The 281,165-nt window shown below is 36.1% G+C and overlaps 22 protein-coding genes, 1 long non-coding RNA gene and 3 pseudogenes across 31 annotated transcripts; 10 read left to right on the top strand and 16 right to left on the bottom strand.

Moving 5' to 3' along the window:
* Positions 1 to 8,990: 8,990 nt before the first annotated feature.
* On the bottom strand, positions 8,991 to 12,011 carry LOC133869835 (large ribosomal subunit protein uL30y). 2 transcript variants are annotated; one of them, XM_062306922.1, is made up of 7 exons: positions 11,877 to 12,011; positions 10,947 to 11,142; positions 10,748 to 10,845; positions 10,600 to 10,657; positions 9,730 to 9,809; positions 9,518 to 9,620; positions 8,991 to 9,424 (listed from the first exon to the last, which is right to left on the bottom strand). In XM_062306922.1, the coding sequence occupies exons 2-7, from the start codon at positions 11,130 to 11,132 to the stop codon at positions 9,209 to 9,211; spliced, it is 741 nt and encodes a 246-aa protein (XP_062162906.1). In that variant the 5' UTR covers positions 11,133 to 11,142; positions 11,877 to 12,011; the 3' UTR covers positions 8,991 to 9,208. The 2 variants fall into 2 exon arrangements, with proteins under 2 accessions (XP_062162906.1, XP_062162905.1); XM_062306921.1 differs by having other exon boundaries at positions 10,947 to 11,151; positions 11,877 to 12,005.
* A 7,927-nt stretch (positions 12,012 to 19,938) lies between these two features.
* On the bottom strand, positions 19,939 to 26,920 carry LOC133868109 (ADP-ribosylation factor GTPase-activating protein AGD5-like). Its single transcript, XM_062304931.1, has 11 exons — positions 26,684 to 26,920; positions 24,483 to 24,541; positions 24,158 to 24,248; positions 23,938 to 23,992; positions 23,738 to 23,828; positions 23,384 to 23,618; positions 22,056 to 22,275; positions 21,692 to 21,867; positions 21,009 to 21,245; positions 20,871 to 20,929; positions 19,939 to 20,278 (listed from the first exon to the last, which is right to left on the bottom strand). Exons 1-11 carry the CDS (start codon positions 26,732 to 26,734, stop codon positions 20,122 to 20,124), a joined length of 1,431 nt encoding a protein of 476 aa, XP_062160915.1. The 5' UTR covers positions 26,735 to 26,920; the 3' UTR covers positions 19,939 to 20,121.
* A 2,668-nt stretch (positions 26,921 to 29,588) lies between these two features.
* LOC133868104 (G-type lectin S-receptor-like serine/threonine-protein kinase At1g11330) lies at positions 29,589 to 33,152 on the bottom strand. The gene is made up of 7 exons (XM_062304925.1): positions 31,802 to 33,152; positions 31,519 to 31,626; positions 31,233 to 31,390; positions 30,945 to 31,155; positions 30,492 to 30,729; positions 30,246 to 30,396; positions 29,589 to 30,159 (listed from the first exon to the last, which is right to left on the bottom strand). Exons 1-7 carry the CDS (start codon positions 33,150 to 33,152, stop codon positions 29,878 to 29,880), a joined length of 2,499 nt encoding a protein of 832 aa, XP_062160909.1. The 3' UTR covers positions 29,589 to 29,877.
* Positions 33,153 to 33,468: 316 nt separating this feature from the next.
* LOC133868111 (uncharacterized) lies at positions 33,469 to 34,199 on the top strand. The gene is made up of 2 exons (XR_009900292.1): positions 33,469 to 33,609; positions 33,701 to 34,199. It is a non-coding gene; the product is annotated as an uncharacterized LOC133868111 (long non-coding RNA).
* LOC133868110 (ADP-ribosylation factor GTPase-activating protein AGD5-like) lies at positions 33,643 to 62,726 on the bottom strand (annotated as a pseudogene).
* LOC133868106 (G-type lectin S-receptor-like serine/threonine-protein kinase At1g11330) lies at positions 58,641 to 62,128 on the bottom strand. Its single transcript, XM_062304926.1, has 7 exons — positions 60,591 to 62,128; positions 60,309 to 60,416; positions 60,025 to 60,182; positions 59,737 to 59,947; positions 59,284 to 59,521; positions 59,038 to 59,188; positions 58,641 to 58,951 (listed from the first exon to the last, which is right to left on the bottom strand). Exons 1-7 carry the CDS (start codon positions 61,939 to 61,941, stop codon positions 58,670 to 58,672), a joined length of 2,499 nt encoding a protein of 832 aa, XP_062160910.1. The 5' UTR covers positions 61,942 to 62,128; the 3' UTR covers positions 58,641 to 58,669.
* A 4,961-nt stretch (positions 62,727 to 67,687) lies between the features above and the next one.
* On the bottom strand, positions 67,688 to 71,573 carry LOC133868107 (G-type lectin S-receptor-like serine/threonine-protein kinase At1g11330). Its single transcript, XM_062304927.1, has 7 exons — positions 69,999 to 71,573; positions 69,716 to 69,823; positions 69,431 to 69,588; positions 69,143 to 69,353; positions 68,690 to 68,927; positions 68,444 to 68,594; positions 67,688 to 68,357 (listed from the first exon to the last, which is right to left on the bottom strand). Exons 1-7 carry the CDS (start codon positions 71,338 to 71,340, stop codon positions 68,076 to 68,078), a joined length of 2,490 nt encoding a protein of 829 aa, XP_062160911.1. The 5' UTR covers positions 71,341 to 71,573; the 3' UTR covers positions 67,688 to 68,075.
* A 5,748-nt stretch (positions 71,574 to 77,321) lies between these two features.
* Positions 77,322 to 81,594, bottom strand: LOC133868108 (G-type lectin S-receptor-like serine/threonine-protein kinase At1g11330). 2 transcript variants are annotated; one of them, XM_062304930.1, is made up of 8 exons: positions 81,335 to 81,594; positions 79,440 to 80,294; positions 79,157 to 79,264; positions 78,872 to 79,029; positions 78,584 to 78,794; positions 78,131 to 78,368; positions 77,885 to 78,035; positions 77,322 to 77,798 (listed from the first exon to the last, which is right to left on the bottom strand). In XM_062304930.1, the coding sequence occupies exons 2-8, from the start codon at positions 80,239 to 80,241 to the stop codon at positions 77,517 to 77,519; spliced, it is 1,950 nt and encodes a 649-aa protein (XP_062160914.1). In that variant the 5' UTR covers positions 80,242 to 80,294; positions 81,335 to 81,594; the 3' UTR covers positions 77,322 to 77,516. The 2 variants fall into 2 exon arrangements, with proteins under 2 accessions (XP_062160914.1, XP_062160912.1); XM_062304928.1 differs by lacking the exon at positions 81,335 to 81,594 and having other exon boundaries at positions 79,440 to 81,022.
* Positions 81,595 to 86,366: 4,772 nt separating this feature from the next.
* On the bottom strand, positions 86,367 to 89,748 carry LOC133868897 (G-type lectin S-receptor-like serine/threonine-protein kinase At1g11330; annotated as a pseudogene).
* Positions 89,749 to 96,079: 6,331 nt separating this feature from the next.
* On the bottom strand, positions 96,080 to 102,142 carry LOC133868898 (G-type lectin S-receptor-like serine/threonine-protein kinase At1g11300; annotated as a pseudogene).
* A 2,643-nt stretch (positions 102,143 to 104,785) lies between these two features.
* Positions 104,786 to 108,375, bottom strand: LOC133868103 (G-type lectin S-receptor-like serine/threonine-protein kinase At1g11300). The gene is made up of 7 exons (XM_062304924.1): positions 106,969 to 108,375; positions 106,617 to 106,724; positions 106,331 to 106,524; positions 106,045 to 106,255; positions 105,554 to 105,785; positions 105,308 to 105,458; positions 104,786 to 105,198 (listed from the first exon to the last, which is right to left on the bottom strand). Exons 1-7 carry the CDS (start codon positions 108,278 to 108,280, stop codon positions 104,890 to 104,892), a joined length of 2,517 nt encoding a protein of 838 aa, XP_062160908.1. The 5' UTR covers positions 108,281 to 108,375; the 3' UTR covers positions 104,786 to 104,889.
* Positions 108,376 to 112,145: 3,770 nt separating this feature from the next.
* LOC133868040 (uncharacterized) lies at positions 112,146 to 117,991 on the bottom strand. Its single transcript, XM_062304838.1, has 5 exons — positions 117,835 to 117,991; positions 115,718 to 116,024; positions 115,502 to 115,624; positions 114,778 to 115,068; positions 112,146 to 112,739 (listed from the first exon to the last, which is right to left on the bottom strand). The coding sequence occupies exons 2-5, from the start codon at positions 115,988 to 115,990 to the stop codon at positions 112,530 to 112,532; spliced, it is 897 nt and encodes a 298-aa protein (XP_062160822.1). The 5' UTR covers positions 115,991 to 116,024; positions 117,835 to 117,991; the 3' UTR covers positions 112,146 to 112,529.
* A 2,346-nt stretch (positions 117,992 to 120,337) lies between these two features.
* LOC133868038 (uncharacterized) lies at positions 120,338 to 123,728 on the bottom strand. Its single transcript, XM_062304836.1, has 6 exons — positions 123,424 to 123,728; positions 122,448 to 122,627; positions 122,140 to 122,221; positions 121,958 to 122,065; positions 121,674 to 121,832; positions 120,338 to 120,679 (listed from the first exon to the last, which is right to left on the bottom strand). Exons 1-6 carry the CDS (start codon positions 123,673 to 123,675, stop codon positions 120,483 to 120,485), a joined length of 978 nt encoding a protein of 325 aa, XP_062160820.1. The 5' UTR covers positions 123,676 to 123,728; the 3' UTR covers positions 120,338 to 120,482.
* A 1,583-nt stretch (positions 123,729 to 125,311) lies between these two features.
* Positions 125,312 to 128,755, top strand: LOC133869336 (uncharacterized). Its single transcript, XM_062306309.1, has 6 exons — positions 125,312 to 125,776; positions 126,164 to 126,343; positions 126,572 to 126,653; positions 126,728 to 126,835; positions 127,026 to 127,184; positions 127,907 to 128,755. The coding sequence occupies exons 1-6, from the start codon at positions 125,525 to 125,527 to the stop codon at positions 128,101 to 128,103; spliced, it is 978 nt and encodes a 325-aa protein (XP_062162293.1). The 5' UTR covers positions 125,312 to 125,524; the 3' UTR covers positions 128,104 to 128,755.
* A 2,739-nt stretch (positions 128,756 to 131,494) lies between these two features.
* LOC133869335 (uncharacterized) lies at positions 131,495 to 135,161 on the bottom strand. Its single transcript, XM_062306308.1, has 6 exons — positions 134,492 to 135,161; positions 133,763 to 133,942; positions 132,663 to 132,744; positions 132,478 to 132,585; positions 132,171 to 132,329; positions 131,495 to 131,938 (listed from the first exon to the last, which is right to left on the bottom strand). The coding sequence occupies exons 1-6, from the start codon at positions 134,747 to 134,749 to the stop codon at positions 131,742 to 131,744; spliced, it is 984 nt and encodes a 327-aa protein (XP_062162292.1). The 5' UTR covers positions 134,750 to 135,161; the 3' UTR covers positions 131,495 to 131,741.
* Positions 135,162 to 136,351: 1,190 nt separating this feature from the next.
* On the top strand, positions 136,352 to 143,595 carry LOC133869338 (endonuclease 4-like). Its single transcript, XM_062306312.1, has 10 exons — positions 136,352 to 136,642; positions 136,736 to 136,851; positions 137,193 to 137,373; positions 139,494 to 139,604; positions 139,693 to 139,748; positions 140,462 to 140,545; positions 141,331 to 141,423; positions 141,507 to 141,574; positions 142,283 to 142,356; positions 143,115 to 143,595. The coding sequence occupies exons 2-10, from the start codon at positions 136,738 to 136,740 to the stop codon at positions 143,234 to 143,236; spliced, it is 903 nt and encodes a 300-aa protein (XP_062162296.1). The 5' UTR covers positions 136,352 to 136,642; positions 136,736 to 136,737; the 3' UTR covers positions 143,237 to 143,595.
* A 62-nt stretch (positions 143,596 to 143,657) lies between these two features.
* On the top strand, positions 143,658 to 148,214 carry LOC133869337 (endonuclease 1). Of its 2 annotated transcripts, none has more exons than XM_062306310.1 (8): positions 143,658 to 143,794; positions 146,214 to 146,394; positions 146,564 to 146,671; positions 146,772 to 146,911; positions 147,007 to 147,102; positions 147,371 to 147,441; positions 147,647 to 147,720; positions 147,931 to 148,214. In XM_062306310.1, the coding sequence occupies exons 1-8, from the start codon at positions 143,660 to 143,662 to the stop codon at positions 148,053 to 148,055; spliced, it is 930 nt and encodes a 309-aa protein (XP_062162294.1). In that variant the 5' UTR covers positions 143,658 to 143,659; the 3' UTR covers positions 148,056 to 148,214. The 2 variants fall into 2 exon arrangements, with proteins under 2 accessions (XP_062162294.1, XP_062162295.1); XM_062306311.1 differs by having other exon boundaries at positions 147,377 to 147,441.
* Positions 148,215 to 149,236: 1,022 nt separating this feature from the next.
* On the top strand, positions 149,237 to 155,108 carry LOC133868423 (internal alternative NAD(P)H-ubiquinone oxidoreductase A2, mitochondrial-like). Of its 2 annotated transcripts, none has more exons than XM_062305317.1 (10): positions 149,237 to 149,355; positions 149,836 to 149,905; positions 150,713 to 151,386; positions 151,834 to 152,047; positions 152,269 to 152,429; positions 152,531 to 152,596; positions 152,682 to 152,845; positions 152,953 to 153,067; positions 154,389 to 154,568; positions 154,695 to 155,108. In XM_062305317.1, the coding sequence occupies exons 3-10, from the start codon at positions 150,805 to 150,807 to the stop codon at positions 154,848 to 154,850; spliced, it is 1,638 nt and encodes a 545-aa protein (XP_062161301.1). In that variant the 5' UTR covers positions 149,237 to 149,355; positions 149,836 to 149,905; positions 150,713 to 150,804; the 3' UTR covers positions 154,851 to 155,108. The 2 variants fall into 2 exon arrangements, with proteins under 2 accessions (XP_062161301.1, XP_062161300.1); XM_062305316.1 differs by having other exon boundaries at positions 150,718 to 151,386.
* A 55,834-nt stretch (positions 155,109 to 210,942) lies between these two features.
* Positions 210,943 to 216,844, top strand: LOC133869775 (PAP-specific phosphatase HAL2-like). The gene is made up of 3 exons (XM_062306848.1): positions 210,943 to 211,427; positions 215,203 to 215,890; positions 216,254 to 216,844. The coding sequence occupies exons 1-3, from the start codon at positions 211,061 to 211,063 to the stop codon at positions 216,555 to 216,557; spliced, it is 1,359 nt and encodes a 452-aa protein (XP_062162832.1). The 5' UTR covers positions 210,943 to 211,060; the 3' UTR covers positions 216,558 to 216,844.
* Positions 216,845 to 217,748: 904 nt separating this feature from the next.
* Positions 217,749 to 225,946, bottom strand: LOC133868223 (DExH-box ATP-dependent RNA helicase DExH12-like). Its single transcript, XM_062305042.1, has 4 exons — positions 225,790 to 225,946; positions 222,597 to 225,586; positions 221,775 to 222,164; positions 217,749 to 221,125 (listed from the first exon to the last, which is right to left on the bottom strand). The coding sequence occupies exons 2-4, from the start codon at positions 225,549 to 225,551 to the stop codon at positions 217,934 to 217,936; spliced, it is 6,537 nt and encodes a 2,178-aa protein (XP_062161026.1). The 5' UTR covers positions 225,552 to 225,586; positions 225,790 to 225,946; the 3' UTR covers positions 217,749 to 217,933.
* A 7,235-nt stretch (positions 225,947 to 233,181) lies between these two features.
* On the top strand, positions 233,182 to 233,969 carry LOC133868708 (glycine-rich cell wall structural protein 2-like). Its single transcript, XM_062305688.1, has one exon. The coding sequence runs from the start codon at positions 233,345 to 233,347 to the stop codon at positions 233,807 to 233,809; it is 465 nt and encodes a 154-aa protein (XP_062161672.1). The 5' UTR covers positions 233,182 to 233,344; the 3' UTR covers positions 233,810 to 233,969.
* Positions 233,970 to 238,092: 4,123 nt separating this feature from the next.
* On the top strand, positions 238,093 to 238,632 carry LOC133868899 (SKP1-like protein 1A). The gene has a single exon (XM_062305899.1). The coding sequence runs from the start codon at positions 238,093 to 238,095 to the stop codon at positions 238,630 to 238,632; it is 540 nt and encodes a 179-aa protein (XP_062161883.1).
* A 487-nt stretch (positions 238,633 to 239,119) lies between these two features.
* Positions 239,120 to 240,322, top strand: LOC133868900 (uncharacterized). The gene is made up of 2 exons (XM_062305900.1): positions 239,120 to 239,491; positions 239,591 to 240,322. Exons 1-2 carry the CDS (start codon positions 239,120 to 239,122, stop codon positions 240,320 to 240,322), a joined length of 1,104 nt encoding a protein of 367 aa, XP_062161884.1.
* A 5,225-nt stretch (positions 240,323 to 245,547) lies between these two features.
* LOC133868901 (SKP1-like protein 1A) lies at positions 245,548 to 246,087 on the top strand. The gene has a single exon (XM_062305901.1). The coding sequence runs from the start codon at positions 245,548 to 245,550 to the stop codon at positions 246,085 to 246,087; it is 540 nt and encodes a 179-aa protein (XP_062161885.1).
* Positions 246,088 to 247,382: 1,295 nt separating this feature from the next.
* Positions 247,383 to 255,606, bottom strand: LOC133868667 (secretory carrier-associated membrane protein-like). Its single transcript, XM_062305608.1, has 13 exons — positions 255,334 to 255,606; positions 254,172 to 254,237; positions 253,300 to 253,419; positions 253,142 to 253,204; positions 252,445 to 252,478; positions 251,993 to 252,115; positions 249,224 to 249,286; positions 249,042 to 249,135; positions 248,522 to 248,567; positions 248,375 to 248,442; positions 248,027 to 248,075; positions 247,833 to 247,898; positions 247,383 to 247,718 (listed from the first exon to the last, which is right to left on the bottom strand). The coding sequence occupies exons 1-13, from the start codon at positions 255,388 to 255,390 to the stop codon at positions 247,632 to 247,634; spliced, it is 936 nt and encodes a 311-aa protein (XP_062161592.1). The 5' UTR covers positions 255,391 to 255,606; the 3' UTR covers positions 247,383 to 247,631.
* A 3,489-nt stretch (positions 255,607 to 259,095) lies between these two features.
* On the bottom strand, positions 259,096 to 268,992 carry LOC133868666 (uncharacterized). Of its 5 annotated transcripts, none has more exons than XM_062305602.1 (17): positions 268,640 to 268,991; positions 267,681 to 267,769; positions 267,133 to 267,228; positions 266,884 to 266,991; positions 266,393 to 266,428; positions 266,104 to 266,214; positions 265,826 to 265,909; positions 265,632 to 265,750; positions 264,460 to 264,561; positions 263,625 to 263,741; positions 263,468 to 263,533; positions 262,438 to 262,504; positions 262,255 to 262,308; positions 261,161 to 261,256; positions 259,872 to 259,898; positions 259,714 to 259,749; positions 259,096 to 259,481 (listed from the first exon to the last, which is right to left on the bottom strand). In XM_062305602.1, exons 3-17 carry the CDS (start codon positions 267,190 to 267,192, stop codon positions 259,350 to 259,352), a joined length of 1,215 nt encoding a protein of 404 aa, XP_062161586.1. In that variant the 5' UTR covers positions 267,193 to 267,228; positions 267,681 to 267,769; positions 268,640 to 268,991; the 3' UTR covers positions 259,096 to 259,349. The 5 variants fall into 5 exon arrangements, with proteins under 5 accessions (XP_062161586.1, XP_062161589.1, XP_062161587.1 ...); XM_062305605.1 differs by having other exon boundaries at positions 268,503 to 268,991; XM_062305603.1 differs by lacking the exon at positions 267,681 to 267,769 and having other exon boundaries at positions 268,640 to 268,992.
* Between the last annotated feature and the right edge of the window lie 12,173 nt (positions 268,993 to 281,165).

A 281,165-nucleotide genomic window follows, 5' to 3' on the forward strand; every position in this document is an offset into this window, starting at 1 on the left:
TTAATTAAAAATAAGAAGAAAAAAAATAAAGTAAGAGAGAAATAATATATTTTTTTACCTTTAATTAAAAGTAGGAAAGAGAAATAAAGTAGGAGATAGATAATATATTTTGTGAATAAACAATTGAATGGAAAGTGAATAGTGGAAGCACTATTCACTTCCCAGAGAAACGAAAATTTTAAGGAAACTGCTATGGATGAATTTTTGTAACTTTTTTGAAATTTTCCTTAAAATTCAAGAAACAAATCCCATTTAAGAAAGCTGCTATGAATACTCTTAAAGAGTAAAGACTAGTTCAAATGGATCCCATCTTGCCGACTCCCAATCGAAGCACCCGACCCGCACCCATCTCATTTCTTATTTAAATTGGGTGTCAAATTTGGATGGAAAATTTTATGCTTCAGATTCAATCTGACTGTGAATATGTTAAATAATGTAATACTTTTTTTTTTAGTAGAATAACGTAATACTATGTACACCGATGTAATAAAACAAAATTTTAACCGTAAAATGCATCATATTCCTTAATGTCTTACATGATGTAGATGAGGATCCGCCGCGTTAATACTATCAATTTGCGGAGGCCTAGACCATTGTGGCAGCACATATAAGATCTCGGCGGACGGTAATTGAAAATTTCCTCCAAAATTATTTTATAGTTCATATAATATGTAATATTAGAATATTAAAATAATTCATCTCCTATTTCGACTTCGAATTTTGTTTTTAACATTCACCTCCTATTTCAATTAAACATTTTACAATAATTTTTTTATCGATTTAAGATTTTGAGACTGCTAAATTTATGATAGTTGAAGAACTTCTCGGTGATAGACGCGTAGGCTGCTTTGATTGGACTCCTGAAGTCAACAAAGCTGAATGTTGACTTATAATTAGGAGATGCATGTGCCCACCCGTATATGATCTTGTAGGTCGATCACTTGTATAGCATGATACGTAAACCATCTTAATCAGTCTACACTTAATCCATATTAAAAATAATATTTGAATAATTTTTTCTCTCAGTCTACACTTAATCCATATTAAAAATAATATTTGAATAATTTTTTCTCTCTCTTTCTTATAGCATTTAATATTTTAAAGAATATTGAAATGGTATAAATAAATGATAAGTGAAGCTATTGTGGAGTGCATTAAAACAAATAAACTATTGTAGAGTGCATTAAATGGTATAAGCTCTAGCATTTATTTAAATTGAAGAAAAATTTAAGGAAAGCTGTTGCTAGTACTCTTATATGGAATATGAATTTTAGTATGGGGCAAAACTTAAAAAATAGAAGTATATATATATATTTGGGAGCAGGGGAGAAAATAAATTTATGAGGGTCTACATATTAAAAAATATATATTTTTAAGGAATTTTTCTTTAATAAAATTTGAAAAACTAGTTTATGGCTTGGGGGCTTCAGTTCTGCCTCCTGATTCTACATAAAAAGGAAACTTGAGGGCTTATTTTATTTGGTACTTTAAACGACTGTCTAATTTGCTTAAGCAATGAGATGACCCTGTCTATGGAAGTGGCAATGGCCACCTAACTGCCAAATGAGTAGTTGGGCTATACGGTGGTTTGGACACTCCTAATATATGGCTGGATTTGGGGTGGTCGAACCATCCTTATGGTCAAAAGAGTGGTTTGATCGCTCCAACAATTACCACCCTGTGACTTGTACGTGGTGTAAGTCATCCATTTCCTCTCTCTCTTATATGTAGTAACATTTTAACTCGTTTATTTAAAATAAGCAATCCAAATTAGAACTATTACACTTGTGCAATGCCGATGGATATTTCACACGGTCGGATTGAGATCATGTGCAATATTTAAAGTGTTGCATTTAGTGTAATAGTTCTAATATACTCCTCTTACAAAATATATACCCAACGTATTATTTCTCGTGCCGATTCAGTGACGGAACTAGAATCTATTATTGACAGGGGTCAGATGCCAAAATAATTTGTTGGTAAAAGCTAATAGGATAAATTTTTATTTTTGACCTTAAAAAAGTTTATTTTTACCTAATACTTTTTTTAATTTGTTGAAATTGAGGAGGACATAGCCTATACCATGCCCCATAAATCCGTCCATGCGTGCCATAAGTCACCATGTTATCCGAAACAAAGTCAGAATAGACAGTGTAACATACTGATGGTGACACTGACACATGCACCCATGCCAAATTTTCAGCTTTCAGCCTTGTTCTACTCAAGCAGTTATTTCATATATCAATATTAATTCTACGTTCAATATTAATTAGTAGCTAGGCTTCAAATGGATTGAAGAGAACAGCTAGCTAGCTATATATATAATGAAATTGCACCACAATTATGCTAATATGAATGGATTCGATGTATTTTATCACATGTACAAACGGATGAGGATCTAAAATTGTAGATTCTCAAATTACAGAATTTAATTTAGACCCCCCCCCCCTTTTTTTCCCTACTTTGAAACGCTTGAAAAATGACACATATTAAAACCGTGTCATGTTACAGTTGAGAATTGAATATATTTTCATCAAGTTCTTGCTATGTATGTTGAGGAAAACTGTCTCTTAATTTCTAATCGAAGAACAAGCATCTCTACAAAAATAAAAAATAACTCTTTTGTAAGGAAAATTCTTTACAATTTTGATAAGTATCATTTTTCAAGCGTTTCAATATTAAAAAAAAGGCCTAAACTTTATAATTTGAGAATTTTAAGAGATCCTGATCCGTATGAATGTAGTTATATATTATCATCCAATTAGAGAACATTAAGAAAAAGAATGGCAGTTTGGCTCCATGTGCGAGCTTATAAAAGCTCGAACTGTTTGAATGGTCATCCACCACTCTATTCATTTCAGTGGGCGTGGGCACTGAAATCCACCTAAACCTCCCAACAAGAAAATTAAGGAAGTCGACGCCGAGCATTAAATTTTGTTCACTTGGGGGTGTTATTCGATAGACGATAATGAATAGGCATGAAGCCCTACCAAAAATTTAGATATGAATTTTTGGTAATTTTTGTTTGGACAGAAGAGTCTCAAAATAAATGTCTAACATTTATTATACGAATTCTAAGCAATCTAAATAGATAGTTACTTGTCTACGTATAACTACCGGTCCATTGCGATTGGTCTAGCTAGGTGCCGTTTGCCTAGAAAAAGTGTTACCGGATCATTATTCAGAACATCTTTGTTAAATTATAATCACTTATCCTAAAAGCTTAAGATGATAGGAAGATGTAAATTTAATCATTTAATCAATACTTTAACATTCACCTTCACGTGTGGGCTCAAACTCTCTTTTAATATGTAAGACCTAACACGTGAAATATTTAATTAAAATAAGAGGTAAATGAAAGAGATATGGTTCGAACTTAAGACATCTGCTCTGATACCATGTTAAATTATGTATCACTTATCCCAAAAGTTTAAGCTGATAGGAAGAGATAAATTTAATCATTTAATCAATATTTTAACACATTTCTTATTAAGTATATGATTCAACCCATTTGTTTATCAAACCGTATCAAATTAACTCTTCCCTACCTATTGCAAGTTATTTCTTTATCCTAAAAGTTCAAGAGTGACACGCAACGTGTAATATATTTATTTATAGATCAAACAGGGTTATTCGGACTCATAATTCTGCTCTAATACCATACTAATTAAATTATCAAGTATTTTAAAAGCTTAAACCGATAAAGAAATTATGGATGAATGGTTGACACTTGCCCACTTAAATATGGGCTCAAATTAACCCTCGATCAGTTGACCAAGGCATATGTTTATCCAAGCCTTAAATGTGTTGTCGGTGTAGTGACCAAAAAGTCAAGAAAGTCGAGCGTGTTGATTGGGTGACACAAGCAGAATATTCAGTTAATTGAAGCACCTAATTAATTTGTATATATTTTTCCAAAATAGAGTGAGATTTGGTACGTACAACGATGTATACATGATCACATGCATGCATGCTCTAGTCAAGAACGAGTATAGGATAAGGTGACGGTTAAATATTAGTCGGTTATATTACTACCTACTTTTCAAGCCAAAGAAAGATAGTCCAAAGCCGTTTCTCATGGCCCCTCAGAAAATTAATAATACTAATAATAATAATAAATAATAAATAATCCCAGAGCCGTTTCTAGCACCGTCCATTTCTCAGGCTATCTCCATATGTGAATCCTTGTATGGGTGGGTTTTGTTTCTCTGTATTTGGAATATTCCTGCATCTGCATGGATATATATATATATATCTATTTATCCTTGAAAAATAATATTTTCACATTGAAGGATGAAATTAAGATCTCTAATAATATAATTAATTTCCTAGTTACATCTAGCTCACCTTAAACTGTCTTGGTTGTCAAAGGATTAACCAACTCTCAACGGTTATATATGCATATATGTGGGCTGTTCCTTTTGGTCGTCGATCAACACTCAACTGGCATGGCCGGCCGGAATCAACTGATCATCGATCAGCAGACCATATATCTCAAATATATATTCAATTCACACAAAAAGATCCATCAAAATGGTGGGAAAATTAAATTGAAGCCTCTACTGGTTACGTTTATTAATTGCAGCCATGCATGCAAGAAATTAAAGCTTTCGGCCCTACGCGTGTATAAAGAGGAGATAAATAGTCGGTCCATTGAAGAAACAGAAAGGATTAAGACTTTTTGTGTAGAAGATAGAGTTGACCAGCTAGCGAGGCTAATTAAATCTTAGGAAACACGAAAACTTAACGGTTGTTGTCTGTGTAATTGCAACGAAACTGCACGACAGTTGGAAAGCGCGCGCGCGACAATTGACTAAACAACGTTACATGATCATATATAATATGTAACACTCAAACTCCCACGTCAAAAAGGTGATTAGTTCAGATAGAACGAGTGAATAATAAAGAAGTTTATATTTACTAAATTTCACATCAGTTTCTTAGCAGGTAAGACTCTTCGAATTACAATTTAACTAATAATTTTATAATAATAATAGCGGAGTCGCAAAGATATGGCTTAGATCTATAAACTTTATCATAGTCATACTTTGAGTAATGCTAAAAATTATATTTTTATCTCCCGATGCTGGCGTGGCTGATCACCTATCAAATCCTTGTACCACTTCTTGATTTAAAAAATAAAAAATTCTAAAAATTGGTTGGAATTACCAACAATATTGGCAATTTGATGGTTCCATATATATTGTGCTGTGTTTACCTTTATATCAAATATTCTTTGAATACCAAGTATGTGTAAAATATTTAGCTGAAACTAAGGTAAATTGAAGAATCAAGCATCGAACTTAAACATCTACTATGATATAATGTTAAAGCGCTAGCAATTTGGTAATTCAAACCCAATATAGAAAGAGAAATGATGCATACAATTCCAAGTACACACTCTCCAACATGACAATAAAAATCTTCAAAATCAAATAATGATTCATTCAAAATTTAATAATAATTTATATTATCATGTATACACCTTGGAGGGGGCAGTTGGAAGTACACGTATCATTTCTTATATGATTTTTTTTTTTTTCTTTTAACAATAAAAAATAAAACAGACCAATTATAACTATTCTACGATGTCCAGGCTGGCTAGGCACCACCTTATCCACTTTGAGGTGCCAAAAGATATGGATAATGGGTAAACTCATGTTGTATAGCCTTGTCATTGTCAAGTAATTGCAAAGACATTTTAGCCTCCAAATTGTGGACGGTGGTGGGAGCAAAAGATAAGGTATAACGGTTTGGGTACTTTTTCAAATTTGAAGTCAAAGTCCATAGTTCAATTCCGTTTATTAGGGCAGTTCAATTCCGTTTCTTAGCGCCGTCCAATTCAGGTGGCCGCCAGATTTTGAGTTTGCAACCGTCGATCTTATTAGTTGTTTTATCCGAATATTCCCAGCTTTTATCTAGCTAATACGCGTTTTTCTTTTCTTTTTTTTTTTTTTTAAAAAAGAAACTTTCGGAACAAGATATGTGGAAAAAATAAAACAAAAACAAGCTAACAACTCAATAAACCAATTAAGATAGACTATAAGCACCTCAGAGCTTAGAAGAAAACCCAAGAAGACAGCATGTGTAAGCCGCGGTTCACTAAGATGGATAAAATTATTGGGAGCAAGAGAACCCATATAAATTTAAATCTAGTTCGGCTTTCAAAGAAATTGAACAGATTAAAAAAATAAAAACTTAGATCTAGTCCAGCTTCCAAGGAAACTGAACAGACTAAGAAGAGAAAAAGAATAGCGAAAACAAGATCTCCAACACCGGCAAAGAGTTTGAAGTCCAAACATTTCAGATTAAGTTATAAACAACAACACCCAACAGAAAAACACAAAAAATAACGGAAAAAAACCCATAAAACGGCAGCTTTAGTGGAGGGCGAGGCAGATGAAGGTTGACAACGTCAGGAGGTTGTCTGGCGTGTGGATGTCGGAGGGAGAAGCGGTTGATGGCGCCGGGAAGATGGGACGCTAGAGAGAGCGGTGGAATGGCGCGCTCTAGGCTATAACTTGTGGAGAAAGGAAGACCCCAACTTTGAAAAAACCAATTTTCGAAACTTCACATATGACAGCGCGGTGGAGAAGACGAATGGGGGAGGGGAGAGAGAGAGAGATTGAGACAGAGGCTACAGTTTTATAAGGATTGATGATAGATCGTCAAAGACAACATAAAGAGCATCATAAGAGACTAGCAGATTTAGAGAAAACTCTAGAGAGAAAAATGAGTTTGTCTCTCGGAGTCAATTCTCTCAAAGAAGAGAGAAAATCAGTGAAGGAAATAGCAGAAAGCAAGCACGGACAACAGCCTGGAAGGACGAGAGAAATTTTCTTCTGAGAGAGAAGATAGTGTTTTTCATTATCATTCTTTTTATACGCAACGTTTTCTTGGTTACACGTTTCTGAATCATTTCCTTTAAGTTTTTTCATTATATTTTCTTTGCATTATGATTTTTCCATTGTTTCGTTATCAAAGTTTTCCTTTAAAGTGGGTTAAAAAAATTAAATGACATTTTCGTCGTCTCAGTTTATAAGACGAACATGTATTTAAATACATATATGAGACACCAGTTTAAGAGTGATGTTACTCTTCATACTCATTTATCACACACATTTCATATTAGTTGACGTGACATATTTTAAGTAGCTGACATAAAAACACGCTACGTCAAACGCTACGTCAACCGATATAAAATGAGTATGATAAATATGCGTAGAGAGTATCATTACTCGACGAGATAAGATAAACTCTTACAATATAATATGAATTGAAATTCTTGCAAGAATTAGTATTGCAATACCAACCAATCTATCAAGAATGCTTCACATCCTGAAATTCGTCCAACGACCCCAATCAATATCTAAAGTGGGGTGAATTGGTATTTTCCAACGATCCCAACCAATAAAAAATATTGCAACCACACATAACACCTCTAAAATTAAATAAATCAGTACAATGATTAAGCACAACAATTCTTGGTGTTCATGTCGAGAATTTATAGGCCACATTTTACATTTGATGCATTCTTTTTTAATTTTTGTTTCCTTGCAAGGAGTTAGTTGTTTTGGCACTTATTATTGAGTTGTTTAGCCCTTTATTATTGTTCTTGATTGTATTTCATTTTTGATGTACTTATAACAAATAAATAAATAAAAATAAAAAAAAAGCTCGTCAAAAGAGACCTATGTATCACTCATAAAGCAAAAAGGTAAAATTCACTTTATTAGGTCCTATTAATATGTAAAAGCCCTAAGTACACTCGTTGCATCTAGGGCTTACTTCAAGTTGATTATTTTTTTTTAATTGCTATTTTTTGAATAAATATCAAGCTTTATTAAATAAACGTCAATCACCCAGGGGTACAATGCTCCCTAAAACTAATATCACAGATACAATTTGAAATTTCTTCAATCCAAACTCTATCTATGACACACAATAGCTTCTTTGATTATGGTATGAGCGGTTGTATTTACATTTTACTTGACATATTCGATTCTCTAAGATCTCAGCTGACTCAATCAAGCGTTGATTCCATCTACGATATATCCAAAGTTGCTCCAATTATTACCTATTGTTTTAACAGCATTTAAAATTTATAGGATATTTCCCTCCAAAATCATATCAGAAAAGCCCATCTCGCTACCCAGCTCCACAGCATGAAAATCTACCAAAGCTTCAATTCAACTAAAAAATTCCTAGTAGTACTGCGTGCACGCCGTGTTCAAGTTCAATACGCCCATTCTTTCTATTCACAACTACATCCTAATTAATGGACAAAAATTTCCTACAAATTGATTTGTAAGAAATTTCATACAATTCACATATAAAAATGACATGAATATGTGAGAATGACATTTTTTTATTAATGCTATTAAAAAAACATATGAGAAACACATGCTATTAAAACATGTGTTTCTCACATACCAAGAAACACACGTCAATCTTATATATAGGTTTTATGAAACTTCCTACAAACCGATTCGTAAAAAATTTCTATCTCCAGTTAAATAGCATCTCTTTATTTATTGCTATTTAATCAGTTTTTGGTTCAGAAAGTTTTAATCTTTTTTATTATTATTAAATTCGTCTAGAATTTTCAAGAAACTCTATAAGATCCTTTAAATTTCAATTAGTATTTTTAAATTAAATTAGTTCACATTTTATCACTTCTACATTCACCACTAAATAATGAAAAATGCTACATACCCCTCATCTCACTGCTACATTAGCCCAATTCATTGGAATGAGAGTGAATAGAATGGAGTGTAGTATATGGGGAGTGATAGTTGTACACCAAGTGTACAACAAATGCACAACACCCCTTCACAAGGGGTGGGCCCCACAGTGTGTGGGGGCCACCCCTTGTGAAGGGGTGTTGTACATTTGTTGTACACTTGGTGTACAACTATCATTATTCGTAGTATATTGCATTTCTCTTTTGGAGTGCTCTTCAATAAATACATGCCATCTTAGAAATAAAATAAAATAAAATGCATGCCAGAATATATAGAGAAAAACCAAAATGTTAATTTTCGCCAAAAAGAAAATCTGAAACCCATGTCAAACTAGCAAGCTGCAAAAAAGTAAATTCTCTAGCGACGCCGTTTTGTTGACAAAAGAGTGGACTCTAATTGGATCCACAAAAATTGCCGTAAAAAACAAGATTACCAGGTAGAATCACAAAAATTTGAATAGGATTCTAATTCATCCTGCGGATGAGCTCATTGATGAAACCTTCACGATTTCCAGCATCACCTCCTTCAACATAGTGGTTTCTCTTCTTCTTCAAACCACCCAGTGGTGCCTTGAGCTTGAATGGCCATAAGAAATTGTTTGCCTCCTTGAAGTGGGGTCCAACAGTCAAAATCTCATGGATAAGATCTTCCATGCAAATAATTCCATGCTTTCCCAAAGCCTGTGATTGCAAGCCAAAAATGTAAACCCACAAATCGGACGTATCCAAGATAAGTAAAGTCAAAATCAATCATGTAATCTATAGGCCAGGAACCTGTTCAATAATTGAATTGTCGGTCAAACCAATTCTTTGCTTGTTAAGTTTACCATATCCCCTTTTGTAAATCAATTCTCTGACACTCTTCAAATTGGGATACCTGAAATTATCTACTTCATATTAACAAAAATTTGAGCTCAAAAGGACCTCTAGCTAGCGTCCAGATTGCGCATTACAAAGAAAAATAGTAAGAAAGACAAAATGCATACCCATAAGTTACATAAGGCTCAACTCTCTGCAGCATATTCACTGTCGCTTTGTTTACTTTCAGAAAGACACCATTGAATATCTGCAACCACCAAAGGTAAATAATTGGATACAAAGTTACCTTTTATTTGAAACAAATATTAGAGAAGTAGACAATGAAAAGGAGATATATTCTACAAGAAGGCTAACTCCTGAAATATAAATCCTGAATGGTAATAGCAGGCAACTAAAAATTCAGTGAAGAGGAAAGGGATCACCTCCCTAAGAAACCAAATAAAAAAAAAAATAGGGGACAAAGAGAAGTTGAAGGTGGAAGAAAAGCTCCTAGGACATCTATCAAGTCATCTGCCATGACTAAGTGCAGCGATGAATCCACAACTGAACAAGTCTCCCCGAGGACACTCTTCCATTAGTTAAATTTTAATAATATTTGTGAAAAAGGAATCCCCTAATGTTAACCAAGAGAGTTTCAGTACTAAGATCGTATTATTATAATTCTTAAAAATACGTATGGATCTGCCAGCTACATATCAGTATATTTTTTTTTTTTGATAAGTAGCTACATATCAGTATATAAAATAATAAAAAAGCACATTTGAAAAATTTACTGATTCAAATGCCTTTTTCCATAAACACATGCACAAGTATTACTGCAAATACCATGATAGACTAGAGAAATGAGTCTTACAAAATAGTCAACAAAGGGAAACATCAAATTTTTAACCTTCTTCCATAAGGAATGGGTAAACATCTGAAATCACTAAGCGCAAAGACAAAGATTCGACTACAGGACGGCTTCATAATTACCCTATTAAAGGCATCATATATAATGAAATTCCTGATACAAAGAGTTCATTTGGATATGGTGTTACCTGTCTCAAGCGCAGAAGCTGCAAAATCTTCCTGCTCTTAGGGTCCATGGCATTGATACTGGAAGTTCCAAAATTTACAATAATCAGAACCAACACTCTGGCATCAGGAATAAGTACAAGAATCAGAGCAATACAATAAATGGCATACCCGCGGATCCTGATAATGAACAAGAGCTTGGCTTCTGGGTCAACATAAAACCCTCCCTTAAGTTTGGCCTCGCGCTTCAACCGAATCAGCTCCATTTGCTAATAAAAATATTTAGAGAAACCATTTCAGCAAATAGAATACCAAAACAGAGATATCAAAGCACATATCAAGCACTAACTATTTCTATGGTTTCCTATACCTTCTCATCGTACTCCTTTGCATAAAGTTTGGCTCTGTTAAAAATGAGCTTCCCGTTCTCAGTCCTTTTTTTCTTTGCAGCTTCAAGCTCTTGCTTTTTCGCCAAAGCCCATTCCTCATTCCTTTTCTGCTTCTTCAAAACTGATTCTGGAACCACCAGTCCTCCCTTGACTTCCTCTGCACCCATCTCTCTGTATCTAAAGGGGCTCAAAGCACCAAAACTTTAATGAGCTAAACACCCAATAATTTTAACTCAATAACAGAAAACTAATACTAGCACTCAGATATTAATTAGAAGTCCAATGTTTTGCTAGCAAATTCTACGCCATAATTTTCTTACAAAATTTATTTCCCTTCTAAGACTTCCATCTAATTTCCTGAAAAAAAAAATCCCATGAAAGCAAAATGGGTATACGGAGAAATTGCCAAACAAAGACGAAGCAGGCCTCATCTTACAATTAAATCCAGACCCATCTGTTTGGATGGAGAGATAATTTCTTGCAATATCAGTTCCAGGGTTATTATACTTAGTCCAAGCACAATTTTCTTCAGAATTCTTTTCGGCCAAATCAAACTCAAAAGATCACCGTCTCTTACAAATTTCACAAGCTTTCATTCCTACTCCTAGTTTCCAATCCAGAAGCAGACAGAAACATGTACTGGAAATATTTTCCAGAGAACAAAAAAGCACTGCTTTCTACAAAATACCGCAGAAACAATTCCCAGGGGTCGGTCTCAGCTCTGTCATGAAAAACAAACCTAGACCCATGACTTCGTTTCACACAAAAAGCCCAGTTTGGGTAATCAGAAAACTAAACGTATCTGGATCTCATAAGAACAAAACATCTCACAGCAATAGAAGCGAATCGAAAATGCTAACAGAACAATGAAAGAAGAAAAACGCAGAAAATGAAAGAGAAAAGAGAGTTACTTTGAGATCGCTGGGAGATGGTCGTTTCAGCGGCTCGCCAGAGCTCCAGAGAGAGAGAGAGTCTTATAAACGTTGGATTAGGGTTTTGTTGAACTCGACACCAGATTTTTTACTCTTTTTAATACAAAACCATAAAGGTTTGAATTTTTTACTTTCGAGTAACAGTAAAAAAGATTGATACGATATAAAGTAAAAAAAAATTGTACCGAAAAGTTAAAATAATATATGTTGTAGTAATTTTTTTTTATTTGGATAATAATAAATATTATTGATGTGATATAAAAAAAATAAAATTAATATTTTGAACTTAATTGTTTTTAAGAATAGTAAAAATAAATAAGAGAAATGGTATGTTGCTTACCAAACACACCCTATAAATAACATTGCTTTGATTTTATAATGGTAATTTTGATAGATTTAAATAAATAGCTATTGAGACATATTAAATTATGACTGATTGAGACCTTACTTTGTTACCTGAAATTTGTCAAGTGGAGGATTTTTATTCTTTTGTGAAATTTCTAATGTTACGCAGCTTTTAAAATTCATATTAAATCATCCCCCATGAAAAATTTCGAATGGATGGAAAGTGTAACCCTAAGAAAAATTAAATATCATAAAAGATTATGGAAGCGTGACTTAAATGATAATAAAGAATATTATTATTTTTATTACTTATTAAATATAATAAGAATGTAACTCAAAAATTGGAGGTCAGTTCGAGTGGTTTTTTCGACAAAAAAAAATTACCATATGATCTTTCATGTGTTGAAAACACGTGGTAAAAGTTTGGAGTCGATCAAAGTATGTTTCAAGGTTCAACTAAATAAAAAATGAAAACTGTGTCAAAAACTTCATAACAGTAAAGGAGGGTCAAACGAATTCGAAACATTTCATGGCACCCGTCAAAATAATTGTAGTAAAAGGATTAAACACAACAATTTTGATAATGAAGTAGAAACCTTTTGAATAACCCGTCAAAATAAAATCGGAGGTAAGGTTTGAATGGGTTAGTGGCGTGTTAGAATGCGAGCTAAGGTTTCACACTTTTCTCTCCGACGATATTCGAACTCCCATTGACAACGGTTGTGACCAATTGTCTCAAATCTACCTTACTGAACATCGAATTCGACCGTGTAAGATTTTATCTCCATATATGGCCTATATGCCACATAAGGAAGTATTTATTAATAATTTAATAAATAAATAGTATATACGGTATTACGGTTAGGTAATTTAATTAATTAAATTACCGTAATAGAATCGATTAATTGATTTAAAATCAATTAATAATATTGTTTCCTTGATGGGAGGAACAATACGGTACTTACCATATTTGAGGGTCCCTGACCTAGCCTATAAATAAACAGCCTGTGTACACCATCAGTACGGCAATTCGGTAATAGGCATAGGTTAGAAGATCCCTCAAATAACATTTTATTGTTCTTCAGATGGATCGTGAAGACGCTTGAGCAAACATGGCTAGAGGTAAGCCTGAATCCTGTTTATTCGTTTTCCGCTGCGCATGTTAGATTAAATTTCATGTATAAATTATTTCTAACATGTGGTATCAGAGCCAGGTTCTGTGCTATTTTGCTCAGCATATAATTTTACTATGCGTTATTAATATTGAATCAAGTATTTTTTATTGGTTATCAATATTGAATCAAGTATATTCTATTTGGTATTGTTCACTTCTGTTTGTCAATATTGTTTGAGCAATATTTCGTCTTTTGTGACATGATAGAAACACATTAGCGATTATTTTGTGAATATTTGTTGTTCACGTACTGTTTGTGAAAACCCATAAATTTGATATAACTATTTTTTGTTTTATCACTATTCTGTGTATTGTGATATACTGCCTAATTTTGAGTTGTTGTAATCTTGATATGGGTATTTTCATAAAGGGGTGGCGGCTAGGGTTCCATTTTTTGGGTTTTCAACCCATCTGGAACATTACGGGTCGGGTTGGTTGGTGACTGGGTAGGGTTTCGACCCATTAAAGTTTTTGGGTTTGATATATTTTCGGGTAGGGTTTTTTAAAACCCATGCAATTTTGGGCCATTTAAGTGGGCTGACCTAGTTTGGGCCAGCACTATACATAGACCCAGAGGCCTGATCCGATTAAGTGGGTTGACCTAATTGCCAAATACAGTAGCCCATTTGGAGTCTTGTGACCCAAAAGCCCAACCCAATATAGTAGCCCAATACAGATACCCAACCCAAATTAAGTGGGTTAACCCAATTGGGTCAGCCCAATATAGCAACCCTTTTCAGTAACCCATCAAGTTCTTTTTAAAAGGGGAATTTAGGCCTTATGGTGTTTAGAACCTGGGTTCACCAGGTGTAAAGAGCCTTGGCCACTTACTAAACCATTAGGCCATGTGTTTTATTATGTCCTCATATTAAAGTTTTATTCCCTTTATTATTTGTAGTACTGTGTATTAAAATTATTGTTTATTTAATACATTAATTGAGGAATATATATTTTAAATTTATATTGTTTAAATATAAATTGTTTGATGCCTAGACCTAAGAATAATCAACAATACCATAAATACTGGTGTGTTTACAGTAATATCTAAGAATGCAATGTCGGGGAAAGTTCTGGCAAGGAAAGTCTTGGGATTTAAGTGTGTCCGGTGTGACCCCCCTCACTTTCCTGAGAGCTCATCTGCTTGCACCTTGGAAAATGCTGTTTACCCCATTTAAGTATTGGTTTGTTATATTCCTGGGCTATTAAGGGGGCATCTATAAAGTTGTTAGATGTTAATGAAGTAGTAATTATCATGATAATTTTGGGAGAGCCACAGCATCCCGGTTTTTAATGATAATTACATCAGGATTACGCATAAGAACATCATAAAGAATTTTATTAGATGTTCATAAACTGCAGAGTGATTAATATGATTTTGGGAGAGCCACAGCATCTCGATTTTATAATAATTGCATAAAGATCGTACACGTGAACTTCATATAGAAAAATTAACATCGTCTTGTAATTAATTCATAAATTTAATTACTTATCCCCAAAGGGAAGTTTTTATTTTTATGACTTAATTAGAATAAGATAACAAATTTAGTATTAAAAGTAAAATTTCTCTCGGTTGCCCAAAGGTACGAAGAATTTTATTTATTAATATTTAAATTTGCTTTAGTCTTATTAATAAAGAGTAAATTTCATGCGTGATGCAACCTTTGCCCAAAGGTAGGTTGAAATTTACTATTTAAATTGGCATTGGCTAATTTAAAATAAATTTGACATTGTCTTGTAGTTAATTCATAAATTTAATTACTTATCCCCAAAGGGAAGTTTTTAGCTTTATGACTTAATTAGAATAAGATAACAAATTTAGTATTAAAAGTAAAATTTCTCTCGGTTGCCCAAAGGTACGAAGAATTTTATTTATTAATATTTAAATTTGCTTTAGTCTTATTAATAAAGAGTAAATTTCATGCGTGATGCAACCTTTGCCCACAGGTAGGTTGAAATTTACTATTTAAATTGGCATTGGCTAATTTAAAATAAGGTTAATTCATAGCATTAAAGTATTTATTTTCTTGGTTATTGCAGCTGTTCATATTACTCTACTTTGGTACTTTTATATTCCAATACATTATGGTAATATTTTTCTGACTGGAAAAGGATTAATATGCCTTTTCATTTGAGTGTTTCTAATTCCATTATGGGAATGAAGGATATTGTAGTTTAGCTTAAGTTCCTAAAGATTGAGATTTTTTAAGTCATTATTGGTCTATTTCAATTTTGAATTCTCTCTTCTAAGTGTATAATTTTATCTTGTAACACACGTAAGAATAAATGGTTAGTAAATAAACTTCTAACCATGTGTGTTCAAGGATATGAGAGAATTTATAAAATGTTCACATGATTACTCATGTCAAGGGAATGACCAATAAATGCAATCATGTCCAACACTTAAAGCATGAGAATAAAGTGCCAATAAAGTATTATGGCAATCAAGATACTTATTTCTCATGCAATAAGAAAAATTAAGGGCATATAAAGAAAGATTGTATGAAGTATAAGAAATGACTTAAAATAAAGATAATCTCATACATCTAGTATGTCGTGAATCTCTTTTAGTGACTCAATCAAATATATTGTGGATTGATTATGGTTTAACAATCCACATTGTCAACACAAATGCAGAGTCCCTTTTAAAATGGATAACACGTGTTTATAATTTGAGCTTGTTGGGATCTATAGGTTAATTTTAAAATTCAGTTATAATTTTGACCTCAAAAATGATTTATATTCCATAATCTTTTTGAAATCTATTTTCTAGTTTGGCTTATTAAAAAATTTCAATTTTATTTTAAACTTGAAATTTTTCTTATTTTTTGGTGGAATATTGGTTGGGGTTTATTTAAAGTCTATTTAAAATTGACCTACGTCCCAATTTTTGAAACAAAATTATTTGTTTAATTCTGCATAGTGATGTTGACATAAAGTAGAGTCTTTGAGAAATATATCTCCATACAGTAAATAAAAGTCGGTAATTTACTGACTTTGGTTCTTGTGTGGGCTGCATAAGGGAAAGCATACCAACAAGACCACTAGAGGTGCCGAAGATAGCATTTTGAGATTCTTGAGATCATGTACATTGAAAGGTGTTGACCTTTTCATACTCACTGCCTAAATGGTCAGAGATATTTTTTATCTCTTTTAGTGATGACCATATAAAGTTTATGTATCTCTATCTTCTAAATATTAAAGCTGAGGTATTGAATGCTTTCAATACCTATAAGGAAGAAGAAGAGAAACAATATGAAGATCAGAAGATCTAATGTAGGCATAGAGTATTAAGGTAGGTACACACAAAAGGAAATGATTAGTAATACTAATCTGTTATTACCCTTATAGAGTAAAGCTTTGAAGACCGTTGTGTATATGCTAAACAGGATTCCATCTAAGGTTGTCCATAAGACACCTTTTAAAGCATGAAATAGATGGAAGCTTCGTTTAAATTATTCACACATATGGGGTTGCCTTGCTAAAGAGAGGATTTATAATCCTCGCCTTAGGAAATTAGATTCAAGGACAACCAGTGGATCTTTTATAAGCTATTTAGTAAACTTTAAAGGGTTTTAATGTTTTATTGTCCTTCATATAAGCCTAGAGTTGTTGATTGTAAAATTTCTAGAGGATGCAGAACCTAGTGGGAGTGCTCATTCACACAAATTGAAATTGAGGAAGCACTAGAGTTGGCTAAGTCTCCTCCTCATAGAGGATGAATGATTAAATTCAGGAAAAATCAGATTGATTATCCTGAGCCACAATCATTTCTAGAACAACCAACTCATACAAAACAGGTTCAAAAGTCTATTCTCCCATTGCAAAATGCAGAGGAAGTAGAATTAAGAAAATCCTATAGAATAAATAGATCAACAATTCTTAGTGATCATGTTGTATATCTCCCAGAGTCTGATGTTGACATTGGACATAAAGATGATCCAAATTTGTTTTCACATGCTATGAGTGGAGAAAACTCCACATTGAGATTCAGTGCCATAAAGTGAGAGTTAAGTCCATGGCTGAAGGGTCGAGCTAGACTCGTAGCCAATGGTTTTACTCATAAGGAAGGCATTGATTATCGTGAAACATTCTTTCCAATGTATAAGAATGGTTCATCAAGATAATCATAGCATTAGTAGCTCATTTTGATCCAGAGCTACATCAAATGGATGCGAAAACAACTTTTCTAAATGAGGATCTTAAAGATGAGGTTTACATGAAACAATCAAAAGGTTTTATAAATAACAGTCAGAAAGCTTGCAAATTAAAGAATTCTATTTATGGGCTATGATAGATCTCTCATCGGTGATATACTTTTACAAGGTAATTGAAAACCTTGATTAGTATATATACCTTAAGGTCAGTGGGAGTACAATAATCTTTCTAGTCCTATATTTGCAAGTGGTGATTTAGGTTTGCTACATAAAGTTCACAAAACTTTGAAATGAAGGATTTAGGTGAAACCTCTTATGTCTTTTGACATAGAGATTCACAGAGACATAAAGAATATTAACATTGTCTCGGAAGGCCTACATTGAAAAAGTTTTGGGAAAATTTAGAATGAAGGATTATGTACCTTCAGTAGCAATTAAGAGGGACCAATTAAATAAAGATTAATGTCCCAAAGGTATTGGAATAAGGGCAGATGAAAAGTTTTAAAAGTCTGCATTATACATAACCATATGACTGACAATAAGTATATTGAGTCAATAAAGTGCTGCAAATAAAGTCTTGCGGTATATGCAAGGAACCAAGAAGTACAACTTAACCTAAGGATACACTTTCCATTTGAAAGTGGTTAGTTGTTCAGATTTGAGTTTTGCTGATTGTGTAGATAGTAGAAAGTCTACTTTAGGGTATATATCTTTTTATTGAAGGATATATCCTAGAGATGCAGTATGCAGACTATAGTTGTTACGTCTACCAAGAAAGCTAAAAGTCTAGCGTGCTATGAATTTAGTACACAGGCATGATGGTTGAGACATTTGTTGTAAGTCTCAATTTTGTCGATTTTTTTACAGTTAGACCATAAAGATACTCTGCGGTAATTCTACTATAATCTTCTTTTATAAGAATAAATAGTAGAAGCAGAAGTAAATCGACATCAAGTATCTCAGTACGAGATATAACATTAAGAGACATAAAGGGTCTATTGAGCATATAAGTGCTGAATTAATGATTGCGGATCCCATGACTTAAAGTTTACCGGTAAAGAAAGAATAAAGTCATGCGGAATATATGAGACTCATTAATTCATTTTCGCTTGGTTTGTCTCTTTTTGGTCTATAGACATAAAGTTATTGTAATAAAGATTTTTTGTGCACATTTTGTTATTTTATCCATGAGGATAAATAAAGTTGGATCCGAATGACTTATAGGAAGTTCATTCATAAAGCTTGATTATCCATAAGGTACTCATGTAAGGAGTATTTTACATCGTGATACATGGAAGGGACGACTTAATTTTATAATGGTTTTACCGCCATGATTCGTGTGAAACATTTCTTATCTGAGTGGGAGGATTCCATAAGTGATTGGCCAAACTAAGGAACCTAATGCCATAAAGTCATGTGTCATAAAGGCCAAGTGGGAGAATGTAAGATTTTATCTCCATATATGGCCTATATGCCACATAAGGAAGTATTTATTAATAATTTAATAAATAAATAGTATATACGGTATTACGGTTAGGTAATTTAATTAATTAAATTACCGTAATGGAATCGATTAATTGATTTAAAATCAATTAATAATATTGTTTCCTTGATGGGAGGAACAATACGGTACTTACCATATTTGAGGGTCCCTGACCTAGCCTATAAATAAACAGCCTGTGTACACCATCAGTACGGCAATTCGGTAATAGGCATAGGTTAGAAGATCCCTCAAATAACATTTTATTGTTCTTCAGATGGATCGTGGAGACGCTTGAGCAAACATGGCTAGAGGTAAGCCTGAATCCTGTTTATTCGTTTTCCGCTGCGCATGTTAGATTAAATTTCATGTATAAATTATTTCTAACAGACCGGGCTTGTGACCGAACTTCCTTGTGACTGTTGTGAAACACCTCAATTTGATTATTCTACGACTGCCATTGGGACTGAACTTCTCGGGAGATTAGTTTCAATAGCATGAAGGACACCATTCGAACTCTGTACGATTGGAACTACAACTAGAGCTCTTGAATCTCAATTATTGAAATGCCTTGAAGACCACTAAACCTGGACTTTCTACCAACTTACTTCTGACACTGAATTAGCCAACATAAAACCTAACACATGCAATCCCAACTTGGATCTTTTACCATCTTAATTTCTTGTGAGCAGTCTCGAGAAAATGCTACTATTGGCAAATCATAGCTTGCTTCCACATTCTCATGTGGGTAGGCAATGAGATATTCACATGACAAACCCTGATTGGGAACTTTTTGCACATGAATTTCCCTGTGTTGCCTTCGTATGGGGAAAAAAGGAATAAACTCCAGCAAGCTTTCAGCCACCAAACAGATATCAAAAGGCAAAATTATAGTGCTAAGCAATATGATGAGCTCGACTTTATTACACTAGCATATACTTATTGATACACATGAATCATCAACACTGTGCTTACTGTTTCATATATAAAGGAATATACACCTTAAATGCTTTCCTCTAAGTCAAATGTTTCTGCTAAACATATCTTTTTACCCACAACTTGAGCAATTGCTCACCGTTTTGTAAACATCCCTTGCATTGATGAAAAATCATAATCTTTTCCTGATTGAGCTGGTGTGATTGAAGGTACTGGTGATGCTATGGGAGCCCCACTCGCTCTCATGCTTGTCACACCACTGATTGGAGCAACTGGCCCTACTGTATACATGCTGCAAAATAAATCATGAAGCTAATAAGATATGCGTGGTATTATTAAACTGGCATAACAATCATAGTTGATATTCTTTTTGAGTGAAGTTTAACAAGACAAAGCTATCACAAGCAACTCACAGTTGACCCAAGATATTAGAATTTAGATTCTGCATTGATTTTCTAACATAAGAACAGCCAAATTTTTATGTGTGCACACAAACCTCAGAAACCAAATCCTTCTAAATTAGGCAATCAGGTTTCATAAGGTAGATTCAGATGCGCTCCTTCCCCAACACTCATAAGACTTAGGATGGATCTGATGTGGTCTGGCCAACAAAACACTTGCAGGAGTTTCTAGAACTCCTTAAGAAATACAGTTGTCAGAAACTAGTAAGTTATTAGACATGTAGATATCCTCCTATTATATGGAAGTATATACAGCTTTATGATTTTGGGCTAATCAAGCCGACAAAGTCAATTTAAGTTAAGCATGATTATTTGACTCTTAAATAACTACACCCAGTAAGGCCACAGAATTTGTCTAAACCCATATATGTGTGTTTGGCCATGTTTTTGTGTGTATGAACATGCTGAACATATTAGCTGTACCTCGTTGTTGGAAAGGGAACTGAATTCCCTGTCTGATGTATGTGTTGGCAGTTTCCCATCTGGTACAGGAAAAGAACAAGGTAAAAGATGGACTTTTAATCTGAAAAGAATTGGATGTAAGCTTTATATGAACTAAACCTGCATATAATTTTGTGGATCAGCTACAGTCATCATCATTCCGGGGACTTGATGGCCTGTACTCCCCCAATTTTGATTGGGTAAGAGAATACCATTGGACCAAGGCTGATACACAACGGCAGGAAATCTTTGGGATGCAACACTAGACCTTGCTGAAGCAGCCATGAGAAATGACTGTTGTTGGCCTAGCATTGTCGGTTGTTGTTGATGGATAGAGAACGGCGACAGCATAGTAGACTGCATTAAATCCGGATCTGATGTGGTTAGAGGGACATGGACCTCCTTTAGGTATAGAAAAAACAAAAAATATGAAACAAATACTAAACAGAATATCATCAACAAAAGAATTCAGACAACTTCCCCTTTTTTGTTTACATCAAGGATTATCATATAAATTTTAGATACCAAAATTTCACCTTAAAGCGACCCGGAATAGAATGTTCACTTGAAATTTAACCCTTGACCCACTACACTTAGTCAAGACAACTATACAAAAAGAAAACATACATGCTCCAAAATAGAACTTGAAAGCAGTATTTTGATCCTCTGCCCAACCAATTTCATGCTGAATACTTCAAATTACTCACAATCATCAATCTTCAGAAGAAATATTGATCCTGTTAAGCTCTAATTGTCCATCAATATCTACTGTGGTTTCTGAATAATTTTTAAATTTCTACTACCTGCTCGAAGTGGTTCATAATATCATTCTTCACATCTTTCTGGGGTTTTTCTGAAATGGAATTTGTAACGGATAGTGAATCTTTGAATAGATCTTCACTGTTGTATTTGGACTCTGTCTTGCTTTCAGCTATCTTTGATAGCTCATCTTTATCTGCTGTCAAGTTTGCTTTGGCAGCTGGAAGTTGAGGAGGTTTAAGTAAATGGTTACTATGGAGTCAAATTACCATAATTTATCAATTCTTACAAAGAAATTACTTGAGTGGAAACTCTAAGCTGGGAAAACAACATAAAAGTGGCAAAAATACTCCGATGATTAAAAAATTAAAAAATTAAAAAATTTTAAAAAATTCATAAGAAACATACACTGGAAATTAGCCCACATAGTATCATCAGCAGAATTTGTCTCAGAGTCATTTTGTCCAGAGTCCTCCATGAAGAGCAAATTGAAAAGATCGGTTGCATAGTCCACTTTGGGTGGTGGGACAGCAGGGGTAGTAGTAGCTTCCTGTTTTGCCAATTCAGCCTTTGTGACTACTGGTTCTGATTTCAGCAATCTTTCTTGTGGTTTTGGATCAGAAATGACCTGCACATCAGCATCAAAAGCTTACTTGCATTTCACATAGATACTGAAGGATAGAAAATACCTTCTTTGAAGGTTAGCAGCGCAAAAGTTGAATGATAAAACATATATTGTATGGATGACACAATTAATAACAGAAAATGGAAATATAAAAATTTAAACTTCGAAAAAGCCGGTAAAATGATTATCTAATTAAGAAACTCTTTTTTTTCTAAATTTGTTTCATGTGCACTCTCCTCATATATGAAATACTTCTACAACATAGAAACCAGTTGGGGGAACAAAACAGTTCTATTTGTACTAAGATATGACAGTTCATTTTCCATTACCTTTTTATCTTCAAGTAAATAGGTCATCAAGACATTCAGCTATATTACAAATCATATACACTATGGAGAGGATCAATACAAATTCCAAATCCTCGGACTAATTTCTTGAAGCATCCTTCAATGCATAATTTTGCTTTGGTTGTGCCAAAAAAAGGTAAATCATTAGCCAGGGTAGGTCCAACAAAAGTAGGCTCCTGGGAGGGGAGATTAGGATACATTTCTAACCTTAATATTTTATCATCATTTTTCAAAAAAAAAAAATTCCAGTTCACAAATAATGTTTCTGAATTCCCACTAGTTTCTTCTACTCTGATAGGTCTTTAAACAGTCTATCATAAAATTTCCTCCTAGCACATAAACCATTTACTTTAATGATTCCAAGAGTTTTGATGTGCTCTGACATTTTTACACCATTTTTGTTTTTTTTTCCTTTTTTTTTATTTTTTATTTTTTATTTTTTTAAATGATCGAAATATCATTAAAAGCGTAAGGTGGCCCCCCAAATACATAAAAAGTATACAAGAGAAAACACCTAGCTAGAAGGAAAATTGTTTCCTTAATAGATCTCAAATTGTCTACGCTTCCCAGCTAGCCCAAACAATAGGCTTGACCCAAATGAAGTTTAATGCACTCTGATAACATTAATACAATACAACTCTTGAGAATTATTCATATGTAGTATAACTATGAGTTGCAAAGTAAAGCAAAATAAAATAACTTTCCTCTAGGTGTAATATGATTTCCTCTATTAAAATGGAGAAGAGAAAATAAACAATACCTACCTGGTGGGATACTTCAACAGCTACAGGAACACTACTTTTTGATGTAGTTATCCTGTTATTTGTTCTAGGTGGATGAGCGCCGTTCCTCTCCTCAGAAGAATGTTCAATATTTTTTCTATATCCATACCAACTGCTACTTCCAGGTCCTGGTCTATAAACTGAACCCTTCTCTTCATTCACCCTTGATGATGATCTCTCTTTTGCATCCCTAGGAACCCATCTTTTATCTTGATACCTAGCAAATACCAGAGATCTTAAGCCTAAATCCATATTATACAAAAAACAATAACAAAACAATACAACTGCACTAAGCAGAACATTAACACTTGAGAGCAACGGCTTTTCAAGTCATACTTCGCACGAATGAAATTTTCAATTCCAACCCTGTTATAATTAGGGGGCAACTCTGCTTCCCAGTAGCTATTTGATTTCTCATTCCCCATAGCTGTTACCAATAAAAGACCAAAATAACTTTCAGCACCATGTATCTTAACTTAGAAGTAACTGGAATTCAACTAAAAATAATGCCAAGCCAAAAACTAGGAGGTGCTTACATTGGATAAATGCAACCTGCTCTGGAAGCCATGTGTCCAGAGTTGCAGATCTCACCTGCATCAAAAACATACAGAATTTGTATAAACATGTCATGGGGACAAATGCACCTATTACTGCAAAGATTTGGATGTAATATGGTTAAAGACTTATTTTGAAAAGAGAAGTATCATGGTGAATATCTAGAGAAATAGAATCACAGGTAGTAAAATAATATGCCACCTTTGTTATATGTACTCCAAGAGATCTGTGGATCCCTGAACATTGCATGCATATGAAGATTCCAAGATTCACACTAGCCCATCTCGGAGCTCTGCATTAGCAAGCAAGATTTGATAACAAATTAGAACTGCTCAAATCAAGTAACAGATTACTAAATAGAAAACTCTACAGGAATTCCATGTCTCGCTCTCCATGATAAGTTCGAATCCAGGCAGACTATCAAAAGGTTCAACATTATTAACTTTCCTCTAGTTCCACTTTACACTCACTTGTGTTGTTTCAACTCATGAAACAACACTATCCATATTACTTTGGTAATACCTACTTGCTTTTGCAGTCAGCACATTCTCTGTTTTCTGGTAATTTAAGAAGACCCTCCAATATCTGTCAATCAGGACACCAGATATAAGAAAGTTCATTATAGATCACGCAGGTAACCAAGAGCAAAAGAGTGGTCATAGAAAGAACTTGGTTCAAATACAAAATTCAATATGTGGATAAGAAAACAAGATGACATGCAAGGGCATAGTATAAGGAGCTGAATGATGAGAATCAAAGAGGATTGAAAATTTTCACAGGCATGTACCAACCAAAAGAGAAATTGAAGACTAAATGCAACAAGTACATGTTTACAAGCCATGGTCATAGCAGTTCCTCGAAAAGGACTGCCCTCTATTTATGCTCAGTGTAAATCATCACATATTTTGTGTATCTTGCATTAATGTTAGTCAAAAGGGATAAGTTGTAAAACACGTGTTACTACTTCCATTTATATCCGTAATGCAGTAAGCAGGACAGTGGAAAATGGGAGCAGAGGTCAACTGTAATCATCCATCATTGGCCCTCTACCATACTTGATGAGAAATCTATAATTATTATGACAAGCTTTAGATAAAACAATTGAAATCAGCAGACCACATGCTAACTTTAAAACTAAACTCACGGGACTTGATAACCACAGGCTAACCTTAGTAACCACATTCACATGCAGTCTTCCATGGCTGAAGCAGCTGCAAGTGGTTGTGAATCAACACAACAGAACTTTTTCACTTTCATTTTGGTACTTGATATTTGCTTTGCTTTTTACTCCTATGGTAACTTTTATATTTTTCAACCGGAGAGCACATCAGTTGTTCTTTTTGGATTTCATCAAAATTTATTTTCAACAAGAACTTAATGCTGAAAAGAAGAGCAAATAAGCTACTTTCCCAGTCAGATCAGAGTTTTCAGTGCATCCTACGCATGGGAACATGCTGGTGAACTTGAATTATGCATTGTGTTTATTCTTAAAATCCATCAAGTGTTCCTCTTTGACATAACTCCCTCTCACAGACACAAGCATACATTGAGGAACAATTTTCCTCTTAAGACACTTATGTTATACCTAAAAAAGTCAAAACATTTTGATTTAAAATGCACACGAACCTAACTACTTTGATAACAGGATTCTAAACAAATAGACGAGCCCTAACATATCACTCAACCCTCTCTTTCTTCCAAAAGAAACCTTTCAACCCTGTGGGAAAAGTCTCAAATTGCTAATGAGTAAAAATATGATGGTTTAGTAATATGTTAAGAGAATTCCTTTTGACATTACCTTAGGATTATGCTTATTGGGCCTCGTCCACCCCCTCTCCTTTTTCAAATTACTTACCAAAAAATAAAGATAAAAAAAAAGAAAAAAGAAAAAGAAAAAAGAAGAACCCCAACATGTCATAGAACACTTCATATTATCAAACTGTTACAGAAAGCTATGTATTTGTCCTATTACACAATAGCACAACTTGCATAGTGTGCCTTCATTCCATCCTCCCTGGCGTCACCAACACCTCTGGCAATGGCAAGAACCAACTACTGATTTCTTTTATGTTTCTATGGGTATATAAATTAATACACATAAGACAAACAAGTCAACAAGAAGCGTGTTATACAACCATTTCTGTTTTGAATTAAGATGGTCCATCCCATAATGTTATTTTCATCATTTTGGATGTCCATGAATTATTGGAAAATGGATTTGGAGAACCTCCAATTGTAGAAGTAAGAACAAGTTGCAAGAAACCCAAACCCATAATTCCTGTTGCGGAGGCAACTAAGATCCTGACCCAACCCAATCTGCTGACCCGCCCATTAAATCATATATGTTTAAGATACAAATACAATTAAAAGCTGATTGAGATTATGAAGCAGCAAGCCTTGACAGAACTATGCATTACAATCGCCATATTATTCAGTTTGATCCACAACCATCAGCACAAAGAGTTTCGAATCATGCTTAGCTAAAACCCATACATCTTCAACCAACTAAAAAGAAAAAATAAACGAGTTTGAAGGCAAACCCATCAGCAACAAAAGAGACTTAGCTTTGCTTAATATCCATACTTCTTCAAGCAACGAGAAAATCCAAGTGAAAAGTACACCAAGATAAATTCCAAAAAGAAAAACAAACAAAAATTGAAACTTTGCCACTCCATGATCGAACCCAGAAAGCAGTAAGATTACTTTAATCTAGAGAGAGAGAGAGACCTTTCTGTGCTTGGCATTAAGCTCTTTAGAAACGTTAGCCTTCTGGTTCATGGTGAGACTCTTTTTCTCCTCAAAACTCAAAAGGGTCCTTTTTCTTTTTGTGTCGTAAGAATCAGAGAGAGCGTAGAGGGAAAGGTTTAAGAAGAGGAGGGAACTGAGAACTGCCGGTACCTTCCTTGTCCTTCTCACGATGTTCTTTCTGGAGAATAACGTCTTCTGGTCTGAACACGTGTGTGTGTTGACATATATAGGATTCTCTTTTTGGTGGGCTACTGATTATAGCTTTTTTGATTTTTTGAGATATCATTCTCCATTACTCTTACATTATTTTGGCCTTTTATCTTTAAGAATTCAATATAAAGGGTTTCCATATTCTGTTTTATTTCGTTGATAATTTTTTTCCGTGGAAAAATATTTTTAAGAGGATTAATATTTTTAAAAGTAATTTCGTCAAAAATATTTTACAACCAAAAAATACTTTATATTAAAACACTGAGCATAAATATCGATGATTTTATATTGTTGGACATGTTGTTTCAGAGCTTTTAATATAAGTAGCCGCCACTTTCAAGCCTAATCATGTCTTCAACTCGCAAATGAGTTAATGACAGTTGGCAGGAATGGAATCGGATGGTTATTATTCTGAATTGTTAAGGACAGAAGTAATCGACATTGTCACGCATCCTTTGTTGCTGTTTGGTAAGTAGCTATGAAATGAAATATTTATTTAAATAGTAATAAAAAGTGGTTGATGTGATATAAAATTTGTGAATGTTTTATAAAAAAATAAAAAAAAATTATTTTGTAGTGATTATTTTTATTTAAATAATAATAAAAAATTATTGATGTGATGTAAAAAATGTAAAAAAGTTAATTTTTTATTTATTTAATTTTTTAAAATTAAATAAAAGGAATTGAAAAGTTTTCAATTGGTTGCCAAACAGCTCCTAAATATACAAGTAGATGGTTGGTTAGTTAGGAAAATAAGAAAAGATGAATAATGATTAAGCATAAATTGCATCACCTGAAGTCAAATGATGTCAGCATTTTGGTGAAATGTATGTTGACCCTTAGAATTGTAGTCCTTTGATGTGATCATATTATTTAGTATTTGTGTTAGTGTTCAACAACGAATAATTTTTGATAAGGAGTTTAATTCCAATTATTCTTAATTTAAAAAAGTCCATCTTAATCCTAGTCAGTCAGTTAGATAATTTAAGAGTCCTATTTTGATTACTGGTTATCTTTATAATCGATCAAGTATTGTTCCTCTATTTAAATGAGATTATTAATGATGAAGATGCATAATGAATATTGTTTGGTATAATACAGATATTGTGTTTAAGAGATCAGGCTCTCTCAAAGTAGCTGATTTATCTTTTTCTATGTTTTGTTACTGGTGGGTTCGCATCATCTTTTCTCTTTTGACGGCTTTACTTACTTATCAGTATTCAATGACTAAACACTATACTCATACATTATATCAAGTCATTTTAATTCAATCTGATACATACTCTGATACCAATTGTTAAAGACCCTAATGATCTAAAACCCCTAATATTATTGGGTACTGATATAAGAGTACACAAAATGGTCAGGTCCCCTCTTTCCCTCTGCAATTAACACCTTCAATTGCTGTGGAAAATGAATGAAATCATTCCATTTCTATATATAGAGCATCCAAATCATGCTGAAACATTTTGCCAAACCACTTTTTTTTTTCAATTTGTCGTTTGGCACTCAAACCTCATGCGAGTTGTCTAAAGATAATTGATAACGCGGATTTGCAATCATGTTCAATTGTTTGACAATAAGCTGGTTGGATTTTTCCTTAGCTAGGAAATAGGATGTGATCTAACCTGATCTAGCTTTATACCAATAAATATCACAAGCCAGAATAAGCTAAGAGGGCAGGTACAATAATGGTACATGGCAAACCGAACCGAGACTCCTTATCGCCCGTTCAATTATTAGGAAAAAGAACGGCAAGAGAATTTTGGGACGATTCGATATTAGACACTTACATCCCCTCATAAAAATTGCTTTAAAGGTTATATTGCACTCTTATTTTTTTTTTTTTTTTTTTATTATTATTTTTTTATTTTTATGATTTTTACAATACAGATAGCCCCTAATTATAGAGAATTATGTGACTCTAAATATCATATACATCTTATGGGATGTATACCACATGTTGGATGAGCAACAAGTAGTCGTACCACTATGATGACTTATTTTTGTTTGTGTAAAAAAAAAAAAAAAAAAAAAAGAGGTCGCCACAAAGGTATTGACGATGATTCCCAAATAATATCGCAGAACAGAATGTGATACAATTAGATAAAATGCAATAGAAACAAAGGGATCGTCTCCCGGTTAACTAAAGAAGAATAGAGGCAGATTTTGATGGGGTCAAATGGTGGTTCATGTATCTTTATCTTTGGAGGCTCAAACGGAGGCTTGTTTACTTATATTTTCTCATATGAATCTTGTCTCCAGCTATTGGGGATTCTATTGCCTTACCAACCCCAAATATGCTTATTGGGATCTATGTATTAAATATCTGAAACAAATCTTGAAAGAACGGCATGCCGCATAACATATGACTCATAGTATTTTTTTTTTTTTTTTTTTTTGAACTGGGTGCTACACGTCCATTGTAGCTTTCCTCAATCTTTGACCATGTGGCAAGGTGAATGATGGTGGAAGTCCATATAGCCCAACAAAGTGGACGATGGTTGAAGAAGTTTCCAAGTAAATGGAAAATGAAAGAGAAGAGAAAGAAATAAAGAAAATGAAGACACCGTTCACCAATAGAAAAGGGCCAATAGTGATACATGATGCTCTCATTCACTAATCTGATTGTGTACAAACGATTTGATTAATTTCAATTGTATTCTAATCCAAATTTTAGGGTAATCCAATCTTCATTTATCATAAAGGATTTTTATCCTTACCACATATTCTAACAACGATAATCCCTTTTCAAATTGGACCAGGAACAAGAAGCTCACAAAGCAAAGTAATCAAATCAAAGACTAGTACACATAATCCTAGAGAAAGGCTAGTGATGATTTGGTAAGGCTTCCCCTTCCAGAGGCAATGGAAGTCTTTCAACATGAATAATCATTGTAACAGGAGCTGATTGTGTGTGTGTTTTTTTTTTTTTTAAAAAAAAAAAAAAAAACACATACAAGCTAGCGGCCCTGAACCATTGTAACAGTAATATTGTTAAGGGAGCCAGCATGTGGGGCAATTTGCCTTTCGGTGAATGCAGGTTGCTTTGGAAGTGGCAGATCAATAGTCTCACTTTTAAGCATGGAAATAACAACGGATATAGTTGGTCTATCTTTTGCAAAATCTTGCACACACAACAACCCGACATGTATGCATTTCAAAATTTCCATTTCAAAGCATGGTTCTCGTATCATCGGGTCTGTTAATGCCATTATGTTTTCTGCATTCCACATTCTCCATGCCTGGAAACATATAAACAAAATTGAAATTCTTAGAAACAAGCAAACGAAGTTTTAAAAGATGAGGCAGTGAGATAGAGGAGACTTACAAATCCTAGAAGGCTCATGGCCTCCTTTTCATCATAAAAGCTAGTATTTCTTCTTCCACTAACTATCTCTAGTAGCAACACTCCAAAGCTAAAGACATCCGATTTTTCTGAAAATCGCCCTCTCATTGCATATTCAGGGGACATGTAGCCGCTGAATTTTAACAATAAGACACATCCAAATCTTGTTATATCAAATATTAGGGTTATTATTTTAGTGAATTTGGCAAAACAAAGGTATATACTTACTATGTTCCAACGACCCTTTTAGTATTGGCTTGATCTTCATTGCTCCCAAAAATCCTAGCCATGCCAAAATCTGATATTTTTGGATTTAGCTCTTCGTCCAACAAGATGTTACTTGCCTTTAGATCCCTATGAATAATCCTTAACCTGGAATCCCTATGAAGGTACAACAGACCTCGACTGATTCCTTCGATAATGTTGAATCGTCTTCTCCAATCTAATAGTTTTGGTTTGACTGAATCTAATGAAAATTTTCAAACCACACAAGAGAAAGAAAATGCATTCGGATTAAACTTGTAAGATGAGCGAACATCATGTTTGTAACACAAGTAATTTGGTGAAGTCACATCAGAATACCACAACCAAAGAATATAATTCCATTTTTGCCTCTCGACGTAGATTATTTTAGGTTGTAATATTGGAAAATACTAACAAAGGGCATCAGCATGAACTAACCAAAGAGAAAGGCATCCAAACTTTTATTTGGCATGTATTCATAGACCAACATCTTTTCTTCCCCTTCAACACAGCAGCCAAGGAGTCTAACCAGATTCCGGTGTTGGAGTTTAGAGATCACCACCACCTCATTCATAAATTCTTCTAGCCCTTGTCCAGAGGCTCTTGAAAGTCTTTTTACTGCAATTTCTTCTCCATCTGACATTTTTCCCTATAAACAAACAACAACCAACTGACTACATATTCAAATTGTTAGGCAATAACATTCTATAAGAACAACCATATTACCCTGTATACGGGACCAAATCCACCCTGTCCAAGCTTATTTGATAGATGGAAGTTGTTTGTTGCACTTGCCATCTCCTGAAGACTGAATAATGGTTGCTCTTGGAGTAAAACTTGGTTTACGTTTTCTCCATGCTTGTCCTCCCTACGATATTTAGTTGCTGGGTGTTTATACAATAGTAGTTAGTAATCTCTATGTAGAAATGTTGGAGCATTTTTTAGTTCACTGAGCTAATAGGAATTTACATAACATCATTTTTTTTTTGTAAGATCAGAGTGACAATTTTACCCTTTTGTTTTGAACTCCAACGCCACAATAAGTAAGTGCAGATGCCAGTAGATATTACTCCTATGATCACTGCAACTGTAACGATTGTTTTCACATTTCCCATGTTGTCTGTAAATCAGAGAAAACATCAAACTAATTCATCCAAAATAAAACAGAATTATCTTTACAAGGACTTCCTTAGCTTGGGAAGTTGGGTTGGATTGAAATCCAGTTTTACCAATTTTGCAACATTGATAAATTTCAAGAATAAGATAAATTTAGAGAGAAAACAAAAACAACCCACCAAGTTCTGAATAGGCCAAACGAACATAAAGATCAACTCCGCCAGTCGGGAATTTCTGTATGTCAATTAAGCTTCCTGTCCATGTCATACAACCAATGCCTGAATCATATGCGTGAGCTATACAAGAACAATTCTCCAAGCATTGGGTACTACAATTTTCTTCCGAAGTAGTTGACCAACCTGCCAAGTATGGGACTTTCATCATCGTCAGTTTCAAAAATCCGTCTTTTTTTTCCCCTTCACTGCCATTATTGTTCTCCCTCTCACACTGCAAGGGTGTCCTCCTCTCACATCCACTAGTCCAATTTCCTCTGTTCCATTCTTCTGTATTCTTTGGCTTGAACCCCCATAAACAGCTGCAAATTGGTGAATTCTTTGAATTACAGCTTCCAAATGCCCCACACTTGCCATAAACATCGCACTCAGTCTCCAAACTTGCCTGCGTGACCTTCCAATCCTCCCCATTGTCAGAACGTTTATGCTGTAGATTTCCTTGCGCGTTCAAGACAACAAAATCCTTTCGGAGAGGGTCGTTCGAAGAGGAAAAAGTGAAAGATAATGTTCCTTCTTTATCATCTTTAAGTCTATATCCATTAAGATATGAAGAATCCATGTACTGTACTCCAATAAAGATCCGGCTGTTCCATGGACCACTCCGCCAATATGGGCTGCCGTCATTCCAAACAAAAAATTCAGGAAGATTACGAACATCAATACCGGCAGAGAAGTTTCCAATGGATGGATCAGAAGGACTTTTCCATGATGTCAGCTGCACTTTCTTACCCGTTCTAACATCAATACTAATTTCCATCTTTGGCAAGTATGTATCAGAAGGATGTTGGAAACTCTCCCATATGATTGTCCCTTTAGTGTTTCCTTGCAAGATAAGGTTTCCATTATCTAAAAGCTGGGCACTCGAATTGACAACAGAACTTGACAAATTTGATGACCAAAGAACCTTCTTTTGCCCATCTAGTACCACCAGATCGCCATCTTCGGATATGGTTAGAATTCCAGAGGAATTCTTGAGGGGCTTGTTTCTGTTAGCAACCCATATGACAGTGGGCACAGAAATTTGAGCATACCATATCCCAACATAGCGATCGGTTGAATTTGCAGGGCTGAAAAATCCCAATTTGAAATCACCGCCATTAGAGACTACGCTTTCAGGGTCGGTGATGAACTTAGCGGCTGTGATGGTGTCTGTGGCAGAGCAAAACTTTAAATAAAAGCAGATTAGCAAGACAAGAAGAGCTGACAGGTTGGTATTTCGAACGAGTCCCATAGGTTCAACGCTTCTGGTTTTTGAGAATTCAGATTTTGGATGGCCGGATGCAGATTTTGAAAGCATTGTTGATTCATTGCTTCTGGTCCTCTTACCTTTTTCTTCTGCAGATATTTCTACCACTCAAAACTTTCCGTCTGGACTGCATGTTGAATTGTTTTGGCAAAAAGTTTGATTCATTGCTTCTGGTCCTCTTACCTTTTTCTTCTGCAGATATTTCTACCACTCAAAACTTTCCGTCTGGACTGCATGTTGAATTGTTTTGGCAAAAAGTACACGTAACCACAAATACGCGTTTGATTTTTTATTTTCGGTTTGAAGGTCAAATACACGCTTTTGAATAAAATGGTCTCATTTACGTGTATGTTTGAAAATCCATATGGGATTGAGATCCCCGGCAATACCCAAGAAATTGCCCAACCACAATTTCTCCAATCTAAGCCGTCCAATTAACATGCCACTTCATCGATCCGCGTCAAATCTCAGAAGAAACATCTTCTCCCTCCCCAAATGGCAAAATACAGTCTGCGTCTCTCTCTCATTCTTCTCCTGATTCTTTTCTTTTTTTTTTCTTACCCATTCTCCTTTCTCCTGACCCATTCTTCTTTCTCCAGAAAAATTCGCTTGATGCCAGGGAGACAAGGTTTTAGGCAGAAAATTTTGGGATGATACCTGTACCTTTCCCGGAAAAAGTCGCCTGATACCTGTACCTTTTCCCGGCGATTTCCTCAACCTCCTGGGACCGCGATTTTTGCGAGGTTCCGGAGCCCCCAGTTCCAGATCTGGACTCGCCTGGACGTTCTTCTCTCCTCCAACTCGACCTCTCTCCATGGCTGTTTCATCCTCTGCTCAACCAACCACAAACCCGCAGGTCTCTATTTTTTTTGTTGATTTTTATTTGGTTATAGTACATGGGTTGTTTGTCTGATTTGTGGGTTGTTCTGGGTTTGCTTTTCTCCCGAACCCTTTGTTTGGTTACCGAGAAAATGAAAGGAAACCAGAAGATTCAAAATTGTGGTTTCAGATATTCATGTATTCAGATTTTTTTTTCTTTCTTTTTTCATTTCATGTATTCAGATGTTCCTACAGAGTTTAATGTTTTTGTTTTTGAAATATCATTGTTTTAAGTTTTGTGATGATGGTTGCGATGGACGCCATTGAGTATTATGCTTTTGCACAAATGGCATGTGTAGGCATCTCTGATTCTCAATGTCATCTTGTATTTATTTCTTTTTTTTTTTTCCTTTGTAGCAAAAATTGGTACTGTGGGCATGATTAACTGAACCATAGATAGATAACAACCAAATCATTATCTACTTCAAAGATTTGATAAAACATCTCTGTCAAAATGGAATCATGAAACATTGATTGAGCTTGTATTTTTTCTTCTAAACCACAATATTTAAAATTGTGGTTTCTTAGGGTTGTTCTTTAAAGATTTGTGGGTTGTTCTCAAAAAAAAAAAAAAAAAAAAAATTGTTTCCTTAATAGATCTCAAAAAAAAAAAGAGCGTAAGGTGGCCCCCAAGTACATAAAAAGTATACAAGAGAAAACACCTAGCTAGAAGGAAAATTGTTTCCTTAATAGATCTCAAATTGTCTACGCTTCCCAGCTAGCCCAAACAATAGGCTTGACCCAAATGAAGTTTAATGCACTCTGATAACATTAATACAATACTACTCTTGAGAATTATTCATATGCAGTATAACTATGAGTTGCAAAGTAAAGCAAAAGAAAATAACTTTCCTCGAGGTGTAATATGATTTCCTCTATTAAAATGGAGAAGAGAAAATAAACAATAATACCTACCTGGTGGGATACTTCAACAGCTACAGGAACACTACTTTTTGATGTAGTTATCCTGTTATTTGTTCTAGGTGGATGAGCGTCGTTCCTCTCCTCAGAAGAATGTTCAATATTTTTTCTATATCCATACCAACTGCAACTTCCAGGTCCTGGTCTATAAACTGAACCCTTCTCTTCATTCACCCTTGATGATGATCTCTCTTTTGCATCCCTAGGAACCCATCTTTTATCTTGATACCTAGCAAATACCAGAGATCTTAAGCCTAAATCCATATTATACAACAAACAATAAAAAAACAATACAACTGCACTAAGCAGAACATTAACACTTGAGAGCAACGGCTTTTCAAGTCATACTTCGCACGAATGAAATTTTCAATTCCAATAATTAGGGGGCAACTCTGCTTCCCAGTGGCTATTTGATTTCTCATTCCCCATAGCTGTTACCAATAAAAGACCAAAATGACTTTCAGCACCATGTATCTTAACTTAGGAGTGACTGGAATTCAACTAAAAATAATGCCAAGCCAAAAACTAGGAGGTGCTTACATTGGATAAATGCAACCTGCTCTGGAAGCCACGTGTCCAGAGTTGCAGATCTAACCTGCATAAAAAACATACAGAATTTGTATAAACATGTCATGGGGACAAATGCACCTATTACTGCAAAGATTTGAATGTAATATGGTTGAAGACTTATTTTGAAAAGAGAAGTATCATGGTGTAAATCTAGAGAAATAGAATCACAGGTAGTAAAATAATATGCCACCTTTGTTATATGTACTCCAAGAGATCTGTGGATCCCTGAACATTGCATGCATATGAAGATTCCAAGATTCACACTAGCCCATCTCGGAGCTCTGCATTAGCAAGCAAGATTTGATAACAAATTAGAACTACTCAAATCAAGTAACAGATTACTAAATAGAATACTCTACAGGAATTCCATGTCTCGCTCTCCATGATAAGTTCGAATCCAGGCAGACTATCAAAAGGTTCAACATTATTAACTTTCCTCTAGTTCCACTTTACACTCACTTGTGTTGTTTCAACTCATGAAACAACACTATCCATGTTACTTTGGTATACCTACTTGCTTTTGCAGTCAGCACATTCTCTGTTTTCTGGTAATTTAAGAAGACCCTCCAATATCTGTCAATCAGGACACCAGATATAAGAAAGTTCATTATAGATCACGCAGGTAACCAAGAGCAAAAGAGTGGTCATAGAAAGAACTTGGTTCAAATACAAAATTCAATATGTGGATAAGAAAACAAGATGACATGCAAGGGCATAGTATAAGGAGCTGAATGATGAGAATCAAAGAGGATTGAAAATTTTCACAGGCATGTACCAACCAAAAGAGAAATTGAAGACTAAATGCAACAAGTACATGTTTACAAGCCATGGTCATAGCAGTTCCTCGAAAAGGACTGCCCTCTATTTATGCTCAGTGTAAATCATCACATATTTTGTGTATCTTGCATTAATGTTAGTCAAAAGGGATAAGTTGTAAAACACGTGTTACAACTTCCATTTATATCCGTTATGCAGTATGCAGGACAGTGGAAAATTGGAGCAGAGGTCAACTGTAATCATCCATCATTGGCCCTCTACCATACTTGATGAGAAATCTATAATTATTATGACAAGCTTTAGGTAAAACAATTGAAATCAGCAGACCACATGCTAACTTTAAAACTATACTCACGGGACTTGATAACCACAGGCTAACCTTAGTAACCACATCCACATGCAGTCTTCCATGGCTGAAGCAGCTGCAAGTGGGTTGTGAATCAACACAACAGAACTTTTTCACTTTCATTTTGGTACTTGATATTTGCTTTTTACTCCTATGGTAACTTTTATATTTTTCAACCGGAGAGCACATCAGTTGTTCTTTTTGGATTTCATCAAAATTTATTTTCAACAAGAACTTAATGCTGAAAAGAAGAGCAAATAAGCTACTTTCCCAGTCAGATCAGAGTTTTCAGTGCATCCTACGCATGGGAACATGCTGGTAAACTCGAATTATGCATTTTGTTTATTCTTAAAATCCATCAAGTGTTCCTCTTTGACATAACTCCCTCTCACAGACACAAGCATACATTGAGGAACAATTTTCCTCTTAAGACACTTATGTTATACCTAAAAAAGTCAAAACATTTTGATTTAAAATGCACACCAACCTAACTACTTTGATAACAGGATTCTAAACAAATAGACGAGCCCTAACATATCACTCAACCCTCTCTTTCTTCCAAAAGAAACCTTTCAACCCTGTGGGAAAAGTCTCAAATTGCTAATGAGTAAAAATATGATGGTTTAGTAATATGTTAAGAGTATTCCTTTTGACATGACCTTAGGATTATGCTTATTGGGCCTCGTCCACCCCTCTCCTTATTCAAATTACTTACCAAAAAATAAAGATAAAAAATAAAAATAAAAAGAACCCCAACATGTCATAGAACACATCATATTATCAAACTGTTACAGAAAGCTATGTATTTGTCCTATTACACAATAGCACAACTTGCATAGTGGGCCTTCATTCCATCCACCCTGGCGTCACCAACACCTCTGGCAGTGGCAAGAACCAACTACTGATTTCTTTTATGTTTATATGGGTACATAAATTAATACACATAAGACAAACAAGTCAACAAGAAGCGAGTTACAACCATTTCTGTTTTGAATTAAGATGGTCCATCCCATAATGTTATTTTCATCATTTTGGATGCCCATGAATTATTGGAAAATGGAGTTGGAGGACCTCCAATTGTAGAAGTAAGAACAAGTTGCAAGAAACCCAAACCTTTAACCCATAATTCCTGTTGCGGACGCAACTAAGATCCTGATCAAACCCAATCTGCTGACCCGCCCATTAAATCATATTTGTTCAAGATACAAATACAATTAAAAGCTGATTGAGATTATGAAGCAGAAAGCCTTGACAGAACTATGCATAACAATCGCCATATTATTCAGTTTGATCCACAATCATCAGCACAAAGAGTTTCGAATCATGCTTAGCTAAAACCCATACATCTTCAACCAACTAAAAAGAAAAAATAAACGAGTTTGAAGGCAAACCCATCAGCAACAAAAGAGACTTAGCTTAGCTTAATATCCGTACTTCTTCAAGCAACGAGAAAATCAAAGTGAAAAGTACACCAAGATGAATTCCAAAAGAAAAGTAAAAAATAAAAAAATTAAACTTTGCCACAATATGATCGAACCCAGAAAGCAGCAAGCTTAGTTTAATCTCTAGAGAGAGAGAGAGAGAGAGAGAGAGACCTATCTGTGCTTGGCATTAAGCTCTTTAGAAACGTTAGCCTTCTGGTTCATGGTGAGTAGGGATGTAAACGAAGCAAAGCTACCCGTGAGCTCGCTCGGGCTCGGCTCGATAAGGCTCGGCTTGTGTGCGACTCGGTTATTAAATGAGCTACTCGTGGACACGAACCTATATTCGATTATTAAACGATACATACCCGTATAAAACCCGGCTCGCTCGTTTAAAGCTCGCGAACATACTCGTATAAGGGCTCGGCTCGCTTATTAGCCCGACTCGTATATATTTATTAATAAATATATGTATATATTAATTATTACAAATAACTTATATAGTGCAGTATAATATATTATTTATTAAGTAACAATTTAACAATAATCATTGTGATATTATATAGTATATATGTATATGTATATATTGAATATTAATTATTAAGTAACAATAATTAATTGGTATAAACTATAATTAAATAATTATATCTATATGTATCTATATAATATATAATATATAATTTAATGATAAAAGTTAATCATATGGTCATATCTTAAAAGATCTAACTATTAAGTATTTAATGGTAGTTGAATCAGCATATGCAGTAACAATTTATATGATATTAAATTTAGAAGTTAGGTGATATACTAATATGGCATAATGTATCTTCATTATATAATAATGTACATTACATAATAATAATGTGATTCATATCAACAACACTTATTTTGTATAATTATTGACTAAGCATGATCCAACATTTCATTTGGATATGATTAAGTGTGTATATATATATATATATATATATATATATATATATATATATATATATATATATATATATATATGTTTGTGTGTGTGTGTGTGTGTGTGTGTAAGCCTACTAGGCCATAACATAACTATAAATTATAGTCACATAATGTCAGATAATTCTTAAATCCTATATACAATTCATAATAATATAAACTATAAAGATTAGGTTATAAGTTATAACCAATATAAGATTTTATATGATACTAAATCTTAGAAGCTAATTGACATACTGATTATATGGTATAGTGTATCTTCATTATATAATGTAAGTTATACAATAAACATAAGATTTATCATTCATATCAACAAGACAATAACACTTATTTTGTATGACTAGTGACTAAGTATGATCTAATTATGTAAATTATGTAATATGATCTAACAATTTATATGGGTATAATATAAAGATTCATATATGATATGATTATGTGATATGTAATATATATATATATATATATATATATATTAAGCCAATAATGCTATAACTATACGTTATAGTCATATACTATCACATAATTCTTAAATTCTAACTCATAAGTATATAATTCATAGTAATGTAAAGTTGTAAACTATAAAGGTTAGGTTATAAATTATAACTATATACAATAAGTACATAATTTTGATATAATCATATGATCTGGTAATTTATATAATATTAAATTTTAAGTGATATGACAAATTATATATTTATTATACAATGTAATAATTATATCAACAATACTTATTTTGTATCATTGTATGATTAAGTATGATCTAAGATTCTAAGCACATAATTTAGATGGACACTTATAGCTTATTTTAGCTCAAGTATAGAATAACAAATAAGCATGGTTATTATTATTCATATAATAAGATGTGCAAGAAAATTGAGTAATTCTAGATGTCAAACCCATGTCATTTTTGAGTCACTCTAATAATGATGTAACTTTTAAAATCTTCATTGTATGATTGAGAATAATTATAGAAGTCACTTATTTGTCACTCTCGTGTCCCTCCAAGAATAATATAGGGCTTGTTTGACAATCGGTTTTCAACTCTCCCTCTTTTTCTTTTCACTTCTCTCAAAAAAATCAAATAAAAAAATTATAACTTTTTTACACTTTTTATATCACATCAATCATATTTTATTACTATTTAAATAAAAAAATACACTACAAAACAAAAGATTTTCACTTTTTTATAAAATATTTTCAAATTTTATATCACATCAATTACTTTTTAATATACAACACACAAATATTTCACAACACAATTACTTACCAAACAAGCCCATAACTTTTAAAATCACCACTTGATCAAAATTTAATAGTAATTAATCACAAACTCAATGAAAATTTTAAAGTCACATAATTTTTGGAGAGACACAAGAGTGACAAAAGAGTGATTTATAGCATTACTCGTGTGATTGATCATTATTGAATTATGATCAAATTGTAATTTTGAAAGCCACATCATTATTAGAATGACATAAAATAGACATAAGTATGACACATAAAATTACGTAAAAAAAAAATGATACCAAACTCATTCGATTTAAATTTTTTTTCTCAATAATGTAGTATAAAAATAACAAAAGATCTTGATCATATTACAAATAAATAAATAAAAAAATTCTAAAAATATATCTTCACTTGCAAGCAAATGCCATATTTATACGCATATGTTGTTAATTGTAAACAAATAAATCTCAAGAACCCTGTTTAAAAAATTCGTAGATGGATGCAATATATAATATTATAATTCCTTAATTTGAGTGAAAGCAAAGGAGTTTGATAAAAAAAGAAAAAAGAAAGGCCATTTCTCATTTGATTTGCCACCACCTTTCCTATTAGGACAATGGAGCGTTAATTTACTGTTTTAATTACACGTGGGCCACCCTCATCCACGTTTAGTGCCTTTTCATTGTTCTCAATCAGTCCATCACTTTTTTCAAAAAAAAAAAAAAAAGTCCATCACTATGCACAGTACAACCCACGTGATCTGCCAAACCTGATGCCTTGTCTAAGTTGTCTTCTCGAAGACTCAAATTTCTCTTCTCTAGTCACGCTACAGCCTGAAAAACACGCACACCGAGTACCTTTTCTCTTTCTTTCTTCCACTCTCTCTTCTCTCCCATTTCTTTTCTTCTCATTTTCATTCCTCTTGCGCCCGCCGCCTGGATCCGAACGCGAGAGAGATTTAGAGATTGAGAGATCGAGACAACCCAAGAGAGAGACCAGGGGCAGTGAGAGATCAAGAAAGAAGAAGAAGAAGAAAATGGTGAAACAATGTATGAGAATCTGTCAAGAAAATGTAAATCTCAAGCTTTTACTTTCGATTTCGTTATATCCACCATGATTAAACTCGAAAATGATGTTAATTTCATAGGATTTTCTTAGTCTTGATTTATGTTGAGATTATGAGGCTATTGTTCTTGCGGGTTTTGGCTTACCTTGGTTTAGGTTATACTGAAATATGTCCTCACGAGCCGGGCGAGCCGAGTGCTCGATAAGGCACTCGGCTCGTCAAAAAACCGAGCTCAAGCTCGAGCTTGGACAAGAATTTACACTTGGCGAGCCGAGCCAAGCCCAATATTCAATACCCGTCACGAGCTCGAGCCGAGCTCGAGCTAATGAAAATTCCAAACGAGCCGAGCTCGGACAACCACTACTCGCCTGAGCTCGGCTCGTATACATGCCTAATGGTGAGACTCTTTTTCTCCTCAAAAGGGTCCTTTTTCTTTTTGTGTCGTAAGAATCAGAGAGAGCGTAGAGGGAAAGGTTTAAGAAGAGGAGGGAACTGAGAACTGCCGGTACCTTCCTTGTCCTTCTCACGATGTTCTTTCTGGAGAATAACGTCTTCTGGTCTGAACACGTGTGTGTGTTGACATATTTAGGATTCTCTTTTTGGTGGGCTGCTGATTGTAGCTTTTTTGATTTTTGGAGATATCATACTCCATTACTCTTAGACTTTGGCCTTTTATCTTTAGGAATTCAATATTGGGTGCGTAAAGGATTTTAAGAAAAAAAAGAAAAGAAAAAAGGGTGATATAAAATAAAATAAAATTTTTATTTTTTATTTTTTAAAGGAAGGTGAAAAAAATCCTGTTTGAAAATGCATAAAAAGGAAGTTAAAATTTTAAGAAAAAAAAATCTCAAAATCGTTTGCGAAATGTAAAAAGGATCATTGTTTCTTTATCCAAGTAATCAAAGCACGACTATCATATGGTGAGACACTTTTATGTTGGTAGTAATTTATTATTGTGTCGGAATAAAAGTTTTGAGTTTAAATATTAATTTAACACGTCACCCTGATTTCAAATAATGTTTTGTTTGTTTCGACGGAAAATATTTTTTATATTTTTGTCATTTTTTGGTATTTGATGAGAGAAAAAATAATAGTCAACAAAAATCATTTTCAATTTGACCGTAAAATCTTTAATTTTTTTAAAACAATTTACGGTTTTTCTGGATTTAAACTCTTCATTCTTGCACGCATGTTTGTGAAAATTCGCTACTGCTGGGCACTAGAGTTTGTTGGTAACCCGACTTTACTGCCGAAGATCTCTGAATTTTAGTATCGAATTGCCGGAATCCGACAGACCGAATTTCGGCGGCAATATCACCGAATTGCGGCAGATCAAATTCTGGCTAAACTAACTGAAATTTGACTAGTATGGCCAAAATCTGAAAATTTTTGTCAGATTCTAGCCGACAAGATTCCAATCAGTTTGGTTGGAATCTGCCGAAAGCGGCCGAACGTCGTCGAATTCCCACGACAATTTTTAAATTCTGTTTTATGTCATTAATTTTTTTTTTTGGTACAAGTCAAATGTTAAAAAATACTTCTTAAAAATTATATAAAAAAAAATATTTAACGTTGAAACAAATCGAACATAAATATTGATGATTATCTTGAGTTAATTGAGTGTCAATATCAGGCCGCGCATTAGGCAAGACGGGATTAGCCGCCACTTTCATGTTGTTTCAGAGCTTTATACCATATGGCAATACTACCAGGTTGGACACTTGGACATGTTGTTTCAGAGCTTTTATTTAATATAAGTAGCCGCCACTTTCAAGCCTAATCATGTTTTCAACTGGCAAATGAGTCAATGACAGTTGGCAGGAACGGAATCGGATGGTTATTACTAATTGTGAATCGTTAAGGACAGAGGTAATCGAAAATGTCACGTATCCTTTGGATTGGAGCTATTAGACTGAAACGTTGAACCATGAAATCTATATATATATACAATTAGATGGTTGATTAGTTAGGAAAATTAGAAAAGATTGGCAATGATTAAATTAAACATAAATTGCATCACCTGAAGTCAAATGCTGTCAGCATTTTGGTGAAGTCTATGTTGACCCTTGGAATTGTAATATTTTACTAAATTCTAAGTTGCCGTCCGCTTAATCCACACCGTTCGATCTTTGATAATATCTTTTTTTTTTTTTTTTTTTTTTTTTTTTTACAACTTTACTAATTTTTTAATATTTACATTAATCCGATCTATAAGTCACATCTTTTGTGACTCGAGCCGTGACATGTTTTACTACGCTTCTGAATTCAATGTCTATAATAACTTACTTTATCGTTTCTGACCTGATGGGTAGTCTTTTGATGTAATCATATTATTTAGTATTTGTGTTAGTGTCCAATAACGAATAATCTCCGATAAGAAGTTTAATTTCAATTATTTTTAGTTTAATAGAGTCTGTCTTAATCCTAGTCGGTCAGTTAGATAGTTTAAGAGTCTTATTTTGATTACTGGTTATCTTTGTAACCGATCAGCATTGCTCATCTATTTAAATGAGATTATTAATGAAGAAGATGCATAATGAGTATTGTTCTCTTTTGACAGCTCCACTCATCTATCATTATTCAATGACTTAATACTATACTCATACATAATATCAAGTCATTTTAATTCAATCTGCTATTTGCCCTGATACCAATTATTGAAGACCCTATTGATCTAAAAACCCTAATATTATTGGGTACTAATATAAGAGTACACAAAATGGTCAGGTCCCTTCTTTCCCTCTGCAATTAACACCTTCAATTGCTGTGGCAAATGAATGAAATCATTCCATTTCTATAGAGCATCCAAATCATGCTGAAACTTTTTGCCAAACCACTTTCTTTTTTTTTTTTCTTTTTTTTTCTTTTTTTTTTTCACTTTGTCGTTTGGCACTCAAACCTCATGCGAGTTGTCTAAAGATAATTGAAAACGTGGATTTGCAATCATGTTCAATTGTTTGACAATAAGCTGGTTGGATTTTTCCTTAGGTAGGAATAGGATGTGATCTAACCTGACCTAGCTTTATACCAATAAATATCACAAGCCAAAATAAGCTAAGAGGATAGGTACAATAATGGTACATGGCAAGCCCGACAGAGACTCCTTAACGCCTTTCAATTATTAGGAAAAAGAACAGCAAGAGAATTTTAGGACGATTCGATATTAGACACTTACATCTCCTCATAAAAATTGCTTTAAAGATTATATTGCACTCTTTTTTTTTTTTTTTATTATTATTATTATTTTTTTTATGATTTTACAATACAAATAGCTCCTAATTATAGAGAACTATGTGACTCTAAATATCAGATATATATTATGGGATGTATACCACATGCATATTGGCTGAGCAACAAGTAGTCGTACCACTGTGATGACTTATTTTAGTTTGTATAAAAAGAAAAAAAGAAAAAAAGAAAAAAAGATCGCCACAAAGGTATTGACGATGATTCCCAAATAATATTGCAGAACAGAGTGTGATACAATTAGATAAAATGTAATAGAAACAAAGGGATCGTCTCCAGGTTAACTAAAGAAGAATAGAGGCAAATTTTGATGGGATCAAATGGTGGTTCATGTATCTTTATCTTTGGAGGCTCAAACGGAGGCTTGTTTACTTATATTTTCTCATATGAATCTTGTCTCCAGCTATTGGGGATTCTATTGCCTTACCAACCCCAAATATGCTTATTGAGATCTATGTATTAAATATCTCAAACAAATCTCGAAAGAACGGCATGCTGCAGAACATATGACTCATGGTTCTTTAGGTTCTTTAAATTCTGTGGAATGAATTATGTGAGGGAGTGGCAGCTTGTTGTGAAACCATACGGTTAGCTTGGAGAGAAACTTGAGGTGCAATATATATATATATATATAAAGGGGGCAGTATATCAATTTTTTTTTTTTATTTGTTGAACTGGGTGCTACACGTCCGTTGTAACTTTCCTCAATGTTTGACCATGTGGCGAGGTGAATGATGGTGGAAGTCCATATAGCCCAACAAAGTGGACGATGGTTGAAGAAGTTTCCAAGTAAATGGAAAATGAAAGAGAAGAGAAAGAAATAAAGAAAAGTGTTAGGGATAAAATTAACCCTAGAGACACGTGGATTCAGAAACGTCTCGGAGCTATGCCTCAGACATTTATTTCGGCCAACAAAGAAAAGACTGTCTAGGTGCAAATACATCTCGGAGGTATAACGACGTCTCGGTGCAAATACATCTCGGAGGTATAACGACATCTAGGTGCAAATACATCTCGGAGGTATAACGACATCTAGGTGCAAATACATCTCGGAGGTATAACGACGTCTCGGTGCAAATACATCTCGGAGGTATAACGACGTCTCGGTCTTAACACTCCAGGTCACGGTATGTAGTACATCCCGAGATCTCCTAATCTGAATGGAGCGAGCATATCTCGGGTATTTGTGTCTCGGAGTAACATCGCCTCGGAGGTGACATCAAGTTAGTACAATAACATCTCGGCCTATGGTGCGGCGATATCCCGAGATCTCCAAGGCAGAGCGAACATGTCTCGGACATCATCATCTCGGGGTCTGGTTGAAAGTTTGCCGCGGATGTCTCGGAGTACGATAAGGATAGAATTCCATGATTAATGGTGTTGGAGAAATAATCAACTCCAAGGACATGTGGGCCTAAGGTAGTACTGGGTACATGAATAGCATAACTAAACAATTGCTAATGGTTGATCATGTGGGCAGCTTCTCCACCCATGTGCTGCACTCCTCCAAAGCAGCTGGCAGCACCTGCAAAAGGGAGAAACTCTGCTGGACAGCAACATCAAGACAGCATGGGCAACACTTTCCTCCACGCCTGGCAGTACTTCCTCCAAGCTTGGACAACACATGCACTCAATAAAATAATCCCACTCAATCATAAAATAACCGTCCACTCATTCCTTCCACCACCTTGCACTTTTCGACCAACAGCTTAAGGAATTGTGTTCCCCCCAATATAGTGGTTGAGTTGGTAGGAAGACTTTTGGTAGGAAAGTCCTGAAAATCAGGAGTGGTGTTTCCCCCAAATAAGGGATTATATTCCGGAAGAACAGAAAAAGGGAATCTTACTTTCCCTAGTGGGAATACTGCTGTATTTGTAATTCACCCTATTTATATGGGGTTTTAACAGAAGAAAAACAGAGATACAAAGAGAGGGGAAAATCGAGGAATCAAAAAGTAAGAGAAAGCAAGAGAGAAAGAAAGAAATTTATCCTTCTTGGAGTACGGTACAAAGGCAAAGAAAGAGAGGTTTTCTCTTCTTGGTTTGTCGTACAACAAGACATAAGTGAGGGAAATCTGGGTGTATCAGGGCTTTGGGGGCTATGAGTGATTTTTCCCCCTGTAACTACTTAATAGTGAATTTCCTCTACGTCTCCTACAGTGGATGTACCTCGGTTTGAGGGAACCACTTAAATCTTTGTGTCATCTTCTCCCCTATCTTCTCAATTTTTTCACTTCTAACGGGTCCTGGGAAATAAGACTAATTTCCTGACATAGCGAGTCATCAGGCAACACGTCACCATACCGGAAACTGTACCAACAGTTTGGCGCCGTCTGTGGGAATGTTAATCGTTCTTACGAAAAACAAATCCGCAATGGTGACTACAATACGTTCCAAGTCGATCCAAATCGAAGCACCGCCTACCAGCCAAGACGATGCTCGTGGAGAAGCAGAATCTGCTGAACCAGAAGCCCGGATAACCCAACTAAGTCAACAGTTGGCCCAGGCACGTAAGAATGTGGAGGATTTGCTGGCTCAAAATGTTGCGCTCCTAGCCGCACGAACTCCGCCGCCGTTCAATCACGACACAGTCGATGGGACAAACCCTGAAAGAAACCCCGAAGGGTCAGGCGAGAGAGCCGAGGATCATGGAAAGTCCATCAATCCGGTTCCACCCACCGAAGCGGAAAGGAGGTTGCAGAAGATGGTCCAGGATCTGGGCGCAAAATATGACGTGCTGTCAAAGACGATTGATCAGCAGCATGGCGGGAAGGAGTCTCTTGTAGACAACCTCTTTCAACACAAGGAGTCGATATTCACCGAAGAAGTATCCAACTTCGATCTGCCTGCAAGATTCAAGGTGCCTGATATCCCTATTTTTTCAGGCAATGAAGATCCGGTGGAGCACTTGGACAATTTCCAGTCACATGTATCGTTGCACAAGACACCAGATGCTGTGGCATGCCGAGCTTTTCCTCTCACCTTGTCAGGAAAGGCCCGAGACTGGCTCAGAAATCTCACACCAGGGTCGATCGATTGCTTCGATACCCTTGGAAGGAAATTCTTGGCCCAGTTCGTATCCGGGAGAGTTAGAAGAAAACCCCGAGGATACTTACTCTCTGTACAGCAGGGACCGAATGAGTCTCTAAAAGACTATCTGTGGAGGTTCAACCAGGAGAAGCTGGACACAGAGAGTGCACCAGACGACTTCATCTACGGTGCAATTTTTCAAGGTTTGAAAAAAGATGGACCTCTGATGGCGGAGCTGGCATTGAAACCGCCGAAAGATCTTCACGCCTTTATGGTGAAGATGGACAGGTACATCAACCAAGAAGAAACGCTCCGAGCCCTCCTCAACAATTCCCAGCCACAACAACAACCCTCCACCGAGAAGCTTAAGAAAAAGAAGAATCCTGAGCCCGTACAGGATGCTGGCCCCTCAGAGTATAAGAAGGTGAAGAATTTCGGGGATTACAAGTGGACACCATTGAATACCTCCATCACCGAGGTGCTCATGGAACTCAAGAAAGACCCAAATTACCAGAGACCGAGACCCATTCCAGGGAATCCCCCTCCGTACTTAGCCCACAAGTACTGCGCCTTTCACGATTCACGCGGTCATCTGACCGAGCAGTGTGTATCGTTGAGGCAGTTGATCGAAAAATTCATTGAGAATGGGAAGCTAGTCCGATTCCTCGTCAATGAGAGGAACCAACAGGAGCGAGAACATTACCCGAGACCTAGGAGGGAAGAGGATCGGGATAATAGAAGGAACTATCAACCAAGACGAGATGAGAGAAGAGGAAGAAGCCGAGAGCCAGCCCCTCGACCTCAGAGGGACGAAAGAAGGGAGAGAAGCAGAAGCGGGCCTCGGGGGGCTCAGCAAGGCAATCTCCCTATCATTCACACCATCTCGGGAGGATTCGGAGGAGGAGGAGAGTCTAACTCGGCTCGGAAGGCGTATGCCAGGCAGCTAGAGGATTTCGAGGTTTACTCGGTCCAGAGGCCCCCAAAGTCTCGGAAATATAACCCTCTGGTTATAGGATTCTCTGATGATGATTATGCTGGAGTCTCGCTTCCGCATACAGACGCCCTAGTGGTAACCTTGACCATAGCAAACTATCAGACTCGGCGGATCCTCATTGACACGGGGAGCTCGACTGATATTCTTTTTAAATCAGCTTTCGATCACATGGGTGTCTCGTCAGAAAAGCTGATTCCAGTTTCATGCCAGCTACAGGGTTTTGCTGGGGAGAGAGTGTCGCCTCTCGGTTCCATCGATTTACCTGTGACAGCCGGGACTTATCCGAGGCAGAAAGTCATTATGGTAAAGTTCCTGATAGTTGATATGGTCTCGGCTTACAATGCCATTATAGGACGAACGGCTCTCAATGACTTGAAAGCTGTAACTTCAACATCCCATCTCAGCATGAAGTTTCCAACAGAAGAAGGAGTTGGAGAGGTAAAGGGAGACCAGAGAGAAGCTAGAAGATGCTACAATCTGGCCTTGAAAGATACCCCGAGGCAGCACAGTCGGGGAGAGAAAATAAAGGAGGATGGAAAATAGCAATCACTGTTGGGGGAGCCTGTGGAAACCTTGGAAGAGTTCGAGATAGGCGACTCGGGAAAGAAAGTTCATATAGGCTCACAACTCCCTCAACCCATGAAGGAAGATTTGGTGGCGTTCCTGAGGCGCAACAAAGATGTATTTGCCTGGAGTCATGAAGATATGCCAGGGATTGATCCCTCGGTTATTGTCCACAAGCTGAATGTGGATCCAAATTATCGCCCAGTGAAGCAGAGAAGAAGAGCTTTTGCTGCCGAACGAAACATGGCTGTTGCTGAAGAAGTAGAGAAGTTGCTGAAAGCTGGATTCATCCGAGAGGTGGATTATCCCGAGTGGCTGGCCAATGTAGTGCTGGTGAAGAAATCTAACGGGAAGTGAAGGATGTGCGTAGATTTCACCGACCTGAATAAAGCGTGTCCAAAGGATAGCTTTCCCCTACCTCGGATAGATTTATTGGTGGATTCGACAGCTGGACATGAGCTCTTAAGCTTCATGGATGCCTTCTCGGGGTACAATCAGATCTACATGGAGGAAACAGACCAGGAGAAAACTGCCTTCATCACAGACCGATGACTCTACTGCTATAAGATGATGCCCTTCGGGCTGAAGAATGCTGGAGCCACATATCAACGACTTGTGAACTGGATGTTTCAAAGTCAAATTGGTCGAAACGTGGAGGTATACGTAGATGACCTACTGGTTAAAAGTGTTCGGGCAAACGGACACATAGAAGACCTCCGAGAAACTTTTCGGACTCTAAGAAAATACAACATGAAACTCAACCCCGCGAAGTGTGCCTTTGGAGTTTCTTCAGGCAAGTTTCTGGGGTTTATGGTGTCACAGAGAGGCATTGAAGCTAATCCAGAAAAGGTCAGAGCTGTCCTCGAGATGGAAGCTCCGAGAACAACAAAACAACTCCAACAACTGACAGGAAGGATTGCGGCCCTGAACCGTTTCATATCACGGTCGACAGATAAGTGTCTACCCTTCTTTAAAATTTTAAGAAAAGCATTTATATGGAGTGAGGAGTGTGAGGAAGCTTTCAGGAAATTGAAGGAATATCTAGCCAACCCACCACTGTTGAGCAGCCCAACCGAAGGAGAGATTCTTTATCTCTATCTGGCAGTCTCTCCCTCAGCAGTAAGCTCGGTGCTAGTCCGAGAAGATTCGGGAGTTCAGAAACCGGTTTACTTTACGAGTAAAGCACTGCATGGCGCGGAAGGGAGGTATCCTCGGATCGAGAAGTTGGCATTCGCTTTGATCATTTCAGCCAGAAGATTGAGGCCATACTTTCAAGCTCACGCTATCAGAGTTCTAACTGAGTATCCGATGAAGAAGGTGTTGCAAAAACCTGACCTCTCAGGAAGATTAGTCAACTGGGCGGTGGAACTCGGACAATTCGACATCGAGTTTCATCCTCGGACGGCTATCAAAGGGCAGGTTCTAGCAGATTTCCTAGCAGAATTCTGCAACATTCCTGAGGCGGAAGAACTGCCTAAAGAGTCAACCTGGGTGGTGTTTGTAGATGGCTTCTCTACACAGAGCAGAAGCGGAGTAGGAGTCCTCCTCAGGAATCCCGAAGGGCAAGAGTTCGGTTTTGCTGTAAAACTGGACTTCATTACGACGAACAATGAAGCTGAATACGAAGCAGTGATAGCAGGTTTGGCATTATCCCGAGAGATGGGAGCAACTAATGTCGAAATCCGGAGTGACTCTCAGGTGGTCGTAGGCCAAGTCCAAGGGCAATTCGAAGCACAAGAAGATAGAATGGCTAGGTATTTGGAAGAGGTGCGGCGATTCCAATCCTGTTTCGAAAGGCTCGTCATCACAAAAATACCTCGGGAGGAAAACATCCGAGCCGATGAATTCTCAAAGATCGCCTCGGGAACAGAGGAAGAGATCGAAGCATCGAAAAGGCAGATTATTGTTCTGGCCAAGCCTTCGATAGCCCCGAGGACAAAGGTTATGGAAGTAGACTCAGCACCAGAGGAGCCAGAATGGGCAAGAGACGTTATCCAATTTCTCAGACATGGGTTGCTGCCCGAAAATAAGGTTGCGGCTCGGAGGGTGAAGATACAAGCAGCACGGTTCTGCCTTCTCGGGGAGATACTGTACAAAAGAGGATATTCTGAACCCCTGCTCAAATGCCTCTCCAAGGTCGAGTCGAATTATGTTCTGAGGGAAATTCATGAAGGTGTGTGCGGAGACCACTCAGGAGGAAGGATGCTGGCACAAAAAATCATCCGAGCAGGCTACTATTGGCCCACGATCAAGAAAGATTCAGCTCTCCTTGTCAAAACCTGTGACAAGTGCCAGAGATTCGCAAGAATCATGAAAGCGAGTCCCGAGAAACTCACCCCCCTCACTTCTCCGTGGCCATTTGCGAAATGGGGGGTGGATATAGTTGGTCCAATGCCGGTAGGAAAAGGTGGACGGAAGTTCTTAATTGTAGCTGTAGACTACTTCACTAAATGGGCGGAAGCAGAAGCATTAGCAGCTATAACAACGGCGAATGTCATAACTTTCCTCTGGAAATCGGTGGTATGCCGGTTTGGGATTCCTCATGCTTTCATCACAGATAATGGGAAACAGTTTGACTGTGAACCATTTCGGAAATGGTGTTCAGAGCTCCATATCCGAAACCATTATGCTTCGGTACAATACCCAAAGGCGAACGGTCAAGTAGAAGCGACGAACAAAACCCTGGTAAAGCTTCTGAAGAAAAAGCTTGATAAGAAGAAAGGAGCATGGGTTGAATATGTTCCAGAGGTGCTGTGGTCATACCGAACCACCAGAAGAACTCCAACGGGCGAGACACCATTCTCACTTACGTACGGAACCGAGGCGGTGATACCTGTGGAAATAGGATCTTCAAGCTTCCGTGTGGCTCACTACAATCCAGGACTCAACGACGAAAATGTTAAGGTACACCTGGATCTTTTGCAGGAGAAAAGAGACGACGCTCATGTCACATGGGCGGCATATCAGGATCGAACGGCTCGGTACTTTAACAAAAGGGTAGTGCCCAGAAAGTTCCAGCTCGGAGATTGGGTACTCAGAAAGGTGAGCTTGATGACAAAAGATCCGACGGAAGGCAAAATGGGACCTGGATGGGAAGGTCCCTACAAGGTAATAGGATGCCATCAGAAGGGAGCTTATCGCTTGATGACCGAAACTGGAAAGATACTTCCGAGGCCATGGAATGCCGAGCACCTGAAAAAATATTTTATATAACTTATTGCTTTTGTCTGATTTTTCCAAAACAATTTCATATTTAATAAAGAATGTCTATTTCCAATGTTTATCAACGATGGCAAGAATCCAGGAATCAATCTGATTTATGCTTAAAGAAAAGTCTCTCGGTCATTTAGAACCGAGAGCAGGAAAAGTCTCTCGGTCATTAAACACCGAGAGCAGGAAAAGTCTCTCGGTCATTCAACACCGAGAGCAGGAAAAGTCTCTCGGTCATTCAACACCGAGAGCAGGAAAAGTCTCTCGGTCATTCAACACTGAGAGCAGGAAAAGTCTCTCGGTCATTAAAAACCGAGAGCAGGAAAAGTCTCTCGGTCATTCAACATCGAGAGCAGGAAAAGTCTCTCGGTCATTAAAAACCGAGAGCAGGAAAAGTCTCTCGGTCATTCAACACCGAGAGCAGGAAAAGTCTCTCGGTCATTAAAAACCGAGAGCAGGAAAAGTCTCTCGGTCATTCAACACCGAGAGTAGGAAAAGTATCTCGGTCATTAAAAACCGAGAGCAGGAAAAGTCTCTCGGTCATTCAACACCGAGAGCAGGAAAAGTCTCTCGGTCATTTAGTACCGAGAGCAGGAAAAGTCTCTCGGTCTATCCAACACCGAGAGCAAGAAAAACCTAACGATTAGTCCAATAAAGGATACCAAGGTAGGATTGCAGGTTTTTCGGAAGGAGGTCTCCAGACGTTAAAAGATTGGAGCCTTCAGAGATAAAGAAATTAAAAGGTAAAGATTTCAAGTTACGATTTCATTTTAGTAATATATAAGGTCTCTTACAGGTTACAAAGATTTCCGAAGAGAAAGGTAAAGCTCAGCGACCTGACTACCTACCTCGAACGACTTAGCCTGCGGTCGCAGACTAAGGTTATGGGGGGTAGCTCATTAAGGTAAGCAGGAAAGTCTCTCGGTCGGTCAACACCAAGAGCAGAAAAAGTCTCTCGGTTTGTCAAATACCGAGAGCAGGAAAGGTCTCTCGGTTTGCCCAACACCGAGAACAGAAAAAGATAGTCTATTCCTCAGAGGATACGAAAAGACTACGGAAAAGAAAATGCCTAAGTTAAAGGCTTCTTTGAATACCACGATCAGAAAGGAAAGAATTAAAAGGTAGAAATTTCATTCAAAAGATATCATATTCGAAGTTTTGTACAGGTAAAAATGTACAGGTAAAAAGAAAAAAGAAGGTAAAAATTCAAGACAAGACACAGCCTCTAGCTGGCAGGATCGTCAAGAGGATCTTCTCGGGGATCTGGCGCGTCAAGACCCCAATTCGGCACGTCGGGCATGAAGTCCTTACCAAACTCCTCCATCTCCTGGATGGCTTCTTCGGGAAAACCCACCAGCATCAGATTAACTGTCTTGGGATCAAATTTATAGTGGGGATTTGTCACCAAAGTTCGAAAATTTTCGAAACCCCAATGACAACCCCGAGCCCAACTCTGATCCCGAAGATGTGGTGCATAGCTCAACTGCTTCAGATAACGCTTGAGCTTTGCCCGATCTGCGTCATATCTGGTCCTGAGCCGAATCAAGAGACTCTCCGAGTGATCCTGCGCCTTGACAGCTTTATCTCTCTCGGCTGCAAGTCTTTCAACTTCATCTTTAAGCTTGTCCTTTTCGGCTTCGGCATTCAAAGCATTTTTGCATGCCTCGGAGCATTCATTCTGCACTGCCGACAATCGAATGGACAATTGGTCTGCGCGATCCAGCTCGGAAGAAAGACTTGCAACAGAGCGAGTGTACCGATCGTTGGCCTCCAGTACTTCGTTCCTCAAACGAGCGTTGGCAGAACGCATCTCGGATATGATTGAGTCCCGGGAGGCGAGTTCCTCGTCCTTGGACTGAAGAAGAGACTTCAGCGTCGCAACTTCATTCTCTAAACCGGAGATACGGGCCTGCACTTCGGGGGAAGGAGTAGGCGGAGGCGCAGGACGATTCTCGTACTTCTGCCAGAAGGCAGTCATCTTCACAAGAAGCTGTCAAGAGAAAAGTAAACAAAGTCAGAATCAAGATGCAAGCAGAATAAAAAGGCCTAGCTCCAGAGACTTACTTGATAATGGGAGATAAGGATGCCTTGAGCGATCTTCTCGGGAGAAGACGCCCCTGCATTTCCCAGATATCCCTCGGGGATTAAGTTCTTTATGGCCTCCATCGGATGACCCAGAAGACCCCTGCCCAAAACTTCAAAACCGGCCGATACCCTAGGGGAAGAGCTAGGGCCCACATGAGGTCAGCCCCTACACTTGGAGCCGCTTCAGACCTGTCAGATCTTAATCCAGAAGGGTTGGCCTCGGCACGAGTAGAAGTCTCGGGAAGCACACCTGCTTCAGGGATAACGTTCTCGGAGTCGATCCGAGACTCCTCAGCCACTCCGACATGGGGAGTTGTTTCGGGTTGACCAGCACCTTGAACATCAGAAGCAGAGCCCGGTACCTCCTGATCAACCACTTCCCGAAAGGCGCTAGGCTCTTCGACATTTTCAGCCTCAGGTACTCCAGTAAGAGTCTCGGTTTGTACAGGTGCAGAACATGAAACTTGGGGGGGTGGTATGCCCCGTTTCACGATTTTCTTCAGAAAGTGATGGTGTTTCTGGACGTTCCGAAGAAGGAGTTCGGGGAGTACCTTCTACTTCAGACTCTTCAACCAGAGGCTCAGCTCGGGGGGTGCCAACTTCCTCATCCATCTCTTCAAGAGATTCACCACTTGAAGCGATAGGCTCTTGGCACACTTCCTCGGCGTCGGAAGGTCTTATAACCGCTTTACCCCACATCCGCTCGGCGTCCACGAGTCTTTGAGCCATTCGGTCCTGGGCTGAGCTCTTCCGCTTCCTGGCCGGATGCTTCACCCTACGCGCGAATGGGATGTCTCGGGCCTCAGGTACATTTCCTTCTCCTTCTCCAGACCTCTCGGGTTCCGCACATTGTTCACCATGGAACGAAGCCTCGGAGCCAGACTCATCCCGTAGAACAAAGGAAGGAGCAGGGCTAACCTCGGGAATGAAACCCCGAAAGCTGGCAGACCCCTCTTCAACGTTCTCCCTAGGTGACGGAGCCGAAGGAGGAGTCCTCCTTGCACCCGAGGCGGCCAAAGGAATCTTCTGTTTCTTTTGTACAGGAACATCCCCGAGAACTTCCTCAGAATTTTTAAACGACCTCTTCTTAGTAGCAGGCCTCGGGGATGGAGGGGCGTCATTCCTCTTCTTGACAGCTCCCCTCTTGGTGATCAGCTGTTTGTCTCTCGGAATGTCGTATCCGAGAAACTGCCTCAGATTCTCCTCGGTGACGAGATTATCAAAATCAACCTCTTCAAACTTGTCGGCCTTGACCCTGGCAGCGGACCACCCACTTATCTTCTTAACATCCTCCAGTTCGGATACAGTGAGTGAAGGGGGGTCGCTTCGGTCAGATCGCAGCAATTGCCAAGTCCGAGGCATCATACGGTCTTCAGGAAGAAGAGTACCTTCGGGGCATTCCCACTCCCCGGAAACTCTGAAGAATTGCATCTCCCAGAACTTGTTGTTCGTTAGCCCACTCTTGAGCTTGATGAAGACAGGCGGGTGACGAACGCAGAGTTCAATCATCCCCTCTGCAGTCTGCCTCGGCCTGTAGATGTTGAAGAATTGCAGAATATTCATCTCCTTCTTCAACACAAGCCTCCACAGGATGTAAGAGGCAAACAGATACCGCCAAGCATTGGGCATTATCTGACTGGGCGCGATCATCAGAAAAAGAACGAAGTCTCGAGCAATCTCCGGAAACGGTAATCGGAGCCCAGCAAGAAACATCCTCTCATACAGGGTGACGTCGCCACCGTCGATAACCCTGGTTCCAGGCGCCTGATAAAACAGCTTTACTGTTGGAGAAATTTCATAGTTCGAGCGAAGGACACCCTCATGCTTCGCGAAAATGATGGAGTCGACTCTGCTCTCCAAAGGAGAAAGGTCCACAGAGCCGTCGGATCTCTTTGTCCGAGCCCGAGATGCGGCGGGAGCAGTTGGGACAGCTTTTTTGGGAGCCATGGAAGAAAGAAGAAGAGTGGAAACAGAAAATACAGAGAAAAGGAAGTTCAACAATGGGGATCGAGAGAAAGCAGATAAGTGACGAGGAATGAACAGTAAAAATCCTGACTTTAAATATCTCCACCCCTACGTGTCTGAAATATCAAAAGGCGCTGTCGATTCAAAATTTCCGAAGGTGAAAAGGCGCGCCTTCCGTATTCCAGAATTAAATGCACTGCCTCGACAATACCGTGTAATGATGACAAAAGGGCGGCAGTGCAGAGCTGGTGTCGTCATTTGAAAAAGAAGCGGCAAGATTTAAATGTTTGAACTGTTGAAAAGACGCGCCCTTCACAGTAGCAAGTACAGAGTGGCGGACGAAGAATAATTCCCTAAATTCCATTATTTCTGAAATCAGAGAATTAGGGGGGTAACTGTTAGGGATAAAATTAACCCTAGAGACACGTGGATTCAGAAACGTCTCGGAGCTATGCCTCGGACATTTATTTCGGCCAACAAAGAAAAGACTGTCTAGGTGCAAATACATCTCGGAGGTATAACGACGTCTCGGTGCAAATACATCTCGGAGGTATAACGACATCTAGGTGCAAATACATCTCGGAGGTATAACGACATCTAGGTGCAAATACATCTCGGAGGTATAACGACGTCTCGGTGCAAATACATCTCGGAGGTATAACGACGTCTCGGTCTTAACACTCCAGGTCACGGTATGTAGTACATCCCGAGATCTCCTAATCTGAATGGAGCGAGCATATCTCGGGTATTTGTGTCTCGGAGTAACATCGCCTCGGAGGTGACATCAAGTCAGTACAATAACATCTCGGCCTATGGTGCGGCGATATCCTGAGATCTCCAAGGTAGAGCGAACATGTCTCGGACATCATCATCTCGGGGTCTGGTTGAAAGTTTGCCGCGGATGTCTCGGAGTACGATAAGGATAGAATTCCATGATTAATGGTGTTGGAGAAATAATCAGCTCCAAGGACATGTGGGCCTAAGGTAGTACTGGGTACATGAATAGCATAACTAAACAATTGCTAATGGTTGATCATGTGGGCAGCTTCTCCACCCATGTGCTGCACTCCTCCAAAGCAGCTGGTAGCACCTGCAAAAGGGAGAAACTCTGCTGGACAGCAACATCAAGACAGCATGGGCAGCACTTTCCTCCACGCCTGGCAGTACTTCCTCCAAGCTTGGACAGCACATGCACTCAATAAAATAATCCCACTCAATCATAAAATAACCGTCCACTCATTCCTTCCACCACCTTGCACTTTTCGACCAACAGTTTAAGGAATTGTGTTCCCCCCAATATAGTGGTTGAGTTGGTAGGAAGACTTTTGGTAGGAAAGTCCTGAAAATCAGGAGTGGTGTTTCCCCCAAATAAGGGATTATATTCCGGAAGAACAGAAAAAGGGAATCTTACTTTCCCTAGTGAGAATACTGCTGTATTTGTAATTCACCCTATTTATATGGGGTTTTAACAGAAGAAAAACAGAGATACAAAGAGAGGGGAAAATCGAGGAATCAAAAAGTAAGAGAAAGCAAGAGAGAAAGAAAGAAATTTATCCTTCTTGGAGTACGGTACAAAGGCAAAGAAAGAGAGGTTTTCTCTTCTTGGTTTGTCGTACAACAAGACATAAGTGAGGGAAATCTGGGTGTATCAGGGCTTTGGGGGATACGAGTGATTTTTCCCCCTGTAACTACTTAATAGTGAATTTCCTCTACGTCTCCTATAGTGGATGTACCTCGGTATGAGGGAACCACTTAAATCTTTGTGTCATCTTCTCCCCTATCTTCTCAATTTTTTCACTTCTAATGGGTCCTGGGAAATAAGACTAATTTCCTGACATAGCGAGTCATCAGGCGACACGTCACCATACCGGAAACTGTACCAACAAAAAGGAAGACATCGGATTTACTGGGATACTTGCGTTCACCAATAGAAAATGGCCAATAGTGATACATGATGCTCTCATTCACTAATCTGATTGTGTACAAACGATTTGATTAATTTCAATTGTATTCTAATCCAAATTTTAGGGTAATCCAATCTTCATTTATCATAAAGGATTTTTATCCTTACCACATATTCTAACAACGATAATCCCTTTCAAATTGGACCAGGAACAAGAAGCTCACAAAGCAAAGTAATCAAATCAAAGACTAGTACACATAATCCTAGAGAAAGGCTAGTGGTGACTTGGTAAGGCTTCTCCTTGCAGAGGCAATGGAAGTCTTTCAACATGAATAACCATTGTAGCAGGAGTTGATTGTGTCTTTTCTTCAAAAAAAAAAAAAAAAACACACATACAAGCTATCGGCCCTGAACCATTGTAACAGTAATATTGTTAAGGGAGCCAGCATGTGGGGCAATTTGCCTTTCGGTGAATGCAGGTTGCTTTGGAAGTGGCAGATCAATAGTCTCACTTTTAAGCATGAAAATAACATCGGATATAGTTGGCCTATCTTTTGCAAAATCTTGCACACACAACAACCCAACATGTATGCATTTCAAAATTTCCATTTCAAAGCATGGTTCTCGTATCATCGGGTCTGTTAATGCCATTATGTTTTCTGCATTCCACATTCTCCATGCCTGGAAACATATAAACAAAATTGAAATTCTTAGAAACAAGCAAACAAAGTTTTAAAAAATGAGGCAATGAGATAGAGGAGACTTACAAATCCTAGAAGGCTCATGGCCTCATTTTCATCATAAAAGCTAGTGTTTCTTCTTCCACTAACTATCTCTAGTAGCAACACTCCAAAGCTAAAGACATCTGATTTTTCTGAAAATCGCCCTCCCATTGCATATTCAGGGGACATGTAGCCGCTGAATTTTAACAATAAGACACATCCAAATCTTGTTATATCAAATATTAGGGTTATTATTTTAGTGAATTTGGCAAAACAAAGGTATATACTTACTATGTTCCAACGACCCTTTTAGTATTGGCTTGATCTTCATTGCTCCTAAAAATCCTAGCCATGCCAAAATCTGATATTTTTGGATTTAGCTCTTCGTCCAACAAGATGTTACTTGCCTTTAGATCCCTATGAATAATCCTTAACCTAGAATCCCTATGAAGGTACTGCAGACCTCGACCGATTCCTTCGATAATGTTGAATCGTCTTCTCCAATCTAATAGTTTTGGTTTGACTGAATCTAATGAAAATTTTCAAACCACACAAGAGAAAGAAAATGCATTCGGATTAAACTTGTAAGATGAGCGAACATCATGTTTGTAACACAAGTAATTTGGTGAAGTCACATCAGAATACCACAACCAAAGAATATAATTCCATTTCTGCCTCTCGACGTAGATTATTTTAGATTGTAATATTGGAAAATACTAACAAAGGGCATCAGCATGAACTAACCAAAGAGAAATGCGTCCAAACTTTTGTTTGGCATGTATTCATAGACCAACATCTTTTCTTCCCCTTCAACACAGCAGCCAAGGAGTCTAACCAGATTCCGGTGTTGGAGTTTAGAGATCACCACCACCTCATTCATAAATTCTTCTAGCCCTTGTCCAGAGGCTCTTGAAAGTCTTTTTACTGCAATTTCTTCTCCATCTGACATTTTTCCCTATAAACAAACAACAACCAACTGACTACATATTCAAATTGTTAGGCAATAACATTCTACACGAACAACCATATTACCCTGTATACGGGACCAAATCCACCCTGCCCAAGCTTATTTGATAGATGGAAGTTGTTTGTTGCACTTGCCATCTCCTGAAGACTGAATAATGGTAGCTCTTGGAGTAAAACTTGGTTTACGTTTTCTCCATGCTTGTCCTCCCTACGATATTTAGTTGCTGGTGTTTATACAATAGTAGTTAGTAATCTCTATGTAGAAATGTTGTAACATTTCTTAGTTCACTGAGCTAATAGGAATTTACATAACATCATTTTTTTTTGTTAGATCAGAGTGACAATTTTACCCTTTTGTTTTGAACTCCAACGCCACAATAAGTAAGTGCAGATGCCAGTGGATATTACTCCTATGGTCACTGCGACTGTGACGATTGCTTTCACATTTCCCATTTTGTCTGTAAATCAGAGAAAACATCAAATTAATTCATCCAAAATAAAACAGAATTATCTTTACAAGGAATTCCTTAGCTTGGGTAGTTGGGTTGGATTGAATACAGTTTTACCAATTTTGCAACATTGATAAATTTCAAGAATAAGATAAATTTAGAGAGAAAACAAAAACAACCCACCAAGTTCTGAATAGGCCAAACGAACATAAAGATCAACTCCGCCAGTCGGGAATTTCTGTATGTCAATTAAGCTTCCTGTCCATGTCATACAACCAATGCCTGAATCATATGCGTAAGCTATACAAGAACAATTCTCCAAGCATTGGGTACTACAGTTTTCTTCCAAAGTAGTTGACCAACCTGCCAAGTATGGGACTTTCATCATCGTCAGTTTCAAAAATCCATCTTTTTTTTCCCCTTCACTGCCATTATTGTTCACCCTCTCACACTGCAAGGGTGTCCTCCTCACACATCCACTAGTCCAATTTCCTCTGTTCCATTCTTCTGTATTCTTTGGCTCAAACCCCCATAAACAGCTGCAAATTGGTGAATTCTTTGAATTACAACTTCCAAATGCCCCACACCTGCCATAAACATCGCACTCAGTCTCCAAAATTGACCGCCTGACCTTCCAATCCTCCCCATTGTTGGAATGTTTTTGCCATATATTTCCTTGCGCGTTCAAGACAAAAAAATCTTTTCGGAGAGGGTCATTCCAAAAGGAAAATGTGAGAGAGAATGTTCCTTCTTTATCATCTTTAAGACTAAATCCAACAAGATATGAAGAATCCATGCCCGGTACTCCAATAAAGATCCGGCTGTTCCATGGACCACTCCGCCAATATGGGCTGCCGTCATTCCAAACAAAAATTTCGGGAAGATTACGAACATCAATGCCGGCAGAGAAGTTTCCAATGGATGGATCAGAAGGACTTTTCCATGATGTCAGCTGCACTTTCTTACCCGTTCTAACATCAGTACTAATTTCCATCTTTGGCAAGTATGTATCAGAAGGATGTTGGAAACTCTCCCATATGATTGTCCCTTTAGTGTTTCCTTGCAAGATAAGGTTTCCATTATCTAAAAGCTGCGCACTCGAATTGACAACAGAACTTGATAAATTTGATGACCAAAGAACATTCTTTTGCCCACCTAATACCACCAGATCGCCATCTTCGGATATGGTTAGAATTCCAGAGGAATTCTTGAGGGGCTTGTTTCTGTTAGCAACCCATATGACAGTGGGCACTGAAATTTGAGCATACCATATCCCAACATAGCGATCGGTTGAATTTGCAGGGCTGAAAAATCCCAATTTGAAATCACCGCCATTAGAGACTACGCTTTCAGGGTCGGTGATGAACTTAGTGGTTGTGATGGTGTCTGTGGCAGAGCAAAACTTTAAACAAAAGCAGAATAGCAAGACAAGAAGAGCTGACAAGTTGGTATTTCGAACGAGTCCCATAGGTTCAACGCTTCTGGTTTTTGAGAATTCAGATTTTGGATGGCCGGATGCAGATTTTGAAAGCATTGTTGATTCATTGCTTCAGGTCCTCTTTCCTTTTTCTTCAACAGATATTTCTACCACTCAAAACTTTCCGTCTGGACTGCATGATGAATTGTTTTGGCAAAAAGTACACATAACCACAAATACACGTTTGATTTTTTATTTGCGGTTTGAAGGTCAAATACACGCTTTTGAATAAAATTGTCTCATTCAAGTGTATGTTTGAAAAATATGACGATTTAAAAATGTGAAAAAAAAAGTCGAATTTTGGGATGATACCTGTACCTTTCCCGGAAAAAGAGTTTCGAATCATGCTTAGCTAAAACCCATACATCTTCAACCAACTAAAAAGAAAAAATAAACGAGTTTGAAGGCAAACCCATCAGCAACAAAAGAGACTTAGCTTAGCTTAATATCCGTACTTCTTCAAGCAACGAGAAAATCCAAGTGAAAAGTACACCAAGATAAATTCCAAAAAGAAAAACAAACAAAAATTGAAACTTTGCCAATCCATGATCAAACCCAGAAAGCAGTAAGATTACTTTAATCTCGAGAGAGAGACCTTTCTGTGCTTGGCATTAAGCTCTTTAGAAACGTTAGCCTTCTGGTTCATGGTGAGACTCTTTTTCTCCTCAAAAGGGTCCTTTTTCTTTTCGTGTCATAAGAATCAGAGAGAGCGTAGGGGGAAAGGTTTAAGAAGAGGAGGGAACTGAGAACTGCCGGTACCTTCCTTGTCCTTCTCACGATGTTCTTTCTGGAGAATAACGTCTTCTGGTCTGAACACGTGTGTGTGTTGACATATATAGGATTCTCTTTTTGGTGGGCTGCTGATTATAGCTTTTTTGATTTTTGGAGATATCATACTCCATTACTCTTAGACTATTTTGGCCTTTCATCTTTAAGAATTCAATATTGCGTGTGTAAAGAGTCTTAAGAGAAAAAAAAAAAAATGTGATATAAAATAAAATAAATTTTTTATCTTTTAAAGGAAGGTGAAAAAATTCCTGTTTGGAAATGCATAAAAAGGAAATTAAAATTTTAAGAAAAAAAATCTCAAAATCGTTTGCGAAATGTAAAAAGGATCATTGTTTCTTTATCCAAGTAATCAAAGCACGACTATCATATGGTGAGACACTTTTATGTTGGTAGTAATTTATTATTGTGGTAGAATAAAAGTTTTGAGTTTAAATACTAATTTAACACGTCACCTTGATTTCAAATAATGCTTCATTTGTTTCGACGTAAAATATTTTTTAGAATATATTTTCATCATTTTTTGGTATTTGATGAGAGAAAAAATAATGGTCAACAAAAATCATTTTCAATTTGACCGTAAAATCTTTAATTTTTTAAAAACAATTTACGGTTTTTCTGGATTTAAACTCTTCACTCTTGCACGCATGTTTGTGGAAATTCGCTACTGCTGGGCATTAGAGTTTGTTGGTAACTCGACTCTACTGCCGAAGATCTCTGAATTTTAGTATCGAATTGCCGGAATCCGACAGACCGAATTTCGGCGGCAATATCACCGGATTGCGGCATATCAAATTTTGGCTAAACTAGTTGAAATTTGACTAGTATGGCCAAAATCTGAAAATTTTTGCCAGATTCTAGCCGACAAGATTCCAATCAGTTTGGTCGGAATTTGCCGATGGCGGCCGAACGCCGTCAAATTCCCTCGACAATTTTTAAATTCTATTTTATGTCATTAATATTTTTGTTCGTACAAGTCAAATGTTAAAAAATACTTCTTAAAAATTATTTAAAAAAATAATAATAAAAAAATTTAACGTTGAAACAAATCGAACATAAATATTGATGATTATCTTGAGTTAATCAGGCCGCGCATTAGGCAAGACGGGATTAGACATTGTTGGACATGTTGTTTCAGAGCTTTTATTTAATATAATTAGCCGCCACTTTCAAGCCTAATCATGTTTTCAACTGGCAAATGAGTCAATGACAGTTGGCAGGAACGGAATCGGATGGTTATTATTAATTGTGAATCGTTAAGGACAGAGGTAATCGAAAATGTCACGCATCCTTTGGATTGGAGCTATTAGACTGAAACGTTGAACCATGATATCTATATATATATATACATTTAGATGGTTGATTAGTTAGGAAAATTAGAAAAGATTGGTAATGATTAAATTAAACATAAATTGCATCACCTGAAGTCAAATGCTGTCAGCATTTTGGTGAAGTCTATGTTGACCCCTTGGAATTGTAATATTCTACTAAATTCTAAGTTGCCGTCCGCTTAATCCACACCGTTCGATCTTTGATGATTTTTTTTTTTTTTTTTTTTTTTTTTTTTTTTTTACAACTTCACTAATTTTTTAGTATTTACATTAATCCGATCTATAAGTCACATCTTTTGTGACTCGAGCCGTGACATGTTGTACTACGCTTCCGAATCCAATGTCTACAATGACTCACTTTATTGTTTCTGACCTGATGGGTAGTCTTTTGATGTAATCATATTATTTAGAATTTGTGTTAGTGTCCAATAACAAATAATCTCCGATAAAGAGTTTAATTTCAATTATTCTTAGTTTATTAGAGTCTGTCTCAATTCTAGTTGGTCAGTTAAATAGTTTAAGAGTCTTATTTTGATTACTGGTTATCTTTGTAACCGATCAGTATTGCCCATCTATTTAAATGAGATTATTAATGAAGAAGATGCATAATGAATATTGTTTTCTTTTGACAGCTCCACACATCTATCATTATTCAATGACTTAATACTATACTCATACATAATATCAAGTCATTTTAATTCAATCTGCTATTTGCTCTTATACCAATTGCCAAACCACTTTTTCTTTTTCTTTTTTTCTTTTTTTTTTTTTTTTTTTTTTTTTTTTTTTCACTTTGTGGTTTGGCACTCAAACCTCATGCGAGTTGTATAAAGATAATTGAAAACGTGGATTTGCAATCATGTTCAATTGTTTGACAATAAGCTGGTTGGATTTTTCCTTAGGTAGGAATAGGATGTGATCTAACCTGACCTAGCTTTATACCAATAAATATCACAAGCCAAAATAAGCTAAGAGGATAGGTACAATAATGGTACATGGCAAGCCCGACCGAGACTCCTCAACGCCTTTCAATTATTAGGAAAAAGAACAGCAAGAGAATTTTAGGACGATTCGATATTAGACACTTACATCTCCTCATAAAAATTGCTTTATAGATTATATTGCACTCTTTTTTTTTTTTTTTTTTAATTATTATTATTATTATTATTTTATGATTTTACAATACAAATAGCTCCTAATTATAGAGAACTATGTGACTCTAAATATCAGATACATATTATGGGATGTATACCACATATTGGCTGAGCAACAAGTAGTTGTACCACTGTGATGACTTATTTTTGTTTGTGTAAAAAAAAAAAAAAGAGATCACCACAGAGGTATTGACGATGATTCCCAAATAATATCGCAGAATAGAATATGATACAATTAGATAAAATGCAATAGAAACAAAGGGATCGTCTCCAGGTTAACTAAAGAAGAATAGAGGCAGATTTTGATGGGGTCAAATGGTGGTTCGTGTATCTTTATCTTTGGAGGCTCAAACGAAGGCTTGTTTACTTATATTTTCTCATATGAATCTTGTCTCCAGCTATTGGGGATTCTGTTGCCTTACCAACTGATAAGTCTTGAATTATCCGATTCAAGACCCCTTAATTCGTATTTGTTAGACCTAGTTCGTATTGTATATATAACGTTTTGTTGTAGTTTTTGTGTTTATCTTATTTTCAGGTCTTAGTTGAAATCTAATTCAAAATACTTGAATTAGACCTGGAAATACATCAAGGGTATTTTGGTCACTTCCAGAGTTCGATACTGATCCTGAGAAAATGGAAAATCGTCCAAGGCATTTCGATCGATCGATTATTTGTACAGCAATAATTCGATCGATCGACTCTTCGATCGATCGACATATTTTCGATCGAGCGAATTCGTGTCTTCCAGAAAGTTTAGATATTTTCAGATCTTTGTATTCTTTGTGCGATCCAAATTAAAAGTTGGATTTTGTGGACAGAAATGGACGCCGACTAGCTCTGTTTGTGCGGCTAGGATTAACTCTTGATGATCTTTTGTAAATCCAATTCTCTATATATATGAGATTAGGGTTGTAGGTTAGAACATGCATCTTTTGGGATTTCGGATTTGCTCAGATGTATCACTTCAATTCCTTGTGTTTTTAGTTTCCTTTAGTGCACGTTTTCTGGGCTTAGTTCCAGAGAGCTTGTCTCCTTTCCTTAATTTCAAGTTCTAGCTTAGCTTGTTCTTCATTTTCTTCCTTTCTTTGTAATCCGAATTTCTTTAGTTTAATATAGTTGTTTTTAAATCATTTCCTTCTTGTTTCTTTACTGCTTTCCTTTAAATTCATGCTTAACTTAGATTCAATTCATGTCTAGCTAATTTAGTCTTAGGGCTTGATCCAAAATCCAATCCAAAAACCATGAAGTGTTCTTGATGTTCTTAGGATTTTCTTTAGATGTTTGATGATTGTTGAGGGCTAGAGGATATCAAAACCCATGCTAAAAGGTTTTGGTATCAAGATTCCAATCAAATTTATTCATGAAAAAGAGTTTAACTTGTCTATGAGTTTTTCTTGAAGTCTTGAGTAAAACCAACATTCTTGGAAACAAGAATGATGTCTTTTTCAATGGTGCTATTTGACATGATGTATGATTTCTCATTAGAGTCACCTTATAGGGTATGCTAGGGAACACCAATCATTTCACCCCTTTGGTAGTCTAATTGTCTTTCAATTGTAGTTTAACTTTATGTGGAATGATTTGGTGTGAAACTAGATATCTTATCATTATGGCCTAAATAGGGTTTTCATGTATTGTGTACACTTATTAGGATGTGTTATAGAGTAGTAAGCTAGGGCACGTTAGTCACTCCACACCTTCGGTAGAGTAAAATGTTTTCAATTATAGCTTAATCTTTACGTGGAGTTGATTAATGTAAATCTAGGTGCTTTATGATTACGTCTTAACGAAAGTATTTTCATGTCGAGGTCGTCGTAGTGATTGACGCCCATTACGCGCTCATATCAAGCATGTTAGGAATATCCATATAGACTTTAAGCATTGCATAGGTTGAGGATTGGATAGGATCAACACCCTAAGTTTTCTTTTAAGTTAATTTCATTTCCCGTTTTCATTTCCTTCACTTTATCGTTGTAGCTTCAATTCTACAACTTTTGTTTTTACTTTTGTTGATAAATTAAGTTAGATACGCTCTTTAGATATTCCATTACGCAAAAACAACCAAATTTCTCTGTGGTTCGATCACCCTTACTATAGTATAATCGATACGTACTATTGCGAGTGGTAAACTTATAAATATTAAAATCCACGTGTAGCCGGTTAGTCCCGAGCTATACCACCAACCCCAAATATGCTTATTGAGATCTATGTATTAAATATCTCAAACAAATCTCAAAAGAACGGCATGCCGCAGAACATATGACTCATGGTCCTTTAGGTTCTTTAAATTCTGTGGAATGAATTATGTGAGGGAGTGGCAGCTTGTTTTGAAACCATACGATTAGCTTGGAGAGAAACTTGAGGTGCAATATATATATATATATAAAGGGGGCAGTATATCAATTATATATATTTTTTTAATTTAATTTAATTTAATTTAATTTTTTTTGTTGAACTGGGTGCTACTCGTCCATTGTAGCTTTCCTCAATCTTTGACCATGTGGCAAGGTGAATGATGGTGGAATTCCATATAGCCCAAAAAAGTGGACGATGGTTGAAGAAGTTTCCAAGTAAATGGAAAATGGAAGAGAAGAGAAAGAAATAAAGAAAATGAAGACACCGGATTTACAGGGATACTCCAATCTTCATTTATCATAAAGGATTTTTATCCTTACCACATATTCTAACAACGATAATCGCTTTTCAAATTGGACCAGGAACAAGAAGCTCACAAAGCAAAGTAATCAAATCAAAGACTAGTACACATAATCCTAGAGAAAGGCTAGTGGTGATTTGGTAAGGCTTCCCCTTCCGGAGGCAATGGAAGTCTTTCAACAGGAATAACCATTGTAGCAGGAGCTGATTGTGTGTTTTTTCTTTAAAAAAAAAAAAAAAAACACACACACACACATACAAGCTATCGGCCCTGAACCCTTGTAACAGTAATATTGTTAAGGGAGTCAGCATGTGGGGCAATTTGCCTTTCGGTGAATGCAGGTTGCTTTGGAAGTGGCAGATCGATAGTCTCACTTTTAAGCATGGAAATAACAACGGATATAGTTGGCCTATCTTTTGCAAAATCTTGCACACACAACAACCCGACATGTATGCATTTCAAAATTTCCATTTCAAAGCATGGTTCTCGTATCATCGGGTCTGTTAATGCCACTATGTTTTCTGCATTCCACATTCTCCATGCCTAGAAACATATAAACAAAATTGAAACTCTTAGAAACAAGCAAACGAAGTTTTAAAAGATGAGGCAATGAGATAGAGGAGACTTACAAATTCTAGAAGGCTCATGGCCTCCTTTTCATCATAAAAGCTAGTGTTTCTTCTTCCACTAACTATCTCTAGTAGCAACACTCCAAAGCTAAAGACATCCGATTTTTCTGAAAATCGCCCTCTCATTGCATATTCAGGGGACATGTAGCCGCTGAATTTTAACAATAAGACACATCCAAATCTTGTTATATCAAATATTAGGGTTATTATTTTAGTGAATTTGGCAAAACAAAGGTATATACTTACTATGTTCCAACGACCCTTTTAGTATTGGCTTGATCTTCATTGCTCCCAAAAATCCTAGCCATACCAAAATCTGATATTTTTGGATTTAGCTCTTCGTCCAACAAAATGTTACTTGCCTTTAGATCCCTATGAATAATCCTTAACCTGGAATCCCTATGAAGGTACAGCAGACCTCGACTGATTCCTTCGATAATGTTGAATCGTCTTCTCCAATCTAATAGTTTTGGTTTGACTGAATCTAATGAAAATTTTCAAACCAAACAAGAGAAAGAAAATGCATTCGGATTAAACTTGTAAGATGAGCGAACATCATTTTTGTAACACAAGTAATTTGGTGAAGTCACATCAGAATACCACAACCAAAGAATATAATTCCATTTTTGCCTCTCGACGTAAATTATTTTAGATTGTAATATTGGAAAATACTAACAAAGGGCATCAGCATGAACTAACCAAAGAGAAATGCGTCCAAACTTTTGTTTGGCATGTATTCATAGACCAACATCTTTTCTTCCCCTTCAACACAGCAGCCAAGGAGTCTAACCAGATTCCGGTGTTGGAGTTTAGAGATCACCACCACCTCATTCATAAATTCTTCTAGCCCTTGTCCAGAGGCTCTTGAAAGTCTTTTTACTGCAATTTCTTCTCCGTCTGACATTTTTCCCTATAAACAAACAACAACCAACTGACTACATATTCAAATTGTTAGGCAATAACATTCTACAAGAACAACCATATTACCCTGTATACGGGACCAAATCCACCCTGCCCAAGCTTATTTGATAGATGGAAGTTGTTTGTTGCACTTGCCATCTCCTGAAGACTGAATAATGGTAGCTCTTGGAGTAAAACTTGGTTTACGTTTTCTCCATGCTTGTCCTCCCTACGATATTTAGTTGCTGGTGTTTATACAATAGTAGTTAGTAATCTCTATGTAGAAATGTTGTAACATTTCTTAGTTCACTGATCTAATAGGAATTTACATAACATCATTTTTTTTTTGTAAGATCAGAGTGACAATTTTACCCTTTAGTTTTGAACTCCAACGCCACAATAAGTAAGTGCAGATGCCAGTGAATATTACTCCTATGATCACTGTGACTATGACGATTGTTTTCACATTTCCCATTTTGTCTGTAAATCAGAGAAAACATCAAACTAATTCATCCAAAATAAAACAGAATTATCTTTACAAGGACTTCCTTAGCTTGGGAAGTTGGGTTGGATTGAAATACAGTTTTACCAATTTTGCAACATTGATAAATTTCAAGAATAAGATAAATTTAGAGAGAAAACAAAAACAACCCACCAAGTTCTGAATAGGCCAAACGAACATAAAGATCAGCTCCGCCGGTCGAGAATTTTTGTATGTCAATTAAGCTTCCTGTCCATGTCATACAACCAATGCCTGAATCATATGCGTAAGCTATACAAGAACAATTCTCCAAGCATTGGGTACTACAGTTTTCTTCCAAAGTAGTTGACCAACCTGCCAAGTATGGGACTTTCATCATCGTCAGTTTCAAAAATCCATCTTTTTTTTCCCCTTCACTGCCATTATTGTTCACCCTCTCACACTGCAAGGGTGTCCTCCTCACACATCCACTAGTCCAATTTCCTCTGTTCCATTCTTCTGTATTCTTTGGCTCAAACCCCCATAAACAGCTGCAAATTGGTGAATTCTTTGAATTACAGCTTCCAAATGCCCCACACCTGCCATAAACATCGCACTCAGTCTCCAAAGTTGACCGCCTGACCTTCCAATCCTCCCCATTGTCGGAATGTTTTTGCAGTAGATTTCCTTGCGCGTTCAAGACAACAAAATCCTTTCGGAGAGGGTCGTTCGAAAAGGTAAAAGTGAAAGAGAATGTTCCTTCTCTAATACTAAATCCATTAAGATATGAAGAATCCATGTCCGGTACTCCAATAAAGATCCGGCTGTTCCATGGACCACTCCGCCAATATGGGTTGCCGTCATTCCAAACAAAAAATTCGGGAAGATTACGAACATCAATACCGGCAGAGAAGTTTCCAATGGACGGATCAGAAGGACTTTTCCATGATGTCAGCTGCACTTTCTTACCCGTTCTAACATCAGTACCAATTTCCATCTTTGGCAAGTATGTATCAGAAGGATGTTGGAAACTCTCCCATATGATTGTCCCTGTAGTGTTTACATGCAAGATAAGGTTTCCAGAATCTAAAAGCTGGGCACTCGAATTGACAACAGAACTTGATAAATTTGATAACCAAAGAACCTTCTTTTGCCCATCTAATACCACCAGATCGCCATCTTTGGATATGGTTAGAATTCCAGAGGAATTCTTGAGGGGCTTGTTTCTGTTAGCAACCCATATGACAGTGGGCACTGAAATTTGAGCATACCATATCCCAACATAGCGATCGGTTGAATTTGCAGGGCTAAAAAATCCCAATTTGAAATCACCGCCATTAGAGACTACGCTTTCAGGGTCGGTGATGAACTTAGCGGCTGTGATGGTGTTTGTGGCAGAGCAAAACTTTAAACAAAAGCAGAATAGCAAGACAAGAAGAGCTGACAAGTTGGTATTTCGAACGAGTCCCATAGGTTCAACGCTTCTGGTTTTTGAGAATTCAGATTTTGGATGGTCGGATGCAGATTTTGAAAGCATTGTTGATTCATTGCTTCAGGTCCTCTTTCCTTTTTCTTCGACAGATATTTCTACCACTCAAAACTTTCCGTCTGGACTGCATGATGAATTGTTTTGGCAAAAAGTACACGTAACCACAAATACGTGTTTGATTTTTTATTTGCGGTTTGAAGGTCAAATACACGCTTTTGAATAAAATTGTCTCATTCAAGTGTATGTTTGAAAAATATGACTATTTAAAAATGTGAAAAAAAAGTCGAATTTTGGGATGATACCTGTACCTTTCCCGGAAAAAGAGTTTCGAATCATGCTTAGCTAAAACCCATACATCTTCAACCAACTAAAAAGAAAAAATAAACGAGTTTGAAGGCAAACCCATCAGCAACAAAAGAGACTTAGCTTAGCTTAATATCCGTACTTCTTCAAGCAACGAGAAAATCCAAGTGAAAAGTACACCAAGATAAATTCCAAAAGAAAAATAAAAAATAAAAAAAATTAAACTTTGCCACTACATCATCGAACCCAGAAAGCAGCAAGCTTAGTTTAATCTCTAGAGAGAGAGAGAGAGAGAGACCTTTCTGTGCTTGGCATTAAGCTCTTTAGAAACGTTAGCCTTCTGGTTCATGGTGAGACTCTTTTTCTCCTCAAAAGGGTCCTTTTTCTTTTTGTGTCATAAGAATCAGAGAGAGCGTAGGGTAAAAGGTTTAAGAAGAGGAGGGAACTGAGAACTGCCGGTACCTTCCTTGTCCTTCTCACGATGTTCTTTCTGGAGAATAACGTCTTCTGGTCTGAACACGTGTGTGTGTTGACATATATATTTAGGATTCTCTTTTTGGTGGGCTGCTGATTGTAGCTTTTTTGATTTTTGGAGATATCATACTCCATTACTCTTAGACTTTGGCCTTTTATCTTTAGGAATTCAATATTGGGTGCGTAAAGGATTTTAAGAAAAAAAAGAAAAGAAAAAAGGGTGATATAAAATAAAATAAAATTTTTATTTTTTATTTTTTAAAGGAAGGTGAAAAAAATCCTGTTTGAAAATGCATAAAAAGGAAGTTAAAATTTTAAGAAAAAAAAATCTCAAAATTGTTTGCGAAATGTAAAAAGGATCATTGTTTCTTTATCCAAGTAATCAAAGCACGACTATCATATGGTGAGACACTTTTATGTTGGTAGTAATTTATTATTGTGGTAGAATAAAAGTTTTGAGTTTAAATACTAATTTAACACGTCACCTTGATTTCAAATAATGCTTCATTTGTTTCGACGTAAAATAGTTTTTAGAATATATTTTCATCATTTTTTTGGTATTTGATGAGAGAAAAAATAATGGTCAACAAAAATCATTTTCAATTTGACCGTAAAATTTTCTTTAATTTTTTAAAAACAATTTACGATTTTTTTGGATTTAAACTCTTCACTCTTGCACGCATGTTTGTAGGAATTCACTATTGCTAGACACTAAAGTTTGTTGGTAACCCGACTCTACTACCGAAGATCTCTGGATTTTAGTATCGAATTGTCGGAATTCGATAGAAAGAATTTTGACAGCAACATCGCCGGATTGCGGTAGATTAAATTTTGGCTAAACTAGCTGAAATTTGACTAGTATGGGCAAAATCTGAAAATTTTTGCCATATTCTAGCAGACAAGATTCCAATCAATTTGGTCTGAATTTGCCGATAGCGGCCAAACGCCGTCGGATTCTTACGACAATTTTTAAATTCTATTTTATGTCATTGATATATTTTTTTTTCATACGAGTCAAATGTTATAAGTTACTTTTTAAAAATTACAAAAAATAAAATATTTAACACCGAAACAAACCTAACATAAATATTGATGATTATCTTGAGTTAATTGGGTGTCAATATCAGGCCGAGGATTAGGCAAGACAGGATTAGACATTGTTGGACATGTTGTTTCAGAGCTTTTATTTAATATAGAGTAGCCGCCACTTTCAAGCCTAATCATGTTTTCAACTCGCAAATGAGTCAATGACAGTTGGCAGGAACGGAATCGGATGGTTATTATTAATTGTGAATCGTTAAGGACAGAGGTAATCGAAAATGTCACGCATCCTTTGGATTGGAGCTATTAGACTGAAACGTTGAACCATGATATCTATATATATATATACATTTAGATGGTTGATTAGTTTGGAAAATTAGAAAAGATTGGTAATGATTAAATTAAACATAAATTGCATCACCTGAAGTCAAATGCTGTCAGCATTTTGGTGAAGTCTATGTTGACCCCTTGGAATTGTAATATTCTACTAAATTCTAAGTTGCCGTCCGCTTAATCCACACCGTTCGATCTTTGATGATTTTTTTTTTTTTTTTTTTTTTTTTTTTTTTTTTTTTTTACAACTTCACTAATTTTTTAGTATTTACATTAATCCGATCTATAAGTCACATCTTTTGTGACTCGAGCCGTGACATGTTTTACTACGCTTCCGAATCCAATGTCTACAATGACTCACTTTATCGTTTCTGACCTGATGGGTAGTCTTTTGATGTAATCATATTATTTAGAATTTGTATTAGTGTCCAATAACAAATAATCTCCGATAAAGAGTTTAATTTCAATTATTCTTAGTTTATTAGAGTCTGTCTCAATTCTAGTTGGTCAGTTAAATAGTTTAAGAGTCTTATTTTGATTACTGGTTATCTTTGTAACCGATCAGTATTGCCCATCTATTTAAATGAGATTATTAATGAAGAAGATGCATAATGAATATTGTTTTCTTTTGACAGCTCCACACATCTATCATTATTCAATGACTTAATACTATACTCATACATAATATCAAGTCATTTTAATTCAATCTGCTATTTGCTCTTATACCAATTGCCAAACCACTTTTTCTTTTTTTTTTTTTTTTTTTTTTTTTTTTTTTTTTTTTTTTTTCACTTTGTGGTTTGGCACTCAAACCTCATGCGAGTTGTATAAAGATAATTGAAAACGTGGATTTGCAATCATGTTCAATTGTTTGACAATAAGCTGGTTGGATTTTTCCTTAGGTAGGAATAGGATGTGATCTAACCTGACCTAGCTTTATACCAATAAATATCACAAGCCAGAATAAGCTAAGAGGATAGGTACAATAATGGTACATGGCAAGCCCGACCGAGACTCCTCAACGCCTTTCAATTATTAGGAAAAAGAACAGCAAGAGAATTTTAGGACGATTCGATATTAGACACTTACATCTCCTCATAAAAATTGCTTTATAGATTATATTGCACTCTTTTTTTTTTTTTTTTTTAATTATTATTATTATTATTATTTTATGATTTTACAATACAAATAGCTCCTAATTATAGAGAACTATGTGACTCTAAATATCAGATACATATTATGGGATGTATACCACATATTGGCTGAGCAACAAGTAGTTGTACCACTGTGATGACTTATTTTTGTTTGTGTAAAAAAAAAAAAAAGAGATCACCACAGAGGTATTGACGATGATTCCCAAATAATATCGCAGAATAGAATATGATACAATTAGATAAAATGCAATAGAAACAAAGGGATCGTCTCCAGGTTAACTAAAGAAGAATAGAGGCAGATTTTGATGGGGTCAAATGGTGGTTCGTGTATCTTTATCTTTGGAGGCTCAAACGAAGGCTTGTTTACTTATATTTTCTCATATGAATCTTGTCTCCAGCTATTGGGGATTCTGTTGCCTTACCAACTGATAAGTCTTGAATTATCCGATTCAAGACCCCTTAATTCGTATTTGTTAGACCTAGTTCGTATTGTATATATAACGTTTTGTTGTAGTTTTTGTGTTTATCTTATTTTCAGGTCTTAGTTGAAATCTAATTCAAAATACTTGAATTAGACCTGGAAATACATCAAGGGTATTTTGGTCACTTCCAGAGTTCGATACTGATCCTGAGAAAATGGAAAATCGTCCAAGGCATTTCGATCGATCGATTATTTGTACAGCAATAATTCGATCGATCGACTCTTCGATCGATCGACATATTTTCGATCGAGCGAATTCGTGTCTTCCAGAAAGTTTAGATATTTTCAGATCTTTGTATTCTTTGTGCGATCCAAATTAAAAGTTGGATTTTGTGGACAGAAATGGACGCCGACTAGCTCTGTTTGTGCGGCTAGGATTAACTCTTGATGATCTTTTGTAAATCCAATTCTCTATATATATGAGATTAGGGTTGTAGGTTAGAACATGCATCTTTTGGGATTTCGGATTTGCTCAGATGTATCACTTCAATTCCTTGTGTTTTTAGTTTCCTTTAGTGCACGTTTTCTGGGCTTAGTTCCAGAGAGCTTGTCTCCTTTCCTTAATTTCAAGTTCTAGCTTAGCTTGTTCTTCATTTTCTTCCTTTCTTTGTAATCCGAATTTCTTTAGTTTAATATAGTTGTTTTTAAATCATTTCCTTCTTGTTTCTTTACTGCTTTCCTTTAAATTCATGCTTAACTTAGATTCAATTCATGTCTAGCTAATTTAGTCTTAGGGCTTGATCCAAAATCCAATCCAAAAACCATGAAGTGTTCTTGATGTTCTTAGGATTTTCTTTAGATGTTTGATGATTGTTGAGGGCTAGAGGATATCAAAACCCATGCTAAAAGGTTTTGGTATCAAGATTCCAATCAAATTTATTCATGAAAAAGAGTTTAACTTGTCTATGAGTTTTTCTTGAAGTCTTGAGTAAAACCAACATTCTTGGAAACAAGAATGATGTCTTTTTCAATGGTGCTATTTGACATGATGTATGATTTCTCATTAGAGTCACCTTATAGGGTATGCTAGGGAACACCAATCATTTCACCCCTTTGGTAGTCTAATTGTCTTTCAATTGTAGTTTAACTTTATGTGGAATGATTTGGTGTGAAACTAGATATCTTATCATTATGGCCTAAATAGGGTTTTCATGTATTGTGTACACTTATTAGGATGTGTTATAGAGTAGTAAGCTAGGGCACGTTAGTCACTCCACACCTTCGGTAGAGTAAAATGTTTTCAATTATAGCTTAATCTTTACGTGGAGTTGATTAATGTAAATCTAGGTGCTTTATGATTACGTCTTAACGAAAGTATTTTCATGTCGAGGTCGTCGTAGTGATTGACGCCCATTACGCGCTCATATCAAGCATGTTAGGAATATCCATATAGACTTTAAGCATTGCATAGGTTGAGGATTGGATAGGATCAACACCCTAAGTTTTCTTTTAAGTTAATTTCATTTCCCGTTTTCATTTCCTTCACTTTATCGTTGTAGCTTCAATTCTACAACTTTTGTTTTTACTTTTGTTGATAAATTAAGTTAGATACGCTCTTTAGATATTCCATTACGCAAAAACAACCAAATTTCTCTGTGGTTCGATCACCCTTACTATAGTATAATCGATACGTACTATTGCGAGTGGTAAACTTATAAATATTAAAATCCACGTGTAGCCGGTTAGTCCCGAGCTATACCACCAACCCCAAATATGCTTATTGAGATCTATGTATTAAATATCTCAAACAAATCTCAAAAGAACGGCATGCCGCAGAACATATGACTCATGGTCCTTTAGGTTCTTTAAATTCTGTGGAATGAATTATGTGAGGGAGTGGCAGCTTGTTTTGAAACCATACGATTAGCTTGGAGAGAAACTTGAGGTGCAATATATATATATATATAAAGGGGGCAGTATATCAATTATATATATTTTTTTAATTTAATTTAATTTAATTTAATTTTTTTTGTTGAACTGGGTGCTACTCGTCCATTGTAGCTTTCCTCAATCTTTGACCATGTGGCAAGGTGAATGATGGTGGAATTCCATATAGCCCAAAAAAGTGGACGATGGTTGAAGAAGTTTCCAAGTAAATGGAAAATGGAAGAGAAGAGAAAGAAATAAAGAAAATGAAGACACCGGATTTACAGGGATACTCCAATCTTCATTTATCATAAAGGATTTTTATCCTTACCACATATTCTAACAACGATAATCGCTTTTCAAATTGGACCAGGAACAAGAAGCTCACAAAGCAAAGTAATCAAATCAAAGACTAGTACACATAATCCTAGAGAAAGGCTAGTGGTGATTTGGTAAGGCTTCCCCTTCCGGAGGCAATGGAAGTCTTTCAACAGGAATAACCATTGTAGCAGGAGCTGATTGTGTGTTTTTTCTTTAAAAAAAAAAAAAAAAAACACACACACACATACAAGCTATCGGCCCTGAACCCTTGTAACAGTAATATTGTTAAGGGAGTCAGCATGTGGGGCAATTTGCCTTTCGGTGAATGCAGGTTGCTTTGGAAGTGGCAGATCGATAGTCTCACTTTTAAGCATGGAAATAACAACGGATATAGTTGGCCTATCTTTTGCAAAATCTTGCACACACAACAACCCAACATGTATGCATTTCAAAATTTCCATTTCAAAGCATGGTTCTCGTATCATCGGGTCTGTTAATGCCACTATGTTTTCTGCATTCCACATTCTCCATGCCTAGAAACATATAAACAAAATTGAAACTCTTAGAAACAAGCAAACGAAGTTTTAAAAGATGAGGCAATGAGATAGAGGAGACTTACAAATTCTAGAAGGCTCATGGCCTCCTTTTCATCATAAAAGCTAGTGTTTCTTCTTCCACTAACTATCTCTAGTAGCAACACTCCAAAGCTAAAGACATCCGATTTTTCTGAAAATCGCCCTCTCATTGCATATTCAGGGGACATGTAGCCGCTAAATTTTAACAATAAGACACATCCAAATCTTGTTATATCAAATATTAGGGTTATTATTTTAGTGAATTTGGCAAAACAAAGGTATATACTTACTATGTTCCAACGACCCTTTTAGTATTGGCTTGATCTTCATTGCTCCCAAAAATCCTAGCCATACCAAAATCTGATATTTTTGGATTTAGCTCTTCGTCCAACAAAATGTTACTTGCCTTTAGATCCCTATGAATAATCCTTAACCTGGAATCCCTATGAAGGTACAGCAGACCTCGACTGATTCCTTCGATAATGTTGAATCGTCTTCTCCAATCTAATAGTTTTGGTTTGACTGAATCTAATGAAAATTTTCAAACCAAACAAGAGAAAGAAAATGCATTCGGATTAAACTTGTAAGATGAGCGAACATCATTTTTGTAACACAAGTAATTTGGTGAAGTCACATCAGAATACCACAACCAAAGAATATAATTCCATTTTTGCCTCTCGACGTAAATTATTTTAGATTGTAATATTGGAAAATACTAACAAAGGGCATCAGCATGAACTAACCAAAGAGAAATGCGTCCAAACTTTTGTTTGGCATGTATTCATAGACCAACATCTTTTCTTCCCCTTCAACACAGCAGCCAAGGAGTCTAACCAGATTCCGGTGTTGGAGTTTAGAGATCACCACCACCTCATTCATAAATTCTTCTAGCCCTTGTCCAGAGGCTCTTGAAAGTCTTTTTACTGCAATTTCTTCTCCGTTTGACATTTTTCCCTATAAACAAACAACAACCAACTGACTACATATTCAAATTGTTAGGCAATAACATTCTACAAGAACAACCATATTACCCTGTATACGGGACCAAATCCACCCTGCCCAAGCTTATTTGATAGATGGAAGTTGTTTGTTGCACTTGCCATCTCCTGAAGACTGAATAATGGTAGCTCTTGGAGTAAAACTTGGTTTACGTTTTCTCCATGCTTGTCCTCCCTACGATATTTAGTTGCTGGTGTTTATACAATAGTAGTTAGTAATCTCTATGTAGAAATGTTGTAACATTTCTTAGTTCACTGATCTAATAGGAATTTACATAACATCATTTTTTTTTTGTAAGATCAGAGTGACAATTTTACCCTTTAGTTTTGAACTCCAACGCCACAATAAGTAAGTGCAGATGCCAGTGAATATTACTCCTATGATCACTGTGACTATGACGATTGTTTTCACATTTCCCATTTTGTCTGTAAATCAGAGAAAACATCAAACTAATTCATCCAAAATAAAACAGAATTATCTTTACAAGGACTTCCTTAGCTTGGGAAGTTGGGTTGGATTGAAATACAGTTTTACCAATTTTGCAACATTGATAAATTTCAAGAATAAGATAAATTTAGAGAGAAAACAAAAACAACCCACCAAGTTCTGAATAGGCCAAACGAACATAAAGATCAGCTCCGCCGGTCGAGAATTTTTGTATGTCAATTAAGCTTCCTGTCCATGTCATACAACCAATGCCTGAATCATATGCGTAAGCTATACAAGAACAATTCTCCAAGCATTGGGTACTACAGTTTTCTTCCAAAGTAGTTGACCAACCTGCCAAGTATGGGACTTTCATCATCGTCAGTTTCAAAAATCCATCTTTTTTTTCCCCTTCACTGCCATTATTGTTCACCCTCTCACACTGCAAGGGTGTCCTCCTCACACATCCACTAGTCCAATTTCCTCTGTTCCATTCTTCTGTATTCTTTGGCTCAAACCCCCATAAACAGCTGCAAATTGGTGAATTCTTTGAATTACAGCTTCCAAATGCCCCACACCTGCCATAAACATCGCACTCAGTCTCCAAAGTTGACCGCCTGACCTTCCAATCCTCCCCATTGTCGGAATGTTTTTGCAGTAGATTTCCTTGCGCGTTCAAGACAACAAAATCCTTTCGGAGAGGGTCGTTCGAAAAGGTAAAAGTGAAAGAGAATGTTCCTTCTCTAATACTAAATCCATTAAGATATGAAGAATCCATGTCCGGTACTCCAATAAAGATCCGGCTGTTCCATGGACCACTCCGCCAATATGGGTTGCCGTCATTCCAAACAAAAAATTCGGGAAGATTACGAACATCAATACCGGCAGAGAAGTTTCCAATGGACGGATCAGAAGGACTTTTCCATGATGTCAGCTGCACTTTCTTACCCGTTCTAACATCAGTACCAATTTCCATCTTTGGCAAGTATGTATCAGAAGGATGTTGGAAACTCTCCCATATGATTGTCCCTGTAGTGTTTACTTGCAAGATAAGGTTTCCAGAATCTAAAAGCTGGGCACTCGAATTGACAACAGAACTTGATAAATTTGATAACCAAAGAACCTTCTTTTGCCCATCTAATACCACCAGATCGCCATCTTTGGATATGGTTAGAATTCCAGAGGAATTCTTGAGGGGCTTGTTTCTGTTAGCAACCCATATGACAGTGGGCACTGAAATTTGAGCATACCATATCCCAACATAGCGATCGGTTGAATTTGCAGGGCTAAAAAATCCCAATTTGAAATCACCGCCATTAGAGACTACGCTTTCAGGGTCGGTGATGAACTTAGCGGCTGTGATGGTGTTTGTGGCAGAGCAAAACTTTAAACAAAAGCAGAATAGCAAGACAAGAAGAGCTGACAAGTTGGTATTTCGAACGAGTCCCATAGGTTCAACGCTTCTGGTTTTTGAGAATTCAGATTTTGGATGGTCGGATGCAGATTTTGAAAGCATTGTTGATTCATTGCTTCAGGTCCTCTTTCCTTTTTCTTCGACAGATATTTCTACCACTCAAAACTTTCCGTCTGGACTGCATGATGAATTGTTTTGGCAAAAAGTACACGTAACCACAAATACGTGTTTGATTTTTTATTTGCGGTTTGAAGGTCAAATACACGCTTTTGAATAAAATTGTCTCATTCAAGTGTATGTTTGAAAAATATGACTATTTAAAAATGTGAAAAAAAAGTCGAATTTTGGGATGATACCTGTACCTTTCCCGGAAAAAGAGTTTCGAATCATGCTTAGCTAAAACCCATACATCTTCAACCAACTAAAAAGAAAAAATAAACGAGTTTGAAGGCAAACCCATCAGCAACAAAAGAGACTTAGCTTAGCTTAATATCCGTACTTCTTCAAGCAACGAGAAAATCCAAGTGAAAAGTACACCAAGATAAATTCCAAAAGAAAAATAAAAAATAAAAAAAATTAAACTTTGCCACTACATCATCGAACCCAGAAAGCAGCAAGCTTAGTTTAATCTCTAGAGAGAGAGAGAGAGAGAGACCTTTCTGTGCTTGGCATTAAGCTCTTTAGAAACGTTAGCCTTCTGGTTCATGGTGAGACTCTTTTTCTCCTCAAAAGGGTCCTTTTTCTTTTTGTGTCATAAGAATCAGAGAGAGCGTAGGGTAAAAGGTTTAAGAAGAGGAGGGAACTGAGAACTGCCGGTACCTTCCTTGTCCTTCTCACGATGTTCTTTCTGGAGAATAACGTCTTCTGGTCTGAACACGTGTGTGTGTTGACATATATATTTAGGATTCTCTTTTTGGTGGGCTGCTGATTGTAGCTTTTTTGATTTTTGGAGATATCATACTCCATTACTCTTAGACTTTGGCCTTTTATCTTTAGGAATTCAATATTGGGTGCGTAAAGGATTTTAAGAAAAAAAAGAAAAGAAAAAAGGGTGATATAAAATAAAATAAAATTTTTATTTTTTATTTTTTAAAGGAAGGTGAAAAAAATCCTGTTTGAAAATGCATAAAAAGGAAGTTAAAATTTTAAGAAAAAAAAATCTCAAAATTGTTTGCGAAATGTAAAAAGGATCATTGTTTCTTTATCCAAGTAATCAAAGCACGACTATCATATGGTGAGACACTTTTATGTTGGTAGTAATTTATTATTGTGGTAGAATAAAAGTTTTGAGTTTAAATACTAATTTAACACGTCACCTTGATTTCAAATAATGCTTCATTTGTTTCGACGTAAAATAGTTTTTAGAATATATTTTCATCATTTTTTTGGTATTTGATGAGAGAAAAAATAATGGTCAACAAAAATCATTTTCAATTTGACCGTAAAATTTTCTTTAATTTTTTAAAAACAATTTACGATTTTTTTGGATTTAAACTCTTCACTCTTGCACGCATGTTTGTAGGAATTCACTATTGCTAGACACTAAAGTTTGTTGGTAACCCGACTCTACTACCGAAGATCTCTGGATTTTAGTATCGAATTGTCGGAATTCGATAGAAAGAATTTTGACAGCAACATCGCCGGATTGCGGTAGATTAAATTTTGGCTAAACTAGCTGAAATTTGACTAGTATGGGCAAAATCTGAAAATTTTTGCCATATTCTAGCAGACAAGATTCCAATCAATTTGGTCTGAATTTGCCGATAGCGGCCAAACGCCGTCGGATTCTTACGACAATTTTTAAATTCTATTTTATGTCATTGATATATTTTTTTTTCATACGAGTCAAATGTTATAAGTTACTTTTTAAAAATTACAAAAAATAAAATATTTAACACCGAAACAAACCTAACATAAATATTGATGATTATCTTGAGTTAATTGGGTGTCAATATCAGGCCGAGGATTAGGCAAGACAGGATTAGACATTGTTGGACATGTTGTTTCAGAGCTTTTATTTAATATAGAGTAGCCGCCACTTTCAAGCCTAATCATGTTTTCAACTCGCAAATGAGTCAATGACAGTTGGCAGGAACGGAATCGGATGGTTATTATTAATTGTGAATCGTTAAGGACAGAGGTAATCGAAAATGTCACGCATCCTTTGGATTGGAGCTATTAGACTGAAACGTTGAACCATGATATCTATATATATATATACATTTAGATGGTTGATTAGTTTGGAAAATTAGAAAAGATTGGTAATGATTAAATTAAACATAAATTGCATCACCTGAAGTCAAATGCTGTCAGCATTTTGGTGAAGTCTATGTTGACCCCTTGGAATTGTAATATTCTACTAAATTCTAAGTTGCCGTCCGCTTAATCCACACCGTTCGATCTTTGATGATTTTTTTTTTTTTTTTTTTTTTTTTTTTTTTTTTTTTTTACAACTTCACTAATTTTTTAGTATTTACATTAATCCGATCTATAAGTCACATCTTTTGTGACTCGAGCCGTGACATGTTTTACTACGCTTCCGAATCCAATGTCTACAATGACTCACTTTATCGTTTCTGACCTGATGGGTAGTCTTTTGATGTAATCATATTATTTAGAATTTGTATTAGTGTCCAATAACAAATAATCTCCGATAAAGAGTTTAATTTCAATTATTCTTAGTTTATTAGAGTCTGTCTCAATTCTAGTTGGTCAGTTAAATAGTTTAAGAGTCTTATTTTGATTACTGGTTATCTTTGTAACCGATCAGTATTGCCCATCTATTTAAATGAGATTATTAATGAAGAAGATGCATAATGAATATTGTTCTCTTTTGACAGCTCCACACATCTATCATTATTCAATGACTTAATACTATACTCATACATAATATCAAGTCATTTTAATTCAATCTGCTATTTGCTCCGATACCAATTATTGAAGACCCTATTGATCTAAAAACCCTAATATTATTGGGTACTAATATAAGAGTACACAAAATGGTCAGGTCCCTTCTTTCCCTCTGCAATTAACACCTTCAATTGCTGTGGAAAATGAATGAAATCATTCCATTTCTATAGAGCATCCAAATCATGCTGAAACTTTTTGCCAAACCACAATTTTTTTTTTTTTTTTTTTTTTTTTTTTCACTTTGTCGTTTGGCACTCAAACCTCATGCGAGTTGTCTAAAGATAATTGAAAACGTGGATTTGCAATCATGTTCAATTGTTTGACAATAAGCTGGTTGGATTTTTCCTTAGGTAGGAATAGGATGTGATCTAACCTGACCTAGCTTTATACCAATAAATATCACAAGCCAGAATAAGCTAAGAGGATAGGTACAATAATGGTACATGGCAAGCCCGACCGAGACTCCTTAACGCCTTTCAATTATTAGGAAAAAGAACAGCAAGAGAATTTTAGGATGATTCGATATTAGACACTTACATCCCCTCATAAAAATTGCTTTAAAGGTTATATTGCACTCTTATTTTTTTTTTTAATTATTATTTTTATTAATTTTTTTTTTTTTTTTTTTTTTTTTTTTTTTTTTATGATTTTACAATACAAATAGCCCCTAATTATAGAGAACTATGTGACTCTAAATATCAGATACATATTATGGGATGTATACCACATATTGGCTGAGCAACAAATAGTCGTACCACTGTGATGACTTATTTTTGTTTGTGTAAAAAAAAAAAAAAAAAAAAAAGAGATCGCCACAGAGGTATTGACGATGATTCCCAAATAATATCGCAGAACAGAATGTGGTACAATTAGATAAAATGCAATAGAAACAAAGGGATCGTCTCCAGGTTAACTAAAGAAGAGTAGAGGCAGATTTTGATGGGGTCAAATGGTGGTTCATGTATCTTTATCTTTGGAGGCTCAAACGGAGGCTTGTTTACTTATATTTTCTCATATGAATCTTGTCTCCAGCTATTGGGGATTCTATTGCCTTACCAACCCCAAATATGCTTATTGGGATCTATGTATTAAATATTTCAAACAAATCTCGAAAGAACGGCATGCCGCAGAACATATGACTCATGGTCCTTTAGGTTCTTTAAATTATGTGGAATGAATTATGTGAGGGAGTGGCAGCTTGTTTTGAAACCATACGGTTAGCTTGGAGAGAAACTTGAGGTGCAATATATATATAAAGGGGGCAGTATATCAATTTTTTTTAATTTTTTAATTTTTAATTTTTGTTGAACTGAGTGCTACATAGAATTAATATATATATGGGATTGGTCTTTCTATAATCAAAATATTCAAAGTATGTTGAATTAATTTTATTTCTAACACGGGTAGAATTCGAGCTTAATTATTTCCATGTTAAATAATTTGCTCAAGCTTATCTTATTTATTTTTTGAGCAAACTCGAGTTCAATTGCTTAGTTAACTTATTTATTCATTATATAAAGTAAATATAATGATTTTATGTTTTTTGTAAATTCACACTAATTATTAATTAGTTAATTAATTATTATTAAGATTTTAACACACACACACACACACACACACACACACATATATATAGAGAAATGATCCATACACTCATTTCTCACAACAGTCCCACAACAATCTGACGTGGCTGATAATATTTTATTATTTTTTTACAAAAAGAAATGAAAACAAAACAAAAAAAATAATAAAATATGAGAAATGATCCCTACACTCATTTCTCACAACAGCCCCACAACAAGCTGACGTGGCTAGTAATATTTTATTACATTTTTTGTTTTGTTTTGTTTTCTTTTTATAAAAAAAATAATAAAATACTACCAGCCACGTCAGCTTGTTGTGGGGCTGTTGTGAGAAATGAGTGTAAGGATCATTTCTCATAAAATATTACCAGCCACGTCAGCTTGTTGTGGAGTTGTTGTGAGAAATGAATGTAGGGATCATTTTTCATATATATATATATATATATATATATATATATATATATATATATATATATATATATATATATTAAGATGTTCTAGTTACGAAATTAAAATAATATTGTAAAAAATAATAAAAATGAAGTTATACAAGCTGAGTCGAGTTTATACAAATATAGCTTATTTAATAATATAATTAAGTATAATTTTGTGTTCACGATCGACTCATTTATTAAACAAACCAAATTCTAGTCAAGTTTATATGAATGGATATCGAGCAAGCTAAGTCGTCGTACATACTTATTGATCATTTAAGGCCCTACTTAGTGGAACGTGTTAGTATGCAGTAAACTCAATATTTTACAAAACAAATGAGAATAACGTACACATCATTCTGCAACATGATTTCTAACAAGTAAATAAGTCAAAAAAAAATCATGCTGACACGTTGCATAAACATATAATTAAGAAAAATGTTAGATTTACAACACCAAAACAACAACTGTACAACAACCCCTCACATGAGGGTAGGTCCCATACACTGGAGTCTACTCTCATGTGAGGGGTTGTTGTGTGCAGTTGTTGTGATGGTGTAGTACAAGAATCAAATCCCAACATATAATATCATGCACATAGAATTCCCCTTCCCCCTCAATTGATGTGATTTATGTATGCTAATTAATCCTAGAGAAAGGCTAGCGGTGATTTGGTAAGGCTTCCCCTTCCAGAGGCAATGGAAGTCTTTCAACATGAATAACCATTGTAGCAGGAGCTGATTGTGTGTTTCTTCTTTAAAAAAAAAAAAAAAAAAACACACATACAAGCTATCGGCCCTGAACCCTTGTAACAGTAATATTGTTAAGGGAGTCAGCATGTGGGGCAATTTGCCTTTCGGTGAATGCAGGTTGCTTTGGAAGTGGCAGATCAATAGTCTCACTTTTAAGCATGGAAATAACAACGGATATAGTTGGCCTATCTTTTGCAAAATCTTGCACACACAACAACCCGACATGTATGCATTTCAAAATTTCCATTTCAAAGCATGGTTCTCGTATCATCGGGTCTGTTAATGCCACTATGTTTTCTGCATTCCACATTCTCCATGCCTGGAAACATATAAACAAAATTGAAATTCTTAGAAACAAGCAAACGAAGTTTTAAAAGTTAAGGCAATTAGATAGAGGAGACTTACAAATTCTAGAAGGCTCATGGCCTCCTTTTCATCATAAAAGCTAGTGTTTCTTCTTCCACTATCTATCTCTAGTAGCAACACTCCAAAGCTAAAGACATCCGATTTTTCTGAAAATTGCCCTCTCATTGCATATTCAGGGGACATGTAGCCGCTGAATTTTAACAATAAGACACATCCAAATCTTGTTATATCAAATGTTAGGGTTATTATTTTAGTGAATTTGGCAAAACAAAGGTATATACTTACTATGTTCCAACGACCCTTTTAGTATTGGCTTGATCTTCATTGCTCCCAAAAATCCTAGCCATGCCAAAATCTGATATTTTTGGATTTAGCTCTTCGTCCAACAAGATGTTACTTGCCTTAGATCCCTATGAATAATCCTTAACCTGGAATCCCTATGAAGGTACAGCAGACCTCGACTGATTCCTTCGATAATGTTGAATCGTCTTCTCCAATCTAATAGTTTTGGTTTGACTGAATCTAATGAAAATTTTCAAACCAAACAAGAGAAAGAAAATGCGTTCGGATTAAACTTGTAAGATGAGCGAACATCATGTTTGTAACACAAGTAATTTGGTGAAGTCACATCAGAATACCACAACCAAAGAATATAATTCCATTTTTGACTCTCAACGTAGATTATTTTAGATTGTAATATTGGAAAATACTAACAAAGGGCATCAGCATGAACTAACCAAAGAGAAATGCGTCCAAACTTTTGTTTGGCATGTATTCATAGACCAACATCTTTTCTTCCCCTTCAACACAGCAGCCAAGGAGTCTAACCAGATTCCGGTGTTGGAGTTTAGAGATCACCACCACCTCATTCATAAATTCTTCTAGCCCTTGTCCAGAGGCTCTTGAAAGTCTTTTTACTGCAATTTCTTCTCCATCTGACATTTTTCCCTATAAACAAACAACAACCAACTGACTACATATTCAAATTGTTAGGCAATAACATTCTACAAGAACAACCATATTACCCTGTATACGGGACCAAATCCACCCTGCCCAAGCTTATTTGATAGATGGAAGTTGTTTGTTGCACTTGCCATCTCTTGAAGACTAAATAATGGTAGCTCTTGGAGTAAAACTTGGTTTACGTTTTCTCCATGCTTGTCCTCCCTACGATATTTTGTTGCTGGTGTTTATACAATAGTAGTTAGTAATCTCTATGTAGAAATGTTACATTTCTTAGTTCACTGAGCTAAAAGGAATTTACATAACATCATTTTTTTTTTGTAAGATCAGAGTGACAATTTTACCCTTTAGTTTTGAACTCCAACGCCACAATAAGTAAGTGCAGATGCCAGTGAATATTACTCCTATGATCACTGTGACTATGACGATTGCTTTCACATTTCCCATTTTGTCTGTAAATCAGAGAAAACATCAAACTAATTCATCCAAAATAAAACAGAATTATCTTTACAAGGACTTCCTTAGCTTGGGAAGTTGGGTTGGATTGAAATACAGTTTTACCAATTTTGCAACATTGATAAATTTCAAGAATAAGATAAATTTAGAGAGAAAACAAAAACAACCCACCGAGTTCTGAATAGGCCAAACGAACATAAAGATCAACTCCGCCGGTCGAGAATTTCTGTATGTCAATTAAGCTTCCTGTCCATGTCATACAACCAATGCCTGAATCATATGCGTAAGCTATACAAGAACAATTCTCCAAGCATTGGGTACTACAGTTTTCTTCCAAAGTAGTTGACCAACCTGCCAAGTATGGGAATTTCATCATCGTCAGTTTCAAAAATCCATCTTTTTTTTCCCCTTCATTGCCATTATTGTTCACCCTCTCACACTGCAAGGGTGTCCTCCTCACACATCCACTAGTCCAATTTCCTCTGTTCCATTCTTCTGTATTCTTTGGCTCAAACCCCCATAAACAGCTGCAAATTGGTGAATTCTTTGAATTACAGCTTCCAAATGCCCCACACCTGCCATAAACATCGCACTCAGTCTCCAAACTTGACCGCCTGACCTTCCAATCCTCCCCATTGTCAGAATGTTTTTGCCGTATATTTCCTTGCACGTTCAAGACAAAAAATTCTTTTCGGAGAGGGTCGTTCGAAAAGGAAAAAGTGAAAGAGAATGTTCCTTCTTTATCATCTTTAAGACTAAATCCATTAAGATATGAAGAATCCATGTCCGGTACTCCAATAAAGATCCGGCTGTTCCATGGACCACTCCGCCAATATGGGCTGCTGTCATTCCAAACAAAAAATTTGGGAAGATTACGAACATCAATACCGGCAGAGAAGTTTCCAATGGACGGATTAGAAGGACTTTTCCATGATGTCAGCTGCACTTTCTTACCCGTTCTAACATCAGTACTAATTTCCATCTTTGGCATGTATGTATCAGAAGGATGTTGGAAACTCTCCCATATGATTGTCCCTTTAGTGTTTCCTTGCAAGATAAGGTTTCCATTATCTAAAAGCTGCGCACTCGAATTGACAACAGAACTTGATAAATTTGATGACCAAAGAACATTCTTTTGCCCATCTAATACCACCAGATCGCCATCTTCGGATATGGTTAGAATTCCAGAGGAATTCTTGAGGGGCTTGTTTCTGTTAGCAACCCATATGACAGTGGGCACTGAAATTTGAGCATACCATATCCCAACATAGCGATCGGTTGAATTTGCAGGGCTGAAAAATCCCAATTTGAAATCACCGCCATTAGAGACTACGCTTTCAGGGTCGGTGATGAACTTAGCGGCTGTGATGGTGTCTGTGGCAGAGCAAAACTTTAAACAAAAGCAGAATAGCAAGACAAGAAGAGCTGACAAGTTGGTATTTCGAACGAGTCCCATAGGTTCAACGCTTCTGGTTTTTGAGAATTCAGATTTTGGATGGCCGGATGCAGATTTTGAAAGCATTGTTGATTCATTGCTTCAGGTCCTCTTACCTTTTTCTTCGACAGATATTTCTACCACTCAAAACTTTCCGTCTGGACTGCATGATGAATTGTTTTGGCAAAAAGTACACGTAACCACAAATACGCGTTTGATTTTTTATTTGCGGTTTGAAGGTCAAATACACGCTTTTGAATAAAATTGTCTCATTCAAGTGTATGTTTGAAAAATATGACGATTTAAAAATGTGAAAAAAAGGTCGAATTTTGGGATGATACCTGTGCTTTTCCCGGAAAAAGTCGCCTGATACCTGTACCTTTGCCCGGCGATTTGCTCAACCTCCTGGGACCGCGATTTTTGCGAGGTTCCGGAGCCCCCAGTTCCAGATCTCGACTCGCCTGGACGTTCGTCTCTCCTCCAGCTCGACCTCTCTCCATGGCTGTTTCATCCTCTGCTCAACCAACCACAAACCCGCAGGTCTCTATTTTTTTTTGTTGATTTTTATTTTGGTTATAGTACATGGGTTGTTTGTCTGATTTGTGGGTTGTTCTGGGTTTGCTTTTCTCCCGAACCCTTTGTTTGGTTACCGAGAAAATGAAAGGAAACCAGAAGATTCAAAATTGTGGTTTCAAATGTTCATGTATTCAGATTTTTTTTCTTTTTTTTTCTTTCTTTTTTCATTTCATGTATTCAGATGTTCCTACAGAGTTTAATGTTTTTTTTTTTTTTTTTTTGAAATATCATTGTTTTAGTTTTGTGATGATGGTTGCGATGGACGCCATTGAGTATTATGCTTTTGCACAAATGGCATGTGTAGGCATCTCTGATTCTCAATGTCATCTTGTATTTATTCTTTCTTTTTTTCCCTTTGTAGCAAAAATTGGTACTGCGGGCATGATTAACTGAACCATAGATAGATAACAACCAAATCATTATCTGCTTCAAAGATTTGATAAAACATCTCTGTCAAAATGGAATCATGAAACATTGGTTGAGCTTGTATTTTTTCTTCTAAACCACAAGATTTAAAATTGTGGTTTCTCAGGGTTGTTCTTTAAAGATTTGTGGGTTGTTCTCAAAAAAAAAAAAAAAAAAAGATTTGTGGATTGTTCTGGGTTTGCTTGTCTCTCTGTTGGTTTGGCTATTCTTTGTAATCCTCTTGGTTTCTCTGTTTGGTTGATTTTGCTGTTGGTGTTCATGTCGTTGATTTTACTGTTTGGGTGCTCATGGAATTCTCATGGAATGTATGACAAGGTCGAATTTTGTAGTGTTTATATTTATTTTTTCCCTTTTCTATATACTGTATACTTACTTCAAGTCATCTCTTTGTAGTAGAGACAAGAGGCTTTGCGCCTGCAAATTGAAATTCAAAAGCAGCTCCATGAACAACTCAAGGTGTGCCCAAGAAAATCAAGGAAGAATGCGTTTCTGTAAAGTGGAAATTGCAAGAAGTTGTTGGTTCAGTGCTGTTGCTGTCCTTTCAGATAATTGACTGTTTGGTTGGTTTAGTTTTGTTGGTTTCTCCATTGTGAGTTGCATTCTGTTTAGCTAGAGGTAGCAAATTGTATAGATAGCCAAAAGTAGAGAATTGTATTCTTTTTTATGTTATTTTGGCTTGTTTGCCGATTTGTAGCCTTTTGGCATAAAATTCTCTTATTTGGTTAATAAAATTCATTCATCCAAAAAATGGATTCCATACATGAATATAACAAAATCAATTGTGATTGGTCTTTAATCTCTTTCCGTTCTCAATCACGAAATCTGTGGAAATAATACTATATGCATTCTCTGGATTGGGTGCTTTGATAGATTCAGTTAGTTCATGTTGATGAAGGAATTAAGAATTAAGTTGTATTGCTCAATTGGTAAACTGTATACCTATTGAATGAATGTGTACAAATAACATAATGCTCCATAACAAAATGAAAATTTAGGAAGCAAAGTTGCGTTGCAAAATAAGTTGTATTAACAAAAACATGCACGGGTGGTTAAAGTTTAAAGCCCTTTTATAATTGCTGTATACTCAGGAATATATTTCCCTAGCTACAATTGGAATAATAATCTTAGGTTTATATTCTTGGGATCGGATTAATTTATTATCCGATACAGCTAATAATTGCGAGTGTCACCATTCATGTGGCATAAGGCATTGCCCTTGCCTGTCTTTGGAGGGTACCTGATTAAAAAATTTCAATCCATCAAATTCATAGTTAACATAAAATTGGTAGAATTATGAATTGCTATTTCTCATTAATCCAAGTATTGATAATATATGTACACAAATATTTACAGAGCATCGGAACAACGTCGCTGAAGTAAGTGGACATGTCAGAAAGTCTACCAACTACATAGTGCTGGACTACATTCACACCAAAATCTTCCTACAGAATCCTTTTTTTCTCCCCCTTTTCTTCAGATACGATTTGAGCTGCGAAAACCAGGGCCTTGTTCGAGTGGGTTGCATCCAAACAAGCCTTGAGTTGTCCCACCATGGCCCATCAATTTTCCTTTGTACAACTCTTGGCTGCTACTTGTTCCAAGATGAGGACTCTCGTCTAAATGCTGCCACATAGTAGTATTCCATGCATCCTGTGGAGAAAATTAACCAGAGGTAAAAAGACAATTAATTACAATTTACGGCAGATTACAATCAAAGCTTGAAGAAATGGACTCCCAATTCAAAGTCTTACCCATTCAATCCAAAGCGACAACATCAAACTCAAGAAAAAGTGCAAAACCCAAACAGCACTACAAAAACTTTAACAAACAACAAATCAAAGTGAATTCAGCTGCAAACCATATGCTCCCAAGTCCCAATCAAAGTCTCAGCTCTGCTCTCAATCATCCATAGATTGCAGTGAATAAAGAAATAATGGGGGGTTAAAAGTCATATAGAAATACACACAAACAAACTAGCACTAGAATAACCGTAAAATGATAAATGAGACATCACTAAAAGGGTCATTCGTCAAATTTACAAAATAATGCATCATGAAGACCATTATTCTGATTCAATAAATGTTAACTAACACATACTACTAATATGTGATAAAGCTGTTGCAACCAATAAAAAAAATAATATATGAGATAACCAAGTATCAACTATGAAAGAGACACAAAAAAAACCAGCTCTTTATACAAGATCAAAGGAAAACTTGGACATTAAAAATGAAAAACTGAAGACTCTTCAGTAAGGACTACTTCGAAAAATAGGCTTCAGCTATGTGATAATGAAAAAAACCGAAGACAGATGAGATGGGGCTGATTTCCAGGACACTTACTACTAAGCAATGACAAAGAGAAACAAGGAAATCTTGGTCCAGTGACTCCACTTTAGCACACTCCAATTTCAAATGCAAGGACACTTACTTCTATGGAGGGCCAGGACATACAAATTGAACAAATTCGATTAAATACCAAAGTGGCAATGCCCTTGGTCAACGAAAAAAAATTGTCTTGCTTCCAAACTCGGCCTTGTACATATCTGACCTTTGGCTTGGGTTGTATTTTCGAACTCTACCTTTCGTGGCTTGAAAAGTCTCACCCAAAAAAGAATGAAACAAACAGAGACGAAAAAAAAAAAAAAAAAACCCCCCAATCTGCAACACTTATACTTCATTGTCTTTAACAACAACAAGCATTTCAGAAGCAGAATATGCAACAAATTTTGGATCTGTACAGTGGGAAGAGATGCAGATAGGGATGGATCAAGCAACTCAAAAAAGCCAAAAACAACTCAAAAAACCAGATCTGTATGAAGAAGAGAAAATCCAAAGGAAAATCGAAACAAAACAGAGAAGATCTTACGGTGGATGGGTCGTCGGAGTCGTCTGCGGTGGTGGTGGTGGTGATTTGGCTTGGCTTGTCACCGGCAGTGGTGGCCCGGCTGGGATCGTCGTGGCGGAACGGTCGATGGGTCGTTGGAGTCGTCAAAGCTGAACGGGGGATGGAGGCCGGAGATGGAAGAACCGGTGGCGTTGGTAGCTGGTGGTCGACGGCGCTCAGTTGGTGGGTGGCTGTAGGTGGGGTGGGGGGAGGGAGGAGATGGAGGAAGGAGGGAAAGGCGGAAAGCTTTTGGGGGCAAATTTTTTTTTTTTTTGGGAGAAATTGAAATGACGCTGGGCAGTGGCGGAGTCAAGGATTTTGAGGTAGGGGGTCAATTTTTTTTTTAATGAATAAAAAAAACTAAAGTTAAACAAAAATTAATTAAAATTTTTAACTAACGCAATAACTAAATAATTAATCAAAATTAATTGAATCATTGATCTCCATAATCTCACACAACTACAATTATATATTTTATACAATTAATATATGAAACCAAATCTATAAGTTTATATATATATATATATATATATATATATATATTCCTAAACAATTAATTATAAAAACAATTATAAAAAAAAAAAAGCAATCTAAATATAAAAGAACAATAAATTCAAAAGATATAAAAAGCTTAAATTTTAATCAAAATAAAAGTTAAATACATATTTACATGCATGATAGAGTGATAGGTAGGTTGAAGTTTGAAGTTTGAAGGTTTATTTGAATAGATGAACCTTTAACAGTTAAGACTTGAGTAACTTACAAGCCGGATCCTTCTCCTCCTCCTCCTCCTCCTTCTCTCTTTGATATCAGACTATTAGTCGATAACTTGCTTGAATTTTGTTCTTGTGTTAAGTTTAACCAAACATCCGTCTAAAAGCCTCAAATTTTCAAAATTTTTAAATGAGATTTGACACTCACACGGTAGTTTATGCAACACTCAATTGCCTCAAGCTATCAAGTAAGTCTCACTGTTAGACTGAGTCTACTGAGACACGCACGTCGTCCCAATTCGCAATTCGCAATTCCCACAGGGCTACAGCCGCTACACTAATAATGACTAATTGATATATTTTTTTTTTTTTCAAGCAAAAAGAATTCAATTCATTTGTTTTTTCTACATTAATTTATTTGTTTTTTACGCATGATGATTCATTTACATTAAATATATTTGGTTTTCATTAAATTTTTGCATGATTGATTTGTTTTTTTTTTTGGCCTTTTGCATTAAATGTTGGACAACTTTAGTCTTTTACAGTTTCCCTTCACTTGTTTATTTGCCTTGCATTTAATGTGAAGACAGAAGACTCTTAAGTCTTCACACGATCACACCAGGCGCCAGGCTCCAAGCCACCAACTCCTCACTCGATCAGTCAGTCTACTTGATAGCTGCTGCCACTGCCAGCATGAATCATGATTGCATCCACTTCCACGAACGGTGCATTTTGAACTTTGGGATAAAGAAAAAATAAAATAAATAAAAGTGTCGTCTTCTACCTTCATCCTTCTGAACAACTAAACTACCTGTTTTTTCAGTCTTCTTACAGAGTAACTAAACTACAAACAGGAATGAAAAGGTGGAAAAAAAAAAAAAAAAAAATCTCACAACAAAGGGTAGGCCACGGACAAGCTTGCCCCCCTTGCGGTGGCCTGTGAGGGGGCATTTCAGGGGTATAGAAAAAAAAAAAAATACCCCCTGCAATAAAAATTTATAAGAAGTGAGGGGGGGCATTTGCCCCCCCTCGATCCCCCTTCCCTCCGCCCCTGACGCTGGGATTGTGGGATGAACCGAAAATTTTGAGCGAAGGAGTAGAATGAGAGAGAGAGAGAGCAAACCAGGAGATTGAGGAGAAGAAGTGTGCGTCTGGAAAAAAAGGGATTCACACGGATTGTGACGAGGTGTCATCTTAATAGCCGTTCTTTTAAATAGACGGTACAGATTAAAGAAATTGTGGCTCGGCAATTTTTTTGGTATTGCCGGGGATCTCAATCCAAAAATATGACGATTTAAAAATGTGAAAAGAAATTTACTTTTTGCGTGGCAAGTGAAGGTGTGGCCCGATTCTAAAGGTAGTTTAAGGTATTATTATTATTTTTTAAAAAAAAAATTGTAATTATTTCAAACGTTTGATTCTCTTTGTAAAAATCGCTTTTTTTATTAAAAAAAATGCTACACATATTCTCAAATATTCATTTTCAAGTATTCACCTGCTAACGTGAGAGTAAATTATCATTGGATGTAATTTCATTTGTTATTTATTTCAAATATAATTTTTCCTTACACATCAGAAAATAAGTACTTAAAAGTAAACACTTGAAAGTATGTGTAATGCTCATCTTTTTATTAATTGCGTTTTAAAATTGTTATTATTTCAATCATTTTAAAATCGATAAATCTTGATAAATTCATTAGCTTAATTTTGTAGTAAAAAAAAAAAAAAAAAACTGTGTAAATGCTTTAGTAATGCTTAACATGTAAAATTGTAAATATTAACAATGTAAAACATATCTCCACATAGATGCAAAAAAATGAGTAAGGAGTAACAAAAATCTAGGAGAAAATGATCACAGGGAAAGGCTTCTCCTTTCGTAGGCAATATAACCTTGAAAGTCTTTCGACATGTATTAGCACAAAGTGGTTTTTTCAAAGAACACATGCAAGCTATCGGCTCTCAACCATTGTAACAGTAATATTGTTAATGGAGCCTTTACTTGGGTTGTGTTGAGAGGAGCCAGCATCTGGGGCAATTTGTCTTTTGGTGAATGCAGGTTGCTTTGGAAGAGGCAGATCAATAGTCTCACTTTTAAGCATAGAAATAACAATGGATACAGTTGGCCTATCTTTAGCAAATTCTTGCACACAAAGCAACCCAACATGTATGCATCTCAAAATTTCCATTTCAAAGTGTGTTTCACACATCATCGGATCTGTTAATGCCATTACGTCATTTGCATTCCACATTTTCCATGCCTAGAAACATGATAACAGGACTGAAATTCTTAGCATCAATACTAAAACTCATAAGAAACGAGAAATCCAAGTTCTAAAAAAACGAGGCAACGAGATAAGGGAGACTTACAAATCCTAGAATGCTCATGGCCTGCTCATCATCATAAAAGCTAGAGTTTCTTTTTCCACTAACTATTTCCAGTAACAACACTCCAAAGCTGAAGACATCCGATTTCTCTGAAAATCGCCCTTCCATTGCATATTCAGGGGACATGTAGCCGCTGAATTTTCACAATAAGACACATCCAAATTTTGTTATGTCAAATATTAGAGTTATTATCTTATTGAATTTGGCCAAAAAAAGGTATATACTTACTATGTTCCAACAACCCTTTTAGTATTGGCTTGATCTTCATTGCTCCCAAAAATCCTAGCCATGCCAAAATTTGATATTTTTGGATTTAGCTCTTTATCCAACAAGATGTTACTTGCCTTCAAATCTCTATGAATAATCCTTAACCTAGAATCCCTATGAAGGTACAGTAGACCTCGACTGATTCCCTCAATAATGTTGAATCGACTTCTCCAATCTAGTAGTTTTGGTTTGACTGAATCTAATGAAATTATATATTCAAACCAAATAAGAGAAAGAAAATGCATTCGGATTAAACTTGTAAGGTGAACGAACATCATGTGTGTAACATAAGTAAATTTGGTGAAGTCAGATCAGAATAGTACGTATTTAGAGACTAAAATACAACAACCAAGAATATCATTTGATCCCTTTTGTCTATTGACGTATATAATTTTAGATTGTAATATTGGAAGATACTAATAAAGGGTATCAGCATGAAGTCATGAACTAACCAAAAAGAAATGCGTCCAAGCTTTTGTTTGGCATGTATTCATAGACCAACATCTTTTCCTCCCCTTCAACACAGCAGCCAAGGAGTCTAACCAGATTCCGATGTTGGAGTTTAGAGATCACCACCACCTCATTCATAAATTCTTCTTGCCCTTGTCCAGAGGCTCTTGAAAGTCTTTTATTGCAATTTCTTGTCCATCTGACTTTTTCTCCTATAAACAAACAACAATCAACTGACTACATATTCAAATTGTTAGGCAATAACCCTCTACAAGAACAACCATTACCCTATATACGGGACCAAATCCACCCTGCCCAAGCTTATTTGATTGATGGAAGTTATTTGTTGCACTTGCCAACTCCTGAAGATTGAATAATGGTAGCTCTTGGAGTTTAACTTGGTTCACGTTGTCTCCAAGATTGTCTTCACCAGAAAACTTTTGATGCAGGAACAAAAACATCTTCGTTTTCCTTTTTCTTGTTGGGTGTTTATACAATAGTAGTTAGTAATCTCTATGTAGAAATGTGGTAACTGTTCTTAGTCCACTGAGCTAATAGGGAAGTGAAAATTACATTTTTGTTTAGCCATCCGACGCCACAATATGAAAGTATAGATGCCAGTGAATATTATTCCTGTGATCATTGTGACTGTGACGATTATTTTCTCCTTTCCCACTTTATCTGTAAATCGGAGAAAACATCCAACTAATTCATCCAAAATAGGCTAGAGAGTTTGCACCCTCCTTTTGGTAAAACATAATTATATTTTACAGGGACTTCCTTAACTTGGGAAGTTGAGGAGTGATTGTGGTTGGGTTGAAATAAGATTTTATCTATTTTGCAACATAAAGTAGCCAAACAACTGCACCATCAGTGGATGATTTAAAGCATAAGATGAATTTTGAAAGAAAACAAAAACCACCTACCAAGTTCTGAATCGGCCAAACGAATATAAACATCAACTCCGCCACTCGAGAATTTCTGTAAGTCAATTAAGCTTCTTGTCCATGTCATACAATCAATGCATGAACCATATGCGTAAGCTATACAAGAACAATTCTCCAAGCATTGGGTTCTACATTTTTCTTTCGAAGAAGATGACCCATCTGCCAAGTCTGGGATTTTCATCATCTTCAGTTTCAAAAATCCTTCTTTTTTTTCCCCCTTCACTGCTATTGTTCACCCTCTCACACTGCAAGGGTGTCCTCCTCACACATCCACTAGTCCAATTTTCTCTGTTCCATTCTTCTATATTCTTTGGCTCAAACCCCCATAACAGCTGCAAATTGGTGAATTCTGTGGATTACAGCTTCCAAATGCCCCACACTTGCCATAAACATCGCACTCGCTCTTCCTAGCTGACCACTGGACCTCCCATTCCTCCCCATTGTCGAAATATGTTAGCAGTAGATTCCTTGCGCATTCAAGACAAATTTTGTCGGGAAAGGTATGCTCGAATAGAAAAGGTTAAAGAGAATGTTCCTTCTTTATTATCTTTAAGACTAAATCCATTAAGATATGAAGAATACATGTCCGGTATTCCAATAAAGATCCGGCTGTTCCATGGACCACTTCGCCAATATGGGCTACTGTCTTTCCAAACCAAAAATTCAGGAAGATTAAGAACATCAATAGTGGCAGAGAAGTTTCCTATTGATGGATCAGAAGGACTTTTCCATGATGTCAGCTGCACTTTCTTACCCGTTCTAACATCAGTACTAATTTCCATCTTTGAAGGGACTGTATCACAGGGATGTTGGAAACTCTCCCATATGTTTGTCCCTATAGCATTTCCTTGCAAGACAAGGATTCCATTATCTAAAAGCTGGGCACTCGAAGTGACAACAGAATTTGTTAAACTCGATGACCAAAGAACCTTCTTTCGCCCATCTATTACTACCAGATTGTCGTCTTCGGATATGGAAAGAATTCCAGAGAGGAATTCTTGCGGGGCTTGTTTCTGTTAGCAACCCATACGAAAGTGGGCATAGAGATTTCAGCATACCATATCCCAACATGGCGGTCGGTAGAATTTGGAGGGCTGAAAAATCCTAGTATGAAGTTACCGCCATTAGAGATTATGGTTTCACAGTCGTTGATGAATTAATTAGCTGCTGTGATGGTGTCTGTGGCAGTCTGGCAGAGCCAAACTGTAAACAAAAGCATGATAGCAACTAGCAAGACAAGAAAAGCTGACAAGTGGGCGTTCAGAACAAGCTCAATAGGTTCAGTTCAACGCTTCTTGTTTGTGAGAATACAGATCAGGCCTGGCCCCCAAGGGAAGAAGGCCCAATAATAAAATTTATATTAGTATAAATAAATAAAAAAAGAACAAAGTAGTTAAGAAAATAAAAATAAATAAAAAGGCACATTTTTTTTTTTTTTTGCAATAAGGACAGTGAGAGAGAAAAAGAAAAGAAAGGAAGGCTCAATTACAATACATAGACGACTTTGTCAAAAAAATAAAAATTAAAGTGATTTATTTCTCCACCGAAAAACCAACAGATAAGGCTCATAACTCCAACATAGAAAAATCAACCATTACATGTTTAGGAACACAAGGATTTTGTAAAAATAAATAAATAAATAAAACATTGCTTATTGGGAGACTCTAGAACTCCCACATAGAAAAAAAATCAACGGTTAGAATCCAAGAACACAAATAATTTATTTATTTATTTTTTTTAAAAAAAAAAAAAAAGAAAATTACCAAAAGATATATGATTTATTGCCAACTTTTCACACAATTAAAAATACAAATATCATATGTGGCAAGAAATCATAGGCTCTTTGAAAAAAAAAAAATACAACTATTTTATGATTCTCTGTCACATAAGATAGTTGTGTGAAAAGTTGGCAATGAATTATATCTCTTATCAAAATAACTCTCTAAAATGTACTGCAATTTTTCCCAACAGTCAAAAAGTAGGAGACACATAACCACCGCTACGAGCTCAACCGCTTGACCATAGCTAGCTCTCGCGTCGGACTCTCCACCTCCTCTTTCGAAATTCTCTCACACCATAAGCCTTCAATTTTATTTATTTATTTATTTTTTCTTTTAAGAGAATGAGACAATGACCGTTCTCGTTCTTCATTTCAAACAATATGCACCGTTCTATCAGGATAAAAATGAAAAAAGTGAGACTGTTTTTCTTTTCAGTCCTTTGCAGCGTGCATTTTCAATCATTTCAAAACGGTATTATTTTTATTAAATTGTATTTTTCTTGCTTTTCAATGTCATGCGTGGCTGTGTTAATAGCCACACTTTATTTTTTTATTTTTTTATTTTTTTTCTAAAATAGTATGATATTATTTTTATCAATAAAAACTTAAATTAACAAATTAATATTAAAAACATAATTACGTGGAAGGGGTCATTGAAGTGGTACTCGTAAACAGTACATTTTACATTTTTATTTTTTTATAAAACAGTATTATGTTTTATTTTTGTCAAACAAAAACTTAAATTCCTAAATTAATATTAGGCCGATAAAATGATTTTAATCAATTATTAATTAGCAAATTACTAATTATTACTTATCTTTATTTGTCCAGGTCAAAAGTGTTATATTTTCTCGTTATGAAATGAAGCTCCTTTTGATAAATCAGGTTCAATTATTTTCTTATGTAAAATTTTTATTTATAAATATTTTTAATTATAAATGTTAGCTAAAAATATGCAATGGACATGAAAAATGTTAAAAATAAAATAATAATAAAATTAATTGAACCTAGAAAAGAATTTCTAACAAATTTATTACTATCAATATGATAAAGTTGTATCTGAAAAGCGAAAAAAAAAAATTAAATTTTATATTTAAATATAATATAAAAATTAAAAAAAAATTATTGAATAAAAAAATACCTCATGTAAAATTATCGCCTTAATCCGCCTTACAATAAACCGATGACACAGATTTATTTTTTTTTTTATTTTTTTTATTTTTGTCAATGCTTAGACTTTCTATTATTCAAACCTGCCCTTCTGGACTACAGCTTGAAATATTTGGACCTTTCAGATATACATCAGCAATGTTAGAGATAAAGCTGTGGTTCAAGTTCAAACAGATCATCCACAAGACCAGCAACACATTTCAAGTTCAAACATATGATAATGTTTAAAGGAAAATACAATTTAGTTCTCAAACTACTACTTTTTTTCTTTTTGGATGGCTTCACAAACTACTAAGATTTGCATTCTGATCTTTTAAATTATCAAAATATTTGAAAAATGTCACTCTTGACTAAATATCTCCATAATACCCCTACCACATGTCATTTTTCAATTAAAAAAAATAATAAAATAATTAAAAAGATAAACACAATTTTAAAAAAAATTAAAAAAATAAATAAACTAAAATTTTATTCCTTATTTTTTATTTTTTATTTTTTTATTTTGAAAAAAATGAATGTTTGGGGTGGCGTTATTTCCCAACCGTGACCCAATCTTCCTGACACCCCTCCGATCACCGTTTGTTTGCAACGCTGTGATAACCGATTTTATAGCCTGGCTCGGCAAGTTCCGATTCGCAATCATCAGCTTGTTGATCTCGGCAGAGCTCAAGCTCGCCCCGCTCTGGAAAATATCCTCCACTTGAGAGAAAATGTTGTGATCCTTGAACCCCAGGTAGCTATTGGCCAACGTTTTGAATGCCAAAAAATCACAGAGAGAAAAATGGATATGAACATCAACAAACAAGCTCACGGCTGTTGATTTCTCCGTTAGAAATTGATTGAGGTCTTCCACAACGATGATGGACTTGCTCGTCGTTTGTAACAAAATAAAATTCAGATTAGAATCATTTATAACCTTCGAAAGATCAATATCATATACATCGAAGGATAAGAAATTAGTCATGTCCACGTTCGGATAGGCGGGGACGAATTCGCTGAGTTGCAGGCATGCATCATGCCCAACAACAATGTTGGAAAGAAGCAGTACGTCCTCCGGTCGATCGTAATAGTTTTCTTCAAAACAAATAAAAAATAAAATTTTAGATTTTTTTTTAGTTTTTTTTTTAATTTTTACAATTTTTTTTTCGATTTTTTTAATTCTTTTTAATTGAAAAATGACACGTGGCAAGGGTTTTATTGGGATATTTCGCTAAAATGACCATTTTTCAAATGTTTTGATAGTTTGAAGGGCTATCTGAATAAATGGTAGTAGTTTGGAAAGCTAAATTGTATTTTTCCCTAATGTTTATCTTGTATTCATCGTTTTAACGATGAAGATTATATTAGGAATAAGTGAGAGTGCAGTGCATTTGGGATTGCGATTTCATAGACAAAAAAATGCGATTTTAAACCAAATTGCAAAAAATGAATCGTTTGGAATTGCGTTTTTAAAAAATTGAGATTTGAAAACGTAGAAAACTGATTTTTCAAATGAAGCCAAGGGGATGTTTTTTTAAAACACAGAATTTTAAAGACTAATATTCGATTTTAAAGGTCAAACTGCGATTTTGCCAAACGCTTAATTGAGTTTTTAAAAATAACTTTTTTAAAATCACACTTTTTGGAAATTGTACATTTTATCAAATTTCTTTTAAAGACCCATGGAGCAAAAAAGAAATGAAGCAAAAAAGACCTATGGAGCAAAAAAGAAATTAAGAAGATGAAGTGCGGCGGCTAAGAAAATAGAAATGAAGAAGGGGTAGCCGGTTAGGGCTTTTAGGATTTTAGGTCTTTAGAAGGGTCCGCGGGGTGAGGCGGGTCCCCGGGGTTTTTTAAAACCCCAACCCGTAACTCGTCCCGCCCCACACAAGTTGGATAAAACCCAACCCGTAACCGCATAAAAACTCTTAGAAACCGAAAAAACCGGGGCATGGCGGGGCGGGTGCTGCGGGTAGAGGCAGGTTTGCGGGTTTTTGCTCAACCTTAATTATGGGTCATTTAGCCATCAATCTCAAATTGTTTTATTTATTTGTTCCTCTAGCTAAAAAATGGTTTGTTTTAGGATTTTGTGATCTGGGTCATTGAGTTATGAATCTAAATTGACTGAGCTCAGAACTGATTGACTCTCGCCTTTGAGTGAATTTCAATTTTGAAATATTGGCCTTCCGGAATTTCTGTTTGATGATTATGTTGGAACTATTGCATTTTCTATGATATTATATTTCAGAATGTGGCAGCCCTGCATTCTTATGTTTTCTAATTTTCAGATTTTGCTGTTCTTATTATTCTTCGTCCTTTCTTTCTTTTTCTTTTTCTTTTTTTCTTCGATTAATTTTTTTAATTGTATTTGGGATTTTATAGTTTTTGTATATGATTATATTTAAGGACAGTTTAACATATGAAGTCTGGAATGAGCCCAAAAAATAAGCCCAAAATGCGCAACTTTAAAAGCTTATAAATTTAAATAACTACTAACTGCATTAGATGATGGAGAGGCGGTTAGCAAATTAGACTAATCGCCTAAGGCTGTTACGGTTATAATTAGATGTGATAACCACTAACCGTAACTATAATTTCAGTCTTATGTGACAGTGAAAATCACAATTGGATAAAATAACAAATAAAAGTAATATAGCATGTTATAGTGATTTTCACTGTCACGTTAAGAAAGTGAGCACTTAAAAGTAAGTGTAACATTTCTCTAATTTCAATAGCCTATTTTATATATTTATAGATAAAAACATGACACAAATAATAGAACATTAAAACATTAAAAAAATGAAACAAATATAATCCAAGTAGGCCCCAAAAAAGCACACAAAGGGCTCAAAAAAAGGCATCCAAGGAGGATCTTGCCAATGTCTAGTGCTGGATGTGCAGAGGAAACATATAAAATGGAAAGCTGGCAGTTGAACCTGTTATTGTCGCATAATATGCAATGTTGTGAATGACTTCTTAGGTGAAGGGTGCCTTTGATTTTTGATTTTGAGATTTTGAAGGTCAAATACATGCTTTTAAATAAAATGGTAAAAAATTGTCTCATTTAAGTGTATGTTTGAAAAATATGACAATTTGAAAATGTGAAGAAAATTTACTTTTTGCTTAGCAAGTGAAGGTGTGGTACGATTCTAAAGATAGTTTAAGGTATTATTTTTTAAAATTATAATTTTACTAAACGTTTGACTCATTTTTTAAAAATTACGTTTTTTATTAGAGAAATGTAACACATACTCTTAAATACTCACTCTCAAGTGTTCACTCCCTAACGTGACAATAAAATTACCATCGGATGTATATACAATATGGCAGTAAAATTTTCACTGACATCAAATAATAAGTACTTAAAAGTGAACTTGAGAGTATGTGCAACACTCCTCTTTTTATTAATTACGTTTTGAAATTATTATTTTTTCAGATATTTTAAAATCGCTAAATCTTGATAAATTCATTAGCTTAATTTAGTTGTGAACATGACATGGCCTATGAAAAAAAAAAAAATCTTTGGGTAAAAGCTTTAGCAAATGCTTAACATGTAAATATTAACAATGTAAAATATATCTCCACATATATGTAACAACATGAGTAAGGAGTAACAAAAATCTAGGAGTAAATGATCCTAGGGAAAGGCTTCTCCTTCCAAAGGCAATATAACCCATAAAGTCTTTCAACATGTATAAGCACAAAGTGGTTTTTTCAAAGAATACATGCAAGCTATCGGCCCTCAACCATTGTAACAGTAACATTGTTAAGGGAGCCTTTACTTGGGTTGTGTTGAGAGGAGCCAGCATGTGGGGCAATTTGTCTTTCGATGAATGCAGGTTGCTTTGGAAGAGGCAGATCAATAGTCTCACTTTTAAGCATGGAAATAACAATAGATACAGTTGGCCTATCTTTAGCAAATTCTTGCACACACAGCAGCCCAACATGTATGCATCTCAAAATTTCCATTTCAAAGTGTACTTCACGTATCATCGAGTCTGTTAACGCCATTACGTCATCTGCATTCCACATTTTCCATGCCTAGAAACATGAAAACATGATTAAAATTCTTAGCATCAATACTAAAACTCATAAGAAACGAGCAATCCAAGTTCTAAAATAATGAGGCAATGAGATAAGGGAGACTTACAAATCCTAGAAGGCTCATGGCGTGCTCATCATCATAAAAGCTAGAGTTTTTTCTTCCACTAACTATCTCCAGTAATAACACTCCAAAGCTGAAGACATCAGATTTCTCTGAAAATCGTCCTTCCATTGCATATTCAGGGGACATGTAGCCGCTGAATTTTCAAAATAAGACACATCCAAATTTTGTTATATCTAATATTAGAGTTATTATCTTAGTGAATTTGGCCAAACAAAGGTATATACTTACTATGTTCCAACGACCCTTTTAGTATTGGCTTGATCTTCATTGTTTCCAAAAATCCTAGCCATGCCAAAATCTGATATTTTTGGATTTAGCTCTTCATCCAACAAGATATTACTTGCCTTTAAATCTCTATGAATAATCCTTAATCTGGAATCTCTATGAAGGTACAGAAGACCTCGACTGATTCCCATGATAATGTTGAATCGTCTTCTCCAATCTAGTAGTTTTGGTTTGACTGAATGTATTGAAATTATATATTCAAAACAAATAAGAGAAAGAAAATGCATTCGGATTAAACTTGTAAGGTGAACAAACATCATGTTTGTAACATAAGTAAATTTGGTGAAGTCACATCAGAATAGTATGTATTTAGAGACTAAAACACCACAACCAAGAATATCATTTGATCACTTTTGCCCATTGATGTATATAATTTTAGATTGTAATATTGGAAGATACTAACAAAGGGTATTAGCATGAAGTCATGAACTAACCAAAAAGAACTGCATCCAAGCTTTTGTTTGGCATGTATTCATAAACCAACATCTTTTCTTCCCCTTCAACACAGCAGCCAAGGAGTTTAACCAAATTCCGGTGTTGGAGTTTAGAGATCACCACTACCTCATTCATAAACTCTTCTTGCCCTTGTTCAGAGGCTCTTGAAAGTCTTTTTACTGCAATTTCTTGTCCATCGGACATTTTCCCCTAGAAACAAACAACAACCAACTGACTACATATTCAAATTGTTAGGCAATAACCCTCTACAAGAACAATCATTACCCTGTATACAGGACCAAATCCACCCTGCCCAAGCCTATTTGATTGATGGAAGTTGTTTGTTGCACTTGCCAGCTCCTGAAGATTGAATAATGGTAGCTCTTGGAGTTTAACTTGGTTCACGTTGTCTCCAAGATTGTCTTCACCAGAAAACTTTTGATGTGGGAACAAAACCATCTTCGTTTTCCTTTTCTTTGCTGGGTGTTTATACAATGGTAGTTAGTAATCTCTCTATAGAAATGTGGTAACTGTTCTTAGTACATTGAGCTAATAGAAATGTGAAAAATACCTTTTTGTTTAGCCATCCAACGCCATAATATGAAAGTACAGATGCCAATGAATATTACTCCTGTGATCACTGTGACTGTGACGATTACTTTCACTTTTCCTTCTTTGTCTGTAAATCAGAGAAAACAACAACTAAGTCATCCAAAATAGGCTAGAGAATTTGTACCCTTCTTTTGGTAAAACAGAATTATATTTTACAGGGACTTCCTTAACTTGGGAAGTTGAGGAGTGATGGTGGTTGGGTTGAAATAAGATTTGATCTATTTTGCAACATTAAGCAGCCAAACAACTGCACCATCAGTGGCTGATTTAAAGCATAAGATGAATTTTGAAAGAAAACAAAAACCACCTACCAAGTTCTGAATCGGCCAAACGAACATAAACATCAACTCCGCCACTCGAGAATTTCTGTAAGTCAATTAAGCTTCTTGTCCATGTCACACAGTCAATGCCTGAATCATATGCGTAAGCTATGCAAGAACAATTCTCCAAGCATTGGGTTCTACATTCCTCTTCCGAAATAGATGACCAATTTGCCAAGTCTGGGATTTTCATCATCGTCAGTTTCAAAAATCCATCTTTTTTTTCCCCTTCACTGCCATTGTTCACCCTCTCACACTGCAAGGGTGTCCTCCTCACACATCCACTAGTCCAATTTTCTCTGTTCCATTCTTCTGTATTCTTTGGCTCAAACCCCCATAAACAGCTGCAAATTGGTGAATTCTGTGGATTACAGCTTCCAAATGCCCCACACTTGCCATAAACATCACACTCGCTCTTCCAAGCTGACCACGGGACCTCCCAATCCTCCCCATTGTTGAAATATGTTAGCAGTAGATTTCCTTGCGCATTCAAGACAAATTTTGTCGGGAAAGGTATGTTCGAATAGGAAAAAGTTAAAGAGAAAAATGTTCCTTCTTTATCATCTTCAAGACTAAATCCATTAAGATATGAAGAATACATGTCCGGTATTCCAATAAAGATCCGGCTGTTCCATGGACCACTCCGCCAATATGGGCTACTGTCTTTCCAAACCAAAAGTTCAGGAAGATTACGAACATCAATACCGGCAGAGAAGTTTCCAATGGATGGATCAGAAGAACTTTTCCATGACGTCAGCTGCACTTTCTTGCCTGTTGTAACATTAGTACTAATTTCCATATTTGGAGGGACTGTATCACAAGGATGTTCGAAACTCTCCCATCTGGTTGTCTCTGTAGCATTTCCTTGCAAGACAAGGTTTCCATTATCTAAAAGCTGGGCACTCGAATTGACAACAGAACTTGTTAAATTTGATGACCAAAGAACGTTGTTTTGCCCATCTAATACTACCAGATTGCCATCTTCGGATATGGCGAAAATTCCAGAGGAATTATTGAGGGGCTGGTCTCTGTTAGCAACCCATATGACAGGGGACACAGAAATGTTAGAATACCATATCCCAACATAGCGATAGGTAGAATTTGGAGGGCTGAAAAATCCCAGTTGGAAGGAACCCCCATTGGAGATTATGGTTTCAGGGTCGCTGATGAATTTAGCGGCTGTGATGGTGTCTGTCGAAGAGCCAAACTCTAAACAAAAGCAAAACAGCAAGATAAGAAGAGCTGACAAGTTGGCGTTTCGAACAAGCTCCATAGTTTCAAGGCTTCTTGTTTGTGAGAACATTGATTCATTGCTTCACGTCCTCATACTTTTCCTTCCACATATATTTCTATCAATCGCTTTTTCAAGTTTTATTAGAAGCCTCTGGTTTTGGGTTAGAAGTCCAAAAAGGCAGCTTTGAATGATAGAAAGTCTTCATTGACAAAAAATAAAAGCTGCTTGATAGAAATATTAAAAGCCATATTGACAACCACGAAGTCTATCTTGTATTCGTCGTTTAAACGGTAAAGATGATATTAGGAATAAGTGAGGACTAGGGCGAAAATTCTAAATGTGGCTTTTTTTATATTTAAATATTTAATAAATAATATTTAATTTAATTTTTATATTATACTTTTATTTAAAAATTATTCTTCTGACTATGAGAGGCACAATATAATTGTTTTACTTAGTTTTTTGAGTTTTTTTTTTTAAAGGTACTTCAGCTTTCATTAACAAAAAGGATAAAGTGATACAAGAAAAAGAAAAAAAACCCAAGGAACTTGTTGCTGGTAACAGCCAGACGTTGGGATTGTTTGATAAGCCACGTAACATTTTTTATTTTATTTTTACACTTTTCAATAACAATCAACATCAAAACATTCTCACTTTTTTTCACTTTTTATATCACATCAATAATTTTTTATTACTATTCAAATAAAAAAATTCACTACAATACAAATTTTTTTTTCACTTTTTTATACAAATTCTTTTTATTTTATATCACATCATCACTTTTTACTAATTTCAAAACTAATAACCCACTACTCTGTTCTGTTCTGTTCTTTGCCAAACAAGCCCGTTGTTCCCAGCCGCAAGTTGTTGATGACAAATAAACAAACAAACAAAAATTGGCATTTCCAAAACTACACGTTTGTCTTATCTATGGCTAGAGGTTGCTAGTAGGCTAGTAGCCAAGTGAATGAGCTCCTAGCTGCAAGAGGAAATTGTAGAGCATTTAAGAAATGGTTTTTTTAATTTGCTAAACTTTAGATAATAAGATATGTGTTCTTGGGCCTCAAAGATTAATTTTTCTGGGGGAGTTCGAGTTTTCCGACCAGTGAGATAATGCACTTCTTTTTTCTTGTTATTGAAGAATATATTTAGGCCTTATTATTATTATTATTTTTTTCTTAGGGGACTTTTTCCATATTTTAGGAACCTGACTTATAGGGCCTTCTTCCACTGGGGCCTTAGGTGACCGCCTAAGTCGCCTAGTGGAAGAGTCGGCCTTGAAGTGAGGGAGCGTTTGGAATTGCGATTTAATATATAAAAAAGTGCGATTTTAAACAAAATCGCAGAAAATAAATCATTTGAAAATTGCATTTTAAAAAAATTGCAATTGAAAACTGCGTTTTCAAATCGCAGCCAAGGGAATACTTTTTTGAAAACGTAGAATTTTAAAGATTAACATACGATTTTAAAGGCTAAACTGTGATTTTGCCAAATACTTAATTGCGTTTTTAAAAATCACTTTTTCAAATCGCACATTTTTGAATTGCTATTTTAAAATCGCAAACCAAAATGGACCCTGAGTTAGAATATAGGTTAAATGATTCATATCATCTTAAATTTTTGGAATAAATGGTGATTTAACATGGTATCAAAGCTCTTCCAAGTTCATGCTTCAAATCAAAAATAATTCGAACCTATGGCTTTGTCCACAGTGTCTGCTTCTTCATTTTCCTTCCCTAATGTTTTGTTATGTTGTGGAGGCTGTCCGAACGGACAAGAAATTATGTTCGGACAAGTACTCCAAGGAATCACTTATTCAAGAGGTGTCCGGATGGGAGTTTACCGCGTCCTGACGAGAGTAACAGAGATTGTTAAATTCTTGGCATGTCTGGACAGGAGTTCTAGAGAGTAACTAATTCTTGGGATATCCAGATGGTGTGGTGGTATGTCTAGACACTTAGGACATTAACCCCAGGAGTGCCAGGACGGCCAGGAGGGCATTCTGACATTGCCACCTATTAGATTCTGGTTTTTTATTTAAAAACCTGTTATGAGACTATGTTTTTATGAGAAAATATTGGGAAAAAAAAATACAAAGGACTTTTCACTACAAAAAAACATGGGAATACTAACCTGTAGAATTTTACACGTGAGTGATTACAATAGCGTGATAATTATTTGACGTGTTACTGAAATCTATAATAATGTGTAAAATTTACTTCGTAACTCATTTGTAACGTAAACATTTTATGGGTTACTAGACAATGATGTAAATATATATATGCGTTACTACACACTAACGTGGTAAATTTACGGGTTACTCCAGAGTAACTTGCAAATTAACTCGTTAGTTAATATATGACCTAATAACGTGATATTATTCACATTACTCAATATATATTAATAGGCATGTATATATCATGTAACAATTATAGTAACATGTAGTTTTATCACGTTACTGTATTTGCCACGTGTTACAATTGAATATTTATATGCATATAAACCTCCTTAATTAACTATATATACCCTATGTTTTGTAATGGATATATTTCTAAGCAAATTGTTTGTTGGCACTTTATTACCTATTGCAAATGCAACAGTCTATCTATTTTAAATAACCACATGTAATGTAGATATCTTGCGTTGACATACCTTCATAAAGATGACAAATTATACAATGATTTCTTCATATAATATGATACTGCAAGAAGGGGTATCAAAAAGCACTTCATGATTGAGCTTGCGGTAGGTAAAAAGAATAAAAAAAAAATGGTAAATAAATCTTTATAAATTGTACATATTTTAATATGGAAAATATAGAAAAATTATCATATTCTAACATGGGTCAATTGACACATTGACATCCCAAAAGTAGGCCTTGGGCATGAAGTATATAAAAGCATATATCATTGATGCTGCTGCTTCAACCAAACCATTGAACCAAAATCACAATAAAAGTCGGCCCTCACATTATTATATGCAATTGGCTTTTAGGTATTAACGCAGGTTGTATTTGAATTTTGTTGGTAGATTTTAGCCCAGGGGCAGGGGGCATCCATCCTTCACTATAAACGAAGGGGCAAGGTTTGAACCTTAAACCCCCTCATTAGCTTTAGGTGGGATGGGGTTCATCTATGGAATAAACCAATAAAATCAAAGTTTACTTAGGTTAGAAAATAAATAGCACAGCAAAATTAACATATTAGTACCTCGCTTGTCCTGTAGTAGGTTGTTCTATGTGATCCTCCTAAAGCGGAATTAATTGTCTTTTTGTTTTTATATTTTTCTTTATTTTTTATTTTTATTTCTTTTATTAAATGAGATGTGTCACCTTCTGATTGGGTATGACATGGCAACTAGAGGCGGACTCCGGTATATCTTTGGAGAGCTTCAATCCCCCCAAAGTTTAAAAACTGTTCTTAATTTTTTTTTTTTTTATAAAGAAAACCCCCAAATTTTAATTATTCCCCTCCCCGCTAAAAAAAAAAAAAAAAAAAAAAAAAAAAAAAAAAAAAAAAAAAAAGTTCATAGTTTTGTCTCCCTAGGCCCCTGCAACAAATTTTCTGGTTCCACCACTAATAGCAGCATAGTTAGAAATTTAACAAAATGATCTGTTTCATAACGGTTCTAATCTTAGAGAGTAAATTGATAAAGTTTAAACTTTAAGAAATGATTTGATACCTCAGCTTCTGAAACATTTTTTCCTTTTCTTTCAAACCAAGCAGGCTTAGGGCAGCAAGCTTTGATGGTTAGATGTTCGTATTTCGATTAGGTAGACCAGACTAATTTAGTACCAATATCTATCCTCTTAATTACTCTTCCTTCTTCATGATTTCTTATTTTTCCTTTTCAAAATCACCTCAAAAAAGGATTACAAAATAACGTTCATCATATTAAAAGTACTCCTTACTCAATCAGTGAAGCAAATAATCCATGGGAAAAGAAAGTAGACTGGATAGATGTCGTTAGTTGGTTTACAAATATCAATCTTCCTAGATGTTGCTTCCAAAATCCAAAGCACGCCCAAATGCCACAGAAAAAAGGAGATGATATATCTAATCTTTAGATAAAAAGACAGGCTTATTTTAGTAGAACAGACAAGGAGGATAACACCAACAAACAAATTAAGCAGCAAAAATTATAAGTAGAGAATGTGTAGAACACATTTCGTCTTTCCAACCACGAACATAATATTTTATCCATGAAAATCACCTCCAGATCCCATGTCATCATGCCTCTAGTGCCAAAAGGGAAGTAGAGCAATCTTCAATACATTTCTTACTTACTGTCTCCCCATTTTCCATCGAGCCTTCCCAAATTATTCAGTCTTCTTATTTAAAAACATCTTAGCTTCAACATCTCCACTGTAAGGTGCAACATGATAGGCATATTGCTGGAGAACACAAAAGCCAACCATCTCGAAACATACCAAGACATTCTGTATAGCTTCCTCAATGTGCTCCACATCTAACCAGAAATGGTGAGATCGAATGATACCCACTGCAGCTAGTACATCAAGCACCATTCCCTGCATTTGATCAAAGATAGCGACTTGTGAAGAAGTAATCACATTCATATATTGTTGCCATATTTATAGAAAGCAATTCAAAAATAACTAGAAAAAAAAAATTAGAGAAAAATAAAGGGAAAGATAAGTCAGAAAAAGAGAGAGCTGTATCAGAACAGAAAAGATTTTGATCATCCCCTATGTGCCGTATAAGTGCCATTTATGGCAATGCAGAGAACCATGAATCAGAGAATAAACTTTTTTTTTTCTTGATAATTAATAGAATAATTATTCAAAGTAAAAACTATAATATAAGAAGATTCTAGATTGATACAATGCCATGGGATTACCCTAAGGCAGAAGTTCTTAAACTCGCGTAAGTTTGCATCTCGACAAAAAAATCCTAACTTATTAAATACCTTCTTCATAAATGATTTTGCATTAAACAGTCTGAAAAGATGTTAAAGATCCACTGAAGTATATGGCTTTAAATCAGCTGCTGGAATCAATACTGTCTTTAAAGAATCTCTGATTCTCTAGGCAGTGCTACTCAATTTATGCCATCCATGTATGGCTTTCGTTCCTAGTCTGCATGCAAAAGGCAGCAAGCTAACAATAACTCTGCCTAAAATACAAAAAAATTTGAAAAAAAAAAGGTGAAGAACTTGAGTTCCCAAATCCGAAAGTTTCACTCTAAAATAAAAATGTGGCCAACTATGAATTAAAGCAATGCAAAATAAGCTTATTGATCCTTTAAAGTTCAAATGGCCTTAAGTTAGTCTTAATTATCATGAGTTTCTCAGTGGAGTTCAGCTGAAGAAGATCCATGGTTTTGCTTTCTGTTTTATATCTAGAAGAGGCTCAACCCCAGGAAGTTTTCTTTTGGAGGACAGAAAAGAGCTAGTGTCTTTATGTCTAACCTTTCAGGCTGTGAGAAGTGCTTTAATTTCTTGAGCATTGAGGCTTTGTTTATTGTTGCTTTTGGGGGTTCTTTCATGTAGCAGTGTACAAGTGAGGTGGTTACTAATCGCGAACAACCACTAACTGCAGATAACCACAACCTGATAACCGCCTAGACCGGTTGCGGTTACAGGTTATAGAGATTGGCAAAAGCGGTTAATAACAGGGTAACCGGTTTTATAATATATTTTTTATATATATATATATATATATAAAATAATAACAACTAAAACCTAACAGCTAAAACCATGCGGCATGCATTTGCATAGGTTTCTTTTCTTCTTTCTTGAGTTAATCATATAAACTTCAATTCATTGGCAACACATATACTGTATATTAGGAGCTGAGAGAGTCTAAAACCAACAACATGAATCAAAGGGCAACTGAGCCAAAGCACAATATGGTATTGCCTTTACCCAGATTAAAACCTAAAACATCTGAGGACTTGAGAAGCCAACCCACTGCATAAACTAGAAAGCCACCAGACAAGCATAAGGTAAAGGTGATCACTTTAGGTTGGGGTTTAGCACAGATCAACGCACTTGGTGGCTTATCCAAGTTTTTTTTTTTTTTTTTTGTTCTTTTTGCTGGTTCTTGGATCTGTTAATCGTTTTAAGGTATAATTCCAGTTCATTTCTACAGTCCCCATTGATTTGCGCATGAATTACTTTGTACCGCATAGAATAATGATAGTTGCTGTAACACCAGTCTTAAACCAAGGCGTGTTTGATTTTATGTGGATTTATGTTTATTTTAAACATGGAGGTTTAATTTAATATGCGGTTATTTTTTTTTTAAAAAAAAAAATAACTGAAATAATGGCAACAATTTATGGCTAAAAAAAAGGTGCCTTGAATTTTTATGAAAAGCGGTTACCGGTTAATACCCAGCCTTCAATAACCGCATAACCGCCGGTTGCGGTTAACCGCTAGCCAATCTAGTGGTTGTAGTTATTTAAATATGAATAACCACCTAAAATGGTTGCGGTTATGAGTAAATAACCGCAAACACTTGTACACCCCTACAATTTCATGTCCTTAGCACCCTTCATAATTTTATTTTTTTCAGCCAAAAAATGAATGGGTCGAGATTATTTTACCTGCCAAAAGCAGAAGAAGACAATCCCCTTGATGCACAGGAACTTTGCAAGTGGCTTGTGTGGCTCCAGTTCCTTTGCAAACACATGGTAAAAAAGCACCAGAGAATACAAGGCCAGTGAAACTGAAATGTTGAGAATGATGGTGAATGTCCAGCTCAACCAACTGGGGTACACCCCGAGCATTTGTAGTGTTATCATCAAGATGGAACAAAGTGGACGGATGATGACAAACTGCCATGTCCAATATTTGAGGAGCTTCAGGGTACGGTGGTCCAGCCGCACAACGTGAGGCTGCAGTTGTGATCCCAGAGCATGTCAATTATCTCAGATAGACTTAACGAAAACGGATCGAAGATATTAGATGAATGATGCTTTTCATTCTCCCCCACCCCCCCAAAAGAAAAAGAAAAAAAAAAAAAAAAGAGCTTAATATAATCCAGGATGCATTCAGATCTAACATGCTCATACATCATTTCACTACATGATACTTTAATAACACCAGCATTTAAACAAATATGTGCTTCAGTCCCTCCCTAACCGAGTTTTAGATAAGTTTGTAGTGAAGGGATATTAACATGTTACTTGAGAACATAATTGTTCACTTCCCACGCCTATGATAAGAATTAAGATCCCATTGATCATTCTGTCAGATTGTATCTTTAAATATTATTCCCATACCAAATAAAAGTCAGAACATTGACTTTAGTACAAACTACTTACACACCTGGAAAAGAGTCATTGGAAATGAATGGTGAATTTCTCTTCCTTTAATACCATCTGGCACAATGTTTTTGCTAATAGATATATTCAGGTAACTATACAACAAAGCCAAGAACTTAGCAATCACCTGGAAGAAAACAACATAAGAAGTTACTGGTGAGATGATATGTCAAAAGAGGCACATTGCAATGCAAAGCACAACTGAGTCAAAGGAACTCACCAGAGCCTCATAACATTCTTTAATAGAGTCCAACAACATGAAGAATGCTTTGCTTCCACGGATATCTAACAAACCCACAAATGAATCAAGTGCATATATGGGAGCCATAAGGATAATAATTATTATGGCCTTCTGCTCCTTTGGTTTCTTCCAGTAAAAGAGATGCTGTGACAATAGCTGTACTGTGAAATGCATTGTAAGCATCGTGCAAAATGCAGATCCTAAGACAGTCAGTTGTCCAGGGTTCATCATTCTTAAATGAGTAATATCCATTATTCAGCAATGAGATTTGAACCAAAATCACAATCTGCAAAAGAAATCAATAAAGGAAAAACAAAATTAGGAGTTAAGTTCATCAAGTGAGGAACTAAACTTTCAGCCAAACATCAAGTGGTGCAGAATCAAAGAGACCTCACCAAGTCTACATTTATAAGGGAAATACAAGGCTCCTCAAATCTCCATGTTGCATTGTGCGAGTATTAAAGCCCACATTTTTTTAAAAATTTTTTGTTGAATTAGTTCCATCTTATTTAAAATGCACCTAATTTACAAAATTATCCCAATTATGATATTGACATTACTTTTGTCAAAGACCTAACCACTGCCTTAAATCCTCCTTCAGAATAAATGTGCTCATGAAAACAATTAATGTTAATTAAACTATGCATTGTTTAGAAAAATCCGCACGTCTGTGTGTGCTAATTTGCACTTCATCAGCATATTTCTATACATACCATAAATATACAAATAAACAGACACAAATATGTTGGCAGCAGATGTAACACCCAATGACAGTGGATGAACAAAGGAGTGCAGCCCTAGTACACTACACATGGAGCATACAAGAGAACCCCTAATAGGAAGGAATAGAAAATAAATTCCAAAAATCTGCATAAGTCAAAATACTCAATCTATGATTTGCCGCTATCCATATATGTGATACAATTCTAACTTTTAGTGTTAAGTCATTATAAGAAGAGCTTTAGCAGCAGATAAAATTCTTGTCTAGAATCATCACTGCCTTCTTTGTATCACACTATTAAGAGAAAGCACGGCTATTCCATTCGATCCTATCAACCCTTTTGCATATTTCAAAATCAGCGGTTCAGTATTCATATGATTCTGCTGCAATTGTCAAATGAGCAACCACATATACCACTCTAAAGGGGATCACCATGTAAGAGGAATGAACACATTCAATCAGCCAAAGAAGCTCAACTGAACTCAACTCAAACAAGCTTTGGTTACAACTCCAGCTTCATTTCCCAAAAGAGTGTGAGTAAAGAATCTGTAACTGGATTTCTCACCCATTATTAACTCGAAGAGCCTTTGAAAGATTATCAATAACAATTTTCCTTCCCCTCCCTCAGTTAACTAATTGGCTACCAAAAAGGGGTGAAATCCCAGATATTTGTCTTGTTCCTTTTAGTGTTTCTTCATTTTACATCAACCAAAACTTTCTTATCCCCAAATTTCATGCATCACATTGGGCAAATTGCACACCCTTTTCCTATCATTTCAATTTCATGTAACAGACGGGGTTTTAACAACTAATTCTTGCACACACCCACTAAATATTTTAGCCCCAAACTACGTCTAGTTCTAACTACACATCAAAACTATACTTGTCAAACTATAGTAACTAAAACTAACTAAGACTACAAGTTCTTGAAGATTTTGAACCATATCTTCAAATTATGCAATATACATAGCTGCAATGATGTGACCCAGATCATAAAGTATATTCACAACAGTATCATATCTGTAAATTTCTACTATTACTGACAATTCATTGCAGACACAACGAATACTATCAGTGATCGCCATAAGACTGTGAGCCACTATCTGAGTATTGCTTTGAAAGCAGTATTTTGGATTCTGGAGCTAAAACGCATAGCAATTTTGATTTCTATAACAATGAAAACACTTTCAGAATCCGTCAGTACTAATCTTATTGTTACAGGAACGAATTTGGAGGCTCTCTACAATTTATAATTTTTTTTTTTTTAAAAAAAAAATATATCAGAGTTGTGGACCAAGATCAGACCTCACTGGATCATCGAATTAATCATAACAAATTTAAAACAAAAAATAAAATACATTTGAGATTTACTCACCGAAAACTTCGAGAATTTTTTTTGAAGAAAATCTTGGGAGTTTGGATGAGGATAGTTGGGTTAGCTCCGGAACGATTCTCTTTCAGGTTGTGGCGTGACTTCGCCAATCAAAGGAAAGCACGTCACGGTACGCTAATGGGCCCTCATGGAGTTTTCGGTCTTTTTAGAGCGTGAGGTTAAGATTTGGGGATTATCGATTATGAGAGTCAAATTGAGCATGCAGTGAAATAGTTATCCTTGTCACCTTGTGAGTAGAATTTGGATACCGTATCTTCTTTAATTATAATTTGTTTAATTATTAATCCAAAAACATTTCAATTTAAAAGAAAACAAGAATTGAAGAAGTGTTATCGATTTATAATGCCATTGAAAGTTCACGACGGCTATTATGAGATTATCGAAAGTTTATGGTTGATACTGCGAGGACGATAAAAGTTCATAATAATTCCTGTCGAGCCGCTAGACATACATATTAACTATTATTTTAAAAGTATTTTGTGAAAAGATTGTTAACACAGTGACCTCACATCAAACATCCGGTAAAAGAGACCTACAAGGAGGACAAAAAAGGCCAAAGATGCCCCCCAATGATAGCGATAAAACCACATTTGATGCCTAAGCCAGTACGTGAATAAGAAGGAAAATTTGCAAAATGTTGGTAAAAAAGCAAAGTCCATGTACCTAGGGGGTTATTACCTTCATTTATGGAATCGACCTTCTCACCTCCAATTGGTAAGTGGGATTTGGTAGGCACCAAAGGTAAGGGATCAATATGGAAGGCGGCAGGCTCCCGATAAATTGCTTTCCTTTGGTCGGTTGCTCCAATAGCACTTTTTCATGGAAAGAAAGGGATGCAGTGCGCTGGGCTTACATGGGACTTGATGGACCGATTCCTTGATTCCGACATGTTCTGGGCTGAAATCGTGGGCTTTCATGGGGTCGAATGGCCCACTGGCAGCCGGGTACCTAAAATGCCACCGTCAATTGAGCCCAAAGGACCATTTGGTAATCTGCTACTCCACGGTTCAATGTCCACAATCAAATTGGTTGTCTCTCATAATATTTCCAGAAGGGAAATTTTTTTTTTTGATACTACAACTTTTACTATACTGCTTGCAAATTCACGTGACACTCTACATTTTATGAAAATGAGTACCACATAGACTAGCACATAGCAATCCACATTTTAGTGAATGACGTCCATGTAAACTGTCATGTCAATTTATAAACGTAGCAAGTATCATGTGAACTGCCATATGACCAATCTACATTTTAGTGATTGACGTAGTAAGTGTCACGTAAATTACCACATCAACTTATAAGGAACTTGAAGTAAAAACTATAATACTTCTAACAACACTCGAAATCAACTATTCTCATCTTGTTCCTTCTCTCCTTTGTCTCTTGGACTGAACGACAAATTTGATTCGCATCATTTTGCCTTACTATGTTCTTCTCTTCCTTTCCCATTTGCTTGGTAAGAAATATAGAAAAGGGTAGAACTGCTAGCAGTATTAGACCATGGCCCTAATTACATGAGCTGTTTAATAAGGAGTTTCTTAAATAACCCAATAGATGAATGGCATGTGAATATACAAAACAGTTACCCAACAGACTCACACTTGTATATGAAGCCTTTTGTTGGGTAGACAAACGTGAGGTAGAATTGAACTTGTGATCCAGCTTTTCTTGATAATGTTTTCGTCACAAAATTTGATCGAGAATCTCATAAATGCTTCAGGATAAGCACCATAGTTACATCTTTAGGTTGCTTCTTCGTGACTTCAATGAGCAAATTATGACCCCAGTTTGGTAGGTGTTGTTTAGACTTTAGATGTTATGTAGACATTATATTGTTGAGTGTCACACTATCAAAATTTGTTAATTTAGTGGACGAAATTTAATTATAAAGAGTAAATTATTTTTTTGGCATACTTAAGGGCTTCTAAGTTTCTGAGTTTATTTTGATACCACGTAGAGTGATTTTGTATTTTTTCCTTACTTTTGAAAGATAAGTCAAGTTACAATTGAAATTCAATAGAACGCTTATAAAGCTCGATCTCAACTAATACGGCACTCATACTTAGCCCACTCAATGTGAAACGATTCATCTTCTATTCTTCTTAACATGGGGCTAAGATGTCATGGTTTGTTCAGTTGTAGGGAATGATTAAAGCAAGAGTTGGGCTAATTGATCACATCATTACTCATTAATAATATCTATTTGAAGAACTGTTATCATGGCCATTGGCCATTACACTAACCGCATCAAAACCTACTTCGTGTAGATTTTACTGTAAATAATGCAGAACCTTCTATCTTAGCTTTCCAAAACAGCTACAGTTTCTAACCTTTGGGCATCACTTCATTTCCGCCCTATAACCATTAAAATTTAACATGCGTGTCATAAATTAAATGGTTATTTGATGTATCTTCATGAGCCTTTTGGCCAATAGGATGAGAATCTTCCAAGACTAATCATGTAAATAGCAAGTAGATAAAGTGTCCAAGATCAATTAGGCGGGCTTTATTCCCAAATTGCAAGCGTTAACACACCATATATGCAAGATAACTTCTTCCAAAATCCTAGTTAAGCACACCTGGGCTAAAATAAATTCATCCACTTGAATCACAGATCATCCGCAGCATCATGGAACAAGCAGTATCTTTCCAATATGGTTGTTGCTTTCCATGAGCCGGTGAGCGTCTGCTGCTTCAGAAAATGGAAAAGACTTGTACACCACTGGCTTCACCTTGCCTGCCACAATTGCAGGCCAAACAACCTTCTCAACTTGATTAACAATCACTGCTTTGTTTTCCGGACTTCTGTATCGCAACCCAGCCGCTACATACACAACCACCATAACCATAAAGCCATAAATACAATAATATTCTGCAGGAGAGAGAGAGGGAGAGAGAGAGAGAGAGAGAGAGAGTAATGATTCTTGGAACAAGTGAGTTCTCTATGGGAAAATTATCTCTTTTACCGTTAAAAGTGGGAACCATCCATGTACCAATAGCAGACATACAAGATGAAATACAAAACAGATGCAGGACATATAATCAAAGGATAAAGAAGGATGTTGAGGGAACAACTTTGCATAATTGTGAATTAAAAAGATTGAGAAATTGTTTTCCATACCCCTTCTTAGAAAATAATTTATGATAAAATATAGTTTCCCCATTGATGGCATAATTTTCTTAGTACCAGAAACATTCATCTTCCGGTGACGGTTATTATATCTTTCTTACCAAGAGGGGCATCCTTTGAGAGATTTAGGGTGCGTTTGTGATTGCGATTTTGTAGTCAAAAAGTGTGATTTTAAACCAAATCGCAAAAAATAAATCATTTGAAAATTGCGTTTTTAAAAAATTGCGATTTGAAAACACATTTTTCAAATCGCAAGCAAGTGGGTACTTTTTTAAAAACGTAGAATTTTAAAGACTAACCTGCGATTTTAAAGGTCAAACTGCAATTTTGCCAAAGCTTAACTGTGTATTCAAAAATCACTTTTTCAAATCGTATATTTTAAAATCGCACCTTTTGAAATTGCAAACTCAAACAGACCCTTAATATAATATTGTTGGTCATAAAGTTTACCCAGCATCTTTTATTATACAACTGGGTTTATTTAGCTTCTGCATCCCAACGCAAAAAGCCATACGTTAGATTCACATATATTAATATATTTATATACTTCTATTATGATCAGGAATGAATGATCCAGCAGGTGCATATTATAAGACAAAAAAAAAAAAAAAACAACAACAACTTGGATGAGAGAATTGAATTCATCCCACTCCAAAGCTATGGAGCTTGAAATCCAGCATAAACTTACATTGCACTGTGAGGCGCCTTGCAAGGAGAACACGGAGATCGATATTTGCTTCTGAACCACCCATAGTGCCAATAATAAAAAGCCTCCCATCAACATTTAAGCTCTCAATGTTTCGCTTTAAGTAGGATGCTCCAATATGATCCAGAATAACATCAACGCCTGTGCCATTGAACATTAGTGAGTTGTTTCTTCTCTCCAAATAATCATTGCACAAAGAATAATACAAGCATATCAATCTCTATAAACATTTGGGAAAAGTAAGGTTTTCATAGTAGAAAAAATACCTTTTCCATCTGTTTCTTCCTTCACCCGTTTAACAAAATCCTCTGTCTTGTAATTGATGCACACATCAGCTCCAAGTTTCTTGCAAAAAGCTAATTTTTCCTCACTCCCTGGCCATCAAGATTTCAAATAAATGAATACATGGGAACTAAACCTATGCATAAGAAGAAAAGTGATACTGGACCTGCTGTGACAAACACTCTTGCTCCTTGGTATTTAGCTATCTGAATTGCAAATGTACCAATACCGCTGGAGCCTCCATGAACCTGAAATTTCGATATTCATCATTTATGCAATGGAAACGCCTTGTCGATAAAAATTCACACAGGAAATTATCATTTTGGTCATGTATGTATATATGGAAAAAGAGCTGCAACAGATGCTCCCGGTAAGTCAAAACACTAACATTTATGCATTGGAACATAAATTACCCTAACAATCATAAACCAGGAAATTGAAAAAAAGAAAAAAGAAAGTTGGCTTAAAAATTACCAAAAATGTTTCCCCAGCAGATAGACGACTCATCATAAAAACAGTAGACCAAACAGTGCTTGCCACTTCAGGGAAGCCAGCAGCATCCTTCAACGAAACACCTTGTGGGACAGGAAAAACTTGTCCAGCGGGAACAGCAACCTTTTCTGCATAACCCCCTCCACTAAGAAGAGCACAAACCTGTATAGCATGAATAATTAAATTCATGCCGTGTACTATTCAACTATGGTAAAATCATATTCTATCTACTAGTAACCCTGAAAAACCAAACTAACAGCAGCTCATATCTCCCATGGTCTTCAGCGGAACAAAGAAGAACTACAAAGTAGGGGAAAAAAAAGGAATTATTTTAAGAGGCTTAGCTCAATGAATGGCTGCCCGACCAAAAAGTTCGGGTTTTGGGATTGAACCCATTAACTAATAATTACATCACGGAATCTCATAAACAGATCTACATCCCCCATTTATTTTCTCTTCTCAATTTCAAGCCAAATGCACATAAAGCCTGAACCCTAGGTCATAATATTCTTCATCACAATTATATCATTGTAAAGAACATGATAAACCCCTTAAAATTCAAGGAAAATATATATGATATATAAGCATTAACCAAACAAAACTAGTTTATGATTTTACTCTTAGATTTTCATATGACCCCCAAATTAATCTTTCTAAAAGAAACACAAATTGAGAAAGAACCCACTAGGGCTACCACCAAAGTGAAACCAATTCAATTACTTAACTCAATTTTCAATCTTTCCAGCCACCCAAAACTCCATTTTCCCCTCTCATTTTCTCAGCAATCAAACAGAGCACCCAATACTTCACCAAACACAAAATGAGGGAAAAAAAAAAAAAAAAAAAAAAAAAAACCCCATTAGGCCACCACCCAAGTGAAACTAGTTCAAATATTTTACTCAAATTTTCCATCTTTCCTGACCCGACAGCAACCAAGCAGAGCACCAAAATACTTCACCTGATCCCCAACCTTCCAGCGCGAAACTCTTTCTCCGACGGCCTTGATGATCCCGGAACATTCGAGACCAAGGTACTCACTCGCACCCTTGGGGGGTGGGTACGTGCCTTTCCTCTGAAACGTGTCGGCCCGGTTCAGCGCCGTGGCCGCGACCTCGATCAGAACCTCATCGTCTCTGAGTTCCGGATCTTCTACCTCTTTAACTTGCAGCACTTCCGGCCCACCGGGACTGGTTACCACTATGGCCTTCATCTTTGACGTTGAAACTGAGACTCTGAGAGTAGACTTTCCTCTCTTTAGACAACTTTTAGCTTATACACTTTATTAATATAACCATGATCCCATACCAGGGGTACATCATTTGATTCATTTTCATTTCTATTTTTATTTTTATTTTTCTAAGTGAAATGATTTATCTAACCCATGAAATATGTTAATTCCACAACAATTTTACACAACAATATTGATGTGTTCAACATTTTCATTTTGCAATTGTTATGTAAGAGTTGTACAAATAACATATTTCTAACGGCATAAACGAACCACGAGTAATCCGGTGCGACATGCCCCTTTTAAAATTTTCCCTTAAAAAGTGTATATATATATATATATATATATATATATATATATATATATATATATAATTGGGCCTAAAAATTAGACTTCACCCATTTCAAAACAGAAAGATATGTTATACAACCTAAACCTCATATAAAAAAAAAAATAAAGTAAACCAGCTGTTTTAAATTTGGACATTTTGATCTTATTTTTTGGTGCTAAACATTCGTTAAGACTTTTTTTAGATGTATTTTAGACATTTTTTTTTTTTTGCTGAATATATAGTAATATTAAATGGTAACTTTATAATAGAAAAAAGAAAGAAAGATGAATTTGATGCCATTATTGAAAAATATTAGGGGTACTAAATTTTTTTTATCAAAATATGAGTACTAAAATGAAGTAGGGCTTATTCATTTGGGATGATCAAAATAATTAATAAAAAAAATTGTTACGAGTATCAATGAATAAGCTCCATATCATCTTGAGTGTCTCTAACATTTCTCGACATTATTTACACCCATTTTTTACAAATATATACATATTTGAACAAGATAATATGTGCTACCATATATTACTAAAAGCACCTGAAGGCGAATACAAGGAAAGAGGTACAAGACCCCCCTAAACCTTAAGTCAGAAGCCAAGACTGACTTAAAGAATGTGCTTAAACATAATACACAAATATTACAAGGACACCAATTAGAGCAAGTCTATACAATTAAGCTTATACTAAATAAGATAAGAAGGCTGGTGTAATCTATCACAGACAACAAATAAGCTATGAAATATTCATGCATTACAAGTAGATACATTGTGAGCAACAGTAGACACAAGGGAATATGCAAAGCAGAAAAATTCACAACCACCAGCTTCGGGAAAGTCAACACCAAAGCCGACGCGTGTTGAGCACGCGCCTACTCTGTGATCCCTCCTTATAGCAGACACTTTCCAGCTACTCAAATCATCATCAACTGAGATTGGAGAAGTGGGTTGTGACCCTCACACGCAAGACCAAGGAAAAAGCTCCCCGGCACGTGCTGGCCATGCGCCAAACAAGGGAGAACCGCACGGTCATGGCTTGTGACTATTGGACTGAAGGAGGCCGGCAACCACCACATGGAGGCACGTGTTGTATGAGTCCGAGCCAAAATGCATAGATCTAGCCCCAATAAAAAAACCACTTATAAAGCACAACCAGAAATGCCTCGTTGGAGACACCACCGCCGTCCAAAAAACCACAAAACCAATAGCTTGAAACTCCTTATGCTAGAAAAGAAAAATAAAGAGAAAACAAGAAAAGAAACACAACAAAGCTCCATAGCTAGCAGTTAGGAGAAAAACAGCCTCCCCCGGATTAGACCGGGAGGAACAAAAGGCTGGGTGCTAAGAACAAAAATTCTCAGTGTTATTATATTTGAACACCAATCATTTCTCAATTCTCAGTATAAAAATGTACTGTATGAGAAAAACAAAGTCCAATAAATACACAATTCCTGAGACCTGAGAGGAAAGTTTCTACTATCAGTGTCCAACGCCAAAGATGAAGGCCGTAGTGATAACCAGTCCCGGTGGGCCGGAAGTGCTGCAAGTGCAAGAGGTAGAAGATCCGGAACTCAGAGACGATGAGGTTCTGATCAAGGTCGCGGCCACGGCGCTGAACCGGGCCGACACGGAGCAGAGGAAAGGCGCGTACCCACCCCCCAAGGGTGCGAGTGAGTACCTTGGTGTCGAATGTTCCGGGATCGTCATAGCCGTCGGAGAAAGAGTTTCGCGCTGGAAGGTTGGAGATCAGGTGAAGTATTTTGGTACTCTGCTTGGTTGCTGAGAAAATGAGAATGAAAAAAGTGTCTGGAAAGATTGAAAATTTGAGTCAAATATTTGAACTAGTCTCACTTCGGGTGGTGGCCTAGTGTGTTCTTTTTGTTTTTCTCATTTTGTGTTTGGTGAAGTAGTGCTCTGTTTGATTGCTGAGAAAATGAGAAGGAAAAATTTGCGTATTGGGTGCGTGGAAAGATTGAAAATCTGAGTTAAGTAATTGTAGTTCTTCTTTGTTCCGTTGAAGACTATGGGAGATATGAGCTGCTGTTAGTTTGGTTTTTCAGGGTTACTAGTAGTTAGAATATGATTTTACTATAGTTGAATAGTACACGACATGAATTTAATTATTTATGGTATACAGGTTTGTGCTCTTCTTAGTGGAGGGGGTTATGCAGAAAAGGTTGCTGTTCCCGCTGGACAAGTTCTTCCTGTCCCACAAGGTGTTTCGTTGAAGGAAGCTGCTAGCTTCCCTGAGGTGGCATCCACTGTTTGGTCTGCTGTTTTTATGATGAGTCGTCTATCTGCTGGGGAAACATTTTTGGTAATTTCTAAGCCAGCTTTCTATTTTTTTTTTCTTTCACTTCCCTGGTTTATGATTGTTGGTGTAAGTTATGTTCCAATGCATAAATCTTAGTGGTTTGATTCACGGGGAGAAGCCGTTGCAGCTCTTTTTCCATATATACATACATGACCAAAATGATAATTGCTTGTGCGAATCTTTATTGACATGGTGTTTCCATTGCATAAATGATGAATATTGAAATTTCAGGTTCATGGAGGCTCAAGCGGTATTGGTACATTTTCTATTCAGATAGCTAAATACCAAGGAGCAAGAGTGTTTGTCACAGCAGGTCCAGTATCACTTTTCTTCTTATGCATAGGTTTAGTTCCCATGTATTCATATATTTGAAATCTTGATTGCCAGGGAGTGAGGAAAAATTAGCTTTTTGCAAGAAACTTGGAGCTGATGTGTGCATCAATTACAAGACACAGGATTTTGTTAAACGGGTGAAGGAAGAAACGGGTGGACAAGGTTTTTTTTTCCACTATTAAAACCTTACTTTTCACAATTTTTATAAAGGGGTGCATCGCGTTTTTAATGAGATTGACTTATTACTTATCCATTTTTTTTTTAATATATATAAAGATTGATATGCTTCTATTATTCTTTTTGAAAATGATTATTTGGAGAGAAGAAACAACTCACTAATGTTCAATGGCAGGTGTTGATGTTATTCTGGATACAATGGGAGCATCCTACTTGATGCGAAACATTGAGAGCTTAAATGTTGATGGGAGGCTTTTTATTATTGGCACTATGGGTGGTTCAGATGCAAAAATTGATCTCCGTGTTCTTCTTGCAAGGCGCCTCACAGTGCAATGTATGACAGTTTATACTGGGTTTTAAGTACCATATATAGCTTTGGTGTTGGATGAATTCAATTTTCTCTCACCCAAGTTGGTTTTTTTTTTGGTCTTATAATATGCACCTGCTGGATCATTCATTCCTTATCATAATAGAAGTATTTGAATATATGTGAATCTGGCGTATAGCTTTTTGCGTTGGGATGCAGAAGCTATATAAACCCAGCTGTATAATCAAAGATGCTGGGTAAACTTTCTGACCAACAATGCTATATTAAATCTCTCAAAGGATGCCCCTCTTCATAAGAAAGATATAATAACCGTCGCCGGAAGATGAATGTTTCTGGGTACTAAGAAAATTATGCCATCAATGGGGAAACTACGTTTTCTCATAAATTATTTTCTAAGAAGGGGTATGGAAAACAATTTCTAAATCTTTTTGAATTCACAATAATGCAAAGTTGTTCCCTCAACATCCTTCTTTATCCTTTGATTGTATGTCCTGCATCTGTTTTGTATTTCATCTTGCATATCTGCTATTGGTACATGGATAGTTCCCACTTTTAATGGTAAAAGTGGTTTTGTATAGATAAATTTCCCATTGAGAACTCACTTGTTCCGAGAATCATTACTTTCTAAGTATATATTTTTCTCTTTTTCTTCCTGCAGATAATTATTGTCCTTTTTCTTTTAGTATGTATAATTTATGGCTTTATGCTTATGGTGGTTGTGTATGTAGCGGCTGGGTTGCGACACAGAAGTGCGGAAAACAAAGCTGTGATTGTTAATCAAGTTGAGAAGATTGTTTGGCCTGCAATTGTGGCGGGCAAGGTGAAGGCAGTGGTGCACAAGTCTTTTCCATTTTCTGAAGCAGCGGAGGCTCACCAGCTCATGGAAAGTAACAATCATATTGGAAAGATACTGCTTCTTCCATGATGCTGTGGATGATCTGCGACTCAAGTGGATGATTTTATTTTAGCCTTGGTGTGTGTTGATACAGTTTCCAGCATGGTGACGTGTTAGATGATGCTTTGCCTGAAGACTCGCTTTGTTCTTTATGATCTGCAAAATAATAAACACTGCGTCGGGGGGTGCCGACGATCCCCCTCCGATGCCAAAGTCAGATGATGGTTTGAATATGAGCAGAGTAATTTTTAGAAGCATAGAATAGCATGTACCTTAATATCTGAAGAGACTCTGGTATTTATAGAGATTGAGGAGCAGCTAGGATTGTTCTTGGTTTGTGCGGGGATCGGTAGTTGAGGAAGACGTGACTTCGGGTGCACGGACATTTTGGGGTCCATGACCGCCTATTTCGGGTGCACAATCCTTTATGGGTGACATGTTTGTCAAGACAGTTTGGGCGCACGATCTAGTTATGTATCGTGCGTCGTGTCCCTTAAATCTCGGGTAATACCGAGATGTTCGCGGATGGGTGTTACGATGTATCCGGGTCTACCACCCGAGTCGGGTGGTCAATTCGGTTGAACCGGTTGGGCCCAAATGATTTTGATGGGCTTTGATAAACTAATATTTTCTCTAATAGTGTGCTTAACTCTGCGAAGCTTGGAGCTTTTATCAAGGTAAATGCGGTACCTTCCCCTACTCTTCCCTCACCCATGTGAGAAGTGACCCAATATTGAAACAAAAACATGGCTATCAAAAAGGCTTTCCACATTGTATTATTCCTCTCACTTAGGCCCTTACATGCTGCCAATGGCCCTTGGCTTAAATGATATTTCCTCCCCCGTTGGAATATGTGGCAGTTGAGGTCATGGATTTAAGGCCTATGCATGTATGTGTAACTTACCAATAAAAAAAAAACTTGGGCCCATACTACATGCTTACCATCATTTTTATCTTCTTCATTAGAGGATTCTTATTGGTTTTGAGATAGTTAATGAAAAATACATTCTACAAGTGTGTACAAGCGGTTGCGGTTAACGGTTATTACCTTTAACCGCTAATAACCGCCAACCATAACCGCCTTAGGCTGTTATTGAGTTTTCATAATTGCAATTGTCTTAGGCAGTTATTGCATTTTCATAACCGCAACCGCTCTGCTTTAGGCGGTTAGCGGTTTTAAAATTACATTTAGCGATTATTGAAACTCATAACTGTACCGTATAACCGTTTTTTTAAAATAGACCTTTTGAGCCTATTTTGGTGTTTTAGACCTTCCTTAAGCCTCTTTTTAAGGCCTATTTCAGATGGTTTTAGAATTTTTTTAAAATAATTAGAGGACTTCAAAATGTAACAAAGATCAAGAATATTATTATTATTATTTTTTTTTATGTATAAAAATCAATTTCATTAAACTCAAAATGAAAACCCTAATTCAAACGCACCAAAACAACACTGTTTTGTATGTTATTATTATTATTATAAGGGTAGGCAGTTAGCGGTTATTAACTGCATCTGCCTACTGCTAATCGTCTCGTCATATGCAGTTAACGGTTTTTTTCAACTACCTACAAAAGTGGTTATGCAGTTAGCAGTTATTAGGCAGTTAATAACCGCTCGCTTGTACACCCCTACATTCTACATCGTTTTTACATATCTACTACACAAATAGCAATTAAGTAAGAACGGTTGTGGTGATTGAAAAATTTCCTAGAATATCAGCTCTTTCCTTTGTGATACTAACCCATTTTTCAAGTTGTGCAGAGAATTATTTAGTCTTTTGTTGAGTAAGCACACACCATTATCTCATATGGTGGTTGTGTCTGTAGCATCTCGCTTCAGATACACGAGTCCCGAAAGCAAAGCATTGATTGTTAGCGAGGTGGAGAAGAATGTTTGGCCTGCCATCGTCGCAGGCAATGTGAAGTCTTTGGTCTACAGATATTTTCCATTATCTGAAGTGGTAGAGGCTCACTGGCTTATGGGAAGGAGCAAACATATTGGGAAGATGCTACTTGTACCATGATGCCATGATCAGTCTCTCTACTCTTTAGGTTCCTTTGATGAATCTTTCTGATGTATATAGATGTGCGCATTTGTGCTGCAATGCATATCTTTTCTTGAAGTCTTGTAATTTATGAATTTGGATCACTTTACGTATATGTTGGGGTTGCAATTCGTATTCGCATGTCGGGTTCAGATTGCATTGAAACATATAAGACTAAGTTTATATAAGTTAACTCTAACCTGTTAATTTCGTGTTGGATTCGTTAATTAAATAAGTCAGACCATTCAATTCTAATAAATTAATTTTATATTGGGTTCGTATCGAATTTGCGGGTTGTATAAAAAATTACTAGCCCTACGGACATGATATGAAACATAATGTTGTCCCATGTCCTATTTAAATGCTACATGCTTGAATGAAAGTTAGTTTAGATAGTTTTGTTCCCATTTATGATACATTGTCTCTCTTCTCTCTCTTTTGATCAATTTACGGGATATAAATTCATAGGGCCTTCAAAGCACCCACAGGAGATTTATGATATCAAATGTTTTGTTGAAGATTACCATAGCCCACTAGTTTGTTAAGAATTCTAGTCTAGTTGGTCTTTGCAATTGAACCCCCTATCACTCAATCTATTTAACACAATGCCCCCCCCCGCAATATTTTTACATATTTTGTAAAGAATTTGATCCCTCAAAAATCTTGGCCCCGTTTGACAATAAAGTTGAGAGGGTAATTCTATACACGACATTTTTATTCTTCAAGTATTATATAATACTAATGTAACAGTCTCAACCAGTCTTTGAATAATTATTATTATTATTTACTTTTTAAACGAAAATTAATCTAATGATTGATTGAACCTGTTACGTCAGCATGGCAGTATCTAGTACTCAAGTTGAAAAAAATAATTGTATAAGAAAATTGGAGTTAATATATAAGCTTATGTTGCACTTATTTTTTGGTCTTTCTCAAACATGTTATTCATTGCAATATGGGAGAATCCTTAACTTTAATGTCAATCGGGGCCAAGATTTTTGAGGGAATATGTAGAAATGCTGTGTGGGGCATTACGTGTTATAAATAGATTGAGAGATAGAGGGGTTCAATTGCAAAGACCTAGTAGGATATGGTAATCTTCAACAAAATAGATTTGATATCATAAATCTCCTTTGGGTGCTTTGGAGACCCTGTGGATTTACATCCTGCAAATTGATCAAAAAAGAAAGAGGAGAGACAAGGTATCATAAATCAATCTTGATGGGAACTAAACTTTCTAGACTGACTTTCATTCAAGCATGTAGCATTTAAACAGGCCAGGAAATGTACAACAATGGCCTCGTATGACAATGATTTTCGGGGATGCTTTTTTGTTTTTTAATAAAAAAAATAAAAGCATTAACAAACAACTACAAATACAAAAGCACTTTTACATTTACGTCAAATCAGAACACTTTCAACCAAAAAAACAAAAAAAAAATCATAAAAATGTTTTATCAAATGAACCCATTATGTTCCATATCATGTCCGTAGACTGATCCAAATTCCTAAATTGCAAGACTTCAAGAAAAGATATGCATTGTATCACAAATGCGCACATATATATACATCCCAAATAAGGTCTTTAACCATAATCACTTAAGTAGAGAGACTGATCATGGCATCATGGAACAAGCAGTATCTTCCCAATATGTTTGCTACTTTCCATAAGTCGGTGAGCCTCTGCCGCTTCAGATAATGGAAAAGATTTGTAGATCACAGGCTTCACCTTGCCTGCGACGATGGCAGGCCAAACATTCTTCTCTACCTCGCTAACAATCAATGCTTTGTTTTCTGGACTTCTGTATCTCAAGCGAGAAGCTACATACACAACCATCATATGAGATAATGGTGCTTATTCAACAAAAGACTATAATTCTCTGCACCACTAGAAAAATGGGTGGTATCACAAAGGAAAGAGTTTATATTCTAGGAAAATTTTCAATCACCACAACTGTTCTTTCCATAAACATAGAATGGGAGAAATGATAGTTCATCCAAACTCCAAAAACTACACACCAAAACCTAGTATCAGTGAAGACAGTTGTAATACCTTGCACCGTGAGCCGCCTAGCAAGCAAACAACTTAGATTTACATCTGCAACTGCCCCACCCATCATGCTGATAAGAAGAAGCCTTCCATCAAAATTTAAGCTCTCAAGGTTTCGCTGAAAATAGGCTGCTCCAATATGATCCAGAATAACATCAACACCTGCCATTGATCACTTTCGAAGTTAGTATTTGTCTCTAACAATCATGGAAAGATGGAAACTAGAAAAATATCTATATCACTCTCTTAAACATTGAGGCATGGTGGGTTATTATTACAAGAGCGCGATTAAATCAAAACTGCAGTATACCTTTCCCTTCTGTTTCTTCCTTCACACGGGCAACAAAGTCCTCCGTCCTGTAATTGATGCACACATCAGCTCCAAGATCCTTGCAAACAGCTAGCTTATCCTCACTCCCTGGTGATCAAGATCTGAACTATATATGAATACATGGATACTGAGTTTATGTCATAAGATGAAAAGTGCTGCTGGACCTGCTGTGACAAACACTCTTGCTCCTTGGTATTTAGCTATCTGAATTGCAAATGTACCAATACCACTGGAGCCCCCATGAACCTGAAATTTTAACAATTTTCAATTCATATTTAAGCTACGAATTGCAACTAGAAGTGGATATTGAAGAAACTGAATTGATTGAGCAATGTCATAGAAAATTGTTCTTAGTATCAATCACCGTTAATCCCTATTGTACCTACTTACTAGTATTTGAGAGATTTCAGGCTTTTTTTCTCAAGTCTGCTGGTCAACATGATGTGGGATGGTTAAGAAGATGATGCAAAAGATAATGCCTTAATGGGACTAGAGCAAAAAGGCATTATAGAATTGTGAGAAAAGCTTGTAGAAACTTGTGGGGTTTCAACTTTCAAGTTCAATTCTTACAATTTTTTTTGATAAGTTTGTTTTTTTGACCCTCATGGAAAGGGAGGAGAAATGAAACATTCAAACTAGTAACCTTCGATTCATAAGGCGTGGTCCCTAGCCGATTGAGCTACCCCTTATGGTCTTCAATTCTTACAATTGACTAGAAAAAAAAAAAAAAAAAAAAAAAAAAAAAGGTTGGACAAGACCTTTAATATGATGAAATGCAATCAAGTAAGCCTCAAATCCTTCCAAAATGGCACCAAAATGATATGAATGAATTGTAAAAGCAATTACCATTTTTTTTTTAATAAGTGTAGCAATTAACATATGTGAAAGGAGAAAAGAATTCTACCATAGAGATAAAAACCCCAGCATATAGAATGATTAATAAAGCAAAAAAGAGAAAAAAAAAAAAAAAGAAGATATCTCGTGAAGAAGCAATACTAAGTAAACATTGGTTCTCAATTTTTTGCTTATCCAAAAAAAAAAAAAGAGGTTTGTTTCTCAATTTTGAACAACCATCCTTTTTTGTTTTGTTTTTCTTTTTCTCTAACCTACAATTGTGGTAACACACTGAAAAACATATTTATAAAAGATCAATAGTAACATATTATTATATATCATGGCAGATTCTAACTAACGTAAGATGCTAACAAATGTAACATACACTGAGTGATCAAGCATGAGAAAATAGGTCAGGCTTAGTGATTACCAAGAATGTTTCTCCCGCAGATAGCCGACTGATCATAAAGACAGTCGACCAAACAGTACACGCCACCTCAGGGAGACTAGCAGCATCCTCCAGAGAAACACCGGGTGGAATAGGAAGAACTTGTGCAGCCGGAACAGCCACTTTCTCAGCATACCCTCCCCCATTGAGAAGAGCACACACCTAATATACATTACCAAGAATCATACAGTTCAATAGTGTTACATGTATATCTGGGATTATAGTGTACCTCAAGAAAAACAACCAGCAACAAAATCAAAACCCATTAAAAAGAAAATGAAGTCCAAGATTATGAGAATGTGATGAACTTGATCTTTCATCTTTTGAGGGGAAAAAGAAGAAGAGAGAGCCCGTTCGCAACCCAAATGGAGGAAGTAAGTAACATTCTAATCTTGATAAGAGATATGTAGGTGCCAAAACCATGAATAGAGTAATGAAGTCCAGTATTTACAAAAAAAAAATTGTACAAAAAATCTAGACTTGGAAATTGGAAAGCAAACGCCTTATCTATGAGAATAAGTTTCCGAGATTAATTGGACCATAACCTCTCATTGCAATGCAATGAAAATTTCTAAAATAACTATATAAACCCAGAATCCAAGTGGGATTTCTATTTTCTACAGCCAAATACACTAGAAAAAAGTCTTTAACTTTAAGAAAGCAAACAAAGACAGAGTACCGAACAACAAAACCAAAAGAACCCAAAGCAACCTGGTCGCCGATTTTCCAGCGGGAAACGCTTTTTCCGACGGCTAGGATGGTCCCGGAGCACTCGATGCCCAGGTAGGGACTCGCACCCTCAGGAGGAGGTGGGTGCGAGCCTTTCCGCCGAAAGGTATCGGCTCGGTTCAGCGCGGCGGCCTCGACCCTGATCAGAACGTCGTCTTCTCGTTGAAGTTCAGGATCCTCCACCTCTTGCAGTTGGAGCACTTCTGGGCCTCCCGGAGCGCTTATCACTATGGCCTTCATTGTCGACTGGTGAGGGAGAGCGAAGAGACTGCTTCGCTGGTTCCACTTGCGGAAACGACAAGTCGTTCGTTTGCCGATACGAAACTCATTTTCGCACTTTAGCTAGCCTGATCTAATAATGTTTTGTGTTAAAAATATGAAATTAAATAAAAGAGAAATTGTGAAAGGGAGAAGAGAGAAGAAATACATAAAGTTTACATCCACTATTACAATGTTTAATGGAATGATATATTTTAGAACAAAAAGAAGAAGAAGAAGGAATGATATGTTTATTATGTTGATTTAATTCAATTTGGATTACAATAGGATGTGATTTTGATGTAATAATATAACATTGAACGATAATTTTTTTTTTTTTTTGGTAAGATGCACCTAAATCATTGTGGTATGATGATGCAATTTTATTTTATTTAATTTCTTTTAATTTACTTTCTTATAGTTTTAATTTATCTAATCAATTATTTAACTCTCGCTCGAGTGGACAGGTGCGATGTTCAAATCAGGAATTCTCTCAATCCCTTGCACGGCTCTCAATCGAGTGAATATGTGTAGTGCTCATAATTGAGAATTGGGTCGAACGAGTTTGAAGTAAAATGTTTCTTTAAGTGCATTGCTTCTAATATTCAACCCAAATTGTAACCTAGTTATATAAGCCTTGCTTTGCTCAATTTTTTAGAAGTAGTTGTTCTTTGACAATAGAGAGAATTTTTTTGGTTTGCGATTTTTTTTTTTTTTTAGTATTCTTTTCAATTTTTTTTTCAAAATTACGGATAGTTAAAAAAAAAATAGAGACATTATGTTTGAAATGATGTTTAGATGATAGTTGTTTTAGAAAAAAAAAAAATAGAGTTAGAAATGATTCCCAAACATCCCCTAAACATGATCATGAATTCCCAAACATTCCCAAACATCCAAAGGGGATAGCCATCCCCAAAAGGGATGATCGTGAATTGCAAAAGTTACCGGCAGTCATCATGTACCAAACTTGGCTTGCAAGAAATCAGCTTATCCTGAAAGTAATCAAGCCAGAGGTCCTACTACACTGAAGCAGATTACTTTTATTGCAAGAACCCATTTTTTCTTTTGGATCCCTGGGATCCAGTTACTGTTATTTGAAGACTAAAATTTTTCATATATATATATATATATATATATAAAATATAATATATAATTTTGCCATTCAAATAAAATTAACTTAAATTGGAGACGATCCTTATCCCTATTTTTTTTGTTTTAAAGATATCTAAACATGCAAACTTTCGAGCACGTTAGATTGCTAAGCGGAACGTTTTCAAGGGATAGCTCAATCGGCTGGGAATTATGCTTCATGAAGCGAAGGTCACTAGTTCGAATTCTTCCTCCCTCTTCTTGTTTGGACATGTTAAAAAAAAAAAAAAATTGTTAAGCGGAACCATTTTTCATCTAGTGTTTGGAGGCATTTACAATTTTACCCCTTTTTCATCTCTGGGTAACTTTTTCTTCTTTTTGTATTGCTCGGGAAAAAAAAATTATTGGAATAAATAAAATATTCATTGATAAAATAAAAACATAGAATGTCAATATAAATGCCTTAAAACGTAGGTGCATTTTCCCCTAAAATATTACAGGCTTGTACGATAATCCATTGGTTCGGGGTCCGTAGAAAACGAAGGAAACGTGAATAGACAGACACCTCTTCACGCACCCCGGGCTGTCTCAGCCCGTTTCCGCTCCTGATGGCTGATACAGTCATGCAAGAAACGTGAATAGACAACACCTTACTTGACCCAACTGGGCTCTCTGAGCCCGTTTTAGCTCCTCCACAATCCACATACACTGATGCAAGTTTTCACCAAATTTGAAGCCTCAGTTTGTGACAAAGACCTTCAATTTGTGGCCCAAAGAAGAGGATCTGTAATTTCCTTCGCTGAATAGTTCAGAGAGTGACGTTTTTGGTCTTAATATCATATGTTTGTAACTTCTTTTTTTTTTGGCTATTGTTGGTAGAAATGGGTAGGAAGAAGCTGTTCTGGATTGGGAGGGCACTGGGTTTTCTACTATTGATACCAGGAATTCTGGGTTGGGGAAAGGAAGGCCATTATGCAGTTTGTAAGATAGCGGAGGTGAGCATATCCGTTATTAACTCTAAAAGACTGTTCATTTTTTTTAAAAAAAAATGTTAGTTGATCCTGGAATGAATCAACATGTTGGATATAGATTATGAGAAAAAACCACATTTGATAGAAAAAGAAGACATTTTGACAAGATGGATTGGAAATTAGGCCGCAAATGATCAAACCCAGAGAATATTTTAGTTACTATTGATTCCGCCATCTTATAGTTATATTTGCAGCAAGAAATAGTTTATTAGGAGTCATCATATGAGAAGAGAGTTGTGATTTGTGGGCGTGCTGTAGTTTTTTGAGAGAATAGGAATTTGATGAATACTTGTGGCTTTTTCCAGGGACTTCTAACTGAGGATGCTCTAGCTGCTGTGAAGGAATTGCTTCCCGAGTCTGCTGGAGGTGATCTTGCGGCTGTTTGCTCTTGGCCTGATGAGATTCGCCATTACTACCACTGGCGATGGAGTGGCCCTTTGCATTATCTTGACACTCCAGATTTTTTGTGTAACTACAAATACTGCAGTAAGTTTGTCTTTAGGCTTACTTTTCACTGTTTGAAGATGCTATTCATTGCTCTTCACTAGCCCGTGTTAGTGTCATGAGTAGCCTGTGCTTCCTTATTTTGTTTGGTGCATAGCATATATACTGTAATAATTACAATTGATGATTCGTTTTGTAGCTTCCGTATTTCATTTGGTGCATAATATTGATACTCTAAATAATTACAAGTGATGATTCGTTTTGTAGGGCGCTTTTTTACAGTTGTGGGATTAGTACTAAGGTTCACCTAGGTCTTCAGGATGTGGCCCTAGATAGAGCTGAGTGATGTAAAAAAATCCATGTAACCCCAATTAGTAAGGAGTAAGGCTTAGTTGAGTTGAGTTCACTTAGGTGATTGAGAACTGGAATCTTTTGACCCATTCTTTAGTCTCTTATATTCCTCGAAGATGCATCCTAGGGAAGTGGACAACTTGTTGTGGACTCCCTCTAGCAACCAGAAATTTACAGTGAAGAGTTATTATACTCTGTTACAGTCAGGTGAGCACAGTTCTTTCCCTTGGAGAAGTGTTTGGAAGGTCAAGGCGCCTCCTCGCGTTGCTTTCTTCTTGTGGACAGCAGCACTTGGTAGAATTCTCACGGTGGATACTCTTAAAAAGAGGGGCTTCACTTTAGCTAATTGGTGTTGTCTGTGTAAAACGAATGAGGAAACGACTAATCACCTTCTCATCCACTGCGAGTATACTTCGGCTCTCTGGCAATTGATCCTTAATCTTTTTGGAATCTCGTGGGTTATGCCTAACAACATCCAAGAATTTCTTCATTGCTGGAAAGTACAAGGGAGGGGACCTCCCAAAGAGGCTATCTGGAAAGTTATTCCTGCCCTCTTAATGTGGAGCATTTGGAGAGAAATGAATCGTCGTATTTTTGAGGATAGTGAGATAAACGTGTTCTTTCTAAAATCTTCCTTTTTGAGATTTCTCTTGGATTGGTGTTATGGGCTTGTGTTTGGGATCGGGTGAGGGGTTTATTGAGAGGTAAAGCTGCAGGATCAATGTCCCTGAGTTTACTTATGGTGGTTGAATAGAATAAGATAGTAGGGTATTCGAGGTACCCTTGCCTCCCAAGCAACTACAAGAATTGTTTTATAAATTCCTGCTTCTTTTATTATGATTCAAGACCTCTATATATAGAGATTACAATGCTGAATAGAAAATACTGAACCATATGGAAATAGTCCTAATTCTAAGGGGAATATAAGAATCCCTTATTCCTAGGAATTCTTTCTATAAAAGAACTTCCTTATTTAGCAAGAGTCCTATTCTAGTGGGAATTAGAATCCCTTATTAATAGGAAATTCTGTCCACAAAGGATGATTTCCTTTCTACAAAAAGTCGTGCTGTAAGAGCACTGACTTTTTCCTTTCATAGCCCCATAAGCCTCAGCCGCCACTTGTAGCTTCTTCATGAACCCTAGCTAGGTCTTCTTTTGCTTCCTTCACACGTTTGCCTCATCTAACTTAGGTACGTAACAGTTGGGTTCTTATTAATGTTCCTAACTTTGTCTCTACAAATTTGGTTGATTTGATTAGCTTTTTACATTGTAGCAACTTATAGGGTTGAGTCATATTGTATACTCTTTGTGTACATGGGTTTAACCCTTTTTTTCTCAATAAGATCTGAATTATTCATCAAAAAGAAAAAGTTCACTTAGGTGGTCAGTAGGCTACTACCTTCATGTTCAATATTGCTGTTGATAATATGATTAACATGGAAAAGATGATCCTTGTCAAATCTACAGATCTTTCTACAATTTGAAGGATGCAAACATTCCAGTATCAGCTTTCTACACTCTTAGGCTTTGTATTTTACTGCCAAAAAGTAAATCATGAGCAGGATTTTGTTGATGCTGTTAAATCAATTGGTTACAATTATGATGGTTATTGAAATATTCCGAGTATTGCATGGGAAGATGAATGAGGTATATGTTGCGATCTGCAAGCCCAAGCATAGAAAATAACGTACTGGAGAAAACAGGCAATATAATTTCTGTTTTATGGTTGTATCCAAATCTACTTTACTGACAAAACATAATCTAAAAATTACTTTTAACATAATTCTCAAGTGGAAATGCTCCTTTTATAGGAGACTGTCATGATTCTGCTGGACATAAAGATATGTGTGTAACTGGAGCAATTTACAACTATACAATGCAACTCGCATCGGCTTATCAAAAGACCAACTTAAGATTACAATGTAAGTGCCTTCAATCAGTAGGTCCGATGGTTGCACATTAAATAATATGATAAATTCTATAACTTGAATTCTATTTTGTCAATCACAGACAACTTAACGGAGGCACTTATGTTCTTATCACATTTCATTGGAGATGTCCATCAGGTTTGTTCTTCCTGCTGGCACTCAAAAACTTCAAGACAATTTGAAGATGCAAAGGATGCAGTGGAAAAATAATTGTAATTTTAATGAACAATAGAATATTATATCTCAAATTTATCTTTTTGTCAAACAAAATTTATTTTTGTCAATGAAGTTCTCTTCTAGAAATATTTCTATGGCAAACTGTGGAAATTTAAATTTTGTGGTCATAAAAAAGTAGAAAATCTTATTAGAAGAATGGTGTAGATATTTTAATAAAAACCACTCTGATAGTGTGTTGCATAGGTTTATGAGATCTTTATATGATTTGGAAGAAGTAATAGTCCTCGTTGAAGAGGATAGACATACTTGCAACTAAATTCACAGTGATTATTTTTGAGCCCTACAAAACTAAATTTGTTGTAAGTTCATTAAAACTGTTCAGTAAATCTTGTTCTCAGTATTTTGCTTGTATTTGTATAATCCATCCAATACAATGTGTATACTTTCAATGTGATAATCTTTCTAGGAATATGCATATGTATAAGAAACATGGCTGCAGAATATGACATCACAACTAATTGCGCTCAACTACAGTAGTGATCAGTTAGCTGCCAGTTTCTTTTTTCCAGTTTTTTCTCCCCTTGGTGTGTACCTAAAGCTAAGTCTATAGATGTTTTGTAGTGAGGAAAATAAAATGTTCTCCTTTGATTCTAACTTCCTGTTTTTGATGGAAGCCTCTACATGTTGGTTTCACTGGAGATGAAGGTGGGAACACGATAGTGGTCCGATGGTACCGTCGGAAGTCAAATCTCCACCACGTAAGTCTTGATAGTCCTCCAAGCGTGTACTGCTCTCTCTGTCTCTACTTCTACTTGATAACGAGGTATTAGAGCAAATGAAATATGCATGAAACCTGACTAATACGCACAAGTTAGAATTTCATGCTTAAATTAAAGAAGCAGTTTACTTATGACAGGTTGCAACTGGATATTGTGAGACGTTCTATTCTAGATTAAATAAGTGTTTCCTTTTTAACCTCACTTTTACTATTATCAAGGATCTATGGGTCTTAATTGTTTTGGCTGATTTGAAGCACCATGTTGATGTAACTGACTATTCATGTCTGCTTCTGGTGTATCGGCCATCTCTTGTAAGAATTTGAGAGAGAACAAGGATAGAGAAGAGGGTAGTGGGGGAGGGGCCCTCCATTGTGTAGCCCACTCCTACGGTTTCATCCCACGTGATAATACCTGTTGCACATGTGGCTTTGTATCTCCACAACTCAGCTGTGATCCTATTTTTTATTTTCTTTACTTATCTTAATTTAAAATAACTTATTTATTGTCTAAGATCATGAAGAAGAAAAAAATTGTCTGCATTGAGAGAGTAAAAGATGTATAAGGATGTGGCTTTAGATGATTAGTTTTGTAATGCACATGACTCTCACATGCCAGTTCTCAGAAAATCTAAAATTTTGCTTTAGTCCATAACCACAATAAGGTTTAGTGTCACCTTTTAAAAGTTAGGGAGGTAATTTGTAATTAGGCTATAGCACGAGAAGGTAAGTGTAATATCCCCTTCAATAAAATTGGTTTTGTTCCAGGTATGGGATGACATGATCATTGATTCTGCGCTGAAGACATTCTATGGTTCAGATCTCGAAATCATGATAAAAGCCATTCAGAGGAACATTACAGTATGCTTTTCTTTGGACATACAGTCAATATATAAAGACTCTTGCTTATTATGCTTTTCATTGATTTTACTTCTTGTCTATAGGATGGTTGGTCAAATGATATAGCATTATGGGAAAACTGCGCAAACAATGACACAGTTTGTCCAAATCCGTAAGAACATGCCCTTACTCCTTTCTTGTTCCTTGGATGCTTTGTATCCATGTCTTTGTGTCTGCGATTATGGCTTTGAGATCTTGAATTGCTGACAGGCTTCATATGCACATTCACAAATAATATACCAAATCAACATAAATAACAATGATTAGAAAATGTTTTTATTTTTTATGCTTCCTTTTGTTATTTCATCATACCCATGCCAAACAATTTATTCATTCACCATTTGGTTGAGTAACTTGTAATAGGGTAAATATGAATAAGACTCCATGGCGAGAGTAGGGGAAGAGAATAAAGCAATGTTTGGTTATGGAAAACTGAAGGATCGAGTAGTACAATTGGTCTTAGTGTTTCCCACTAATAGAAAGAAAAAGAAGGGAGGGGAGGGAGGGAGACCCTAACAGTAAAAGGACAATATGAATAACTCGACAAGGGAAGAATTGGAATTGGATTAAATAAACGATGTTTGGTTATCAAAGTTAAGGGATAGTGTCGTGTACTTGGTTGAAAATATTCCAATCATAATAAGAAACCATTCAAATTAGCATGGAAGATTAATTTGTATAAAATTGAAATGAGAACATTCATGGATCACGTCGACATGCATGTCCAAGTTTTTCGTCTCGGATAGAAGAAAAGAAATTGCCTCCATTTATGTGTTATAAGTAGGGAATTACTTTGATTGGGTTGCTTCTAACTTTTCAGGTATGCTTCTGAAAGCATTAGTCTGGCGTGCAAGTTTGCATATAGGAATGCAACACCAGGAAGCACTCTGGGAGGTATTTACTCTTTTCTATTGAGATATTGGTCTTTTACAGTCCATTTTTTGGGTTTTTTATTAATATAAAGAAATCAAGGCTGGACTTTTTATGGGACGCAAGGTTGCGCTGTATAATATCTTGCCTAGGTATGACTTGAACCCACTCGGAAAAACTCATCGCCAATATTATGGCCCCCAAAAAGTCTGCGAAGCTCCAATTTTTAAAAATCTATGCATGTTTTCTCAACTTTAAAGGTATAATGACATCCAGATCAACTCAATAGAAATACTTGGGTAAAGTAAAAGAATGTGTTATCCCTCTTATACCCTAGAGTATTATGTACAGGTTACCCCTCGTAAAATATTGCACTAAAGGCAACCGCACCCAATGTGACTGTAAAAAGCTATATAACTACATTATGATGTCACTGAACTTTCTTCACATGATACTTTATTTCTTCTGCCCTTCCATCAAATACTTATCTAAAAAGATTGGAACCACCTGATTGGGTGGTCAACCCATTTCTTAGGTTTCTTGCGCCAGAGTTTACTAGTTTCTAAATTCTCCTGCACATGGCCCAACTCAGTCCAGCATATGATGCGACCTACCAAAATGGATGCTTAGACATGCAAATATTGCATGATAATGACTGTGATAAATGTTACAGGATCATGCTACATAACACATCATTGCTTCCCCTACTCAATCACCTATCTTCAGTTCATTGCGTAATGGCTTACATATCCTCTCATAATTCCTTCTTTGTTTTGTTATAGATGATTATTTTCTTTCGCGGCTACCGATCGTGGAGAAGAGGCTAGCCCAAGGTGGGGTCAGACTAGCCGCAACGCTCAACCGTGTTTTCACTTCTCGAAGGGATATTGCTCAAGCAAGATAAGGTCAAATAGAGATGTGTCTTCACTTTGCATAGGACGGGGACCACTCAACTACAGAATATGGCTTGAAGTTCCCTATACGCAAGACCTCATCAAGCTAATAAATTATCTTTCCACCTTCTCTCAACTCTTTTTTAAGACAAGGTTCCCAAAAATTCTACTTTATAGTTGCTTGCTGACTTCGTGCTTAATATTGGGCTGATGCCTTCTATATACCAGAATATCCCCAGTTTGCTAGTTTGCTTGTAGTAAAGGTCAACCATTGGGATAACCACAATAGTTAGAAATAAAAACTTGTACTCAATGAATACCTCCAGAAAGTTTTTATATATATATGCAAGACGTTCAGTTGGGGTTTAAATCATCTGTTGTGTTGTCATATTGGAGGAAAAAAAGAAGTTTAACTGGTGAAATAATTTGAGAGAATGGGGAAGTTTGAGATTTTGGGGAGATGGTCTCCATTTTGGCCTGTTTTCTTGCTGGGTTTTGCTTTGGTAATAGGACGTGGAGCGCAGGGCTGGAGCAAAGAGGGTCATATCATGACATGTCGGATTGCGCAGGTAATCTTGATACCCCAATTTCTCTGGGAAGTGGGGTTTTCATTGTTTTCTGCTGCTTTGCTCCTCATAAACACCATTTAAATCGTATATTTTGAAATCGTAAATTCAAACGGACCTAAATCAATGGTGAACAAGAACGTTTTTACTGTTGGGCTTTGTGGGGTTGAAGGAAGCGTCAACTGGGTGTTTAAGAAAGTGCTTTTTCGGTTTTGGAAAGGGTCAATATTCGGTAGAAAAATTGAACCATGAGCCACCATTTTCCCCATAAATTGTCGTGGGTCTTTGGCACTTTTTCTTCATAGACTTTCCGTGAAGTTTCGTGCTTGGGTTATAGCTACTCAACTTTGAAGCGACAGTTTGCTTGTTTTAGAATTGATTTTTTTTCTTCTTCTTTTGGTCTTTTTGGGTCAGAGTTGAAAATTTGGTTTGATTTTTCCTCTTTGGTGTCTGATAAGAAATTGAATAATCAAACTTTGGACCTTGATTCCGTGAACTCAAGTTACCCTTTGCGTAATAGGACTCCTGGTTACTGTACACCAGGTCGTTCCTCGGTTCAGGGTGTGTCAATTCGTGTTTGTATATTAGGTTCGAGTCGTGTCGAGTCGAAACACTGGTATAAAGACTATGTAGAACAATTTAATTAAACCGGGTTAGAACTTAGATCCATCAATTCTAACCAGTTAATTTTTTCATGATAGGTTCGTGTCAGGTTTGTAAGCCGTATTAAAAATTATCATCCCCCGAATGTTGTGTATTGGGTTCGGGTGGTGTTGAGACATGAGTATAAGACTATATATAGGTTAATTATAACTCAATCCATTTAATTAAATGAGTCATATTTATCAACCTTAACCAGCTAATTTTGTGTTGGGTTCCTATCGAATTGCCGGTAAGATTTAGGCTACGAGTATTTTGATATAAAATTTATTTTAAGATAGAGAAAATTACTAGTTTTTGATTGTTTGGTTGAGAATCTTGAGATTGATCTGAATGTATATCGAAAGTATTTTTTGTTGTTTAGTTGGTATGAAAAATATAGCGTGGTGCAACACGACGGATGAGATGAGTATGGTGGATCTACGGTTGAGAGGGGGCGACAGATGAGAACATGTGATCGTGTCTAATGACAACAAAAACTCCAAACATATGCCATTTGTTTAAGGCTTTAAGCACACAAGACATAAGAAGGAGATCAATTAAATGTGTCTAGTTAATTTCCTAATGCCTAAACAAATGATCAATCTGGATTCAGCGTTATGTAACCTGTTTGTTGTCTGGAAAAAAGGTCAAACACTCCAAGGACTAATTGTACAAAATAAAAGGTAAATATAAATTTATTACCTGAGTAATAGCGTAATTTTAATTTACTCTATAGGTTTTCAAATTTAACTTTTAATTCCTTCAGTTTTTCAATTTAGTTTTTCAAAATCGTCTAAAACTGCTTACGTGGCATTAAGCACATTAAAGTTATGTCAGCATTTTGCCACGCTAGTTTATATATATATATATATATAGGGAAATAATTTTTCTACATCATATTACCTTACATCAATCCTACATCAAGATACATAGAATATGAGACTCATGTATGTGAGTTCCATATACGTAGGTCCCACATCCAATATGTCTTGATATATGATTGATGTAGGATAATGTGACGGAGGAATAACATATTCTATATATATATATATATATATATATATATATATATATATAAACAAAACAGAAAGAAAAACAGATCACGAGGGGCAGCCACCCTAACTGTTGGGGTGGCTGAGTTGTGAGGGAATCTTCTTCTTCTTCTTCTTCTTTTTTTTTTTTTTTTTTTTTAAAAAAAAAAAAATTAATAAAGTAAAAAAGTAATTTTTTAATTGACCGGCAAAAATGACGATGTGGCAATAATTAATAGGATTAATGTTATGCCAACAATTTTAGACGATTTTGGACAAAGTGAGTAAAATTTTTTTTTTAATTGTTGTGGCAAAAATGATGATGTGGCATTAATTAATAGGATTAATGTCACGTTAGCACTTTTAGATGATTTGGAATAGAATGAATGAAATGAAATATTCAAAAAACTAAAGGAATTAAGAGTCGGATTTAGAAACTCAAAGTAAATTAAAATTGCGCGATTACTCAAAAAAAAAAAAAAAAAAATTATATCTACCCCAAAAAAGAAAAAAAGAACGAAACCTTCTTGGTCTACATATTGTGACCATATATAACATAAATAAAACCGGCCAAGATATTCATTTAATAACTTTCACTGTAATGTTATATCAGAATATTTTTTCAAATAAAAAAAAAACTCTCTAAAAAGCATTAACAAACGAAGCTATCTTTTAGCCTAAATCGGCCAAGAATGTTCACTAATCAAACAATTAATCATGATCAGTACTTACTGCTACTTGATTTACAGGATCTTCTAGGGTCTGAGGCATTAGAAGCTGTTCGAAATTTGTTACCCCATAATGTTAATGGCGACTTGTCAGCCTTATGTACATGGCCTGACCAAATCCGGCATTGGTACAAGTACCGGTGGACAAGCCCACTTCACTTCATCGACACACCCGATAACGACTGCACATTCGGTTATGAAAGTAAGCCTAATGCTCATCAAAATAACTTAGATCTCCTCTTCTTTTTCTTTTAATCCCGGACACGTACACGACCGTCCGCAAATCCCGTGTATCAGTTGAGTGAGGACTCGAACAACAAACGAGTCGACCAGTTGAACTAACACTCTTGTGTCGTTTCTTGTTTAATTAGGGGACTGTCATGATCAGCATGGCGTAGCTGACATGTGTGTTGCGGGTGCCATTCAAAACTTCACTTCTCAGCTCGTGCACTACAAAGAGGGAAGTGCCGATCGTCGATGTAAGTAAAGCCAGTTTAATTAACAACTTTGTCCTCAGATTGTTTTGACTGCATGCATGCCATTAATTGGTTTGCTTCAATGCATGTTTTGATTTTGCAGATAATATGACTGAGGCCTTGTTATTCTTGTCACACTTTATGGGAGATATCCATCAGCCAATGCACGTTGGATTTACAAGCGATGAAGGAGGAAACACCATAAATCTCCGCTGGTTTAGGCGCAAATCTAATCTGCATCATGTAAGCCGGCCAGGATTATCTCAGTGTTTAAGTTTTTGAGACTCCATTGACATGATGATTATTGAGCAATCTGTATATATATATTGACGCCACAGGTGTGGGATAGGGACATTGTTCTAACAGCTCTATCAGATTATTATGAGAAGGACATGGACCTCCTCCTAGAAGCCATACAGGCAAACTTCACCGATGTAAGAATAAGAGTCCGTTTGAGTTTGTGGTTTCAAAAATAACGATTTGAAAACGTAATTTTTTAAGACGCAGGTAAGCGTTTGACAAAATCGCAGTTTAGCTAGCCTTTAAATTTTTTTAAGAAAAACACATATTGCCTGCGATTTAAAAACACAGATTTTCTACGTTTTAAGACCAGCTAGTTTAACTTTCTCACTTGCATTTTTTTAAACCAGATTCTTGCAGTTTTGAGATAAATTTAGTTGCTTTTGGTTATTAACTATATAGCTGCAGGGAATCTGGTCTTCTGATGTTACATCATGGGAGCATTGTGAAGATATTCATTCATGTGTTACCAAGTGAGCTCTCTCTCTCTCTCTCTCACACACACATATGCACTTTTCGCATAGAAAAATGTTTGGAGTTACAGACAATTCATATTTTATAAAAATCGAACAATAACGTCAGTTTATAAGGCCTAACAGCACTCGAAGAACACACAGATAGATCCGTTGTCAGATTAATTTTCTGACATGCTTTATTTTTTTGTTGACAAATATGGAGGTGGGCTGGAGAGAGCATAAACATAGCTTGTAAATGGGGTTACAAAGGAGTTGAATCCGGTACAACATTGTCAGGTATGCATGAAGATGTATGGGGTGATCGCACCATAATGGGAATAAATCATTCCATCAATAAATCATTATATTATATTTCTACATGAATGCAAACCCAATCCACCTCACAAACACCAAAGCAATTAAGCATGAAAATGGCATTAAAAGGAGATTATAAATATATAGCCTTATTTAATGTATTAATTGCATATTTTGTGTGCTTAATTACAGATGATTACTTCGACTCAAGGATGCCAATTGTCATGAAACGAATTGCTCAGGGCGGAGTTCGATTAGCTATGATTTTGAACCGCGTTTTTGGTGACTCCGACGAAGGATTTGCAGTACCAACTTGAGCCCGGCCGCCAACGTACCCATGACAGCTTTACTGTTCATCATATTTCTCTTTTAACCAATTTGTCCGTAGTTAATGTTTGTATTTAATGACTAATCCCCTAGGTTAGTCATTGACTAATTGTGCAACATATTTCTCAACAATATCATTAAATAATTAATTGAAATAATAAGTAAAAACACGTGATGGATGTACGAATTACATGTGTTTTTCAATTGACATGTTCATGGCATTCATCGACGAGATCAAACTGTCAACATTTTGGATCTAAATCGTGATTGGTGGTGAACCTTGACCAAGCTGATTCAGCTGAACTGCTGAAGCACATGGTACGTACATGCTCGATCAGAGCCAGCCGGCCTAGACGTCTGCGATGGCGTCAAATCGAAGAGCATCATAGGTCATAGCAAAGGTCACATATGCACTTTAGTGAAGCAACCATAGACCTACGACAAAAAGCGGCCCCCGACATCCTGGGAGACTATAAGACAACCGGTCCAACATTTGACACGTGAGGAAAATTTGCACCGTTGATCAGAGAGCCACAACCCACGAAATCTGAAACCTGAGTAATAACAAAAAATAAAAAATAAAAAATAAAAAGAAAGAAAGATCCTTAGCATTATTCCGAAACCCTTGACGCCGTCTCGTTTATTTTTCTATTCTTTGCGAGAATTCGTGACCTCTATTGGGCCCCACCACGAACATGGGTGGGGGCCACTGACCAAGTTTTTGAAAGGCCCCGGGCCCTTTCTGTCCGTTGATTTTTTCGTGACCCCGTTTTTGATCAAATCTTTAAATGGTGTAGGTGTGGACTTGATCGTCTCTGATCATCAGCGCTGACTAGGGTTTTGACACCTAGTCACGCTGTCAAATATGTTAGACCGAAAGGTCAAAACTGCCCTTGATTAGCCCATCAGAAAATATAAAATAAAGGGAACAGAATTGTCTTTTAGACTACTAAAACGACACCGTCTCTCTGTCTTTTAGAATTGCCAAGTGCCAGCCAAAAAAGCCAGAAGAGTCGATACACTTTCCTTTCCTCGAACTGTCCAACTTTCTTGCCATACAAGTCAGTCTAAGATCTTCTAGATTATTTTATTTGAGATATTTTTACTCTTTAACCCTTTTCTCACCTACAAAAGTTACATGTATGTAACACGTTATTGTGTTGGCCCATAAAGTCACGAACTTCGGCCTTCATATAAACACCCCCAACGTTCTTGGACACCTTGTAGAAAAAACCCCACAAAGCAAAACAGAAAAGAAAAGAGCTGCTGCTGCTGCTGCTGCTTCAAAAAGTAACGCCCTTTCTTCTTGGAGTTTTTGTTTTGGCTTTGAATGATGTTCTTCATGTTCAACGCATTCCTTATTGAATGTATCTATCTGTCTGAATTTTTCATTATGATTGTTAAATGGGGCTGTTTCTTTTTTGTAAATAATTTTTCTTTTCTATTCTTTATTCTTATGTGGAGGCAATGAAGGTGTTGTATTTTGCTTGGCAAAATTCTTGTTGGTGATTCAGCGTGTGATTTATTATTTTCTTCAGAAACAAAATCTCGCTTTTGCACTTCACCTTTGTAGTTATTGGTTTGTAAAATAATACTGCAATATCTTTCTCTCTTGTAATTGATTTTTCATGAACGAAGAATATTCCTCGTAGATGGGCCAAAGTTTTTATTTATTTGTTTATTTTATTTTCCCTTCTTTTCTTATTAAGTTGTTGAAAGCTTGTTTTATTGGGTGCTAATCCTTGTTCTATATCTTTCTGTTTGTGACAGGGGATTTGTGGTGCTGTACAAGGAGATTTTTTGATCTTTTTGTCTAGCTCTCTGTTTCTGACCAGAGCAGGTAATCTATGTGCATTGGTTGGCATAAGAGTCTCTAAAAATGCCAATTCTCTTTCAGCTCTTAAAGTTCTTGTTTTTTTTCTTCTTCTTTTCTTTTCATTTCTTTTGGGTCTATTTCAAAGTTGCATTTTACATGTGAGCAGCTGTGCCCGTGGTGAAGAGTCCTAATGACAAGGATTCATGCATTTTGAATGATTTGTTCAGGCTATATGTGGATCGGAATTGGAAGAAATTGTAATCCGATCCCATGTATGCTGCTTGTGAATATTGGATGGTCCCACTTTTTTGGACTTTGTGGCATCCTGGCCATTTATTACGTTTCTTAAAATGAATTAACAATTGATTGCATAAATTAGTCAGTTGTCAAATGGTTGGCATTATTATGTCAAGTAATGTTTGATGTAGTTCTGACCTGGGGAGTGGTCACCGTGTTTTCCTTTCTCCAAAATCAGTAAGTTGCATGGGATGTGCCTATTATAATTTAAAAGTATTTGGTGATGTGGAAAAGGCTTAATTTTGTGTACATGGTTCAGCTTTAGAATTCTACTAGAGATTTCTCTTTGTATCTGCCACCAGCCCGATGAACAAAGCTAAGCTGGTTTTTGTTCTTTTCAAGGAGTCATGGAAAGAATCGTTGTTATATACTAAAAAATATGCGTTGGTTGAACCAGTCCAAAAACATAGTCTTTACTTGCCTGCTGCATGCTTCGAGTTATCAAATCAGCTACCTATATATATAATTCTGCCTTTTGATGTTCATTCTATTATCGTTGCAATTTGCAAAGCTTATTTCTTTCATCTTCTTCAGTGTAGATTCAATAGATCAAACCTTCTGAATCTGGGTCTTCATATAAGGTCCAAAGGGTATCAGGTCTTGCTGTAAGAACTGGTATTCTCATCATGGCATTGGCAAGGGTTGCTAGAAGTGGCTTGAGAAGGTCAGGAGGCACCTTTGGCAGTTACAGAAATGAGGATGCATTCTGTGAAGGAGTATCCCCATACCAATGTTCCATACCTTCCCTTGAAAATTTCAGAGAAAACAGCAATATGTCACACTTCCACAGCCTCAAGCAGGTAAATCACATGAGCTTTTGGAGCAGGGGGATAAGGGTAACCCCACATTATCAATCGTCTTCTGCTGAGATGATTGCAGAGGCGTCTGATGCAGAGTATGATGAGCCAAGCTATGCAGGACTAGAAGCAACCAAGCCTGGTGAAAAGCCAAGGGTTGTTGTCCTTGGTACCGGGTGGGGTGCTTGTCGATTCCTTAAGGGACTAGACACCAATATTTATGATGTTATTTGCATATCACCAAGGAATCACATGGTCTTCACTCCTTTACTTGCTTCAACTTGCGTTGGAACCCTGGAATTCCGCTCTGTAGCTGAACCTGTTAGTCGGATACAGACTGCATTAGCAAAGAGTCCCAATTCCTACTTCTATCTTGCTTCTTGCGTTGGCATCGACTCTGACAAACATGAAGTGAGTGAATGTTCAAGTTTTATAATCCTTCTTTTAATATATTATTTATGTGTGCCTTTTTTTCTTCTTGTTCTCCTTTGTGGTTTGAGGGATGTGTAATAATAAACAGTCAATCCATATTTGTATAGCATAAAGTAATGCATACTAGTGCAAACAGTTATATAAATGGGAGAGGTTATTGGCAGAGTAGTTCTTCGTTTTCACATGTTAATGTCTACTCAAATGATGTATTTCCGTAGAAGCAACAAATAAACTTTGGTAATGACTGTCCCCTTTCTGCTCCTTAACCTTACCAACCATAGGGTAAAACACAGAAGATGGAGCACCAGCTTCATGGTTGATTATTGCAATGAAAAAGTAAAGGGAAAATACATGACTCCTCCTTGTTATGTCACATTCTGAAGTCATTGTAACAAATAATTTAATCCTGTTCTTTTATATAATCAGGTCTACTGTGAGACTGTTAGCAACGGTGGATTACCTCGTGATCCTTACCAGTTTAAAGTTGCGTATGACAAGCTTGTCATTGCTGCTGGAGCTGAGCCCTTGACTTTTGGAATCAAGGGGGTGTATGAACATGCATATTTCCTTCGTGAAGTGAACCATGCTCAAGAAATAAGGAAGAAGCTTCTCTTGAACTTGATGCTCTCTGAAAATCCAGGTAAGCATCAATCTGGCATTAGGATTTTTCAAACTCTTGAAGGTTTCTTTTTTGTTCTCCAGAAAATGGTTGAATTCTCAATTTGATTTCATTTATCACGCATCTTAAGCTTTCTCCTTTTAATTTACTTGAAGTTATGAAAACCAGAGGGGAGGCATTTTAATCAGTAGTTTACTTTTCACAAATGAAGTTTGATTTGAATGTATAATTTATTATTACAGGCATATCAGAGGAAGAGAAGAAACGATTATTACACTGTGTTGTTATTGGAGGTGGCCCTACAGGGGTGGAGTTCAGTGGTGAATTGAGTGATTTTATTATGAAAGATGTTCTTGAGCGGTATACTCATGTGAAGGATTATATCAAAGTCACCCTCATAGAGGTTCATATATGCAACTTCTTTCCATATTTATGAATCAATCTCATATGAAGAAATGAAGTATGTTGGAATTGACTGTTTTTTCTATTTTCTTCCTTGAACAGGCAAATGAGATTTTGTCATCCTTTGACATTGGGCTACGTCAATATGCAACAGAACACCTAACCAAGGTAAATTGGTTTGTTTTATGATATTCTTGAGGATGTTTCGCAAGTATTCAGGAATTATCTCTAACATTTGCAACTTCTGTGCCAGTGCGGTGTTCGCCTTATGCGAGGTGTTGTGAAAGAGGTGCATTCGAAGAAGATAGTTCTCAATGATGGGACTGATGTTCCATATGGTCTCTTGGTCTGGTCTACTGGCGTTGGTCCCTCCAAATTTGTGAAGTCACTAAATCTTCCCAAGTCCCAGGGTGGAAGGTATATGCATGAGCATTCCTTGACACTATATTTTCAAATTTCTATTGCCTTTACCTTCTTTGCTATTTATTATTGATGTTATAAATTAATGTTATCGAGTGTTACAGGATTGGTGTTGACGAATGGTTGCGGGTTCCCTCTGTGGAAGATGTATTTGCAGTTGGAGATTGTGCTGGTTTTCTGGAACAGACAGGGAAGCCAGTTCTTCCAGCATTAGCTCAGGTTAGATTATTTTTTACCTGCTGCAAATTCTCCATTCTTCGAGTCTGTCCTCTTTGCTCTCTGGAATTGCATATTTCACTTAAAAACTTCCCCCTAAAAAATCCCTTCTGTAAAAGCAGAGGCAAAGGCAAGAACTGGTTATTGCTAATCATGGCATGCTATTAAATGCTTTTGAGGTCAGTATTTTAAGGAATGGAAGCTGGGGAGAAGAGAGGTGTTATATACTAGGTTTGGGTAACTTGCTTTTGCTTGCCATGGTGGAGTCTTCATATAGACTAACCTGTCTTCTCTTGGGGATTAAAGTGTAATATAAGGTCCATGACTAGACTATCTTCTGAAAGTGGCCCTTTTGGGGAGAGAACCAAGGGTATGTTTGTTAATGTGTTTCGCCAGAGTGTTTTTTCTGTGACATAAAGGTAAATATAGTTTTGAGTGTTTTGTGTTTTGAGTTGTTTGCTAATATTTTTGTTTTAAGAACATATAACAAAAGACAAAAAACAAAGGCTCTGTTTTTTTTTTTTTTTGGTCTTTTGTTATATCTTAGGCAACAATCACAAGAGCAGCGGCACTCCAATTGAAACTCTTTCTTAATCAACTTAATCATTTGGAAACGCAACATTAAACTTTCACCAGTTTAATGTTAACTAACATGACCTTACTTTCCTACTCATTGGTTTATTGTGAAATTCCTAATCATTGACAAATTGTTATATCTTAGGCAACAATCACAAGAGCAGCGGCACTCGAATTGAAACTCTTTCTTAATCAACCTAATCGGTTGGAAACGTAACATTAAACTTTCACCAGAGGAAAACAATATCACCATTTGGTCCTATTGCCACAAATATAAAACGAATGACATGCTTTTTGCCTTCAATTTTCCAGATTATAGATTGCCCAGAAGATATAGGAAATAGGTTCATATTGAACAATTATGATGTTCATTGAATGGATACAGATGGTATCTGCTTGTAGGTTACCCCATATTAAGAATAATGATATTGCTTTCAACAGAGTATATTCCATTTCTCTTCTTCCTAATATTAAATTGTTGGATGGCTATTTGATGATTTAGAGAACATATCAAAGAATATAGATGCCTGGTTAACTGTGAAATTTTTTAAAGACCAATACTTGTAGAAGTATTATAAAAGAAAAATATGCTTTAACGTTCCCATTGTGGGATCAGGGTGTGGACAACATTTGGTATCAGAACTGTATTTCTTCTCCCTTTCCTCTTTTTGTGAAGGGGGTGGGTTACAAGTGTCTTGTCTCCAAAAACAGTGTTTGAAGTTAATGTTCTCTTAACTTCTGTGAACAGGTTGCAGAAAGAGAAGGCAAATTTCTGGTGGGGTTGTTTAACAAAATTGGAAAGCAGAATGGGGGCAAGGCATTCTCTGCAAAAGACATCCTTCTTGGAGAGCCTTTTGTGTACAAGCATCTTGGAAGCATGGCAACAGTAGGCGGTTATAAGGCGCTTGTGGACCTACGCCAATCAAAGGTAATCAAAAGGCTTTGGCTTAGCTTGGACTGCATAACATCAGACACTGAGCTAATTCTTATCCTATAGACTTGCGCATTACACTAACACCAATTTGATAAGCCCCTCCAATCTGTATTTTGTCAGGATGCAAAGGGCATATCTTTGGCTGGATTTCTAAGCTGGCTGATTTGGCGGTCGGCCTATCTCACACGCGTTGTCAGTTGGAGGAACAGGTTTTATGTGGCCGTGAACTGGGCAACGACACTGGTCTTTGGCAGAGACAACTCCCGAATAGGCTGATGGCTGTCGGCAAACATTTGTTTCAGGCTTTGAGCTGATGATTACCATTCTCTCTGCATTCCTTCAAATTTTGATCCCACAATTTGTGAAATTTTGCTAAAGCATTCAATTTAAGTTTGACCTTGGTTATCAGTTCTGGTTGGAGGTTGGTAATTGTGCAAGCAGAGCTTATACATGCGCATATTGTAGAAGCTATTTGTTGTTACAACACTACCATATCCATATCAATTCACTCTGAGATGATGGTCAATTTTAGAACCACTGAGCTTGCTGGGTTGCTTTTAGCAGAGTAGATTGGTGACAGGGGCAGAACCCAGTATACAAATCATATGTATGCAATCATCTTTTTGCATTCTGATCAAGATCGAAAGACTCAAAACCTTGTCTCCCTTATATGATTAGGGGTGGCAATTCATAATTCAGATCTTGTTGAATCATGTGAATAAGACTATATAGATCAATGGATTAGATCTGTCCGGGTTTGCGGTCATCTCTTGTACCAATTAAATTAAATTCCAAAGTTAATCCTACATCCAAGAACCGTGGAAATTAAGTGTCAAGGATAATGAAATCCAAAAAATCACAACCCAAATCCTGGATCCAAACGCATCCATAAGTCAACCAAAATTGAACATAATAAGAGATGATAACAAAAGAACAAAAGTTCCATACAAATCTACAAACTACAAGAAACCTTCTTGTACATGAACAAACTCTCTCTCTCTCTCTCTCTCTCTCTCTCTCTCTCTCTCCCTAACTCATCAAAGTTGGCTACAGGCAGCTGAATCAAGAAAAGTGAGCACCCCCGCCACACCTTCCAGCACGGCCAGTAAGAGAGAGGATAGAAGAGAAAGAGTGAACGAAGCCCAACACTACTGCCACCTTCACCTGGCCTCTCTTGGGGATCGGACGGCCAGAAAACCTCCGACACAAGTTTTGCCCGGTGACCACTTCGCTTCTTGCACCTGCCATCTCTCTTCTTCTTTGCTCAAAGTAAAGCCCTTCAAAGAATATCAAATGGGTAGCTCTCTCTACGCTGTATAGAGAAGAACAAAAGGATGGTTGAGTTTGGTTGGTGTAATGGTGTGGGTTTGCTTCTTTATATTGAGGAAAGTAAATGATTGCCCTTCATTTTTGCACATTTTGCAACACTTTCTGTTGGCCATCTCCACCCGCAAGTTGTCTCTTCCCCACTTGCCACTATTTTTGTTCATGTTGAATTTGACCCGAAAATTTCATTTTTATTATTCAATTCATTCAAAGCCTTTGATCTTGACCTTGAAAAGGACTAGGTGACAACTATTGCTCCGTTTGTTTCGGCGTAAAATGATTTTTGAAAAACGATTTCGGCATTTTCCGGTGTTTGGTAGGAGCGAAAATAATGGTCAACGAAAATCATTTTCGGTTTGACCGTAAAAGCTTCTTTAATTTTCGGAAAACGATTTACGATTTTTAAAACCGTAAATCGTTTTTCGAAATGAAACTCTTCGTCCTTACACGCATGTTTGATATCCGATCGTCAGAATTTAACAATTATTGGTCGTCGAAATTCGGTCGGCGTCGGAGTCCGAGAACATCCGGTCGCCGAAATCCTACCGGCGCCGGAATCCGGCCACGGGATGACCAAATTACGGCCGGAATTTGCCGGGATCCGGCCGGATCTGGACGGATCCGGCTATTGATCCAGCCGGATTTGGCCAAAACGGCTAGGATCTGGCCGGATATGACCGGATTCTGGCCATTTATCCGATCGGATCCGGAAGATTCCGGCCGGATCCGGTAAAACTTTTTCGCCGGAATCCGGCGACGACGACCGGACGTTGCCGGATTCCGGCGACATTTGCCAAAATCTGATTTTTGCATTTCGTAATTTTTTCGTGCGAACCAAACACCGAAAAATATTTTCAAGAAAATCATTTTTTCTGAAAATAATTTCGTCGAAATCATTTTACGACGGAAATCATTTTACGTTGAAACAAACGGAGCATATGTGACCACTTTCACTTTGTTTGTGCTTTGTGGCCATCATGTGGGGGCATAAAGAGTAGTTTTTTTTTTTTTTTTTTTTTTTTTTTTTTTTTAAAAGGATGTTAACCGATAAGAGTATATAAATTTTTTACTATAAATAGCAGTTCATGCGACACTTATTACGTTAACACTATAGATTATTACTTGACGGTCCACTTACCGGATAGGGATCTAAGTCTTGATCATGATGTAATATTCTTGCATTTAACAGTATAAATGATGTCACATCATTTAAATATTTTTGAATGGCATCATCTACACTCTTTAGATATAAACAACAGTAATTCCAACCATAAAATGATTCCTTTCCATTTTACTTGAAATTGAGAAGATCATATTATCAGCGTGTCTAAGTTAGTCAGTAAATGGAGACTACCATGTAACCATTTAAAATAAAAAAATGTGAATTGTCATGTAAATTTTAGAGATTATAATAAAAACGGTAATATTTCAAATATTTTTATTTTTTAAGAAAGACTTTTGGGTCTGTTTGATAACGCTCTTTGAGTCTACTTTTTACTTTTTAACAAAAACATTAACAAACAACTTTAAATACAAAATGCTACAAACTATTTTACATTTATTTCACATTAAAACACTTTAAGAAAACCTTTAAAAAAAGTTTGATTAAACTAACCCAAAATTATCACAATTTTTGTTGAGACTCATTTATGCTCATCACAAATGACAGGAAAAAAATAAAAAAAATAAAAAAATAAAAAAATAAAATCATGAAGTAGGTTACAATGCTTAGGGTAGTTGTGTCATTTTAGGAGGGTGCTTGTCGTAACTCAAAAGTGGGACTTTTAAGGTAGTCAAGATAAAGTTATTTATTTCCTCCAAGACTCATCCAAATCACGTGCCCAATTCCATTCACATTGTAATTAAATGGGGGCATGACATGATTTGCAGTGCCCCACGGCGGCTTTTTGTCACTTTTGCCTTTTCTTGACTCCAAGGGCCAACGGCAATCCAACGCTCAGAAACCCATCTTGATCTATCCATCTCTTTCTCGTGTGAAAGTGGATTTAATAGACTTGATGTGGAATTACTCTAAATTATTTATAAATTAACGTACCAGTTTATATTCGTCACGACACTTTTTATCTTTGCAAGCGTGACGTTTATCATATACGTCGTTAGTTACTAAATTGTGAACTGTACTACATACTTTGACAATCACATGACTATCATGTTCTTCTAACGGATGACATACCTAATTCGACTTTAAACTACTAATTATTTAAATCTTTAACGTTATTTTATATTACATTAAGAGGGGCTTAAACTACTTAGGTGGACTATCACTTGATTGTATATGTATGAATTGTTACGTGAATTTGTAAGAGGTTGTAGTAAAAGTTTTGATACTTCATACTATGATATTTGAGCTGCTATTTAATAGTGAGACAACTTCAGGTACTGTTGTTGTACTAGATTCATGTATGTGTCTGGAATTCTAGAATCAAGACAAACATTTATGTTTTAAAGGAAATAAAAGTTTATAAGCAGCCAAACATTGTACTTTGGCAGGAATTTAAAGTTGGTGTATGTGATGGCGATATGTTTGGTTTAGCAATTTTAAAACATGTGCTTTTAAAATGTAGTTAATAAAAATATAATTTTTTAAAATTGAAGTTAAGTATTTGGTAAAATTTGTAATTTGAAAAAAATAGTGTCTTGATCGAACTGGTTTTAAAGCTGTGGGTTTTTTCTAAAACACAATCGGCTTGCCTGCTATGCGAAAACGTGATTAGAATTCAAATGTTTGATTAAAAGTGAAGAAATAAGAAAAGCACTTGGTTGGAGTACTCGGTTGATGGATGTCCAAACGAGCAATTGTTTTATTTGGTTACAAAGACACTCAGTTAGAGAGCTCGTTCCTAGATGGTTCAAACGAGCTACATCAAGAACATCAAATGAAGAACTCATGAGACATTTGTTTTACAAGGTTCATTCGCACCTAGTCTGAATGAGGATGTTTAGTGCTAAAATTAAAGAAATCCTGAGAAGCTCGATCGATATCCATCTGAAGGAAAATGCTTCATTTAAGAAAGACTGAAGCTCAAGTGTACTCTCGAGAAACTCAATCGCAAGGTTCAGTTGAAGAGTGTTCGCACGAGATGAAGATTTTAGGCAGAGAAGCTCAGTTGGAAGCTCTCCGATCATATCTGAACACCGCCAGGAGAAATTCATGAAACCCTAGCAACCTCCGAATGAGCCTAGTTAGTCGTCTGAATGCCAACTTCAAAATTTACTTTTTCAGCGTTTTAATTGCATTGAAACACTTTCTCTTTTCCCAAGGTCTATATGTTTACTAGAGTCTACGATTTTTCATAAACTTTGAAACCATTACTTTGTGAGCTAAGAGAAACATTTCTCATATGTATGCCTTCAATTATCAATCTGTCTTAGATTTTTTTGAAAACCGCATAAATTCTTAAAGCTTTATGTCACTGGAGTTCCAGATTGTAAAGGAAACTTAATAGAAGATTGGCCAGAATTCTGAAACAACTATGTTAGAAGACAAACATGTCATTTTTTGGGTACAAATCAAGTTTTTACTATAAAGGTTTTGTGGGTATAAACAGATTGTAAGTTTAATCTTCTATAGTAAATTGGTTTCCTAAGTTTGATTGCCCTTGAGTGGTTTTATCTTTGAAGAGTTCTTCAAATAATTTTCACTTCGTCACCAAAATTGACACTGTGTTAATTAATTTTGACTATTGTTTGTGTGATTGCAAAATTTAATTTCTTGGGTTTGCTGGATAACACATATTCATCCTCTTTAAGTGTTGTTTGGGGTCATTAGTCAGAATTTCATTTTCAAACTGCTGTATTTTTCAAACTCACCCAATTTACCCAAATGATTTTTTTTTTTTTTTTGGTGACTTTGTTTAAAAACACTCTGCCTGCAAAATCGCATGCCAACACACTCTTGGTCCAAAGAAACCACCTATTATATGAAATGCAGCCTGCAGGTAAGTCCACCAAATAAACAAAAAAGGAAGAAGAAGAAGAACAATGTTCAGAAGACAAAATGAATGACCCCTAATCCCCCAAAACTGGCTCTAATAAGCTAAAGAATGAGAACCACCACTGGAATGAAAACAAGATTTGTTCCAATCTAATGCATTTCCAAGACATGATTACCCTGAAATGTTCCTGATAAATATTAGGGATTGGATTAAACTTTATGCATAATCATAAAAGTGGAGTCTAGTTAGTAGCAATTTCCACTTCCTTGAGGGTGTTCCATTGAATAGGACTCATATGGGAGAAAAGAAAAACAAAGAAATATATCTCATTATATGCAAGCATACGATCTTTTGTACAAAACCACTCAAAATCTCTCTCTCACCCCATCAGAAGAAATAAAGAAAAAAGAACATGATCTCTTTTCTCTCTGTCTCTCTCTCTCTCACTAATCCTCATCAAAAATAGGGTTCTTGGGGTCTACTCGGAGAAATAAGAGACAGCAAATCCGCTACTGAGCGAGAAGATGGAAGCAAAAGAGTGAGCCAACCCCACCACTATGCCCAGCTTCACCTGGCCCCTCTTGGGAATCAGACGGCCAGAAAGCCTCGGAGAGAAGCCTCCTCCGTTGACCATAGCACTCCTAGCACCTGCCATCTATGTTCTTCTTTAATTTCCCTTGATTCTTTTCGAAGATCCTAAGGAGGACACTCAGGACAGCAAAGGTTGTTGGAGTGGTGATGACTGATGAGTGGTGAGTCTTTTACTTGTGGGTGTTTGGTGTTGTGGGTATTTGACGAGTGTTATATAGGGGTCGGTGTAACAACTACAAGCCCTGGCTGCCCTGCCCCTTGCTTTGGAGTTTGGACTACAATTGTTTAAGGTTTTTGTCATTCTTGCATGTGCTAGTTGTGTGAACATCATATATTAATAATATTATTGCAAGTTTCATATTTGTTGTCTAATCAACCACGTTGTCAATCTGTTGAGGCAATCTTAACTCTTAAGATATTGCTTAGATTCCTCTAGTTTATTAAATAAGTCTATATAGGAAGCTCAAATTTAGTTGTTCAATCTAGTAGAACAAGCAACTTTTTTTTTATTTTTTTTTTATTTTTATCTTGATCTATAACCCTTCGCAACAAAGACCGCACTATGCACGGTGTAATGAACAACGTCATGTGAGAAGACATTCGGGTCTCACTTATTCAGATCCAAATAACCCGAACCCTACCTATTTGGACTGTTATTAGGACAGTCTATCAAATGGAACCTGAATACTCGCTCACATGATTATTCATTGCAATTATTACACCCGATTCCCATCAGTTCTACCTAATCCACCACAATTGACTAGTCTATTAAATAAGCCTATATATGAAGCTCAATTTTATTGCTAGTTTTAAGTGTCATGTTTTAGGCCTTCAAACTAGCAATTTGTTACAAGTTAGCCACATCCGTAAGTTTTGACCATTATGTTAGATGAAAAAAATCGAATTTGATCAAAATGTTTCGAAAATACTCTTATTTTGACCATTGAAAAACCAAAATTACCCTTTATCTTTTCTACAAATTAATAAATAAAAACGGTAATTTTGGTTTTTTAATGATCAAAATAAGGATATTTTCGAAATATTATGTTAATATTTGATTTTTCATCCAATATAACGGTTAAGACTGACGAAGGAGGCTAAATAATAACAGATTGGCAATTTGAATAACCAAATCATGACACTTGTCAATTCGTGATGCTTCATAAAATAAAATAAAAAATGACAATTAATTTATAGGGCTAAATAATATTTAACCCTTTTATTTTTGCACATTTTGCATCACTTTCTGTTGGCCATCTCCACCCGCAAGTTGTCTCTTCCCCACTTGTCACTATTTTTGTTCATGTTGAATTTGACTCGAAAATCTCATTTTTATTATTCAATTCATTCAAAGCCTTCGATCTTGACCTTGAAAAGGACTAGGTGACAACTATGTGACCACTTTCACTTTCTTTGTGCTTTGTGGCCACCATGTGGGGGCATAAAGAGTAGGGTTTTTTTTTTTTTTTTTTTTTTTTTAAAGGATGTTATCCGATAAGAGTATATAAATTTTTTACTCTAAATAGAAGTTGATGCGACACTTATTACGTTAACACAATAGACTATTACTTGACAGTCCAATTCTGTTCACATTTTAAATGGGGGCCATGACATGATTTGCAGTGCCCCACGGCGACTTTTGTCACTTATGCCTTTTCTTTACTCCAAGGGCCAATGGCAATCCTATGCTCAGAAATTCATCTTGATCGACCCATCTCTTTCTCGTGTGAAAGTGGAATTAATAGAAGTGCTGTTGGGTTATTCTTAATTATTTATAAATTAACGTCAGTTTATATTCGTCACAACACTTTTTATATTTGCAAGTGTGACGCATATCACATACGTCGTCAGCTACTAAATTGTGAACTGTTTTACTTTAACAATCGCATGACTACCATGTTCCTCTAACGGACGACATACTTAATTCAACTTTGAGCAACTAATTATTTAAATCTTTAAGGTTATATTACATTACATTACATTAATAGGACCTTAAACTGCTTAGTGGACTGTTACTTTATTGTATATGTATAAACTGTTACGTAAATTTGTAAGAAATTGTAGTAAAAGTTTTGATACTCCAATCGTTTTCCTTGTTAATATTTAAATCGCATGACCGCTGTGTTCTTATACCGGCGGATGAGGACATGCCTAATTCGATTTTAAACAACTAATTATTTAAATCTCTAACATTATATTATATTAATAGGGCCCTAAACTAGTTATTAGTAAGAGAATATATGGGATCTTAAGTTGCCAATTGTATTATATTATAATTGAAAAGCCTCAATATATATACACACATATCACATCACAAAAGAAAAAAAGAGCAGTACCATTCACTGAATCTAGCCGTGGAAAGTGGAAACACTTCGATACAATGTACTACGCATGTTCTCTGGACACATTAATTAATTTATTTTTCTGAGTACATTAATTTAATTTTAATTGTGTTAGATTTGTGTTCAAGTGGAATAGATTCGTATCTAAATATTCAGATTATGATATTTGGGCTGCTATTTAATAGTGAGACAACTTCAGGTACTGTTGTTGTATTAGATTCATGCATGTGTCTGGAATTCAAGACAAACATTTATGTTTTATAGGAAATAAAAGTTTAGAAGCAGCCAGACATTGTACTTTAGCAGGAATTTGTAGCTGGTGTACGTGACGGCGATATGTTTGGTTTAGCAATTTTAAAATGTGTGTCATTGTTTTTTAAAATGTAGTAAATAAAAATATGATTTTTTAAAATCGAAATTAAGCTTTTGATAAAATTTGTAATTTACAAAAAATAGTGTCTTGATTGAACTGCTTTTAAAGCAATGAGTTTTTTTCTAAAAAACAATCATCTTGCCTGCTGCACGAAAACGTGATTAGAATTCAAATGTTTGGTTAATGGTGAAGAAATAAGAAAAGCACTTGGTTGGAGTACTTGGTTGATGGATGTCCAAACGAGCTATTGTTTTATCTGGTTACAGAGACACTCAGTTAGAGTGCTCGTTCCCAAATGGTTCAGACGAGCTTCATCAAGAACATCACATGAAGAACTCGCGAGACATTTGTTTTACAAGGTTCATTCGCACCTAGTCCGAATGAGGATGTTTAGTGCTAAAATTAAAGAAATCCTGAGAAGCTTGATCGATATCCATTTGAAGGAAAATGCTTCATTTGAGAAAGATTGAAGCTCAAGTGTACTCTCGAGAAACTCGATCGCAAGGTTCAGTTGAAGAGTGTTCGCACGAGATGAAGATTTTAGGCAGAGGAGTTCGGTTGGAAGCTCTCCTATCAGATCTAAACACCGCCAGGAGAAATTAATGAAACCCTAGCAACCTCCGAATGAGCCTAGTTAGTCATGTGAATGCCGACTTCAAAATTTACTTTTTCAGCGTTTTAATTGCATTGAAACACTTTTTCTTTTCCCAAAGTCTATATAAACACTAGAGTGTACGATTTTTCGTAGACTTTGAAGCCATTACTTTGTGAGCTAAGAGAGACATTTCTCATACATATGCCTTCAATTATCAATCTGTCTTAGAGTTTTTTGAAAACCGCATAAATTCTTAAAGCTTCATGTCACGGGAGTTCTAGGTTGTAAAAGAAATTTAATAGAAAATTGGCCAGAATTCTAAAGCAACTATAGTAGAAGACAAACATGTCATTTTTCCGGTACAAGTCAAGTTTTTACTATAAAGGTTTTGTGGGTATAAACAGCTTGTAAGTTTAATCTTTTATAGTGAATTGATTTTCTGAGTTTGATTGCACTTGAGTGATTTTACCTTTGAAAAGTTCTTCAAATGTTTTCACTTCGTCCCTAAAATTGACAGTGTGTTGACTAATTTTGACTATTGTTTGTGTGATTGCAAAATGTAATTTGTTGGGTTTGTTGGAAAACACCTATTCACCCTATGTAAGTGTTGTTTGGGGTCATTAGTCAGAATTTCATTTTCGAACTGCTGTATTTTTCAAACTCACACCCAAATGAATTTTTTTTTTTTGTGATTTTGTTTAAAAACACTCTGCCTGCAAAATCGCATGCCAACACACTCCTGGTCCAAAGAGACCACCTATTATATGAAATGCTGCCTGCAGGTAAGTCCATCAAATAAACAAGAAAGGAAGAAGAAGAAGAACAATGTTCAGAAGACACAAAATGAATGCCCCCTAAACCCCCAAAACTGGCTCTAATAAGCTAAAGAATTAGAACCACCACTGGAATTAAAACAAGATTTGTTCCAATCTAATGCATTTCCAAGACATGATTACCCTGAAATGTTCCTGATATATATTAGGGATTGGATTAAACTTTATGCATAATCATAAAAGTGGAGTCTAGTTAGTAGCAATTTCCACTTCTTCCTTGAGGGTGTTCCATTGAATAGGACTCATATGAGAGAATAGAAAAACAAAGAAATATATCTCATTATATGCAAGCATACGATCTTTTGTACAAAATCACTCAAAATCTCTCTCTCACCCCATCAGAAATAAAGAAAAAAGAACATGATCTCTTTTCTCTCTGTCTCTCTTTCACTAATCCTCATAAAAAATAGGGTTCTTGGGGTCTACTGGGAGAAACGAGACACAGCAAATCGGCTACTGAGTGAGAAGATGGAAGCAAAAGAGTGAGCCAACCCCACCACTATGCCCAGCTTCACCTGGCCCCTCTTGGGAATCAGACGGCCAGAAAGCCTCGGAGAGAAGCCTCCACCATTGACCATAGCACTCCTAGCACCTGCCATCTATGTTCTTCTTTCCCTTGATTCTTTTCGAAGATCCTAAGGACTAAGGAGGACAGCAAAGGTTGTTGGAGTGGTGATGAGTGATGAGTGATGAGTGATGAGTCTCTTACTTGTGGGTGTTTGGTGTGGTGGGAATTTGGAAAGCGTTATATAGGGGTTGGCGTACTAAAATGCCCTTCTGTGTTGGCGATAACTACAAGTCTACCAGCCCTGCCCCTTGCTTTGGACTACAATTGTTTTAAGGTTTTTGTCATTCTCGCATGTTGTAGTAATGTGAACATCATATATTAATAATATTATTTGTTGTCTAATCAACCACGTTTGTGAATCTGTTGAGGCAATCTTGACTCTTAAGATATTGCTTAGATTCCTCTACTTTATTAAACAAGTCTATATAGAGAGCTCAAATTTAGTTGTTAGATCTAGTAGAACATGTAACTTTTATCATTTTATTATTATTATTATTATTATTATTATTATTATTATTTTTTATCTTGATTCGTAACCCTTTGCAACGAGACCCCTCTTTGCACTGTGTAATGTTTATAGTGACACTCACTTTTTTTAAAATTTTTTATTTTAAAAAAATATAAATTTTCATTTAAATTTTAGAGATTATAATAAAAATGGTAATATTTTAAATTTTTTTTTTTTAAAGAAAAACTTTTGGGTTTGTTTAATAACGCTCTTCGATTCTACTTTTTGCATTTTAGTAAAAACATTAACAAACAACTTTAATTACAAAACACTACAAACTACTTTCACATTTACATCACATTAAAACAATTTTAAAAAAATCCTTAAAAAAAGTTTGATCAAACTATCCCAAAATAATCGCAATTTTTGTTGAGACTCATATACGCTCATCACAAATGACAGAAAATAATAAAAAAATAAAAAAATTCATGAAGTAGGCTACAATACTTAGGGTAGTTGTGTCATTTTAGGAGGGTGCTTGTCATAACTCAAAAGTGGAGACTTTAAGGTAGTCAAGATAAAGTCCTTTATTTCCTCCATGACTTGACCAAATCACGTACCCAATTCCATTCACATTACAAATGGGGGCCGTGACATGATTTGCAGTGCCCCACGGCGGCTTTTGTCACTTGGCCATATCTTTACTCCAAGGGCCAAGGGCAATCCTACGCTCAGAGATTCATCTTGATCTACCCATCTCTTTCTCGTGTGAAAGTGGTTTTAATAGAAGTGATGTTGGGTTACTCTTAATTATTTATAAATTGACGTCAGTTTACATTCGTCACGATACTGTTTATCTTTGCAAGCGTGATGCATATCACTTACGTCGTCAGCTACTAAATTGTGAATTGTATTACTTTGACAATCACATGACTACCATGTTCTTCTAACGGACGACATACTTAATTCGACTTGAAACTATTAATTATTTAAATCTTTAACGTTATATTATATTACATTAATAAGGCCTTAAACTACTTAGTGGACTGTTACTTGATTGTTTATGTATATATGAACTGTTACGTGAGTTTGTAAGAGATTGTAGTAAGAGTTCTAATACTCCAATCATTTTTCTTGTTAATATTTAAATCGCATGACCGCCGTGTTCTTATACCGGTGGATGAGGACATACCTAATTCGATTTTAAACAACTAATTATTTAAATCTTTAACCCTATATTATATTAATAGGGCCTTAAATTTGTTGGAGAAATAATTAACACCAAAGACATGTGGGCCTAAGGTAGTATCGGGGGCCGGGCCCATCAGGTTGGCCCGGCCAGATCAGACCTAAGTACAAGACCAGTCGTTATCTCCAAAAAGACGGATATTCAAAATATATCAGGATAGACTTCTATATCCCATCAAATATGGGATAAGGTACCTAATAGAATGACATTAGCTAAAGAGAGTGTCATATCCAGTTTGGACTCTACTACCCAATTTGAATTCTATGAAGATAAGACTCAAGACTATGTGATCTAGGACTCAGACTCCTAATCAGAAAGATAAAATTAAAGACTATGTGATCTAGGACTCAGACTCCTAATCAGATTATGCTCCAAGTATTTTAGCAGTTTTATAACTGTGAGCCTATAAATAAGACTACTACGCGAGGTATTAAAAGACAGATTCTCTGAACTCTTGAGATTACTGATATTCTCCAGAAAATAAGTTTGAACTGACTTAGGCATCGGAGTGGGGGTCTGGTCGGCACCCTCGACGAGCCGTTTGTTATTTTGCAGATTACGAAGAGAACGAACATCGAGGAAGGCAACGAATCACAAGGCAACACGTCACCATACCGGAAATTGTACCAACAGTTTGGCGCCGTCTGTGGGAACGAAGAATCGTTCTTACGAAAAAAAAAATCTGCAACGGTGACTGTGCGATCAAAATTAAATTTGAAAATCTCTCTTCGTCGATAGACAAAGATCTTCAAGATTAAGGTGCAATCCGTGTCAAGATAAAACAAAAAAAAAAAAAAATCTGGAATGTGGGTTGGCACAGATCTCATGGTTATTTCACGATTTGGGCTTTCTCCGATTCCGATCAATCCACGGCTTTAGAAGAAATTGAGGATTAGAAGAAACCATGGAGACCCAGATTGGCATCCAGCCAGCCACACCGAATTGTTGACTTACCTTCCTCAGGTAGTGGAAAAATCATGATGCAGACAAGTCTCCTTCAGGTCAATAAATCGGTATTACTATTACCCTCATCAACAAGAGAGCACAAAACGGTATGTCGCACCCTCAATCGACTCCATCTTACGGGTCGCACTCATGGAGACCCAGAACCTCTAACAGAGGACGATTTCCACGGATCCTCATCTATGACTGGACGGACTGAACACGGAGTAGGAGCGTGAGAAACCCACACGGTGGCCTGTAGACCCGGATCTGCACCATCTTCTCACTTGGCTCACGTCCATGAAATCGGGCCCTGACTGTGACCCGCCGGACTGCCGGAGATGGAATTAGAACAACTCACCACACGGTTTTCCAGAGCTCATAGTGGAACCAGATTGCAGCCAGGACTTTCCTAGCTACCGAACCATGCTTGTCAAGGATGAACAAATCGTAGCCCAGGCCTTTATCGTAAAAGGTTTGCATGGTGTATCGGCAAGAGGCTCGGCATATAGGAAGGCATGAAGATCTGCCATCAGCTAAGGCAGATCGGCACATGGAGACAAAGACCCAGAGCTGCGACACCTGCACCCGTTGATCGCTCCAGCACCACCAACCGAAGCCTTCCCGTCTGCGAACCCGGTTTGTGGACGAACCTCCTTCAGAAACGGGATCAGGCAAAACCTCAAGAACTCCATGCACGGCTTCAGTGGCCTGAAAGGAGCAGATTAATATCTCAGAATACCGGAAGATGGTGCAGCAGAAATTCTTCAGTCTCTTCTGTCAACGAAGACGGTGGGCCTCCTCGGCCGATACTGAAACAACGGAAATACTCTATGCTATAGCCAAGTTTAAAGTACAGCAACGTGGTGGCCCAGTGCTGCAGATCCCGAAACAACGCCTCCTCGACGAGCCCCGGGTCGGTCATTGCTGAAACTCTCAGAAGCGCCGGGTTCGGTCTCGATTTTTTCGGCAAAAACGTGAAACGTGTCTCGAGACTTGAAAGGAGGTCGGGTCTCCCAGCCGCCCAGAAGGTCGTCCGAAGCTTGATTTTCTGCTTCAGTCCGATTTTCCTCTGATGATCCAACCTGGAGCACTTTAAGGCCATAAACGTCTCAGGCATGCCGGACAGATCCCAGAAGTCGGTGTTCATCCTCACCGATCGATGGTGTGACGTAAAGCACAAGGCCCTGACTGCTCCGATGCTTCCATTGACACGGTAGTTCTAACCAGAAGCTTTTGGCTCTCGTCCCGAGCTCAATTACACTTCGGTTCTTCCCTGGTCGGTGCCATTAACATTCTCGGTACAACCATTAGATCCGAAGTGCTCCACGGTCCTGTTCTTGTCGAGTCTTGAAACAATAAGGGAGCAGTTTCCTATGATGAGTATGCTTCCCTCGACGTTGTTTCTCAGCCCAAGCGGCCCAGCAGTGCCCAAGTCCTATAGAGCTTCCGAGCTCAGAGTTCGACTCTCACTCTTACACCACTATGCTTCAAGACTGTTCCTGAAACGCTGACCCAACCTTAGGGAAGGATGCAAAGACGCTCCAGTTCATTGGGGAAGCGACGAGAAACGTTGGCGCTGTGCAAGGAATGGGTTTGGCCGAAATCTTGAGCCAGAACACTGATAGGGCATAACTTCAACAATTTGCTGTTTAGCCACATGTCGATGCCCGGATTGTTTGCACGGTCTCGGCAGATGGGATGATCTACTCGACCACCGAAGCCATCGTCACCAAAGGCCCCACGCTGTCCTTCTGATCAGAATCACCCCGAGAAGTGCCCCTTTTGCCAGGTCGGGTATGCAAATCACAGATCGGGTCCACGCAAGGTAACTGCTGCTCAATCAGTGGGCTATATTAGATCACAGTTTGGACTCTCTTGGCCGGCTACTGAATCATGGCTTCGAGCTTCCAAGACGATGGCGACACAGATCTGGAACCGCTAGTGTCTAGCTTCCAAATCCACCTTCCCATCAGGAGGCTGCAGCGTTTAGAGAAATTGAAAGAGGCCAACCCATGTTGTGATTCAGCTAACACTTGGAACAGAGAGCGGGACACAGTCAGGACCCTCGTGCTCTGGTCTTCAGGGCTCAAAAACCGTGAACCTCCGAGACTCATCCAGAAGGTTCTGGACCCCCGCAGGCTGCAACCACAAGAACTGGGCGCCCCAAAGTGGCGCTAGAACGAAAGACACGAGACCCCTCCATGCATAATCTGTAATTTGAGTTATGTCCAAAATCATCAGGTTATGGCTTGAGACACCTGGATCAGAAAATAGAAGCCTGCTTGTGCTTGAGACACCTGGATCAGAAAATAGAAGCCTGCTTGTCTAGGTATAATATGGGCTTCAAGATATGGGCTTCAAAATAAAGGCAAATATGTAGAGGTTTTAATTGGGCAGGAAGGCCTTAAAAAGAAGAAAGGAAGAAAGAAAAGTTAGATCCGAGGTGATTTATTGAGGCGGAAAGTTAGATCCGAGGTGATTTATTGAGGTGGAAAGTTAGATCCGAGGTGATTTATTGAGGCGGAAAGTTAGATCCGAGGTGATTTATTGAGGTGAAAAGTCAGATCCGAGGTGTTTTACCGAGGCGAGAAGTTAGTTCCGAGGTGTTTTACCGAGGTGAAAAGTTAGTTCCGAGGTGTTCTACACAAGTGAAAAGTTAGATCCGAGGTGTTTTACCGAGGTGAAAAGTTAGATCCGAGGTGTTTTACCGAGGAGAAAAGTTAGATCCGAGGTGATATACCGAGGTGAAAAGTTAGATCCGAGGTGATATACCGAGGGGAAAGTTAGATCCGAGGTGTTCTACCGAGGAGAAAAGTTAGATCCGAGGTGTTTTACCGAGGTGAAAAGTTAGATCCGAGGTGTTTTACCGAGGTGAAAAGTTAGATCCGAGATGTTCTACCGAGGTGAAAAGTTAGATCCGAGGTGTTTTACCGAGGAGGAAAGTTAGAACCGAGGGTGTTCTACCAAGAAGAAAAGATAGATCCGAGGGTGTTCTAACCAAGTGAAAGATAGATCTGAGGGTGTTCTACCAAGGTGGAAAGTTAAACCCGAGGGTTTCATACCGAGAAGAAAGTATATTCCGAGAAGTTTGATCCGAGGTGTTCTACCAAGGAGAAAAGTTAGATCCGAGGTGATTTACGGAGGGAAAAGTTAGATCCGAGGTGTTCTACCGAGGGGAAAGTTAGATCCGAGGTGATTTACCTAGGGAGAAAGTTAGATCCGAGGTGTTCTACCGAGGGGAAAGTTAGATCCGAGATGATTTACCGAGGGAGAAAGTTAGATCCGAGGTGATCTACACGAGTGAAAAGTTAGATCGGAGGTGTTTTACCGAGGCGAAAAGTTAGATCCGAGATGTTCTACCGAGGTGAAAAGTTAGATCCGAGGTGTTTTACCGAGGAGGAAAGTTAGAACCGAGGGTGTTCTACCAAGAAGAAAAAATAGATCCGAGGGTGTTCTAACCAAGTGAAAGATAGATCCGAGGGTGTTCTACCAAGGTGGAAAGTTAAACCCGAGGGTTTCATACCGAGAAAAAAGTATATTCCGAGAAGTTTGATCCGAGGGCATTCTACCAAAGAAAAAAGCTAGACGCGAGGGTATTCTACCGAGACGAAAAGTATGTACCGAGACGACACATACCGAGAGTATTATTCCGAGGGTACTATCCTGAGGAGCCTATGCCCGAGCTCCTAGTTCCAAATAGCATAGTCCGAGGACCCCTCCAGATTTGCCATCCTCCGAAGTGCACAGTCACATGCCGAGGGACCAATCTGAACCGAGGGTCCAGCTTAAGGAACTCTCCCAAAGAGCACCATATCGAGTGGCGTACAGGATAAGGAGCTCCAAGTAAGACTGTCCATCTTCACCAGATAAGTTCATACTCTTCTTTTACAAACATAATTCATGGATAAATGTTGGTTTTTACCAACCAGGAAAAAATATATATATGCATGCACTTGTACGCATTGCCGAAATGTATATATACTTTGATAAAATAGACTCATATGTTGAGGCTTCACTCCTGTCGTGAGTGAAAGGATCACAAAATCATCCCGACGGATGAAAAGAATATATGGTGCTACTGTGCATTCTGCTATTTTGTTTTAGTATATGCAGTGCTTCGTTAACCTTTTTGGCAGAAAAGATACGGGGAGACAACCCCTACAACAAATTAAACAAGGAAAGTCTCTCGGTCAGTCCAACACCGAGAGCCAAGGAGACAACCTTGCAGAGAAAACAAGGAAAGTCTCTCGGTCAGTCCAACACCGAGAGCCAAGGAGACAACCTTGCAGAGAAAACAAGGAAAGTCTCTCAGTTAGTCCAACACCGAGAGCAAGAAAAAGCCTCTCGGTTAGTCCAACACCGAGAGCAGGAAAAGCCTCTCGGTTAGTCCAACACCGAGAGCAGGAAAAGCCTCTCGGTCAATCCAACACCGAGAGCAGAAAAAGAAAAAGCCTCTCGGTTAGTCCAACACCGAGAGCAGGAAAAGCCTCTCGGTTAGTCCAACACCGAGAGCAGGAAAAGCCTCTCGGTTAATCCAACACTGAGAGCAGGAAAAGCCTCTCGGTTAGTCCAACACCGAGAGCAGAAAAAGAAAAAGCCTCTCGGTTAGTCCAACACCGAGAGCAGGAAAAGCCTCTCGGTTAGTCCAACACCGAGAGCAGAAAAAGCCTCTCGATTAGTCCAACACCGAGAGCAGAAAAAGAAAAAGCCTCTCGGTTAGTCCAACACCGAGAGCAGGAAAAGCCTCTCGGTTAGTCCAACACCCAGAGCAGAAAAAGAAAAAGCCTCTCGGTTAGTTCAACACCGAGAGCAGAAAAAGAAAAAGCCTCTCGGTTAGTCCAACACCGAGAACAGGAAAAGCCTCTCGGTTAGTCCAACACCAAGAGCAGAAAAAGAAAAAAGTCTCTCGGTCTATCCAACACCGAGAGCAAGAAAAACCTAACGGTTAGTCCAACAAAGGATACAACGGCAAGATTGCAGGTTTTCGGAAGGACAAGAACATCCAAGATAGAATCGGCCCGAGTCCGACCCGAAATGGTTATGGAAAGGACACCAAGACAAGAAAACCTCTCGGTTGGAGGTCTCTAGACGTTAAAAGATTGGAGCATTCAGAGATAAAGAAATTAAAAGGTAAAGATTTCAAGTTATGATTTCATTTCAGTAATATATAAAGTCTTTTACAGGGTACAAAGATTTCCGAAAAGAAAGGTAAAGCTCAGCGACCTGACTACCCACCTCGAACGACTTAACCTGCGGTCGCAGACTAAAGTTATGGGGGGTAGCTCATTAAGGTAAACAGGAAGGTAAAACTTCAGAATGATAAAGATTCAGGGAGAAAAAGCTCCAGTATAACAGAGCTTCAGGAAAGATTCAGTATGACAGAGCTTTAGGAAGGATCCAGGGAGATAAAGATTCAGAAAGATAAAGATTCAGAAAGATAAAGCATAAAAATGATAAAGCTTCAGAAAGAGTTTCAGTAAAGATTCAGGAAGACAAAGCTTCAAGGATGACAAAGCTTCAGGATGACAAAGGTTCAGGATGGTAAACGTTTAAGGAGATAAGGCTTCAAGATGATAAAGCTTCAGGAAAACAAACAGGAAGGTAAAGGTTTAGAAAGACAGATCTTCAGGAAGGAAAAGGTTCAGGGATATAAAGTTTCAGAATGACAAAACTTTAGGATGACAAAGCTTCAGAATGATAAAGTTTCAGGAAAACAAACAGGAAGGTAAAGGTTTAGAAAGACAGATCTTCAGGAAGGAAAAGGTTCAGGGAGATAAAGTTTCAGAACGACAAAGCTTTAGGATGACAAAGCTTCAGAATGATAAAGTTTCAGGAATGAAAAGCTTCAGGAAGGTATGAGGATAAAACCTCTTTAAAAAATCATCAAGTAAGACTCAACACTTTGATGCAAATAGTTTTTTTTATTCTCCTCTGTAAAAATTTTCAACAAATCGATTGTTTGTTCAAAATATTTAGGGTAGCTTAAATTTCAAAAAATTAGACCAGTTCTTCCCTCGGAAAAAAAAAACTGACACAAATCGATTGTTTGTTCGAGTTTTGGAGGTAACTCTAGTATAAAGAGTAAGATTTATAAGAAACCGAGATATGTCTTGGAAGAACTTTTTGAGTGAGAAACTTTAAACTTTTTTCCAGGTAAAGATGTTCAATTCAGTTTGAAAAATTATGAGGTTCTACGGCTAATAAGATAAGGAAAGTGAAAGTCAAAAAGTTCAAGACTTCCATTCATTAACATTGAAATTTTGTTCATTACAAAAAAAAATTTACATGAAAAAGAAAAGATACATTTGAAAAGGAAAGTTCAAGTATTTACAGGTGGAAGCCCTGAGACTCACTCCGAACTCCGAGATCTCTTTTACACTATCGTCCAGGATACCAAGAGGACTTGACTATCCGCCTCGAACGACTTAGCCTGCGGTCGCGGACTAAAGCTATGGGGGGTAGCTCAACAAAGTTAAAGCTTCTACAAAGGGAAAATCACCGAAGCTACACCAAACTCTCAAATTAAGATCCCTCAGGAGCAACTCGAACAAAGATACGGGGAGACAACCCCTATAACAAACCATACGGGGATATCACCTCTACAAAAAATAACCAAATATTCACAGGTGAGACCAAGCTAGATGGTATTCAGATTAGAAGATTCGGTACGCCAAGCACAAAACCTCGGGCCACCAGAAGCCCCTAGTCGTTATAAGTCTCGGACAACCAAAGCCTCAGCGCTAGTCTGGGCCTCCGAAGCCCCCAAGAGAGATTTTTGTGGAAGCGGTCTACGAAGCGCTACCGATGAAGAAGCTTCGGAGTGGCATTTCACCACAATCTTGGTGAAATCAACTACATCAGTCCGATCCATCTCCTACCGAGAGTAGAAGATCATCTTCACAACTTTAGCCTGACCGACAATATTATGTAGAGACATTTATGAAGAAGATATCTATGAGAAGTTGCTATTAGTACTATGACAGATCACAAGTTGGATCCACTCAACCCGATCCAAGGAGGAGATAAATATTTAGCAACTACTTCAAGGAAATCAAGTATCAGTTATCCCTGGAAGAATTGGGATAGGACTTATGGTCCAATCAGATAAGAAGAATGATCAGATCAGAAGTCTAAGAAGATATCAGATTAGAAGTCTAATAAAGGATCAGAGTCCAATTAGAACTTTGACAGCAGTTCTAGATCGACAAGGAGCAGGAATTCTAATCCTTCTAGAGATTCGAGGCATTATTCGCCATAATTACTTTGAAAGATGCGGCAATTGTCAGATACAGATTATGGAAGATCCAGATTCAGAAATTGAGGTATTTAATTCTCTTACATTCTAAATTCAAATAAGAGAATTAGGGGGGTAACTGTTGGAGAAATAATTAACACCAAAGACATGTGGGCCTAAGGTAGTATCGGGGGCCGGGCCCATCGAGTTAGCCCGGCCAGATCAGACCTAAGTACAAGACCAGTCGTTATCTCCAAAAAGACGGATATTCAAAATATATCAGGATAGACTTCTATATCCCATCAAATATGGGATAAGGTACCTAATAGAATGACATTAGCTAAAGAGAGTGTCATATCCAGTTTGGACTCTACTACCCAATTTGAATTCTATGAAGATAAGACTCAAGACTATGTGATCTAGGACTCAGACTCCTAATCAGAAAGATAAAATTAAAGAATATGTGATCTAGGACTCAGACTCCTAATCAGATTATGCTCCAAGTATTTTAGCAGTTTTATAACTGTGAGCCTATAAATAAGACTACTACGCAAGGTATTAAAAGACAGATTCTCTGAACTCTTGAGATTACTGATATTCTCCAGAAAATAAGTTTGAACTGACTTAGGCATCGGAGTGGGGGTCCGGTCGGCACCCCCGACGAGCCGTTTGTTATTTTACAGATTACGAAGAGAACGAACATCGAGGAAGGCAACGAATCACAAGGCAACACGTCACCATACCGGAAACTGTACCAACAAAATTAGTTATTAGTGGAGAATATATGGGATCTTAAGTTGCCAATTGAATTATTTTATAATTGAAAAGCAACAACATATATGCACACATATCACATCAGAAAAGAAAAAAGAGCAATACCATTCACTGAATCTTGCGGTGGAAAGTGGAAACTCATTGATACAGTGTACTGCGCATGTTCTCCAGACACATTAATTTATTTATTTTCTGAGTACATTAATTTAATTTTAATCGTGTTCGATTTGTGTTAAAGAGGAATAGATCCGTATCCAATTATTCAGATTATGATATTTGGGCTGCTTTTTTTTTTTTTTTTTTTTTTAACTAATAGCATGAGCTATTATAAATTTTAAAATGATGTGTCACAATCTCACGTAGTCTATCATTTTGAAAAATGTGTCATCATCTTAGACACATCATTTGGAAATAACTTTTGAGAATAAAAATTTGAGATTTGATCTCATTATATGAAATAGGGAGCTGTTACACTCACACCCAAAATTCCATACCCTTTTTTTACACTCTGATATTTCTACGTCAGTTTTTTTCTTTTTATTTTTTATTTCCTTTTCTTCTTTTCAAAGAAAAACACCCCTGACTGGCTGGGTAAAGTCACAAAAAAAAAAAAAAAAAAAAAAAAAAACACAACCTGAAACAGCCCATCCCGGTCCCCGGACCACTCGGCCACCCGTTCCCCGGCCAATAGGCCGGAATCCGGCCGTGGAATGGCCGGGATCCGGTCGTTCTGGCCTGGGAATGACCAGATCCCGGCCGGCTGGTCGGAATCCGGCCTTTCTAGCCGAGAACAACCAGATCCCGGCCGGCCGACCGGGATTCCACCTTTCTGGCCGAGGCGAGGACGGCCAGAAGAAGGCCGTCCAGATCCCGTCGTCCGGCAGTCTCTCCATCTCTCCCAATCGTCCATCTCCCGAGATGCAGTCGCCGGCCGCCCAGATTCCGTCGTCCAGAGCTTCAGTCGCCGGCCGGAGAGAGAAGAAGAAGAACGAGAGAGATGGTTCAGGGAGAGAGAAGAACGTTTTGTTTTGAATGAAAAAAAAAAAAAAAATTCTATCGTGGAAATGCAGGATCAGGGTGTAAAAAAAGGGGGTGGAATACACTTTCCTTATATGAAGCAGGTAAGTCCACCGAATACACAAAAAAAAAGGAAGAAGAAGAAGAAGAAGAATGTTCAGAAGACACAAAAAGAATGCCCCCTAAACCCCCAAAACTGGCTCTAATAAGCTAAAGAATGAGAACCACCACTGGAATTAAAACAAGATTTGTTCCAATCTAATGCATTTCCAAGATATGATTACCCTGAAATGTTCCTGATATATGTTTGGGATTGGATTAAACTTTATGCATAATCTTAAGAGTGGAGTCTAGTTAGTAGCAATTTCCACTTCTTCCTTAAGGGTGTTCCATTGAATCGGACTCACATGAGAGAATACAAAAACAAAGAAATATATCTCATTATATGCAAGCATACGATCTTTTGTACAAAATCACTCAAAATCTCTCTCTCTCACCCCATCAGAAATAAAGAAAAAAGAACATGATCTCTTTTCTCTCTGTCTCTCTTTCACTAATCCTCATAAAAAATAGGGTTCTTGGGGTCTACTGGGAGAAACGAGACACAGCAAATCGGCTACTGAGTGAGAAGATGGAAGCAAAAGAGTGAGCCAACCCCACCACTATGCCCAGCTTCACCTGGCCCCTCTTGGGAATCAGACGGCCAGAAAGCCTCGGAGAGAAGCCTCCACCGTTGACCATAGCACTCCTAGCACCTGCCATCTATGTTCTTCTTTCCCTTGATTCTTTTCGAAGATCCTAAGGACTAAGGAGGACAGCAAAAGTTGTTGGAGTGGTAGTGATGACTGATGAGTGATGAGTCTCTTACTTGTGGGGTGTTTGGTGCGGTGGGAATTTGATTAGTGTTATATAGGGGTCGGCGTAATAAAATGCCCTTAAGTGTTGACGATAACTACAAGTCTACCAGCCCTGCCCCTTGCTTTGGACTACAATTGTCTTAAGGTTTTTCTCATTCTCGCATGTTGTAGTAATGTGAACATCATATATTAATAATATTATTTGTTGTCTTTTTTTTTTTTTTTTTTTTGAACAAAATATTATTATTATTTGTTGTCTAATCAACCACGTTTGTGAATCTGTTGAGGCAATCTTAACTCTTAAGATATTGCTTAGATTCCTCTACTTTATTCAACAAGTCTATATAGAGAGCTCACATTTAGTTGTTAGATCTAGTAGAACATGCAACTTTTATCCTTTTTTTTTTATTATTATTATTATTTATTTTATTTTTTATTTTTATCTTGATCCATAACCCTTCGCAATGAGACCGCTCTTTGCACGGTGTAATGTTTATAGTGACACTCGCTTTTTTTTAAAAAATAAAAAAATTATAGATTGTAATGTAATTTTTAGAGATTATAATAAAAACAATAATATTTCAAATATTTTTATTTTTTAAGAAAGACTTTTGGGCCAGGTTAATAATGTTCTTTAAGTCTACTTTTTAACAAAAGCATTAACAAACAACTTCAAATACAAAACACAACAAAGTACTTTTACATCACATTAAAACACTTAAAAAAAAAAACCCTTAAAAAGTTTGATCAAACTAACCCAAAATTATCACAATTTTTGTTGAGACTCATATATGCTCATCACAAATGACAGAAAAAATAAAAATAAAAAATAAAAAAAATTCATGAAGTAGGTTACAATACTTAGGGTAGTTGTGTCATTTTAGGAGGGTGCTTGTCATAACTCAAAAGTGGAGACTTTAAGGTAGTCAAGATAAAGTCCTTTATTTCCTCCATGACTTATCCAAATCAACGTGCCCAATTCCATTCACATTACAAATGGGGGCCGTGACATGATTTGCAATGCCCCACGGCGGCTTTTGTCACTTGGCCATATCTTTTCTCCAAGGGCCAAGGGCAATCCTACGCTCAGAAATTCATCTTGATCTACCCATCTCCTTCTCGTGTGAAAGTGGTTTTAATAGAAGTGCTGCTGAGTTATTCTTAATTATTTATAAATTGACGTCAGTTTATATTCGTCACGACACTTTTTATCTTTGCAAGCGTGACGCATATTACGTACGTTGTCGGCTACTAAATTGTGAACTGTTTTACTTTGACAATTACATGACTACCATGGACATACTTAACTCGACTTTGAACTACTAATTATTTAAATCTTTAACGTTATATTATATTACATTAATAAAACCTTAAACTACTTGGTGGATTGTTACTTGATTGTATATGTATATATGAACTGCTACATGAGTTTGTAAGAGATTGTAGTAAAAGTTTTGATACTCCAATCATTTTCCTTGTTAATATTTAAATTGCACAACTGCCGTGTTCTTATACCGGCGGATGAGGACATACCTAATTCGATTTTAAACAACTAATTATTTAGATCTCTAACATTATATTATATTAATAGGGCCTAAAACGTAGTAATTAGTTAGAGAATATAGAGAAATAATTCTTACACTCATTTCTCATAACAGCCCCACAACAAGCTGACGTGGCTGGTAATATTTTATTATTTTTTTACAAAAAAAAAAAAGAAAACAAAACAAAAAAAATAATAAAATATTACCAGCCACGTCAGCTTGTTGTGGGGCTGTTGTAAGAAATGAGTGTAGGGAATATATGGGATATTAAGTTGCCAATTGTATTATATTATAATTGAAAAGCCCCAACATATATACATACATATTACATCACAAAAGAAAAAAGAGCAATACCATTCACTGAATCTTGCGGTGGAAAGTGGAAACTCATTGATACAGTGTACTGCGCATGTTCTCTGGACACATTAATTTATTTATTTTCTGAGTACATTAATTTAATTTTAATTGTGCTCGATTTGTGTTAAAGAGGAACAGATCCGTATCTAATTATTCAGATTATGATATTTGGGCTGCTTTTTTTTTTTTTTTTTTTTTTTTTTAACTAATAGCATGTGATACTATAAATTTTAAAAGCCTAAAAGCTTAAATCGTGAAAAATGAAGGACAGACCCCCCACACTTTTAATCTAGAAGGATCTGACTTAAAAAACAGCTACCTATGCAGAATCCCAAATTTTACTAAAATTACAATCAAGCCCCCATTACAAAGAGAATTCCAATAAAACTTAAGTCATACATAAGCAAATTGTACCTAGAAACTAAGGAATACACAAACACAACTAACAGAAAAATCAACCCAAGTCGTTGAAAGGGGCACTATCATCACCGGAGTTCTGCGTGTGTACGGCACGCGCCTCCCCCAGAGCTACCAAACAACAGATTAGCCTCCCTGTGTCCGAGTGCCACCTTTGCACGGCGAAAAGAGGTGGAGCATGACCGTCACACGCAGCTCAAAGAGAAGACTTCCCTGGCGAGCGACAGCTATGCGTCGGTCACTGGTAACCCACACGGCCGAAGCAAACAACAGCGGAACCATAAAACACCTGTAGACCCATCTGAGTGGCGAGTGTCTCTCAAAAGCCGATGGATAAGCGTAGATCTAACATCAAAATTAGCTTAACAAATAAAGTCCGAAAACGCTCCACCGGCGACACGAACGATAACAATAACACCCCACCGGACGCCTCAAGAAGAACCTCCTGTCAGAGAAACAAGAAGAAGAAGAAGAAAAACCAACAAAAACCAACACCAACACCAAAGCCCAGAAAAGACTTGGAGAAGCAAAAACTCCACAACCCTAATGGCTGGGAGAAATCTACCTCTACTGGTACACACCATGGAGGAACAAAAAAACTCCATAGCCCATGAAGGCCAGAAGGCACCACCACTGGGGAAGGGAGGCAAAGAACCTCCCTTCCCGGTGTACAACAAACCAAAAAAGAACTCTCTCTTTCAAGAAAATAAGAGCTTCTCTCTCTAGACGAAGGGGCTCACAAAAATTTTATATTTGGGCTGCTATTTAATAGTGAGACAACTTCAGTTACTGTTGTTATACTAGATTCATGTATGTGTCTGGAATCCAAGACAAACATTTATGTTTTAAAGGAAAGATAAGTTTAGAAGCAGCCAGACGTTGTACTTTAGTAGGAATTTATAGGTGGTGTATGTGACGGGTATACATCTGATTTAAAGATTTTAAAATATATGATTTTAAAATGTAGTTAATAAAAATATAATTTTTTAAAATCAAAATTAAGCATTTGGTAAAATTTTTAATTTGAAAAAAAATAGTGTCTTGAACTGCTTTTAAAAGATGTGAGTTTTTTCTAAAAAACAATCGTCTTGCCTGCTGCGAGAAAACGTGATTAGAATTCAAATGATTGGTTAAAAGTGAAAAAATAAGAAAAGCACTTGTTTGGAATACTTGGTTGATGGATCGATGTTCAAACGAGCTATTGTTTAAGAGTTCAAGTATCTGGTTGCTAAGACACTCAGTGAGAGTGCTCGATTCCAGATGGTTCAGATGAGCTACATCAAGAACATCACATGAAGAACTCGTGAGACACTCGTTTGCAAGGTTCATTCGCACCTAGTCCGAATGAGGATGTTTAGTGCTGAAATTAAAGAAATCCTGAGAAGCTCGATTGATATCCTTCCGAACGAAAATTCTCCATTCAAGAAAAACTGAAGCTTAAGTGTAATCTCGAGAAACTCGATCGCAAGGTTTAGTTGGAGAGTGTTGAAGATCTTAGGCAGAGAAGCTCGATTGGAGTTCTCCGATCAGATCTGAATGCTGCCGGGAGAAATTCATGAAACCTAGCAACCTCCGAATAAGCCTAGTTAGTCGTTTGAATGCCGACTTCAAAATTTATTTTTTCGGTGTTTTAATTGCATTGAAATAGTTTTTTCTTTTCCTAGGATTTAAATAAATAACTAGAGTGTACGATTTTTCGTAGACTTTGAAGCCATTACTTTGTTAGCTAAGAGAGACATTTCTCATACATATGCCCTCAATTATCAATCTGTCTTAGAGTTTTTTGAAAACTGCATAAATTCTTAAAGCTTCATGTCACTGGAGTTCCGGGTTGTAAATGAAACTTAATAGAAGATTAGCAGAATTTTGAAACTACTACGGTAGGAGACACAAACATGTCATTTTTTGGGTACTTTTTTTTTCTTTTTTTTTTTTTTTTTTTTTTCTTTTTTTTTTTTTTTTTTTTTTTTTTTAAGGAATATTATGTACTTTTAGCTATTAATATATCCATTTTAATTATGTAGGAGGTTCCCGATGCTTTGAAATTTCGGAAAAAAAGGTTTAGAGAACCTTCATTTATTAGACATTATGTTCAAAGATACTACGCCCATGGGAGAAAATTCATGGACCCCCTCTTCGGGAGTTTTTCCTAATAATTTTGAGACTTTCGTGGATGTGTCATGTAACTCATCCGGTGAGCCGATTCCTCAAAATGGTTATGATGATATTGAGATACTTAGTCCTACACAACCACCTAATTCTACACAGCTGCCTAATTCTACACAACCACACAAAGAAAATAGAAAGAAGCGAGGAGCTACCTTTATGCAAAGTAAAGGGAAGAAAAGAGGAAGAGTGTCAAAGCTAGTACACGAGCTCAGTCGTATCAGTGATGTTGTAGAGCTAAAGAGGTCACCTAGTTCAAGAAATTTAGGAAGCAGTATTCGTGATGTCATGGAGCGCGTGTGCACCTTGGATGGTATTGAGGAGGGTGATGATCTCCATCGTATGGCAGCTCGTACCTTCCGGAATAGAGAGAAGAGAGATATGTTTGTTGTGATGGAAAAACCACATTTGCAGCTTATGTTTCTAAAAGATGAAGCAGCATTGTTGGGGGGATGCCACTTCTTTATTTGATTAGCAAGTCATAAACTATGTATTTTTTTTTCTGCTAAAGAAAATGTTTGGACTATGTGATTTTATTTTCTCCACTTGTGGTAGCTTATGTTATTTCTTATTTGAACAAAGTGATTTTCGAGATTGTGATTGTTGAACAATTTCTCAAAAACATTTAGATTGTAATGTTATATTTTATTAATTGTTTTTGTTTTTTAGGTTTCATACACATGGACTGTAATGACTATATGGATTATAGTAATGATGATCATTGTCATGATAATGATGAGAATGATGATGAATTTTACCATCTTGTTTCTACTGGATGTCGTGCAGTAGTGGCGTATGCCATTAAACGCATTGCTAAACAACCTTGTAGAAATTCTAAAGAAACTGTGTATAGGTGGTTAATACATGCATTGACTGGTAACGAGACAAAAAAAGTCATGATATGTTTAGAATGAAACCACGTGTTTTCTTTCAATTATGTAATGTTCTACAACATACATACATGTGGACTTCAGCACACAAGGCAAATTAGACTAGAAGAGTTAGTAGGTATATGTTTGATGACACTTACACAAGGATCGTGTACTGGATTGGTTCAAGAAAGATTTCAACATTCTAGTGAGACTATACGTAGACATTTGCATAAAGTTATAAAAGCGCTTAACCTAATGGCAATGGATCTCATCAAATCTTCTGACCCTAGATTCAATGAAGTTCCAAAAAAAATACGGCATCGTCAATTGTATTGGCCACATTTTAAGGTACTTATTTTATTTGTTCATTAGTATTATTCAATTTATGCTTACCCTTTGTTAAAGTAATTTAGTAAGTATATAAATTTAACGAAATTTGTATTTTAGGATTGCGTTGGTGCCATTGATGGAACACGTCCCAACTGTTGTTAGAGAGGATAAGAAAATTCCATACATTGGAAAAAAATGGAACAATAACTCAAAATTAAATGTTATGGCGGCATGCAATTTTGATTTATTTTTCACATTTATTATGGTAGGATGGGAAGGTGCAACACATGATACATGTATTTTTTTTAGATGCTATTCGCAGGCCATCAGTAAATTTTTCAAAACCACCACTAGGTATAGTATTTTTCTTTTCTTTTTAATTATGAATGCATATATTCTAATTTATTATGGATGCTTATCTTATAGATGATTACCATTGATGTACAAATTTTAATACTCGCAAGTGCACGAATCGTTTGCAATATAGTATATGTGCAAGTGCGAGATCGTATCCACAAGAAATTGCATTTTTGCAAACAAAATTTAAATCCAAATTAATTTAATCCTAACCTAGTTCCAAAAATTAAAAGATTGTTTTTGTGAATAAAAATTAAAAGCATAAACAAAATTAACTAGAGTGAATGTAATCAAATAAAAAAGGCACTAAGGTATTGGAATCCGCACTCACAAACTCATAGCAACATATTCTCATGATCAATAATATTTTCCAAAGTTCTCACAATTTTCTTGAAGCTTAGAAGTCTATTTATAGGGAGAAAATAAACCCTAGAAGTCCTAGAATTTCTAGTAAAATCGGAGGTTAGTCTTCTAGTTTGAATAGGAAACTCAAAACTTAATCCAAGAAGGAAAATGATTTCAAATTCATCCAGATTTGCGGTTTTTTATTGCGGGGTAATTTTGGCATAACAGACGTCAGAAATAGGGAAATCGTATTTCGCAGATTTGTAGAACTTTGAGTTAGCTTTCTAACACCACTTGATTCGCCTTAATGAGCCAGAATTTTGAAACTACTACGGTAGAAGACTCTTAAGTCTAATATCTAATGATTATTGAATGCCGCCGGGAGAAATTCATGAAACCTAGCAACCTCCGAATAAGCCTAATTAGTCGTTTGAATGCCGACTTCAAAATTTACTTTTTCGGTGTTTTAATTGCACTGAAACAATTTTTTCTTTTCCCATGATTAAAATAAATAACTAGAGTGTTCGATTTTTCGTAGACTTTGAAGCCATTACTTTGTTAGCTAAGAGAGACATTTCTCATACATATGCCCTCAATTATCAATCTGTCTTAGAGTTTTTTGAAAACTGCATAAATTCTTAAAGCTTCATGTCACTGGAGTTCCGGGTTGTAAATGAAACTTAATAGAAGATTAGCCAGAATTTTGAAACTACTTTTGAGAATAAAAATTTGAGAAGTAGAGCATTCTCTTTTAAAAAACAGATATTCAAGCGATTTTTTTTTTTTTTTTTGAGATTTTGTTTAAAAACACTTTGCCTTCAAAATCGCAGGCCGACACAAAATGAATTCTTTTTCTTGCTAGGGTATTGTGTATTCCTCACTTCAACGCTTTTCAATTTTTTTCTTGCTAGGGGTAAAACATAAAAGTGAAAAATCTATTGTTAAGAATGTGCGTATATATGACTTGTCTTAGAATGAATTCTTTTTTTTTTTTCCTCCCCTTTTTTTTTTTTTACCATTTTTTGCCCTTGTCAAGATGTGTATTTTCTCACTTCAATGTTTTCATTTTTTTTTTCTTCCCAAGGGTAAAATGGAAAAGTGAAAAATCTATTTTTTCTAAGATCTGTATTTTTTTTTTTTTTTTTTCATTTTTTATCCTTAGAAAGACGCATATTTCCTCACTTTAACACTTTTCATTTTTTTTTTGTCAGGGGTAAAACGAGAAAATAAAAAATTCATTGCCAGAAATGTGCGTATACATGACGTGCTCCAGAATGAACTGTTTTTTTTTTTTTTTTTCTCCTTTTTTTACACCCGTCAAGATGCGCATTTCCTCCCTTCATAATTTTTCATTTTTTTCTTGTTAGCAGTGAAATGGAAAAGTAAAAAATCTAATTTTTTTTAAACTGTACTTTTTTACCTGTGTACTGTGCACAAAGACAATACACAATACACAATACGCAATAGGGAAAGAAGTGGGAGGAAAATTTTTCAAACAAGGCCAAAGTTACTTATTTCCTCCATGACACATCCAAATCACGTGCCCATTTGCAAGGCCCCACGGCAGCTTTTGTCACTTTGCCTTTTTTTTTTTTTTTTTTTTTTTTTTTTTTTTTTGGATGAATTAACTTTGCCTTTTCTTTACTCCAAGGGCCAAGGGCAATCCTACGCTCAGAAATCCATCTTGATCTACCTATCTCTTTCTCGTGTGAAAGTGGATTTAATAGAATTCTTAATTATTTATAAATTAACGTCAATTTATATTTGTCACGACACTTTTCATCTTTGCAAACGTGGCGTTATAAACGTCATGACACACTAAATAAAATATGAATTGTATTACTTTAACAATTACAAGATCACCATATTCCTCTAACAGATGACAGACTTATTTCGACTTTAAATTATTAATTATTTAAATTTTTAATGTTATATTATATTATATTACATTAATAGGGCCTTAAACTACTTAGTGAACTGTTACTTGATTGTATTTGTATGAACTGTTATATGAGTTTGTAAGAAATTATAATAAAAATTCTTATATTCCAATCATTTTCCTTGTTAATATTTAAATCGCATGACCGAACAGGCGGATGAGGACATACCTAATTCAACTTTAAACTACTAATTATTTAAATCTTTAACATTATATTATATTAATAGGGCCTTAAACTAGTTATTAGTGGAGAATATATGGGATCTTAAGTTGCCAACTGCATTATATTATAATTGAAAAGCAACAACATATATACATACATATCAAATCAGAAAAGAAAAATGAATCTTGATACAATGTACTGCGCATGTTCTCTGGACACATTAATTTATTTATTTTTGTGAGTACATTAATTTAATTTTAATTGCGTTAGATTTGTGTTAAAGTGGAATAGATTAGTACCTAAATATTCAAATTATGATGATATTTGGGCTGCTATTTAATAGTGAGACAACTTCAGGTACTGTTGTTGTATTAGATTCATGTATGTGTCTGGAATTCAAGACAAACATTTATGTTTTAAAGGAAATAAAAGTTTAGAAGCAGCCAGAAATTGTACTTTAGCAGGAATTTATAGCCGGTGTACGTGACGGCGATATGTCTGTTTTAGCGATTTTAAAATATGTGCTTTCAATATATAATTAACAAAAATGTGATTTTTAAAAATTAAAGTTAAGCGTTTGATAAAATTTGTAATTTGAAAAAAAGTGTCTCGATCAAATTGGTTTTAAAATAGTGGGTTTTTTTAAAAAAGCAATCGTCTTGCCTGCTATGCGAAAACGTGATTACAATTCAAATGTTTGGTTAAAAGTAAAGAAATAAGAAAAGTACTTGGTTGGAATATTCGGTTGATGAATGTCTAAATGAGCTATTGTTATCATCACAAGATGGTTCGGATGAGCTACATCAAGAAAAAATAAAGCTTGAGTGTACTTTTGAAAAACTCGGTTACAAGGTTCAATTGGAGAGTGTTCAAACGAGGTGAAGATCTTAAGCAGAGAAGTTCGGTTGGAAGCTCGATCCGATCAGGTCTGAACGCCGCTAGGAGAAATTTATGAAACCCTAACAACCACCAAATGAGCCTAGTTAGTCGTCTAAATGCCGACTTCAAACTTTACTTTTTCAACGTTTTAATTGCATTGAAACATTTTCTTTTCATCACCAAAATTGACTCGTGTTGATTAATTTTGATGATTGTTTGTATGATTGGAAAATTTAATTTGTTTGGTTTGCTACAAAACACCTATTCACTCTTTTAAGTGTGGTTTGAGGTAAAATGAAGAGAAGTGCTACACATTTCAAATTTTTTTTCTTAAATGATGTGTCACAATCTCACGTAGTCTATCATTTTGAAAAATGTGTCATCATCTCATAAGATGATGACACATCATTTGAAAATTACTTTTGAGAATAAAAATTTGAGATTTGATCTCATTATATGAAATAGGGAGATGTTACACTCGCACCCAAAATTCCATACCCATTTTTTACACTCTGATATTTCTACGTCAGTTTTTTTCTTTTTATTTTTTATTTCCTTTTCTTCTTTTCAAAGAAAAAACACCCCTGACTGGCTGGCTAAAGTCACAAAAAAAAAGAAAAAAAAGAAAAAAAAAACACAACCCGAAACAGCCCATCCCGGTCCCCGGACCACTCGGCCACCCGTTCCCAGGCCAATAGGCCGGAATCCGGCCGTGGAACGGCCGGGATCCGGTCGTTATGGCCTGGGAATGACCAGATCCCGGCCGGCTGGTCGGGATCCGGCCTTTCTAGCCGAGAACAACCAGATCCCGGCCGGCCGACCGGGATTCCATCTTTCTGGCCGAGGCGAGGACGGCCAGAATCCAGATCCCGTCGTCCGGCAGTCTCTCCATCTCTCCCAATCGTCCATCTCCCGAGATGCAGTCGCCGGCCGCCCAGATTCCGTCGTCCAGAGCTTCAGTCGCCGGCCGGAGAGAGAAGAAGAAGAACGAGAGAGATGGTTCAGGGAGAGAGAAGAACGTTTTGTTTTGAATAAAAAAAAAAAAAAAATTCTATCGTGGAAATGCCGGATCAGGGTGTAAAAAAAGGGTGTGGAATTTTGGGTGTGAGTATAGCACTTTCCTTATATGAAGCAGGTAAGTCCACAGAATACACAAAAAAAAGGAAGAAGAAGAAGAAGAAGAATGTTCAGAAGACACAAAAAGAATGCCCCCTAAACCCCCAAAACTGGCTCTAATAAGCTAAAGAATGAGAACCACCACTGGAATTAAAACAAGATTTGTTCCAATCTAATGCATTTCCAAGATATGATTACCCTGAAATGTTCCTGATATATGTTAGGGATTGGATTAAACTTTATGCATAATCTTAAGAGTGGAGTCTAGTTAGTAGCAATTTCCACTTCTTCCTTAAGGGTGTTCCATTGAATCGGACTCACATGAGAGAATACAAAAACAAAGAAATATATCTCATTATATGCAAGCATACGATCTTTTGTACAAAATCACTCAAAATCTCTCTCTCTCACCCCATCAGAAATAAAGAAAAAAGAACATGATCTCTTTTCTCTCTGTCTCTCTTTCACTAATCCTCATAAAAAATAGGGTTCTTGGGGTCTACTGGGAGAAACGAGACACAGCAAATCGGCTACTGAGTGAGAAGATGGAAGCAAAAGAGTGAGCCAACCCCACCACTATGCCCAGCTTCACCTGGCCCCTCTTGGGAATCAGACGGGCAGAAAGCCTCGGAGAGAAGCCTCCACCGTTGACCATAGCACTCCTAGCACCTGCCATCTATGTTCTTCTTTCCCTTGATTCTTTTCGAAGATCCTAAGGACTAAGGAGGACAGCAAAAGTTGTTGGAGTGGTAGTGATGACTGATGAGTGATGAGTCTCTTACTTGTGGGGTGTTTGGTGCGGTGGGAATTTGATTAGTGTTATATAGGGGTCGGCGTAATAAAATGCCCTTAAGTGTTGACGATAACTACAAGTCTACCAGCCCTGCCCCTTGCTTTGGACTACAATTGTCTTAAGGTTTTTCTCATTCTCGCATGTTGTAGTAATGTGAACATCATATATTAATAATATTATTTGTTGTCTTTTTTTTTTTTTTTTTTTTGAACAAAATATTATTATTATTTGTTGTCTAATCAACCACGTTTGTCAATCTGTTGAGGCAATCTTAACTCTTAAGATATTGCTTAGATTCCTCTACTTTATTCAACAAGTCTATATAGAGAGCTCACATTTAGTTGTTAGGTCTAGTAGAACATGCAACTTTTATCCTTTTTATTATTATTATTATTATTATTTATTTTATTTTTTATTTTTATCTTTATCCATAACCCTTTGCAATGAGACCGCTCTTTGCATGGTGTAATGTTAATAGTGACACTCGCTTTTTTTTTTAAAAAAAAAAAAATTATAGATTGTAATGTAATTTTTAGAGATTATAATAAAAACAGTAATATTTCAAATACTTTTATTTTTTAAGAAAGACTTTTGGGCCAGGTTAATAATGTTCTTCAAGTCTACTTTTTAACAAAAGCATTAACAAACAACTTCAAATACAAAACACAACAAAGTACTTTTACATCACATTAAAACACTTGAAAAAAAAACCCTTAAAAAGTTTGATCAAACGAACCCAAAATTATCACAATTTTTGTTGAGACTCATATATGCTCATCACAAATGACGAAAAAAAAAAAAAAAAATCATGAAGTAGGTTACAATACTTAACTTAGGGTTGTTGTGTCATTTTAGGAGGGTGCTTGTCGTAACTCAAAAGTGGAGGCTTTAAGGTAGTCAAGATAAAGTCCTTTATTTCCTCCATGACTTATCCAAATCATGTGCCCAATTCCGTTCACATTGTAAATGGGGGCCAATGACATGATTTGTAGTGCCCCATGGCGGCTTTTGTCACTTGGCCTTTTCTTTACTCCAACGGCCAACGGCAATCCCACGCTTTTCATTACTCCAATGGCCAGCGGCAATCCTACGCTCAGAAATCCATCTTGATCTACCCATCTCTTTCTCGTGTGAAAGTGGATTTAATAGATGTGTGGTTGGGTTCTTCTTAATTATTTATAAATTAACGTCAGGTTATATTTGTCACGACACTTTTTATCTTTGCAAACGTGACGTTTATCACGTCGTCAGCCACTAAAATGTGAACTGTATTACTTTGACAATCACAAGATCATCATGTTCCTCTAACGAATGACATACTTAATTCGACTTTAAACTACTAATTATTTAAATCTTTATCGTTATATTATATTACATTAATAGGGCTTTAAACTACTTAGTGAACTGTTACTTAATTGTATACGTATGAATTGTTACGTGAGTTTGTAGTAAAAGTTTTGAATATTCTAATCATTTTTCTTGTTAATATTTAAATCGCCGGATGAGGACATACCTAATTAGTCTTTAAACTACTAATTTTTTAAATCTTTAACATTATATTATATTAATAGGGCCTTAAATTAGTTATTAGTGGAGAATAATATGTGATCTTAAGTTGCCAATTGTATTATATTATAATTGAAAAGCAACAACATATATACATACATATCACATCAGAAAAGAAAAAAGAGCAATACCATTCACTGAATCTTGTAGTGGAAAGTGGAAACACTTCGATACAATGTGCTGCGCATGTTCTCTGGACACATTAATTTATTTATTTTTGTGAGTACATTAATTTAATTTTAATTGTGTTAGATTTGTGTTAAAGAGGAATAGATTCGTATCTAATTATTCAGATTATGATATTTGGGCTGCTATTTAATAGTGAGACAACTTCCGTTGTACCAGATTCATGTATGTGTCTGGAATTCAAGACAAACATTTATGTTTTAAAGGAAATAAAAGTTTAGAAGCAGCCAGACTTTGAACTTTAATTATCAGGAATTTATAGCTGGTGTATGTGACAGCCATATGTCTGGTTTAGCTATTTTAAAATGCGTGCTTTCAAAATACAGTTAATAAAAATATAATTTTTTTAAATCAAAGTTAAGTGTTTGGTAAAATTTGTAATTTGAAAAAAAATAGTGTCTTGAATTACTTTTAAAGCTGTGAGTTTTTCTAAAAAACAATCGTCTCGCTTGTTGCGTGAAAACGTGATTAGAATTCAAATGTTTGGTTAAAAGTGAAGAAATAAGAAAAGCTCTTGGTTGGAATATTCGGTTGATGGATGTCTAAATGAGCCATTGTTTAAGAGTTCAAGTATCTATTTACTAAGACACTCAGTTAGAGTGCTTGTTCCCAGATGGTTCAGACAAGCTACATCAAGAACATCACATGAAGAACTCGTGAGACACTTGTCTTGCAAGGTTCATTCGTACCTAGTCCGAATGAGGATGTTTAGTGCTAAAAGTAAAGAAATCCTGAGAAGCTTGATCGATATCCGTCCAAACGGAAATGCTTCATTCAAGAAAAACTAAAGCTCAAGTGTACTCTCGAGAAACTCAATCGCAATGTTCGGTTGGAGAGTGTTCGAACGAGATGAAGATCTTAGGCAAAAAAGCTCGGTTGGAAGCTCTCCGATCAGATCTGAACGTCTCCAGGAGAAATTCATGATACCGTAGCAACCTTTGAATGAGCCTAGTTAGTCGTTTGAACGCCGACTTCAAAATTTACACTAGGGTTTATATAAATAACTAGAGTGTACAATTTTTCGTAGACTTTGAGGCCATTACTTTGTGAGCCAAGAGAGACATTTCTCGTACATATGCCTTCAAATATCAATTTGTCTTAGAGTTTTTTGAAAACCGCATAAATTCTTAATATGTCACTGGAGTTGCAGGTTGAAAAGGAAACTTAACAGAAGATTAGCCAGAATTCTGAAACTACTACGGTAGAAGACACAAACATGTCATTTTTTGGGTACAAGCCAAGTTTTTACTATAAAGGTTTTGTGGGTATAAACATATTGTAAGTTTAATCTTCTATAGTGAATTGGTTTTTTTTTTTTTTAATGAATCAGTAAGCATTTTCATTCAAACAACTGCAATTACAAACAAAGGTCTAACTAGACCTATCAAAACAACAAAGCTCAAAAGCCACTCTGCATAAAAACAAAGAAGGCTAAACAACAAGAGAACCAGAAATGAAAATAAGACTGATTCAGCTATATTCCAAACATGACAAAGAGAAACATTTACTCTAGAAATACGAAACTTTCCCTTCCCTGATATGCATGAACAGACCTCCCAATAAATCCTACGAAGAATCTGCTCCTCCGTTAGAATCCGGCCCTGGAATTTAATTGCATTCCTAGCTTGCCAAATATGATAAACGGTAGAGCTAAGAACCAATCTGCATAAGACAGCCAACATGCTCTTGGTACTCCACTTGCTACAAGCTTTTGCCAACATAGTTTGCCAGTCAAGCTGAGGAAGAAGAGAGCAACGTTGAGCACAAGTTTTCCAGAGACGAGAACTGAAGCTACACTGGAAGAAGAGATGATCTTGACTTTCAATGCAATGACTAATCAGTTTCATTTTACCTGAGTTTGATTGCCCTTGAATGTTTTTACCTTCGAAGAGCTCTTCAAATGGTTTTCACTTCATCATCAAAATTGACGGTGTGTTGATTAATTTTGATGATTGTTTGTGTGATTGCAAAATTTAATTTGTTGGGTTTGTTGGAAAACACCTACTCACCCTCTTTTAAGTGTTGTTTGGGGTCATTAGTCAGAATTTCATTTTGAAACTGCTATTTTTTTCAAAGTCACAGCCAAACCAATTTTTTTTTGGGATTTTGTTTAAAAATACTCTGCCTGCAAAATCGCATGCCAACACACTCTTAGTCCAAAGAGACCAACCTATTATATGAAATGCAGCCTGCAGGGTAAGTCCACCAAATAAACAAAAAAAAAGGAAGAAGAAGAAGAAGAAGAAGAACAATGTTCAGAAGACACAAAAAGAATGCCCCCTAAACCCCCAAAACTGGCTCTAATAAGCTAAAGAATGAGAACCACCACTGGAATTAAAACAAGATTTGTTCCAATCTAATGCATTTCCAAGACATGATTACCCTGAAATGTTCCTGATATATATTAGGGATTGGATTAAACTTTATGCATAATCATAAAAGTGGAGTCTAGTTAGTAGCAATTTCCACTTCTTCCTTGAGGGTGTTCCATTGAATAGGACTCACATGAGAGAATAGAAAAGCAAAGAAATATATCTCATTATATGCAGCATATGATCTTTAGTACAAAATCTCTCTCTCACCCCATCAGAAATAAAGAAAAAAGAACATGATCTCTTTTCTCTCTGTCTCTCTTTCACTAATCCTCATCAAAAATAGGTTTCTTAGGGGGTCTACCGGGAGAAATGAGAGACGGCACATCGTCTACTAAGCGAGAAGATGGAAGCAAAAGAGTGAGCCAACCCCACCACTATGCCCAGCTTCACCTGGCCCCTCTTGGGAATCGGACGGCCAGAAAGCCTCGGAGAGAAGCCTCCACCGTTGACCATAGCACTCCTAGCACCTGCCATCTATGTTCTTCTTTCCCTTGATTCTTTTCGAAGATCCTAAGGAGAACACTCAGGACAGCAAAGGTTGTTGGAGTGGTGATGACTGATGAGTGGTGAGTCTTTTACTTGTGGGTGTTTGGTGTGGTGGGTATTTGACAAGTTATATAGGGGTCGGCGCCATAAAATGCTCTTCAATTAATGTTGCCATGTTGGCGATAACTACAATCCCTGCCCCTTGCTTTGGAGTTTGGACTACAATTGTTTAAGGTTTTTGTCATTCTTGCATGTGCTAGTAGCGTGAACATCATATATATATTAATAATATTATTGCAAGTGTCATATTTGTTGCCAAATCAACCACGTTTGTCAATCTGTTGAGGCCATCTTAACTCTTAAGATATTGCTTAGACGCCTCTAGTTTATTAAACAAGTCTATATAGGGAGCTCAAATTTAGTTGTTCAATCTAGTAGAACAAGCAACTTTTATCTTGATCCATAACCCTTTGCAATGAGACCGCTCTTTGCATGGTGTAATGAACAGCGTCATGTGAAAGGACATTTGGGTCTCACTTGTTTAGACCCAAATAACACAAACCCTACCTACATGGATAGGTATTATTCGTTGCAATTATTACACCCGATTCCCATAAGTTCTACCTAATCCACCGCAATTGACTAGTCTATTAAACAAGTCTATATATGAAGCTCAATTTTATTGCGAGTTTTATCTTGTGTTTAATATAATTTAGCCCTTTCAACTAACAGTCATTTTTGTTAAAGCACCACAAACTGATAAGTGTCATGCTTTAACCCTTTTAACCCACCAATTTGTTACAACTAAGTCACATCCGTAAGTTTTGTCCATTATGTTGGATGAAAAAATCAAATTTGATCAAAATGTTTCGAAAATACTCTTATTTTGACCATTGAAAAACCAAAATTACCCTTTGTCTTTTCTACTAATTAATAAATAAAAATGATAATTTTGGTTTTTCAATGATCAAAATAAGGATTTTTTTGAAATATTTTGGTCAAATTTGATTTTTTATCCAATATAACAGTCAAGACTGACGAATGGAGCTAAATAATAACAGATCGGTAGTTTGAATGGCCAAATCATGACACTTGTCAATTCGTGATGCTTTATAAAAAAAATGACAATTAATTTATAGGGCTAAATAATATTTAACCCTTTTATCTTTGTAGGCTTGGTTTGACTAGTCTATAAACGATGCTCAAATTTAGTTGTTCATCCAATTAAACAGATAAGCCAAATAAACCCTTTGTTTTATTAGGCCAGTTATTTGTTCAACTTCACAATTACTTATCAAAAATGAAAAAAGAAAATGCCAAGCTCGTGCTATTTGTTTCCTTGAATTCATTGAACCGATGAAACAAATGGGCATGTCAATCACGTTAGAGATTATACAAATATCAAATGAGGGTCATCTAGTCATATTAAACTACAATAAAATTATATGCCATGATGATAGTGCTTAGGTATATCCATTATCCCATGAGCTCTACTTTAATGAAGTAGATACGGAAAATGCACAAAGGCCTATCCATTGCTTCTGAACGGAAGGTTATTATCTTCGACCTAATTATTCTCGTCGGCTTACGCAAGTAGTTAAAGGAAATGTGGGACTATTGGGATGGAAACTCACACTCCCAACAACCCAGTGGACAGCCAGTCCAAACACAGCCTTGCGTGAAGCATTCATCCAAAAGAGAAATTTAATTTTAAATAACAATCATTTATAGAAAGCAGTGTATGTACCCACACATTCGAAGGCAGTTCATAATCACCCGCGTACACAATCGAAGGCTAAATTAATGGCCGAGTAACGATAATTGCCTTACGAAGGCAAACGACGTAAATGCTCTCATGCCCTCATCTCTGTCTATGTTTTGCATTCTCACCGTAATACTTCACTGATTCAAACATTAGAGGTGGTGCCGTCACCCCTTCCCCTTTGGCGGCTGCGCGTGGCGCACTATCATGACGTATATAGTTTCCAAATGCACATATTATTATATTAAATATTTGGGCACGTTGGGGTTTCGTCAGTATTTGTTGAAAGAGTCAAAGACTGGACAAGAAGTCACATGACCCTGCCTAACCCTTTTATTCTGCTCCATCCTTTCGTCTGCTTCTGATCGAGCCCGGCAGGTTTGGACCAAATTTTGAAATAAGATTCATTATGTTGGGTCTACGTTTGACAATCTTCAAACAATTGATTCATTGTAATATTGTATGCATTTTTTCCACGGTCCACGGAATTTATTATACAATATCTTCTTCCTCTTAAGTCTTAACTAGGAAAGTTTGCCGAATTTTGCAAGGCAAAGATAAACGAGTTAGATGGAATAAATTTAGTCTCCTTAATTTAATTAAGTTGAGAAGAACAAAATTATATATTAAAGAAGAGTGTTGTAATATATATATATATATATATATATATATATATATATATAAGTACTACAAATTTTACTACAAGCCTTCTACAAGCTAACATGACAGTCCATATGACACTTACTATGTTAACCACTAAATGATTCGTCAAATTTTGTTGTTTAATATTTTCATTAATGAGATAATTTATTTATTTATTATTTTTTGTGCTGGCCGAGCCTCTTTATCTTTTTTTGACAGTGTTATCACTCTCTCAACCGACTACTAAAGGTCATGTTTGCAACCCTCAACTAATTCTTAATGGTTGTGTTGTTAACCCAACGGGGGTTCAGAATCTTTGGATAGGGTTGAAGGGTATTTCGAGGGTCATGCTCTTGTCTGTTTCCCTTGCATTGAGGATCTAGATAGGGTTGAAGGGTCTTGAGATAGTCATACCCCTTCCCGCCCTCTATTGGTCCGTAGTTTGTTCCGTTTTTGAAACTTTTCCTACTTTATCTGCGTTCTTTGATAGGCTCTGTTCCTTTGACGAGCCATATCATTTATTTGATAAATTCTTAGTTAACTATTCCAAGGATGATCTGTTGCTTTTATTTATTTTATTTTCTTGTAATTTTTCCCTTTCTCCTCTTCTCCACATTGAATAAAACAAAAATGAGTTTATAAATAAATTATAGTAAAAGTTGAAGTACCTCAAAAGAACCCGCTTATTATATTGAGTTCTTTAAACTGTTTATGATTATAATTCATCAACTTGTTTGAGAGAAGAGAGTAAGTACATCGAATCAAGACTCTTTCTCTCTTTCAAAATACAGTGAGGAATAGAGTAGAATAAAGTTGGGAAGATTACAATAATTGTGCATGATAGTTATCCATTTAGTTAGGAATTCAAAGTCTCACTCTTTAACAACTCAAATCATTGTGTCCACTACCTAGCTAGAGACGATGGTGGAGTTGAAAAGAATCTTTCAGATTTCACTTTCAATCACTAAAACTATGGAAGTTTTCTCTTCTTCTTTTTTCCCCCCAAGTGATAATTGAGAGAGAAGAAGCCCTTATTTCTAACATCAGACAGCAACATCTTCCCACTAACGATTACAGCAACGTGCACTTTGAAATTAAGGATAAGTTTTGCGTGTGGGACTAGCTACCAAAAGAGTGACCCCACTTCTTAAATACGCACGTGAACACGTAATTTTAAAAAAAAAAAATTGCATGTGAAAATTACGTGTTCTATTAAAAATACATGTGCTATAACGAATTCCGTCCGACCTTATTTAGAGAAAAAACTTTGTCGTTTTCCCAAAAGGGTAGCTAAAATGTGAGGAGGCTATAGGAGCTAGGCTGCAGTGAGTCATGAAGACTCGTGTAATTGAGTAATTTATTTGGAAAAAATTACAATTTAACCCTCCAAACTGTTAGCCGTTTTGTAAGTAATCCTACGAACTGTCAACGCTTAGACTCTGGCTTTCTAAACCACCAAAAAGTTTTAAAAATGCCCAATTTGTCGAAATATGCCTATAATACCCATGTCACGTGTCATTTTTCAATTAAAAAATAATAATAATAAAAAATTAAAAGACTAAAATTTTGGGGGTGGCCTTCGAGCCACCTTGGAATTATTTTTTTTAATTAAAAAAAATTAATTTTTTTTAGTTTTTTAGGTTTTTTTATAAAATATATATATATATATATATATTATTATTATTTTTAATTGAAAAATACATGTGGCAGGGGTATTATAAGCATATTTTGATAAAATAGATATTTTTAAAACTTTTTAATAGTTTGGGGGGCAGAGTCCAAACATTGACAATTCGTTAGATTACTTGCAAAATAACTAACCGTTCGAAAACTAAATTGTAATTTTTCCATTTATTTGACTGTAACCATGGCTTGGGGAATTGGCTGCAACAACAATTCAGGTGTATGGATAGTCCAGCCTAAAAGCAAACCAAGGCCTTTTTCCCCCTTCTTAGGCCAGAAATGTGTGTGAGGTTGAAAGAAAGAAAACAAACTGGTCCAGTCTTTTACTTTTGGGTTCATGATGTAGCCCAGGCACAAACCTATAACTACTTTGGTTTGGGCATGAACAGTCAACTCGCTTCTTGCTACAAGACTTTCACATATTGTACTCTTGCTCGCTACCTCTAGCGAGCCAATATAGACACCCCATTTCTTTTGTGGCCAAGTTTTTCTATGTATTTTATTTTCAAATTTATTATTGAATTAGTGAGACCCAATGTCAATGGTAAATTTGAAACTTTGTTGTATGGAAATGTGTAAGCAATGTGTAAAAAATGTATGTATTGTTAGAAACATATTGCTTTGATACCACATGTTAGAAATAATTAAATAACAATTATTTCTTTAACCTAACATGCGCAGCGGAAAAAAACAAATAAGACAGGATTCAGGCTTACCTCTAACCATATTTGCTCAAGCGTCTCCACGATCCATCTGAAGAACAAGAAAGATTATTTGAGGGATCTTCTAACCTATGTCTATTGCTTGATGGCTGTACTAATGGTGTACACAGGCACTCTATTTATAGGCTAGGTTAGGGACCCTCAAATGGTAAACACCGTATTGTTTCCTTCCATCAAGGAAACAATATTGTTAATTGATTTTTAAAATCAATTAACCGATTCCATATTTACGGTAATCTAAATTAATAGAAATAACCATAATACCGATTCTATATTTACGGTAATCTAAATTAATAGAAATAATCATAATACCGTATATGTTTATTAAAAAATAATAAACATAGCAAACACCGTAAATGTGATATAAAGGCCACATAAGGGAATAATATCTTACATTCTCCCACTTGGCCTTTATGACACATGACCTTATGGTATTAGGTTCTTTAGTTTGGCCAATCACTTATGGAATCCTCCCACTCAGATAAGAAATGTTTCACACGAATCATGGCGGTAAAACCATTATAAAATTAGGTCGTCCCTTCCATGTATCACAATGTAAAACACTCCTTACATGAGTACCTTATGGATAATCAAGCTTTATGAATGAACTTCCTATAAGTCATTCGGGTCCAACTTTATTTATCCTCATGGATAAAATAACAAATGTGCACAAAATCTTTATTATCATAACTTTATGTCTATAGACCAAAAAGAGACAAACCAAGCGAAAATGAATTAATGAGTCTCATATATTCCGCATGACTTTATCCTTTCTTTACCGATAAACTTTAAGTCATGGGATCCGCAATCATTAATTCAGTACTTATATGCTCAATAGACCATTTATGTCTCTTAATGTTATCTCTCGTACTGAGATACTTGATGTCGATTTACTTCTGCTTCTACTCTTTATTCTTATAAAAGAATATTATAGTAGAATTACCGCAGAGTATCTTTATGGTCTAACTGTAAAATCGACAAGATTGAGACTTTCAACAAATGTCTCAACCATCATGCCTGTGTACTAAATTCATAGCACGCTAGACTTTTAGCTTTCTTGGTAGACGTAGCAACTATAGTCTGCATACTGCATCTCTAGGATATATCCTTCAATAAAAAGATATATACCCTAAAGTAGACTTTCTACTATCTACACAATTAGCAAAACTCAAATCTGAACAACTAACCACCTTCAAATGGAAAGTATATCCTTAGGTTAAGTTGTACTTCTTGGTTCCTTGCATATACCACAAGACTTTATTTGCAGCACTTTATTGACTCAATATACTTATTGTCAGTCATATGGTTATGTATAATGCAGACACTTAAAACTTTTCATCTGCCCTTATTCCAATACCTTTTGGAACATTAATCTGTATTTAATTAGTCCCTCTTAATTGCTACTGAAGGTGCAAATCCTTCATTCTAAATTTTTCCAAAACTTTTTTAATGTAGGCCTTCCGAGACAATGTTAATATTCTTTATGTCTCTGTGAATCTCTATGTCAAAAGACATAAGAGGTTTCACCAAAATCCTTCATTTCAAAGTTTTATAAACTTTATGTAGCAAACCTAAATCACCACTTGCAAATATAGGACTAGAAAGATTACTGTACTCCCACTGACCTTAAGGTATATATACTAATCAACAAGGTTTTCTATAAATAATAACCTTGTAAAAAAGTATCTTACCATTGAGAGATCTATCACAGCCCATAAATAGAATTCTTTAATTTGCAAGCTTTCTGACTGTTATTTATAAAACCTTTTGATTGTTTCATGTAAACCTCGTCCTTAAGATCCCTATTCAGAAAAGTTGTTTTCGCATCCACTTAATGTAGCTCTGGATCAAAAATAAGCTACTAATGCTATGATCATCTTGATGAACCATCCTTAGACACTGGAGAGAATGTTTCACATAATCAATGCCTTCCTTATGAGTAAAACCATTGGCTACGAGTCTAGCTCGACCCTTCAGCCATGGACTTAACTCTCACTTCATGGCACTGAATCTCAATGAAGAGTTTTCTCCATTCATAGAATGTGAAAACAAATTTGGATCATCTTTATGTCCAATGTCAACATCAGACTCTGGGAGATATACAACATGATTACTAAGAATTGTTGATCTACTTATTCTATAGGATTTTCTTAATTCTACTTCCTCTGCATTTTGCAATGGGAGAATAGATTTTGAACCTGTTCTGTATGAGTTGGTTGTTCTAGAAGTGATTGTGGCTCAGGATAATCAATTTGATTTTCCCTGAATACAATCAATCATCCTCTATGAGGAGGAGATTTGGCCAACTCTAGTGCTTCCTCTAATTCCAATTTATGTGAATGAGCACTCCCACTAGGTTCCGCATCCTCTAGAAATTTTACAATCAACAACTCTAGTCTTACGTGAAGGATAATAAAAACCCCTTAAAGTTTATTAAATAGCTTATAAAAGATCCGCTGGTTGTCCTTGAATCTAATTTCCTTAGGCGAGGATTATAAATCCTATCTTTAGCAAGGCAACCCCATATGTGTAAATAATTTAAACTAAGCTTCCATCTATTTCATACTTTAAAAGGTGTCTTATGGACAACCTTAGATGGAATACTGTTTAACATATACACAATGGTCTTCAAAGCTTTACTCTATAAGGGTAATAGCAGATTAGTATTACTAATTATTTTCCCTTTGTGTATACTTACTTTAATACTCTATGCCTATATTAGATCTTATGATCTTCATATTGTTTCTCTTCTTCTTCCTTATAGATATTGAAAGCATTCAATACCCCAGCTTTAATATTTAGAAGATAGAGATACATAAACTTTATATGGTCATCACTAAAAGAGATAAAAATATCTCTGACCATTTAGGCAATGAATATGGAAAGGTTAACACCTTTCAATGTACATGATCTCAAGAATTTTAAAAGGCTCTCTTTGGCACCTCTAATGGTCTTGTTGGTATGTTTTCCCTTATGCAGTCCACACAAGTACCAAAGTCAGTAAATTACCGACTTTTATTTACTGTATGGAAATATATTTCAATCTCCAAAGCCACAACAAGAGCATTTTTAAAATTCTCAAAAGACTCTACTTTACGTCAACATCAGTACGCAGAGACAAACAAATAATTTTGTTTCAAAAGTTGGGATATAGGTCAATTTTAAATATACCTTAAATAAACCCCAACCAATATTCCACCTAAAAATAAGAAAAATTTCAAGTTTAAAATAAAATTGAAATTTTTAACAAGCCAAACTAGAAAAGTAAATTTCTAAAAGATTATGGAATATAAATCATTTTTTGAGGTCAAATTATAAACACGTGTTAATTTTTGAGGTCAAAATTATTAACCTATAGATCCCAACAAGTTCAAATTATAAACACGTGTTATTCATTTTAAAAGGACTCTGCATTTGTGTTGACAACGTGGATTGTTAAACCATAAACAATCCACAATAAATTTGAATGAGTCACTAAAAGAGATTCACGACATACCAGATATATGAGATTATCTTTATTTTAAGTCATTTCTTATACTTCATGCAATCTTTCTTTATATGCCCTTAATTTTCCTTATTGCATGAGAAATAGGTATCTTGATTGCCATAATACTTTATTGGCAACTTATTCTCATGCTTTAAGTGTTGGACATGATTGCATTTATTGGTCCTTCCCTTGACATGAGTAATCATGTGAACACTTTATAAATTCTCACATATCCTTGAACACACATGGTTAGAAGTTTATTTACTAACCATTTATCCTTACGTGTGTTACAAGATAAAATTCTACACTTAGAAGAGAGAATCCAAAAAATGAAATAGACCAACAATGACTCAAAAATCTTAATCTTTAGGGACTTAGGCTAAGCTATAATATCCTTCATTCCCATAATGAGATTATAAACACTTTAGAAACTGTAAAAGGTTTGTCTTTAAAGCTTTTTCTATTAGGGTGTTGGCCAAGTTTTGCTTGAACTTACTAAATGTTCATAAACAACCTTTATAAAACTTTGGCTCTAAAACATTCAGGAATAAATCCCTGATGACTTTAGTGACATGAGATTTCATGAACATCTAACTTAAGTGATTAAATCACTCCCACCGTTCATGCTTAATAATCTCACGTGGCGTACTTCATTCCGCGGGAGTAGGTGGTTTGTCCACACGGAGCACCAAATTTTTAACACCCCAAATGAAAAAGCATATTAATATTTTTTCAGTCAGAAAAAATATTACCTTAAAGTATTGGAATATAAAACTACTAAAAGTAGAGTAATATGAATAGCTGCAATAACCCAAAAATAAAATAAATACTTTAATGCTATGAATTAACTTTATTTTAAATTAGCCAATGCCAATTTAAATAGTAAATTTCAACTTACCTGTGGGCAAATGTTGCATCACGCATAAAATTTACTCTTTATTAATAAGACTAAAGCAAATTTAAATATTAATAAATAAAATTCTCCGTACCTGTGGGCAACCGAGAGAAATTTTACTTTCAATACTAAATTTGTTATCTTTTTCTAATTAAGTCATAAAAATAAAAACTTCCCTATGGGGATAAGTAATTAAATTTATGAAATAATTACAAGACGATGTTAATTTTTCTATATGAAGTTCACGTGTACGATCTTTATGCAATTATTATAAAATCGAGATGCTGTGGCTCTCCCAAAATCATAATAATCATGCTGTAATTCATGAACATCTAATAAATCTTTATCAGGTTCATGCGTGTAATCCTGATGTAATTATCATTAAAATTTGGGATGCTGTGGCTCCCCAAAATCATAATGATAATTACGTGTGTATAATCTTGATGCAATTGTCATTCAAAATTGGGATGCTGTGGCTCTCCCAAAATTATCATGATAATTGCTACTTCATTAACATCTAACAACTTTATAGATGCCCCCTTAATAGCCCCAGGAATATAACAAACCAATACTTAAATGGGGTAAAAAGCATTTTTCAAGGTGCAAGCAGATGAGCTCCCAGGAAAGTGAGTGGGGTCACACCGGACACACTTAAATCCCAAGACTTTCCTTGCCAGAACTTTCCCCGACATTGCATTCTTAGATATTACTGTAAACACACCAGTATATATGGTATTGTTAATTATTCTTAGGTCCAAGCATCAAGCAATTTATATTTAAACAATATAAATTCAACAATTAAAAATATATTCCTCAATTCATGTATTAAATAAACAATAATTTTAATACACAGTACTGTAAATAATAAAGGGAATAAAACCTTAATGTGAAAACATAAAACCAAGCTTAGCTCAATGGTTTGAAGCTTGTCACTTTATGGACATGAAGGTCCCAAGTTCGAACCCCATATGAGCCAAATCTTTTATTTTATTTAAATGCTACTGTAATTGGCTACTATATTGGGTTGGGCTTCTGGGTCACAAGACTCCAAATGGGCTACTGTATTTGGGCAATTGGGTCAACCCACTTAATCGGGTCAGGCCTCTAGGTCTATGTATAGTGCTGGCCCAAACTAGGTCAGCACACTTAAATGGCCCAAAACTGCATGGGTTTTAAAAAACCCTACCCGAAAAATATATCCAACCCAAAAACTTTAATGGGTCGAAACCCTACCCAGTCACCAACCAACTCGACCCGCAATGTTCCAGATGGGTTGAAAACCCTAAAAATGGAACCCTTTAATGGGTCGAAACCCTACCCAGTCACCAACCAACCCGACCCGTAATGTTCCAGATGGGTTGAAAACCCTAAAAATGGAACCCTAGCCGCCACCCCTTTATGAAAATACCCATATCAAGATTACAACAACTCAAAATTAGGCAATATATCACAATACACAGAATAGTGATAAAACTAAAAATAGTTATATCAAATTTATGGGTTTTCACAAACAGTACGTGAACAACAAATATTCACAAAATAATCGCTAATGCGTTTCTATCATGTCACAAAAGATGAAATATTGCTCAAACAATATTGACAAACAGAAGTGAACAATACCAAATAGAATATACTTGATTCAATATTGATAACAAATAAAAATACTTGATTCAATATTGATAACGCATAGTAAAATTATATGCTAAACAAAATAGCACAGAGGCTGGCTCTGATACCACATGTTAGAAACATATTGCTTTGATACCACATGTTAGAAATAATTAAATAACAATTATTTCTTTAACCTAACATGCGCAGCGGAAAAAAACAAATAAGACAGGATTCAGGCTTACCTCTAGCCATATTTGCTCAAGCGTCTCCACGATCCATCTGAAGAACAAGAAAGATTATTTGAGGGATCTTCTAACCTATGCCTATTGCTTGATGGCTGTACTGATGGTGTACACAGGCACTCTATTTATAAGCTAGGTTAGGGACCCTCAAATGGTAAACACCGTATTGTTTCCTTCCATCAAGGAAACAATATTGTTAATTGATTTTTAAAATCAATTAACCGATTCCATATTTACGGTAATCTAAATTAATAGAAATAATCATAATACCGTATATGTTTATTAAAAAATAATAAACATAGCAAACACCGTAAATGTGATATAAAGGCCACATAAGGGAATAATATCTTACATGTATATCATTTCTCAATAATATATATGTGCGCGTGCGTCTAGTTGGTGGGTGAATTATTCTTTTTACTTGCCAAATTATATATGCATTACTTAGCCAAGCCAATATTTTGTGAATAAGCACTATGTATATTTATTATTTATCTACTTGATTAAGAAGGATAGTCAACCCAATAATTAAGCAAATGGCAAACTGATTTTGGTGAATCGGAGTAGCAATTTTATTGACGTATGGGCTTGCATTTGCATGACATGTTGGAATAAAATGTTGCTTGAATTTGTTTGTGATACGAGCTCATACTTTGGGTTTTCCCAAATATAACTATTTTTGCAGTTTTTCTTTTTCGCCCGAGAGCGATGTTCTTCTTGGTGAAGCTTATGCGGCTTAATTTGCTTACTACGTACCCGATTAGCAGTCCTTTTGGGTTTTGACAATTTTACTCTTGAAGGAGATGCCCTTTTGGTGATTTTAGCTATTAATAGACCTTCTATTTTTTTTCTCCTCGGTGTTTTTGTAATATTGTCTCAGATGCTAGTGTTATTTTATCCTCATTTCAAAGCTGAAATACTTTAAAAGTGTCTCGTAGTACCAACTTTAGAGCACATGTTTTAGCAAAATTGACTGCTACCAATCATGTTTTTGGTAGTATTCCCATGGGCTCCCTTATTCTCTCTTGTTCATAAGGATCCAAAGTGGCAAGGACGAGTAGTTCTACATATACATTAAGTATCCATCAAGTGTCCATAAACAAAAATGATGTGGCTTTTAAAATCACTATTTGATCAAAATTATCATTTGATTAATCACACGCCCAATAATAATTTTAAAAGCCACCTCATTTTTTTACGAACACTTGATGGACACTTAATATGCATGTAGAATTACTCTATGTAACATTTTTGCCCCATCTAATTAGAAAAAAAGAAAAAAAGAAAGAGTATCATACATTCATATGCATCATTTCCAATTAGTTTTGTAGTTACTTTAACTTAAGTGTCTTTTTATGAGTGTATTTAATTTTAATACAGAATTTTTTTTTATTTTTCAAGATGGTTCCCAAACATCATTTTCGCGGCATATGATTCTTCGCGAATATTACCCTCATTGGCTCATTATACAATAAAGAAAGAATAGGGAAAAATATTTAAATGGAATAAATAAAGACAGAGAGTTTGATATGGGGTTATTTTGAAAATTGGCCAGCTAAGCTAGAAAAATAAAAATAAAAAATATATATATATTTTTTTTAATAAAAATTCTAGCCAAATTTTAGTTATAGAATAGTAGGTTCATTGTGAATGTTCTAAGATGCCTACATAGGGGGAAGGAGAATGCATAGTGAAGTAGCAACATGTGTATATCGAGGGATGAACTAAACTGTTCCAAACAAAATATAAAAAAAAATTATTTCAATTCAGTTTATTAAAATTAATATTTGTACTTAGAGCATATGATTCTCACTTACATTTTTAATATAATCTGACTTCTATCCTTAGAGACGATATGTCAATTTAATAAAATGAGTTAATTAAAAGAAATTTTCTCTAATCCCAATTGAAAGAAAAATTTGTCAAAAAAAGAAATCAAAGTGGCCATGAATGTACACTAGTGTAGATAAATCCATAAAAATCCAGGGGATGTGACACCCATAATATACGGGGTAGGTGAAAGTGGGAAAGAAAGCAACCGCTAAACTCTGATTGGCTAATAATTAATTAATTATAAACTATTTTAGACACTAAGCATAAAGTAAAAAGAACCAGAGATGTGATTAACAGAATTAAACCCGCCGGCCGTCGTCATGTTAACGGAAGCTGAGATAAGCCCATCTTAAGCAGGACTTAGAATGAGATTTTAATAGACTTCAATAAATTATATGTGGCTCAAGTCATTCTTGTCATGCATGAGTGTCAAAGTAGGAAGCAAAAAGAGTTCTCATGGGTTATAAGTCCTCCAAACAGGGACGGAGCCACGGGGTCGGGGGTGTGGAAATAGTTAGCTCTAGTAGCAGTTAGGGCTGTGAATGTAGGAGATTGTAAAAAATTGAAAGTTCAGTACATAAATTGAGAGTTTTTGAACTTTAAGCGAAAGAAATCGCAAGAAAGATGAAAGTTAAGGACGGGATTAAGTAAAAATTTTCCAATTTTTTGATTTTTTTCATGTCATGCTACTAATGATTTGTAGATGCTCTGAGTTTCCTAATATGTAACTTTTGCACTTACGAAGTTTTAGGGTTAACAAACTTAGGCTTAATGGGCTAGGGTTGTTACAATGGCCCTTCCTAATTTTCCTTTATATATATCTATATAAAAGTTTTATCCTAAAAATTAGGTTTAATCTCTATCAAAATTAAGCTTAGCCAGGATCCCGGCCGGGCGGCTGCACCCACTCTCCGACTCTGGGGCAAGCCTGGCTAATGGTGAAACTTGGATACCCCATTCAAAAAAATTAAGCTTGGTCCCTTATTCATACTGCCTCGCCTCGTAAGAAATCCTGATGATGTGCCTACCTCCGGCTCCAAGCATCTCTTTGGTAAAAGCCTAATAGTTCCAAACTAATATGGGACGACAGTTCTTAGTGTTGAAGTGAATAGATAATAGAATATTTGCCACTGCCGGCCTATGTATTGCAGCATCTAATGCTTTTCTAGTTGAGCTTGATATTTTGAATTTTCAATATGAATTTTTTATTTTGAAATAATATTCTCTTTTATGTGTGTGTGTGGCCGTGTGGGTGGGTGGGGTTTACTTCCCTCATTGATGCAAATCCCTTATTTGTTTTCTTAATGGTATATACTATTTAACATAAATTGGAAAGAAAAAGAATTCAATTAAAGTCCTTAATAATATCAAGAGTTAGGTTTTCTTTAGTGAGACCATCCAACACAAGACACTTGGCTAGCAGCTTTGTATCTCTTAGCCCAATCTCATCTTGTGGTGTGTATTGTTCCTCCATTAAAGCTTAGTATCGTGCTTGAGTGAACACAATCTTTTGATAGTGTTCCCTGCCTGCTATTTGGCCTATGATGATAGAGTAGATTGCACTTGCACGGATGCTCTTAGGGTAACTAACACCTACAAGACAAATAAGATCACATGCTGAAGGTGAGTGAAGGGCTGTAAATTAACGAGCCGAGTTTGAGCGAGTAGTACATATGCAAGTTTGGTTCATTTATATTTATCACAAGCCCGAGCCGAGCTCAACCTCATTTATCACAAGCCCAGCCGAGCTCGAGCTTATGACCAGTTTTAAAAATTAAGCTCGGCTCGGCCAATTTTATTGTAAGTTTTATAGTTTATTTAACATACAAAAAAGAAGGGTAAGCTCACTTAAAAATCAATATTACAGTATATAACATATAAACAATATGTATTTATATTGTATGTTAAATAAACTATATAAGTCACAAAAAAAAAAATGTAATGATTATTAAATATCTAATGATAATACTTATAATATATAATAAAGTGATTACATGTCATATGCCACAATGTTATATTATTATATGATCATATAGTCCTATAATCCTATTATATTACATAAATAATATGATTAAGTATTTGGATTGTCATTATATCATATGACTAACAATTAAGTATTGATATTATTCATTTTTATTATTTTATATACATATAACCATTTAATATATACCGACCAATAACCATTGTCATTTGTGATTTAATTTACGCTTACATATAGCATATTGTTTATTAATATACTATATTATAAAAATAAGTTATATATTAACAAATTAATATATAAATTATTTATATATATATGAGTCGAGTATTAATAAACAAGTCGATCCTTATACGAGCAGGTTTAGGAGCTCTAATCGAGTCAAGCCGAGTTTATACGAGTTTACATCGTTTAATAATCGAGCCTAATTCTGTATTCACGAACAGCTTATTTAATAATCGATTCAAGTACGAGTCGAATTTAGGGCATTGCCTATTTTGAAGCCAAGAATCGTGGGACGGTCAGGCGGCTATGGAAAGAATTTCCTTTTGTGCTTAAAGAGGGAGGCTTGAGCGGTTGAGCCTCTCTATTCATGTCACGCGTCTCCATGGACTAAGCCTAGGCCCAAGCCCTCAAAGTGGCATGTCGAGGAATATGGGTATATCAGCCTCCAACCCAGTGTTTCATGTTCGCATCAAATACAGTAATTTGATTATAATTTAGTTAAGGAGAAGTTGTTCGAAAGTATATTGAAGTTCATTATGCCCCTAGTTAAAGATCAACTTGCTTCCAAAAAACAAAAACAAAAACAAAAAAAGATCAAACTTGCAATTTGGAATTTGGAATTTTAAACTTGTTTTCCCCTGTTTAGATATAGCTGATTTTCCTGATTGATGTAAAGCCGTTAAATTTATCTCTAATAACGACATTACTCCTTAATAAAATCATGCAAATCGATCGATAGAATCACAAATTTAACGGTAATATAACATCATATACACAGTTAAATACAACAAAACAAAATTTTAAACATGAAATAGATCTTCTCAATTTCATTAATTTTTCTTAGGAAAGAAAGAAATAATGAGTGATTAAAGGTAAATCAAGATAATAGTCATTTTATGAGGCTTATTATAGGTGGTCTTAAGATAAACATGATGTCATGTACCAGAAACATGAATCGTCATATTACCTCTTGCATATGTCACCACCCTCTGAGATGTATAAAAATCATCCCAACAAGGATAAACATCGTTTCCTTAACGTGAACTCTTCTTCACCACTTTCATAAAATCCAGGGACAAGAAGATCCTTTCATGTTGTCCCTGCCAAGGTGTGAACCTCTATTGCGGCTAATGGGTGTTGGGCACTCTCTTTCAGACTTTTCGTATCACCTTTCATACACTGCTCTAATGAGCTCATGATGACTAATTGATTATGAGATATAATTTCGCACTATTTTGAACCGGACGAATAGAAATGACGTGTTTTAAGTGGCTAATATGGAGGATTACTCTTTTGAATATGGTTTTTGATCAATAGTAATGAACCTAGATTCATTTTTTTTTTTTTTTTTCATTTTTCCTCGATCTATAAAACTCTATTATCCTAACCAATCTTGTCACGATCAAAGGAAAGCGTTAGGTCACATATGCACTGTTACCCACCTTAAAGAAGATTAGTCAAGTTATAATTTGAGCTTCATTGAATCATTTGTAAAATTAGTTTCATCGATATCTAGTAAGGAATCAGTACAAAAAGTCACAAATATATCCATGCCTTGCAAGGTAAAATGTGAGGGTTATAAATCTTTCGTTCTTTGTAGAGATATGGCAGTACGAGGCTCTGTTTGTTAGGGTGCGTTTGGGATTGCGATTTCGTAGAGAAAATGTGTGATTTTAAACTAAATCGTAGAAAATGAATCGTTTAGAAACTGCGTTTTTAAAAAATTGCAATTTGAAAACGCAAAAAAGTGCTTATTCGAATCACAGGCAATTGAGTGCTTTTTTTAAACCGCAATATTTTAAAAGGCTAACCTACAATTTTAAAGACTAAACTGCAATTTTGTCAAACGTTTAACTGCATTTTTAAAAATCATTTTTTTTAAATCACACATTTTAAAATCGCTATTTTTAAATTGTATTTTTTAAAATTACAAATACAAACGGACCCTTAGTATGTTTTGTAAGTACGTGAAAACCGTTATTACGTTTTTAGTAGCGTTTTGTATTTTAGTTATTTGTTAATGTATTTCTATTTTGGAAAATGGTAAAAAGATATTTTACAATCGCTTTCACTTCTCATTACAAAAAATGATGTGAATAAACTTCTTTTCACTTTCTTCTATCTTCCTAGTTCCTCCCCTTTCAAAAAAACACACTATAATTCTCGTAAAAAGGGCAGTAAAGGCTTTCAGCTTTCACCCCCTGTTCCCATATCAAGACCCATGAAAGCATTCTGATAAATTATTCACAAAGTGGCCTTAAAGCGCTCCTCTTTCTTTTCATTGGCCTTTTTCTCTTTCCTTTTCCTCATCCAACGTCATAAAACCAAACATAATCCTAGTGTTACCACAGAGAGAGAGAGAGAGAGAGAGAGGGACAGAGACAGAGACAGATTTTTCTTCATCGATATGCCTTTAAATTGTTCAAGCCTGGCTGCCAGAGTTCCACATGTCTCGGGAAACGGGAGAATAATCAACAAGTTCACATCCAACCATGTAGGAAGTTTGTTCTTCTTCCACCCCCAGAACTCATCGAAACCCATTAGTGTCTCCCTATCAAATTTCAACCAGAGCTGTTCTTCGTCAACAATGGAGGACCAGAAAAACCTGCGGGTTGCGGCCTTGGAGCCGGAAAAATATTACAAAGAACTCGATGTTGCTGTCAGAGCTGTACAGATGGCATGTGCTCTCTGCCAGAGAGTGCAAGACAGTTTGATTTCTAAAACCAACGGTCAGGTCCAATCCAAGGATGACAATTCTCCTGTCACTGTTGCAGGTAATTCTGCAATTTCTTACTATTTCTTCAGACTTCTATAAAATTTCTGATTTGGGTTCGTGTTACTGGTTTTGGTTTTCATGTATTTTGGTCACTTTTGGCTGTAGCTTTAGTGGGTATTTTAAATTCTTCTGAAAAATTGTCCCTTTATGGGAGTTGGCTTAGGATGTATAATTGCTGTCTTTTTAAATTATACAGTAAAGACTTGCTATGTGATAGTCAAGTTGTTATCTGACGACATTGTTTCAAGAGAATATTAATAATCATTTGTTTACTTCCTTTTGGTACTAATATAATAATTTTTTAATGGAGTAGGTATTTTTCGAGTATATTAAGAAAATGAGCTAATCAGAAGTGCAATTTCTAAGCCGCCCATACATGTTGAGAATGATAAGGACTTTGGGTAGCAGAATAGTAATAGGAAGAGAAAGTTAATAAATGGGTGTGAAGGCTGGAATGCATGGAGAAAAATATCCCATGTTACAGTCATAACAAAGAACTTTATCTTCTCATACATGGAACTGGAACATCGCTTGTTGATTAATTGCTAGATGAAAAAAGAGGGTGAGGGACTCTCTGATAAGAGAAATATTCTTAAATACAATACACTTTTTCTTTTTTTTCTTTTTCTTTTTTCTTTCTTTCTTTTATATATATATATATATATATATATATATATATATATATATTTTTTTTTTTTTTTTATGGATAGGGCCATTAGAATGCAGTATTGTGGCTGATATACTGCTTATGGATAGATCATGGGAAACTTCATATTTTCTGAAAGCCACAGTAGCCTATGAAGCCAGATTTTGAATTTTTGGCAGATAGTAAATTTCCTTGTCAGTTGTGGCTGCTTTTGGAGATATGTAGAACTATTTAAGAATTTGAAAACGAGGAAAAGAAAACAAAACTCAAAAGAAGGTAGTATAAGTAGGGATGTAATCGAGCCGAGCCGAATCGAGTTTGAAAATTTCAAGACTGGCTCGTTTATGAGTCGAGCCTAAATAGTCGAGCTCGAATTCGAGCCGAGCTATAAATTACATGTTCAAGCTCGGCTCGTTTAAAACTCGGGCGAGCTCGAGCTCAAGCTCGAGTTCGTTGAAAATGACATTCGAGCCGAGCCGGGTTACTAGACAAGCTCGGCTCAACTAGAGCTCGATGTAAACTATTAAATTTTTTAATGAGTGATCAAAGCAGAATTCAAGCCCAAGGTTATGAACAACCTCTATGCATTTATTAATAACATAAATATATAATATGTAAGTATATAAGGCATATTATAAAATATATTACATAACTATAGTTTATAAGTAACAAATTAATAATATGTTATTATATATAACTACAGAGTATAAACAATGGTATATGTATAATGTGAACAAATAGTAAGTCTAATATATTCTATATAACTAAGTAACTATAATATAAGTATAATATATAACTATTGTTAACCATGTGTGATGTGATATATGTGTTTATATATATATGCTAACTATGTAATATTGTTATATTGTTATATACTAACTATTAATAACTTAATATGTTAATTTAACATACTAAATATTGTTATCAAAGTATTATAATTAATATGTAATACTATATATATTATACTATGTTTACTATTTACTAATATATATGTAAGATATGAACGAGCTAACGAGTCGAACTAACGAGTCGGGCGAGCGATCTGGTCGAGCTTTAAACGAGTTGAGCTCGCGAGCCCCTATCGAGTTTTGTCGAGCGAGTCGGGTATGTATCACTTACTAATCAAGCGGGTTTCAACAGTAACGATCGAGTTTCAACAGTATCGAGCTCGAGTTCGGATCGGGCTAAACCGAGCGGGTATCGAGCAGGCTGTCGAACGGACTGGCTTATTTACATCCCTAAGTATAAGCATAATTCAAAGTGGGAAGTATGGTCTTTTTGCTGCTCTTGCAATGCATACTGATACAGTAATGCTAAAATTTGGAGTCTCGAAGTTCTCATGGGGTATGGGAATTAAATGAGTGCTGTAGAGAATGCAAAGGTACTTAAAAATTGGTTTGAAGCAGGCACCTACCTAAGACTTTAGTCATGAATTTTCCTACTATTTGCAACAAAATTAGGGTTTTCTCTTGAGCAAGCAGCATTCTTTATGCATCAAGAATTGGCTTTACAATTTTTAGTCTTCATTATGGAATATATTCCATTATAGTTCATTCATCATCAAAGTGGGATATACATACTGTTTACCGAATTACTTTCGATGGCACCAAGCTAATATGTAGAAAGTGTGAAAGAATAATGAACTGATACATAACAGTCAAATTAAATTCTGCAGCAAAACTAGATATCCCCGTAGAAGTTCTTTTTATTTTTCTTTGTTTTCCAGATATTGTTCTATATTAATGTATATTTTGGAAATACAGGTGCGTTTGGGTATCGAATATTTCGAATATGAATAATATTCTGAATCTGATCACGGATTTCAAGGCAATGAAAATGTGTTTGGATGTTGAATATAATTTTAGATTCTTTTGAATATGTGTTTGGGTGTTGAATTTGAAAGATTGGAAAAAAGTGTTTTATAATAGTATAAAGTAATTGGAAATGATTGGATTGTATGAAAAGTTGTGTATAATGATTGGTATGGTAAAAAATAATAATAAAAAATATATGTTGGGTTTTAAAAAAGTGTTTTATAATAGTATAAAATGATTGGAAATGATTGGATTGTATGAAAAGTTGTGTATAATGATTGGTATGGTAAAGAATAATAATAATAAATATATGATGGGTTTATTCAAACTATTCAAACTTTATTCAAGTGACCCATGGGTTTTATTCAACTTGGATCCGGGTATGGGTTTTTGAATAAAAACCCGGTTCGAATATTGAATAAAAGGCCCTCTTCTCACTTGGGACCAATCTGAGAGGTGATATTGATGCCCTCATCTTTTCATCTGTTCCAGCCTATACAATATTCTTGCTGGGACCAATATTCTTGCTGTTGCCCTATTAGAGAAACAAATTTATATTTTCCAGTAACAACTCCTTAGCAAGAGTTTCTTTATACAATAAATCATCATGCTACATCTATCTATCTCTAGCTTTTACATAGAACTCTTATTCCCTTTCCCTGCATTCTTGCTTTCTTACATCTTTAAGATACTCCATGTGCTGCCTTAGTGAAGTACCAACTTACCCTCCTTTCCAGGGGAATAATACGCCCAAAATTTCCTTTTCATTGTTAGCCATCTCTTTTAGCATTCTAGAAGTACTTCTAATGCTAGATGGAAGCAAATTCTTGCTCTATTTCTATCAAAAATAAGCCAAATGTTCAAATTGCAAAGCTGAAGCTGCCCCTTTCAGTACTAGTCTCGAAGTAATTACTTTTGGTTGGGACCTCCACTGGTTTCCTAATCTTCTCTTGGCCCCTCTTTATGTCACAATTTTATGACGGGCTTTAATTGATCAATGCACTGCAGTTTAAACTTCTAGACTTTCTGGGAAATAACTTACAGTATAGTATTAGGCCATCTTGGTTCTTCATATTGCTTGATCATCATCATCGTTCTGATACAAAGCCTATTTGACCATACAAACATGTTAAATGAGAGCTATGCTCAGATGACTGAAATGTTTTTAGAGGCAGGTTATATAATCCTGTTGGTGTATCACCATTTGATCCTCAACAAGTAAATTTGATTTCTTCTCATTTAACATATTGAATATGATATATGCTTATTGCATTTCAGATTGGCTAATTATGTTAATCATGCCACGTTCACAGATTGGAGTGTCCAAGCAACTGTCAGCTGGTTACTGTCCAAGTCTTTTGGGAGGAAAAACGTGTCCATTGTTGCTGAAGAAGATGTTCAAAAACTCTCCGAGGCTGATGCATCTGGACTATTAGCAGCTGTAGTGAACACTGTGAATGAATGTCTAGTTGAAGCTCCTCGTTTTGGACTTGAAGGTCCGAAAATGGCCCTCGGGACCTCAGAGGTGCTTGAAGCCATCAGTCGTTGCAACTCAACTGGCGGTCCTACTGGAAGATTTTGGACACTTGACCCTGTTGATGGCACGTTAGGGTTTGTCCGTGGGGATCAATATGCTGTAGCTCTAGCACTGATAGAGGATGGAGAAGTTGTGCTTGGAGTTCTTGGGTGTCCAAATTACCCTATGAGAAAGGAATGGCTAAGTTATCATCACCGCTATCATAGAATTATAACTAAGTTGACTCCACCAACGTCTGAGTCTTGGGACAAAGGTTTTGTGACTTATGCGACAAAAGGTAGTGGCAAGGCTTGGATGCAACCACTGCTCCATGCAAATAAGAAGTTGGTGTGGCCAAACTCTGCAAGGCCGGTTCAAGTGTCTTCCATTGATGATCCGGCATCCGCAACCTTTTGTGAACCAGTCGAGAAGGCAAATTCAAGCCACTCCTTCACAGCAGGACTTGCTCACACCATGGGGCTCAGGTGCATATATTTTCATTCCATTTTCTTGGCCAAGTTTATACATTTTATTAAGTTCGGATGGCCTATATTTTCTTCCCTTCACACATGACGCAGTTGGACAATGAATATTTCTTAGCTGAGCTCCTATAAATATAATTAAAGATGAAAAATAGATTCTTGGGGTACATCATACATGCAGAGCTAAAAGTTCATGTTAAAATAGAAAGAGAAGTAGAAAATGATGACAGCGACCGTGCGTTCTTCCCTTTAAAAGAAGAGAGAAATTGAATATTATAATAACAAACAGAAGAAAAGAAGAAGGGGAATAAAATTGTACATTTTGGCTGTGTGGAAGAGCTCATGCATCATATGATTTAACTGCAGGAAGCAACCACTACGAGTATACAGTATGGTAAAGTATGCTGCTATAGCCCGTGGGGATGCTGAGATTTTTATGAAGTTTGCAAGAGCTGGATACAAGGAGAAGATATGGGATCATGCTGCCGGAGTTGTTATCATAGAAGAGGCCGGTGGGGTGGTAACCGATGCGAGAGGGCACCCGCTTGACTTCTCAAAGGGCATTTACCTAGAAGGCCTTGATCGCGGTATAATTGCATCCGCTGGAGCCAAACTACATGACAAGATCATCAGCGCTGTTGATGCTAGCTGGGACTCCTCTAGTCTATAAGGTTCAGCCATTTTACATCAATGGGAGAACACAAGAATTTACATGATTAGACAGAAAGAGGAAATTGTGGATCATCATTTTCTTTTAAATTCTTCTTTCTTTCTTTTTTGGGTTTGGGGGAAGGGGTTGAAGCTTTTGTAATTATAGGTTTGTAGGACATCCCAGAAATCAGCCTGCTTCAGCCATGAACGAGGCTGGTTTTTTTGTCTATTTTAAGTCACCAATAATTGATGTTTGGACTGAGGAAGTGAATCATCTTATTTTTATCTGCATAGCATTTTGAGTGATGTTCAATTTTATTTTTTATTTATCAAAGACTTAGAAAAATGGATGCATACTTTTTAGAACTATCAAATTCACTAAACTAGAATTCCATAAGATATTCGAACACCTAATGAAACAAGTTACTCGGACTTGAGCTTCAGGAGCTCAATGGGCTATTTCTCACAAAAACAAACATCTCTCGCAGAAAAGATGGCACGTGGGACCCGTGTACGGTTGGGGAGGTATGCACGGTGGAAGAGGGATGTGGAGACTGGAATAAGGCGGAAAAGGGCCGCCAGAGGGAGGGCACGTGGACGGAGGAGGCAAACATGAAGAATTAATGTCATTAGCAAACTTCAAAAAAAAAAAAAAAAATACATGGCTGCAATGGGGCTGAACCAAGCAGGTGCGAGCCCATTGAGGTCAGCCAGGCCGATGCAGATCTCAGGCTCAAGCTGCAGAAACAAGATCCTCTGGAGTCCGAATGTACGAAGACTTGAGTCATAAGCTTCTAGCATTCACCGTTGATCCCATGGCAGATGATCTTGTTGCCTCTACTGCTTCTATGATAATTTACGGTGTCGATTTGTGTATATGCTCGCTACGAGTCCGCGGGTGATGAGTCTAGCCGTCTAGGAGGTCCACGACTATGATAATCTGCGAGGGACCTGCCGTAGACTGTAGTAACAACCTAGTCCATTCTCAGATTCTAAACCAAATTTCCAAGCGACTAATCTCCATAGTTTAATAGAAGAAATCATCATTCTTCTTCATTCTAGCAGAGAACACACACACATATATATATATATATATATATATATAATTCCCAATATTCCCAACAAACGCTAAAATTTTCATTTCTAAACAAAATAACCCATCAACAAAACTAATCAATTGCTAATCCAAACATTGGAATTGAGTGCAAGCTAACAGAAAAAACTCTTAACAGATTGCATCGAATTTCTTCAAAATCTGCAAGGTTCTTTTAGAACAAACGTTATAAACAATGTTAAAGAGAAGTACTTTTAGCTCATGCATTATCACATACTGTTAAAGACAGCAGAGAACATAAATTACAATGGAACAAAAGCAAATAAAAAAGAGTAGGCTCTTTACTCTTCCCCACTGTCTTCATCGGGGCCTGCTGCTTTTTTGACATCGATAGTGAAGGTATACTCCTGGTCACAACCCAGATATGAATCGCACATGAAATAGAGTGTATACGTCTTCTTTCCAGCGTCTGCAGGGGTAAATTCAAGCTTAACCTTTGATTTCCTTTGCAAGGAAACCCTCTTGATGGCAAGCAACTGGTTAGTTTTGGTATCGCCAACGACAAGCCACCATCCTTCTTCTTTGGCCTTGGGGTACCTGGGAGCATCAACAGGTCCCACCTCTGTCCTTCCCTCAAGATCCCGCTCAAGAGTGACTTGCAGCATCATATCCCTCCCAGCCCTCGCCTTGTCACTATCCAGCACTTCATAGGTCATATCGATGTTGGGAAAACGGTTGCAAAACCTCGCAATATCCAGCAACTGTTCATCCGACATCTGCAGTAGCTCACGCCTCTCATCATCTTCCATCTCCACCAAATCAAATACGGTCTCTACACTCTTGCCAGGGTTTTCTTGGCATCTCTTGGCCAACTCCTTTGTGAAGTGTGGAAGCTGTAGAAGCATAGAATCACGCTCCCACATGCCCTGTGTCACCATTTGGCAGACTTCCATAGCAAGAAGAGCAAGGTTCAGCCAGCCATTGCTCGAAATAACATCAACCATTGCCTGAAGCAATCTAGTCGCAGAAAGAAGCACTTCTCGCTGGTCTGATGATAGGTTCCCACCCAGAGTTTGCCTTGCAAAGTGGGCCTGAAGAAGCGCATTTGCTTTCACATGCGGGTCCGTGCATTTGGGATTTTCAAATGAAAACCTCTGGTGATTAATCAACCTCCGAACTGCTTCTTCCTCCCCAGGTCGTATTGGAATTTGTGCATACTCTGAAGCTGAAGCCAGGATCTCCAGAAGACCCTTCATCTTCGTTTTGGAAGTCAAAGAAGAACTGAAACGCTCTATGGTAGTGTAACTGATGTAATAATATGATGCTATCAAGCCAAGATTCGAAGGAGAAAGGTCCATATCATCTTCAATACCAACACACTTGCTTGCTTCCAAATCACTCAATGTATTCTCTACAAGCTCTGACAAGTGATCAGAAAGGTGCCTGTGACTAACTCCCTGAAGATTGTAATAGTTGGGATTTTGTGTGAGCCTCCTGTACATAAATGTCCATGTAAGATAATCCACAGCATTTTGCTTGTTCTCAATAATTCCAGCAACAACTTCTGCATTCAAATTATCGTGAAGAAAGTGGTGCAAATGGCTTTCAACTGGGAATGCTTCATATAAGAACTTCTTGTAGTATTCTTTACGAGGAGCATGGCAAAGAATGACACATTTCCCAGAATTATCTAATAAAGGTCGACTTGCATGACCCATCATTTGCAACAGATCAGTAACAGGGTAATCAGTGTGAGAATTTTCCCGACCATCATAATATTGTGTTCCCATCACAACCACCAAGTGGGCTGATAATGACAAACCCCAACACATAGAACTGCTCATGACACAAACCTGAATCCACCCAGCCTCGAACAGCTGTGACACAACTTCTTGATCCAAATTCGTTAAGCCCTCATGCAAGTAGCCCACTCCCTCTCGTAAAGTGGCTTTCAACATTTCATCATTAATTTTGTCAATGAAAGGTTCAATTTCTTCAGGGGTCTTCAATAAAAATGGCTTCTTCCCTCCTCCTTCCACAACAGAGTAAGTCATCAGATCCACAGCAGTGAGTCGGACATGCTTCCTTGTTGGAACAAAAACAAGAGCAGGCTTCCCATTCTTGGTATGTTGAACAATTGCAGTGTATGTTGGTTTCGTCATAGCTTGCATCCTCGCTTCAAAATTAGCTATATCCACTCCCTGAATGTGTATTTCCAATGGCACAGGACGTACACCAGGAGGAAAATTGAAAAGGCCATGGGAGGTAGCACCTATCCATTCCCCAAGATCCTTTGCATTTGCAAGTGAAGTTGACAGAGCCACAATACGAATCTTGTCCTCAACTTGACTTGCAATGTATCTCATCCTGGAAACAATCACCTCCAATATGGGACCACCTCGACCCCCAATTAAATGGAGTTCATCAATGATGAAAAGGCTAACCTGTTGAACATGTTTCCTTTGTTTCCAGCGGCGGGACAAAGCATCCCATTTCTCTGGGGTACTTATTATTATCTGACCCTTCTCAAGGAGTTTCAAATCGGTAGCTGTTTCCCCAGTTAATTCAACCACCCGCATTTTAAGACCACCCTTTCCAAACTTCCTCTCCCAATCACGATATCGTTCCTTGGCCAGAGCTTCAAGGGGTGCAATATAGACAACACGCATGACACTCTCAGGCCCTTTTTGATGATTCCTTAAGATAGCAAACTCTGCACATATGGTCTTCCCACTCCCTGTTGGTGCAGCAACTAAAACATTGTCATCTGTGTTATACAAAACAGTGAATACCTGCGTCTGAACAGGATTAAAATGCTTAAAATCCTTATAAAGAGCTTCGTATGATGGATTCCTTAAGGCAGTCACAGGCAGTGGTTGCAAGTCCAATAGCTCCGTTGGTGGAGGATATTTTTCTGGCAAGATGAGATGCCTGAAAGAAACAGGTAAAACAGTTTGTGACCCAAGCCATCTATCTGACACAACGCGGATGAAGTATTGTGGTGGCAACGGTTCATAAATTGGGACCGTGAAACTCAAAGTGTGATCCTCGTCAATATACTGCTGCTTCAGCATGAAATATTCATGATGAAGAATATATTCACCATCATTATCCTCCACAATCACCCAAAATGGCTCCACATATCCATGAACTTTGTCCTCCCACTGAAAGTCTGGTGTTATTGTCAGCTCAACCCTCAAAACAGTGCGAGTAATTGGCTGAACATGTGCTGCTAGGTTAAGTTTGGGGAATTGGTGGACGAATTTATGGAGCAACCTTCCCATCTTTGGGATGCGAATAAGCTCCCCTATTTCCTGAGACGAAAGGTCATAATACCTTTCCCAGGCCAAATCCTTCTTCTCTAACTTCATCAAAAGATCATTTTGGATTCCATTGAATTGGCGAAGTGGTGTTTGGACACTCCACATCCTCCTGTTAACCATTTTGCACAAGTTCAAAGCTTTCTCAGCCAATTGTGCCCATCCACGTTTCAAAACTATCTCAAAAAGAGCTCGCATAAGACGTCCCGCACTCTGAACACAAAGACAGAAACAAGTGAGCCAACACAGACAAAGAACTTGACCAAAGAACAAACAAAAGCAGACAACAAAATGAAGTCAAAAGGAACAAAGGAAAGTAACCACTAGAGTGAGCTGAAACGTTCTGATGCGGGACAACAAGAAGTTGAGAAGAAAAGTCAGAGAGAGAGAGAAGAAGCAGAGAAGTGAAGTAAGAGAAGAAAAAGAAGTTGCAGAAGTAACGAGAGAAGGAACAAAATTCAGGAGGAAGAAGAAGAAAAACAGTCCATCGTTTTTTTTTTTTAATTCATCAAAAGCTAATTACCACAGTACAAAACTATTCTTAAATAGCATAAAGATTTAACCCTAGCCCTAGCCCTAGTGACACTTAGGCTGACAGCCCACTAAAATAACATAAAAGCCTAACTAAATTAACATAACCCAAAGTCTGAAAAATAAAAAAACATAACAATAAAATGTAACACAATCAAAAGTGCCAAAACAAAAATCTACAGCTTTCAAAGCTGGTCATCCTCCGATATCAGGGTCCAAACACACGTTTAATCATTGGCCTGTATTTAGTGTCCCTATCACATTTACTAATTGAACTATAAAAACGAAAGGGGAAAAAAAGAGAAAACAAGTAAACAAGATATAAAAGAACCTGAGTAATGAACACCATGTCAGATGTTAATGAAAGGCCTTCAAGCTTCAACTGTGAAATATATGCTTGCAGCAAAACATTAATCTTGGCACTAGGCTCTTCCAAGCTTTCCTTTATGGGAATCGGAACACGATCCAAAAGCTTTGCCAGCTCCATCTTCTCATCCTGCCGCACGGTAACATATTTGAATTCTTCACTAAGTGAAAACAACCGACAAAGCTCAATATCTCCCATAGTGGGCTTCAGATGCTCATTGTACGTTGATATCGTCCCATGCGTTATATAATAGTAACTAGCAATGCGACCCAAGTCCGTGACCTGGAAATATCCGCTTTTTCTATCGTACTTAACCAAATTATTTTTGTCCAGTATGGTTGCAGCAGAATGGATCTGTACAAACACACACACACACACAAAAAGAAGAAGAAAAGAAGACCATGAGACAACAAACCATGGATATGCGAACAATAAACAATAATTTCCATAAGGGCTAAAAGAGAGACAGGAGCGCCATCTTAATAAAACAGTCAGATCTAAAAGATATCTGGGCATACAAGAATGACACACATACCCACAGGGCACTGGTAAGATGCAGAACAGAACAAATCAACTTAGAGAACATTTACTTGACCTTGCCCCAGTATTAAGCATTAAAGGCATGTATTTGTATAAAGTAATTTTTAGTCACGCTTGTTATACAAGCATAAAAGAAATAAAAGCATCAGGAGATAGCAGCAGAAACTAGAGAAAATGAGAATGACAAAAATAGATGCAAGTACAAAACAGCAATGAAATATAAAAACAAGAGAATTTGATTCTTACCAAATCAGCCCTCCTCTCCTCCAATGTTATATCTCTCGTGAGAACATCAGGTGCTAAACCATAAAGTGTAGGATTACGCAACATGCGGACATACAAGTAAGTGTACCCAATCCAATTGGAGGCTTCTCTAGCATTCTGAACAGTTCCAAGAACAATTTCTGCATTCAATTGGTCAGCCAATTTGGACACAAACTGACTTTCAATAGGAAGCTGCTGATTCATTAGAGAGAGATAATATTGTAGTTCACTATGACCAGTAATGATTATGCCCTCCCCATATGAATCATACTGGGGCCTTCCTGCACGACCCAGCATCTGCATGACATCCAGAGGACTTAGTTCGGTCCATGCACCCTTTTCTGGATTGTAAATTTGGGTCCCTTTGATGATAACGGTGTGAGCAGGCAAATTCACACCCCAAGCAAGAGTTGCAGTAGAAACCAAAACTTGCACATGCCCATCACCAAATAGCTCCTCAACAAGCTGGCGATCAGCCCTTGCCAACCCAGCATGATGAATAGCGAAACCATATGGCAGAAGGTCTTTAAGTTCATTGCTCTTGACCAGATCTGTATGAGTATGGAGAATCTCACGGCTTGCACTGTCCTCTTTCAAAAATCTACCAAGAGTATCGTTAGCAAGAGCAGTATCTCGTATGGCACGAGCTGTTTTGGCTGTTTCTTTCCTCGAGTGGACAAAAATAAGGATTTGATGTTTTCCTGCTACACCCATTACCTTTTCATAACAGACATCATTCATCAACTGGAACCTCTGCAGTGGCTTCTTTACTGTAATTCCAATATACTGTTGGGAAAGAGGTACAGGTCTGTAACTATTGTCAAAGTGGTATAATCCTTTTTCCAGATCAACCCGTAAGAACAAAGCCACATCTTCATAGTTAGGGAGTGTAGCAGACAACCCAACCAACCGAATATGCTCTTTTGTAGTTTCAATCTGCCTAACAGTTCTAGCGACAATACTTTCAAGCACAGGTCCTCTGTTATCGTGAAGGAGATGAATCTCATCAATGATAAGAAGCTTCACAAGCTGTGTATAAGTTCGATCACCTGACTTCCTGGTAATGATATCCCACTTCTCGGGAGTTGTGACAATAATTTGAGTTTCTTCAATTTGTTGACGAGTAAGTGACTGGTCTCCACTAAGCTCCCTGACCTTGACATCATAATACTGCAATCGATTGGACAAATTGCCGACCACTTCAGCGACAAGAGCTTTCATAGGCGCAACATATACAATCTTATAATTACTGTGGTTGAATGAACCATCCGAATTCCTGTTCAATGCTATTTGCTGAAGTATGGTGAGCACTGCAACATTAGTTTTCCCTGCACCAGTGGGAGCACATAAGAGGATGTTGTCAGCTTTAAAAAGGGCAGTCTCATAGACTCTACTCTGTACCCTGTTCAACTCCTTCATTCCTTTGAAAGCTGGCTGTGCCCAGTCTGGCATGTCAGATATTTTTATAAGTTTCTCACTTGGATCAAATGGTTTTGGCTTCAATGCGGGCACATGAATTTCTTCATATCCCTTGCTAGAATGCCTGTAAGACCCATCAGGAAGCTCAATCTTTTTTGCCGCCACCAAACGACCACCTTGTTCAAAAGCAATACTGTCAAGATCAAGCAACTGCCGCTGGCCCCAACCACTGTCTGCATCCCTATCAACAAGCCCTATCCTACCTCTGTCCCCATCTCCACCGCTCTCATCCTTCAACCGGCGAGCCTCTTCTCGAATACTCTTCTCCAAGTTCTTTTGCCTTTCTTTTGCACTAGCCCTTGTGGCATGCAACTGATCAACAATTGCCTCCAATTCTGGACCCAAACCCAGCATCTCCTCCTCGATCTTCTTCTTCTGTTCATCGTCTTCAGCCCTTGCCAACCGGGTACACCACACAATCTTCAATCGATTCCTCAACAGAAACTTAATAAGGTTAAACTTATCAAATTGGAGAAGCACCAACAGCTTTGACTCAACTTCCCTGTCATCACCTTCAGCAAGTATATTAAGGACCTCTTCTGCAAGCTTCTGGCACTGTTGCGGATCAATCTGCTTTTCAAATGCTTCAGAGATCTTCCCCTGAAGCCAATAAGCACCAATGCTCAGAGCATTAAGGCTCATACTCTCATTTGCTTCTCGCATATCATCGTCATCATCAATCCCACCCCCCATTTGCATACCCCCAGCACCATTGGCTTCAACCACATCATCGTCCTCCTCTTCATCCTCCTGGACCATATCAAGATCACTCTCCTCATCATCCTCCTCATTCTCCTCAAACTCGACTGCCACACCCACATCGTCGTCAAGAGCATCATCACCATTGGCAGCAGCAGGTCCAGCTGCATCACCCCCATCTTGAAAGTCCGTGATAAGCCTCCCGATTGAAACCAACTGATCAAAAACTGGGTTGGGAATCGGATTCAGAAGCTTCTCAATCTCCTTCTTCTTGTCAGGGTTCTTAAATGTCTCATTCTTAAGGACAGCCAAGATCTCATCGGCGGCACCACTAACAATACTGAGAGGCTGACCACCCAACTGCTGTTGAATGACACTCAGCATAGCCTCATACGCAGCTCTCGTCTCCTTCGTCTTCGGCTGGTATACACCTTCCTCGGATGAAGTCAATACGCTCTCTTCTTGAAGGCGGCGCCGCTTGCTCTGGCGGCCAGGTTGGGGTTCGGCAAGCGGGTCACGTTCCTTCTTCTTCCTCTTGGCTTTCTGAAGCTTCTCGTCCAGTTCAGGGGGTTTCCCACGGAAGGCCCTATCGCCGAAGCTCTTGGGATCGATCTTGCCCCAAAGAGACTCGGGCTCCCCGGTGGGTTCGTGGGTGTCTCGTGGTCGAGAGTCGGTGGTCAGGACCAAACTCGAGTTGGCTCGATACTCGTACTGCTTGTGTCTGGCGTGCGCTTCCGCACCACCGCCTAGATGCGCCATTTCGATCGAGATGTCCAAATCTCATAAAAACCCACCTGGTTCAAGTTCAACTTTAGAACAACCCAGTGTGTCGGCCTCTAACTCTAGGGTTCAAACTTTGAAGTAAACAATAACTGAATGAATCTAAATAGTAGAACAGCCAATAAACCCTAGGTTTCTTGAACAACAATAATAAATTGATAGATAAACCCTAAACCCTAATCTTATATAATAAGAAGATAAAGCAGGAAACACTTACCTTGTGTCACGGGTCGAAGATGAAGGATGGGTACCAATACGAAGCAGGAAGGGAAGATCAACGGTTAATCTATATACATTTTCAATTCGCGGGTCGAAGATGAAAAATTGTTCAAGAAGGAACAATTCGTAGGGCTACGTGGCAGAAAATCAACAGTTAATCTATGGCTGGTGATCCAACGCATGTGAATCGTGTGAGAGGAATGTAACGGATCGGGCTTAGGGACAGTCAATTGGGCTGGACAGTTGTTAATACAGGTTGCTTGTATAAAGAGAGGCCTGCAATATTGGGCTTCTCTTTCAGAACCACACATAATGAAAATGTTAGCCTTTTTTTTTTTTTTTTTGAAAAATGTTAGCCTTTGCATGTTCATAATAATGGGTTTATTGCATGTTTCTGACCCACCGTCAAGTCTTTACATAAAATCCCCAAATTCTAATTAATTAACACAAATTTCTTATAATCTGCTTGGCAGGAAACTTATATAATCCAATTTTTAAAAATAACATCTGTTTTTTAAGCTATTAAAAAGCATATAAGAAACACGTGCAATTGAAAAATATGTGTTTCTCACATGCAAGAAATATGTGTCACTATTAGAACAGGGTTTCTTTGCCCAAGCGCCTCTTTGTTCGAATAAGGTTTTTTCGCTTGGATGGAAGAGTTTTTTCACGTGTTCCTGTCAAAATAATAATAATAATAATAAAGATTTCTAATTATCATGTGACAAGGTTTGGCATGCACAAATGTGTACGTACGTTGTGGGTAACACTCGAATTAATTGGGAAGAGGTTGTGAATTGGGGTATATATTGCTGAACTTCAAGGTGAGTCGTTCCAAACCGTTGTTTGCAAGTTAGTCTCGGGGGCTAGCTGTTGTATATCGTATCTGGAAACACATGAATGATATTCGTTATAATAATAAGTTGAATTACGAGGAGTATATTCTTAATAGGATTGATTGGGAGGTAATTAAGGACTCGTATAATGGGTTCTCATCAAGTTGTTAACACGGCTACTAATTAACAAAGACCTCTGTTGTCGTTGGAGAGTGTTGAAGAAGGTGCTCACCGCTGAGTTGGAGAGGAGGGGTTCCTTGATATTAAGGTGTCAAGGCGGTCGAAGAAGGCCACAAGTAGAAGCAACCGATGCTTTGGTCATTCAGTTGTGTTTTTGGTTTGAAGGTTTTGTTGGTACGTATTTGAGTTTTTTCTTTAAGATTGTGAGTTTGAAGTGAAATGTAAGTAATAGGGAGTTTCTTTGCTGTTTTTGAGCCGGAAACCAATTAATTCTTGTGTGTATTTTCTTTTGTTGGTTTTAATGAAAGCTTATTATTAATAATAATAATAATAATAAAGGTTTGGCATGCATGTTTTGACTAAATTAACCACCGCCACCGGCTGTTGAAAAATTAGGCCGGTGCACATTGATTTGGGGATAACTGTGACAGATGGGTTGCAGGCAGAAACAAGTAAATAATGATGGGACTGATATTTCTAACAAGCATTGATAGGGCCATTGATTTGCATAACTTGTGTTTATGAAGGGTGGTTGGCATAAAAACGAGGAAAGTAAGAAGTCAATGTTGCTCTTTATTGTGGTAGGACAACCTTTGCATTTGCATGCATGGTGTCCGATGACAAATTTGACTTCTTATAATGTAATTAAGAAAAGGTTGCTCCATTTCGTACAAAGTATCTAATGTCCATTGTCCTATATATATTATATAATCAATTTCCAAAATAGATTGAAAGATTATCATGGCATATATAGTGATGGGACAAATGTAATGCTTAAATGTTTGATAGGAGGAATAGGATCACTGGTCGGCCCTCCCTTGATCTGCTGTTGTTGACAGCTTAATTGGAAACTCGATCTTTGGAAATCATTTGGTTTTCAAAAAATACAAGAAAAAAAAAAAAAAAAGAAAAGAAAGAAAGAAAGAAAGTATATATGCTTATAGACCTTTTTTTTTTTTTTTTTTTTTTTTTTTTTTTTTTTTTAAAGTTATGTTTATAGACTTTTAGTTATAGATGGAGGTGAAAACGATATATATATATATTTTAAATCAATCACCTTTTATATATATATATATATATTTTAAATCAATCTTTAAATTTAATGGTTGATTTAGAAAAGTGATTTATAAAAGATGTGCATGAAACATGTCTTGGTGAAAATTGTTTTGGGTTATTTTTGCTTTTAAAAATATTTTTGTGTTTTGAGTTATTTGTTAGTGTTTTTAACTTGATATATAATAGATAATAGATAATAACAAAATCCTTAACAAACACTGCCAAATTGATTAGTTAATTTCAAACATTTTCATTGCCAATGGAGAGTAAATGATTCCACTGTTTAGAATAGGACAATTTTTCATATTCTATTTAGGTTTCATTATAATCAACTCATTGGGATTTGATTATCTTTTTCATATTCTCTCATCATTTATATTATAAAAATTATTAAAAAATAAGAATACAATGTAGCACTTAAAGCAATTTTTAGTAGTGAAATTAAATGTCTAACAATACCGAACCACCAAAAAATTCTATTGTCTAATTTTTCCAATTATGTTTTATTTTTAAATCTTCACAACCACTGTTATAGTTATGAGATCTTTTCTATTTTTAAAAAAATTGAAAAAAATTCGGTTGGATAGTTTATATTTTTTGTTTTCTGAAAACTGTAACTTAAAATGGTGTTTTCTAAGGACACCAAAATAATGGCCCATTTGGCAATTCTCACACTTTCTCTTTTCCTTCTTCTCACTTCTCTAAAAAAAAAAACATAAACTTCAAAATATTCTTAATTTTTTCACTTTTTATATCACATCAACAATTTTTTATTACTATTTAAATAAAAAACCTCACTACAATACAATTTTTTTTTTTTTTTTAACTTTTTCATATAATTTTTTTTTTACTTTATATCATATCAATCACTTTTATGACACTAAAAAAAACAAAAAAATTTCCTCTTACTTGAGAGGAGGGAGTAATCAAACGGGGCTAATGTTTCCTACTATTGTTTTTAAATTTTTTAGTTAAAAAAAAAAAAAAAAAAAAAACAAAAACAAAAACAATTGAAAACATCTTATTTATAACTTGTCAACTAAGTGCACATGGGCAGAGCCAGCATTTCGAATTTAGGATGTCAAATTAAAAAAAAAAAAAATTGAGAGGGCAAAAATAAAAAATTTAAAGATAAATTTTTAATTTTTAATTTTTTTTTTTTTAGGGAAAATACGGGGTCGGGGGGCTTCGGCCCGGCCCTATAGGTGCAGGTTGCCACAGCTGGACCACACTCAAATTTCGGCAGCCATTTTTTTTTATTATTTGTCAGTGAAAATAGTTTGATTAGGTATATCAAGAAGAAAAAGGATCTGCTGTTATAATAAATCTTCTCATGTGGCTGAAAAAAGGTTCAAAATTTTGGATAAATTGGGTTTTTTTTTTTTTTTTTTTTTTTTTTTTTTTTTTTTTTGGGAAATCCTTGATGGAACCCATGACACTGTTGCCATCAAAAAAGTGCAGAAAAAAAATATAATGCCTATAGTGGAGTATTGACTAGAATCCTCATGATCGAACACAAATTGAAGAAATTAAGAGAATGCTTTGAGAGTGACGGATCTTTGAAGCTGGACCAATCTTTGGCATCCAACTAGATAGGAATCAAGTTCTGATGGATTAACATTCATGAATGCATTTCGATCCGTTGGATATATAAAAGTTGGTGTGTAGATCCAAAAGTTTGAATTTAGGAAAGGTATATTTAATGGAGAAATGATTGAGGGGACCTTTAACCATCCCCTCACTCCGGTCCTTTTTGTATAAAAATTTTAATAATTTTATTCAAAAAGAAAAAGCAAAACAATAAAAAATATACTTTTTAAATAAAATTAAATTTTTTATACAAAAGAAGGAGGGGAGACGGTTAAAAGTCTTCCCTTAATCATTTCTCCATTTAATGTGATAAAAATGATTAACAAAGTTTAGTTTTTTTTTTTTTTTTTTTTTTTTTTTTTTTTTTTTTTTTTTTTTTTTTTTTAAACGGACATTTATTCCTAAAATATGTGGTTTTTAATAGGATTAATAGGTTACATGCATTTTAAAAGAGTAATATTTCTCTTCACGTATATTTTTTATGCTTTTCACATCAGCCACTTAAAATACATGCACTACGTCAATCAATATTAAATGAGTGGGATAAATGAATATGACCCGGTCATTTTAAAAAGAGTAATGCTTAAACCACATTTTTATCCAACTATCTCACAATACTAATTAACGTGGTTGGAACCCCTTGGATTTTATTTTTTAAATCCACGTCAACATAGTATATAAAAATGTATATAGTTTTTAAGTAATGTTATATACCACATAAAACATCTTACAATATATAATGTTTGTGTCGTATTAAGCATTACTCTTAAATTAGAATAATTGTAAGATATTCACATGTCTTAAGAACAAATTTCTTCGAACTTAGTTTAGAAGGAAAAATAAAAACTTTGGTCGTAACCAAAGGTCATGACAGATTGTAATGGTCATCGCTCCAATAGGACCATAAAAGGTGACATAATGATAAAGGCCATTGGTTATATTCATGGTGTGAGAACACGTAGACGTCTAAGACGTATATGGTATTGCACCAAGCTAGCCTCAAGGATCACCATCAATTTTAATGATGTGCAGAACGGAGGTCGGCCGCACTTGTGCCATGTTGCCAATGACATGTACATGTACATTTATGTATATATATATATATGCAGATATTTCACTAGAGTCCATAAGCAATAAAGATGAGATTTATGTTGGATGGTGCTTTAGAATTCTTTTTATTTTGGAAAAATTTCACTTTTAATTTTTGATTTTTTATTATTTTTATAATTAAGTACTTAAACTTTAAAAATCAACATTCTCTTAGAATTTTTTATTAAATATAGTCTAAATTTTTTTTAAAAAAAAAAATCAAGACATGGGTATTTTTGCATATTCTGTTAAATTCTGACTAACACATAAATCCTTGCAATTTTTTTATCTTTTTTTTTTTTCCTAAAAAAATGAAAGGTATTTTATAAATTTTGATAAGATTTAACAAATGGTTAAAATTGAAAGATAAATACCCTAAATTAATCATTTTTAAAATTTGAGTAATTAAATTTTGCTTTCATTTTCCCTAGAATTATCTCCAACATAGCCGAACATATAATTATCTCTTAATTAGGAGAAATGCTAGGGGTACTTAAACTTTTACAAAGAGAGTTTTACTAACTGACGTGGCATGTTATACAAATACAAAAATACCCTTCATCAGTTCTAAGAAAAATGGGCTAGATCCTCTTCCTATCGCCGGATCCAGTTCTCGTCGGCGACCCCGTTCTCCAGCCAAAACAGCTGGATCATGGCCGTTCCCCGAACAGAACGGCTGGATCCCGCCCGGCTGGACAGGATCTGGCCGGGAACAGCCAGGATGGACGAGATCTGGCTGTTCCCTAAACAGAACGGCCGGATCCCGCCCGGCTGGATGGAATCTAGCCATTCCCGGTCAGAACGGCCGGATCCCGCCTGGCTACCGGGGATAGCCTAGATTTGGCCCTTTCCCGACCAGACTGGCCGAATTTCGACCTATTTGGCCGAGGATTAGGTCGTCGAGGTGAGTGGTCGGGAATTTCTGACGGTATGCTGTGTTTCCGACGTGGTATATTCACTGATAGATGGAAGGGGCATTTTTGTAATAAGTGGCTCCACATCAGTTAGTAGAACTCTTTTGATAAAAATTTAAGTACACCTAACATTTCTCCTTAAGAAGAGAATTAGTGCTTCTTCTTCTTTTTGTTCTTTTGGGGGGGGGAGAGGGGGAGAAATTAATTAGGGATGAATGGGGTATGAGATGGCATTGGATGCGTGGTCTAACCAAAATAGGGCCAACCCTATCTAATATCTATTACCAAAACTGCTGAAGCTACACGTACATACATGATACATGATACATGACACATGATCAAAACCATTAAGTTGCATACACTTGTAACCCACTTCATGTCATCCTTTTAAAAGTCTACCAATGGGACCTCTCCAGTTGCACATGCAGAGTTGTAGACAAGGAATCTGATGCTCTTTATTTCGAGCAATGGTGGAGCTAGGATATATATATATATATATATATAAAATAAAAGTAGGGGTGTATATGCAGTTAAATATTAGCTGTTCATATTCGTTATATGCAATTATTTGATATTCACTATCCGTTTGTGGGGATGCAAATAACAAAAAATGATTATCTGCATATGCGGATAGAAGTTTTAGTATATAACCGCATATGTATGCCCATTATATCTAATAAATTCGTCGAAATGACGTTGTTTTGATGTTTAATACCAAAATGTCATCATTTTGGATTAGGTATAGGTTATCTTTACATTGATTTAGTTGGATGTGTTGTTTTTTTATGTAATACTTGGATAAAGAGATAAAAGTAATGTGAAATTAATATATTTTCAAAAGATTATGGCTTAAAAAAAATTAAAACAAGCCCAAAACATTAAAAATCGGCCTAAATTATTTTCAAAATCGTTTAAAATAGGCTATAATAGAGACTTAAAGAAGGTCCAAAAAATTAAATATGCTCATTACCTAATTTGCAAATAGCGAATAATAACCTTATTTAATAATCGTGCATATACGGATAGTAAAAACATAATGTAAACACGGATACGGATATTGCAAATAACTTCATCTACATGTACACCTCTAGTCCAAAGAACCTTCGTTCTTCTCTCCTCCTGTCCTCCCCTCTCATGAAGCCACCTGTTTATGTCTATCTAGAGTATTCTCTAGATCATTCTGCCTCTCACATGGCCTTATTCATTGCATTTAGCTTTGTTGTTTTCTCATATTCATATCTAAGTTTCTCTCTATCTCAATCTGGTTGGGCTTCAGACTCATTGCCCTTGAAGGAGATTCCGTACACTTCAGTTGTATTTTCTTATTTCAGATGATTTTATCCATTATTTTAGACCGCATCCATCCTTTATTGCATTCTCATAGAGTTACATATGGTTCCCTTATTAACGATGGTTGTATCCATCATATTTAATTGGGACATGTGGGTACGTACCTGTTGCGCTGCACTCTAGCTATTACAGGTACGCATACTTCCCTAGTTGTATTTTCACTCGACTTTTACCTAGCTAATTTTCTTTTGGTGCAGTGAGATACTTAGTTGTTTGTCTGGTTTGGGTGTTCTCTTTTTCAATTTTTTCATGTATTTTTTTTCAGGAAAAAAATAAAAATAAAAAATTGTAACTGATGGTTGAAAAAAAAGAAAAAAAGAAAAAAGAGGAGCATAATAATTGCACTTAACCTACTCCTATTCCCATTCATTGAGCCCCCTCAACTGTCCAATACCGTCCCCATAAATGCTGTTTTCACGCCATCATCACCACCACCACCACCACCCCACTTATATATTGCTCCCCCACAAACACTTTCATCTCTCCTCATCACATTTACCAACTACTCCTTCATCTTGTTTACCAACTGATCTACACAATGAAACCCATAACTACCGTTCTCTTAGCCATTTTGCTCGTCACAGCTTCTGTCTCTCTAGGGGCCCGACCGGGATCCGACGGGTCCTTTTCAGCGGAGCTCAAGCACTCCAAGGGCAAAGCCAAGGACGACAAAGGTGGTGGAAACGATGGTGGCGTGGGCGGGTTCTTTGGGCCCGGAGGCGGGTTCGGCATACCCGGGTTAGGGAAAGGTTGGAGCGGGGGAAACGGTGTGGGAGGCGGGTACGGATTCGGGGCTGGAGGTCCTAATGGAGGCTACGCTAAGGGTGGTGTCACAAGGCCTACTGTGGTGTGCAACGAAAAGGGTCCATGTTACAACAAGAAGCTCACATGTCCGGCCAAGTGCTTCACTTCCTACAGCCACTCCGGGAAGGGATATGGCGGCGGAGGCGGCGGCGGAGGGTGCACCATGGATTGCAAGAAGAAATGCATTGCTTATTGCTAGATGGGTAATTACTAAGCAGCCAGTTTGCCGGTGTTTCTAGTTTCTTTCTAGCTATGACTAAGGGCCTATTATATATGATCAGAAGTTGTATAAGTATGAAACGACGTACTTTTATATATAGCTTATATTATATATATATATATATATCTATGCTTTTGTCTGGGTTTTCTTCTTCCATTTTCTTTCTATTTTCTCTAGAATACCAATATGGCAATATTCCTACCTCTTGGGCTATAGGATTATAACAAATAAAGAGTGACAATATTTAGTATATTAAATTTTGTAATGGTGAAAAGTTGGATATGTTGGGAGCTCCAAATATATTTTTATTTATTTTTGGATGAATAAAAGCTTTTATTGAACAAAAACTCTCCAGTGAAAAACTGGATGCAAACTTCCTAGAAGAGAAGGGAGGAAATCTCACTGCCCTAAGGACAGGACAACACTACTCGATCTCTATGCAAAACAATCAACTAAAAGCTCCAAGGAACCAAACCCAGCTATACAAATCTCACTAGCAGAGAAGGCAACATTCTGCCTTAAAACAGAGCAAAAGCTGTACAGCAGAATCTAATAAACCAAGGTACTCAACCTCCACAGCTTAGCAAGCTTCTCGTTTTGAGCAGACATCTTGAACCTACTCTTCGGCTGAAACTACATTGAAAGAACAAGTGCTCGATCTACACTTTCCTGTTCACCATAGCAGAATTTGCACAAAATGTCTCTTCCATATATAGCCCCATAGGAAACCAAACAACCTTAATTAAATTTTACTCATATTCACTGTCTGTGCTGCTATATAATTAAATTTTATTTAATTATTTTACAATGCCCTGCTACATCTTGATTCTAGGGCCGTAAAATAATGATATAAGATTAAGTTTCCTAACGAACGATTAACAATAAAAAAAATGATATTATTATGCCTATGGGATAGAAGGATTATGACCAATGCCCCACTGGCCCAGCCCATAAAGCCTATGGGCCCAGAAGATCGAGTTCCACCCTGGACCAGGACCCGGACCCGGACCCACCAAATGAACATCCGCACGATAGCAATATAGCGTCTCCCTTAATGGAGAACGCGCACACCGTAAAACCCGAAACAAATCAAAGATTCTCCTCATTTAATGGGATGTCGGGTCCATGTCCCAGGAAAGGCAAGACGCCCGGTCACTTTTCCTTAACGCCAAATCCATCATACTCCTCTCATTCATCCCCACTAACTTAAGCATAGGAAGTGGCCGGCAGCGAGCCGACGCATCACTCTGACTTTTGGCTTCCTTGTAAGTAAGACTTTTATATCGAAAACTAGGTATACATAGTTATTGTATTAACAATCAGTTGTTGTTGTCGCAATCTGGGTGCAATTTGTTTCCAGTCAAGGACAACAAACAAAATTAAAAGCACAAAAACAAAAAAGAAAACTAAGGAGTTTATGTCACTGAAAGAGAAATGTTCCTTAATTCTTTCGGTAGCAGAGGCAGCCCATCTAATAATTAAGATTATGCATAAGCCAGTTAGTACTGCGATGTACTTTTCAAAAAGCTCAAACTGGGATAAGCTTTAAAAGTTTGGCAAGCTTCATTGACTCTAGCCAAGCATAACACCGAATTTCTTGCCTGCTGGCAGGCTGTGGTTTGTTAGTAAGTGTCATGCCGAATTACATACTTACAGGCTAAGAACGTTAACAAGTTTCCCGCCGAGAATAATGGGACATGTAGGATAAAATCGTGGGGCAATTATCTAATTATCTTCAGCACCACATCTCCAGTCATTATCTAAACAACTAACATGTTTGCTATTATGACCCGATAAGGTCTTGAGGTTTGGGCATGACTACCCTAACCCTAACCGTGAGTTCTCGAGTTGCATTGTCAATGTGGGTCAGCCTGGTGGATATCCGATATATCACTCTCAATCCTTTATTCATTATTTTTGTGTTACTAAACAGTACATATTAAATTACCAGCTATTTCTATACTTAAAATTTAAACTTAAATTACTGTGTATTCCTAAAACTTAATTAAGCTTGTATAATAGTGAATTTAATCTTTTATTTTTTTTATACAACATCAAATCGTCATTAGCATAGAGCTTAATTTTTATTAACAAGTCCAAAACTAATCGATTAACAAAAGATCTAGCCGTATTTGGTAAACATTATTGGAGAATTTGTTGTTTGTTTGTTTGAATAGTAATAAAATGTAATTGATGTGGTATAAAGTAGAAATAAGTTTATAATATTTTTATGGAATAGTGAAAACGTTTTGTGTTGTAATTGATTTTTTAATTTGAATAGTAATAAGAAATTATTAATGTGATATAAAAAGTGAAAAAAAAAAAAAAAAAAAAAAAAAAAAAAAGGAAGGAGAGGGGAAAGGGGTTTACCAAATAGAGCCTATGTGCTTTAGGAGCTAGGACGAGCATCTTTCTAGCTTCTTTAAAGATTTACTTCATTATAGAAGATGCTCATTGTTATGGGGTTGTTATGAGCTTAATTTTTCAAGCACATAATAAATAAATTAATGATAGTTCGATAAACCTTAGAGCTGAATAATATTAATGTTTACTTAATTTTATTAATCAACTTTTCTCCTTATATAGATGGAATATACGAATTAGATAGATGAAATTAAAGAATACTGCTACCAAAATAGAGTCTTACTGAGACAACATGTCTCTTATTTACCGGACATACGTCCCTTATTCAAATCCTACAAGAAGTGCAAGACTGTTATTCTACTACTAAAATAACTACCGGACATAAGTCGTTATCTAATAAGAGCACTGCTTTAAGAGCAACACTCTTCTTGTCTGTCAAGTCTTCTTCTTCTTCAACATGAAGTCCTCATTCCATATAATTGTAGACTATGTATTTTTAGTTAATATCATCCAATTTTCATCAAAAAATTCATTCCCCTGTATTTGCTAAAAAAAAATAAAAAATTAAGACAGCTTAGTCCAGCCTCAGCCCAACGGTAGCAGTACCCTTAAAAAATGAAAGTTATCCTCAAATTTAGGCTAATATTAGACTAAGAAAACCCAACTCAAAACCAAAATTAGACACCATGAATGATAAAAATATAGTATATAAAATGAAAAAAAAAAAATATTTATCATTATATTTTATTATTTTAATTATGCCCCTACTAAGACAGACTCTTAGCTTCGCCACTGTCTCTAGCCAATTAGATTCAAAAGAGGTTGAATACATTTTTTTTATTCACTGGCACACTAAGAATAAAATATCGTTTCTTTTGTTGGAGAAAGGACATTCAAATTTTGTGCTCTCTATATTTTACTTTTATATTTATTCTTAAAACATTGAAAAATAATATTTAAAGAAAGTAGAGAGGAATAGAGAATCTTGAAGTTTGTATTGGAAAGTTAGAGCACCCCCAATGGCTTATGTATATCTTAATCTAGAATAACTAACCAAAATCAACTTTATCTAGTATAACTAATGAGTTTTAAAATGCACCATACATCCGATTATGTATTCTTAACTTTATATTTTTTCTTTATTCTTTTTTATTATTTTATTCATTATTGTATTTTTTTTTTTTTAAATAGTCATATTTAGTCATATTTGTCGACGGTTGTTTTGTTAAAACAGTCATTTCTCTAATGCAAATTTTTTACGATCATTTTCACTATTTTTCTAACAATCATTTTGTTAAATCTGTCAATTTTCTAACACAATAATTTTTAAACGATCATACCAATTTAAAGAAAAATATTATCTTTTTATTATTACTAGTGATTAAACAAATGAATAATCTTAAAGCAACTTGAAATATTCTCATTTGTGCAAGTAAAATATCACAACTAATTGAGATATTTATGGGATCACATTGGCACAATTTGGCAGTATGCTTCGTGTAGAACGTGGACTGAAACAAAAAAACAAAAGAACGTAGAGGAAAAAAAAATAGATATGTAAATAGTGCAATCTTATACGTAGTATTGCACTATTTAAAGAATTAAATAAAATTTATTATAGAGTTTGAATAAATAAACTAATAAAATCTCTTTTTAACACTTTAGTTATTTATTCTGGCCAACGTCCAACCACGTGGTGGCACCAATTTAATAATTTTTCCAAATTTGTGAAAAAGAAAACCGAATCCTAGGTGGATCAGGATTCAGTCGTATACGTACACTATAAAAGCACATCCCTCCACGAAAAACCTCAAAACTATCGAACTTTCGCGAACTACGTACGACTGCTTGTCTCTCAGTCAGTCTCAGCGCATCAAACCGACAAAGCGAATTGAACAATGGCGAACAACGGAGAAAACCCAAGCCCCAACGTCTGCGGGAAGACCGTAAAGCTGAAGGCCGACGACGGCGAGATCTTCGAGGTGGAGGAGGCCGTGGCCATGGAGCTGCAGACCGTAAAGTCCTTCTTCGACGACGACGGCGTTTCGTACGACACCGTCGTTCCCCTCCTGAACGTGTCGTCGACCGCGCTCGCCAAGGTTATCCAGTACTGCCGGCGAGCCGTGGAGCTGAGGGCCAAGTCCGGAGACGACGAGGGCGCGAATGAGAAGGCGAGGGAGGAGAGGGAGGGCCTGGAAGCGGAGTTGGTGAGGGAGGAGAGCGACGAGGGGATAAAGGAGTTGATTCTGGCGGCGAATTACCTGAACATCAAGGACATGCTCTCTTTTCTCTGCCGGGCCGTGGGCGATCGGATCAAGAACAAGAGCGTGGAGTACGTGCGCCGGTTCTTCGTGTTAGAGAACGACTTCTCGCCGGAAGAGGAGGAGCGGAACCGCAACGAAGTTGCCTGGGCCTTCGAGGGCGTCGACGCCGATTGATTGTCTCCTTTTTTCTTTTTTTTCTTTTTTTTCTTTTTTCCTGTTTAGTTTTGATTGACGAATAAGATCATCAATTTGAATGATAACTAAACTCATGTTATTTGTTTTATTTCAATGAATTCATTCTCAATAAGCTTTATTAACAAACAATATTCTTGGTGTTTTTTTTTGTTTTTTGGTGTTCTTAATTAAATTTTACTCCTATTCACTGTCTGTGCTGCTATATAATTAAATTTTATTTAATTATTTTACAATGCCCGGCTACATCTTGATTCTAGGGCTGTAAAATAATGATATAAGAATATGTTTCCTTACGAACGATTAACAATAAAAAAAATTATATTATTATGTCTATGGGATAGAAGGATTATGACCAATGCCCAACTGGCCCAGCCCATAAAGCCTATGGGCCCAGAAGATCGAGTTCCACCCTGGACCCGGACCCGGACCCGGAACCACAAAATGAACATCCGCACGATAGCAATACATGGAGAAAGATGTAATACTACTCCATCTACTTTTGCTATTCAATCTCCTAGAAAGGTACTTTCTGAAGATGCAAAGTAAATATGGTCATAAAGATGTGATGATTTGGAGGGGATCTTCCACAGGTGATTTTACAGTGCAGAGTGCTTACCATATTGAGAAAGATCGTCATATGTTTTCTCAAGGTGAAAGTTCTAATATTTCGGTTTTTAATCAATTGTGGAAGCGGCTTTGGAGTTTGCAAGTGCCAAATTCTACAAAAATGTTTATTTGGAGGGCGTGTCACAATATCTTACCTACAAAGGATAATCTTTTAAGGAAAGGTATAGATTTGGACCCTGCTTGTGTTTTTTGTAAAACAGTTCCTGAAACGGTGCATCATGTTTTATGAGAGTGTCCTTCCGCAACTGATGTGTGGAGAGTTTGTGGGCGAAAAATTCAGAAATGTTCTAATGCCTTAAATTCCTTTAAGGAGGTAGTGGAGATGTTTTTTGTTTTATGTTCACCAGAGGAGGTAGATTTTAATGTGGAGATAACACGAAGAATTTGGTTTCGCAGGAATTCTGTTGTTCATGGAGGAGATTTTTTTCATCCAAATGACGTGCTTTCATCTGCTACCACGGCTATTGGTGATTATAAGGGAGCTTTGGAGTCTGACATCTCTTTACGGGAACCGGAAGGTACTTCTCTGTCTTCTAGAATTTTAAATTGGTGTCCTCCTTCCATTGGTTTTTTTAAAGCCAATTGGGATGCATCCATTAATTCTAAGAAGGGAATTTTGGGTTTTGGTTGTGTTGTTCGGGATGTTCATGGATTTGTTGTAGCTGCTCTTTCTTATTCAGTTATTGTTATGGGAAATCTAGAAGTTGCTGAGGCTTTGGCTGCTTTACATACAGTTGAATTCTGTAGGAATCAGGGTTTTAATTCGATTATTTTGGAAGGGGATTCTTTAATTGTGGTCAATGCTATAAATAGAGTGGGGCTGAATTGGAGTTTTCTTGGGAATATTATCTTGGATATTCAGACTCTTCTCAGGGAATTTCTCTATTGGAAAGTATGTTATACTCCACGTGGTACTAATATTGCAGCTCATTCTTTGGCAAAAGAAGGGGTTATTCAGGGAGGTAATAGGATATGGTTAGGCTGTATCCCTAATTGTATTAAGACTATTGATTTATCAGAGTGTTCATCTCTGGTTTTTTAGAGCTTTTGCTCTAGTTTCTCTTCATGATATGAATGAAATCAGTACTACTTTCTCAAAAAAAAAAAAAAAAAAATACATGGAGAACGCGCACATAAGATCGACACCATAAAATCCGAAATAAATCAAAGATTCTCCAATTTCTCCTCATTTAATGGCATGTCGGGTCCATGTCCTAGGAAAGGCAAGACGCCAGGTCAAACAAACCACACAAGGAAGGCAATTAGCAAATGAGAAGTATAAGGTAAAGGAAATCGTGGGTCTTAAAAGGGAATTCGGATCCTCTTCGATTCATTTGAGGAGCTCGTTCTTTTTTTCTTTTTCTTTTTTTGTTAAGGGTAAGGCTGAGCATGGGGGAGAGCAGGGATGCCCGTTTGCCCCGCAAGGATGTGGATTTCTCAAAATCCCTCTCATCCGTGTGGGGCGGTTGGGGATGCACGGTGCGGGAATCCGCGGATATAGAGGTTGTTGGCTTGCTGCATAAATTACAAAACCCAATTTCCCAAAAGTTCATGATTGAAGATTACAAAACCCTCCGGACTAACACAAAGTCCAAACCAAAAAGGTTAATTTAGTTCAATATTCTAATTGAGCCTAAAAATTTCAAAATCGAAATTCAACAAAGAAAACCTCACCTGGAGCGACCGAGACTCCCTGAGACCCTATCGTCTTTGTCTTCGTCCTCGCCAATGTGAGCGCCTTCGTCCACCAACTGAGACCTACCCTTAGCCGTCCTCCGCATGTTCCTCCAGTAGAACTTCATCCAGACGAGCGCCATGTGCACCGCGCACTGCAGTGCTTATCCGCAGATCCAGATGCGAATGGGCGTATCATCATCACCACTTTTCCTTCTCCTTCCTCCCCCCATGAAATCCAACCCAAAGCCCCCTCCATTAATGACGTCTCAGCCCAGTTCTGAGAGCTATACCTCAAGAATACCAACACATTCTTCTTGACCAAAGAAACCTCAACAACAGCAAGAAGAAGATGACCAAAAAGAAAATGATGAGGAGAAAGATGAAAGAACATGAAAACCTTTTGTGTTGTGTGGCACTAGGGTTAGAAAAGATGAAGACTCTAGAAAAGATGAAAGTGAGGTGTGTGACTATGCAAGGGTATATTTTAGAACTTTTTTCCGTTTTTTTTTTCTTCGGGGGGGGGGGGGGGGGGGCAAAAAACACTTAAAACCCGTGTTTTTAGGGGCAGGGTGGGTCCTACGGGTTTTTGCTCACTCCTAGTTAAGGGGCAAGATTATTTTTTTTAAAAGTGAAATAACAATTTTGTCTCTTAAAGATAAGGAATCGGCTCTTATTTAGTTTAGGAATAATTGCACCGTTGGTCCCTGTGGTATGTCATAATTATTTTTCACTCCCTATGGTTTAAAAAGTTCATGGGAGGTCCCTGTGGTAAGTAATAATTACAAATCGATCCCTGGCGTCAAATTCTATTAAAATTTTTAACAGATTCTGTCAAATGCCATGTCAGCGCCACGTGTCGCCAATAAAATAGTGACACGTGTCCATCTTAACAAAAAAATATAACTTTATTAAAAATAAATAAAAATACTTATTTATTAAAAATAACTTTATTAAAAAAAGAAAAAAAGAAAACCTGAAAGCAAGGGGTGGCCCAGCCACCCCTTTGGGGGTGTCCTCGACGCCCCCAGCCTATGGGGGTGGCGTGCAGCCACCCCCGGCGGCCACCCTATGCTACTTTCTTTCTTCTTCTTTTTTTAATTTTAATTTTTTTTTAAAAAAATAAGTATATTTATTTATTTTTTAATAAATTTATATTTATTTATTAAGATGGACACGTGTCGCCATCTTATTGGCGACACGTGGCGCTGACGTGGCATTTGACGGAATCTGTTAAAATTGTAAACGGAATTTGACGCTAGGGATCGATTTGTAATTATTGCTTACCATAGGACCTCCCATGAACTTTTTAAACCATAGGGAATGAAAAATAATTATGGCATACCACAGGGACCAACGGTGCAATTATCTCTTTAGTTTATTTGAATTGGAGAAAATCCAATTCCATCTTAAAAGAGGTCCATACACGAAACAAATATGGCCAGCTTGCCATAATATATATATATAAGTTTTTGCGGATTCAATTAATGGATCCTTGCTCATTTTGCGAATTCAACACTGTGATTTTCATGTACTTCGACCTCGATGCCAATGACAACGAAGACGAGGAGCCCATCGATCTCAAAAACCTCATGGAATTTTGGCTAGTGCTCTCGACGCCTTTGACGTTTTTTCGATCACTTTTACTTTGAAGCATTTACTAGATGATCAAAACCTCTTTTTTAGTTGCAGTTTTAGTAGGAGGATATGGAGGTCAGTGATGGCTAACTGTATCTTTGAGAATCTTCTTTATTTTTTGGGAGGATGTTGTTGATTGGGGCATTGTTATGCTAAAGGGAAAGAACCTTAAGGCTTGCTTGGGGAAGTTATGTTTTGGGGCTGTGATTTATCGTCTTTGGAGACATAGAAATGATCTCCAACATGGGAATACCCCAAAATCTGAAGAGGTTATTGTGGCTAGTATTTTGTGGGGGGTTAGGTCTCGAATCTTGGCCAAAGAAAGGTTTAAAAATCTGTCCAACCACATACCTCTTGTGCATCGGTGGAATTTACATATGCTGTTGTCTTCAAGTGGGGCTAGAACCGGTTAGTTGCTGTCAATTGAGGCTGGGCTGCTGACCTTGGTGATACGGAACTAATCTGGTGTTGAGGAGTAGAGGGATACAAGTCCAAGTCCCTTCGTGTTGTTTTTGTGCCAACAGTCTTTAGCTGAAGTTGAAAGGTTTAGGGAATAGTTGTTATTTTCTTTCCTTTGATTGTGTTGGTTTTATGCTTGTATGTTGAAGCTTTAGTTTCTGTTGCTTGTTTTTCTGTTGGAAGTTGTGCTGGTTTGTAGTAGTTCTTGTGTTTTGGATGTGTTCCAGTTTTTACTGGAGGGGTGTATTCCTTTTGGTTTGGTTATAAAGCTTTAATTCATTCAAAGAAAAAAAAAAAAAAAAAAGGGCTCATAATAATATAATATAACTATTATGAACTATTTTAAAGCATATGCTATAGATGTTTTAAGGAAATTAACAAATTGAATCCAAATATGGCCTTCCAAATCAATGGAAAACCTACAAAATGTGTTCAAAATGAACAAAGGAGGTACGCTCTATTTGATCACTTTTCCTTACTCCAAATCCACCATACTCCTCTCATTCACTCCCACTAACTTAAGTATTGGAAGTGGTATCGCTACCACTGCCGATACATCACCCTGACTTTTGGGTTTCTCGTAGAATTCTTATATAAAAAACTAAGTGTACGTAGTTATTATATTAACAGTTGGTCGTTGTTGTCGCTTCTGGGTGCAATTTGTTTCCAGTCAAGTACAACAAACAAAAAAAAAAGGAAGGAAAGAAAGGGAAATGTTCCCTCTATGAGTAGTGGAGGCAGCCCATCTAGCAAGATTATGCATAGGCCAGTTAGTACTGCGATGTACTTTTCGAAAAGCTCAAACTGGTATAAGCTTTAAAAGTTTGGCAAGCTTCAATGACTCTAGCCAAGCATAACACCGAATACCTTGCATGCTGGCAGGCTGTGGTTTGTTAGTAAGTGTCGTGCTTGATTACATACTTACAGGCTAAGAACCTTAACAAGTTTCCCGCCGAAAATAATGGGACATGTAGGATAAAATCGTGGAGCAGTTATCTAATTATCTTTAGCACCACATCTTTAATCATTATCTAAGCAACTAGCTAACATGTTAGTTATTATGACTCAATAAGGTCTCGAGGTTTGGGCATGACTACCCTAACCCTAACCGTGAGTTTTCAAATTGCATTGCTAACGTGGGTCAGCCTGGTGGATATTCGATATATCACTCTCAATCCTTTATTCATTATTTTTGTGTTACTAAACAGTACTTATTAAATTATCAGCTATTGCTATTCTTAAAATTTATACTTAAATTACTGGGTATTCCTAAAACTTAAACTTGTATAATAGTGAATTTAATCTTTTATTTTTTTTATACAACATCAAATCGTCATTAGCATAGAGCTTAATTTTTATTAACAAGTCCAAAACTAATCGATTAACAAAAGATATGGCCATATTTGGTAAATATTATTGGAGAATTTATTGTTTGTTTGTTTGAATAGTAATAAAATGTGATTGATGTGATATAAAGTAAAAAATAAGTTTATAATATTTTTATGGAAAAGTGAAAACGTTTTGTGTTGTAATTGATTTTTTAATTTGAATAGTAATAAAAAATTATTAATGTAATATAAAAAAGTGAAAAAAGTTATAATGTTTTGAAGTTGACTATTTTTAAAGAAGTGAATAAAAAAAAAAAAAAGGAGAGGGAAAAAGGGGTTTACCAAACAGAGCCTATGCGCTTTAGGAGGAGCATCTTCCTTCTTTAGAGATTTACTAAAGATATCGATCACTTCATTCTAGAAAATGCTCATTGTTATAAGGTTGTTATGGGCTTAATTTCTCAAGCACATAATAAATAGATTAAGGATACTTCGAGAAACTTTAAAGCTGAATAATATTAATCTTTATTTAATTTGATTAATAAACTTCTCTCTTTATATAGATGGAATACACGAATTGAATTAGATAGATGAAATTAAAGAATACTGCTACCAAAATAGAGTCCTACTGAGACAACATGTCTCTTATTTACCGGACATACGTCCCTTATTCCAATCCTACTATAAGTTCAAGACTGGTATTCTACTGCTAAAATAACTGCTAGACCTAAGTCCTTATGGGCCTTATCTAATAAGAGCTGCGCTTTAAGAACAACACTCATTTTCTCTATCAAGTCTTATTCTTCTTCAATACGAAGTCATCATTCCATATAATTGTATTTTAAGTTAATATCATCAAATTTTCATCTCTAGCCGATTAGATTCAAAAATCAAAAGAGATAAGAATGCATTTTTTTTTTTATTAATAATCACCGACTGAACCACATGGTGAGTAGGTGACACCAATTTAATTATTTTCCCAAATTTGTAAAAAATAAAACCTAATCCAAGGTGGATCAGGATTCAGTCGTACATACCTATAAAAGGAAAGCACATCCACGAAAAACCTCAAAACTATCAAACTTTCGCGTACTACGTACGACTGCTTCTCTCTCAGTCAGTCTCAGTCTCAGTCTCAGCGCATCAAACCGACCAAGCGAATTGAACAATGGCGAACAACGGAGAAAACCCAAGCCCCGACGTCGGCGGGAAGACCGTAAAGCTGAAGGCCGACGACGGCGAGATCTTCGAGGTGGAGGAGGCCGTGGCCATGGAGCTACAGACCGTAAAGTCCTTCTTCGACGACGACGGCGTTTCGTACGACACCGTCGTTCCCCTCCTGAACGTGTCGTCGACCGCGCTCGCCAAGGTTATCCAGTACTGCAGGCGAGCCGTGGAGCTGAGGGCCAAGTCCGGCGACGACGAGGGCGCGAATGAGAAGGCAAGGGAGGAGAGGGAGGGCCTGGAAGCGGAGTTGGTGAGGGAGGAGAGCGACGAGGGGATAAAGGAGTTGATTCTGGCGGCGAATTACCTGAACATCAAGGACATGCTCTCTTTTCTCTGCCGGGCCGTGGGCGATCGGATCAAGAACAAGAGCGTGGAGTACGTGCGCCGGTTCTTCGTGTTAGAGAACGACTTCTCGCCGGAAGAGGAGGAGCGGACCCGCAATGAAGTTGCCTGGGCCTTCGAGGGCGTCGACGCCGATTGATTGTCTCCTCTCTTTTTTTTTTTCTTTTTTTCTTTTTTTCTTTTTTCCTGTTTAGTTTTGATTGACGAATAAGATCATCAATTTGAATGATAACTAAACTCATGTTATTTGTTTTATTTCAATGAATTCATTCTCTATAAGCTTTATTAACTTGGTTTTTTTTTTTTTAATAATCGTTTGAAAAGATGGTTTTTAAAAAATTGTGATTTGATAACTTAAGAAATCATCTCTTTAAAATTGAAGGTAAATGAATATTTATTTTGAAAATGCATAATTTGAAAGTTAATCTGCTATTTTATTAAATGCTTAAACATTTTTAAAAATTACTTTTTAAAATCATAAATTCAAACAAACTCTAAAGTCTAGATTAGAACCGGTGGAATTTCTTCAATTTTTTATCCCTGACTCATTAACAAGCTTTCAACGAAAAGCTTCGCAACAATCTTTCTAAATCACTTCGGCTCCGTGGGTTGTGAATGAACACTGTTTCTTCTTCTTTTGTTTTTGTCCCACACTGTAAGTTTAAAGAAAGTTTTGCACTTTATATTAGCCAGCACAGCTTTAGAGCACGGCCAAGATCCTCGGAAGCGACAAACATCTAACACACTCACCTCTGCTGACCTTGGTCAATTTTTTTTCTTCTCTTTTTTCGTCGCTTTGCTAATGGATGAGCATCTTCTAGAATGAAGTGATGTTTTTTAAAAGGGAACTCCAAATTCATATGTTATGCTCGTTAAGTTAGTATTTTTGTTTAAAAAACTGTATTACTCCTACAAAAAAAAAACGTTATACACAAATTCGTATTTTTATTACTCAATAAATAAAATTTAGTAGTATTTTTTATTGAAAACATTGGGTTTGAGAAATCTCAACTTTGGATTGTAACATAAGGCACCGCATGATGCACACAATGTTATGAATTAGAGAAATGTTATGGACTATCTTTTTAACTTTTTTATATTCTTTTAAAGTTGATTTAATTTTTTAAATTATAATTTAATAGTAATTTATCTCAAATTCAATGATAATTATTCCATAGGTTGAGCCATTGAAATCACATAGATTTGTGATGCTTTTCATTTTCTTTTTAAAAATATATGTAAGAATCATATGCTCTATTAAAAATGTATGCAAAAATCATATACACTTTAGACTGTCATTTTAATAGACGAAGAAATTCCTACAATCCAATTTGAAAGAAAAATTATTTCCTTAACCAGTTTGACCATCCATGCTACTCGATTTCATCGACCTCTTAGGACCGATGTTATTTTCTGCACATTCGAGCAAGAAAATGAAATAAAACCACATGGGATCAATTCATATTTCATATACAGAAATGGTTGTATCATGTTCATCATCATAATCCTCCAAGCAACAACAATAAACCATATGAACAAAAAAGGTAGCCCTCAAACGAAGCTATAAAAAAGGTGTAACCAACTACAAGCAAACTCAAGCCATTCTATCTCTATCCTCAATTTCTGTGCTAATGGCACATACAATCTAGAGTCCATATATCTTGCTTTTTGCCACGGCTGGTATCATATTGCTGCCCTCATAGCTCCTCTTGCAGCCTCTCGCTTTATCTGACCAGCTTTACCACTGCCTCGGAAATACATGTAAACTTGCTGCAAACCAAATGAATAAAAACAAAAATGTGAGAAGAAAAGAGAGAACTAAAGTGAGTGCTGCGCAAATGCTTTTCAGATTTCAGGCCAGGTGAAGAGTGCTATAAGTTCGACCTGAAGAACCCAGATGCTGACTAATACTTCAAGACAGAATAGTCCAAATCCGATGAAGTAGAAGATCTACAAGAAAAAAAGGAGTCGAGCTCATGAAAGTCCAATCAAGGAACTGCTCAATTCTAGTAAAATGAGGATCCTTTTGAATTAGATAAACGCCATTACAAAATATACTTTGGCACAAGCATCCTTACCCCAGCCAAGGCTTTGTTGCCCACAACGTCTATTGCAGACAGAATGCCTCTGTTACAAAGAGCACACAACATGGAACCATCAGCAGCGCAAGGGGAAAAATATTCCATACTTCTTTTAAATAAAGAATGTTTTATGGCATGCATATGTCTCTAACAGCATAACAAATGCAACAACCAACCATTTTTTTTTTAATTCGAAACATACGGCACGACAAAAAAATAAACAAATAAGCCTGAGAGAAATGAAATTAAATACCCAATCTCCTTGCATGCAGTATGTCCACTTCGAACAAAAGAAAGACAAATGATTTCTTAAAGAGAAAACTAAGAATTTTTAAAGGAACATACGTGAAAGATTTTCCTTTGAAAAATATAGGAGGAGCAACCGCAGCTACTATGCAGAAGCCAATGTGGACCTGCAGCAGAAGAGAAATTAGGTGTCTTTTGATCCTTAAATTAAACGGAAGAATTGAGTAAGGAATATACGAAGTTTACCATATAAAACATGAAAAACCATCCAAAGTTCATGGCACTGTCTTTCCTGCAAGAGAAATAAAAGAGAGACTTCAAACATACTCAGCAAATCAACGATTACACAGGCTTGAAAATATGAGTTTTTTTTTTTTTTAACTTGGTTCCTTTTGCATTGGTAAATGGGCAGATCCATGGCATAAACACTTTTTTTCAGAAGAACAGACTATCCAAGTTCTTCCAAGAGAGATATACACCTTACAGTCATAGATATGCATTTCTGTTAAAACTCCTCAATATATCCATTAAGTATTTGCACCCATCTAATCAGATTAGTTCTTTGTGGACATAACCACATACTATTCATATCTATCAGTGATGTTTCACCATAACAAAAAATTCATTAGGGATCTTAGTTGGTGTCATTGAAGCCTCACATGGCGTCCGCCTCAGAGAAAGATTTCTTACAATTACAAACGACCAAACAATTAGCATTTCTACCTATAGGAACAGCTAAGTTTAGGAAATCATGGGGAATAAGTACCTAAAAGCACGATAAAGAGGCCGATACCACAACACATAGGCTCCTGGAACCCCTGCTATGAAATAGATAAGGGCTAGGAACCAAATCTTTACCCCTACAACCAAAAAGAAAGCAAGATCAAGGTTCGTGGAATTTAACATGTCAAGTCCGTAATGAAGATGTAGACATATTTCTGAACTAACCTTCTCCCTGAATCCATGCCGTAGTGACAGCAATAACGTTCCAAGTAAGGCACAGAACCAATCCTGCGTAACATAAACCATCCATCACTATTGTCAACCACCTTCACTGGCTTAGATCAAAATATATATTTTCCGTATAACAACTCTAGAAAGCTCATCATGTCACATCTAAACCAGATATGAAATCTATCTTACAACCACAATTTCAAATCAAGACTGCAAGACTACACAATGCTAAGAGACAGGTAGAATAGAGATTGTAGCAGGTCATGCCATTGACTTGGCCAACAAAGATAGAATAATCCAAACAAGCCAGGTTTATGGTATAATTCATGGAGATGAATACAACCAATTTATCACCTGTCTTCTTGTTCTTTTGAATCTTCGGATTTCATCAAGGTAGTTTCAAATTTTCAATATTAGAGGTCCACTGACACCCATGACTTGCACTAAAATGAAATGTTAAACACCTGTTCACGTCTACACACAATATAAGCATGCAACTACACCCAATCTTAATTTCAATAGCATCATAACACACAGAGGTCCACTGACACCCATGACTTGCACTAAAATGAAATGTTAAACACCTGTTCACGTCTACACACAATATAAGCATGCAACTACACCCAATCTTAATTTCAATAGCATCATAACACACACACACACAAACACCAAAGACCAAGAATTCTTTGACAAGCCTGTTCCAACCATGTTTCCATCAATATATCTCCTGTACTCTAACTTGTAAGAAAAATTCGTCTTATGATATTTCGTATGCCATCATCATCATGTTCAGCCTCCACAATGCCACAGTGACATGGGCATTTTGGCATTCCATAACATATTGATGAATTAAAGTTCCCTTATGCCCATCAATATCACATCCTTGAGGTGTCAAAAGAAAGTTCAAGCGTCACTTGAATGCCCTTAGAAAGGTTCTAAGCAGACAAACTTCTTTGATTGGAACCAGGCAACAGAGCTGGAGAAATAAATCATGCAAAATAATTTCATGGAGACTTGCATTACCTACAAGACAGAAACCAACCTCACTACAACCCTCATTGTGTAAAGTGTTTACCAGGAGGTTGTGTGCACTCTATCTAGGCCCCAAGAGGTTTCAAGCCTTCAGAAGAAGGCCAATGAGTTTTGCATAGGAGATTGGTACACAACAGGCCAGCAGCAAACAAGAGATGCAGGCCCGAAGCAAATCATAATAGACACTAACTGCAAGGAGAGTGGGATCAATGCATATGGGTTTGCACAGGCCGTTGTGGTTGTCCGTCTCATTTGAAGCAAAGCAACCCCTCCCTCTCTGGCAAGCTAAATGCAATGAGGGCCACTCTATAAAGGACTCATCCACCTCAATTAGCACATAAACCAGCCATGCAGTAACAGACCATTAAGCCATCCCCAAAGCGAATGGCAAGTTCCTCGTTCTCCAGTCGACAAGTACCAAGCTTATTATGAGCTTACTGAGCATCACTCTTAACCAAGAGTGGCATTAAAAAGTTGGAGAGAAAAACTTAACAATTAATTCAATCCTGTAATCTAATGTAATATAACCCACTCGAATAGGAGAAACAATTTCATTGAGTCGTCATTGGTAAATGGCTCAGTTTCTTCCAATCAAATTGAGATCAGGGATCACATTGTGCAATTCTATAATAGATTGTTTCCTGAACAATTTAGTTGGCGGCCTAATTGCTTTTGATTTTATTGATGGAGGAAGCCCCTTGGGTAAAGAGACCGTTTGAGGAGTGTGAAGTCCTTGAGGTGGTGAAAGGAATGAACAAAGACAAGGCGCCAAGCCCCGATGGTTCTACTATGGCATTCTTCCGAGTTTGTTGGGATGTGATCAAAGCGGATGTTACGGGGGTGTTCCATGATTTTCATGCTAGTATCAAGTTTGAAAAGTCTAAATGCCACATCCATTGCTCTCATTCTGAAAAAATCTGGGGCTATTGATGTTAAGGACTTTCGGCCTATTAGTCTTGTAAGTGGAGTTTCAAAGATTATTGCCAAAGTCCTAGCAAATGAATGTCTTGATAGTAGTATCAAATCCACAGTGAGGTCGTTGGTGCCTTATGGAGTGCTATTTTCAGTCGTATTGGGTTGTCATAAGTTATGCCTAGAGGAGTGGTAGACCTTTTTCAATTGTTGGAGAGGGTTATGCCCTACCTCTGGGCAGCAGCTTTAGACTTTCCTAATGTGCTTGATTTTCATGCTTTTCTTGATCTTTTTTCCCCTTCTAGCTAGGTTTTCTCTTATATATTTCTTATGTACTTAGGTTGTGCCTTTGCGTCTTTAATGAAATTTCGATTACTTTAAAAAATGTTGAAATCTCGTTGATTAAAAAATTTTACATTCTGTTTTACAGACAATTGACATAAAAATTTCCAATCTATATGATCAAAATTCCCTCAGGGAGAAAAGATATATAATTGTATCCAAATGTAACACAAGATGTTAGTTACATAAATCAACTGCACAATAAACCAGTCTACTTATCAAAAAACAAAACAATAAACCCGTCAAATTAATATGATTTTACAAGGATGAAGCCAACCCCTTCCCCCTGCCCCTTCTCCCTTTTCTCCCTATCCAACAAGTAGGGTCAACCCAACTTTTCCAACATTGATTTAACCAGTGATCATTACATAAATATGACATAAAACATAAAATTTTGCTTGTAAGTAGCAGCCGGAATGACATAATTAACTATGTTGTAAACACAATAACTATAGAATCAGGCAAAGGCTGACATACCTAAGAATGTTGAGAATGCAGTATACTGCAATTTTTGTAGATGAATTGGTATTTCATTCGCAATATCATGATGGATAATTGGCAAAAAAGGAGGCCAGTTCTTCTCTTCAAGAACAATTCCAGCTGCAGAACAAAAAGAAGAAGTCAATCCATAAAATTTGTGACCAAACTATGAGGAAGAATAACTTTCCAAGGAGTTAGAACTGGTACACATTTTATTGGATAGCACTGAACAAACAAAATGATAACATAAAATAGCGGGCCAGTGCACTCAATATGGTATATATTTGATCGCATCTAAATGCAAACTGGATCTGAATGCAACCAAAAACACAATGGATACTCCAAGTAGAAAGAGAGAAAAATAATAAATAGGCAAATGACAAAGCAAAGGATCCACTTCCCCCTGCCCAGAAATGAAAATTTCAAATATGAACAGACAGATAAAGAACCTCGTGCAGCAGCATCTTCTTTCCGTTTTACTTCCTGCACAGCACAGAAAAAACTGACAAGTGAAATTCATGGAGATACCAAAAATATACTGAAACATGGAATCACTAAACAGAATTAGCCATGATATTATAATGAAATCAATAGAAAATAATACCTTCAGACCTTCCACAGAACTGAGTACAGAAGATTTACAGAGAGAAAGATCTACCAAAAATGGCACTCTTATTTTTGGTTATTTTGAAAGATTTTCAGGCTCTACTATCTCACAGTTCAAAAATCGTTTTGGAGCCATCATGTCAGTGACAGATCCTCAACCATTTCCGCATTTAGTCATGGAGACATCACTACTAAAAATAAATTGAACAAGAGCCACAATTTTGAGACAAAATAATTTGTTGATAAATAAAAAGCAGCCAATTACAGTTTTCAACCCTTACTCATGCCTAACTAGATTGCCTTCAACCATTCATGAATACTACTGGAGTTTACTACTCTCAGTAGACTTAATCTCACTAATGGCTTCATGTACTGTGATGCCAAGTATGATAAAACGAGCACAGCTTAAATGTGTCAAATTTAAAATTAATTGAAAATCCCTGTTGGCTGCCAGATTGACAAACAAGGACGCCACTAGGTTGGTCTATAGTTCTTTCATAAATAGAAGAATTCAGAATTTCATTTCCATCAAAGGCATACCTGCTCCCGCCTTCTCAATTCAGCCTCCTTAGCTTGGAGTTCCTTCTCTTTCCTTTGCAAATCCTAAATTTGAAACAGATTACAATGAGAAAAATCAATATCAATTATTTTACCATGGAAAAAAAGAAGGAAAAACATTGTTTCATGTCTTTAACAACCTTAAAATTCCGTCCCCCTGAAGATGTGTCAATAGGTATATCAATGGTTGCATCATGGCCATAGTTGAAACCAGCAGGTTCAGGAGGAAGAGGTGAAAGCTTTGAGTTTGTGGCAGAGTTCTGAAAAATAGCAAGATTAAAATGATGTGTAAGAGTTCAAGGTAGAGTAATATAAGGAAGGGTTTTTCCCTTCTTTTTCTTGTCTCTTTTTCTTTTTGGCTCCATGCCAGAGCCGGGGGGAGGAGGTGTGGGTGTAAAATTTTGGAAGAAAGCTGGATAAACCATTATCACACAAAACAAATTTAATATGACACTGTACACAACCATGGCTTTTGCGTTTTCTGCTGATAAGTGTACCAAGCACTGCCTCCCCCCCACCCCTCTCCTCTAGGCACTTTCACCTATAGCCATGGCCTTGAATCATTAGCGGCGGCACCATGTGAACGCAAGTTCTACGACTAATGAACATTGGAATTGTGAAAAAGAATGTTTCTTTTCATATGAGAAGAGAATCCATTTGTGTAGACTTCCCACAGCCTGAATGCTTTGATATTTTCATCTAGTTAGATTTTTATTTGTAGTCAAATGAAAAAAGTTACTCCAAACATAAAAAATGACTGTGCTAACAAAAGATTGATAAATATTGAAAGAGAAACTGAGTCATTCAAAGTGCAACTCTTATATTAAAGATCAAACAAAGATTTGCAAGTCAAATATCAAACTGTATATATTACTCCAAAAAAAAAAAAAAAGAGTATAAATTCCAAGTACATAGTTAATTATCTAGATGATATATAAAATTCTCGGTCAGAAAAAGGGGGGAGGAAGGCTGCCATGACAGCTAAAATAAAATAAAATAAACAAAAGCTTACCGTTGTGTAAAATGCACCTCCGCCATAGTTTGGCTGCCCTGATGCCTTTCCCCTAACTGCTGGATCCTGGTAGTAAAACTTAAGAGTAGTAAGAAGTTGCAAAAAGTGTATATCAACCATATTTGGCAGGGAGAAAGAAATTATATCATTAAAAGTTCAGAGGTAAATAAGTATATAATCGATTGCAATTAAAACCTTTATGTCAGAAACCACATGACATGTGTATGGGTACATGTAAGGTGTGAGTCCACCTGGTTGTCCAAATCATCTACAATCAAACATATAGGACACTGGACACAATGGCTGTAGTAGAAACTAGAAACATTCAACTTTTATACATCTACACCATAAAGAAAATTAAATTAAATTTTACTACTACCATATCAATTAACATAATTTTTTAGATCAATTCACTCATCTTAGAATGAAACAAAGAAACTAATCATGAACCCATCTAAGCTAAAATGCATTCTTTAACCTTTGTTAAACCATCCAATCTCCACTACCTATTAAGGCACTTTAAGCATCCAATCCATATATAAAGCATTGCAAAAGCAACAACCCAATCGGTTCAAAAATTGAATAGTCAATCCTATGAAACAACTTTCCATCCCTTCATTCCAGACACTGACTACGACCCAAGAGGCTCGAGTCTAAAGTATCCGAAAGAACAACTTCAAATAAAACCCATCACAAGGATATTATCAATATTCACAAAAATTAAAAACCAGAGAAAACCATAGTAAGATCACTTCCTAGCACAAGCTCAAAACAATACTAAAACATCACGACTTAAGGTCAAACTTGCACCAACACAAGCTCAGAGTATGGAGAAAACAAACGAATTCAGCACAGAAACTGGATCCACCAATTAAGTAACCCAACAACAACAAAATTTAACAATTAATCGAACCAAAAGACCAAAATTAACCAAAAACACACTTCACTTTCTGCTTCAGCCACAAAATCAAACAAATCAACCACTACTCAACCACATAAACTCTCACCAAAACCCTAGAAACTCAACAAGTTCCCAAAACGAAAAGCGTTCGCTATCACATCCCCACTCAAACTGGAAATCAAAGTTCAGAATTCTGTTCCATACAAAAAGAATTAAAGAAACAGTACAGAGACAACATCGTAAGCTGAGAAAGACACTCACAGCGAAGGGATTGACTTCATCTTCGTCGAAAGGGTTTTTATCGTAACGGCCAGCCATGGAAACAGCACGATGAACGACCAGTAGTCTCAGCAGAGAAGAAGCTCAGAAAATCTGAGTAATCTCGGAAAATCAAAGTTGCAGATAAAGAGAGAAATCTTGTAGAGGAAGGAATTGGCGTTTCCTCTTCTCGCAAGTGAAGGGAAAGGGAAGAAGAAAGTCAGAGGAGAGAAAGTAGAGGGAGAGGGAATTGTCTTCGGTCAGCATCTACGGTTTTGAAAAGAATTCAGACGGAAACATTTGTCGTGGGATTGGGAGAGAGATATTATTGTCTACTATGATTTCACAGAAAGTCCGTGAAGCCTACCTGAGATCCATACACGGGACACCCTTTAAAAGGGAATTTTTTTTTATTTTTTTTTAAATTTTTTTTTTTTCTATTAAGAGAGAGATAAACGCTACCTGTATACGTTTTTATATTGACGAAAAAAAAAAAAAAAAAAAAGGAATCCGAGCTATTTCTCCTCTGCTATCTTCTATCCGAATTTTGAATTCAACACAATTTATTAAACTGATATTTATTCTCCGTATATGTGATTTTTACATATATTGTTTATAATAAATTGGGATATGCATTCTTTAAAATATATATATATATGAGAATCATGTGTTTTAAGAATATGTGTCAATTTTAGTTGATTCGGACTTTTAGCATTTTTATGTCTGTATTGTTAACAATTTGAACAAAAAATGTGAGAGAGTTCTTATAGAGCCACCTGGTCCTACAAGTGAGTTGACTATTTGATACAGGTTCGAACAAATAGACCTCATAAAAACATTCTCACATTTAATGTTTAAATTACTTGCAATCTTAAAAACAAAATTGTTAAATTTTGGAAGCAATCTTTAAAAAACAAAATTGTTTAAAAATAATGTTTATATTATGTAACTTTAGCCAAGACATTGAAGCCAGAAGAAGAAAGCATCTAAAGCTCCAAGGTATTAACTGGAGCTTTATTAAATTTGAAGTTGGGAATGGTAGGAATATTCATATGTGGCATGATAATTGGCACCCTTTTGGAGTGCTGATTGAGAAGTATAGCTTTCAAATCATCAATGATGCCAATAGTTGTTTGGATTCCAAGCTAGATTCTATTTTGAGGAATGGAGTCTGGTGTTGGAAGTCTACTCGATCTAAGAATTTGGTTGATATTCAGTGTTGTCTCCCTGAAGTTCATATTGGCCCTGTTGATAAGCCTGTGTGGACTATTGCTCGGAAGGGTTCCTATGTAAGTTCAGATACTTATGATTTTTTGAGGGAAAAGAAACATGAAGTAAATTGGTGGCACTTAATCTAGTTCCCTTATGCTATTCCGAAGCATGCCTTTATTATTTGGTTGGCTGTACAGAATCAATTAACTACTAGAGATCACCTATTGGTGTGGGGTTTCCAAGGCGATACCCAATGTGCTTTCTGTAGACATGGTGTTGATTGAGAGCCGGGATCATCTTTTTTTCGAGTGTAGTTTCAACTCTCGAGTATGGCGTTCTTGTTTGCAAAGGTGTCATGTTCTGGTTTCTCCTCCTGACTAGCAAGGTGTGCTGAATGAAAGTTGCAGGAATTGGAAGAAGAAGAAGACTATGTTGGGGGTTCTATGCAGACTTGTTTTTGGCACTGTTGTTTATAGTATATGGTGAGCTAGAAATGAAACCAAGTTGGACATCCAAAATCTGAGGAGCAGGTTTTTAAATTGATTTTTTGGGAAGTTAGAACCCGTATCTCTGGTAAAGGCAAGCTTAAGAAGTCCAGAGAAAATGTTAGAATCTGTCGGCTGTGGAATTTAGATGTTTCTGTTATGGACTGATTCCAGTTTGGTTGTGTTAGTTGGTTTGTTTGTGGCAGTTAGCTGTTGCTGCAGTGTTGCTACTTGTTTGTAGTGTGGGGTTTGGTATGTTTGGTTGGTTTTGGTTTACTGTAGTTTGTCTTGTTTGTAGTGGTTGGAACTTTGTTTGTAATGATGGTTCTTAGTTGTTAATAATAGTGATTACTTATTCATTAAAAAAATAAAAAAATAATTGTTTGAGATTTAATTTAATAAGTTTAATTATAAAAATTTCTTCCAACCGACTTGAAAGATGCTATTGACGTGGCCTTGGAGTTAATTACATACTAAATGCGATTCCATTTAGTCAATCGATTATTTATTGCACGTTATTACCCTCCACAGCTATGAGGAGGTTGGCTTTGTGTTTGTTTAACAAATAGCTTATGATGTTTGGTTAGACTTAACTCACTAACAATGGAAGATGGGACCTACTAGAAGTTTGTTTTTTTTTTTTTTTTTTGGAAAAGAGTGGTATTTTTACTATTTTACTATAACTTTCATACAAACTGATATAGTAGTCCATTTAAGTGTCACGTGGCACAACTTTAGTGAAAAAAATTAAACAATAAAATTTGACAGATAAACTTGAATGTTTAATAGTTGACGTGATAACTACCACGTGAACTCAATTTAGAAGGGGCGTGTAATAAAAATTATAGTATTCCTAACTACTAAATATATGAAAAACCTAATGTGTCAGTTCTGTACTCTCTCATGCGAGACTTCTCTAAGAAGTTAGCTTGAAACAGCTATGCTTGGGAGGAGGGAAGAACCTCCAATCTTTCATCCTCATTTCCTCCCTCGTGAAGTTTCCTGCTTTTGGTTTTTTATATATAAAGTTTTCTTTTGATTCTTCCACTTATGAGGCGTTATTCATTGCCTCATATGAGCTATCTCTTATCCTCCCAAAATCGCAGTCTCAATCCCTCCATCACTGCCTTGTCACCTCTTTTGATCCGTCACAGCGTCTCCTCCTCCTCCTCTTGAAACTGTCGTAACTTTTCAGATTTGACTTTTTTCAAGCTCGATCATGATCTTCTATCAACTCCGCCCAATTAAGCGCCTCAACGTTGTCTTCATTGGCCTCTCTGCTCCCTGTTGCCGCCTCTCAAGCCTCTGTCTAACCTTCATGTGCCCACGCGTCCCTACCGTCTCCTCCACTTGTACTGTTGATTTTAGGATTTGGTGTCGTTTTCTTTAGGTTCTAGCCTCCATGTCAATTTATGCTGTGTTTTCTTGTTAGGGTTCATGAAGAGTTCAAGGACCTTTAGAAATTCGTGCACCTTCTTGTACCTCTTAGTTGTTAAGGGACATTTGAGGTTTGTGCTCCTTCTCTAACCATCTCTTCTAACAGCCCCTCAAATGGGTTAGGCCATTCATTTGACCCGTTTTCAATAATTTAAGGTTTTATTTATTTATTTATTTATCATCCCGACCGACCGGGTTGCTTTGAGTTGTTGTTGAGTTTCCTACCCTTATTTATTTATTTATTTTTGTTGTATATCCCTTTTCCCCTTCCCCGTGAAGACTTTCCCAAAAAAAACAAAAACATACGGTAGGCAAAACAACATAAACTCCAAAGCAATCAGAACAAAACTGGCTTTTTGTACCAATATAAATTTCTAGTATTTTCAGCCTTCGGACATTTCTTCAACGACACCTCCAAGAGTTTCATTCAAATTAGAATACTGGCTTTTTGGACCAATGTAAATTTCTAGATGTGATGTTGACTTCCTGCCGTAAAATGCATAATTTGGACCAATTGACCTTCCAATGAATGTTTTGTCCTATGTTTGAAATATGCTACTAACTGGTTTTATTTTTATTTTTATTTTTATTTTTATTTTGCCCCTCAAACTATCACTATATTCGCAGTGTATTTTCAAACTATAAATTTTTATATAATACCCCAATGCTCATTGTTCATCTATATATATGTCGTGATAAGACAGCTACAGCTAGATACAAAAGGCAAAATCTGAATTCTAAGAACAAATATGTGGTTGTTCAAATAATGAAATAAATATGAGAATTCAATAACCCCATCAAGTAAAGATGAGAGTGGGTGTCTGTGGATGAAGCCGAATTAACACACATCCAAGCAATCTTGGTTAGGTTAGGAGTTGAGAGAACTCAGTGTTGGCGACTTCTTTTTCTGTATATTTGCTCTCTTCTAAACGGATCAACCCACTTCTTGTCGTCCTCAACGGCTCGATTCCAACGCTCTTTGAAGATTTGAAGCTCCCATGTTGATTGCCTCCTAATCTGATTAATCCACCATGAATGTAAAAACCAGTAGAAACAGGAAGGCTGCCCAAATGTCACTTACAGTAGATAATATATGTGTATATTTTTCGACAAGTAATCAAAATTCATTAAAAAGCGAAAGGGCGTTACTCAAGTTAACGTGAAGTATACACAGTATCGGAAAACTAATGAAACTAATGAATACTCGGACTAGAGATGTATGTAGGTTTACAGTTTCCACAACTCTCACCTCAGTTCGCACATCAAAAGCTGAAGCACCATGTCTCTGAAAATCAAGAAGCACAAAAAGGGTTAAATTCAAGTCTAAATATATCATCAGGGACAACAAAGTCAAAATGTGTGAATGAAGTAACAGTGATTTATTGCTTGTAAGAAAACAAAGCTTACCTTAGTCAAATCTTCAGGATTTGAGGACTGCAAAAGGGTGAGAAAGTGTTTATAATGGCGAAAGAAAAATGAGCAAAATAACAACAATTACAGAGTCTCATTTGTCATTAAACCTATTCAATTACTGGAAACAGATAAATATTAAGAAGTTTACAAGGTCACTCTAAAAAAATCAAACCACCACGATACTTTGCATTTATTGTTTAAAACCAGTTAATGGATTTAGTTCATCTAATAGCCTATTAATTTACCACCTAAAAAGGCATAAAAGTGCCACTTTTGAAGGATCACATCGCTATAGTTTCAAGATAAGGGCAGATCCAGGTTGGATGGTCCAGGAAGCCATGGGAGACACAGGCGAAGCCCCTCAAACAAAACAGTTTTTTGAGAAGACTTTCCAATTTTTTTTTTTAATAAGTAATTAAAATATCATTCAAAGCGTAAGGCACCCCAGGTACATAGGAAGTATGCAAGAGACTTTCAATTTCTAGAGACCTCAATAATCAAAATAAAGAATTGAATGCACCTCAGTAATTTGTGTTTTTCATACACAGTTTGGAGACCCTTCATGAGAAGTGTCCTTACAAATTCAAGACTATGAAATTACATAGCAAAAAAGTCAGCCAAATTTCAACCAGATGCCATTGGAATGTCTTAGAGCAGTAATTCATACTTTCACATTTTGGACATGTAAAAGTAATGAAAAATAGCAAGTTGAAGAGAAAAAAAAACATGTGGCTGATCCCGATTACTTGACAACCATCCATAGAGCCGACCCCAATTTCATTGGTCTTTAAGCTAGGTTGAGTTCAGTTGAATATATTCATTTTGGTCATCTTTCCAAACAAACATTTGTGTTTTGGCAAAATCGAGAAATATATAAAAAAGCAAAGAAAAGTCGGCATTCAAGAAAGGAAAAAAGAAGGTATTTTAGAGAAATTGGAGAAGTCAAACCACATGATTGATATTTAATTAAAGAATTTTGGTTGCCAAGTTTAGGCAGCGAGATCAGCCAAAACAAAGAAGTTTGGATTTGGACAAAGAAATTTGTCTGGACAGAAGGTATGTGAAGCCATTAATTACATTTCCTCCATGTTTAAACCCCCTTGATAGAAACCTTGTATAGGCTTTAGTGAAGGTGTATGCCAGTCTGTGTTATCATTTATAAATAATAATGATTAAGACCCAAGGAATTATGTAATTTCAGTGGTTGCAAAAAGAAGCACAAAAAATCTAAATTAATAAACCTAATCAGCTTAAACAATGCAAGAAATGACAAAGCAAATAACCTTTTTCGCAGGCGGTCCACTCCCACCCAAAGTTTGTATGCCCTTATGAACTATGTATTCGCTATCAATGACTCCCACGTTCCTAGTGCGGTCCCCCTGTAAAATGCCATATTCATCCATTATCCACTGCCAGTGGTACATGTTATTATGCAGTGACAAGTATTTTAATATACTAGAAAGGGAGATGGAATAACGAATAAAGGAAGTCATTAATCACATATGTAAAATAGGCATGACACCAGTTGTTTGTTACTTCTCATAAGAAGTTAAGATAATACGTTACTTAAGATAATTTCAGGAAAACCATCTTGCATCTCCAAAAGGAAGATATAAAAAGTTGACAGCCCATTTACATCCAAATGCTGATGCTACCTTGATTAAATGTGATTTAAGTAAATCACTTTACCAATATCATTGAGATGACATCAGAAAACAGAGATATGACTCTCAAATCAAACATATAAGAGAAAAGGGGAGGTAACTCTGGTTCACTAAGAATAGTATTACTGCTAGAGGTACACAAAAAAGAAAAAATAGAGGTGGAGATAGTTTAGATGGTGTTCTGGTTGCTAGCAGTACGTGATAAGTTGTGTTGCTAGGTTTGTTTGGTCATTTTGCTCCTGAAACTTGACTTCTGAGTTCCATTATTGACCCCCATTTTATTGCCATAAGTTTTGCACGTGCTTCTAAGAAGCCAGAAAAGTATAGACAACAGCCAACTATATACTTAACATTGGGGGGCTTTATAGCAGATTAATGCAAGATGCAGAAAAGGGGTATTTGTTTTTCACAATGGATTTTATATATATAAAAACTAATTGGCCCTAAGGAGGAGTGGGGAGGGAAGATTTGAATTTTGAACCCGTGACCTCCACTTTACAATGGATTTGGAATACAAAGAAAGTAAACAGAAAATAGCAATTACTAGTAGTGAAACACAGACTAAGACACTAAAACAAGCTCTGCTGACTTTTCAAACATTAAAATTTGCTTTCATAAAAAAAAGTATTTGTTATAATTAGAAATCGATAGGAAAAATTTCTCAACATCAGAGATCCTAAACATAGTCCAGAAAATATCTAAGTCAATCTCACCTGCGCACAATACCCAAGTTTCATATCCATTCCCCATCCATGGACAAGATCATTCTGAACAAAAAGGAAAGATAGATCACATGTATAAGCTTATTTGCTGAAACAAGAGCTGTATTTGACTGAATAATTTTTCAAAGATGTTAAGTAAAAGTATTTCTGGATAGATCACATGTATATGCTTACCTGTATAAGATGCCAGGTGCAATGCCAAGCAGACCTTGAAAACACTGGAGCCATGCCTTCAACAAATCTACAAATGAATATAGACGATCAAAGGGAAAATATCCATTAGTTGATTCAAGATTCTTAAAAGACGAATAAAAAAATAGCTTCTGTAACTCAGTAAACTAGATTGCTCCTTTCTCATATTTTTGAGAGACGAACGTAACTATTTAAATTGTTCAAAAATACATTGCAAAAAATTAATTTATTTAAACGATCAGGGAACTACAAAGATAAGAATGACATGTGAAAACCCAAGTGGTCTACTATTGTCTAACATTATTAAAGAGTATGTCTTCAGAAGGATATATGTCCCCTTCAGCACTCTTTATTCATCTAGATTACAAGGAATCTGGCAAAGCTAAAAGCAAAGGGGATCTCTGTCTCTCTACTCGAACCACATGGAACAATAGCGCGCTTTGTATTCTTCTTACTCAACCAGAGAAGCCAAAAACTCTCTCTCACCTCTATCTTTCTTCTCTTATATGGAATAAATTGAGGCCAAAAGACTGACAACAATGACACTGCTCTTAAGCATCATGCTAATGCTGGGTATGTTTGCTCAAAAGTGAGAACCCTATATGTAGGAACTGCTAGTGTACAGCATAAGCCTTGATACTGCCTTCATGGACCTCTATTTTTCATGTTATAGAGTAACTGTAAACTAGGTTTGATGAGTTAAGAGGAATGACAGAGTTGGACAAGTCCTATTCACAGAATGAGTAGTGTCAAATTAATCAACTATTCCATTTCTTTTCAACGCAATTTTATGGAACTGTATACTAAACAAGGAGATGCTTAAAGTAATCTACAATTCCAAATTTCTTTCTGATATACAAATATAGTTAGGAGATAATGTGGATATCAACCTTCATTATTTACGTCATTGGGGATGGAAAGGAAAGTTGAAAGAGAACTCAAAAATCCCAGAATAAGCAACATATAGAAAAGAAAATATACAAATAGCAAGTGTACCAGTAAGATAACTTACCCAGTGCATGGAGGCCCCTCACTAGAATCTGAACACTTCACACTGCCTCTACGGTCATAGACTCTCCTGTATAGAATGTTAATATACTATATAAGAATTACAAGGATTAGAATGTAGATTCTCATGGATTGTTCTTATATAAGACAGCCTCATCTACCTATGAAACCTCTTTGACCGAGCACGAATAGTAATTCTATGGTGTATATCTGTTGAATTCGGGTCCAAAGCTGGCTGAGATATCTCCAGTCCTTCTGTTTTCACAATATTCAGGTACCTGGAAAACAAAATCCAAAATCAAATTGTTCGCTGTGGAGAGAATATGAGTCAATAGATAAAGACTCATGAACCACAACTAGAAACCATGATTCCACAAATAAATTCCCCTTTTCCACTGTCCAAATAAGGATGGTTTACTAAGCAACAATATTTAAACAAATAAACCCTCCCAAATTATTGTCTGATGTTGAATGGTTTCAGTTGAAGTAACTGCAGGGAAACAATAATCAGACAGGTGATTTCCTTCCCAGTAGAGTCTAGAGAGCTAGAGAAACTGAACTGGATGGCAATCAGGTACAACAATTTTTAATTGAAGCAACACATATCTGTCGCAAGTAACAAAAATCTATGAGAAATTTGAAAGAGAATAAACGAAAAGATATTCTAGACAAGCCCTAGTAGTAGTTTTAACCATATAAATTATCAGATCAACTACTGTTGAAAATAGCCTAGATGCAGAAGCTAACATAATCCAGATTACCCCAACTCTGCTAATTTTTCTAGTAAAACTAGAAAGTTCTATACCACCAACATCTTTACTTTTAAATTGAGGCATTTGTATGCAGGTCCAACACTGTCAAGATAATACACCTTCACACTTTAGTATTCCAGTGCATTTAACACCAAATACATAAACACTTCAATTTCAGAGGCAGACTTCTTCAAAGTATCACAGGCAAAAAGTAAAAGATGTTCCACAAGCCTTTTAAGCGTACCTTCTTGGGTTAAAATGTTCAACCCCCAAATCTTCATCCCAAAGAAAAATGTAATCATAAATGGACACAACATCCGGATGTAGAAAGCGCTTTGCAAACCACCTGAGAAGAGGAGGAAACACCAATAAATACAGCAGGAATAACATTAACAAAAATTTGAGTAACAGCAATAGTAGGATTTGCAATTGGATAAGTCCACCTAGGAATCGATGATATTCATATTCATATGATAGTCGAAATCATAGTCCAAGCCCAGAACTTATATATTTGTTAGCCGTTAAACTCAAGGAATAAGAGCATTCCTAGTAACATCACCAAAATAGTTTTTTAGCTATTTTGATGAGCCAATTTGATGAAAATCCTGAAAAATCACTCCCAGCAGCCTCACCATTTTAACCAAAAAAATTTGATGACTGAAATTACTAACCAAATTAGATGAGGCATTTTCACTCAACAACTCACTCACCAAATTTTGTTTCACCTTTCTCTCTCACATGATTAGCACACTTTTTTCATTCTTTCTCTCATTTTGTTCTCCTATCTCCCATCTCTCACACGATAATGTCCTTATTTCATGGATATGAATGATTTTTTGTAAAAAGATTATATAGAGAAAAAATAAATATATATGAAAAAATTATTATTTAAATGGAATAGTGAATATTGACTAGTTAATATGGTGAGGCTGCTGGGAGAATTTTAATAAAGTGACTCACCAGAATAGAAAAAAGTGATTTTTTAGTTATTTTGGTGAGTAAAATTTGGTGAGACTACTAGGAATGCTCTAAGGGCTACGATTGTTTTTTTTTTTTTTTAAAAAAAATATACTTAAAAATCACAGGTTGGTTGCTTAATGCCTTTTCTCTTTCAAAGCTGGTCCCAAGTGTGGAGATTGAGGGCTGCATTGTGTAGACAGCCAACAGTACAACAACTCCTGCATTCCTCTCATCATCTAGAAGGTTCGTTGTTTCAAGTCCCAAGGATAATTATGCCTTCAAGAAAATCCTGGCTTATTCTAGATCTAAGATTAAAATAAAAACTCCTCTAAAATAAGATAACGATCTCCAATAACCATTTGATCCTCAATATATGTTGCAATTCTAATTACTTTATATATATATATATATATATAAGCAGCACTGCAATTCTAATTACTAATGGTCAAAACTTACCACTTTGTTTGGTTCTGAGCAACTATATGTGTGGCTTTCTTACTCCAGTTGAGATCCCGCCACCCATCCACATTGCCATCATAATGGAATAGAATAATCGTAAAATTCACTGGAAGAAACTGGATTAAATGAAATTAGGTAAAAAAAATTTACTTTATAGAATTTGGAATATCAAAAAGAAAAATATGCATTACCTTTTGCACAATAGCATCAACATTAAGCTTTTGCTGAATACCAACTGGAATCGCTAGCAAGTTACGGTTGCTATAACCGTTGATCTGTAAGTCAATAGCCACGACATGTCACAAGAAAATAAGTATCTGATTCTTTTGCATTAGTAACACTACTCCTGCAACAATGTTTTGGTACTGATATTCTAAAATCATCTAAAAGTTTTTCTATAGCCAGAAAAGTAAGTGCAAATTTAGAAACAAGCCTACAAACCAATTTTACTATAGGATCAGAAACGAACCTTTGACCGTGAACTACTTGTTGACCATAGAGGCCTTAACTCCAAATCTGACCTAGCTTGTATAATACCACGAGGCAAACCATCCAAATATCTGGATCCCAAATGAGATTCCTAGAAGAGAACATTAGAAGTGCCTTAGAATGATAATGAAGATATAGAACATTCTATATTCCACCATGAATCATTCAACTCAGGCAAGTACTAAATCCCCTTGGCAACTTCAATAATTTACAAATAAAGGATTGAATGTAATTAACAAGAACTAATGGGGTAACTACTTGCTACTTACCTTTATGGTGTCGAAATGATGGAATTTCCCGTCCATCTGATAATGGGAGGAAAAATGTTAGTGTAGAAACTACCAGGAAAATAATAAGACGTTAGCTTAAGAACGTCATAATGTAAAAAGAGCAGGACATAAATCAAATATAAGTATGCAGCCACGGCAAGCCTTATGGTGATCTAGTAACAAAAAGATGTTATGGATGGCAAACTAGCAACTGAAGATCTCAAAACACTAGCATGGATTGCAAATTATTCTGCATAAAATTTGAACAGAAATAAAAAAAGAATTTATTTTTATGTTCCTCTGATCTATTAGGCATTCATTTAATTAACCAACCAATTGCAGAAATGTCATTATGGGAATTCTTGGGTAAAATAGTATCAAACAAGCTGGATTTGACCAGGTGAAAACCACTGGCAAGACATCATGTATATCAGAGTGGATCTCATAAAAGATGACAAGAAAGATCTGAAGAATTGACGGGGTCATTGTACCTCAGTCTGCTGATATTGATAATTTGTGATTCGATATACAACGAACAACATAACTGTACACACAACTCCCATAAACGGCAGCTGTTTCATCTTGAATCCACATTTTCCCTACACCAGTATTACCCATTTAGAAGCTTTAAAACAAATCAATATTATTCCTAGAATAAGAACCAGGTTACAATAAACGTCCATCTTCCAAACTACTCTCAATCACAAATTATACGAAGGGCAAAAAAATATGGATCATACCCCATCAGTGAATGCAGTCCTTTTTCTCATCAGCCATCTCCATGATTTAAATGACTTCATAGACAACCAAGGCTTCTATTTAGTTCTCATAACAAACTGCAGCGAGAGTAAATAAAGCCAAGACTAGTATCAGAAGCGATCCTAGTATACAACGAACAACAAATGTCAATAACAAATATAACAACTTCATTTCATGATGGGAACTCTTCCAAGGCAGGGCCATTTCATGTACCCACCCTGTCAGACAATCCCGAACATGTGCAAAGCACTCCTTCCACACAGATTAGGTAAGGCTCCAACTTTGTCGGCAGGTGTGGCTCCAAGGAATTGTTTGCACCCAAGGGAATTCGAACCTTAGGCCCATGGGGATGCTACCGAGACCAAGGCTCTTACCCCTTGAGCCAACCCCTTGGGGTTAATAACATATATAACTCCTATAAAGTCACATGCTTCACTTGAATCAATAAGCATGTTTGGGCGATAAAAACAATTGATGAATGCAACCACTCTCACATAAATAGCGCACGACATAGTTCCAGAAATTTGACCTTAAAAGAACTAGACGTCTGCAAAATTTTCCAATGCCACGTTAACAAACAAAATTCCCTCTTTCAGCTTGTTCCCTTATTTCTTTTTCCTGTTTCCGCCAAAAAACAAAACAACAAGAAGCTTAATTCCTAAATATTATTTCTTTAAATTAGCTTAAGTTTTCTCACAAGCCAAACATGATCCTGCAAACTCTGCCAAAACATGAAGACCAGTATTTATCCAATTCTACTTTAAACACTGACATCTTATAGTATGCATGCGTGAAATGCATGTGTGTGTTTGCGCACGCATGTGCGTGAATGTAGAAAAGAGCTTCTCTATTGGTATGACAAGTTAAAAAAACATAACCAGATAACATCAAATACAACAAAACCCATAATGCAAAACCAACCACCAAACAAAGTAACACCAAATAATCTTCTCCAAAAACATTCCCAGTAACACAAATAACACCCAAGCAAGCCAATCTGGCAAAGAAAATGACGTAAACCCCCCCCGGGACAAAAAAATTCCACCAAACTTTTTCCCGGAAATTTGTAAAACACAACAAACAGAGAGAATTACTCTTCCCGGGATAATGGGGTTCTTCCATATCACCAGAGAGAGTAGAAAAAACCATTTTTTGACCATTTCCACTAGATCTAATAACTGACACTTTCCTAACTCACGAATTATTGGACATAAAAATCAAGCTCAACATAATAGTATGCTAATACGCATGCCTAACATTTTTAATTCTCCAATCATAAAAATAAATAAATAAATAAAAAATAAAAAAACAAACATACAAACAAACAAACAAACAACAACAAAAACCACACCCTCTTCAGTCTTCACCAAAAATGAAAAACTTTGATTTCATTCTCTTTTCTCTTCACCACTGGATCTTGCTCTGATTCTCATTCTGCACCTGAAAAACACAGACTGGGAAACGAGCAGGAGATCAACCATCACAAACCTTGAACACCAAACGATCATGAGCTGGACTCAGTGCCCGTCCGATTAGCTTGAGTACCAGAAGTCACAGAGAGAGAAAGAGACGGAGGCTGAAACGCCGCGTTTTGAGGGACTATTGTTGCATGTGGGGGGTTGTCCAGTCCTTTTCGCCTCCACGCTCACCGACCAGTTTATCAGTGCAACGACACCTGTGACACAAACAAACACCCCGTGCGCGTCTTTTATATATTTCTGTCTTGGAGACGCGCAGGCGGTGGAATCCGATCCTATGTTTTGCTAAATCTCTCACGCAATAAACAACGCTGTGCGGGCGCGTGTGTTTCTCACTTTCTCGTACCGCCTGTCTTACATTACACTCTTGTTGCTGTTCAAGAGTTCTGAACTTCTGATTTGGACACATGGCTTTGCGCCCGCCGTTTGTTTCCTTGTTTTGGTCTCTTTTGTCATTTCACGGTTTTGAATTTGAATTTTTCTTTTCTTTTCTTTTCTTTTTTTTAATATAATCTTAGTTATGTTGGCTCTTCCTTATTGGTTGATGGTGATTTAATATTGACAAAAAAAAAAATTTGTCTTTATTTTCTATTTCTTCCGCTTGACAAAATTGAAGAGCCATGCTTAATAGTTATCAGGAATGAGTAAAAGTCTACAGAAGTGAGGTCCAACCGTTCAAGCACGGCATGATAAACTAAAAATTATGTGTCTTTTCTTTTTTCCCAACGATTGTGAATCTCAAGTCCTTGTTCCCAACATTTTGTACAAATAAATATGGACAATTACCACTGTATTATGGTTATGATTACTCAACTTTTTCAAAGTCTACAGGACAAAAGCTTCTATACCAGTCAATTTGGTGAGAAATTCAAAAAACTTGTCTCATGAATTTCTTAGCTTCCATTGTTTTTTAATGTATAAATAATTAGATATAGATTTTTTTATTTTTTATTTTTTGCAAAAGGAGTAAGGGGTAATCAAAATATTATAATAAAAATGAAGTGGGGAAGGGGGTTTGTTGAATACTTGAGCAAATTAGGCAATTACTTAATGTCCTTATTAAATCAGGTCTCAAATATTGATAGAATAATTTAATTTTGTTTTTATAAAAATAAAAATTAAAACTCCAATTATGATAAAAAGAAAAAAGAAAAAAAAAAAAGAGTTAGTCAATGCTATTTAATTAAGGCCTCAATTAGGGTAAAAAAATAAATACAAATAATTGAATTTCAATATGTTAAGAAGGAAAAATGAAAAGTTACACTAATTGCACCTCTAAAATAGTTACTAAACTTATAATTTAACATGAACTTAAATCTAACATATTGTCTAAGTTCGTTCATTAAAATATATATTTTTTTTAAAACAAAATAATTTTTAGAATAAGGTAAATTTCATTTTGCGCTAAATTCTACATAAAAAGAACTATATGTTGCTCAACACAAAATATGAAATTTGCTAAAATTAAAAGTCACTTAACAAAGATGAATTTTGCAAGTCGTTTGAAAAAAAAAATTAAATATAAAAAGGCCTAACCTAAATTTGTCATCTTCCGTCTTAAAATCTATCAAGTCGGCCCTAATAGAATATTTAATTAATATTATTTTTTTTAAAAAAAAAAAATAGTCATGGATGCAATGCACTGTCCAACAAGAGATCCAAGTGGTGCAATCAACACAATATTGAGCATTATAACGTGCAAAATTGACTTTGCACTTCTTTCTTTGGGTAAAAGTTTGCACTTGTTGAAAATGTCTATTTTTAAATGTAAAAATTAAAAATATCTAAGTAGTTGATATGTCATCAATCAAATAGTGGGAAGACAACTATGAAGAAGCTATTTATGATCAATCCCACCAAAGACATTGATATATGTTTTTAAAGCAACTAATTTTTACATTTTACTAAAAGCCCATGTGAAAACCAAACGCTTTAAAAATAAATGTCAATTTTATAAACTAAAAAAGAAAAAAAGAAAAATTCCAACCCATCTTTGAGAAAAACTTTATCCTTTTTTTTTAAAAAAAAAAAGGCTATCGGTTGAGCATTCAACAACAAGTGACGTCAATTATGTAAAAAGCCATCACTGAGATATGGTTCATCGGACAAGAATTATTTTATGATCAAAACTTAATATTATTGTATTTAACGATGTAAATAATATTATTTTTAATAATATTTTAATATATTGATCACCTGATATTGTCTACATTATTAAATACAATAAAATTCAATTCTCACGAAATTCCATTCCATTTCACTTAAAGAAAGAGGATTGTAATATTCTATTCATGTCCTAAGGAACTTAACAAATGGTAAGGATTATTAAATGCAAATCAACAGACAATAAATATTATATTGAGAAGAGTTGAAATAGTATTTTAGGTTGGCATCATGACTTTCAAATGGTAGTTCCAATAAAATTAAAGAAAGCACAAAGGCTCAACTTGGGGCGGTTTCATTAGACATTTTTTTGTCCATTTCCTCATGGGATAGATGGGGGAGGTTGGAGTGGTTTCAAAGTAGGTGTGCTTAGGTCTCATCTGCTTCCTTATTCTATCATTTTTTTTATTTTTATTTTTTTTTTTGCCACCACATCTCATCCATTCAAGTAGGGGAAGACATTTTATGTTCGCGTGTCGTGTTTAAGTCGTATTGAGATATGAATATATAAGTCAATCTTAGTCCGACCATTTTAATTAAACCAGCTAAACCCCTCAATTCTAACAAATTAATTTTGTATTGAGTTTGTATCGGGACCGGGTCGTATTGAAGTATAGATATAAGAGCATATAGATCAACCATAACCCAACCTATTTAATTAAATAAGTCGGGCTTTTCAACCATAACGCACTAGTTTCATGTAGAAGTCGTGTTGAGTTCGCATGTCGTGTCAAAAATCGACAGTCATATATGCAAAATGGTTGGTTGCTTACGTAAGATAATTGGATTGAGATTTCTTGTTACTAAGTTGTCCGAATAATATTAAAATTTGGACCGCGTAAAAGAGAGGGTTGCAAGATCCACTTGTTTCCAATAAAGTGAGTCTCGTATTCTAGACTACTCGAAACAAGCGAGTCTTGAAACCCTCTCTAGCGGTCACAATTTTTATGTTTTTTCCGGCGGAGTCCTCATCCGAAATAATCTAAAATTGATCATGAGCCAACAAACCCTGATTTTGGAACAGTTATGGTCCAAAAGAGATTCACTAGTGCTCATGAGTCAAGATTATTAAATGCAATCAACAATAGTATATTGAAAAGGACTTGAATTAATATTTTACTTTCAAATGGGAGTGCCAATCAAATTAAAGAAAGAAAGCACAAAAGGTTCAGCTTGGGGAGGTTTTAGTACACGATTATTTTTTCTTTTCTTTTTTGTAAATTTCCTTATGATATAGCTGAAATCTTTGTGTTGTGTATATTTAATTAATATGAGATAAAAAATTTTATCTCCAGCAGTTTATTTAAAACACCTATAGCCTTTATGCAAACATTATAATTTATGTTTTTTTTTTTTAATAATTTGTCACTCTTCTCTTTTTGGCTATTATCATTATTCTGTATTCTCTATTAATGGTTTAATAAAATAAGAAAATAATATTTAAAGAATATCGTTGGTGTCAATCAACTTTGTCCATGTCTAGAATCTTTCATTATTTAGGCTACCGCCGGCGCCTATAGACTAGACTTTATCTCAAATTTGGGGCCTTTCAATGCAAGCCGGGCCCCGGCCGATTCTATTGGTGGAAGTGGAAGCATTTCCAGTTGTTTCTATTTAATGATGTTAACCCCCCCTTTTTATATATATATAATAAAATAATAATAATTTCAAATGGAATATTAATCACAAAGTTAAAAGAATTTTTCGCTATTTTCTCCTCTCAATACTTTGCGGATATATCCTTATTTTTGTTTTTCTTACCGGTAAGTCTCAACAAATAAAATGAAAAAAAAAAAAAAAACTAATAAATACTTGTGTGTGAAGTATGATCAAAGTTATGACTTAAAAGTTATTTTTTGGCTTATTCTTATGATCATACTTTTATTTCCTTACTATTTGGCATTATTGTTCATTTGCATGCCTGGTGTGTGAATCCTGTTAATTCTCAAACTTTAAAATGCATGTCTTGACCTAACTAGTAATTAACTGGCAATAACATGTTCATAAACAATAGAGTCAAAGTGGGGTAGTAGCAATTTGGTTCTTTAATGATATAAATTGGCATGCATCAAATATTCAAATGTATAAATTACAAAATATATCCTTTTTCCTATCAAGTTCTAGACCAGTCGAATTGGTTGGCACGGGCATAACTACACACATTAGGGTATAAAGAATACAAAAGGGTACGAAAGATCAAATTTAATTTTATTATAATCAATTAAAATTAATGTATAAATTAAATCTCATAATATCAGATCTCATAATATATTCTAACATCCTCCCTCAAACTCAAGGTGGAACAATCTAGAAGTTTGAGTTTGCAATAAATTATTGTTCTTGTTCTTTCTTTTTTTTTGGCTGAAGATGACAACGATCAACAAAGGTCAATGGCGATGACCAGAGGCAGTTAGCGACAATGATCGAAGATGCGCCTTAAATTTCAATATGCTAATTATGGGCTAAAATTGGCATGAATTTTAAACAATACCACAAATGCCAAAAAAATTGGCCAAGTATGAGCCAACTATGGGCTGAAATGAGAGTTAACTATTGGCTGAAATTGACCTGAGTTTTAAACAATACAACAAAGGCCAAGCCTGGGTTTTAAAATAATACCACAAAGCCACAAAGGCCAAAAGAATAGGCCAATTATGGGTCAAAATAGGAGCCAAATATAGACTGAAATGAGAGCCATTGTCGGCTAAAATTGACAACTTTGCCTCTTTTGATATATATGTGTTTTTGGGTTTCAACTTCATCCTACACATGCAACCAAGAGAATTACAAAGACAAATAGACGTTATTGAGAGACAACGAATGGATACAAAGCAAAATCAGGAATTTTGAATGTCAATGCTGCCGTAAAGTGTAATTGCTATATTAATAGCAATCAAATCTTCATCCTTGCTGAGCTGTCCCTGTTTTGCTGGATCACGTTGAATGCTTGCATGTGCTTTGCTGTCTGTAACCTAATCCTCATTGTGCCTTTCTTCACTAAGGAGGTCGCGACATAAGCAGCAACTCCGCAAGAAATCTGCTCCAAAAGAATTAAAAAGACAAAACTATGTAGACTCATAGATGGATTTGTTCTCTGATATATGTGAAGATCAGACACAAATCGATGAGAAAAAAAAATTGAAATTCCACAAGATTGAAACAGGTGTTTGCCTATTGATCTGATACCATGAAAGAAAACATAATCGAATGAAAAAAAAATAAAGACAAAAGCAGAATAATAGGCAAGAGATTTTACGTGGTTCGGTCTATGACCTACATCCACAGAGTAAAGTCGAAAAGACTACATTGTTGTTCTTATTCTATGATTATTTACAATAAAAATGATCCCTACTTATAGGAATGTAGAGAAAATACATAAGGGTATGTAGAGATAATACAAAAGGGAATGGAAGATCAAATAAAATCAAAATTGAATGTATTCAAATTTGATTTGATTGTAATCAACTACAATTAATGCATAAATTAAATCTCATAATATCAGATCTCATAATATATTCAAACATTGGTAACTCGTATGCACATGCAGGGCACGAGCTAATTGTTAGGGAAGAAATTCGATTCTGCCCAAATGGGCCAGGACCATGGCCCATCGAGACTTGCCAAGACTATCATATCCAACGGACTCGATAATCCGCTGAGTCTACATAAATACAGACTTGGCAGCTTATGACGACCAAGAAGGAAGTCCCACGACTCATCGATCTCAAGTCGGTTAAATACCGACTTGGCAGCTTATGACGACCAAGAAGGAAGTCCCACGAATCCACGATCTCAAGTCGGTTAAATACCGACTTTGCAGCTTATGACGACCAAGAAGGAAGTCCCACAACTCCTCGATCTCAAGTCGGTTAAATACCGACTTGGCAGCTTATGATGACCATGAAGGAAGTCCTACGACTCCACGATCTCAAGTTAGTTAAAGACCGACTTGGCAACGATCGTGGAGAATATATCTCAATCCCATGATCCGCACAAAATGGAGGTGCCCCCACGATCTAAAGCCAGTTGAGAGCTGACTCCGCAATCTTTGCGGAGTTCGAACCACAATGCCACGACCTCAAGTCAGTTAAAGACCGACTCGACAACGATCGTGGAGAGTACACCTCAATCCCACGACCCGAGTAGCCGACAAGTGCTCTGGATCTGACACGTGGTCCAATGGAAAAGCTGGACCGCTTTCAACACTCCCTTTATAAATACCTCACAACTAGACAGGTATAAATTAGATTGCTCAACTGCGATTGAGAGTAACATACACTTGAGATTATACTGACAAAAGCATCGGAGTGGAATTGTCGGACTCCCCCCGACATAGCTTTCTCTCTTGCAGGACAGAGGAGATAGGCTCATCCGGTTCGTCAACTAGCATACTAGAATTTGTTCTAACACTAATGTTTTTCATCATAAATAATAACCAATTTTAACACAGGGAACAACTGGAAACATTGCGGTAGTTTATTGGTTCAAGCTGTAGTTTAGCGATCAGCTTGAGAATGTGATGATAGTTTAGAAGGAATAAACTGTTATTTATCCAACTTGCCTGATATAAACCTTGGGTATAACTCACATTTGAAAACTGGCTCGTAAGAGCATTCTTAGTAGCCTCACCATTTTAACTATTCACCATCACTATTACATTTAAATAACACTTTTTAAGATTTCTTTATTCTTTGTCTATTTAATCTTTTTTGAATTTTTGTCTTTTTCTAATGGTCATATTTTTGAATACTTGTCTTATTTTAATAGTCATATTTTTAAAATTATATCTTTTCCCAACTGTCATATTTATGAATATTTGTCTAGTAATAATTTGGGATTAATGTAGTAAACATATATTATTAATTGGTATGATTAATTGGTAAACAAAATAGTAATTAATAGGTGGCCCATCTTTGTTATTGAAGGAGTGATAATTAATAACCAATGGGATGAGATTATAATGTTTCAAGATATGAGAATATGCGAATGCATGGGTGGGCACCTACACATATAATATAATATGCAGGTAGGGACATTAATTATCTACAAAAAGACGAAAAAAGAATAAAATACGACAAATTAATTTTGTCCGATCACTCAAATGATAAAGATGGTTGTGTACTGCGTGTAGTGTACGTGCAACGTGTGCTTAGGGATGGGAGAAGAAAATTTTGAAAGAAAAGAAAAAAATGTTGTGATCGAGTGAATATTACTCATCAAAATTTGTGAGTATTTTCACTCACCAAAACTTTTTGATTAAAATGGTGAGGCTATTGGAAGTGACTTTTTAGTGTTTTCATCAAATTGACTCACAAAATAACTAAAAAACTATTTTGATAGGACTACTAAAAATGTTGTAAGGAAGAGTGTTCAAAAATTTATATACACATAATAGTTAAGATTGTACTTGAGACATGTTTCGATAATAACGTAAAGATTATTTTGTTCAAAGAATTGGATTTGGAAATGTTAAACTAACATCCATTCATAAAATTGAAATCTAATTTGGAAGATGAATTGTTAATGAAGGTGATTGCGTGATTGAGAAGCAAAGAAGACTTTTGTTATGGCTGGAAATGCTTTTGGGTGAAACGTCTACATCTAAAAGCTAAGCTTTATTTGTTCCATTCAAAATTGTCGTCTGCTGCTCGTGATGCTGTGAGCCTGTAGATGACTTTTCCTGGCCTCAAATCTTTTTCTTTAATCTTGGGTTGGAAGCAGTCGTTTGACAAGTTCTGGATGAGAAAGAAAATGGCTTTGACAGAAGATGCATGCCTACTTTTTGCTAGGTTGCCCTATAATTCCATCTTATAGCACTTATAGCACTAGCAGCAGATTTTCAACCATTTTCTCTATATTTAAGGAACAAAACTACTTTTTACTTCCCTATAAAAAAATACCCCACAATAGATTTCCTTACTTTTTCCTATATCAATTAAATATTATTTTTTTACTCTTATTTTATTCTTTTTCTCTCTTTCTTACTTTTTCTCTCTTCCCTATATCAATTAATTATATTTCTTTTATATTAAAATAATACATATGGAATGAATAGTAGATATGTATACATAAGGAATCACTATTCATTCCCAACCCCCTTATCTAAATATAGGGCATCTGCTGTGGAAGGTTTTTTGATTTTTTTATGAAATTTTTTCTAAATATAGAGAAGGAAACCAATATAGAATAACTGCTACTAGTGCTCTTATCTACGGGTTGCTGAGTCTAGAACTTCGTAATAAAGGGAGGAGATGGAAGGATGAAAGATTCATAGAGAGGTACGAAAATTATGTGGTTAGGTCATAGGCTTACGTCCAGAAGGTGAAAGTCTTACATGCTACAGATCTTTATTGATTGATTTGATGGGGTTCAAAGTTTTATTTATAGAGTTTTATAATTATGCGAATAATTTTAAATATAAACAAATTTTTTAATTTAGAGTAAACAAATCATCATTTGTCACAAATTATTCTTATCATTATCGATGAGCAGCATACAGCAATTTTAAATGGAACATATAAAAGCTTCTTGCGATTCCTAGAATCTCAAATTTATAGGCTCCAATTCTAAAGATTCATGTTGTTAATTCAAAAGGTGTAAGCCTTAAATAATGAAAATACAAAAGCAAAAAACTAAAGGAGTGGTCGAACCGCCTATTGAAGAGTGGTCAACAACTATTTTACCTTTTGAGAGGATGGTAACCATTGTAGTCCAAAAATAAAAATAAAAAAAACTCTAGAAGGTGGTCACATCACCTCTCGAGCCATCTTCGCATTACCTTGTTGAGCCCTCAAAATCTTCAAGGTTTCACACACATGTCACGGGAGCCGGGGAATGGGGTTGGCCAACCATCACCCACTTCCAGCAGGATAGTCGGCCATCTATATGGGAGTGGCTAAGGTGACCTGACCACCTTAACCGCCATCTCATAGAATAAAATAGTAGTTGGCCAATCAAATGTTCACAACTTATCATTTTTTTATTTATTTTTTATATTGTTAATGGAAAAATAAATGCATTAGAGAGAGAGAGAGAAGGGTTCACCTTGAGTTGAGTTAGTTTCCATTATTTCCAATTTATGTCTTAAATTTTAGGGAAAAATTCAAAATCAATCAATGTGGTTGGCCTAAATTACAAATCTCTCACTATGGTATAAAAATAATTCAGAGGTCCTCGGAGTGCGCCAAAATAACAATTTAGTCCCTGCAATCAAATTTCGTCAAAACACTTGACAGATTCTGTTAGTGTGCCACGTCAGCACCAATAAAATGATGATATGTGTCACTTTTAATAAAAAAAAATATAAATATATTAAACCTAAATATTAAACATTGTTTTTTGAAAAAAAGAAAAAAGAAAAGGGGGTGGATGGGGATGGCTCGAAGGCCACCCCGTCCCCTTGGCACCACCCCCTTTTGTTTTGTTTTGTTTTGTTTTTTTTTGTTTTTGTTTTTTTTTTTTCTTAAGTTTTTAATATTTAAGTTTAATAAATTAATATTTTTTATTAAGAATGACACGTGTCATTATTCTATTGTTGCTGACGTGGCATATTAACAGAATCTGTCAAGTGTTTTAACGGAATTTGACTCGATGGACTAAATTATTATTTTGGCCTACCATGATGACTTCTTAATTATTTTTTATACCGTAAGGAACGATTTGTAAATTAGACCAACCACATAGACTGAGATTACATTTTTTTCCTAAATTTTATAACATCATCTAAATGAAATAAATCTCTAAGGGTCCAACAATATTGAAGATCGGTTTAGTCCAACCACATTGAATCTACAAACCAATCACTCACCCTTATTCCTCCTCGATCTATGCCCAACTCCAACCACGATAGACTCTAGCTCTAAGAGCATTCAAAGCAACTTTTTTATAAGGATTTTGTTCCCTAAATCTCTTTCTTGTACTATAATCTCCAAGATCATTCTTTATGTTACTTGGATTTTGATTTTGGCTAATGACCATGGGTTTACCAAGTGCTTGCATAATGATGAGAAGCCTCCACTTTGAGTGCAAAATTATAAACTTGTACCCTTCACCTTTAACAATGCCTCAATCTTGTTAGGTTCTTGACACGTATTGTCCCTAATCTCCATCTCCAAGCTTTATTATGAATTAATGTAAATTTTCGTTGATATGAAATAAGGATCAATGAAAGGCGAAAGCATCCAAAATCAAATATTATAAAGGTCAAGAGAGAAAATACATTTCAAACATGAGATAACTTCATAAAAGGGTATCGAATTATACGCCGTTTTGAGATAAGGATACTGAACTAGCAAACTTCTTACTTAAGGGTACTCTGTTATGATTTCCTGTTAAATCCCGCTAAAATTCTCAAAACACCCCTGTGTGTGTGTGTGTGTTTTTTTTTTTTTTTTAAAAAAAAATTTAGAAAAATTTTCAAATATTAAGGCATGAATATTTTTACAAATTCCGTTAAATTCTGATTAACACCTAAATCCTAACATTTTTTTTCCTAAAAAAATATAGGGGTATTTTGGGTAACCCGTTAAGATTTAACAACAAATCCTAACTAAGTACCCTTAAGTGAAACGTTTGAAAACATGGATACCCCAGTTTAAGGCGTTTGCTAGTTTAATATCATTATCTCAAAACAGCGTATAATTTAATACCATTTTGTAAAGTTATCCATAGCTAAAATTAACTCATTCCAATAGTATTTACAAAAACTTCTTATTATTAAAACAATATTGTATCTCAGTTAGGCATTTTGACAAATATATTACCTACGAATCCATAACACAACCAACTATTGTGGCTATATCGTCACTTTCCTCTTCCAACCCACTATAAGAGAATTCCCACAACAAGCAATGGAACCAAAAATATTTAGAATTTGAACAATGAAAAAAATATGGTGATTTTCACTAGTTCAGTTTTTTCTACATTCACAATAAAACTAAGTCCCACAATTCAAAAACATGCATGCAATTCAACCTATCAACACCAACATGGAAGTAATGACTTGAATCAGATGATGGATACTTGAGTGCTTAGCATCGGTAATTGTAGGCAAGTTACTTTGATAGTTGAGTATGGCATAAACATCATTGAAGACGAGCCGCACATGCAATGCAATCGCCAAGTCTTCTATTCTTCAATTTGTTCACGCACATCTATCCAAAAACTAATACAAAATTTTAAAAATAATAATAATAATAAAAAAGATAGAGTTGGTGAGTCAAAAAATAATTATAACCAAAACAAAAGTGAAAAGTCTAACCATTTTTATGGGCATTTTGGTGGGTTAAAGCATCGTCATTCGGAATATGTGTATATAGAGATTTCACTTCGCCCTCGTTATCCAAGCGTGATCTAAAAGAGTCCATTTAGAGTACTAAGATGAATAGGGATAAATAATAAAAATTGATAAACAGGCTACTAAGATCACAACCATAGATCAAAATAACGGCACAAAGAAATCTAATTTAAAAATGTTCAAATGCCACTCAGAGTTTAATTCCAACCAGGGGGAACACATGAGCATATTGCTTATATAGACACAAAACAATCTTATGAAAGCCCCAACTATAAATATCACATGACTATTAGAGAAAATACAAGCAAAGTTTTTTTTTTTTTTTTTTCATTTCATTCTGAAGCCTTTCTTCGATCTTAAGTGATAGAGGAAGCTCTTGTCCCTCATTTCAGATGATTACTCAAAATATTACTCAATTGATAGCCCACTACAACAGATCTCGCATAAAAAAATTACCATTGATTTGTTAAAATAGATCTCGTCTAAAAAAAAAAAAAAAATGTTTCAAGTAGAGCCAAGTTATAAGCTGTATGAAGACAAGTATCATGAGCTAACTATCTAGAATCTGATGCAAGAAAGAGTCACGAGTCACAGCCTACTACAAAGGGCATTTATATAGACATAAAAGCAGTGAAAGCAAAATCTTTTGCATTGATGTCACACATCATATCATTTGGCTCCTAAATATATAGAAACTCTCAAATCCAGCCTTTTGGACATGCATTTGACAATGAAATTGAAGAAACCTAGAGCAACAAGATAACAAGCTTCAAAATACACCCAAAATCGACTTCTCTACACCTTTGGAGATTAGACTAAACATACACACACAGCCACATGTTCAATTGAAGGGCCGCATGTTCAAATAATAGACAAAAAAGAAATTAGAATAGGAAAGCCTGCAATGTCATCACTGCCTAATCAATTGAAGGGCTCAGAGTGCAGGCAGTCTTCATCGCCCCAACATGCTCACTCCAAACCTGTCACGTCTTCAATGGCTGCTTCTCTCTTCTTTAATAAAAAAACTAACCATATTTCCTAAGTGAACAAAGTAACGATGAGATCGAGACTAATGCAG

This window comes from Alnus glutinosa, chromosome 5 (genome assembly GCF_958979055.1).
Source record: "Alnus glutinosa chromosome 5, dhAlnGlut1.1, whole genome shotgun sequence".
NCBI classification, from domain to species: domain Eukaryota; kingdom Viridiplantae; phylum Streptophyta; class Magnoliopsida; order Fagales; family Betulaceae; genus Alnus; species Alnus glutinosa.

What these genes read in the sequence shown, in the direction of transcription:
- LOC133868900 (XM_062305900.1), top strand. Translation starts at nt 239,120, where the DNA reads ATGGAGAAAGATGTAATACTACTCCATCTACTTTTGCTATTCAATCTC. An exon ending in GTAAAACAGTTCCTGAAACG is followed by an intron (nt 239,492 to 239,590) that starts GTGCATCATGTT and finishes AATTCCTTTAAG; the next exon opens with GAGGTAGTGGAGATGTTTTT.
- LOC133868901 (XM_062305901.1), top strand. Translation starts at nt 245,548, where the DNA reads ATGGCGAACAACGGAGAAAACCCAAGCCCCGACGTCGGCGGGAAGACC.
- LOC133868104 (XM_062304925.1), bottom strand. Translation starts at nt 33,152, where the DNA reads ATGCTTTCAAAATCTGCATCCGGCCATCCAAAATCTGAATTCTCAAAA. An exon ending in TTTGGCCTATTCAGAACTTG is followed by an intron (nt 31,627 to 31,801) that starts GTGGGTTGTTTT and finishes TCTGATTTACAG; the next exon opens with ACAACATGGGAAATGTGAAA. An exon ending in TTGGAGTTCAAAACAAAAGG is followed by an intron (nt 31,391 to 31,518) that starts GTAAAATTGTCA and finishes ATAAACACCCAG; the next exon opens with CAACTAAATATCGTAGGGAG.
- LOC133868103 (XM_062304924.1), bottom strand. Translation starts at nt 108,280, where the DNA reads ATGTTCTCACAAACAAGAAGCCTTGAAACTATGGAGCTTGTTCGAAAC. An exon ending in AAAAGGGTCGTTGGAACATA is followed by an intron (nt 105,459 to 105,553) that starts GTAAGTATATAC and finishes TTGAAAATTCAG; the next exon opens with CGGCTACATGTCCCCTGAAT. An exon ending in CCATGAGCCTTCTAGGATTT is followed by an intron (nt 105,199 to 105,307) that starts GTAAGTCTCCCT and finishes TCATGTTTCTAG; the next exon opens with GCATGGAAAATGTGGAATGC.
- LOC133869775 (XM_062306848.1), top strand. Translation starts at nt 211,061, where the DNA reads ATGCCTTTAAATTGTTCAAGCCTGGCTGCCAGAGTTCCACATGTCTCG. An exon ending in TTCTCCTGTCACTGTTGCAG is followed by an intron (nt 211,428 to 215,202) that starts GTAATTCTGCAA and finishes CCACGTTCACAG; the next exon opens with ATTGGAGTGTCCAAGCAACT. An exon ending in GCTCACACCATGGGGCTCAG is followed by an intron (nt 215,891 to 216,253) that starts GTGCATATATTT and finishes ATTTAACTGCAG; the next exon opens with GAAGCAACCACTACGAGTAT.
- LOC133869337 (XM_062306310.1), top strand. Translation starts at nt 143,660, where the DNA reads ATGGGGAAGTTTGAGATTTTGGGGAGATGGTCTCCATTTTGGCCTGTT. An exon ending in GGGAAGTGCCGATCGTCGAT is followed by an intron (nt 146,672 to 146,771) that starts GTAAGTAAAGCC and finishes TTGATTTTGCAG; the next exon opens with ATAATATGACTGAGGCCTTG. An exon ending in GCAAATCTAATCTGCATCAT is followed by an intron (nt 146,912 to 147,006) that starts GTAAGCCGGCCA and finishes TTGACGCCACAG; the next exon opens with GTGTGGGATAGGGACATTGT.
- LOC133868106 (XM_062304926.1), bottom strand. Translation starts at nt 61,941, where the DNA reads ATGCTTTCAAAATCTGCATCCGGCCATCCAAAATCTGAATTCTCAAAA. An exon ending in GATTTGGTCCCGTATACAGG is followed by an intron (nt 59,948 to 60,024) that starts GTAATATGGTTG and finishes GTTTGTTTATAG; the next exon opens with GGAAAAATGTCAGATGGAGA. An exon ending in CCATGAGCCTTCTAGGATTT is followed by an intron (nt 58,952 to 59,037) that starts GTAAGTCTCCTC and finishes ATATGTTTCCAG; the next exon opens with GCATGGAGAATGTGGAATGC.
- LOC133869335 (XM_062306308.1), bottom strand. Translation starts at nt 134,749, where the DNA reads ATGAAGGCCATAGTGATAAGCGCTCCGGGAGGCCCAGAAGTGCTCCAA. An exon ending in GGAAGAAACAGAAGGGAAAG is followed by an intron (nt 132,330 to 132,477) that starts GTATACTGCAGT and finishes GATCAATGGCAG; the next exon opens with GTGTTGATGTTATTCTGGAT. An exon ending in TAGGCGGCTCACGGTGCAAG is followed by an intron (nt 131,939 to 132,170) that starts GTATTACAACTG and finishes TTGTGTATGTAG; the next exon opens with CTTCTCGCTTGAGATACAGA.
- LOC133868666 (XM_062305603.1), bottom strand. Translation starts at nt 267,192, where the DNA reads ATGAAGTCATTTAAATCATGGAGATGGCTGATGAGAAAAAGGACTGCA. An exon ending in GAGGGGCCTCCATGCACTGG is followed by an intron (nt 262,505 to 263,467) that starts GTAAGTTATCTT and finishes ATTCATTTGTAG; the next exon opens with ATTTGTTGAAGGCATGGCTC. An exon ending in CTTTTGATGTGCGAACTGAG is followed by an intron (nt 259,482 to 259,713) that starts GTGAGAGTTGTG and finishes TGGATTAATCAG; the next exon opens with ATTAGGAGGCAATCAACATG.
- LOC133868108 (XM_062304928.1), bottom strand. Translation starts at nt 80,781, where the DNA reads ATGCTTTCAAAATCTGCATCCGACCATCCAAAATCTGAATTCTCAAAA. An exon ending in GATTTGGTCCCGTATACAGG is followed by an intron (nt 78,795 to 78,871) that starts GTAATATGGTTG and finishes GTTTGTTTATAG; the next exon opens with GGAAAAATGTCAAACGGAGA. An exon ending in AAAAGGGTCGTTGGAACATA is followed by an intron (nt 78,036 to 78,130) that starts GTAAGTATATAC and finishes GTTAAAATTTAG; the next exon opens with CGGCTACATGTCCCCTGAAT.
- LOC133869835 (XM_062306922.1), bottom strand. Translation starts at nt 11,132, where the DNA reads ATGGGTGCAGAGGAAGTCAAGGGAGGACTGGTGGTTCCAGAATCAGTT. An exon ending in CAAAGGAGTACGATGAGAAG is followed by an intron (nt 10,846 to 10,946) that starts GTATAGGAAACC and finishes TATTTTTATTAG; the next exon opens with CAAATGGAGCTGATTCGGTT. An exon ending in TTCATTATCAGGATCCGCGG is followed by an intron (nt 10,658 to 10,747) that starts GTATGCCATTTA and finishes TGGAACTTCCAG; the next exon opens with TATCAATGCCATGGACCCTA.
- LOC133868667 (XM_062305608.1), bottom strand. Translation starts at nt 255,390, where the DNA reads ATGGCTGGCCGTTACGATAAAAACCCTTTCGACGAAGATGAAGTCAAT. An exon ending in AGAAGATGCTGCTGCACGAG is followed by an intron (nt 252,116 to 252,444) that starts GTTCTTTATCTG and finishes TTTGTTCTGCAG; the next exon opens with CTGGAATTGTTCTTGAAGAG. An exon ending in TGCATTCTCAACATTCTTAG is followed by an intron (nt 249,287 to 251,992) that starts GTATGTCAGCCT and finishes TATGTTACGCAG; the next exon opens with GATTGGTTCTGTGCCTTACT.
- LOC133868038 (XM_062304836.1), bottom strand. Translation starts at nt 123,675, where the DNA reads ATGAAGGCCATAGTGGTAACCAGTCCCGGTGGGCCGGAAGTGCTGCAA. An exon ending in GCTGGAAGGTTGGGGATCAG is followed by an intron (nt 122,628 to 123,423) that starts GTGAAGTATTTT and finishes CATGCTATACAG; the next exon opens with GTTTGTGCTCTTCTTAGTGG. An exon ending in AAGGCGCCTCACAGTGCAAT is followed by an intron (nt 120,680 to 121,673) that starts GTAAGTTTATGC and finishes TTGTGTATGTAG; the next exon opens with CGGCTGGGTTGCGATACAGA.
- LOC133868107 (XM_062304927.1), bottom strand. Translation starts at nt 71,340, where the DNA reads ATGCTTTCAAAATCTGCATCCGACCATCCAAAATCTGAATTCTCAAAA. An exon ending in TTGGAGTTCAAAACTAAAGG is followed by an intron (nt 69,589 to 69,715) that starts GTAAAATTGTCA and finishes TATAAACACCAG; the next exon opens with CAACTAAATATCGTAGGGAG. An exon ending in GATTTGGTCCCGTATACAGG is followed by an intron (nt 69,354 to 69,430) that starts GTAATATGGTTG and finishes GTTTGTTTATAG; the next exon opens with GGAAAAATGTCAGACGGAGA.
- LOC133869338 (XM_062306312.1), top strand. Translation starts at nt 136,738, where the DNA reads ATGGGTAGGAAGAAGCTGTTCTGGATTGGGAGGGCACTGGGTTTTCTA. An exon ending in GGAAGTCAAATCTCCACCAC is followed by an intron (nt 140,546 to 141,330) that starts GTAAGTCTTGAT and finishes GTTTTGTTCCAG; the next exon opens with GTATGGGATGACATGATCAT. An exon ending in CCATTCAGAGGAACATTACA is followed by an intron (nt 141,424 to 141,506) that starts GTATGCTTTTCT and finishes TCTTGTCTATAG; the next exon opens with GATGGTTGGTCAAATGATAT.
- LOC133868708 (XM_062305688.1), top strand. Translation starts at nt 233,345, where the DNA reads ATGAAACCCATAACTACCGTTCTCTTAGCCATTTTGCTCGTCACAGCT.
- LOC133869336 (XM_062306309.1), top strand. Translation starts at nt 125,525, where the DNA reads ATGAAGGCCGTAGTGATAACCAGTCCCGGTGGGCCGGAAGTGCTGCAA. An exon ending in CTGCTGGGGAAACATTTTTG is followed by an intron (nt 126,344 to 126,571) that starts GTAATTTCTAAG and finishes TTGAAATTTCAG; the next exon opens with GTTCATGGAGGCTCAAGCGG. An exon ending in AAGGCGCCTCACAGTGCAAT is followed by an intron (nt 127,185 to 127,906) that starts GTATGACAGTTT and finishes TTGTGTATGTAG; the next exon opens with CGGCTGGGTTGCGACACAGA.
- LOC133868040 (XM_062304838.1), bottom strand. Translation starts at nt 115,990, where the DNA reads ATGGATATTACTCATTTAAGAATGATGAACCCTGGACAACTGACTGTC. An exon ending in AAGAATGTTATGAGGCTCTG is followed by an intron (nt 115,625 to 115,717) that starts GTGAGTTCCTTT and finishes GTTTTCTTCCAG; the next exon opens with GTGATTGCTAAGTTCTTGGC. An exon ending in TCTTCTTCTGCTTTTGGCAG is followed by an intron (nt 112,740 to 114,777) that starts GTAAAATAATCT and finishes GATCAAATGCAG; the next exon opens with GGAATGGTGCTTGATGTACT.
- LOC133868899 (XM_062305899.1), top strand. Translation starts at nt 238,093, where the DNA reads ATGGCGAACAACGGAGAAAACCCAAGCCCCAACGTCTGCGGGAAGACC.
- LOC133868423 (XM_062305317.1), top strand. Translation starts at nt 150,805, where the DNA reads ATGGCATTGGCAAGGGTTGCTAGAAGTGGCTTGAGAAGGTCAGGAGGC. An exon ending in CAACAGAACACCTAACCAAG is followed by an intron (nt 152,597 to 152,681) that starts GTAAATTGGTTT and finishes CTTCTGTGCCAG; the next exon opens with TGCGGTGTTCGCCTTATGCG. An exon ending in CCCAAGTCCCAGGGTGGAAG is followed by an intron (nt 152,846 to 152,952) that starts GTATATGCATGA and finishes CGAGTGTTACAG; the next exon opens with GATTGGTGTTGACGAATGGT.
- LOC133868109 (XM_062304931.1), bottom strand. Translation starts at nt 26,734, where the DNA reads ATGAACCAGAAGGCTAACGTTTCTAAAGAGCTTAATGCCAAGCACAGA. An exon ending in GAAAATTTCATTCGTGCGAA is followed by an intron (nt 23,619 to 23,737) that starts GTATGACTTGAA and finishes GGTATTTGCTAG; the next exon opens with GTATCAAGATAAAAGATGGG. An exon ending in CTGTTGAAGTATCCCACCAG is followed by an intron (nt 22,276 to 23,383) that starts GTAGGTATTGTT and finishes GCTGATGTGCAG; the next exon opens with GTCATTTCTGATCCAAAACC.
- LOC133868223 (XM_062305042.1), bottom strand. Translation starts at nt 225,551, where the DNA reads ATGGCGCATCTAGGCGGTGGTGCGGAAGCGCACGCCAGACACAAGCAG. An exon ending in AGGAGAGGAGGGCTGATTTG is followed by an intron (nt 222,165 to 222,596) that starts GTAAGAATCAAA and finishes GTGTTTGTACAG; the next exon opens with ATCCATTCTGCTGCAACCAT. An exon ending in ACATGGTGTTCATTACTCAG is followed by an intron (nt 221,126 to 221,774) that starts GTTCTTTTATAT and finishes CTTTGTGTTCAG; the next exon opens with AGTGCGGGACGTCTTATGCG.